Below are 284980 nucleotides of genomic sequence, written 5' to 3'. Positions count from 1 at the left end.
AAATAAATAACGTAATTTGTGGGGTAACGAGTCAGGAATAGAATAATTTTAAACATGACAAAATAATATTTAGATAAAAGTAGCATAAAGTTGAAATTGTGACGGATAAAATTAGGAATATCCGATTTTAGTTTTTTTGCCGATAAACATTTCCTTGTTTGATACCTGGGGGGAAATTACCCAGGATTTTTTTTTTCGGAACTTTTTTTTTTTTAATAAAGTAACGTAATTTGTGGGGAAACGAGTCAGGAATAGAATTATTTTAAAAAATGACAATAAAGTCATATTTAGATAAAAGTAGCATAAAGTTGAAATAGTGAAGAATAAAATTAGGAATGTCCGATTTTAGCTTTTTTGCGATAAACATTTCCTTGTTTGATACCTGGGGGGAAATTACCCAGGATTTTTTTTTTCTGAACTTTTTTTTTTTAAATAAAGTAACGTAATTTGTGGGGAAACGAGTCAGGAATAGAATAATTTTTAAACATGACAAAATCATATTTAGATAAAAGTAGCATAAAGTTGAAATTGTGACGAATAAAATTAGGAATGTCCGATTTTAGCTTTTTCCTTGTTTGATACCTGGGGGGAATTACCCAGGAATTTTTTTTTCAGAACTTTTTTTTTTAATAAAGTAACGTAATTTGTGGGGAAACGAGTCAGGAATAGAATTATTTTAAAAAAAATTACAATAAAGTCATATTTAGATAAAAGTAGGATAAAGTTGAAATAGTGAAGAATAAAATTAGGAATGACCGATTTTAGCTTTTTTGCGATAAACATTTCCTTGTTTGATACGTTGGGGGAATTATCCAAGAATTTTACTTTTTTTTTAATAAAGTAACGTAATTTCAAAATTTTCAAAAAGACAACTAAATAAATGACTCAGCTAAAGGGGCGTCCATAAATCATATGGGAACCCTTAGATCCGCCTGTGGCTTTTAGCGCCGCTCCAGACTGAGTCTGCGCAGTGTGAGCCCCTCGTCTTTGTGACGTCATTTGACAGGCAAAAAAAAATCCAGGAAGTGATAGCTCTCGCTGTTTGTATACGGCGGTCCCCCTCCCAACAATGGCGACGTTCATTTCTGTCCCGCTGAAGAAGTCCTCCGAAGTGGACCTGGTCAAGCCGCTGTCCAAATACGTGACGTCCACCTACCCGGCGGGCGACGAGCAGGCGGAGTACATCCGCGCCGTGGAGGAGTTGAACAAGCTCCGCAGGAACGCCGTGGGGAGGCCGCTGGACAAACATGAAAGCGCCCTGGAGATCCTGCTCAGGTAAATCCCGAAGTCTTTATCGCACACGTCAACCGGCCGGGTGGTGTTCACTCACTACCCGGCGAACGCGACCTGCGTCGCCGGTTCAGCGCCTCGTTAGATTCCGCCGCACCCCAGATGTGTTAGCTTAGCCGTTATGCTAACGCTAGAAGCTAATGAAGTCAACAAGCTAGGAAGTGTCTCATTACGCCTTCAAACATGTCGGGGCCTGTCAAAACTTGCCCAACTCAACCGGCAGACGCGTTAAATGTTGACGTTAGTCGTGTGTGTGTGTTTATGAAACTGTAATTAGCTTTGTATGACATGCTAATGATTAGCTTGTCTGTGATGATTAGCACCAACTGGAAGCAAACGTTATCTTCCAATCACGTGACCATAACATATTACCAAAATGTCTTGTTGAAGATCATCACATCACATGATGCTTTTCCACAACATTGCAAAGGGAGGCAGGGCTGTTTACTTATTTAAAATGGAAAATAGGCCGTTTTTCCGCTTAGAAAAGACGTCTAATTAATCATAAATCAGTAATATTCTTATGATTTTCGCCATTCTCTGATGGAGCTGTAACAGATTTCTACTATATTCCCGCCGTTGCATATATTGAATAAATTTACTCCAAGCAGCTCAAATTGTGCTCAAAGCCAACATCTGCTCCATGTTCATGTACTACAATTGTTTTCCAAATTAGTTTTTTATTATTATTATTTTATTATGAGAAACAAACAAAAAGGTTGTGGCAAAAGTTATGAAAATAAATAGGAAAATATTCCGAGAAGGAAATTTACAAAAAGAAAGCTGAAATAGTTTGAAATTCCTATTATTTTATGTTATTGTAGTATTCCAACAAGAGGAATATTGGAATTTTATGAGAATAAATTGAAAAATAATGTTATTTTTGTATAAATATATTTTTTGTAATTATTTATTAAATGACTAATATTATGAGAAACAACAAAATAAGGAATTTTTTTAAAAATTTGATTGGGCAAAATGTTTTATTATAATAAGAATAAAGTAAAATATTATTATAAAAGTTTCTGAAGATTGTATTTGGAAAAATCCATAAAACTGTGTGTGTGTGGGGGGGGGGGGCTACTAATAATAGGCTTTTCCACCTCCCATCATTTGACTCCACATATTGCTATGCTAAATGTTTTTAGTGTTATTCTCCCTCATGTTGGTTTGCTTTAGCAAGGAGAAGGTATTAGTGTTTTTGTGGCTGGAAATGTGCCAGATAAGTGAATTTTAATATTTCCAATTTAAAGAATAGATGTTTTGTTCCGCATATCTCCACTTAATAAGATTTAATAACACTTGTGAGCAGTAAACAGGGTAGTAATGATTTGTGGTCAGGAACTTTTATTTTTAATTTATTTCCCTTCCCACTTGTATGTTGTATTAGTATGTCGTCCATGGCAGGAATATGACAGAAATAGCAGTCTGTCATTGTTACATAAGTAAAGCCCTCTCGGCATTGTTGCTTAACTTGTCGGAGTGGGTTCATAGGTGACACGTCACTCCAAGCGTCGCCCAGCTGACGTGACGTGTCAGCTATGCCAGGCTTTCTCAACCTGACTCACCCGCGTCCACTTGAAGACACTTTAGCCCCCTTTTTTTGTTTGTTTTACTCGCGTCGTTAGCAAGGCAGCGCGGAATGGCGAGGGGAGGCGGAGGCGGGGCTGGCTGAGCTTTTTGTGTACATCACCATGGCAGCCATTGTTTCCCGCAGGTGTTATTTACTTGAACCAGATGACACACACCTCATCTCGGCTTTCTGAGAATATGAGAATGGACGATAAGCTGAGAGAAAGCTGCTATTGTGTGCTGTTTTTCACTTCTTATCAAGTGTCATGTGACTTCGTCACATCTCACGCATTTCCAGTATGTCATCGATGTAAAAGGAAGCATGCTAACGCTAAAGTTAATGACCAACGCTATGTAGTGTTAACACACAGGTCTGTAATCTATTTGTAGCAACATCTGTAGTCAGTAAATCACAATATATTTTTTTTATTATATTGTTATTTATACTTCTATTTTTAGTTTTTTTTCCCCCACTTAAGTCATTTTTATTTGTATTTATTTTTACTTTTATTGAAGTCATATTTTACACTTAAATCATTTTTCTTTTGTATTTATTTTTACCGTTTTGTACAAGTCTTTTTTTTTAATTACTGACACTTATTTCAATCATTAAAATTAATTTTTTTCTTACTTAAGTCATTTTTATTTGTATTTATTTTTACTTTTATTGAAGTCATATTTTACACTTAAATATTTTTCTTTTGTATTTATTTTTACAGTTTTGTACAAGGCTTTTTTTTAAATTACTGACACTTATTTCAATCATTAAAATTATTTTTTTCCCCACTTAAGTCATTTTTATTTGTATTTATTTTTACTTTTATTGAAGTCATATTTTACATTTAAATAATTTTTCTTTTGTATTTATTTTTACAGTTTTTGTACAAGTCTTTTTTTTTAATTACTGACACTTATTTAAATCATTAAAATTAGGGCAGGATGATATATTTTATGTACTTGTATATACCGGTATAGATTCTTCCAATGATAAGAAAATGACTTTTACCGATAGAAATAATAATAAACGTAAACAAGCCCACATTCTCCACAAACAGAACATACTTCAATGACGTCCTTCAAAATAAGAGTGAAATAAAAATAATTGCAATATATTGCCATGTATTTTTAAACGTTTTTTCATTGTACTTTTTATTTAAAAAATATCTCATGTATTGTCTCGACTCATAAAATGTGTTTCTCGGGACAGTAAATAATACAATAAATGGAAAAAAAATGTAAATGACTTACCTAGGTAATGCATGGTGGATGAGTGGTTAGCATGTAGGCCACACACCCCAGGAGATTGGAAAGCCTGGGTTCGATTCTCCGCTTGGACATCTCTGTGTGAAGTTTGCATGTTCTGCCCGTGTGTGGATAGAAGATGGATGTATGGATTATTTATTATTATTATTAAGTGTAAAAATAATAAGTTGAAATGGTAAATGAGTGGATAGTGACTGAATGACCATTGTAAAATGTCGAGACCATGATGCTCTAAAGCTGCCATTTTTATCCAAAATAAAACGTCTCCCTGTCTGCAGATATTATGACCAACTGTGTGCCGTGGAGCCCAAGTTTCCCTTCAGTGAAAACCAGGTAATGGATTACACCCGGCATGCAGAAGATGTGCTTTTCTGACGTGTTGACAACAAAGTGTGTCTTTGTGTCTTGCAGCTGTGCTTAACCTTCACATGGAAGGACGCCTTCGATAAAGGCTCGCTCTTTGGCGGCTCCGTCAAACTGGGTAAATGGACTTTGTGTGTTTGCTATGTATTGTAAAGACAGGACTCGGGTTCTGGCAAATCCGTTATTCCCCCTGACTGATGAATTCAAGAGTTGTTGTACCGCTGAAGATGTCCTACACTGTAAATCAGGGGTCTCAAACTCAATTTACTTGGGGGCCACTGGAGCTCGGGTCTGGGTGAGACTGGGCCGCATCAGGTTTTCAAAAAAAAAAAAACGCATTTATTAAAAACAAAATTTTTTTAAAAACTTCGCTTTGGTTCCAATTTTCTACAAGAAAAGCTCTGATAAAACATTCCACTGTTCTCAAGTATCTTACTTTTTATTTTTCTACACAAAATAAGATGAAAAATAAATAAACAAATCAAGAATAAAGACAATCAATCAGTAATAAATAAATAAATATAATAATAAAACGGCAAATAATAAAAACGTAAGAAAGCACATATAGTTGGTGGGTAGACAAATTATTTTTTTCAGATTAAAATAAACAAAGCATTATTAGAGCCCTGTAGACATGACAAAACACGACTATAGTCACATTTATACTCTTTTTATTTACAACATATTGCGCAACTGCACGGTCTTGAGACACATGCTAACTCGCAAACTAGAGAGCTAGCAACCTAAACGGTAGCCTTCAAGTTATTTCCTTTAAACTTAAATAGCCAAAAACTTACCACTTCCACACGGATAGGGAGGATAACTCTTAACAGTTATTTAACCTTTAACATGAACATGAATCAAACGTAATAATTTTTTCTGGGTACATGATACCATACAGCATCCATATCAAACTAACATTAAACTTTCATATCAAGGCGGGGGCCTCAAACTAGTGTCGGGCCGCGTGTTTGAGACCCCTGCTGTAAATAGTCCCCTTATATTGCAAAACCGGTCTGACGAGGTTTGGTATTGTGTAGAAAGATAAAGAAAGATGTGTTTATATGTGAAGGACAATTTCAGAAAGGATTGAGAGAGAGCAGATCTCCTGCCTCTGACCTCTGACCTCTGACCCGTGTGTGTTGTGTGTGTGTGTCGTGGCAGCTTTGGCCAGTCTGGGCTATGAGAAGACGTGTGTGCTGTTCAATGCTGCGGCTCTCGCCAGTCAGATCGCCTCCGAGCAGAACCTGGACAACGACGAGGGGCTGAAAAACGCCGCCAAATACTATCAGGTGACTCTCCCGACACGCACTAACAGTCCCACTGAAGCCCTGTGGGTGGCGGCATAGCACAAATAACAAATTGCTCACCAAACTGAAACCAATCTGTCTGGTCTTGCGTGCCACCGCATCACTTGGCCCCAATGCAAGCAGACTCTAATGACCACACGTGAAAATAAAAGTTTTTGAGAGCTTGTGTTGTCACGCAGCTGGCCAGCGGCGCCTTCGGCCACATCAAGGACACGGTGCTGTCGGCGCTCAACAGGGAGCCCACCATGGACATCGCCCCCGAAACGGTGGGCACCCTCAGCATCATCATGCTGGCCCAGGCCCAGGAGGTCTTCTTCCTCAAAGCCACCTCAGGTATTCAACCACCCACAACCTTCCGAAAAAAGCTGTGATTTATTATTACTTGTTTTATCATTATTTATATTTATTATTTGTAACCTTTCCTGTTTGCATTAAACATTTAGTATCGAGACATCTCTGTCCCTGCTCTGCTAGCCAAGGATCACAGGCTAGTTTTCACTTTAAGAGGGGACAAACTAAATAAAATAAGGCAGCGGTGTGTGAAATGCAGTTGCAGCACGGGGCAGTTCTCACTACTGGGGGGGCAGCCTACAGGAAGCAACAATAACAGGCTAGTCCACACTTTAAGAGGGGGCAGACAGAGAGAAAAGACACCATACAGCAACAGACAATAACAGGCTAGTCTTCACTTTTAAGAGGGGACAAACAAAATAAAATAGGCAGCAGTGTGTGAAATGCAGTTGAAGCACAGGGCAGTTCTCACTGCTGGGGGTGGGGGGCAACCTACAGGAAGCAACAATAACGGGCTAGTTTTCACTTTTAAGAGGGGACAAACAAAAATAAAAAAGGCAGCAGTATGTGAAATGCAGTTGATGCACAGGGCAGTTCTCACTACTGGGGGGGCAACCTACAGGAAGCAACAATAACAGGCTAGGTTTCACTTTTAAGAGGGGACGAACAAAATAAAAAGGCAGCAGTGTGTGAAATGTAGTTGAAGCACAGGGCAGTTCTCACTACTGGGGGGGGGGACCTACAGGAAGCAACAATAACAGGCTTGTCCACACTTTAAGAGGGGGCAGATGGAGAGAAAAGACATCATACAGCAACAGACAATAACAGGCTAGTTTTCACTTTTAAGAGGGGATGAACAAAAATAAAAAAGGCAGCAGTATGTGAAATGCAGTTGAAGCACAGGGCAGTTCTCACTACTGGGGGGGCAACCTACAGGAAGTAACAATAACAGGCTAGTTTTCACTTTTAAGAGGGGACCAACAAAAATAAAAAAGGCAGCAGTGTGTGAAATGCAGTTGAAGCACAGGGCAGTTCTCACTACTGGGGGTGGGGGGCAACCTACAGGAAGCAACAATAACAGGCTAGTTTTCACTTTTAAGAGGGGACAAACCAAAAAAAGGCAGCAGGGGGGTGGGGAGGGCAGCCTACATGAAGCAACAATAACAGGCTAGTCCACACTTTAAGAGGGGGCAGATGTAGAGAAAGGACACCATACTGCAACAGACAATAACAGGCTAGTTTTCACTTTAAGAGGGGACAACAAAAGTGTGCAAAATGCAGCGGCAGCACAGGATAGGTCCTCTAAAAAGGGACAGACGGATACCAAGTACAAAAATCAACGATAGAAAACTTCTTGTCATTTAATAACGGACAGAGATAAACAGGAGAACAGACTGCAACTAGCATCAATAACAGGCTAGGTGTCACTTTAATAGGGGACATACAAAGATAAAATAGGGGACAGACTACAATAAGCAACAATAACGTGTTCTACTTAGAAGGGACCGGAAGAGATCAAATAGGAAAGGGCAAAAATGCATCCCAAAGGCAGGCCAGTTGGGACTTGAAGAGGGGACAGACGAGTGAAAAGTTTGAGAAGGAGCACCAGAAGTTAGCCACACGCGGACATATGTAACATGGCTGACCTTGGCTCACACATAGCATGTAGAAGGAGCCCCGGCAGGAAGCAGTTTAGACCCAGCCGGCGTCCCACTTCTGTCTCCCCCCCCCTTCTAACCAAACAACCGTTGGCTTCTCCAGACAGGATGAAGGACGCCGTCATCGCCAAGCTGTCCAATCAGGCCGCCGAGTTCTACGGCGACGCCTTCAAGCAGTGTCAGTACAAAGACAACCTGCCCAAGGTATGCCGAGCAAGGACGCGCACTTACACACTCCGCTAAGCGCTAACGACACACTCAGCGATCGCTCGGCTCGGGTACGTGACGCGTCTGTCTTTGACATTGACGTCCCTCGTTTAGACCAAAGGACGATGATAAGCGTTTGAACCTTCTCTCGCTCTTTTCCTTCTTGCATGACGAGTCTGCTGTTATCTTCCATGTCTGTACATACGTAGATGTGCCTCCATCACAACAACACTGACCGGGTGTGTGTCTGTGTGTGTGTGTGTGCACGTGCACACTATGTATGTTTATGTGGGGGCGCCTTTCTGTCACTGGCCTCATGATATAGTATTATATTAGGATCTCTTGGCAATGAAAGTGTTTTTCTACTTAAATACGTGTTCAACTATTCACTTAGCAAATGAATAAAACAGTATTTATCCCAGGCAGTGTAATTACAGTCATCCCTCGCTATATCGCCGTTCTGTTATCGCTGAACGATGGTCTATTACTAGTAAAAACACTGAGATACTCAAATGTTGTGTAGTATTTTGGTCACTAGGTGACATTTTACATTACATGACATGAAGTCACGGATTGCGTAAGACCCTCAAACAATGCACAACGATGAGCCAATTCAAGAAACAATACAAGCAGTTGATGTTTGCTAAATACAAGGATGAAGAGTCTTGAACCAGTCATGATGTGCTATATATATCACTATATTGACAGTTACTATGGTACCCATTATGGCATTGGATGCTCATATCACCGAGTACTTCGGTACGTGACAAAAAATTTAACAAAAAAATATAAAAAACATTTTAAACTATATTATGAAAGCAGGAAGTGAACAAATGTAACAGTTAGTGATTGTAAAAGTACCAGATGGAGGGGTAGGATTTAATAAGCTTTGCTTCTTCCTACTCCTTTTGGACATGTGGAACTGGGAACTGATTATGGGATGCACTCAATTGTAATCTGATGCATGTTCAAATGAAATTAAACCATTACCAATTTTTTTTTTTTTTTGGAACATGGGAGGAAACCGGAGTACAAATAAAAATAAAAATAGTAGTAAAAAAAAATAAAAATAAAACAAAAAACAAACAAAAAAAAACAACTCAAACTGTATTATGGAAAGCAGGAAGTGAACAAATGTAACAGTTACTGATTGAAAAAGTACCAGACGGAGGGGTAGGATTTAATAAGCTTTGCTTCTTCCTACTCCTTTTGGACATGTGGAACTGTGAACTGATTATGGGATGCACTCAATTGGAATCTGATGCATGTTCAAATGAAATTAAACCATTACCTTTTTTTTTTTTTTGGAGCGTGGGAGTAAACCGGAGTACAAATAAAAATAAAAATTGTAGTAAAAATAAAATTTTAAAAAAAAATTAAAAATCAAACAAAAACCAAACAAAAAAAACAACTCAAACTATATTAGGAAAGCAGGAAGTGAACAAATGTAACGTTAGCTCGCTATCTTGCTACCTGGCAGCTGTCTCGAGTCCATCCATCCATTTTCTATACCGCTTATCCTGCAGCATAAGAGGTTGGAATGTGCTATTACCATACCAGTAATAGCAGTGTAAAGTAGGGGTGTTATTTCATGTCTACAGGGCTCTAATAATGTTAAAGTGGATTTGCAGGTTTTCTATACTATGAAAATCCATCCCATTTATTAACATTGAATCCTATATCAAAGAAATGTACCTCTGTCAAGTCTGGAAGCAATTTCCCGCTATAAACGAGGAATGACTGTATAATAATAATAATAGTAATAATAATAATAATAATAATATTTTCCAACATAGTTCTTCGAGGTCTTTTCAACAGTGCCACAACTTTTGAAGTCATCCTAAACTGCCAGTGACAGAGCAGCGCCCTATCCCTCACAAGATGGTTTTGGGGGGGCACTCTGGTTTGTGGGACTGTCCACGTCTCTCTGTGTCCTCATTGGTCCGTTCTCATCCTGGGCTGCTCCTCCGATTAGTTGGTTAGCATTTAGCTGCACAAGTCCAACTATGATTGAACTATGATCTTCAGGTAGCGCCACATTGGTCCAAATGAGAATAAAAATATATAGCATGTGGGCCACATGATTAGGTACGCTTCCTCCGGCTAACACGGGTGCGTGTGGAGGTTTTGGGTGAAGTATTTGCCCCCTCCTGCTGAAGGGTTGAACACTCACGGCCTGTTCTGTTTTCTCTCTCGTTGTCTTCCTTCCTTTGTGCATCCCTGGTGGTGGTGTGTGCTCACCTGTTTTCCTCCCTCTTTTTTGGTGTTTTTATTCTTTTTTTTTTTTGCACCCCGCTGGCTGCTTTCATTTGCCATTCGTGACTTGACTGGCTGGTGTCTTGTCTTTTTTTTTTTTTTTTTTTTTTTGGGGCGGACTGCCTTGCTATCATACGTGTGTGCCTGCGTGTGTGTGTACACGTGTTTGTTGTGCGTCTGCTTTGTGGTTGCCTCTCCCTGGTCAGTATTTTTATTTTCAGGAAGTGCTGCCGGTGCTGGCGGCCAAGCACTGCATCATGCAGGCCAACGCCGAGTTGCACCAGAGCATCATCGCCAAGCAGAAGAAGCGCTTCGGGGAGGAGATCGCCCGCCTGCAGGTGCCGTGCCGCACTTTACACACCGATGCAAAATAAGAGAGAATAAATTACTAATAAATACATAAATGAGAATCTAATTACATTTATTTCTAGTTGTCTCTCATTTAACACGGTTAATTGGTTACGGAGCCGATTTCACCAAAGTAGCATTCAATGTTAATAAACGCAATATTTTGTAGTTATAGCATAGAAGACCTGTTCATGAACCCTGGTTTTTAACATGATTGGAGCTTGTAGACATGAAATGACACCTCGGTAGTCACTCCTATTATCCTTTATTTACATCCATCACATTGCGCTGGATCATTGCGAGGTAAAAAAATATATTTATATTTTATATATTTATTGAGGTGGCTCGGGCATCTAGTCCGGATGCCTCCCGGACGCCTCCCTGGTGAGGTGTTCCGGGCATGCCCAGCCGGGAAAAGGCCCCGGGGCAGACCTAGGACACGCTGGAGGGACTATGTCTCACAGCTGGCCTGGGAACGCCTTGGTGTCCTCCCGGTGGAGCTGGAGGAGGTGGCCGGGGATCGGGAAGTCTGGGCTTCCCTACTAAGACTGCTGCCCCCGCGAACCGGACCCGGATAAGCGGAGGAAAATGGATGAAAAAAATATTGATATTTTGCCCAGCCCTTGACAAAGAAGACAAAAACTTGGCACTTCCACACAGAATGAGAGGAGAACCTTTTTTCCCTCACTCGGTCTCGGTGACATTACTGATGCCTAGTGAGCACAATACTATAAATAACTTTATATCATAAATATTTTTTTGACTAATTACAGGCCAAAGCAGCCATCATTTAGTAACTAATTGTTTTTTGAAAACTGTAAAAATGGATTTTGAATATATTGGAAAGAGGTGAACCTGTATACTCCTTCCACTTTCCTTTTCTCAGCATGCAGCAGAGCTGGTGAAGACGGTGGCGACGCGCTACGACGAGTACGTGAGCGTCAAAGACCTGACGGACAAAATCAACCGAGCCCTCACCGCCGCCAAGAAGGATAACGACTTCATCTACCACGACCGCGTTCCCGAGGTCAAAGACCTGGAGCACATCGGGAAGGCAGCGCTGGTCAAGGCCACCGCCATCACGCCGCCGCTCAGCCAGAAGTTCTCAGGTATGACGCAGGAGAGAAGTCGTCCCATTTTGAAAAACTTTATTTCCCGCTCACATTACATTTACACCCTTACATGTTAAATGCATCAACCGTGTTGCTAAATTGCCACCCTGTATGTTGGATTGCCAGGTGTGCCCAACAGCACTTAATAACAATAATGCCTTGCACACTTCCATTTCCATATTTACTGTATTATTTTTCATTGTAGCCATGCCATTGTTTACAATCTGATTGGCTTGTGGCTGCCCTGTGTTCAAGATGCAGCTTTTCATCACGTTTTGCCAACCTTATAAATAACATACCTTAGGCTCGCAGGTTAGCAGCTCCTTGTTTGTTTTTTTTGTTTTTTTGTAAATAGTCAGTGTAAGACGAAAATAAAACTCCTTGCCAAAGTAGAATACAGTACTGCTTCTTCTGCATGAAAAAAAATGCTTCATTTATGCCTAGAATAAGGACAATTTTCTTAAACGTGCATTTTTTTCTTAATAAAAATAAGCCGCTTTCAACTATAAAACATTCATTCATTCATTTTCTACCACTTTTTCCTCACGAGGGTCGCAGGGGTGCTGGAGCGTATCCCAGCTGTCTTCGTCGGGCGAGAGGCGGGGTACACCCTGGACTGGTGGCCAGCCAATCACAGGGCACATATAGACAAACAACCATTCACACTCACATTCATACCTATGGACAATTTGGAGTGGCTAATTAACCTAGCATGTTTTTGGAATGTGGGAGGAAACCGGAGTACCCGGAGAAAACCCACGCATGCACGAGGACAACATGCAAACTCAACACAGAGATAGCCGTGGGTGGAATCGAACCCTGGTACTCCTAGCTGTGAGGTCTACGCGCTAACCACTCGACTGCTGTGCCGCCCCAACTATAAAACAGTCATAATTAATTTACTTATTTATTAAGGAAAAGCTGCACGGCCGATAAGTGGTTGGCATTCAGGCCTCACAGCTAGGAAACCCGAGTTCAATTCCACCCTCTGCCATCTCTGTGTGTATGTTCTCGCTGTGCATGCGTGGGTTTTCTCGGGATACTTCGCCGTCCTCCCACATTCCGAAAACATGCTAGGTTAATTGGCAAGGTATATGTGTGAGTGTGAATGGTTGTTTGTCTAGTATATGTGCCCTGTAAATGTGCAAAAAATCATTAATAAAATAACCAAAATTTGGTGTCTATAAAAGTCTTGGCTAATAAATAAATTCACCTTCATACATTAGCAGCAAATTTGTGAAATAAATGTAGAAAGTTTCCACAGGACTGCGATCTATGTGTGGATGGTGTTTTAATGCAAACGCCTTTCTCTCCGTGCTTCAGATGTGTTTGAGAAGATGGTTCCCATGGCGGTGCAGCAGTCCATGGGCGTGTACGGCCAGCGGAAGGCAGACACGGTCAACAGACTGGTGGGCACCATGAGGGAGGCCACCAATCTCTGCAACGGGTAACCCAACGCCGCCATCTCTTCTCACGTCAACCGCACGTTTGTTTTAATGATCACAAGTGAGGTTTTATTCTCACGGTTTCCACACCAGCGTGTTGGCGTCCCTCAACCTGCCAGCGGCTCTGGAGGATCTATCCGGAGACGCCGTCCCGCAGTCCATCGCCGAGAAAGCCAGATCCATCGTGCAGCAGGGGGGGCTGCAGAGCATCGAGCAGCTGATCAAAGATTTACCTGAGCTGCTGACCCGCAACAGAGAGATCCTGGATGAGGTGAGAGTCAGATGTAGTTTTTTTATGATGGTACTAGCACACATGTTGTCATGACAAAGGTGCATGTAACGCCATTTACTAAGCGAGCTCGCTTCGGTGTTTGGAATGCAAAAAATATGGAAAAACTCCTAATAATTCTTAATGGCTGGAATCCCGGATCAGGATCTTCATTAAACAGCTAATCCTCTAATCTTCGGGCCAAGGACTGTGCGTCCGCTCTCGTCAGCCAAACCGTTATTCCAACATCTTGCTGATAAACACGCGGGCAGACGGCAGGAAAAGACATGAAACGCATCACGCTTCCAAGTTTGTTAGCAAACTGGAAAAGCTCCATACGCACACAAAAAAAAAAAAAAAAAAAAAAGTAGTTATTGATGTGAGAAGACAAAAAGCCCCTCTGTCATCGGGAGAACGGGAAACGCTGAAGCCGCCAGCCAAGTTGCCGGGCAGAATTGGTACAAAACTGCGAGTCGTGATAGTTTGAAGATTGTAGTGGAAAAACCAAGTGGGAAAAAAAAAACTCTTGATTTCGGTTGAATTGTTAAAAAATGTTTGTTTGCTTTAAAGGCGCTGAAGATGCTGGATGATGAAGAGACGACGGACAACGAGCTAAGAGCCAAATTCAACCAGCGCTGGAACAGGACCCCCTCTGGAGACCTGTACAAACCTCTCCGTGCAGGTGCTCTTCTTTGCTTTATGGACCGCCTTCTTCTGCCTTGTTAGGTCTCACCTCCGCATCCTCCCTTAGAGGGCGCCAACTTCCGCAACGTCCTGGACAAGGCGGTGCAGGCGGACCAGGTGGTGAAAGACCGCTACAACACCCACTGCGACATGATCGCCCTGCTGTGCAAACCCGAGAGTGAGCTGTCCGCCGCCCTGCCCTCCGCCAACCCCACCAAGACGCTACAGGGCAGCGAGGTCTGTATCGGGGGTCATGTTGTCGGGGACGCCAACGTGGGCTCCACCCTGTTAACGGTTGTCGTTCCGCACCGCAGGTCGTGAACGTGCTGCGCTCTCAGCTGACGCAGCTGGACGACGTGAAGACGGAGCGCGAGGCGCTGGAAGCGGAGATCAAGGGGGTGGTCTTTGACATGTCCGCCACCTTCCTGACGGCGCTCGCCAAGGACGGCGCCATCAACGAGGAGCAGCTGTCGGTATCGCAGCTGGACCAGCTCTACGGCGAACACAACCAGAGGGTGCAGGCCAGCCTCCGCAAGCAGGAGGAGCTACTGGGGCAGATTCAGGTAACCGCAGGATGGCGGATCATGTTGCACGGCTACCATATCATAGCAAACCACGGAAGGGCCGATTCCGACCTTTCTTCTCTCCAGATTATTATGCATGTACAGAAATCAATCGTTCATACCAGTTCATTGGTTCCATTGGTTCCCACCTGTGGGAAATGAATGAATCGGTTTCTGAGTGACACTTTGGCGGTAAGACGGATCCAGTGCGGTCGCTGGGTTACCATCTCAGTTGCTAACAACAATCACAGAATCCTAAAATACGAGTTTATGGAAAGGTGTGACCTGCCACTATATAACAATAATAATAATAATAATAATAATACATTATTTGTATAGCGCTTTTCAAAATACTAAAAGACGCTTTACAGAAGAATGGAGTTAAATAAAAGCAAGTAAACAGAGTAAAAGATACATTAAAGTACAACATTCATTCGTTAATACACAGCTACAACAAGAGTAAAAGCGGGGCCACACATGATGTAACATATTAAAAAATATATATATATTTATTGTGACCTTCCTATGTCACTCATTTGCATTTATTTGCATTGTGTTTCATTCATTCATTCATTTTCTACCGCTTTTCCTCACGAGGGTCGCGGGGTATGCTGGAGCCTATCCCAGCTCTCTTCGGTCGAGAGGCGGGGTACACCCTGGACTGGTGGCCAGCCAATCCCAGGGCACATATAGACAAACAACCATTCACACTCACATTCATACCTATGGACAATTTGGAGTGGCTAATTAACCTAGCATGTTTTTGGAATGTGGGAGGAAACCAGAGTACCCGGAAAAGAAAACCCACGCATGCACGGGGAAGAACATGCAAACTCCACACAGAGATGGCCGAGGGTGGAATTGAACCCTGGTCTCTCGACCGCCGTGCCTCTGCATTTTGTTTGTTGTTTTTTTTCTTCTTTTTTTTTTTTTACAAAGAAAATACAAATTGTGACTTGACTTGCAGGATTAACCACAGGAGACTGCATATTTATTATTTAAAAATAATTCCGCTTAAAAATTATTAAAGATATTTCAAATAACAGAGCTGTAATTGCAGTACCGTGATATTTTTGCACAAGGTTATCATTCTTGCCCGTGTTTATCATTCAAGGTTGGGTTAATCATTGGTACGTGTGTGATGTACTTTTGACCCTGTATTATCAGATATAAATTATTACTGACTTATGATGTGGTTTCTGTGGAAAAAAAATGACTATCCTTGGAGTAAAAAAACTTTTTCCCAATAGTTTTGGACCAAAATTCTGTGATTTTGATGAATTAGTGGGGCGCCACTGTATGAGATTCGCCGGTCTCTTTGTAGTGTAGTGTAGCGTTGCTACAACAAGATCTTTGAGACACTGCATCTCATCAGCTCATCTTTCATCGTTTGGCATAAACGTCAGCCCAAAATACACTTTGTGGCTTTATGGCGCGTGAAAAGAGATTTCGGGGGGTTGAATGCGCATCCTTCTTCCAGACGTCCCATCAGGAGTTCAGCAGCCTGAAGCAGTCCAACACAGAAGCCAACCAGAGGGAGGAGGTCCTGAAGAAGCTGGCCTCGGCCCATGACAGCTACGTGGAGATCAGCAGCAACCTGCGTGAGGGCACCAAGGTTCTGCCTATCTTTTTTTGCGTGCGTGCCTAGTCGGGTTGCGGGCCTGCTGCTTTATTCTTTGTCGTCTTCTCCTTCAGTTCTACAACGACCTGACTGAGATCCTGCTCAAGTTCCAGAATAAATGCTGCGACATCGTTTTTGCTCGCAAAACCGAGCGGGATGAGCTTCTGAAGTGAGTTCAGAAACTGTTCTGTGAAGGTTCCTGTCTGGAGGTTCACTATGTGATGTGTTTTATCACAGGGAGCTACAGCAGAGTATCGCCCGAGAACCAAGCGCCCCCTCTTTTAACATCCCTGCTTATCAGAGTACCCCCGCCGTACCCCCGGGCGGCCCCACTCCGGCCCCCAGGACCGTATTTGTAAGCAAAACCCAGTTGAAGACACCCTGACATGCCCGCTTTGGTTCATCGCTCTCGTCGGTGTTGTTTTTGCAGACCCAGCCCCCTCAGCAGATGCCCCAGCAGACCCAAGCAAAGTCCCAGCCCCCGGCCAGGCCCCCTCCACCCACCTTCACGCCACAGGCCGCCTCCCCGACCCCGCCTGCAGGCACACCCACCAACAACCCGCCGGCAGTGGCCCCACCCTCCCAGGCCCAGGGACCCCCTTACCCGACGTACCAGGGGTACCCACAGTGAGTGGACTTTGCATTACGTCGTTAAATGTGGCATGGAATGCGGTAAAGAATGTGACATCACAGCGATGTTGCTGTTTAAATATGCCTAGCTCCGCCCCTTTAAGGCTTTAGCCAATTAAAAACATTTATCTAGTCAATCCATCCTGGTACCCTCATGACGTTCCACCATGGAGTCTAACCACCATGCCGCCCGTCCTCTGTCCATGCAGGTACTTCCAGATGCCCATGGGCTACAACCCGTATGCCTACGGCCAGTACAACGTGCCCTACATGCCCTACCAGGCCACTCCGGGCCAGGCGGGCTACCCGGGCGCTCCCCCGCCCGCACAGGGCTACCCCGGCTACCCGGCACAACCCTCCCAGCAGCAACAGCAGCAGCCGTACTACCCTCAGCAATAAACACACGTGTACAATACCAAATCACACGACGACAACACCCTGCTGTTTCCCAGCAATAACACTTAGTTTTTCACTACTTCCACTTTTATATTTGTCCTCTCTTCAAAGCACTTTTTTTTCCCTCCTCTTTTCTTATAAATTGCTGTATTTTACCCTCCAGAATATCCCAGGCTGGACCGCTGCCCACCTCGCCCCCCTTTCGTCTTATCAGCTATTTTTGTAATTAACAAGCCTCGCAGATGTACAAACATTTAGAAAAAAAAAATGGATGGCTTAATGGTTCTTTTCTAACTGAGGTGACTGTTCCTCTCTCTGCTCTCCTCTTCCTGGGAATGTCTGACCTATCAACCGTGTCCCAATCACAGGCTGTACAAGTATATTATAAATAATATATGTATAAAACAATCCTATCTGTCCTCATGGCTCAGTGGAGATATATCTAACACCACCACAAGGTGGCAGTGTTGCAACAGGCCGCCTAATCGGACGCCTCTTGACCTTCCCAGCGCCCAAGGGTGGGCGCAACCCGTTTTAAATGACATGCAAATTGCGTCCCTGCGAGGTCTCCTCATCTCATCTCGTCGCCCCGTCCCTGTAGGTGATTCCTACCGCAGGCGGATTCCATCCCCAGATATTCAGTGTCAAGAGACGCTAATGATTTTGTGTGTGTGTGGTGGTGGAGAGAGGCAGATGGCAGCGCAGTGTGACGTCTGGATGGATGCATGGGAGATGTTGGCAGGGAGCTGCTGGTCGCCTGCCTGCATCCATCACTTGCACCTCTCCCGTTTTTTCCCCCCCTTCTTTCTCCTGCGCCACGTCTAATCTGTCGCAAAGTGGCCGCCATATTTCATCCACGCAGCATCTTTCGGCCACCCCTCCCGTCGCTTCTTTGTCTCGGTTTGTTGACAGCTGAGTTGTCTTGAGCGGTCAGTCTCTCCTGGTTCATAAACGTCTCCTAACATCACATCACTCTCCTGTACGTGTGTGTGTGTGTGTGTGTCTACGTGGAATCTAATCTAACAGGCCGCATGTCATCGTGGAAGTGACACAACACACATCCACGGTACGCTACAGCATCGTGTTGTTGTCAAAGCCAATCGTAGCCCGTGGCGTGTTTATGGAAAGTGTCTCATGGCGCATAATTTTAACAAGACGTTCACCAGCTGAGGAGTGTCACATTTTAATTGGTCTGCAAAGCGAATAAAGGCGCGGTACGCGGCACGGCGCTGACAGGTATTAATTACCTTATGCCTAATGGATCCCAAAAGCAACGCTTGGCTGTATTTTTTTTTTTTTAAGTTTTCCAGCCGTGATGTTTCTTTTCATAGCGAGTTGGCTGATCGACGTTTTTATTTAGGAAATCCTGAATAAAAATATGTAGACTATACCAGAAGCACTGCAGTAGATTCGCATCAACATGCTAGGAGCGGAGCTAGCGAGCCACAACAAGAAGTAAGCATGTGGCTTAATTCAACTTAAATGTGAATAAAATTATAAATATTAAATGTAAATATTGACATTTTTACTTTGTTGACAAACTGCAATGTGTTGTCTCATGGCTAACAGCAATGTGTTGTCTCATGGCTAAGCTAGCTAGCTAGCAATAATTCCGCCTGCCATAAACAACAGCAGTATTAATAATTTGGGAAAGTTTACTCAATAAGTCCTTTAAATTACGCCTTAGGGACAACTAAGGTGAGTTAAACTAAAGCTTTAAATATTAATTTTTATATTACTTTAATTTCAGACAACAGCAATGTGTTGCCTGGCGGCTAAGCTAGTTAGTAATAATGGCTACTAGCTCTTTTTTCGCGCTCCCAATTGTGACGTTTCAAGATGGCGGAAATGACCGCCATAAACGACGGCTGTATAATCACTTTTGGGACAGTTTACTCAAGAGGACCTTTTAGTTATGCTGCTTTAATCACAACTAAGGTGAGTTAAAAAAAATAATATTTACTTTAAATATTTGCTCCGTTTACATTGCGGACAAAAGGCAAAGTGTCACCCCTCGACTAAGATGGCTGCAACAATGGCCGCCCCCCTGTTTTGTTTTTGGCCGCCGTACACGACGGCGTGAAGACATTTGGGACAATTTACACAAGTACCTTTTAATTTAGATGCTTTATTCACAACCAAGGTGAGTTAAATACAAGATTTACATATATGCTGTGAAACGTTAGCAAGACCTATTAACCTGTTTCTTCATTTCAAGTGTTCAAACTTACAATAAATTAGTTTGTTTTGTAAGAAGACCGTGAAATGTGTACAAAAGTGACTAGTGTCATTTAAGGTCTAATTTATATGTGTCTATTTTTGTCAATCGGCACATATGGAAGTTATGAATTTTATTTTTTTGTAATCTCGATCGATTGGATGCTATGGGGCAAGCATACAAAGAAGTTAATCAGCTTGGTGTCTTCCGGTTTAGCTCACGTAACTTCCTGTGCAGCATCATGCATCAGGTGTGATTGTATTTTGAGGTGGCTTTTTACTCCTGATGTGCTCTTTAGCTTTAAAATTAATTCTCAAATCCTAATATCAAAGTACTGATACTATTTTTGAAACGTTTGCTTGGTAATATGACATAATTGTGAAGAAAGTTTCCGTTCTTATATAATTTCTTAATCATTTATTTTAATTGTTTTATTATAGTTTTTCTTGTATAAAATAAAATGAATCAATCATTTGCTGTCGCATCCTGAAGCAATTTTCACATAAATTAAAAATACTGTTCGTTTTTTCTTTTCTTTTTTTTAGCAACTCATGGACATCATCTCACAGCGTTTTCGAGCAAATCTGCAGAGTGCGACTTTCTTTGTGCGTTTGACGCCACAAAGTGAGAAATGTGAGCGAGAGAGAGGGAAAAGCGAGGCGCGGCGCGTTGATGGGTGTTAATTTGACAAGTGTGCCAGGATATCATTGCTTGGCTGATGATTCCTCCTCAGCTAGAGCATCTCTCCAGCCCTGCACCACCACCACCCAACCCATAGGAGCGGAGATGCTTGAAATAGCTGTGATTGACAGGTATGGAGATGCAGTTACTATAACAACTACCTCCTGGCTCTCTCGCTCTCTCTCTCTCTTTCGCTCACCCTCCACCACCACCACCACCACCCCTTCTTCCTTTTTTATTTTCTTGCAGCAGCTCTCCTTTTCACCCCCACCACAAAGATGTGTGGGAGTGTAGGAAGGAAAGTGATGATGAAGACTGCAATATTCCTGAGATGTTTGTGTTGCAGCATCCATTGCACGTGACCTCTGTAGGACATGAAACCTCGACTTGCACAACAACATAGAAAAATAAACCTCTATTACACACTCCTCTTCTTCTCTTCTCTTTTTGGTGGTTTATGGACACGCGGTTTGTTTGTTTTTTCCTTTTTTTTGTTTTTATATCCACTTTTAGACACCATTATTTTTTTTTAGTTTTTAAATTTGAGCTTCTGATGTTTTTCTCATTTTGTTTATGTGCTTCACATTTTTGAGATTCAGATGAACCTCAATATTGTTTTTGTTCAGTAGTGGTTTTGGTCTTAGAACTCTGCCATGCAGGACATTTTTGCCTAGCGTCTTTCTGTCTAAGACCTCAACTTCTTTGGATGTTGCTGTGGGGCCTTTTGTGACCTCTTGGATCAGTTTTCGCTGGTCTCTTGGGGTGATTTTGGTTGGCCGGCCACTCCTGGGAACGTTCACCACTGTTCCATGTTTTCACCATTTGTGGATAACGGCTTTAGAAATTGTTTTATAACTTGTTCCACACTTGTGGATGTCATGTTTTAACGGGGGTGATCACTATTTCACATAGATATATTTGATCACTTAATAATTCATTTAAAAAGTGCATTTTGTGTTACATTTGTTTTTGTGACAAACGTGCAAAAAAAAAAACCTAATCAGGAAGGTTTAAAACACTTTTTCGTACTACTGTATACCCTTTTTTCATAGTTTTTGTTTTATTTACACTTTTCTCTTTTGTTTTTATACACCTCACTTTTTTCATACTGTTTTACATACAGGCTGCACGGTGGACAAGTGTCGCCAGCCAATCACAGGGCACGTATAGACAAACAACCATTCCCACCCACATTCTAGCATCTTTTTGGAATGTGGGAGGAAACCGGAGTACCCGGGGAAAACCCACGCATGCACGGGGAGAACATGCAAACTCCACACAGAGACGGCCGAGGGTGGAATCAAACTCGGGTCTCCTCGCTATGTGCTAACCACTCGTCCGCCATGCAGCCCATATTATATGTATGTACAGCCTTCTTTGTTTTTTTTTCCTCATTTTGTCTTTTTATGTACATATGTTTGTCTTTTTGGTTTTCATGTCATTTTGTCCTCATTGTTTTGATTGTATTTGCACTCAGGTGGTTGTGTAAGAACACACACTGGATGATGATGAGCACACCTTGCTGGAGAGTGAAAGTGTGTTTGTGCTGGGAAGTTGTCGGACGTCATTGCTGCCACCTGCTCTGCCGGGACTCAGGCCAGACACACACACACACACACGGACACACACGGACACACCAAAGCAGAGGGCAACCTCCCAACATAGCATTAATGATATGATTGACTTAACCTTCTTAGCACGCCAACTATGTCAGCGTCACAGTCTAAGCCACCATTCCCCCACCCACCCCACTCTCACCCCACACCCTTCCCCCCCCACCCACCCCCTCGTCTCGTCTCATCTCATCTTCAGTGAGTCATCACAGGGTGAGAGGTCTGAGGCAAACAAGCTGGCAGAGTTGGACATGCCATAACAATGCAGCACCTGTCAGGGCCTCTTCCTGTGTGTGTGTGTGTGTGTGTGTGTGTGTGTGTGTGTGTGTGCACGGGACTACCTGTGCTTTCAGCTGTCACCTGCAAGGAAACATTTCTACCAAGCATCACTGGAAATACAAAGACACCACCGCTGTCTTTTTCAGTTTATGTGTGTGTGTGTGTGTGTGTGTGTCCTTGTAAAACAAAAAAAAAAGGATGGATTGGCTGTCTCACTTTGTGGCAGGAGGTGTCTGGAAAAAGCAGCACTTCTGTGCTAATAAAGTTTTTTTTTTTTTTATAAACTTTCGGTGGCCACCAAAGTGATATTTCCCAATGGAGATAATACAAACATGAATCCTCCGTTCCAGGGTTAAACTGTGGCTATTATTATTTCACCTTTTATTAAGTGTATGTGCCAGCCTTGCCAAACCTACCCCAAAAAAACCGACCATATTTGTGTGACGATTTCACCCTGAAACTTTTGTTGACATGAATAACACATGTAAAAATAGGTTAAAAATCATCCATTTTTAATACTGCTTACCCTCATGAGGATGGCGGGCGTGCTGGAGCCTATCCCAGCTGTCTTTGGGAGACAGGCAGGGTACACCCTGGACTGGTGGCCAGCCAATCACAGGGCACATATAGACAAACAACCATTCACACTCACATTCATACCTATGTACAATGAAAATAGGTTACCCACTGTAAAATAATAACCTAATAACGTGAAAAATAATTGAATTCATCGTACGAGATGAGCAGCCTTTCTCAGCGGTGTTAAACATCGGGTTTGCCAAGTGCTCTCTCACTCACCTGGAAGTCCTGCTGGAGCTCCACCAATGTACTCTCTCATGCATACAAGTCCCCTTAAAGAAGCCATCTCATCCTCTGGAAGCTCTCATCCAAAAGTAAGTCAAATATGTTTTTGTCTAAAGAACATATTGTCCTCTTTTCATATCATAAGTCGGATTCTGGATCTCGTAAAAATCACATTACCTTGCCATCCCCTATTAATCCTCAGATTAATTTACTCATTCTAGTAGTAATTACCTTTTTGGGGAAAGGGGGGCAGTCAAAGGACCTTGGATTTGTCCTGATTTCCCCCTTTATACGGCCCCCCCCCCATACCAATTCATCATCAATACATTGGAAAATAATTCATCCATGTGGTCAGTATCGGATTTCAGTCCTGGAAAATTGGTATTGCTAACTTTTGTGTAAAAAGAAGTTAACACCCAAGTTTTTATTACTTGCTAACTTTATTTTCCATACATTTTTCCTAATGAGTTTTTTCCTAATGAGTTCTACTGACGTCGGTGCAGCCCGGACTTCCTTATATCTCCATATGTCCTCCATCTTTGCTTAGCTCTGTTCACCATGTTAGCAATGGCACGCAGCAAATGTGTGGATGGAAAATATAATTTTGTTTTGCTTTCTTAAAGACGCAAGCATCAAGTGGTTGGAGGTTGTGATTCCAAAGCAGCACACAGGAACTTGTGAACATGGGAAAAGCTGGACTTGATGAAGCAGGACCACCCACCTGTTGCTGAAACCAGACGCCTTTCCGGCATTACTCGGTCGTGTTGAAGCGTCCGAAGAGCGAGCCGTAAGTAACAATTTAACTGTGTCCTAACTGTGTGTATTTTGTGTAAGTAAATGAGCTTGACAGCTGTCCAGAAGTCCTCAGGAACGCTTGGGAGTGTGGCCAATCTCAGCGATGTGGGCGTACCTGGGTGGAGTAAATTAAACAGATTTTTTTTGGTCAATTGCAGGAAGTCCATGGAAACACTGCAGAAAGAGGTGCAGAATCTGGAAGATCTAGAAAGCATTCAGTGCGGGTTAAGGGGTGGAGGTGCTCTTTAGGAGTCCATAAGTCGATACAAAGGGGCCCCAATGAGCATAATATAAGTCCCTTTAAAAACAAAAACATGCTAACAAAAACTTGCTAACATTTTTTGGACATAAGTAACACAAGTGTAAAAACTGTAAAATATATATTTTTTTAAAACACCATGATACTTTTGATACCATGTCAACTTTTTTACGTAAATAAGTGTAAAAAGAAGGTAAACAAATGCTGTACTTTTAATAACTTGCTAACATATTTTGATATGACACAAGTGTAAAAAGAAGTCGACCAACCGCTGTGGTCACATGGCCTCCTGTGTATATTCGTCGGCTGCTCTTTATTGTGGAATAATTGATGGTAAAATGTTGCTCCAGTTCTACCACCATTTTGATGCTGGGAACACAAAAAAAGTGTTTTTTTTTGTTTTTTTTTTGGGGGGGAGGATGCTGCAGGCTGCACCTCCAGCTCTCCACCGCGCTTCGCCCATCCCCACGCCGCTCACACCGCGAAGGGGGCGATAATTCAGAATTAATTAGGCTAGCATACACAGGGGAAGGCGCAGCCCATAATAGGACATTTAAAGCAGGATGGGATCTGGTATCCAAGTGCAGGGTATCCATAGAGACGGTTGCTATGGCTGGCAGAGAACTCTTTGCCTCATTAGGAACAAATATAAATAGCCGTGCCACGCAGCTTAAGGCCATGATGCCCGTTGCCGAGGGAGAGCGGAGCGGAGTGGAGAGGAGGGGGTGGGGCTTGCAGGTCAGTGTGACAGGAGGTGTTTGTAATGTTTTACAGCGCTCAATAACGAGCCCGTAAATGCGTGTATTGTTCAATTGGCTTTGCCGTTACATTGTTTTGCTATTTCTCTTTTTTAAGATGGCATGTGGGTGGCAAAGGAAGGAAGCATCCACAGCAGCCAAGTGGGGATGACACAGATGGGAGCAGATAGGAAAAGAAAGATGGTGGGAATAAAAAAAAAAAAAAAAAATCCCCTTCATCACCAGCGTGGACCCTCTCAGGTGTGCTGCACACAAGACTTGATCGATATCTCAAACCTCAAAGGTCCGCAGTTTGACCCTGGAACAGATCATTTCTAATTTCATGACTACGGATGGTTAGAATTGTGCGCAGAAATTGCTTGTTATGCGATGGTCCCGCTTTGAGCACGCACATCAGAGATCCACGATGGCCTCTCAGGCAATATGCTGGGTTAATGAACCCCCCCCCCCCCCCCGACCCCCCCGCCCCCACCAGATACAAATGAACATTTCCATTTAAAAGCTGTCAGAGGGTGTCTCTGTTCTTCAAACGCTTGTGTTGTGTTTCCAAGGCAGGAACAAACAAGCCAACCCTGATGAAGACGCCGCCTGAGCTTCCCACCAGTGTGGGCCGCCCGAGGGAGGGGTGCGTTAGATTTGCGCGCCTGTGAAGAGCCGTCAAGCTCACAATCAGCAAGGAAGATGATGGAGGGATGGCTTTTAAGAAGGAGAAGAAGAAGAAGAAGAACATGAGGAGGGAGTTTACACCCACCACCAAGAGGTGAGATGATTGTGTGTGTGTGTGTGTGTGTGTGTGTGTGTGTGTGTGTGTGTGTGTGTGGTAGCTCAGCATCCTGTCGAGCATCCGTCAAGAGACCACCGTGAGCCCACACAGCCGTCTCTCTTCTTCTGCCGAACAGGTGCACTTCCTGCACATCTCCTAGTGGGCGGTCCCTGGGTGGGTTGGAGTCCAATCCCCAGCCCCCCTTTGCTCCCGCTTGTGAGTCAGTCGTCATTGATCACAAAATAAAAAATCCTTGCCCTGCAAAAACCCATCCGCCCACACCCGGTCCTGCCTTTGCACTCGTCGGTTTTGTAACACCGACCGCCGCTGACGCATCTAAAAACCATGGCGCACTTTCCCGAAATGGCACATGCATCACGCCTTTTCGTTCGTTTCGTTCGCTTCAAACTTGGTCCACGTTGAAGTTGATCTACTAAGACCAACTGGAGGTGTGGGGCAAACACATTTAACGGGATTTTGGTGTAAATGCGGACAAAGGTGCATTTAATGTCCTAGTCCAGGGGTGGGCAAACTTTTTGACTCGCGGGCCGCATTGATTTAATAAAATTGACGGGGGGGGGGGGGGTTGCAGACTGTATAGTATTTTACACGTGACAGTCCATTTGTACACGTATATTTTTACACATATTTTACACGTAAAAGTGTCATGTAGTCTGCTATATGTGCACTTTGAGATCACTTATTTGATGTAAAGTGCGTTATAAATTAATCATTATTATTATTATTATTATTGTTATTATTATTACGACCAGTCCAGGGTGTACCCCGCCTCTCCCCCCAAGACAGCTATGATAGGTTCCAGCACCCCCGCGACCCTCGTGAGGATAAGCGGTAGAAAATGAATGTATTATTATTATTATTATTATTTTAATTATTATTATTATTATGTGCTTGTGTCCCTTTTTTCAGGAGCATTTTGTAAACATCAGACCACATCAAATAACGAAATTGATAAAACAGCTACTTCGACCATCAAAAGGTTGGCTCAAGCCATGATGCCAGGTTGTACGTTGTACGAGTTTCAATGAAATATTTTGGAAAGAACAGGCGCGCCGTATTCAAACACTTGGCGGGCCAGATGTGGCCCCCGGGCCGTAGTTTGCCCACCCCTGTCCTAGTCAATGTCCCGCAAGTAACGCATAAGGTGTGCTGTGTTTCCTGTGCAGTCAGTGGGGCCATCTTGAAATTTCTCCAATATACTGCTCCTGAAACATTTTAAGAATGTACATTTTTTCACTGTTGGATCTTCTAAGTAGAGCTTTAAAATACAAAAATATGAAATGGGAGTGGACAAAGGACATTTTGAGTCAGCAACCTAAAGAAGCATTGAAGTGAAATTGGCTGATCAGAAGTCTTTAAAAGGCAAAATGTTGGCCAAAATGTGTATTGCAGGGGTGGGCAAACTACGGCCCGGGGGCCACATGCGGCCCACCAAACGTTTGAATCCGGCCCGCCAGTTGCTTTTAAGTATTTAAACTTTTAACATACCAGCTGGCAACATGACTTTCAAGTCGGATGTCTTATTCAGTAAAAAAAAATAAAAAAATAAATCCTAGTTTGATGTGGTCTGATGTTTAAAGTGCTCCTGAAAAAAAGGAAACAAGAACATATAGCTGATAGTATGACAATTAAAATTAGACAAATAATTCAAGGCGTAAAATTATTAAAAATTATTTAAAAAATTTAAAAAATTATTTAAAAAATTTAAAAAATTATTTAAAATTATTTAAAATTATTTTAAAATATTAAAAATTATTAAAAAATATTTAAATATATTAAAAATCATTACAATTATTAAAATTATAAGCGTAAAATCATGTGTGTTAAATATATGTTCTGGCCCCCCGCACAATTTTGTTAACTCAATGCGGCCCATGAGTCAAAAAGTTTGCCCACCCCTGGTGTATTGAATGTGATCTAGTGTCAGGTATTCACAAGGCCACGGTCTCTTGGTGGCAAAGGCAAAAAATGCTTTCTGTCTCCGAAGGCTATGGGATGGTTGAGCTGCATAAGCGAGGCCTCTGGCGGCACACTAGAGGTCTACACGGAGCGGCTGGCCCCACGGCTGGCCGGACTCCTCGGCTAACGCTGCGTGGCGGGCTGAAGAAATCTCAAGAACATGGCCACGGCTATGGAAAACTCGAGACTTTTTGCTTTCCGCGATAGTTCTTCACAAATGTCTTAGTTGGTGTCAACACTAACGTCTCCTTGTATTATCTTTTTCACACAATTTATACTATCTTGAGCTCAAAACAGGTCATTTAATTTTTGCGCTTTTTTCGGCCGGCTGACGACTGGCCACTCAAATCTCACCACGGTTGTGGGGACGGGCGGCCAAGGATAAGCACAGCCGTGTAGACCTCTACGGCGCTCCATTGCTGCTGACGTCAGACGCAGTCAGACATTGTCGAGTCATCTCAAACTTCTGGAAAACATCCTGAAGCTCATGGGATAAAACGTCACTTGGTAGACCCGAAAAACCGTGAAGCCATTGGCTGTCCGTCAAGACCCAAATGGAGGTTGTTACTGGTGCCGAGTGGAGTCCAATAAAGACCAATCAGACACCATCTGCCGGAGAAGGCTTTTAAGAAGGATAAAAACATCTTCAAAGGCCTCGTCTTCTTCTTAAGGCCACAAAAATGGACGTTTGGAATTTCCAGGAGAGCGCCACACATGGGACATTCAAAGGTGGAAGAAAGTTTTTTTTTCTCCCTCGACGCTCCTGATGGCTTCCAACGTTACTGGTATGACGAGGAGATCCCACCTGAGATGTTTTCCACACGGGCTTCCATCATGAATGGCATCCTGTGTCTTCCCCTCGTTCTAATCCAATGAAGAACATTTAAGGGTGGATGGCAAGGGGAGTTGACAAAAATGGACCTCAGTTCCAGACAGTGGATGCTCTCCATGAAGCCATCTTCACCACCTCCTGGAAACACTGGCATCAAGCACAAAGCCATTTTTCAGCGACTCGTTGATAAACAGCATCTTTCACTTCAATGTTTGTTTGCGATATAAACTCACATTTATTATTTTTTTCATTTTGAAGCTCTACTTAGAACCTCCTTAAGATCCAACAGCGCAAATGATACATTTCTGCAATTTTCCAACTGGTCTCTGGGATTTTTCTTGCATTATTGAGAGGCTTAACGTGCATGAAAACTCACCAAAATGTGTAATTTTAATATAAAATAAAATGAGCCACATGTAGTACTCCAGTTGCTACAATATCATATGTCAAAAAAAGAACCTTAATCAGTGGTAATTGATTCATTTCAATAACCCTCCTCTTGTTTTACATTTTAATGCATAAAAAGAATCACATCACAAATGTTTATTACATTAAGGCTTTTTGACTTCGTCAGGAAACTCTATTTCAACAAAATAAAACCAAAAAAATAATTTTTACTACATTTTAAAATGGTCTGGTTGAAATTATGACCACTGTATTGTTAAGGTCGGTTATAATAATATGACTATAAAGCAATATTTTGAGCCGAAACTGAAATCATAAGTGTACAATTAGCAACCAGCTCCTCTTCTCATCATGTAAGCTTCAGGGGATTCTCATTTTGTTGCTTTTTCTACCTCTTCTTGATATTAATATATATGGGTCAAAATTGACCCGAACACCATACTAGATCAGGGGTCTCAAACACGCGGCCCGCGGGCCAATTGTGGCCCGCAGGACACTAGTTTGAGGCCCCCGCCTTGATATGAAAGTTCAATGTTAGTGCGGACCGCGCAAGTTTGATATGGATGCCGTATGGTATCATGTACCCGGAAAAAATTATTACATTTGATTAATGTTCATGTTAAAGGTTAAATAACTGTTAGTAGTTATCCTCCCTATCCGTGTGGAAGTGGTACATTTTTGGCTATTTAAGTTTAAAGGAAATAACTTGGAGGCTGGCGGCACGGTGGTCTAGGGGTTAGCGCACAGACCTTACAGCTAGGAGACCAGGGTTCACTTCCACCCTCAGGCATCTCTGTGTGGAGTTTGCATGTTCTCCCCGTGCATGCGTGGGTTTTCTCCGGGTACTCCGGTTTCCTCCCACATTCCAAAAACATGCTAGGCTAATTGGCTACTCCAAATTGTCCATAGGTATGAATGTGAATGGTTGTTTGTCTATATGTGCCCTGTGATTGGCTGGCGACCAGTCTAGGGTGTACCCCGCCTTACGCCCGAAGACAGCTGGGATAGGCTCCAGCACCCCCCGCGACCCTCGTGAGGAAAAGCGGTAGAAAATGAATGAATGAATGAACTTGGAGGCTACCGTCTAGGTCGCTAGCGCTCTAGTTTTGCGAGTTAGCATGTGTCTCAAGACCCTGCAGTTGCGCAATATGTTGTAAACAAAAAGAGTATAAATGTGACTATAGTCGTGTTTTGTCATGTCTACAGGGCTCTAATAATGCTTTGTTCATTTTAATCTGAAAAAAAATAATTTGTCTACCCACCAACTATATGTGGTTTCTTAAGTTTTTATTATTTGCCCTTTTATTATTATTATTATTATATTTATTTATTTATTATGCCATAGATGTTTCTTTAGTGATTAATACTAAAATTTAGAAAATAAATAAAACTAATTGATTAATATATATATATTAAGATATGTTCTATAGCCCTCAGAACCTTCAATTTATTGATATGATTCTTTTGAGGTTCATTTTACCATATTTTTTTTTTTACATGCCCACACCAAAAGTATTAAAACCAATATTTTCATGGATGAGGAAGCCTAAGAAGGTAACCAAGAGATGATTGTTTTGATGGTAACTTATTGTTTTTAGTGTATTTTATAGCTGATTCAATACCTGGGTCAAAACCCACCCGTTAACATAAGAGATGATAGCATAAACACAAGAGGAAGGTTAATTACTTTCAAATATTTACCGTGTCATCTTTCTGTTATGACGACAGACTGAGACACACTAGCGCCCCCAATGGATGTAAAATTACCCCCAAAAAAGGAGTAATACTTTTTAGTAAAACTTGCGACTTTATTTACTCCCTATGCTAATACATGTGTGACATTCTTTGTTTACAGTATATTTTTCCACGCTTGTCCTTCTGTTGTGCACACTTTGCATCGTTTTGTTTGGAGCCTTTCGTATTTGTGTGCGGCAGAGCGACCGTGGATTGTATTACGGAAGCCATTTTTCTTACGCCAAGCCATATCTCACACGCAAACCCAATCATAGAAATGATGTCACGCTAATTAGAATGGATGTCGCCGCGTGAAGGAGGAGGGAAGGAAGGACTATTTGTCTGTTTCTTGTCTGAGGCTGTCTGCCCGGCCGGCCGCACGCTCCATCATACTTTAAATATTCATAGCAACCCCGCTGAATATGCATGAGGCCGCCGTTAATATTTATGAGCCTCACTTGTTGAGGTGTCATTCCATCTCTTTGACACGCCGGATGATGATTGGGGCGGTTAGTTGCGTTCACGTGCACGCCGTGCACGCCCCGTTGATGCATGTCCTGCTGGAAACAAATAACATAACTGTTGTAATAAACACATTATAACGGGACTGCTGTCCCCCGGCCTAGCGAGCAACTAAACCAGGGGTGGGCAAACTTTTTGACTCGCGGGCCGCATTGATATGACAAAATTTACAAGGGGGGGGCAGACTATATATTTTACACGTAACAGTCCACCTGGTATTATTGTATCTGTAAAATTGTCATGCAATCTGCTATTGATTTATTATTTTATATTTATATTTAAATATTTTAAAAATAATAAAATGTTATAATAATTACAATAAAATTAAAATAATTATATTATTATTATGTAAAATATGCAAATATAACAATATTATATATAATTAATATAATAATTAGCATTAATATAATAATTATAATAATCATAACAATTCTAATAATAATTATAATAATCTAATAATAATAATAATTATTATTATTATGTGCTTGTGTCCCTTTTTTCAGGAGCACTTTGTAAACAACAGACCATGTCAAAAAACGAAATTGATACAACCATCAAAAGGTTGGCTCAGGCCATGATGCCAGGTTGTATGTTGAGTTTAAATGAAATACTTTGGAAAGATTGGGCGGGCCGTATTCAAACACTTGGCGGGCCGGATGTGGCCCCCGGGCTGTAGTTTGCCCACCCCTGAACTAAACAGACTTAAAATGATAACATGACATTTCAAATGACGCTTCCTACGGATTCTTTTCAACAGTGACGGGCTCGGACGCTGCCTGGAAGTCGCCGTGCGTCCCGCCATGAAAAGCCAAGCCGGCTGTGATGGAGGTGCCGGTAAGCGGACGTCCCTGCACTTCGGCGAGGCTCTGGAACTGACGTAAGTAGTGTGACACCCGCTCCGAAATACCCCCCCCCTCAGCTGTGCACCCTCCTAATGAAGTGTGTTTATGTAACTAACCACAGGCCGACGCAGGAAATGCAGCGCCAACGGGTCTATGTGTCTCCGCTGTGCACGCATGCCTGCCATACTGACCACAACAGGTGTGCCTGTGTGTGTGTGTGTGTGTGTGTGTGTAGCGCTTTTACGTCACACACATTCCCCACACACCAACCCGTCCACACCAAATTCATCTTTGTAGTTGGTTCTTTTGTGTTTTCACAGAACATTAATCACTTTTAGAATCGGAAAATTCAGCAGTTATTTTAGCAGAATAAAGTCACAAAGTGTTAAGAGAAAATAGTAATAATTTTACAAGAATAATATAATATTTTAAAGGAAAATATTGTCATTTTAGAAGCATAAGTTTAAATATTAAAATCAATATGAGAGACAAACAAAATAAAGTGGCTATTTTGGGGACATTAGCTTGCGGAAAAAGTTATACTCCGGTAATAAAGTGAAAGTACATAATACGAAAAGAGATTCTATGAAGTAAAAAAAAAAGTTGATATGTTAGGAGAAAAAAATGGGGGGGGGGGGGGCAAAGATTTCATGTTTTTCACCTACATTACAAAGTGATAGTGCAGTATTACTATACAGGATGAAGTATTGTGTAGGACACACTGAAACTAAGACTGTGTAGTCTATAATAGACAGTACCACCCCCTTGTAGTGCAGTATTACTATACAGGATGAAATATTGTTTAGGACACAATGAAACAAAGACTGTAGTCTGTAATAGACAGTACTACCCCCTTGTAGTGCAGTATTATTATACCGGATGAAGTATTGTTTAGAAGACAATGAAACAAAGACAGTCTATAATAGACAGTACCACCCCCTTGTAGTGCAGTATTACTATACAGGATGAAGTATTGTTCTGGAGACAATGAAACAAAGACTGTGTAGTCTGTAATAGACAGTACCACCCCCTTGTAGTGCAGTATTACTATACAGGATGAAGTATTGTTTAGGACACAATGAAACAAAGACTGTGTAGTCTGTAAAAGACAGTACCACCCCTTGTAGTGCAGTATTACTATACAGGATAAAGTATTGTTCAGGAGACAATGAAACAAAGACAGTCTATAATAGACAGTACCACCCCCTTGTAATGCAGTATTACTATATAGGATGAAATCATGTTTAGGACACAATGAAACAAAGACTGTGTAGTCTATAATAGACAGTACCACCCCCTTGTAGTGCAGTATTACTATACAGGATGAAGTATTGTTAAGGACACAATTAAACAAAGACTTTGTAGTCCGTAATAGACAGTACCACCCCCTTGTAATGCAGTATTACTACACAGGATGAAATCATGTTTAGGACACAATGAAACAAAGACTGTGTGGTCTGTAATAGACAGTACCACCCCCTTGTAGTGCAGTATTATTATACAGGATGAAGTATTGTTTAGGACACAATGAAACAAAGACAGTCTGTAATAGACAGTACCACCCCCTTGTAGTGCAGTATTACTACACAGGATGAAGTATTGTTCTGGAGACAATGAAACAAAGACTGTGTAGTCTGTAATAGACAGTACCACCCCCTTGTAGTGCAGTATTACTACACAGGATGAAATATTGTTTAGGAGACAATGAAACAAAGACTATGTTGAGATGAATTTTGCTCTCATTTTCCTACCGTTTCTCCCCTTCTCCTTGAGGCTGCATTTATTACTTATTGGTGTGCTGGCAGGTCACATGACGGCTAATTGCCTCTTTGAATAATGGCCGCCGTGAATGAATGAATGTGCTCTTGAATGAGACTACGATTAATAGGAGCTGACCCAGTTGCATGAAGTTTTGGGAAGTGCTTGTAAGGCCGAGTGCTTTGCTCTCGTCGGAAGTGCGGGGAGAAGAAAGTGGAGCTTCCTTCGTATGTGCTAATTAGCGTCGGCGCTAATATTAATAATAATAACGTGCCGCTGCTGGATGCTAAGAAACAATTAACACGTCAAAGAGGCGGCATCGCACCTAGACAACTGTCAGCCGGCAGGAAAGGAGCTCCTTGGAGATCTTTCTGCTTTCAAATATGGAAATTGGCTTTTTTTTTTTTTTTTTTTTTAGAGAAAGGATTTTTAAAAATAAATAAATTGTGAATGCACCATATTTTGTCCTTCAGCTGGGTTGCTATGATATGTGTTGATGCCTGTATTTCCTGTCCCGTGTTGTGCTCCTGCAGTGTGTTGTCATATTATTTGTGTTGCTGTGTTATGTTACAGTAAAGGGGCGGGGCCAGGTGAGTGGGGTCGCGTGGCTTCGACTTCGCCCCCCTCCTCCTTCCTCGTGCCGGCAGAGTCGAGCAAAAGACGGAGGAGGAGGAGCGCCTTACCTCACAATCACCCCACCGCGAGGAGCTTCACACCGGCAGCAGACCTCCATCTTCTGACGGTAAGACCACCGGCGTCCTCGCACTCACTCGCCCCCGGGGCGGAATCAACAACACCGCCGTCACGATTGTCTCTCGGGACGGACATAATGCGACATAAACGTCGAGATGTTTGTCGGATAAACGTTTTTTTTTTTGTTTTTTTTTATGAATCGCTGTTGGCTAACTTAGCATCCGAAGTCCTGACAGCACGCGCGTAGTAACGACATATTTTTTCAACGTGCGTGAAGATTTTTCATCATCTACTTTTTGCAAATATGTTCGATTGATCGTATCCTAATTTTCAAATAAGTTTCTCTGAACGTATTTTAGCATAACCGGAGCGTTCGTTGACAGCCGGCTGAAGCCCCGCAGCAGCAGGTCCGCGCCCCCCCCACCCAAACCCAACCCCCGCCGCTTCCGAGTAAAAATAGCCGGCGTTGTCAAGCCAGGCCCGGGTCAACGGTAATGCGACACATCGGGGGGGTCCGGTCCAGGAAAAGTGGACCCGAGAGGTTCTTGGTGGCTTTTGTTAATATGGGTCACTGGCGCGTTGAACATGACACCTGTTTTGTAACTTTGCCCACAACGTGAGCCCCCACCCACCCACATGTGTCATGATCATAAAATGGGTGGATTACATAGATATAGATTAAAAAAAAAGTTTTTACAGACAAAAAAAAATACACCCGGCTGCAAGATGATAAAATGTGGGTAATTTTTTTTCCCCACCTCAGTTTTGACGCAGCTGTCTGCGGCTGCACAGGTGCCGTCAGAACAATGCAACCTACATTTTTACTTTCTCTTTGCTCAACTTCACGGGTGCTATAGGATGCACGGGCGTCATGTCTCAAACACACACAGACACGCTGTTATGATGGAGGACGGCTCGGCAAAAAAAAAAAAACAAACAAAAAGCCGAAATCAGCATTTCAAACAAGAGACGTGCTTTGTAGGCTGGTGGAATGATTCCATAATGAGCTGTGAGCAGAACGAGTAAACATCATCCTCCTCCTCCTCAAGCAGCGGCAAAACACAAACAATCTCCACCGGAGCCCTTTATTCCGCTAAAGATGCTGGAAGGCGCACACACACACTGCTCTTCTTCTAACAGGCTTGTAAAGCGCTCGGCGCAGGTTGTTTGGCCGGACAATGGCCGCCTTAAGTAGCTTCTGGACCGCTTCCCAGCGGGGGCCGCATGTCCGTGTTGCGGCGCCAGGCAGCTTTTGGCGGCACAAGAAAGGCGTCCTGGCGAGTAAGCGCCTCCAAGGCAGCAGATGGATGATGATGTCGGCGAAGCTGGCGCTCCTCGCCGCCCCGCCGCCATCCGTCACGCTCTAATGATCGTGTCACACCTCCTCCCCGGGCAGCCCCCGGACACTTATGCGGCTCAAAAATGGGGCCGGAGTCCACACCTCCCCTCCCCATACCGCTGTAGCCTACATCCCATTCTTCTTCTTTTCGTCACCTTTCTTCACCTCCAAAAGCCCCCCCCTGAGGATCCTCGTCCTCTGCATGCATCTGCAGCGTCTTAGTCGCATCCTGCTTTACATATCATCCATGATGTTCTAGCACGCCCTCCATCCAGCCCACCTCTGTGAGGGTCACATGCAAAGATGGAACGTTCCACAATTTCATAGCGTCCAACACGGAGAACACCCAAAAAGCTAATTTTGACCTGCACAATGAGAGCCGAGAGCGCTAGCTATTGCGCTAAATCCCCGATCTGCCAACTGTGTGTCCAGTGTGAGATACGGGATGCCACCATAGACCTCACAGGCCTCGTACCACAGAACAAGAGTGGAGAGCTCTACAGCCGTTGAGCTAAAAGCCTGCGCCGCCGACTCTTGTGTCCAAGGAGTGGGGTTGACCAACATGCCAGCGACATACGCCCGGAGCGAGACCCACACCACCAGAGTGGACAACAACACTGAGCTAAAAGCCCTAGCTGCCAACTGGATGTCCAGCGGGACTCCTGAGGAGCGAGAAGGTCGTGAGGTTGACCAACTTGCTCTCCCACAGCTGCACCAGTTGGCATCCATTACACCACTTTAGCCCGGCGTTTTCCTCGCCGGGGAGGGGGGGGGTTCAATCGCAACGTTTTGGGACTCCTCGCATCCTCGCAGCTCATTATTGCGTCTGCAGGGGTAAACGTCCCCCGGAGCGCTGTGTTCCAGCGGAATGCGGCGGCCCTTTTGAATCGCCGTCTCCCTCCTCCTGCACGGAGCGTGCATCTTTGGGATCAGACAGCGGGGTCCGCTATTCCGGGAATATCTTGCACTGGCGTATCGGATGATGCTCCGCACAGCTGCCGCTTCTAAGAAAAGCTCTCGGACACGTTCAAACACACGAGCGCACACACACACACACACACGTACATATATGTGAATGCACAAAAGCCACATGCAAGTAGAGGCCTATAGAGACACACACACACACACACTTCCAGTAATAGGCTTTAAGTAGCAATTAGCTGTCAGGCCAGGAGGGCGTTTGGAAAGCTTGGATGGAGGACAACACACACACACACACACACTTAAGCTGTGCGACTTGATGTCATCCCCAGCAGCTATGCCTTTGTGTTGCAGCAGCTGTTGGGTAGGAGTGTGTGTGTGTGTGTGTGTATTTTTTCATGTACAATAACCAACCAATAACATTTTTTTATTTCAATCTCTTCAGGCATTTTTTTTTCCCTGCCCAGAGAACGCTAAAGCAAAGAGAGGAAGAGGAGCGAGGCGAAAGAGGATAATTGCGTTTCTGGCTGCCCCGTGGGAACATGGGATATATGACCTCATCATTCACCTGCGAGGCTCTCCACTGAACAACCCCACACAGGTACACACACACATACACACACACACATACACACACACACACCGATCAAACCAAGCTGAGGGTTCGTGTGCAGTGCAGACGTATGATGGACGCAGCGGTCGAGGGTGACGACGCCCACCAAGCGGGGCCTTGTGATGTCATCGGCCGCACCCCGCCTCCCCCCTTTGTGCCCTCCCTCTGCAGCACTCCGAAAGAGGACGAGGACAGGAAGCCGGAGCAGCAGGTACGCCACGGCTCCCTGTGTAGTGCATTAATAATGTACAACACACATCCACACACACACACACACACACACACACGTCACATTCATATTGTTGTCGCTCGCAGACCCTCGGCAAGCACGTGCAGCCAAAGAAAAAAGTCAAGGTAAGCTGAAATATTCCCGCCTCACATTCATCAGCCGCGGAACACGGACGCATCCGAGCCGCGTGATTTGTTGTTCAGGCCAAAGGCAAGCTGGTGCGCAGCATGGCCGTGTGCGAGGACTCGCAGGAAGACAACCAGGTAACGCCCCCTCGCAACCCCCCCCCCCCCCTTCGCCACCGCAGCTCATCACTCTCGCCCCTTCCCCCCCCGCAGACCACATCCGTCGTCTCGCCCGCCCGCAGCGAGGAAGACGCCACTTCCCGCCAGGAGGAAGAGGAGCAGGAAGCCGACGGAAAGAAAAAACTCTCCAAAGGTGCGCGTCGGGATGGAATGACTGGCATCAGCTGGACGTGTTAACACGTCACTCTCTCTCTCTCGCTCTCTCTCTCTCTCTCTCTCTCGCTCTCTCTCTTTGGCAGAGTCCAGCCTGGAGTACACCGACTCCACCGGCATCGACCTGCAGCGCTTCATCGTGGACACCCTGAACAGTAACCCCAGGGACCGCATGATGCTGCTCAAGCTGGAGCAGGACATGATGGACTTCATCACCAGCGATAGGTGCGGGTGTGCGTGTGAAGGAGAACACGTCCTTGTCTCCTCATGGAGCCACCAGCAGCTTGGATGAACATAATTATTCATGCTAAGTCCCATTAAAGATGGAATAGGCTAATTTATGGCTTTGCCGTCGGATCCTGTTTCACGTGAAGGTGGTGAGGATGAATCCCTTCTCACTCCTTTCCCTGCTCTCCTCCCTGCAGCCCCTTCAAAAAGTTCCCCCACATGTCGTCCTACCACCGCATGCTGGTCCACAGGGTGGCGGCCTACTTTGGCATGGAGCACAACGTGGACCAGACGGGCAAGTCTGTCATCATCAACCGGACCAGCAGCACTCGCATGTGAGCACCACCCCCCCCCCCCCCCCCCCGTGAAGCAAAACACCGTGTTTACCACACCGGCCCGCCACTGATAAAGTTGGACCGCCGCAAATACATTTGGCGCTACCTGTTGGCCCTCGCTCATAAATAAACGCATGCTTCTCAATACACCTCATACACACCTGCTCCGCCAGGGAATAAGAAGACGGAGCAGGAGAGATCAGCGTCGCCACTTTGTCACTAAATCTAGCCAGTATTCAGACCCCTCCAGTTTTCCCTCTAGAAAAGCGACTCACTGGGGACATGAAGGAGGGGGGGCAAATAGATTTCAGTCCTGTGGGAAACGCTTGCTTAGATTTGCTTACATTGGAATAATAAAAGTATTTGTTTCCTCAGACCAGAGCAGCGTTTCCTGGATCAGGTGCACGAGGACAAAGCCACAGAGATCCATCACTGGAAAAGCATCTTGAAGCGGGACAACAGCGCCGATGAGCAGGTCTGTGCTCTTCATTTGTAAGGCCGAGCTGCGTGGCTTCCTGGAACGCCCATCCATGGCTTTTGTCCTCCCCGGCAGACGCGACGCTACGCCTTACGCGAGAAGCAAAGCAAGTCTGTGGAGGAGAGGGAGGAGGAATACCAACGAGTGCGGGATAGAATCTTCAGCCAAGAGGTAAGAAATGATTGCTTTACACCGGAATGCCAATGCTAGCCGATTTTGGACACATGGCTCACTCCCCCCCCCACTTCCTGTAGCTCCATGTTATGATTTTGGATCAGCCTTTACAATAAAAGTGAGTTTTATTAGATAAAATTTAGCTCCAGGTCCGTCCACTTCTCTCTTCAATTGCAATTGTTTACTCACCACACACACACTATAAGGTTTAATCCCTGAATAATTATTCGAATGTATCGCTACTTACCATGCGATAATGATCACACACCTGTGGTGCGTTCAAGGACTGTAGATACAGTGCCAAATGTGCCAAACACTTAATAACATGATGAGTGAAGTACAGTTGACCTGTCACCTGTTCATATCATTACCAACCGAGGGTGAAGGAGGTGCGTTTCTGCCTGAAATCAATCAATCAATCAATCAATCAATCAATCAATCAATAACTGATCCAATAAACGACAATCATTCTCCTCCGCGTGTGGATCCACTGTACATCCATCAAGTGACGCCATGATGATTTTTATTGGATTTTTTTACACCCACGTTGGCTCCAAAGGAGATGCTTTAATGTTTCTTCTTCTTCTGTGGTGTTCTTCTTTCTTTGAACGCAGCCTCCGTGCACGCAGGAGGGCGGCCAAGCAGAAAGCAGGTAACCTCGCCCGCCGTGGCCCCGTGGCCCCGTGTCCCCTCTCACCCTTCAGCGGGACACCAATGAGTGTGTGTGTGTGTGTGCGTTCATGCAGGACTGCGGAGGAGTGCAACCCGTACGCCGAGACCCAGAGGAGAAGGCAGCTCTTCAGGTACGACGCTCACCATTGTCATTTGCAACACATTGAAGGCAGCGTCTCCAACTGGCAACGCGGGCCATGAACGCAACAATAATCACATTTTCAAATTCATTGAAAAGGATTTGACTTGAAATCAGCTAATAAAATGTTATATTTCTATGTATTTTATATATACTGTATAGCATAATGACAGAATATATTACATATTGTACAGTGTATACCATATACATATTATTATGTACTTACCTACATTCATTATTATTATTTTCAGTAGTAGTAGTATTAGTATAGTATTGTGTCTTTTTTCAGGCGTGTGATTGGCTCGAGTGAGTTCACCTTTGTCGTGGACTATTTCGTGTTTTGCTGACATGCACGTAACGCGTGGCGTTAGAGCGTACTTCGTAGAGCGTACTACGTGGCTTGTTGGCCGCCTCCCCTACGGAGGTCGCAGGGTAATTGTGGGCGTGCCCGTCTGGCAGGGGGAGCCATGACAGCTCGGGCTCCAGCTGGACGGGGAGCAGCAGGCAGAGCAGCACGGACACGGACTGTCGCTACGGCAACGAGCCCCCGCCGTGGAGCAGCACCGACTCGGATTCCTCCTACCAGTGGACCAGCCCCGCCCCCAAGCCTCACCAGGCCGCCAGTCACGGCTGGGACGGGCGAGGCGCAGCAGGTAACTCTTTGGCCGTCTGCTCGCCGCCATGCCGTGTTCTCGAACGCTCGAACGTGGAGTAGAAGTCAAGAAGGACTTGCGAGCACGTGATGGACGCCACCAGCAGCTAACTTCACACCTCAGATGCCGACTCTCACGCCTCCACTCGTCCTCGCGTCTTGTTCATGCTATGATGTGCTGTGATCGCCTCTCACCTCCCTCTCATCCTCCCTCAGGCTCCATCTCGCTCTTCAGAGTCTCCTCCGCCTGCCCCCACCCCTCCTCCCCCACCGCCATGGCCGAGCCCGCCGCAAACCCCGCCTACATCCTGGAGAACGGGATCCCGCCGGGAAGCATCCTTGTCAACCCTCACACTGGTACACGCACACACACACGCACACACACACACACACACACGGCGTGCAGCCATGACCTTGAAATGACCTCTCAGGGCAGCCTTTCCTGAACCCTGATGGAACCCCCGTGGTGTACAACCCACCTGCTGGCCAGCAGCCAATCAGGAGCCAGATGCAAGGCGCTCCGTCGCAGCAGCCGCCACCACAGGTAACACACACACACACACACACACACACACACACGCTCCTAATTAGCGTGACACACTTTATCTCCACGTGTGTCTCAGGTGTACTCGTCCGTCTCCTACACGGCCCCACAGATGCTAACCGTCGCTCCCTCGCAGCCATTCCCCGCCGTACGTGTCCACACTTCCTGTTTGGTTGCCGACTTCCTGTTTGCACGCTAACAGTTGGCCTCCGCAGGTGGATGAGCTGTCCTCACAGTTTGCACACGTGACCGTCAGCTGTCAGTCATCAGGGGAAGCCCCGCCCCTTTACCCAAGCGCACAGAGCTTCGTCTATGCAGCTCCTCCCCCTCCTCCTCCTCCTCCTCCCCCCGCCGCCGCCAACCCCCACAGCTACTGCCAGCCTTCACCGCAGGTACGCATCACCTTTTGGAGACAGTGGAGGTCTGGTACTCTCTGCAGTTGACAGGCCAATGACCGCTTGGGTTGTGTTCCAGGTGCCTGCCTTCTACTACGGCCAGTATCCTACCTCGCCTCAGAACCCCGTCAAAGCCGCCTCCCCCAGCTGCAACCCCGCAGGTAACCACACCCCTCCCACGCACACACACGCGCAGACCCGGGGCGGACCACGGCAGCAGGGGAGGGGGCCGTTACACTGTCAGAGATGAAGTCTTGAGGGTCTCACAGTGAACCGGTCTCTTTTCCTGCTGCTTCTCCTCCATCACCGCCGTCACGCCGCAGCGTTCCTTCCTGAAGGTTCCTCTGGTCACCATCTCTTCTGTGTGGCAGGTTACGCCCCCGTGGTGGGGGTGCAGCAGCCGGTGCTGGGGGGCTACACGCCAATGGCCCCCCACCACTGTAGCATGGTTCAGGTAATCCATAACAAAGCCAAAAAGGTCCACGCAACCTGAAGCAAGTCTTTTTTTCACCTTCTTCCCCTCTCCGCAGGGGGGCGTGTCCATCCCCTATCCACAAAGTAAAGTTGGGGAGGCGGCCTACTGCTGCATGGTGCCCCCGCCGCCCCCACACTGTGCCCACCCTGCCAGCAGTCTCAGCGGGCCCGCCTGGACCGCATAGCACTTGATGTGGATGAAGTCATCACACAGCACTGATTTAGCGTCTACACCCCCCCTTCCCCCCCACCCCCACCCCCACCCCCACCCCACGTGTCTTTCTCCCCTCTGTGCCCACATGTTCGCACAAACCACGCCCACTTTATAACGCACTGTACCAAAGCTTCCAAGTCCATATATTCATATATTTATCAAAGCTGCTGTATTGAATGCATAGTTTCTACACACAAATGGAGTTTTATATTGATATGAAATGATATATATACATATAGTATATACATATATATATATATTGTGATTGACAGCAAATGCACTGTGTGAATATCCAATAAACAGACATGGCGGCCTCGACGAGGTCACGTTTGCCTGTCAACGCCGTTCGGCTCTTTGCACTCGACTCCACAAAAAGATTCATTCCTATTTCTAGAAAGAGACCCGCAGCTGGGATGTCCGACTCATCAGAGACCCCTACTGGCCAAAGGCTGCATCTGCAACCACTTGTTCTCCCCATCATCAGGAGCGCATTATAATCACAATAATAATATTCACCGATACATCGATGCGAATGCATGGGCTCATTCACTGAGTATGTATGCAATTGACGGGAGAAATCTAGATTCGTCGCGATGCGTTTGTGGGTTTCGGTAAAATCCGATGCAAGCGCCGTTTTATTAATGTTCAACTTCACCCCACATGCTGTTCCCCAGGTGCCATGAATGCACCATCGTTATTTGGCGTTTTGTATTGAATACGGACGGAAGCCGTGAGGCACATACAACCACGAGTAAAACAGCATGGACGTTCGTAGCAAGCAGCAGCGAGGAACTTTCTAGATTTAACCCCCCCCCCCCTTGAAAAGGGGGCACCCCAACACGGACAAGTCTACCGCACCCCCCCCACCCCGTCTAGTTCCTCGTCGGACACCGGAAGAACCAAGCAAATCAGGTCAGTGGATCTTCAGCTGCTTTCCAAATTGTCCAGGAGCTATTTGTCCGTCCCCAACAACTGCCCCCCCCCCCCCCAAGAGAGCAGTTGGCTTCTTCCTGAACTGTGAAACAATTTAAAAAGGGTATAAGTTTTCCACTTTCTGCTCCCCACAACTGTATTAGCCTAACTGCTAGCTCATTCATATTAGCAGTATGTTTAGCCGACAGGAATATAAACAAACATTGATTCCACTGTTGAAAGTGTCACTTTAACTTTGTTGTTGCTGTACTGTATTTTTTACAGCAGTAATTATTGAACCACTGCTACTGTAATTGCATAGTCGATGGGAAAAAGTTGTTTTTGAAAAGTTGTTGCTGTTTTAAGATGGCACAAAGTCAACTATAATTTCGTGATTAAAAAAAACAATCAGAATTAATCATTAATGATATTACTCCTTCATAAATAAATGTAAAAAGAATGGAAAAATATGTGAACGAATTGGCATTGACCTTTGTGTTGGAGTATCGTTTCATGAGGTTAAGGCTAAAGGCCGAGCTTGTGGCTTGCAGTTCTACACCCAAACGCTAGTGGGCAGTGAGGAACCACAATTAATGGCGTTGGTAAGGTTAGAAAGACTCTCATTAGATTAGCCCAAACTGGAAAAGCTCTACTTTTATTGCCATTACCCTCAACACTGGCTATCATATTGCAATAAATTCGAATGTATGAATATGTACTTCCTGACTCCATTTGTCATGAGAATGTACTCCTGGAATGTTTAAAGGAGAAACGTGAAAGTCCACAGATGACTTCAGTGCCCTTTCTCCTTGACACCTGTAATCACCTCCACTCCAACGTGTGTGTGTGTGTGTGTGTGTGTGTGTGTGTGGGAGATAATTCATTTTTGAAGTGGAGCTGATTCGCATTTGGTAACATCAAAGCCAATGAAACGTATCCATCATCCTTGCCCAACTTGGAAATTAAATTTGGATTTCATAACTGTGCCGCCGGATGAATAATTGAAGCTGCGCGGCGGCTTTCATAAAGCCCGCTCCTATTTTTGTCCTGTTTGACTTCCTCACACACACACACACACACACACACAGAGTGAGAGTCATGTACATGAGCAGAGCTGCAGGTTGATGATCTTTAATATTAATAATAATAAAAGGCACATGTACAGCCATAGTGAGATGAGCGAGTCCACCGGCAGAGACGGAAGCTTTTTGTCTTTTTTTTTTTTTTTTTTTTTGAAAACACCCAAAAAATACAGCAGAGGTCAGGAGGAGAGACATCTTCTATCTGCTTTACAGTAGAATCTATTCTTGTAACATCTTCTCCTTCAAGTAAGTCCAACATCCTTTAGGTATAGGCCCCCCCTACACCCCTCCTTTCTCTCTCTCTCTCTCTCTCTCTCTCTCTCTCTCATACACACACACACACACACACACATATCCAAGTCTCCTTGTTCCACAAACTTTGGAGGACATAAAGTGTGTGAAGAACAAGTAAAGGTGGAACTTTCCTTCCGGGCTTTGGTGCTTTGATAAAAACATTTGAGCCAGGAAAAATAAAAAAATGTACTCAATCATTTCATACAAACATGGCAACATGCTACTATTTTCCATCTTCCGTCCATCCATCTTCTACCGCTTCTCCCAGTTCATGACAATTTCACTTTGGTGGGGGGGAAAAAAGGGGAGGGGGGGGGGTAAAATGGTTAGAAATAAAAGCATGTGTGCAGGGTTAAAATCAACTAAAAATTAGCTTAATATTTTCTTCATTAGAAAAGTGTTCAAATTATGATTAAATAAAATGGAGGGGGGCGGGGCAAACAAAGGGGGGCGGAGACTACACACATTCACAGCATCCAATCAGACGTCACAGCTGAGCAGAGTTAAACGCTTATTTCACATTTGGGTAGCACTCTGGTGTGTGTGTGTGTGTGTGTGTGTGTGTGTGTGTGTGTGCTACTTTTGGCTGTGTGTGTGTGTTTGTTTCAGGAAGGTGTCAGACATCAAACATCATGACCCCCCCCCCCCCCCCCCCCCAAATGATGTCAATGCCCACCCGCTTGTCTCCATAGCAACTCACAAGGTGGGGGGTCTCACTCACGGAGGTAAGTGGAGTTAGTCGTGTGTGTGTGTGTGTGTGTGTGTTAAGAGGTATCAGTGGTTCTTTCATCTTCAATCTTTCCTTCCATCACACCTCCTCCTCCCCCTCCTCCTCCTCCTCCTCGTCTCCTTGGCTCTTATTCTGAAGGGTTTCCTTGTTATTTTTGGACTTGGAAGATGAAGAGGCGCAGGTTGATGTTTTTGGCGGCCAGCAGTTTGTTGCACTCCACCGAGTCGGAGATGGGCAGCGGCACGTAGTCCGTCTCGTTGGCGTCGTTGGTGAACGCGTAGTGGTGGATGACGGGCTTGATGCGCACGTCGTCGTACGGGCCCTTCAGCAGCAGGAAGGAGCACTCCAGGGCCGAGTTCACCTGGCAACACACACACGTGTGTACATGAAGGCCACACGTGTACATGAAGTTCCTTATGATCACCACTCATGAAACCTAGTATGGCGTATTTGTGCCGTGCATTAAAAAGCATCACTTTTAAAAGATAACAATATTCATTCAAGTACCACCACTCTGCTCCAGCAGGAGGCAGTATTGTGCATTTACTGCAACACAGTCGCTGTAGCGCCCTCTGCTGGATCTGTCTGGTCAGTACAGTATAGGGTATTTACCGTACATACAGTATAGGCTATATTTCATTTGAACATGCATCAGATTACAATTGAATGCATCCCATAATAAGTTCCCAGTTCCACATGTCCAAAAGGAGTAGGAAGAAGCAAAGCTTATTAAATCCTACCCTTCCATGTGGTACTTTTACACTCAGTAACTGTCACATTTGTTCACTTCCTGCTTTCCTAATATGTTTTAAGTTTTTTTTTTTTAATCATTTATATATATTTTATTTTTTAATTTATTATTTTTTTTTAATTTTCTAAATTTTTTAAAAATTCTTTTAAATTTTTTTTAATGTTTTTAATTTTTTTTTAATATAGGATATATATATAGATATATATATATATATAGGGTATATACTGTATGTACAGTATAGTATATTCATAAGTTGAGTTTTCATTTCTATTGAGTAATAGTGTACAAAAGGGGTGGAGCTAAACACGCATTGCCACGTGCTGATTGGTGTAGAGAGAACGGTCACAAAGATGGAAAAAAAAGGTGTTGTTGGGCAACGTGTCCTTCCTCCAAACGTCTGCCCACTGATGCTTGGCTAACCGTGTTAGAATCCCACCGCCCGACTTCCGACTTTGCCGCCACGTTAGCCCCCCCCCCCCCTCGGAAGGGCGATGGGTGTGCGCTCACCTTGCTCTTGAGGATGAGCTGGAAGGAGAGCGTGCGCTTGCAGGACAGGTTGGGGTTACGCTCCGAGTCGTTGACGCGGGCCTTCAGGACCCACGTCTGGTTGAGCACGGTGAAGCGCGGCGTCTCGTAGTACAGCCGCGTGATGAAGTCATCCGTGCGGTACGGCCTGAACTGCACCTCTGCCGGGGTAAGGGGGGGGGGTGGGGGGCAAGGGTTGAGTCACTTCCTTAAGACACGGAAGCTACGCTAGCGGGGTTAGCGTTAGCATTACCTGTGAAGCCGATCTTCTCGTAGCAGAGCAGGCTGAAGATGCTGTTGTAGAGCTGCATGTCACGCCGATGGCTCTGGTCCATCTCGCCCAGGATGCCCATCAGCTCCGTGCCCGTCTTGGTGGGATGCGAGCACTCGCCCTCGTGGGCCGGCAGCTCGTGGAAGGGACCCTGCCACGGACACCCGATCCTCTTGTACTTGCACTGCGTCACCCTGGAGACACACATTAGCATAATTAGCATTAGCATATAAACACAATTACACTTGGTGTGTGTGTGTGTGTGTGTTACTGGAACAAAGGCGGTGCTAACAACCAACACACCACCAATAACAACACATACAGGCTCTTTGACTAGAATTCTTGCAGCAGGTCCTTAAACACAGCAAAGCACTGCTGTCATCTTTGCAGGATCTTTGGCGAGTTCTCCTCTAGTGTGAACCATCTTCACATCCTATAAACAACTGTGCTCCAGAAAATCTTTCATTTGTCTTTTTGCAGCTAATTTTTGCCCCAAACAGCAGAGCACTGATATAGAGGATCTTTGACTAGCGTTTTTTTTGTACCAGGTCCATAAAAACAGAGGATCTTTGCCTAGTATTGTTCCTCATCTAAGGAATCTTGGACTAGTATTGGGTTCCCAATACAGTTCTGCTGCTATATAGAGGATCTTTGATGCCGCTTTGGCAGATCTTGGACTTTCTAAAAAAAAAAAATCCTAAAAACTTTGGCACACTCGTTACATAAAGGATCTTTGACTCGCATTCCAGCCATGTAAAGGATTTTTGCCTTTTTGCAGGAGCACTGATATAGAGGATCTTTGACTAGCGTTTTTTTCGTACAAGGTCCTGTCAAGAGTTCCTGTCATATAGAGGATCTTTGCCTAGTATTGTTACTCATCTAAGGAATCTTGGGACTATTATTGGGTTCCCAGTACAGTTCTGCTGCTATATAGAGGATCTTTGATGCCCCTTTGGCAGTAGGTCCTCAAAAACAGCAAAACCCTCCTGTCATATAGTGGATCTTGGACTTTCTAAAAAAAAAAATCCTAAAAACTTTGGCACACTCGTTATGTAAAGGATCTTTGACTCACAATCCAGCCATGTAAAGGATTTTTTTGCAGGAGCACTGATATAGAGGATCTTTGACTAGCGTTTTTTTTTTTTTTGGACATTGGTCCATAAAAACAACAGAGAGCTCCTGTCATATAGAGGATCTTTGCCTAGCATTGTTTCTCATCTAAGGAATCCTGGACTAGTATTGGTTTCCCAGCACAGTTCTGCTGCTATATAGAGGATCTTTGATGCCGCTTTGGCAGTAGGTCCTCAAAGGCATCAAAGATCTTGGACTTAAAAGAAAAATCCTAAAAACTTTGGCACACTCGTTACGTAAAGGATCTTTGACTCGCATTCCTGCCATGTAAAGGATTTTTGGTCTCAAAAACAGCGGCGTACTCCTGTCATGTAGAAGATCTTTGACTAGCAGTAGCTCCTTCAAAACAGCAGAGCATCCTGTCACATAGATTATCTTTGACCTGCGTTGTTCCTGTTATCTAAAGCGTCTTTGACGAGCGTTTTCGCAGTGGTTCATTAAAAACAGCACAGCCCTCCTGTTTATATAGAGGATCTTTGACTCGTTTTCCTGTCATTCAGAGGATCTTTGCCTAGCATTGTTCCTCAGCTAAGGAATCTTGGACTAGTATTGGGTTCCCAGTACAGTTCTGCTGCTATATAGAGGATCTTTGATGCCCCTTTGGCAGTAGGTCCTCAAAAACAGCAAAACCCTCCTGTCATATAGTGGATCTTGGACTTTCTAAAAAAAAAAAAAAAAAATCCTAAAAACTTTGGCACACTCATTACGTAAAGGATCTTTGACTCGCATTCCAGCCATGTAACGGATTTTTGCCTTTTTGCAGGAGCACTGATATAGAGGATCTTTGACTAGCGTTTTTTTCGTACAAGGTCCATAAAAACAACAGAGAGCTCCTGTCATATAGAGGATCTTTGCCTAGTATTGTTCCTCATCTAAGGAATCTTGGATTAGTATTGGTTTCCCAGCACAGTTGTGCTGCTATATAGAGGATCTTTGATGCCGCTTTGGCAGTCGGTCCTCAAAAGCATCAAAGATCTTGGACTTAAAAGAAAAATCCTAAAAACTTTGGCACACTCGTTACGTAAAGGATCTTTGACTCGCATTCCTGTCATGTAAAGGATTTTTGGTCTCAAAAACAGTGGTGTACTCCTGTCATGTAGAAGATCTTTGACTAGCAGTAGCTCTGAGCATCCTGTCACATAGATTATCTTCGACTCGTGTTGTTCCTGTTATCTAAAGCGTCTTTGACGAGCGTTTTCGCAGTGGTTCATTAAAAACAGCAGAGCCCTCCTGTTTATATAGAGGATCTTTGACTCGTTTTCCTGTCATTCAGAGGATCTTTGACTTGTGGCTGTGCGGCAAATTCCTACAAACAGTGCACTTGTTAAATAGATGATCTTTGACAAGCATAAACATATTGCATGTGTTTTATTAGTTAATGAGTTAATTAAGGGGTCAGATGAAGAAGATTCTGTTGGAAGATTGTTTTTGGTTGAAGCTCCATGTTGTTATGGTGTGTTTATATACTACGTAGTGTGTCGTGTTTATACCGTATAGGTGTGTGTCTGACCTGTCCTGGCACTCTTCTTTCTGGTGTCTCTCCAGGCTGGATCGAGGGAATTGTTTAAGGCAGAAGGTGCACTCTGTGGGCAGCTCGCTCACCGCCTTCTCCACGGCCAGGTTCCTGCAGCAAAGGTTCTTGCTGATCTCGCACCTGATGGGGCAAAAGCACGCTTTCGTCAGTACCGGGGTGCCAGCGGGTACCCCCGGGTGTTGCCTACCTGCAGTTTGGACACGTGGCCTGCTCCTCCTTCAGCCGAGAGTCAGCCAGCAGGTGGATGAAGCAGCCGGCGCACATCAGGTGCCCGTTGGTACACTAAGAAAAAACAGTATATTTTTAAATTTTCTTTTAATTTATGAATTCTTTATTCATATATATATATATTTTAAAATTCAATCATGTCTACAATGAAATAATTTGTATGACTTGTATAGCTAATTGTTATGATTTATGATGATCTTATGATTTAATGTTGTCTGTATGTCAATCAAATATAATTATTTTTGTTTGAAAATGAAACATACAAATCATCATTGAGAAATCAGAATCAAATCTGGTTTGACACAAATTTAGGCTGTGATGTGTACAGTTTTTATAATAGAATTATTATAAATGACAATATTTTAATTGTAAGGTTAAAAAGTGTGGCTATTGTATTATTGGTCATGCTTGTGCTTGAACACGTGGTTATTAATGAACGTGTGCAGGCAGGGTGTCTATGTGATGATGACATCATCACTCATGACATCAAAATGAGGATTTTTGGGTTCATTTGGGTGTCAAAGTTGCCCTCAGAGAGAGAGACTATGAACAAATATGACTAGGACTACAATCTATTTGTGGCTATGAATTGTGGGTGGGGCCGGATCATGTGATCTAATTTGCATAATTGGCCATGATGCATGTGCATGGTGTGGGAGACGGATTGGTACAAGCTAGTCACGGGCCGTTCCATTAGGCCAGGTCAACTGGGCCAACTGGTAGTGGTATTGGGTATAAGGGAAGTCCAGTTAAGATGGCCGCACAGGAGCATCTGGGTGTGGCTTCACTCCGAGGCCTGCTGCTCATCACTACAAATACATGCAGCAACAGGTTGGTACCTGATTGTTTTGGGGGTTTTTTTGAGGGGGGGCACATTGCGGGCGAGGGGCCTTCAGTGTAGAATGTAACAGGTGTGTTTTGGGGGGGGAACGGAGGGGGAGCGGGCATGTTTGTGGTACATTTACCTGGTACACTGACGCCTTGGGCAAGTCTAGGCACACGGTGCAGCACAGCACAGAGTACAGTCTCTCCTCCAGCTTGCCGGACTCCCCCTCGGGGACTTTGGACCTCTTCTTGGGCGGCTCTTCCGAGTCGGCGTCGGGCCCGTCCGCCTGTCGCCGCGTCCCAACCTCCTCCTGCATGGCCTCGGCCGCCGCCTCCGCCGCCGCCCCCCCGGCACCGATGCCGATACCCAGGCCGGCCGAGGAGGAGCCGGGCGCGGGTGCGACGCCCACGTCCCCGTCGTCCATGGCGGACATGGCGGCGGTGGTCTAGAACTTTCCGGGATATTTTGTCACGTTAGCTTGGGTGCTAGGTCGCTAGCCGCCAGGCTAACTGTCAGCTGACAGCTATTTAGCTAACACTTGCGCAAACGCTAACAGGGATGCTAGCTCCCCTGTTTATTATTATTATTATTATTACTACTATTATTATTATTACGATTAAAGATGGACGCAATTACTTTAGTGAACGCGATGTTAGATAAGCAAGTAGCGACAGTTTATGCCGGAAAAACAAGCAGTTTTGTGGACTTACAGAGCTTAGCAGGTTAGCTAGCTAGCTAGCTGACAAACAAGAGAGCTCCAGTGGGAACAAAAACAACTCTCAGCTGTCTCGGCTTCTCGACGCCGTTAGTCGCCGTGACAGCGCTCGGTACCAGGTGCGCACCGGCGGCCCGGTTCTCCTCGGCTCGGCTGTCCGTCTCCCGTATTTGCTCAGGTAGCCGGTTGTCCGGAGATGTTGGCGGCGGTTTGTGTTGGAACTCGTCTCTGTGGCTACACTTCCACCATCTTTGTTTTTCTCCCCCCCGAGCTCGACCTGCTCGATTCTTTTTTTTTTTTTTTTTTTACTCCACAACTCTCGGCCTTTACGGCTAAAAAAATGTTCTTTTCACAAACTATATCAAAGTATACAAATGTATAAGAGCCGTATTGCTTCCGCCGGGATGGACATTTACAGCTGAGAGCTGACAGCGGAATGTTTTGTTGTGCCAGATGACTTGGGGTATTTAAAGAGTTGTCCAGGGCGCATGCGCACTGCCTACCTACGAGGCAGAGCGCTTGAAAGGTGACCAAAATGTGTCAGGTGACCGATTTTAAAGCCGTACATCAAAGGACGCCGCCCCTTGGTTTTTTTGCACGTCGTTGGGCTGCGTGGACGCACGACGGACCTTTTTAATGACAACATGTCTGTGGTGAGTACAAACACTCTGAACATATGTCATTTGTGCATTGGGGGTGCAGTTTTTTGGGGGGGGGGGCATGATTCAAGTACTACTTGAAGGTGAGTGAACAAAAGAATGCTGCATTATAAATATTAGCAGTTAGCAGGGGAATGTGGAAGGGGGGGGGCGGGACAGGAAAAGATCTCAGCTGTCTGGAACAAGGAGGGACAGGAACCACACACACTGGACTCTTCCTTACTTGGACTGACCAGGAAGTTGTGTTGTGGCACCAGGGGTGCCAAATGTGGCCCGCAGGACACTAGTTTGAGGCTCCCCGCCTTGATATGAAAGTTTAATGTTAGTTTGATACGGATGCTGTATGGTATCATGAACCCAGAAAAAATTATTACGTTTGATTAGTGTTCATGTTAAAGGTTAAATAACTGTTAGTAGTTATCCTCCCTATCCGTGTGGAAGTGGTAATTTTTTGGCTATTTAAGTTTAAAGGAAATAACTTGGAGGCTACCGTTTAGGTCGCTAGCTCTCTAGTTTTGCGAGTTAGCATGTGTCTCAAGACCCTGCGGTTGCGCAATATGTTGTAAATAAAAAGAGTATAAATGTGACTATAGTCGTGTTTTGTCATGTCTACAGGGCTCTAATAATGCTTTGGTAATTTTAATCTGAAAAAAATAATTTGTCTACCCACCAACTATATGTGGTTTCTTAAGTTTTTATTATTTGGCGTTTTATTATTATTATTATATTTATTTATTACTGATTGATTGATTTTCTTTATTCTTGATTTGTTTATTTGTGGAATGTTTTATCAAAGCTTTTCTTGTAGAAAATCGGAACCAAAGCAAAGTTTATTCATTTTTCTGTTTTTAATAAATGCGTTTTTTTTTGTTTTTTTTGTAAAACCTGATGCGGCCCAGCCTCGCCCAGACCCTAGCTCCAGTGGCCCCCAGGTAAATTGACTTTGAGACCCCTGGTCTATGTCCTCTCGGGGGCTGGGTATCAAACTCTTTTCACTCCACTGTATATTTTTTCATTTGACATGCAGAGCGGAAGAGTAAGGTGTGGAGCCACTGTCATGGGGGACCGGCTCTCTGGAGATGGGGACTCGTCCTGGCTGTGTGGGGCAGGACACGCTGGGCGGTAGGACCCCTGTCACCTTTCATACATTCTCAGTGACAATCCCACAAATACACATACTCTTTTATTGTTAAAAAAAAACACAGAAGGAGTAGGATTAAATAAGCTCGACTCGGCCTAAATACTATACAGTACTACTATACAGTATCTACAGTGTGTGTGTAGGGATGACATGCATGCAGTATTTGATTGAGTATCAATGGTAACAAGAACGTGAAAGTTCCAGAAGATGAATGTGGACCAAACCCTGCATTACCTGTCGTTGGGCTGATTGTTTTTTTTGATTGGCGGGTGGTCGCTGCAGTGGGCGTGGACAGCACCGTCCTGAGAAGCCTGCCTCCCAGGTGACTGGGTCTCTGTTGGGTGCCGTGTCAGATAGTCCCGTGGACTCTTGTGGGCTGCTTTGGTGTGTCGGCTCCATTCTTCTTCTGGACAATCTGGGCTCCTGTCATCTTTGCAGCGTAGCGCCCTCTGCTGGCAACACGACGCCATGGCCCTCAGCCAAGGGTGCTGCAGGCTCTGCTCAGCGGTCATCCTGGCTGCGGGGTCAGACTGGAGAAGTCCGGAGACGAGATCTTTGGCTTCTGCGGCGTGTGTGAGAAGAATTAAAACGCTGTCAGTTTGTGTCACCTGACGTGTGCTCTCACCTGGTGAAACGGTGTCCCAATACGGGGACAGGAAGTGGAGCTGCGCTTGTTTGATGATCTGAAACAGCTCCTCTTGGTCCCGATCTCGACTTCGAAACGGGGCGAAGCCGCACAAGAGAATGTAGAGGATGACGCCGAGAGCCCACATGTCCACCTCGACACCGTAACCTGTCAGGGGGGGCGGGGGTGGGGGGGGTCAGGGTGTCATCATCCCATTCAGTTCTTTCTCGGGCTGTTCTGTTAGGGCTAACCTGTCTCCGAGAGAATCTCTGGTGCGACGTAAGTCGGCGTCCCACATATGGTGAAGACGGGCTCGGTCACGATCATGGCGAGACCAAAGTCTGCCAGCTTGAGTCTGGTGATGCCGGCGGCGGCGTGGACAACCTGTAAGGGAGACGGTCCGGTTAGCTTGTTAGCTTGTTGTTGAAAGGCAACACTGGGGTGGAAAGCTGGCGGTGAGTACAAACAATCAGACATCGAAAACTAGTTCCGCCCGACTGTTAGATGACTCCTAGGGTGCTTTTTTGCTGCTGCGCTGTAATAAGACCCGCTTACTTGTAGGCATACAGGGACTGCAGATAATCCCGGATGTCTGTATTAGGTATTGTTGTTAGAATCTATAATTTGGTTCTTTAAGATTCCCTTATCCTCTATTCAAAACCCACTTAGAGTCCTCAGGGGCGAGACTTGCAGCACGACAACGGATGTTAGACTTCGAAAAACTCCTGGCTAAAAAGGAAGCTTTAGTGACTCACCAGCAGGTTCTCTGGTTTGAGGTCCCGGTGCACGACGCTCCTACGGTGGATGTACTTGAGCGCCTCGCTCACGTCCGACACCATCAGTCCGGCCTCGGCCTCAGGGAAGCTCCCTCGCTGGCTGATGGTCTCAAAGAGGTCACCGCCGCCGGCCAGCTCCATGACCAGGTAGGTGCGGGCCGGCGTGTGATGGTGGGCCAGCAGCCGCACGATGCGGGGGTGGCGCAGGCTGCCCAGCAGGCACAGTTCGTTCTGGAGCATGTGCTCTCGGCCCACCAGCCGCGAGCGCTCCACGATCTTCACGGCCAAAGTCTGCCCGTCGATGCGGCGGCGGCACTCGTGCACCACGGCGAAGTTGCCGTCCCCGACCTGGCGACCGATGTCGTACAGGCGCTCGATGTCCGCCTGGGAGACCTCGCTGCCCTCTGAGGGAGGACCCGAGGCTTTTTCTAGTCCTGGAGGTGGAGGACTCCACCTCACTTCCTGTGTCTGTGGTGAACGTCCTCTTTGCTTCCTGGACACTGGAGGAAGAGGGACCCTTCCCGAAAGCGGGTCCACCCATTCCGGACTGGGACGTTCGGGTCTTCTTGATAAGCATCCCTCACACAGAGAAGTGAAGTGTTTGTCTCCGTTCTCGCGCTCCAGTTCCTGCTTGAATCGACCAATGAGAGGTGGCGGTGCCTCGCAGAACCCGCCCCTCACACGTAGCCTCTGTAGATGGTTGGGCAGGTGAGCGGCTTTCCTGGAAGCAGCCATCTTTACCTTGTCCGTGTCTCCATTCCCAAACGGAGCCGCGTCTCTTGCATCTGGACCACGGTTCTTGTTCCGGTTCATCCCCTCGCTGTACCCGCTGTCCGCTTTAACGGCTTTATCCAACGCCGGTCGGAGTTTCTTCTCCCAGACCAGCAGCGCCTCGGCTTGGTAACGGGAATTCTCAGGGAACAGCTCCTCCAGCGCCTCCTGCAGGCTGCTCAGCTCCGGTCGAGCTTTGCCCAGCGCCAGGAAGGCCGCATCGCCACGGAAGAAGTCGCTAATGCTCTTCACCTGAAGCCAATGGATGCTTTGTTAGCATTAGCGTTAGCATTAGCATCAGCAGCTTCATCGGCCGCAAAAGTGACCTGACCTCCCAGGCGAAGGTGGTGAAGAGTCGTGTCACTCGAGATCTGTGCCAGCGAGGGAAGCCCAGCGCCTCGGAGATGTCCAATAGCAGCTGCTCGAAAGAGACCACGCCCCTCCGGTTCAAAAGCACGCTGACCTGGGCAGAAATCACACTTTGTGGTTTTCGATTTACTTCCTGTCTGGTTGTTGTCCTTCCGTGTAATAGATTAAGCTAGCATGGGCAAACACAGCTCATTAGCATTAAAGCTACAGACACACAAAACAGCCAAGTCAAACAAACAGTCAAGACGAAAAGGCTTCCAATACACGACTAAGACTTGGTGATTGGATTCTTGGGGCCTATTCGGTCACAAACTCACCTTCCGCAATGCGCTCTGACCGGGCCGTATGATGGTGACCAGGTGGGGACGCTCGGCGCTCTCCTCCGCGTGGCGGCCATGGAAGACAGGCAGGTGAGGGAGCGGACGGGGAGGACACTCGGCCCTCCAAATCTGCCCCATGCGGCGGGGGTGTCCGGGCCAGGGCGGTGCGGGCGCCACGCCGGCACGCTTGTAGGCGGTGCCGGGTGCAGCTGAAGCAACAACAAATATATAACACATTCGTAACGCTAGCTCAGATTTGGAAAGGTTTCCATCGCACGGAGTGCAAGTGTCATTTGAGAGTCTTGACGGATGAATTATTTAGGTTTCCTTAGGCCTTGCAACTCACTCACACACGTCAATAAAAGCTTCTTGACCTGGATAAGGCTCAGTGGAGACTGCATGATTAATGAGGCACATGTTTCACTTTCTGGAACTCGGACAAAAGACTTCTGTCCATCCAAATGCTTATTCTGGATGCAGAACCCCCAATAAACAAAAACACTACAGACACATTTGTACTTGTTTAATAGTCTTGTCCATGTATGAGCTAACAAGTGTAAGCAATTGTTATTAATATTCAGCTGTAATTGTTTAGTTGTGCTATTCATCTTTTAAGTGTTTTCATCTTCTTTTTCCAGAAGTGAATCAGATGTCGGACTCACCTGTTGCTTTCCATTTCCTCGCCACTTCGCATCCCAACCGAGCCTTCTGAGGGGGAGCCATCTTTGTTCACAACGCCAATACCGGAACAAGTGAGACTTTTTGTTTTATTGCGTTTTTAAAAAAAAAAAGTTTCATGTGGGAACAAGTGGCTGCTTTCTAGCTCAACGTGTCCTTGAATAACATCACACACACACACACACACACACACACTAGCCGGCGTATGATGGTTGCCATAGTTATTTATCAAGTTAAAATGGCGGCTGTTGAAGTGTTGTTCAATTATTTTCAAAGTAAAGTAACAGAGAAGAGTTTCGCTTTCAGGTCGCAATAATGACGTTTCGTACCAATCGATTTGGTTTGTGTGTTCAACGAGGATGTAGTTTCGACTTTTGTGGTTTTATACATCGCCTTTACGAAGCGATTATTTTACGCGAACTTTTATTTTGAACCCACCACCGGAAGTGTAGCTTGGCCCCTAACACCAGTGTATCATTTTCAACTGCTCAGAATGAAACACCTTTATTAAAGTCCTTTATTAAGCTCGCCCCCATGGTTCTGTCTCCTGGGAAACTGCTAATATTGGATTAGCAAGACAGAAGCCGACCTCCCGGATCTATATCCTGTTCTTTATTACCATTCAGACCTAACTTAATCTCTCATTTTGAGCTTTTGAGTCTGTTTATGTATTGTGAATGATCCTATGTATGGCTATTGTTTCGAATGTATTTGAATAATTAAATTTTTGCAGCCGAAATATCAAACTCGTACACATTTTAACACCGAGTTTAGACAGTTGCAGAGCTTCTGTTTGTCCAGCAGAGGGGGGAAGTGTACCAAAGAACTGTTTCAGCGGTCTTTTTTTCTCGCTCAAAAGACTTTATGGACGAATAAGTAAGCGTTTTATCGCAAATTGCAATTGTGACAAAGTATCCAAATGCGGATATGACTTGAATATTGATATTACAGCTTTGTTGGCTATTAAATAAACGCAGAATCCCAGTAAACCGCTTAGCTTCCGCTTTGGCTACTTATTCGTGCTCACGTGACGCACATGACGTAGGACCTGAGTGCTCTGTGACACACTATCGCCCCCTTTGGCAGAAGACGGTATTTTAATAAAGGGTAAATTGACGCTTTGTGATTTGAAACTAGTTATTAGTACATTTACGTTTGTCTTGGAAAATAGAAACTGTACAGTTATTCAAGGGGAAAATACAACTTTATGAATATATTGTCATTTATTTTTTACACGTTCAATCTGTGAGGGTGTCACGTAGGAGTCACCACGCAGGAAGGACACTAAATAAATGAATGAACGACTGAATGGATGCATGACTTTAAGACAAAGGAACCATTTTAACACCAGCCGATGTGCTCCTAATGTGAACAGACGCACGTGAAAAGAGCTGGAAGCTACATCAGCATTCCTCACCTTTACGACTATGAACACTTGGCCGCTCTGCGCCAACATTTAATGGACGCAGTTTCTTTGCGTTTTGTGTTTTTTTTTTTTTTTTCAAATAAAAGCTAAACGAATACGAAGCTATGACCGATAAAAGTCCCCTGGCTTATATCCCATGATTGCATAACACATGTACACGTTTGACACGGCTACAAGTGACGTTCTCGCGGCCTCCGTTTGAAGGTGTTGACCTTTCACCTCGCTGCCTCCCCCCCCCTCCCGCGTGTGTTCTCGCAGCTGTTTATGTCCAACACATGTTAGCGTGGTCTGAGCGGGGAGGGTGGGCTGTGTCGCTGTGGGACAAGGGCGGCGGGACAGGGTGTGTCAGGTGGTCTGACAGAGCGCTTTTTGTCCTGAGAGAACCTCTTCCTTTTTTTTTTTTTTAGGAGGGGGGGGGGTGTTTTAAAGTTGCACAATGTCCCATCTGCAGACATGCAAACACCACGTTATCTTTAGCACAATTTGGCTTTTCTGTGTGCTCTTCTGCATGTTGGCTACAGAGCTGATTGCGCAATACTTGGCCAGGATTCGCTTTTAGTCATCGTTTTTTCTAAGAAAATATTCTTGAAAAACTCTTTTGCAATGTGCAAAATTTGCATATGTTTCTTCACTCTTTAGTGACTCATTTGGTCCTATTGAGTCCAGTTTTAAATACATCATCATTTTTGTTTTGATAGTGTGTGTGTTTGTGTGTGTGTGTGTGTGTGTGTGTGTGTATACAAAAAGTATGTTTACTTTATTGCAGGGGTCACAAACTCAATTTACCTGGGGGCCACTGGAGCAAAGGTCTGGGTGAGGCTGGGCCGCATCAGGTTTAAAAAAATATATTTTTTTTATTTTTATTTATATTATACATTTATATATTTTTTATTCATTCATTTATTAAAAACTGAAAAAAATAAAATAAAAAAACTGTCTTCAATAAAAAAAAATGAAAAAATAAATAAATCAAAATAAAGAAAATAAATAACCCAATCAGTAATAAATAAATAAATAAAATAATAATAAAACAGAAAATAAGAAAAACATAAGAAACCACATATAGTTGGTGGGTAGAGAAATTATTTTTTTCCAGAATCAAATTAAGTAACTAAATTACTAACTACTAATTACTAACTAAATTACTCTTATTTAACCTTTAACATGAACATTCATGAAACTTAACCATTTTACCCAATTAGCAAATTAGCATTGTGACATCTGGGCGCAGCGTCGTAGCTTGCAAAATCGCGTCAATTGACAAATTCAAACTCACGCGGTTAAGCTTTCATATCAAGGTGGGGGCCTCAAACTCGCGTCCCGTGGGCCGCATTTTGCCCGCGGGCCGCGAGTTTGAGACCCCTGCTTTATTGTCTGTTATATACACTTATGTGTTTGTGTTTGTGTTTGTTATCCAAGTCCCGCCTTTCAAAGACTTACAATGGTGTGAAAAAGCGTTTGCCCCCTTCCTGATTTCGTTTTTTTTTTTAACATGTGACACTTCACATCATCAACCAAATCGAAATGGTAGTCAATGTCGACACAAAATGCAGTTTTTGAATGAAACTTATTATTATTAAGGCAGAAAAAACGAATATGGCAGCCACGACTCATCCAAGAGGTCACAAAAGACCCCACAACAACATCCACTTGCCCCAGTTAAGGCCATTGTTCATGACCCCACCATAAGAAAGACACTGGGTAAAAACGGCCTATTCCAAGACCAAAAACAACATTAAGGCTCATCTCAGAAAACATGCCAGAAAACATCTTGATGATCCCCGAGATCGAATTTCAGAAAAAGACGATATCAACAGTAAAATACGGTGGTGGTAGTGTGACGGTCTGGGGCTGTTTTGCTGCTTCAGGACCTGCAAGACTTGCTGTGATAAATAGAAGCATGAATTGTGCTGAAGGAGAAATGTCCGGCCTAAATATTCCACCTTATTTTTTGTAAAATATTGTGCACCGTGGGTTTTCCCAGTGGAAAAACGAAGCTTTGAAGTAAATATTTCATGTCGTGAAAGTGGGGAAAAACCTGGTGTTCCATTTTTATGACAGTTTTTTAAGGAGACCCCCAGGGTTAAAATGATGGCTACCAGTCAGGAGTGAACAGGCCCACGCTAGCCGTATGCTAGCTCATCATTTATTATGGAGGAATGTATACACACACACACACACACACACACACGGTGTCTTGCTAGTGGAGGGCATTGAACCTTTTTGGCGTTGGTTCAGCGTGTATCCGGTTAGACCGGAGGCAGGCTGGTCACATGACATCTTACGACCGTGGGTGTGCCCCGCCTTTTATGCGCTCCTATAGAGGTCATTACAAGTCAAATGCTTACAAAGAAAATCTATGCAATATCATATTTATAGAAGAAAAACTAAGATAACAATACAATAAATACAAACAATGACAAAAATTAAGACAACTCTTTCTTTAAGAAATCAGATTGACATAAACCTATATTAAATATCTATTTTATTATATTTTATCTACAAGTTTTAATTTTCTACTATATAATAAAATCCAGTTTTATTATTATTATTAATATTATCCATAATATAAAGTTTAATTTCCTTTTTGTATAATAAAATAGAATTTTAAAAAGTCAAAATGTCATATTTCTAATCCGTAATGTTAATTTTTTACAGTAGAATAAAGAAAATAAGACAATTTAAATGTATGTTTATAATAGGTTTATAATAAAATAAATAAAATCTATGCAATATCATATTTATAGAAGAAAACTAAGATAACAATACAAGTATACAAACTACAAGTTTAGATTTACTACTATATAATAAAAATCTATTATTATTATCCATAACAAAGTTCCTTTTGTATATTAAAAAAAGAATTTAAAAATAGAATTCTATAGAATTTAAAATGTAATATTTCTAATCCATAATATTAATTTTCTACAGTCCAATAAAGAAAATAAGACAATTTAAATATATATATATATATATATATATATATATATATATAAATTTTCAAAAAAATCCTACTTTATAATAAAATAAATGAAAGTGTTGAATCTTTTTTATTACATATTTTAATCCATAAAATAAAAACATTCCTACTATATAAAAAAAACAAATGTAATTGATTATATTACAAACTTTTAATCCATAAAAAAATTCCATTATATAATAAATCTGTTTTCTTTTCTATCCCCTCCTGCTCCGGTCCGGCCACTCCATATTGGCATAAGAAGAAAACCTTAAATTATGGCAAATAATAATATCCATTGACTATAAAAACTGAAGTAAAGCCAAATAGTGCTCCATATGTACATATGTATTAGTACTTCACTACTACTTTTTACACTTTTCCATTTTTTCCAGCTTGCATCGTTTGCATTTGTTTTTTTTTTAATGACATGACTCAAAGAACATCTATGAGCGAGCAGACGCCCCACTCCTCTTCCTCCTCCTCCTCCTCCTCCTCCTCCTCTTTGTGCACAGGCTGATGACGTAAGAAACAGCCGGTATAAAATCAGCCAGTAGGACGGCAGCTCAGCTTTTGGTGCTGCTGACTGGTTTGACTCTCCTCCCCCCTTCTTCTCCTCTTGCACTCACACACACACCCTCACTCTCCTTCTTCTTCTCCTTCTCCTTCTCCTTCTCTTTGCTGCTGCTCCACTGCAGACATGGCCGAGGCTTTCGTTGGCACCTGGAACCTCAAATCCAGCGAGAACTTTGACGAGTACATGAAGATTCTGGGTGAGTCTTCCATTATTATTGTGTGTATGTGTGTGTGTGTGTGTGTGTGTGTGTGTGTGTGCAAGTGATGATGCATTGTGTGTGTGTTGTGTGAGGAGGTGTTCTGCACAAGTGTGTGTTTGTATGGATAAACGGGACAAAATAACGGAGACTCCAAGATGGAGAGCGGCGAGGAGTAAGGGTGGAAAAGAGGAGCATGGAGAGGGAGCGACCACATGGTCTCAAGAGCAGGGCGGCTGGGGCTGGGAGGGGCCCGGGCGCCCTCCCCGAGGCCTCTCCTTCTCCTCCAGTGGATGGAATCCACCCCACTGTGAGGCAAACTCTCAACAGTGGTCAACACACAGACACACTAGCATTTGAAAGCCGTCCATTGTTGGTCACATGGGGGGGGGGGGTTGCATTTTAAAATGGAGGCATCAACACCCAGTCACTTGGGACAAATATTTCATATTAATATTGTTAATAACACACAATATTTCATTGGTGTAAAAATAATAGAATACCAAATATTCTAAAATATTTTTTAAATTATTATTAAATTTATTTATTTTATTATTATTTTTTATTTTAGAAATTTAATATTTTTTTTCAATTTAAAGAATTGTATTGTATTTAATTGTCATGTCTAACATTAAAAAAAATATATATATAAACTAATACACATAAGAATTGTATGTTTATTACAATAAATGCAAACTAATACAAATAATATGCAAATCATCTCAAGACATGATTTGTTTAATATTCCCATCAATATAAACTAATGCAACTATCCAATTCAATGGATACTTTATATTTCTATTCTATTAATCTTCAATAAAGTATTACATTTATTTTAAAGCATTTTAATATTAATAGAAAAAAACATGCAATTACATTATTTTTATGATTTCATTGTATTTTTAATAATATCAACTAACATAAATATAGATTAAAAATGTGTGTGAGATGGGGGCAGGTGCAAAGTAACACTAAACTTTTTCAGGTTGTGTGTATACATGGGGGGGGGGCAGCGGGGGTTGAGAAAGAAGATTAATGGCCGTTGACCTCTGGTCGCCATAGCAACAGGCAACCTTTCACCCTTTTTTCCCAGGTCCTCTGATCAATGAGCCATTTGAAACACAAAGAACGGCAGGTTGGGCTAAGTCAGTCAAGTAAAGCCCTCGTGGTGCGTTCAGGTGCGGGCAAACCATGCCAGTACAAATAAACAAGTTGCCAGTTGACTTTTGTTGACTTTGGTGTCATGAAGGACATCTGAACTCTTTCGTATGTCGAAAGAGGAACGGCTCATGAAACGCTCACCTTGCCGTTTTTTTTCCCCCCGCAGGCGTCGGCTTCGCCACCCGCAAGGTGGGCAACCTGACCAAGCCCACCACCATCATCTCCGTGGAGGGAGACACGGTGACGGTGAAGACGCAGAGCACCATCAAGAACACCGAGCTCACCTTCAAGCTGGGCCAGGAGTTTGACGAAACCACCGCCGACGACAGGAAGGTCAAGGTGAGGTCACGACCACGACCACCCCCGCCCCCCCACCACCCTTTGACAGCAAAATGCACTTAAACGCATCACGGCCTGTGGATGGTCTCAACATTGTCGTTTCATCCTAATATGAAACATATTTATTTCCCTTTTCTGTGCATTCTAGTGTGAGAAAACTAGTTAATATAAGCTAACTAACAACTGCTGTCATGGGAGGTACATATTTTGACGCTAAAGCCCTCACAAACAAAAAAAAACTAACAAAAATGGCAACAATGTTGGCAATTTACAATTTACATAAGTGACTTGTATATTAGCCAAGCTACAATAAGCCATATTATTATTATTGTAGCAGCTAACACCAAAATATTATATTTATCTGGCGGGCTAACATGACGCCTTGCTAGCTGCTCGTCTGCTCGAGCGGATACCTAGCTCTCAATTTCATCAACAAGATGTTGGTTTGCCGTCAGCATTTTTACCTGAGGACCAAAGTAAAACAGTGCGTTCCAAGGAAATCCTGCTGGAATAGGTGCAGATTCTGGAAGATCTAGAAAGTTTTCTGCGGGAAAATAATTTCTGTGGCACTCAAGGCTCCTAAGAGCACAGTGGCCTCCATAATCCTTACAGGGAAAGACGTTCAGGACGACCATGTAGCCATATTTAGCATATTTAGCATATTTAGCATATTTAGGCGTACAGAAGCCTATCCCAACTGGTGGCCAGCCAATCACAGGGAACATAAATACGCTCACGTAATAACCCGACAACATCATGACGACAACACCGGCACGGCGGATAATCAACGTCTTTGTTTGCGTGTCGGCGCTGGTACTGACCCGCCACCGGTACTTGACAGTACACGGGGATGATCAAAACTGCCTTGTTTCTTCAAGTGATTAGTACCGCTGGTATCGCTATTGGGATATGTTGGTACCGGAGGAATACAATAAACACGACAACATGGAGTGCCTACAAGCACGGCTTGCTATAGCGTTATGCTATAGCTATCCATGTAAGGACAATACAATGCTATAGCTATCCATACAATGCTATAGCTATCCATGTAAGGACAATACAATGCTATAGCTATCCATACAATGCTATAGCTAGCCATGTAAGGACAATACAATGCTATAGCTATCCATGTAAGGACAATACAATGCTATAGCTATCTGGACAATGCTATAGCTATCCATGTAAGGACAATACAATGCTATAGCTATCTGGACAATGCTATAGCTATCCATGTAAGGACAATACAATGCTATAGCTATCTGGACAATGCTATAGCTAGCCATGTAAGGACAATACAATGCTATAGCTATCTGAAAGGACAATACAATGCTATAGCTAGCCATGTAAGGACAATACAATGCTATAGCTATCCATGTCAGGACGATACAATGCTATAGCTATCCATGCAATGCTATAGCTAGCCATGTAAAGACGATACAATGCTATAGCTATCCGTGGTAAGGACGATACAATGCTATAGCTAGCCGTGTAAGGACAATACAATGCTATAGCTATCCGTGTAAGGACAATACATTGCTATAGCTATCCATGCAATGCTATAGCTATCCGTGTAAGGACGATACAATGCTATAGCTATCCGTGTAAGGACAATACAATGCTATAGCTATCTGGACAATGCTATAGCTAGCCATGTAAGGACAATACAATGCTATAGCTATCTGAAAGGACGATACAATGCTATAGCTAGCCATGTAAGGACAATACAATGCTATAGCTATCCATGTAAGGACAATACAATGCTATAGCTATCCATGTAAGGACAATACAATGCTATAGCTATCCATGTCAGGACGATACAATGCTATAGCTAGCCATGTAAAGACGATACAATGCTATAGCTATCCGTGGTAAGGACGATACAATGCTATAGCTATCCGTGTAAGGACAATACAATGCTATAGCTATCCATGCAATGCTATAGCTAGCCATGTAAGGACGATACAATGCTATAGCTATCCGTGTAAGGATGATACATTGCTATAGTTATACGTGTAAGGATGATACAATGCTATAGCTAGCCGTGTAAGGATGATACAATGCTATAGCTAGCCGTGTAAGGATGATAACAATGCTATAGCTAGCCATGTAAGGACGATAACAATGCTATAGCTATCCGTGTAAGGACAGTACAATGCTATAGCTATCCGTGTAAGGACAGTACAATGCTATAGCTAGCCGTGTAAGGATGATACAATGCTATAGCTAGCCATGTAGGTACAATACAATGCTATAGCTAGCCATGTAGGTACAATACAATGCTATAGCTATCCGTGTAAGGACAGTACAATGCTATAGCTAGCCATGTAAGGACAATACAATGCTATAGCTAGCCGTGTAAGGACAATACAATGCTATAGCTAGCCGTGTAAGGACATTACAATGCTATAGCTAGCCGTGTTAAGGACATATCAATGCTATAGCTAGCCATGTAAGGACAGTACAATGCTATAGCTAGCCGTGTAAGGACAGTACAATGCTATAGCTAGCCGTGTAAGGACAGTACAATGCTATAGCTATCCATGCAATGCTATAGCTAGCCATGTAAGGACGATACAATGCTATAGCTATCCGTGTAAGGATGATACAATGCTATAGCTAGCCGTGTAAGGATGATACAATGCTATAGCTAGCCATGTAGGTACAATACAATGCTATAGCTATCCGTGTAAGGACAGTACAATGCTATAGCTAGCCATGTAAGGACGATAACAATGCTATAGCTAGCCATGTAAGGACGATAACAATGCTATAGCTAGCCATGTAAGGACGATAACAATGCTATAGCTATCCGTGTAAGGACAGTACAATGCTATAGCTATCCGTGTAAGGACAGTACAATGCTATAGCTATCCGTGTAAGGACAGTACAATGCTATAGCTAGCCATGTAGGTACAATACAATGCTATAGCTAGCCGTGTAAGGACAATACAATGCTATAGCTAGCCGTGTAAGGACATTACAATGCTATAGCTAGCCGTGTAAGGACATTACAATGCTATAGCTAGCCGTGTAAGGACATTACAATGCTATAGCTAGCCGTGTAAGGACATTACAATGCTATAGCTAGCCGTGTAAGGACATTACAATGCTATAGCTAGCCGTGTAAGGACATTACAATGCTATAGCTAGCCGTGTAAGGACATTACAATGCTATAGCTAGCCGTGTAAGGACATTACAATGCTATAGCTAGCCCAGGGGTCAGCAACCCGCGGCTCCAGAGCCGCATGTGGCTCTTCAGCCTCTTTGTTGTGGCTCCCTTTGCAATGCTTGAATATTTTTTAACACCACAGTGGGGAAAAAGCATGTCTTTGTAATGAGTTTTTAAAAATCCAACTTTGTGTGAGTCCATGAATGCATCCTGACTGAGTTCTGACTGGTGATTGGATGAGTACAAGGATGAGCAGACAGGATGCTATTCAGTTCTCTCTCACAGGTAAACATTAAGGAAAATACTTTATAAATACTTTTCATACTTTCCCAAAGCTATTTGACAATTCTAAAAAATAAATTAGAGATCATATAAAACAGCGGCATTGGAACTTCAGGTATCAGGTAAGTTTACAGTAATTTACACATATATTTATGTAAGTTTATATTTAATATAATACTAGCAAGAGTACTCCAACTTGTTTTTTTCTTATCTGAACTACTTTGATAGCCCCAAATTCCCTCCAATTTTGTTTTAAACATACTATGTTTTGCGGCTCCAGGCTATTTTTCTTTAGTGAGCAAGGGGGTGAAATGGCTCTTTTCATAATAAAGGTTGCCGACCCCTGAGCTAGCCATATAAGGACATTACAATGCTATAGCTATCAGTGTTAAGGACATATCAATGCTATAGCTAGCCATATAAGGACATATCAATGCTATAGCTATCCATCCATCCATTTTCTATGCTGCTTATCCTCACAAAGGTCACGGGGTATCAAAGTCATTATAAAGGTTATGTACGTTATGCAAAAGTCCCGGCCTCATTTCCATGCCACTATGGAGGAGTCGGAGATGTTCTATGGTTTATTCCGGAACCAACCAATTCCTTCTGGACTCTTCCTCCCTGCAGTCCATCGTCACCATCGACGGGGGCAAGATGGTGCACATCCAGCGGTGGGACGGGAAGGAGACCAGCCTGGTCCGAGAGGTCAACGAGAACGCTCTCACACTGGTGAGTGACCGCCACCCCTTACCCCCACCCCCCCCCCTCGCCCCACCCCTCAGGGACGTCTATTTGATTGGTTTGCTTTTCAAACAGACGCTGACGTTGGGCGACGTGGTTTGCACGCGCTCCTACGAGAGGGCGGCGTGAATAAAAACACCCCAAGCCATCAAGTTCCCTTCATACTGGAGGAGGCAGTATTAGCTTACCTGTGGACCCCCCCACCCCCATGCCCCACACCTCTACTGTTAAAAAAAAAAAAACACTGAGTAAATTCCAATGAATTGTTTTTTTTGTTGTTGTTGCTGTTGGGTTCCCAAAATGTTCTTTATGGAATTGAATAAAAGGATTGTGGAGAAAACATCTGAGTGTATTTTGGCGCGTCCTTGTCACCCAAAGACGAGCGTGGAGAACGGAATTTCAAGTTTGGGACGCAGGCGACAAAAATAACACACAGGCGTCACTGTCACACACTAGTTAACACAAGCCAAGATATACACAATATATATAGCCCTGTGTGTGTGTGTGTGTGTGTGTGTGTGTGTGTGGGTTGGCTAGGTGAAGGGAAAGTTTCCAGGTGTTCCTGCACTCTAGTCGCCGCATCTCGATCATTCCCTTCAGCTGCCAACTGGACGTGAGGGTGGCGGGCGGGCGGGCGGGCTATTGTGCGTTTATTTTTAACCCACCGGTTCGCCTTTTTACCCAGATAATCCACAGACAACCTAAGTTCACTTGGCACCCATCAACATCTTAAAGGGGACCTGTTATTCCCCTTGTTTGGGTACTTTGTATTGGACTCCTATAGAGCAGCTACACGCAATAACCGACATGGAAAACTTTCTAGTTCTTCCAGAATCTGCACCTATTTAGTTGATTTCTTTGGATTTTGTGCTTCCTGTAAACTGTTTTAATTTATTCCACCCCTGCCCCGCCTTAAGCCACGCCCACTCGGCTGTGGTTGGTCAGACTTGTGCTTAGAAAGACTTCCGGTCCAACTTTATAGGAGTAGATAATAAACAGTGATATGTATTGGATCCTGAATTTGATCCGGAAGTAGAGACTGGACAGTCTCAAGATTCTCAAGAACAGGAATTTTAGCATTTTAGCAAGGGCGTGGCTGTAAGCAACACACGCTCTCTGCCCTCCCCCAAACTCTGCTTCTGCGTTTACGTGGCTAATCCTGAAAAGGTGCAGATTCTGGAAGATCTACAACACTTTCTGTGCTGGTTATTGTGTGTAGCTGCTCTATAGGAGTCCACAACTCAATAGAAAAGGCTGAAAAACGAGCCTAATCGGCTAATCCCCTTTAAAGGGAGCACACAGCGCGGCAAACTTTTACTTCCGTAAAAATGTAAATGCGCGTGATGTCATGCTTCAAGCTTTGCCACACAAGTAGGAAATAGCGGAAGTGAAAGTGGCGGCACGGCCATGGAGGAAAGGTTTTATTGATGACCGGGGTATATCGTACATGTTTGCAAACAACTTATCACATGTCCATCCTCCCTGCAGCAACTCGGAAGAGAAAAACACGTGCACATCCATCCGTGGAAAGCATGCAGACCTTCTCCTGCCGTCATTCCAAACGCCGCATTCCCAAAAAAACCAAGAGAGACATTTGTCTTTTCCACACATTCCTCATGGACGTTCAGGGAATCCGCTTCCTGGCCGCGTTCCTTGCTGCATGCTAAGCTAACTCTGCTAAAGAACACATAGCCAGTGTGGACCGGGGCTGTCCAAAGGTTGTCCCAGCAGGACACATCCTGAAAAATCAAAAGGACGCAATTTTGCTACTTGGGTATTTTGCAAAGAAATACATTTTTGCTGTTTTTAAACTTTCATTTTCAGTAATCTTCCATTTTCTTTTGGTAAAATCATACACATAATTTTCCAAAAACTACAACTTTGTTTACTTTCATCAGCTGATTTTTCCATTTCTGGTGATGCTTTTTTAGATTATTTTCCAACTATTTTTGACTTTATTGCCATAACATTTTGACTTTATTATTGTAACATTACAACTTTAACCACAGCCTCATTTTCCTAAAATTATTATTCTTAAAAAAAAAAATTCTTTCATTTTCATTTCAATAAATGAATGTCATTTCTCATAAATTACAACTTTTTCCACATTCAATTACATCTTTTTTTTGTCTAAATGTAAACATTATTTTGGTAATATTACTGCTGATATTTCCATTTTTGTTTTTATAACATTTTTGTTTTTATAAAATTATTAAATTATAAGTTTAGAATGTGGCAGAACACAAACCCCGTCCCCGGGCACACTTTGGACACCCCTGGCATAGATGCACAAAACAGTTTATCAATTTTAAGTTTGATTATGCATCCAGACGCTTTTTCCAGCCCACAAAAAATAAAAATAATATTTCGGTGGACCACGGCTCACATCTGGATATAATATACGCATGCATGACGCAGGAGAAAAAACTTTTTGAATCAAAAATATTTTAATGGCCGTAACCATTAACATGGAGGAAGTGTGTGTGTGTGGTGTGCACGTGTGTGTGTGTGTGTGGGAGCGTGCAGACAAACAAGTCACCTGGGGTATCGGGTTCCTGTTACACTGATTTGTCACACTAGACTTCCTGTTTGTGTCTTTACTACTTCCTGTCTGATGATTTAATGAAAGCAGGGAGACAGAACGTGTTTACGTCACATGTGCAGCTGAAGGTCATGTCAGAGACAAAATGGAGGACGTGTTTTTTTTTTGGGGGGGGGGGGGGGGGCAGATCTTGGTTTAAAAAAAAAAACAAAATGGAAAAAAACAGTTCTGACCTCTCAGCTGTGTTTGTGAGATTTGTGCTTCTTGTGTTTCTTCTTCTGCTGCTTCTCCTCCCGCTCCCGGGTGTGCTCACGGCATCGCCGTTTGGGTTTGCACTCGCCGCCGTCGCTGCTGCTGCTGCCGTCGTCGCTATCCGATGCCTTCCTCTCGCGCTTCCTCTTCTTCTTCGTTTTCTTCTCCTGGGGGAAGTCAAACAGCAGTTTCAACACACATCGCACATGACATCATCATCATATTGAATGCGCATTAACCTTCTTTTTCTTCTTCTTCCTGTCTTTGTCCTTTCTGGGTGCAGCTGTGGGTGTTTGTTGTTGTTGTTGTTGTCGTGGCTCCTCGTCGCCCTCTTCCGGCACTAGTGAGTACTGCAATCCCGGTGCAGAGTAGCAGTCCTTTGTAAAATGACCTACAACGAGTGACGGCACAATGAAGGAGCAGCTAAAATGTGGTTTTTTTTTTGTGTGTCGTTTGTACCTTTGCAACCACACTTGGTGCACGTGGTGTTTAGCACCGCCTCCAGGGTGATCCTGTTGCCCGTGTGGTCTCGGAATTGCCTTCGCCGCCTGGCTTCCTGCCTGGATGTTACAAGAAGATGTTACAAACACATCGCAAAGACTGACAGGAAAACAAAAGACATACTCTGCCATGACGTTGTTGGGGTCCAAGTCCCGCCCCGTGCCCTGATTGACAGCTTTCATGGAGAAGGATAGCTTGATCTTGTCTCCTTGAATCTACAAGCAATAATCTTGGCGTGACATCACTGATGACATAAAGCCTTGTTTCTTTGCGTGTGTGTGAGTCGTTACCTCTCTACCGATGACTTTAATCCACACCTTTTCTCCCACGTCCACAATCTCCGAGGCGCTCTCCACACGCGTGGCCGACATTTCACTGACATGCACCAAACCTGCACGCAAACAACACAAACTAACATTTCCTGCACCTCTGCACCACTAATTTCTTACCTTTTTACGGAAAATAAAATAGTGTATTTAATGCTGCATGCATCTTACCTTCCTTCTTATATCCTGGCAGGCGGACAAAAGCTCCATAAGTCTGCACTGACACCACTTCTCCCTTGGAAATGCTGTAAAGTGGCGGCAGACCGTCCAGTCCAGACGGCTCCGGTGCTGGCCCATCGTTGCCGGACATTTTATCTTCAATCTGAAGGTCCAGAAAGTGTAAATAACGTCAATGAAGTATTTATATTAACGGCAAGGCTAACGTAAACACAAATGAAGCCGTCTCCGGACTGGCTAATTTGATCGTAACCCAGTACAATACCAGCAAAAAATGATAGTACGTGCATTAATTGCGGTTTAAATGTTGCAAAGTATGCACATATATTTCAGACAATGATCGCATCATTCAAAGACAAGAAACCACACTTACGTTGTCCGCTAGCAACCGCTAGCCTCGCTTTCATTTCCGGTGCAAAGCAGTCTCGCGACAAAAAAAACAAACAAAACGACAGGCCTTGTAACCAATCATCGAACGCGCTTGAAATCTTCGGCCAATCAGACACAATACAAATGGTTTCAATTCCGCTTCCGGATCAGACTTTGCAACAACAAGCCAAGCAACCAATCACCATAGCCGAGATCATTCCTCACCAATCAGAACGCACAGGAAACGGAAGTAGTCCCTTTATTCTTCACCGATACCTTACCGCTCGATGCTGCTCACTGTGAGGCGGCCTAACATTCTTTTTTTGAATTAAAACGTCACCATTGTGCCATTTTTGGGAGCTTTGTCGAATAATCAGACATGATTGAACCCAAGAAGAGAGTGGCGGACATGGCGGTGGTGCCACTCGAAGTGAAGCGACCCCGGACGGAGCTGGTGGCGGCGGCCCAGTCTCAGCAGCTCATGGCCGCGGTATGTTTGGAGTAGTGACTATATTCACTTGAAGTACATTACCTGGTAAATCTTAAATATTTAATTTATGTGAGTTTATTTATATTAAACGCAATGCAGCCATTGTGGTGAGAGCCTGTTAGTACATTACACTGTAGTACGGTTGATGTTAAACAAATAGGAAATACACCTCTGCAAATTGTCTCCTTCAGGGTCCCCCCAGGACGTCCAGCCTTCAGGCCCCCATCATGCTGATGTCCGGCCATGAGGGTGAGGTCTACTGCTGCAAGTTTCACCCCAACGGATCCACGCTGGCCTCCTCAGGATTTGACAGGCTCATATGTAAGCGTAATCCTTAAAAACCCAAAAATGACCGTAAATATTGTAAGACGTGTTTTTTTTTTCCTGTGCCGTAGTGATGTGGAACGTGTATGGTGAGTGTGAGAACTTTGCTACGCTGAAGGGCCACAGTGGAGCAGTGATGGAGCTGCACTACAACACGGATGGAAGGTACCAAAAAAAAAGTTTTAAGTTAGTTTTTTTCCATGTTCTCTGGTTATATTTGAATATTTTGACAGAGAAATACTGTGTGATTTTTTCCTCAGCTTGCTGTTCTCGGCAAGCACAGACAAGACAGTCGGAGTGTGGGACAGCGAGACGGGCGAGCGGGTCAAACGCCTGAAGGGCCACACCTCCTTCGTCAATACCTGCTACCCGGCCCGCCGAGGACCCCAGCTGGTGTGCACGGGCAGCGACGACGGGACGGTCAAGGTGAAAGATTGGTGTAGCGCTTCTTGCGTCTTACGGGTTGACATTCAAGGCAAAAGTTGTTCCTGATTGACTGACTCGGCTGTTGTTGTTGTTGTTGTTGTTGCTGCTGCTATTGCGGCAGTTGTGGGACGTGCGCAAGAAGGGAGCCATTCACACCTTCCAGAACACGTACCAGGTGCTGGCCGTCACCTTCAACGACACGAGCGATCAGATTCTGTCCGGAGGCATCGACAATGACATCAAGGTAAGATCCACGCGCATACCTCATGATTATAGACCATAGAGCGGAATGATGCAGCAATAAATATAATGCCCATGGATGCGTATATGTTTACATAGATATCATAGTTTGTGCATCACACGGTCTATTAATATAGAAATTAAGAGTAATAAAAAATGTATAGAGTATAGTGTAATGCGTGTTGTGCGGTGCAGGTATGGGACCTGAGGCAGAACAAGCTGATCTACAACATGCACGGACACGGCGACTCCGTGACCGGGCTCAGTCTCAGCTCGGAGGGATCGTACCTGCTCTCCAACTCCATGGACAACACTGGTAAAGTTCTTTTTTGGTGTGGAAAAAGCAAGTTTCTGTATCTTCTGTGCCCTTTTTTTTTTACGTTTTGTGTGTTGTTGCTATAGTGCGTATTTGGGACGTCCGACCGTTCGCACCCAAGGAAAGATGCGTGAAGATTTTCCAAGGCAACGTACACAATTTTGAAAAGGTATTTAGTACTCCGTTCACTGTGCAATATTAAGCTTTAAGGGCAATATATTAAATTCAAAGTGCAGTATTTTTATAATGCCTCATAATAACTCACTAGCAAGATCTCATAGTGTATAGACTGGCCATATATTTAATATTATCTTGCAAACTGTATTGTATATAACTCTAAAATTGCTAATTTGTTAATACTTGGATTATTTTTTATATTGTGTATTTTGTACTGCTTAACTGATTCTGTACTCTTGCTGCTGTGCAATGCAAATTTCCCCACTGAGGGACGAATCAAAGCTTATCTTATCTTACCTTAGTACGTGACAATGATAATTATGGTGCCAATATCATCAATATTATGTTGTCATAATGATTAATCCGATAACATTAAAAAAATAGCTCTGATAACAATCATTAAAAAGAAAATAAGGCTCCAATGAGTGCGAGTGAGCAAATCAAGCGTTCCTTTTTTCTTTTTTTTTCCTTCCACCTGTGACGTTAGCAGCCTGTATTAACTTCCCTGAGCTGACTTGTAAACAAACATTCACTTTAAAGGGGAACTGCACTTTTTGGGGAATTTTGCCCATCATTCCCAATCCTTATGTGGAACATAAACACGCATTTCTTGCCTTTTTCTGTGCATTATAACGTGAGAAAACTAGTCAATTTCAACTAGCTTGATCATGCTGTGATTAGGCATTAACATATTTTAACCCATTCTGCCTTGAAATTGATAATAATGCTAATTAATTTTTGTTAGTTTTGTTTTATCTTGTATTGTAGTTAATTGTTTTTGTGTGTAAAGATGGTGTTTATGTAGGCTGAATCCACTGGTTATTTGGTCTTTCAGAACCTGATGAGATGCTCCTGGTCCACTGATGGGAGCAAAATAGCAGCAGGCTCAGCAGACAGGTGAGGAAAGCACACACACACACACACACACACACACACTCAAGCTGGGTAGGGATTTGGGGGTCCCACTTTCCTCATGTCTTTGTTTTCAGGTTTGTCTACATTTGGGACACGACATCACGCAGGATCCTGTACAAGCTGCCAGGCCACGCCGGCTCTGTGAACGAGGTCGTCTTTCATCCGGAGGAACCCGTCGGTGAGTTAGCAAACTTTAATTTAACTTTAACTGAAACTATCCGCCCTCACAGCTAGGAGACCAGGGTTCAATCCCACCCTCGGCCATCTCTGTGTGGAGTTTGCATGTTCTCCCCGTGCATGCGTGGGTTTTCTCCGGGTACTCCGGTTTCCTCCCACATTCCAAAAACATGCTAGGTTAATTAGCCACTCCAAATTGTCCATAGTTATGAATGTGAGTGTGAATGGTTGTTTGTCTATATGTGCCCTGCGATTGGCTGGCGACCAGTCCAGGGTGTACCCCGCCTTACGCCCGAAGACAGCTGGGATAGGCTCCAGCACCCCCCGCGACCCTCGTGAGGAAAAGCGGTAGAAAATGAATGAATGAATGAATGAAACTATCCGCTCAGTGATTCCCACAGGACAGCAATGTATGCGTGGTGGTGTATTACGTCATGTCATTATCATTATTATTATTTTACGGACGCCGCGGGAGACAAAAAGTGATCAAAAATGCTGAAAGGCAAAACAAATATGTTTATGTCCGCAGCACATGTGGGTCTCACTTTTCACGGGTACTTTTTAATCCTAATAAGAACACGGTGGACCAGGACTTGATGAGGTGGTCCACATAAAGGGTTTTCATATCCTACATGGTCTAATCGTCTGCCATCTTTGTATCCACAGTTCTGTCGGGCGGCAGTGATAAACGACTCTACATGGGGGAAATCCAGTAGGCAGTGTGTGTCTGTGTGTGAGAGAGAATGTGTAGTTAGTGGGCGGAGTTTAAGAGTATGTTTGCAATCACGTGCATCAGAACCTCAGGATGTTAGTCCAATTGTTTTTTTTTTTAATAAAATGTTGTATTCTTTGAGAAAACAACTGCACATGAAATGTTTTTGTCAATGTGATACTTACCTAAATTGTTCTTTTCATGTCCCGATCTCACTTTAAAAAGGCGACATGAGGTCATTATACATTCAATAACAGTACTACTAATAGTTGTAGTTGTAGTAACGGTGCCATATTATTCCAATACATATCCATAAATTACCATATATTATCATACATTGCATCTTTGTTCCATGAACAATATAACACACGCTATTATAACATATTAAAATCTAGGGTTTTGTTAGATTTTATCTAATGTAAAGTAGGTTATAAAGCCTGTTATGCATACTCCGATACAGCAGGTGGCGTTGTGCTCCTTGGCTGCAGTAATGGCTGCAAGCCGCCATGAAAGCAACAGAAGAATAAAAGCAACAAGTTGACAGGTGTCATGGCTGTGAACTTTCAGCCCATTCGAGAAAGACTGCTAGACAACACAAGAAGTAAAACCACCAGAGTATTGGAGTTACGTTTGAACGCTGGTGACATCTTCAAGAACGAGGATTTAAAAACGACGCGATGGTGGCCATCTTCCTGTGGAACCTGTGAGTAACATTTCCAAGCACTGCTTTTGCACCATAACTATATGGTAAATTACCTACATCATAACTAAACAAGTTGTATGCTTTGTTATTATGAAAGCTAACGTTTGTAGCTAAACTTTGGTACAATAGGATACTGTGATGTCAATATTTCGAGTTGGCACATGTTGCACTGGGGACGTTTTAGGTGTGACACAATACGGAAATGGAGCTGGGCTAGTGCATTGTATTGGTTGTACCACCGGCAGAAGTTGGTAATAAAGTTCAAATGAGCAAGTATGAAGCTATAAGTGTCCACTTAAGGTACTTACTTACTTAAGGTACATTTGTCTAATTTACAACTCCTGTGATGATAAACAAGATAAAAAATAAATGGCAAACTTGCTAAATATTTTTATTTAACACAACTGTATTTCAAGAAAAAACTCATACAGGTGCTAAAATGTATTCATGTGAACTTTACACGATTTCTGTTGCTTTTTTTCATCTTAAAGGGGACTCTTTGCTCATTTTTTTACCCTTTGTATTGAGTTGTGGTCTCATAGAGCAGCTACACACAATAACCTGCACAGAAAACTTTCTAGATCGTTCAGAATCTGCACCTATTCCAGCTGGATTTCCTTGGATTTGTGCATTCAGCCAAACGTTTTAGCAGTTTTAATTTCTTCCACGCACGGCCCGCCTCCGTTTTTCATAAATTGTTATATTTATATGTCTCAATATAGTGCTTGTTTGCATCGTTTTGCATTTTGAACCATCCCAAACTTCTTTTATGGTTCACTTCCAAATGCACAAACCTCATGATGTGAAATTTTGGCACCGGAATCCAACATTCTAACTACTTTTATCGGTCAGAAAAGTGGAATAAGCATCTGAAGGAAGAGATTGTTATTTGTGTTGTCCTGAGCTGACCCACATGGCTATGCAATGCATGTTTTGTACTTGTTTTTTACACTCATATACTTGTTTTTGCCCGCTTCTATATAACTTGCTTCGCACACTTTTTGACTTTTCACACTTATATAACCTGTTTTTAACTTGTTCCGGCAACGGGATAAATATTATTCCCCTATCCTGATAACGAACTAGAATGTTGTGAGAAACGAACTAGAATGTTGTGAGACATTGAGGTGCCTGAGGCAGAGGACGGAGGTGACGACTCCTCTCCTGCGGAGACAGGCTGGCCACCTGTTTTCGCACGGGCGAGTCTATAAAGCATTTGTTTTCTCAATCCCGGTTAGAGTCTGCTGTGAACTGTGCACGAGTGTCCAGCTTTCGGTTTCCAGATTACTCTACCGGGGTGTTTTTGGCTCTCCGCCCTCTGTCAACGGTAAGGTATGCTATTCTGGATCTGAACTGTGTTGATTGGAGTGTTATGTGGGGGCATGGGGGTGACAGCTTGTGTCTAGCATAATAACTCATGATGGGAAATGTTGTGAACTGCTGTGTGTTTTATCATTAAATATCATTAATATACATACAGTCGTTGTTTGTGTTCATTTCTCTGCTGCGATCTCTCCGAACCTGTAACAAGCTATTTCATAAAACAGCATCATAGGTCCCCTTTAAACAGAATGTATTTCTATTTATTTGTATTGGGCCGTACGGTGGACGAGTGGTTAGCATGTTGGCTACACAGTCGCCAAAACATGCTTATTAGGTGAAGTGGTACCTCTAAATGATTATTATTCCTAGTGAGGGTAAACGCTATAGCAAGTGGACGGATTTATTTGGATTATTTTATTTTGTTCATTTTGTTATCCTGAACTATAAAAAGTCAATTATAGTCAACAATTTATGTCTTATTTATATGACTCCAAATCGTGCATGAAAATAAGTTCAGGTTTGTGTCAAATAGTACTAAAAACAAAAACTTTACTTTTTAATAATTACCTATGTACCAGGGCCCTTTGGAATTGTCTTATGGCGAACCCGGTAGTCATCATAAATACATTGAAAAACGTACAATTAATACACGTGATCGGTATCGGCCGATATCACTCATGTATGATCAGAATCGGCAGCATGACCCTGATTGGAGCATCCCGATATAAATAATTATAAATTATTTATTGAATTGACATCGTTTCAACTGGCAAAAGTATCAAAAGTATCGATATCTGATTTGAGTATCGATTTCAGAGCTGGTATCGGAAGCAACAATACTTCAGTATCGATCCTCACATCACTATCTGAAATATATAAACTTCTTAGAGATATTATAATTTTTGAGATGTAGCTGATGCAGACCCCCCCCCCACGTGTTCTTTCCTGCCCCCCTCCCGCTGAATAGTCGCCTGTAAAATGTCCCGTATCCTTCGGTGATGGTCTGCGAGGACACCGGTGCATCGGCAGGGATTTCCCCCGCGTTGGTGGTCGATGAAGCGGATCTCCTGGGTGATGAGAGGCCGGGGAGTCGCGGATGTCCGCCGGCCATGGGTGCGCTATTGTGGGGGCCAGCAACCATCCACGCTGCTGTGTTTGCGTGACGATGACGACGATGATGATGTTCTTCCTTCTCCCCTGCAGCTCCACCTCGAGGGGGTGGGGGGTCGCCTCGGCCAGCCCACCAACCCCCCCGCCGCTTCCCCCCTCCCTCCTTCGGCTCCTCCTTCTCACGCCCCGGCACCGATTGTTGACAAAAGACGGCGAGGCGAGGCGAGGGGGCCCCCCGTTTTCTTCCACACCGGACCCCGGAACCTCTAAACGGATTTGGCCGGTTCCTCTCGGCTGTGAGCGGGTGGATGCGACCGAGCAGAGAGGTGGCGCATGGAGGAGCTCCGTCTTCTTCTTCTCGTTGTTCGGCTGCTTGAAGGCGGTGAGTCACAACGAGCTGCTTTGTGTCGGCCGGCGGTGAAGCAGCACTGCGGGCTCGGCCGCCTTCTCCCCGCCTCGGCCCCGCCGTGTGATCCGGTATCATATGATGCTCATTTCTTACCGCAGCCGGGGGCCCATCATGACAGTTTTCCGCCTCTCTTTGTGTCTTTGTGTGTGTGTGTGCGCGCCCCCCCCCCCCCTCCCTGTAGCCCCTCCAGAAGGTGTGGCCGAGGTGATCCGGTTGTCCGTGGTGGTGTGACCGCAGAAGTGGATCCCAGCCGTCCTCCACCCCCCCCCCCATCCCTCCTGGAAGACAAATCATTTCCTCAGTTAAAAAAAATGGGTCACCAACTCTAAGAGAAGCTTCAGAGCAGCTTCACAGGAGGAGGAGAAGGAGGTCTCCTCACCCGGGAATGGTGTGAGCTGACACGGCCAGGCAAGTCTGGATCTAACCGGGGACCCGTCCTTCCCCCGGAGCCTGCGTGGCGCCAAGCCGCGTCCCGAGCCCTCCAAGATGGGGAAGTGCGACGGAAGATGCACGCTGCTGGTCATATGCTCCTTGCAGCTGGTGAGTGAACGCCAGCGCCTCTCTGCACTTTAGTGAAGACACCTTGATGACGACAACACACACACACAACCTCCATTACTCTTTCATGCTCTTTTGATGGATGTGGAGGTCTAGTTGCAGATGCCTGATGATAAATATATTCATAACCAACAGTAAAATAACATCTGATAAACTGTTTCAGATAAAGATATCACACTGATAAATGAACAATACTGTGTGTGTGTGTGTGTGTGTGTGTGTGTGTGTGTGTGTGTGTAGCTTGGAGGTATAATTAGTGCAGTGTGATTAATCCGACATTTTTTTGGCTAGTACAGTCAAAGCTTTGAGTTGCAGCTGTGTGTGTGTGTGTGTGTGTGTGTGTGGTGGGACCGAGAAGAGGGGTGTCGTGTTTTGAATGAGGGGTGGCAGGAGAAGAAGAAGAAGAAGTAGAAGGAGGCCCTCGCTCACCATCTGGTGTCCATTCTGGAGTTAAACTTAGCCGTGTCTATAAATAGCTTTTGGACTTCAAATGTAATAAGTGTGTAATGCGATCCTGTGTGTGTGTGTGTGTTTTTTGTGTGTGTGTGTGTGTGTGTGTGTGTGGAGGCCATTGTTTGCCACTCTGATGAGTTGTTGTGCACCACTGGGGTTCAGAGCATACATCCTCATTAGTTTGGGGGCGCCTCTTTTTTTTCGTTTTCCTCTAACGGGGCTGGATAGTGCGCCAGACAGTTACCATGGCAACAGCTGCAGCAGGCCCGTATGCATGGGACATGTGTGTGTGTGTGTGTGTCCCTGTCACTGTCATCGTGTGTCCACATCCACATTCAGGTTCTTACCTCTTCACCCCCCCCCCCCCCCCCAACCCCTCCGTGCAGGTGGCCGCCCTGCAGAGACAGGTGTTTGACTTCCTGGGCTACCAGTGGGCGCCCATCCTGGCCAACTTCCTGCACATCATGGCCGTCATCCTGGGCATGTTTGGCACGGTGCAGTTCCGCTTCCGATACCTCATCTTTGTGAGTACAAAAGTTCCAAATGTCGATAGTTTTCCCATTCCTGAGGAGCATTGAATGCATCGTGCCGTGTGTGTGTGCAGTACGCGGTGTGGCTGGTGCTGTGGGTGGGCTGGAACTCCTTCATCATCTGCTTTTACCTGGAGGTGGGCAACCTGTCTCAGGTAAGCTCCCGTGTTGCGTCAACACTGTGGAATATTCTGTCATGCTAGCATGTCGAGTAATTAGTAAAGCCTTTAATCTTGGTTCTAATTAGGGCTGTCAAATGGGTACGTTGTTAAAGCAGATTAATTACAGTTTTCAAATGAATTAATCTATGTCTGAAATATGGCTGTTTTATTGGAAGACATGTAATAACTATGAATTATGTATTAACAGCTACAAATGAGGCACGGCGGTCTGGTGGTTAGCGCGCAGACCTCACAGCTAGGAGACCAGGGTTCGGTCCCCACCCTCGGCCATCTCTGTGTGGAGTTTGCATGTTCTCCCCGTGCATGCGTGGGTTTTCTCCGGGTACTCCGGTTTCCTCCCACATTCCAAAAACATGCTAGGTTAATTAGCCACTCCAAATTGTCCATAGGTATGAATGTGAGTGTGAATGGTTGTTTGTCTATATGTGCCCTGTGATTGGCTGGCCACCAGTCCAGGGTGTACCCCGCCTCTCGCCCGAAGACAGCTGGGATAGGCTCCAGCATCCCCCGCGACCCTCGTGAGGAAAAAGCGGTAGAAAATGAATGAATGAATGAGCTACAAATGAATGAAATTGTAGTCAAGCTAAAAGATGGCGTGTCGCTAGTTTTGTTTGATAGTAGACTTTTAACTGTGTTGCGTTCAAAGACACCAAGTTGAATTCACACAATTCTACTTTTGAGTTACAAAGTAAATGCTAAGAATACCCGCTTTATTGACACACGTACGTATAATAAAGACGTTGTTGTGGTGTTCGGGCAGTGTAAAAGCCATCCATAAATTCCTTCATTCATTCATTTTCTACCGCTTTTCCTCACAAGGGTCGCGGGGGGTGCTGGAGCCTATCCCAGCTGTCTTCGGGCGAGAGGCGGGATACACCCTGGACTGGTGGCCAGCCAATCACAGGGCACATATAGACAAACAACCATTCACACTCACATTCATACCTATGGACAATTTGGAGTGGCTAATTAACCTAGCATGTTTTTGGAATGTGGGAGGAAACCGGAGTACCCAGAGAAAACCCACGCATGCACGGGGAGAACATGCAAACTCCACACAGAGATGGCCGAGGGTGGAATTGAACCCTGGTCCTCCTAGCTGTGAGGTCTGCGCGCTAACCACTCGACCGCCGTGCCGCCCCGATACAAATAAATATCTTCATTAAATAGAAATATGTCCCTTTTAAGTTAAAAGATAATAAATGGAGTGTCCAGGTTGTGGGGGTGTCCAACATTCATCAACGCACATCTCCACTCAAACAGTGTGGCCATGGTCTTTATGCTAATTTGTGCTAATTTGTCATTATATAAAACCACAAAGTCTGAATTATATTCTTGTAATTAAAAAAAAACTACTAAGAGTCAAAGCAAATATTCTTTGACCCTTAATTTGGTGAGCGACTCCAAATGAGCTGGCGAGCTAGGAGAACCATGCAATGGTATCTCCGTCCTAAACCTGGACACACGATGCGTTTATGTTCATTAAACATACACAAATAGTAGTTGGAGGACAAGACTTTTTCATTAGCATCATGACAACAACAGAGAAAAAATGTTCAGTGACACTTGAAAAAGTTAGTACGTACTCCATGAATGTGGGACAAAAACGAGCTACACACTAAAAGCATTGCTTGTTTGTTTTTAAAACCAAATGTCACCATGGTATTGCGTGTATTGTGGTAAGGCACATATGGAATCCAAAGACGGGTAGCTTGATGGATGACGCTAGCTAGCTAGCTAGCTCGCTGCCACAAGTAACAGCTAGGCAAAGTGTGTAAGCAATTATGGACGGAACATGGACCGGCAGTTGGTGTGATAAAGGAGAGATCCAACTGGTGTAGTTTGTGTCAAGCTGTCAAACGCAAGCCGTAGAGGTTTCAAACACGGGTTTTGATTCTTGGGGCGATACGGGGCAAAATGCGTCCCTTGTCGACTCAATACGGGTGTTGGCAACCCTACATGACATGGCACACGGGCAGGGTTTGCCGCCACAAGTATTTATTATCATATCCTGATCACATGTTTTTGATGGGGGCTGCACGGCGGTCGAGTGGTTAGCGCGCAGACCTCACAGCTACGAGACCAGCGTTCAATCACACCCTCGGGCATCTCTGTGTGGAGTTTGCATGTTCTCCCCCGTGCATGCGTGGGTTTTCTTTTCCGGGTACTCCGGTTTCCTCCCACATTCCAAAAACATGCTAGGTTAATTAGCCACTCCAAATTGTCCATAGGTATGAATGTGAGTGTGAATGGTTGTTTGTCTATATATGTGCCATGTGATTGGCTGGCGACCAGTCCAGGGTCCAGGGTGTACCCCGCCTCTCGCACAAAGACAGCTGGGATAGGCTCCAGCACCCCCCGCGACCCTCGTGTGGAAAAAGCGGTAGAAAATGAATGAATGTTTTTGATGGAAAACTGCCAAAATGGCGGATAAATCCATTCATTCATTCATTCATTTTCTACCGCTTTTCCTCACGAGGGTCGCGGGGGGTGCTGGAGCCTATCCCAGCTGTCTTCGGGCGTAAGGCGGGGTACACCCTGGACTGGTGGCCAGCCAATCACAGGGCACATATAGACAAACAACCATTCACACTCACATTCATACCTATGGACAATTTGGAGTGGCCAATTAACCTAGCATGTTTTTGGAATGTGGGAGGAAAACCCACGCATGCACAGGGAGAACATGCAAACTCCACACAGAGATGCCCGAGGGTGGAATTGAACCCTGGTCTCCTAGCTGTGAGGTCTGCGCGCTAACCCCTAGACCACCGTGCCGCCGGATAAATCCATATTAAGCATTATTAAAAACATCAGTATGATACAGTGAAGTGTAAAAAGAGATATTTGTATAGATTTGTATGTGCCCTGTGATTGGACGCCGCCGCCTCTCGCCCGAAGACAGCTGGGATAGGCTCCAGCTATGACCCTAGTGAGGATAAGCGGCATAGAAAATGTAGTATTGTGGCCAATGAGGGACTTTGGCTGAATATTTGCATCCATATTTCTGAGGAAGACTTCATCAATGGCGTTAAATAACAGCACAAGAAAGCACTTTTAATTTGCAATTATGGACATTGTGGTCGTTTCAGGCGTTCTGCGTCTTCCTTGTTCTTTTAAAGACGTTAAGTGTACGCAAAGGAAGTTGGTGACAGAATCAGATCTCTCTCTCTCTTGGATTGGAAATAAGAGTATTGCTTTGAGATCTCCGGAGACAACAGGGGGAGGGGGAAAAATAAGAACACGGAACGCCGGCAGCTTCCTCAACTCCTCCCCTCCTCGGTGGTCTGTGGGCTGGTTGAGAGTGCTGGACCGTTCCACCAGCCGCAAAGTGTCCCACCCCCTTCAACTCTCTTGGCATCCCTGAAGGCACATCCCTCGTCTTTTTGGGGGATTTTTTTAATGTGCACGCTGGCTGTTTTCGAGACCACCGCAAAGCCTGTTTTTTTTTGTTCCTTTTGAAAGTTCCCCCACTAGACCAGAATGGAGCAAGGCGCTGACTTGCATGGTGGTTTTGCACCCACGTTACATCACATTGTGACAAGCTAAAGTAGTGAAGATCTGTCCGAGGGGGTCCTAACGTATATTTGAAGCCAATACCGGAGGACGCTGTGATGATGTGTATTGTTTCTAGAAATGAAGTGCGGTCTGTTACGTTACTAAGCGCCGCCATTTCCATAATTTACTGACATTCTATTGAAAAGACGAGTACGCTATTCATCCACAGCAGAACTGGAACAAAGGAGGGCTTTGTATTTCGCAAAACAACATTATTCAATCTCCACAGCCGTGTAAGTGCTTGCCAAAGGTGGCGCTATAACCCCTAACCCGGGGGTCGGCAACCTTTACTGTCGAAAGAGACGTTTTGCCCTCTTTTGTAAGAAAGAAAAGCATAGCGTGGATTTTGGGTCTTTTTTTTTTTTTTACATTTTAGCAACAAGAGACTTAGTTAAAATAAAACCGAGTCGAGTAAAACTAAACAAATAGGTGCAAGTGCAATGTTTAACAAGTAAACAAACCGAGGAACCTTTTTTTAGTGGTCTGAAATTTATGTTTTGCGCTCATTTCTAATTCATATTAATGACTTTTGTGTATCCATGGTTAGCTTAAATTAGAGCCTGCATAGACGAGGATGAAATGCAATAAGGCAATGATTGGAGGGATTATTTTCAAAGTCATGCTATACAACAAGCTAATTATTTTATTTTAATAACCGGGAGTGCATGAGAAAGTGGAAAGGAAACTCTTTGACCGCATGGTGACTTATGACAAAGTATACAGTAAACCTCGGATATATCGGACTCGGATATATCGGAAATTAGCTCACAACGGACAGATAAAAAAAGAACCGATTTTTCTGTAATGCATTTCCAATAAAAATTCATTGCATATATCGGATTTTTTATAACGGATTTCGCCTATTTCGGACAAAATCTCCAGTCCCGTTCCAATGCATTTCTATGAAATTTCCCTGGCATATATCGGATGGCCGCATCGTGGCGCTCCGATTCGCCGAATCGCGACAGGCCGCTATACGACGTCATTTGCAGCGTTTGCAGCGTTGCCTGCGCGTCCAGGTACATTGGAAACATAGTCAAGGAAGTGCCTTTTTATAACGGATAAAATCCCATTTACGCATATACCGGATATAAATCCCATATATGCGTAAAACGGACATTTTCCGGTATACGCATATAACGGATTTCGCTTATATCGGACAAAACCACTGGGAACAATTGAATCCGATATATCCGAGGTTTACTGTATTTACAACACATCCGCAATAGAACCAATGTTGTAGTAGTGCTCAGGAGCTAACCGCTCAGCCAGCAGCATTCACAGGGCTCTGACTTTGTAGACCCGAGCGCACCGTGCAATTTTCGTGAGCAGCGCAGTCATGCACAGCGCGGCGCACCCACGCCCCCGTCCCTCCCACCGGCACAAGTGGCGACGAGGGAAGCCATCATGCACCACGTACGCCACCTGGTGTACACGTCATCTGTTCCTAACGGTTACATTAAACACAGCAGCAGGCTAATCCAAACATCTTACTTGTTTTCCACCAGCATTCCTACATGGCCAAATTAGGAGATCCTTTGATGATATTGTGGAGTTAGCAGGTTGCCTACAGCCACAGCTGTTAATGTTTCAGACCTAGCGCTAATTAGCGACGCCGCTGGTTACTTGCTTTTGTAGACCACACACCCGATGACTAAAGGGGAGGCCCAATAGAGGCGTTAATTGGAGCAATTAGTGTACGTCAACGAATCTAAAAGGCAAATTGGATGCAAAGCGCATAAAAAAAAAATGTACGTTTTGAATATCGAACATGTGCGGACATGCTTTGATTCCTAAGATGATATTTGTGTTTGTGCGTCACACCAGGACAGGGATTTTCTCATGACGTTCAACACATCCCTTCATCGTTCGTGGTGGATGGAGCACGGCCCCGGGTGCCTCGTGACACCCGTGCTGGACTCGCACATGGCGCCCGACGACCACCACGTCATCACCGTGTCCGGGTGTCTCCTTGACTACCAGTATATGGAGGTGCTGAGTTCGGCCGTTCAGATCCTGCTGGCCGTACGTATACACCGCACGTTACACCGAAGGGACGGGGGTGTCCAAAGGGCGGCTCCGGCAAATAAATACCATGAAACAAGAAATGTAAACAAACAACTGCAAAAGTTAGTTAGCAAAAAGAGTTACATGAAATGTAGCCACATGGCAATTATGCTTAGTGCATTAGCGCATTTGACACACATTACAGTGACTCATCAAAAAAAATAATTTTTAAAAGAATTTTTAAAAATAACAGGACTATGCTGAAGTTCAAAAATATGATTTATTTTGACTTATTTTGGCCTCCCTGTGGCTGGAAGAGGATCTGAATGATGCTTGTGGAATATTAATACTATTATTATATTATTGCTACTATTAATCTATCTGTCTAACTGTCAAAAAAAAAACTTAAACTGTATTATGGAAAGCAGGAAGTGAACAAATGTAACAGTTACTGATTGTAAAAGTACCAGATGAAGGGGTAGGATTTAATAAGCTTTGCTTCTTCCTACTCCTTTTGGACATGTGGAACTGGGAACTGATTATGGGATGCATTCAATTGTAATCTGATGCATGTTCAAATGAAATAAAACCATTACCATTAATATTAATATTTCACATTTTTCAGATGGGCTTATGTGTTAGGGTAACAGGACGGAGTGAAAACCCAACTAAAAAAATGTTGAAGAAAATTAAAATATTTGGGCGCGGGGTAAATATTGTCAAAAATGTCATTTTAAGTCAAAATACAAAGAGAAAAGTTGGAATCTAACAAGAAAAGTCATAATTTTATAAGAATAATGCTGTCATATTATGAGGAAACATTACATCAATTAGTAGTAGTATTCTAAAGTTTAAATATTAAAGAATGTTGTTATTTTTTTTTAGAAATCATCAAAAACAAATAAAACAATTAAAGTTGATAATGTGGTTGCAAAAATGAAGACAAATTATTTTGGAATAAAGACACAAGTCAAAAATATTAGCATCAATGAAAAGACAGCTGTCGTTTGACGAGAATAAAGTCAAAATATTAAGAAAAAGTCGCATTCTATCGGGAAAAAGTCAAAATTTTATTAGAATAAACTTATGATAGTTTGAATTTCCACTCGGCCATCTCTGTGTGGAGTTTGCATGGTCTCCCCGTGAATACGTGTTTTTTTTCCGGGTACTCCGCTTTCCTCCCACATTCCAAAAACATGCTAGGTTAATTAGCCACTCCAAATTGTCCATAGGTATTAATGGTTGTCTATATGCATTTTATTCCAAAATATGAATGTGGAGTCTAACTCTTATTTTGTATTTTTTTGTGTACCAGCTCTTTGGCTTCGTGTACGCCTGCTACGTCAGCAAAGTCTTCCAGGACGACGAGGACAGCTGTGAGTGTTTTTTGGCCTCGCATGTCCTGGTTCGCATGGCTGAGTGTCTGCAATGTTGGTTTTAATTGAGAGGATTCCCTCTTGATTGTTGGAGTGTGTTATAGTTATGGGAATCCCTGTCTGTCAGCTTGTGGCTGCCATCTGTGTGTGTGTGTGTGTGTGTGTGCGTGTGTGTGTGTGTGTGCGCGTCAGGCCACAGGAAGTGACAGCCTGTGTGTGCGCTTCAGTGATGGCTATTATTGTACATACTAAGCAGAGTTGCCTGTATTATTCAAAGCTCACGACAGCCGTGTCGACATTTCACGGCATGTCAAAAAATGAAATAATCAACCCGTCTTCTTTTTTTTTTTTTTTTTTTTTTGAAGTCGATTTCATCGGCGGGTTTGACTCTTACGGGTACCAACCTCCTCAGAAGTCCTCTCATCTGCAGCTTCAGCCTCTTTACACGTGAGTTACCGCATCTTTATGCTCATTTTATGTCCACTTTTAGTACAAATTCATTGTTTCCTGTGCTCCAGGGCTGGTTAATGGATGCTTGCGCCCCCTTCAGGCCACACCCTGACAGTGCCACTGTGGATGGACGGAGATGGTCACCCTGATTGGACTCTGAGGATGGACTTGTGTGTGTGTGTGTGTGTGTATGTGAGATAGACAGTAAGCCTGAGGAAGATTAACATCCCTGAAAGGAATGTACTGAGCTCAGGGATGAACCAGCGTGTCGGGTGGCAGGTTTTGGGATGGCGACATAGGGAAGGGGGCGGGACGGAGCACACACACACACACACACACACACACACACACACACACCTCTTGTCAAATCACCACTTCTTTACGTAACTACCAGCTACACAAACGTGTGTGTGTGTGTGTCATACAGTATTTGTGCGTGACTGTCACAGGACCAACCGCCGCCGGTGCACCACCTTGCAGCACTCTTGTTATTGTGGAAGGGGGGCGTGGGTGGGTCACATGATTTAAAAAAAAAAACAACAACAACCCAGAACAAAACACGAAACAAAAAGGCACGACTCGTTGTCATTTTAGAAATGTGGTGATGTCAGAACTAGAGCAGTCTTCAGATCCCTGCTCCCAAAGCCATCTCCCCCTCCTGTCCCGACGGATGCTTCACTTTTAATGGGAGTGATTGAGCTCGTTTTGGACTCCTATTTCCTCCATTTCCTGTTTGGATGGAAAGGTATTCGTGTTACTGAATGACAATGAAGGAACATGGAATCACAGGAGGCAAACTCAACTTGAGTGTTTAAGGATGCAGATGGCTTTGGGATCAAGCATTAGTGTGTCTACGGGGTGGGGGCGGGTAGGGAGGGGGGGGCATTGGGGATACTGTGCATGTAAATAACCTGCCAATGACTGATTTAGGAACAAAGAGAAGGGGGGGGGCTTGCATTAGGGGTCAGTTTTTGTTCTTTTCTTCATACCTGTGTCTCTTGTTGAGTCTTCTCTCACGTACCAAACATCATACATCGTGTGAGAGCGGGAGTTCGGGAGGGGGGGGGGCAGGTATGAGGCCGGCACCTCCTTTTGGGGTGTAAGGTACAGTTTGAAATAATAAAAACACACTTTCTACATGACAAATGAGGCTTTGGAAATTCTTCACCCATTTTGTGTATTTAACACATACGGTAGGTAAATATACTTAAATAACAAGCTTTTATAACTGCCGTTGTGTCCCTGGGCAGCTGTAGCTACGGATGTAGAACACCACCAGTGTGTGACTATGGAGGGAATGAATAAAGGGTTCATGTTGTGAAGCGTTTTGACTGCCTAAAAAAGCACAATATAAAATGTAATCCGTTATTTTTATTATAACAATGCCTCAAGGTTTTTTTCATAACCAATTATATTTTATATTTTTTATTGTGTAATTTAATTTAAAAAATAACAGCCCCCATGTAGACCTTTGGACGTGACTGCATGAGTTGAAAAGACACAACCATATTAGTTACTGTGGATGACTTTATTGTACACAACATGTATATATTCTATGAAAACCATTCCAGAACAACTATTACTGTACCTGGAGTAGTGAGGTGGAATAAGAATAAAATAAAAATAAAATGACATCAGATTAATAACCACATATATAGTAAGTAATTGTCAATAAGCCTTGCTAGTGTTTATAAACTTTTCTTATATGTGTGTGTGTGTGTGTGTGGTAAGTAGGCTACTCTGTTGCCATGGCGACAGTCTGCATTACGTCATCCCCACACGCTTGGCTACCGCGCTTCCTCGTCCGGTCTGGACCCCCCAGGGAAACCGGCCCAGATCCAACTGGCTGGAGTCAAGGTTCTGTTTTGTTTTGGGCTGTTTTTCTTTTTTTTTTTTTTTTTTGAGGGGGTGTGGCAATAGCAAGTTGCCATGGAGACAAAGCACGCGCTGTCCCGATTATCAGTTTATTTAAATGAGCTTTATGTCTGTTTTTTTTAAGTATGGAGTGCAAATAAACGGCGTTCTCACTTGTATGCACACCTCCATTGACAAATAGTGTGAATGGGGGTCCTTAAACGCAACACGCAGCATAACAAAGGAGCGGGCTCGGGCCTCCGCCCCCCTCCTCCTCCTCCTCCCGGCTTGGCGCAATGAACCACCATGCTTCCCATCATGCAGCGCTCGCGCCTACTCTTCCATCAAGCCGCCATGTTGTCGGAGTGAAATCCTGGGGTGTCAGAGAGAAGCTGGGGCCGAAATCCGCGACCATCCACCCTCTCCGCCGGTGAGTAAGACCCGCGTACCGGCGGGGACACCTCCGAGTGCTTCTTAGCCACCTCCGGGTGCGGATATTGTGGCTATGGCGGCCATGATCCGGGCTAAAGCGGTGTGTTTTTGTCAGACTGAGCCGACTCGCTTCCCGAGCTATATAGCCTGCCCCCCCTTCCTCTCGTTGTGTCAGTCTTCCGCTCCAGACAGCTCAGGGGCCTTTGTTAGCACCCGAATACTTGCGGGGGGCTGCGGGCTCGACGTACGGGCAGAGTGAGCCTCCTCCCGGCTTGACAGTAACACGGCGTTGTTAAAACACGGCTGTCGCTGTTACAAAACACTGTTTGTGGCGCCCATGTTTGCTCACCGGTTCACCGGGCGGTGTGGTGGAGTCAGGAGGCCGTGTTATTGTTGCTAGACACCCAGGGAAGCGTCCGCCTGACAAACCCGGCCATAGTGCGATGTTCCACGGACATCCGATAAACAATTGTCACTACGGGTGCGCAGTCTGTGTTGGGTTTTGTTGTGTCATGTCTGCCATGGAGAGCGAGAGGGTTCACTACCGGGGCATCTTACCTCATCCCCCGGCTAATTCGTGCATTGTGACACCCGTCAGTGTCGATCTCGGTTGTCGGTGATGTTTTGCCCGGCGACGAGCGCTCGTTTCCGGGTGTTGGAAGCATAACAAACCGCTTGCGCGTCATGTCGGTGGCTGTGTTGTAGATTTCCGGGTATTTGTCTTACCTGACTGCTAAACAATACCTGCTTCTTTATTGTGTTGGTACCACGATCAGACAGACAGGCCTCGTCTTTGTTAAAAGGGGGGTGTGTTTGCACCCAAAAATGGCTAACATGACTTTTTGCTAAAGCTAATGAAACAATATGGCTCAGCATTTTATGTTTGTATAGAGACACTAATGTAAAACTAGTGATTGTTGTTGGTAGATTCAAGCTTACTGTGGAATCAGGTGGGTCACAGATTGACCCATGCATATTAAATATTTACCTGCTCACCACCCAAGCAGCCTTTTTTTTGAGCCCCCGGACCGGTTTGTTTCTGTCAAACCTCTTTGGCGGCCCTGACAGTAATCTGATGCTTTTGTCAGGTACCCATATATACAACAAAGAAAAGCAAAATGTCAGGTGTTTAGCCATTTAAATGCTTCAATAAAACAATAGTTATAACTTAGTAATATACCACAAATTGTCCAAATTATGACAACAAAGTGCACAATTGGAGAGTCATGTAGTCATTGAGCAAAATGAAATTCAACAAACGACCTGCTTGTGTTGTAGCCACTACTGCCAATACAGTATGCCAATACTGCTAACTTCCTGCTTCTCCAAACAATACCTGATAACTTTTTATAGCTGGTATTATTTTCAAAATTAGATTTAAATGTTGTTTGAGGTAAGAATGACCCAAGCACAGTTTGATTTGTCGGAATTTAGCAGTAGACAGAAATAAAAATACAAATAAGACTGAACTTATTACCTTATTATGTATTATTGCACTACAAATTGGATGTAACCTGCTCCGTATTTATTATGGGCATGCACTGCAATGCAGGCCCCCACTGACAGCGGCCAAGCAGCAGTCCATGTTTAGCTAATTTTATGGGCATGCATTGCAATGCAGGCACCCACTGACAGCGGCCAAGCAGCAGTCAATGTTAAGCTAATTTTATGGGCATGCATTGCAATGCAGGGCCCCACTGACAGCGACCAAGCAGCAGTCAGTGTTTAGCTAATTTTATGGGCATGCATTGCAATGCAGGCCCCCACTGACAGCGGCCAAGCAGCAGTCAATGTTTAGCTATTTTTATGGGCATGCATTGCAATGCAGGGCCCCACTGACAGCGGCCAAGCAGCAGTCAATGTTAAGCTAATTTTATGGGCATGCATTGCAATGCAGGGCCCCACTGACAGCAGTCAAGCAGCAGTCAATGGGGGCTCTGCAGTGCCGAGCAGACCATTATTTCTCCCAGAAAATATTTAGCTATTAATATTATTATATCTTAATCCTCCCATTTTTTCATACTTAATGCAGCCAAAACCGCAGGAAGGACCCCTAAAACATGTTACACCGCCGGAATTGTGACGCTCGGGACTTGGTCGCTATTTATTCTTTGGAAAGATTTGTGTAACGATGGCGATGCTATTAACGAAAATGTTAAAAAATGGGCCTCTAGATTAGGTACACCCAAATCTATTTTTAGAACAGTACATGCCAGAGAAAAATGAGTGTTTACAGACTTTTCACAGCCTTGTAGCTCAGCCATACGGTCACATGGAAACTTCATTAAAGGCTCATTTTTTTGACAAACTTCTCAACTTTCTTTGTGGCTAATTTGTTTTTCGTTGGATATTTAGTTTTGGCTCTATCTTCATCAGAAGAAGGTGTGCGCAGGGCCAAAATCCACCTAGTCTGTCACTCTAGCACCAGAGCATTGGAGACTGAAAAATAACTTTATTTTTGCAAACAACTCCTCCTCATGGCCACACCGTTTTAGCTAGCTTGATTTCTTTTGGTAAAAACGTAGGAATCTTAGCCCCCTTGCCAAAAATGTCACTTTTATGTCTGAGAAATGTACGGATTGCCTTCTGTGGGCCCCTAGAAGCGACAAAAGCCAAAAAATTCTCCCATTGACTCCCATGTTAAAGGTGCTGTCTTTTTTTTCACCAACTCTTAAATTTTCTCTGTTTTCGACTCGTCCTCTTGCGGTCAGTTCTCTACCGATTTGCAAAACGAGCAGATGTATGCGAAGCCCCGACCCTCGGCTCACTCACGGTCATCTTGTGGTGTCAATATCACAAATCGTTTGGCCATAAGAAGCTTCTTTTTCAGACTTTTAAGTGATTTGTGCTCATTCATTGTCAATATGGCCGCCACCTGCTGCAGAAGAATGGACTTTACACCTTTTCTCCTCCTCCTCCTCGCAACTCCTCCTTTTTAAAACGACTATGTGTAGTAAAGTACACAGCAGTACGTTACTAGGTTTTAATTGGCCACCCTATTCCTAGGATAAGGTTTGTTTGTTGCTCCGAGGTTGGCTTAAGAGCCAATCAATACACGTCATGTATTGTTGTGCTTACCTGATTGGTTGAAAGAAGTGTGGCCGTAGCCCGTCCAAAAACGCGGTGAAAAGTCGGGTGTGTAGTTTAAATTTAAAAAGCACCGCCGTATTTACTTTATTAGCTTGTTAACCATCGAAAAAGTAAAAAACAAAAAACTAAAGAAGCTAAAAAAAAATGCTGCCATCCTTTATTATCGGCCATTATCAGGACTATTTTGGCTTTTGTCGACAATTGCTTATGTGGATGCGAGTAAAGCAATCCGGGGGGGTCGGACTGTACTTAACCGGAGTAATAAAACGGTCCCGCATGCTTTATTTCTCGTGTGCAGGCTGTGGTGGAATGAGCAGTGTGTGTTGAAGAGGAAAGCAGTGCTCTGGCAGGATTCCTTCAGCCCCCACCATAGAACCACACCCCCCATCATGCCTGTGGTGCTGAGCAGCGGAGGACACGCCCCTCCCACCGGGCAGACCCCCCATTCCACACCCCCCAGCCAGCAGGTAGAGCCTTAATTACGGCATCTCCCAGAAGGTCACGTTCTCTCCGCAGCTCCGAACCATCCTCCATCTGTCTCAGGGTGTAGCAGGTGCCGGACGTTCCCAGGATGACGCCATGGTCGACTACTTCTTCCAGCGGCAGCACGGCGAGCAGCCCGGAAAACATCGCTGGCCCACCGGAGACAACATCCACGACAGCCAGGTGTGCTAAGAACACGTGTACATGGAGAAATACGTGACAAGAAAGGATATTTCAGGTGGGCTGAGTAGTCATAAAAAAAGCCTAAAGGTTGCTGGTTCGATCCATCACGTCAAAGTGTCCTTGGGCAAGATACTGAACTCCCAGTTGCGCCTGATGCTGCGTCATCAGGCGCTAACATGGTAAATGCTAACATGGTTCCTTGAAGCGCCATTTAACACAAGCCAGTGCAAACAGGTAGTCCAACTTCAGTGCTGGAGCCTATCCCAGCTTTTTTTTGGGACGAGAGGCGGGGTCCACCCTGGACTGGTGGCCAGCCAATCCCAGGGCACATATAGACAAACAACCATTCACACTCACATTCGTACCTATGGACAATTTGGAGTCGGCAATTAAGCTAGCATGTTTTTGGAATGGGGGAGGAAACCGCAGTCCCTGGAGTCCGAGGGTGGAATTGAACTCGGGTCTCCTAGCTGTGCGTCCACCGCGCGGACGCTTTCGTGAGACCCACAGTATAGAAACACTGAAACGAGTGTTTTAAGTCAAGTTATTTGATTTTCCTTTTATTTTGCCGTGTTCCACATGCCTTTTCTCAGCTGCCAGGGTTCAAGTCCCTGCGGTGGGAAGAATGACAAGCTGCCATTGCAGCGCACTTCCTATTCAAAGAACGAGTGGACCGCCTTCTCTTTCTTTTCTGTCGCAGCAGCAAATAAATACAAAACAATTCCTGTTCTTCGAAAAGTAGACGCGCAAATGTCGTCATGTTGGAAGTCGAGTAAAAAATGGAAAACTTCCTCCGCTCTAGTTGAGTTCCGTGGTAGACGTGTCTTCCATACACTGCCCCCTGCAGTTTGGGAGCAGAAAGTCACACACAAATCTCCACGAGGAAAGTATTACACAGCTTTTCCACAAAATGGCCATGTTTGTTTCCTTTTTAAAAACCTGTTTTTAGTGGCACTGATGAGCGTAAGACGTACTAACTTGTCGTTGCCTTCAGGTGCGGTCAATGGACGAGCTGAACCATGACTTCCAGGCCCTGGCCCTGGAGGGACGTGCCATGGGGGAGGTGAGACAGCGTACATTTAGATTAGGGTTGTGACCAGCTTTGATTACCCCCAATGTCAGCGCTTCACTTGAAAATCCTGTTAAATGTCAATTGGTTTTAATGGAGGCCCTGGCAGCACACACACACACACACACACACAACAACACTCACACACTCACACACTCACACACACACACACACACACACACACACACACACACACACTGGCTCAGCCACCCACTTGACGAACAAGATTTCCAAGGAAATAAAACGGACTGGTTTGCTAAGTGGAAAATGGAAAGCAGTGCTGTTGAACTGGTGGCCCGAGTACCAAATCTGACCGGCCCACAAGTTCAAACTTGGGAGCGGCAAACTTTATTTTTTATTTTTTACGTCAGATTCCTAAAAACACAAACCCTGCTGTCATACACAGGATCTTTGGTTAGCATGATTTAGTAGATCCTTAAAAACGGCAACGTTCCTGTCATGGAGGATCACTGACTCATGTTTTTCCAACATATTCCTAAAGAGTTCCCCGGCAATAGAGGATATAGTACAGGGGTGCTCATTAAGTCGATCGCGAGCTACCGGTCGATCGCGGAGGTGGTACTGGTCGATCGCTGGTCGATCGCGGCGTGACATTAAAAAAATATCATCCCAGCATCAATGCCGTCACTTGATTGATATACAGGGCAGCCATTCAGATGACAACTGAATGTTGCCCTTCGGGCGACCAATCAAATCAAACAACGTCTCTAAGTGCAGCAGAACTTACGATGTCAGCCTATCATCCATCCCCGTTACTTGATTGACATACAGGACAACCAGTCAGAGGACAACTGAATTTTGACCTTTAGGTCACCGCTCATGCGTAAACAACGATGCAAAGTGCTAAGCTAGTCGGCGAATTGCGAGATTTTAAAGCCCTCGCTAAAGTTTATGGTCACTAAAATGAGTGAAGGAGCTGGACCAAGTAAAAAGGCAAAAACTGGACCAAGTAAAAAGGCAAAAAACATATCACTTCCATACGGATATGGAATATTATACGGATATTGGGATACGGATATTATTCATGACTGATAAACATTTGGAAGTGTGCTTGAGGCTGGCTATCAGCAGCTACTGTCCGGACTATGCATCCCTGGCTGGTTCAATTCAGTGCAAGTCATCAAAGTAAACTCAGGTAATTACAAAAAATGTTCATAGTTAATTATGTGTGTTTTGCAATATTGGATCATTTGGTTATGTAAGGTACATCAACATACATTGTACGTACAAATAATCCTCAATACATTTGAAAATAAATAGATGTTTTGCATTTTTGTAGTGGGTAGATCATTTTGACTCGGTCATTTTAAAAGTAGCTCGCATGCTGAAAAAGTGTGAGCACCCCTGATATAGTAGATCCTTAAAAACAGCAGTGTTCCTATCATAGAGGATTGCTGACTAGTGTTTTACCAACAGATTCCTAAAAACAGTTCTCCTGTTCATATGTGGTTAGCATTATTTTGGAGGTCCTTTTTAAAAACGGCAACGTTCCTGTCATGGAGGATCACTGACTCGTGTTTTCCAACATATTCCTAAAGAGTTCCCAGCAATAGAGGATTTAGTACATCCTTAAAAACAGCAATGTTCCTGTCATCAACGATCGCTGACTAGTGTTTTTCCAACATATTCCTAAAGAGTTCCCCAGCAATAGAGGATTTCGTAGATCCTTAAAAACAGCAATGTTCCTGTCATAGAGGATTGCTGACTAGTGTTTTTCCAACAGGTTCCTAAAAACAGCAGAGTTATCCTGTTCATATGTGGCTAGAATTATTTTGGAGGTCCTTTTTAAAAAAGGCAACATTCCTGTCATCGAGGATAGCTGACTAGTGTTTTTCCATCATATTCCTAAAGAGTTCCCAGCAATAGAAGATTTAGTACATCCTTAAAAACAGCAATGTTCCTGTCATGGAGGATTGCCGACTACTGTTTTTTCAAAGTATTCCTAAAGAGTTCCCCAGCAATAGAGGGTTTAGTAGATTCCTAAAAACAGCAGGGTTCTCCTGTTCATATATGGCTAGCATTATTTTTGGAGGCCCTTTTTAAAAACTGCAACGTTCCTGTCATGGAGGATCGCTGACTCATGTTTATCCAACATATTCCTAAAGAGTTCCCCAGCAATAGAGGATTTCTTACATCCTTAAAAACAGCAACGTTCCTGTCATTGAGGATAGCTGACTAGTGTTTTTCCAACAGATTCCTAAAAACAGCAGGGTTCTCCTGTTCATATATGGCTAGCATTATTTTTGGAGGCCCTTTTTAAAAAAGGCAACATTCCTGTCATTGAGGATAGCTGACTAGTGTTTTTCCATCATATTCCTAAAGAGTTCCCAGCAATAGAAGATTTAGTACATCCTTAAAAACAGCAATGTTCCTGTCATGGAGGATTGCCGACTACTGTTTTTTCAAAGTATTCCTAAAGAGTTCCCCAGCAATAGAGGGTTTAGTAGATTCCTAAAAAACAGCAGGGTTCTCCTGTTCATATATGGCTAGCATTATTTTTGGAGGCCCTTTTTAAAAACTGCAACGTTCCTGTCATGGAGGATCGCTGACTCATGTTTATCCAACATATTCCTAAAGAGTTCCCCAGCAATAGAGGATTTAGTACATCCTTAAAAACAGCAATGTTCCTGTCATCAACGATCGCTGACTAGTGTTTTTCCAACATATTCCTAAAGAGTTCCCCAGCAATAGAGGATTTCGTAGATCCTTAAAAACAGCAATGTTCCTGTCATAGAGGATTGCTGACTAGTGTTTTTCCAACAGGTTCCTAAAAACAGCAGAGTTCTCCTGTTTGTATATGGCTAGCATTATTTTGGAGGTCCTTTTTAAAAACAGCAACATTCCTGTCATCAAGGATAGCTGACTAGTGTTTTTCCAACATATTCCTAAATAGTTCCCAGCAATAGAAGATTTAGTACATCCTTAAAAACAGCAATGGTACTGTCATAAAGGATAGCTGACTACTGTTTTTCCAACAGATTCCTAAAAACAGCAGAGTTCTCCTGTTAGCATTATATTGGAGGTCCTTTTTAAAAACGACAACGTTCCTGTCATGGAGGATCACTGACTCATGTTTTCCAACATATTCCTAAAGAGTTCGCCGACAATAGAGGATTTAGTAGATCCTTAAAAACAGCAATGTTCCTGTCATGGAGGATAGCTGACTAGTGTTTTTCCTAAAAACAGCAGAGTTCTCCTGTTCATATATGGCTAGCATTATATTGGACGTCCTTTTTAAAAACGGTTACGTTCCTGTCATCGAGGATAGCCGACTACTGTTTTTCCAACAGATTCCTAAAAACAGCAGGGTTTTTATTAGGTCCTTTTTAAAAACCAGTCATGGAGGATCGCTGACTAGCGTTTTTCCCAGCAGATTAAAAATGGCAAGAGTTGTGTCGTGATGCAGACCATCCAAAGGCGGTGTTCCATTGGGCTAGTGTTTTTCCAGTAGATTCCTAAAAACAGCAGATGTGTCTTATGATGTGTCTATAACTCTCATTAACAGCAGCAATGTTCCCGTCAAATTGGATGGCTGAGCAGTGTTGATACTTTTAGTTTTGGCTTTTTTTCTACACTGTCTATGCTGCTCATATTTTTTTTTTCCATTTTGGACATGTTTTAATGTTGTCTTTCCACTAAAGAGCTGCACAAACCTGCCAAGTCTTGTGATTGTGTGAGCAAAACAAAACCCAACCCACCCAAACAATGTAATGAGCTCCGGTATCACAAATTGAGCCTAAAGTTGTGGCCTGTGAGTTGCAATGCGAGGAGCTAATGACGTGTTCCCCCTTGAAAACTAACGAGCTGCTTTTGGCCTTGTCTCTAATTGTGCCCTTTTTTATTTTGGCCTCTCTCGACCGCTAAGAGGAGACGCGTCCTCTTGTTTTGCATGTCGTTAAGGGTCAAAGCGCTTTTAAAGAAATGTCTGAAATCAGCGTGCGCGCCATCCCAGCGGTGCTCGACACACATACGGCGCCAGGCAGAAGAATAAAAGCTTTGTGATACCATCAAAAAGCGTTTAGCGATGGTCCTGTCACCTCCATATCATCCGTATCAGATGTGACCTTTTCCGCCGGTTGTGCCGTCTGTGTCCCTGCAGCAGCTCCTCACGGGGAAGAAGTTCTGGGAGACGGACGACTCCGGGAAGGACGGGCCAAAGGGGATCTTCTTGGACCAGTGGAGGGACAGCGCATGGGGGGCTTCAGGTACTGTCAGCTTGTGATAACGTGGTCTCAAAGGAGCCTTTTCAAAACTCCACAAACAAGAAAGTCTTATTTATAGATGTGGCAAGAAAAGCCTGATGTCAACGTGAGATCATCCCGATGGTTTTCCGGATGGTATTTGAGGTTTCCGGCGTGTCGTTTAATGTGCCGTTTTGGAAATGTCAGGCCTTTCTGGTGGCATGACCGGAGTGCTCCGTCATCTCCATGTCCATTCAACTCTGGAAATGTGGCGTTGTGTCGTTTGTGATCCCTGTTTAACACAGGAATATGAGTATTTCTGTTGTTTCCCGGTTTTTCCAGCGATGGCCACATCGTGAGGAGTGAAGGGATGCAACTTTGATATTTTGTGGATATGCTAAGTTATATTACAAGAATAAACTCCATCTCAGCTTTGTGATGTTGGTGGAAGTGGCTTTGCATGAACTTGGGTCTTTGCTCTTACTTTTTAACTTTCCAAATATTTCAACTTTCTTCTTAGATAATCTTTATTCCCATAAATTTTAAATTTAAATATTTTAAATTATTTTAAATATTAATATTAAATATTTTAAATTATTTTAAATATTAATATTAAATATTTTAAATTATTTTAAATATTAATATTTAAATAGTTCAAACATATTTAAAATATTTAATAGTTCAAAAAATATTTTAAATATTAATATTTTAATTATTTTAAATATTAATATTTAATATTGTGTTTCAATTTTTTCGACTTAAAATTTTTTATATAATTTTTTATACTTTAATTTTTTATATTTCAAAAATTGTTTATTTTTGTAAAATTGAAATAGTTTTTTCTTTTAGTGACTTTTTTTCTCATATTTTTACCTGCTCTTTTTTTTCCAACTATTTCATCTTATTGTAAATTTAGTTTTTGTAATATGACTTTATTGTCATAATATTTTGACCTTATTCCCATATCCCAACCTAATTTTTCAAATATTATAACATGTTTGTCATAAAAGTATTTTTTCTTGAATATTTAAGCTTTATGCTACTAAAATCACGCCATTTTTCCTCATAATAATCAGACTATTCTCTTAAGATTACAGCCTTTTTGTCTCCAGATCTCAGCTCTTTTTCTCTTAATATTTTGACTTTATTCTTGTACAATTCCTGCGGATTTTTGCAGTTTGTTGTTGGTTTATTCCAGCTTTCTCTGTAATTGTATTTGTCTGTTACTGTTCGGAACGTGTTGGTTGTTATTGCGACAAAGAATGCCGTCAAGCTAGTTGTTGGCTATTGTTTACAAATGAAAGGTCCGCTTCTTCATGCAAGCTGAAATGCTTCTGGTTCTGCAGCGTTATGATGCCGTCAAGGGTGAACAGATAGTACCAGATCTCCAAAAATAACATAAATCCTTCAGTCTCGGCAAACCCAACAAAGTCGGACCACAACAAATCCCGTCTTTTTGCTTTCCCAGCAAGGATGGAAGGTCGGAATCTTCTTTAACTGTCCTTTCTTGCCGCAGATCACTCGGTGTCGCAGCCGATCATGGTGTCCCGTCGGCCAGGACAGGGCTTCCACGGCGGCGGCGAAGTCGGGGTGGGCTCCGTCATGTCCCCGCGGTCCGAGAGCGGCGGTCTCGGCGTGAGCATGGTGGAGTACGTCCTGTCCTCGTCGCCGGCAGACAAACTGGACTCCTGCCTTCGGAAAGGACCTTACGTGAGGCTCTCTTGCGTGCAACTTCCTGTCTGAGGTGGCCAGCCACGTTTGGATGTCATGTCATGTGGACGTGTTTTCCTTCTCATGGTACAGGGACAGCGGGATGGCGAGGTGGAGGAGGAGAAGCGGGAGAAGCCAAAAGCGACATTTGAGGGGGAGAAGTTGAAAGAGCTGACAGAGAGCGACGCCGACGTCATCAATGATGTCATCAACCCCAACGGGCTGCCAGTGCAGAACGGCCTCGATGTGGATGTCAAAGAGTTTGGGTAAACCTCGCCGACGTAAGATCTGCACGTTTCCGAAAAAAAAAACGAATTTCCTACCTCCTCTCGTAGCCGCCCTCCAGGCAACATGCCACCCCAGGGCCCGGAGGGGGACCTCCTTGGGGGTCCCGGCGGTGTCGGAGTAGATGGACTGACACCTCTAGGAGGCGGCGGGGGCCCCAAGCCTCCCGAGGACTTCTCTGGTGTGGATCAAGGCGGGGTCGCCATGGACCCCATGGAGTCGGTGATGGAGCCCCTTCAGTTTGACTACAACTCCCAGATGCCCATGGACTCCGCGCCCACAGTGGGCCTCTTTGATTACACCAACCAGCAGCAGGTGCGTTCCAGCGCCGTAGCCCATTTATGTACATCCACGAGAGCTAATAAAAGTGCTAACGTAATACGCCCCTTCGCTCGCCACGGGCAGCTATTCCAGAGAAACAACGCTCTAGCGGTGCAGCAGCTCACCGCCGCCCAGCAGCAACAGTACGCTTTGGCAGCGGCGCAGCAGCCGCACATCGGTAGGCGGCCGTCTCTTTGTGCACGTATAGATGTAGCATGGATGTAGCATAGATGTAGCATAGATGTATTGCATTAAAACTAGAATTCCTGTTTATATAGCGCAAAATTCACCTGTTTTCGGCTCATCAGGTCTGGCCCCAGCATTTGTGCCCAATCCGTACATCATCAGCGCCGCCCCGCCTGGTACGGACCCGTACGCTGCTGGACTAGCGGCGGCTGCAACCCTCGGTGAGACCCTTGTGGTCACTTGATGCACGAAAACAAACTACAGCGTCTCACCAATTGTTTTTCATGTGTGTGTGTGTGTGTGTGTAGGGCCGGCAGTGATGCCTCCTCAGTACTACGGCGTAACCCCCTGGGGGGTCTACCCAGCCAATCTGTTCCAGCAGCAGGCAGCTGCAGCCAACAACTCAGCCAATCAGCAGGCAGCGGGTCAGGGTCAGCAGAACCAACAGCAGGTTCGTGTTAGCGGCGGTCTTAGTTCATCATTGATCACGAGACGTTTATATAATAACGCCAATCATCACATATCATACCAGGTGATGCGTGCAGGAGGCAACCAGCGACCTCTCACCCCCAGCCAGGGGCAGCAAGGGCAGCAGAATGACCAGCTGGTTGCGGCAGCTGCGGTCAACTCCGCCCTGGCCTTCGGGCAGGGACTTGCAGCAGGAGTGCCTGGTGAGTATGTTTTAAAAAAAAGAAAGAAGAAGAAGAAGAAATGGAGCATTGTTGGTTGGGTTTGGAGGTTTTTTCAGAAGGCTTTACAGGAGGACTGTAAATGCATGCATGCATGTAAATACATGCATCTACCTTATCTACCTCTTTTTATCTGTTTTTGTATCTTTAGAATGCGGAGAAAAGAGACGTGTTGTGGATTATGGATGATGGGCAGAATTCAGAAAAAAAGTTTTCTTTTTTTAGAGAAAAGTCCTATTTTAACAAGAAATAAGTAGCAGCTTTACAATAAATTTGACATTATGAGGAAAAATAATATTTTCGTAGCATAGAGTTTACATATCTTCTTTAAAAAAAAAAATATATATATATATATATATATATGCTGTAATGTTAAAAGAAACAAACAAAATAAAAAAACATATTTTTTTCTTTTTTATATATATAAATAAAAGAAAAAAATGTTTTATTTATTAATTAAACATTTTTTATTTTATTTATATGAAAGAAAAATAATGTTTTTTATTTTGTTTGTTTCTTTTAACATTACAGCATTTAGCATTACAGAAAAAAATGTTTTTTATTTATTAATAAAAAACATTATTTTTTATTATTTTTATGAAAGAAAAAATAATGTTTTTATTTTGTTTGTTTCTTTTAACATTACAGCATTTAGCATTACAGAAAAAAATGTTTTTTCTTTATTAATAAAAACATTATTTTTTCTTTTATATATATATAAAAAAGAAAAAAAATAATGTTTTTTATTTTGTTGTTTGTTTTTATATATATATATATATATATATAAGAAAAAAATGTTTTTAATTTTGTTGTTTGTTTATATATAAACAAACAACAACATTATTATTATAATTATTTTTTCTATATATATATATTTTTTTTTCTATATATATATATATATAAACAAACAACAAAATTATTATAATTATTATTATTTTTTATATATATTTATATCGTTTCTTAGCATATCTGCATGTGTTTCTTTACAAAATATCAAAGTGGCATCCTTTTATTTTCCATCATGTGCCCCCCCTCGCCCCCCGAAAAAGGTTTGGCCACAGCGTTCACTGGTTTGGTCATGGTGGTTATTGTCCTTCCCTCTCAGGTTATCCGGTTCTGGCTCCTGCAGCCTACTATGACCAGACAGGCGCCCTGGTCGTCAACACGGGAGCCCGCAGTGGACCCGTCCGCCTCATGGCCCCTGCATCCGTCATCATATCTCCTTCAGCAGCACAAGCTGGTTGGTACAAGTTCACTTTCTTTTCCACCTGCAAGTAGACGTCCATGTGTACTTTGACACTTTCATTTTAGTTGCTGCAGCAGCGGCGTCAGCGGGTGGCGCCAACGGCGGCCTGGGCGGCGGGGCCAACGGCCCGTTCCGTGCCATCACGTCCCAGCAACCGCAGCAGCAGGGCGGTCCCGGCGGCGCTCTGGGCGGGAGCTCCTTCTACGGGTCGTCCTCCCTCAGCTCGTCCTCCCAGAGCTCCTCTCTCTTCTCACAAGGTTCTGGCCAGCCCGGCCCCGGTTCCGCTTCCTTGGGCTTCAGCCAGCCTGCTTCCTCCTCTCTCGGCGCCACACTGGGGGCCACGTTGGGAGGCTTCGGTACTGCAGGTAGACATGACGCTGGCCTTATAGCATGAAGGAAAACATTGAAAAGGGATGGCTATGTGTGAGTAGCTACTGATATGCTCTACTTGTCATTGTCTCCCTCTAGTGGCAAACTCGAGTGGAGGCAGCGGCTCCAGGCGGGACTCCTTGACAGGCAACAACGAGCTGTACAAACGCACACCCTCCAGCCTCACCCCCATCGGACACGGAGGCTTCTACAACGGCACCCTGGGCTTCAGTCCCTCTCCGGGCCCGGTGGGCATGCCCCTTCCCAACCAGGGCCCCTCTCATTCCCTCACACCCCCACCCTCGCTGTCCAATCACAGCTCCTCATCCAACCTCAATCTGGGTAAGTGAAGGACCCGTGATCTGTCATTCAATCACATTTAGGATGAGGTTACGTTTAATTTGATGAACCCTTTGGGCAAGTGCTGCCATCACCTGTTTCTCTGTGGTATTGCACATTTTCCAGCTATTGTTGTCAAGTTAAATTTAATATTTTTTTACTCCGTTATCCCCCCCCCCCCCAGGAGGCTTGACCAATGGCAGCGGACGCTTCATCTCCGCCGCCCCGGGAGCCGAGGCAAAGTACCGTAGCGCCGCCAGCTCGGGCTCCTCCCTCTTTTCGCCCAGCAGCCAGCTATTCCCGTCTTCGCGGCTACGCTACGGCATGTCGGACGTGATGCCTTCGGGCCGTAGCCGCCTGCTGGAGGACTTCAGGAACAACCGCTACCCCAACCTGCAGCTGCGGGACATCGCCGGGCACATCATGGAGTTCAGCCAGGACCAACATGGCAGCAGGTACACCTTGGTGGATGAAAACATGATCAGATTTACAGTACGGGAATAGGAACCATGGCATGGCGATATGGAAGTGTTTTAGGCGCACCTTGCAATCCAACGTGCCTTGGTGTTGCCAGCGTCAGCGAGGGACGTGTGGGTGTTTTTTTTTTTTTCATCAGAGTAAAATAGCGGCTTGCCACTTGTTGATGTCCAAGCAGAAGTTGTAGTAATCCATTTTACTTGAAGATGTTCCTCACCTACCGACGTGGATGTTTGGACTTGTTTCCACCCGTAATCACCGAGTGCTTCTATTGACACACGTTGCATTTGGCTCAGCATCAACTCGGTATTTAGCAAGTAAGGGTGCGCATTTATTTGTGCGATGCATTTACAGTAAACCTCGGATATATCGGATTCAATTGTTCCCACTGGTTTTGTCCGATATAAGCGAAATCCGTTATATGCGTATACCGGAAAATGTCCGTTTTACGCATATATCGGATTTTATCCGTTATAAAAAGGCACTTCCTTGACTATGTTTCCAATGTACCTGGACTGGGCAATGAAAAGAGACGTAAGGTAATGAGAATTGAACTTTATTGGACTCTGAGCATAACAAATTGTTAATTAAGCTAGGCCCCGTTACGCCCGTCAGGCCTACGTTATTTCCAATAGTGTGGTTAAGATCTCATTCGCTGCTGTGCTAGTATTATTGACGTCACTCACTTTTATATTTGTCCTAAATCTGGAGCCAGGAGAAAGACAATAGCCAGTGACATCAACAAGATTAGCATAACGATGCGGCCATCCGATATATGCCAGGGAAATTTCATGGAAATGCATTGGAACGGGACTGGAGATTTTGTCCGAAATAGGCGAAATCCGTTATAAAAAATCCGATATATGCAATGAATTTTTATTGGAAATGCATTACAGAAAAATCGCTTCTTTTTTATCTGTCCGTTGTGAGCGAATTTCCGATATATCCGAGGTTTACTGTATTAGCCGATTAAATACAAGCGATCAATAAAAAATGGCGTATCCTCAGATCAGGCAATCCATCTCTGTATCGCCGTACAATGCGTGTGTGACAGCTGTAAAAAGTCGTCCACAACGCAATCCAGCCTCTGACCAGTAGAGCCAAGAAGGCGGAGCTTGGATACACCCGAAAACACTAATGGGTGTCCAAAGTGTGGCACAGCAGCCATGTCGAGTAAATAGACAAGACAAGCACACAAAACAATTGCATATTATTATAACAGGGGTTCATTTGGTCCCAAAAAATGTCAACAATCATATATGACGACGTCAATTTGGGGGACAGTAAACATTTCTAAACACACCTTAACTGTTTTGTGTGTTTATTAAATACATTTGTTTGTTCAGACGTATTTTTATTGTGCTTTTTTTTCCAAATTAATGTTAAAACTTCATATCGGTTCCTTGTCGTGGGCCCCAATCTTGTATATTGTTTCATCTCGTGAGTCGGGTGTCTCCTACTGGATGGCTCTATCCATGTAGTGTCCCAATACATTTGCCCAAATTCATCCCTTTATGCATCAATCGGCTTTTTTTTTTTTTTTTTTTTTTTCCGTCCCCTACGGGATAAAAAGCTCTGGCTGTAACGTTCTTTTGGTCTTAATTTGAAGCGGAATGGATTTGAAGGCCAACAGCAGCCTGTGTAGTCCAAGATCAAACCGTGCCAACCCAGTGTGTGTGTGTGTGTGTGTGTGTGTGTGTGTGTGTGTGTGTGTGTGTCTCCTGTGCAGGTTTATCCAGTTGAAGTTAGAGCGAGCCAGTCCGGCCGAGCGCCAGCTTGTCTTCAGTGAAATCCTGCAGGCGGCCTACCAGCTCATGGTGGACGTCTTTGGCAATTACGTCATCCAGAAGTTTTTTGAGGTGTGCGAGTGTGGTTGTGTACTTTTGTGGGTCTTGCGTATGTGGAAAAAGGAGGATGAGAGTTGATTTTTTTTATATTGTTGTCATTTTCAAGTTTGGTAGTCTGGACCAGAAGCTGGCGCTGGCCGAGAGGATCCGAGGCCACGTGCTCTCCCTGGCCTTGCAGATGTACGGCTGCAGGGTCATTCAGAAGGCGCTGGAGTTCATCCCCTCGGATCAGCAGGTCATTGTGAGTACGCCGACGCCCCCTCGGCCCACATGGGGCATGAATAAGTGCAACAATGTTTGCTTGCGCTTTTGCACAATGTATCGTCAAGTTTGACTAAAGTTATTTTTTGTTGTCAAATCCACATTTTTATTATTAGAAATATTAGTTTTTACTAGTTTATTACACATTTTATACATTTAGATTTTGTGAAGCTAATCATTTTTCTTGCTAATTGAACTGTTAAATTTGACAGTAAAATTCTTATGTTTTTGTTATTTATTTATTAGATTTTTTTTTTAACTTTGAAGTGGTTATTAAAATATGGAACTTATTGAATATATTTTTATCATATTACGTGAATTTATAAAAAAAATGAAACACTTAACTCATTCAAATAGGGAGAAACTGCTTTTGTGAAAAGATAAGTTTCAAGCATAAGTGACACAAATTCAGCCATATTTTGTATATTTATCCAAAATATATTTTGGATATTTTATTATTTTTGTATATTCAAAATATCTCAACAACTACACCACAACATAACCAACACAAAGTCTAAACCTGCACCAAACATGATCCCTTCTATTGTGCAGTTGCATCATCACCTCTTTTTTCCCCTCTTTTGCCAAAAAAATTAAAAAGACGTAGAAATATTTCTCAGAGATCGGGTGTTTGGGTTGGAACAAATATAAAAATAATAAAATATAAGTATAAATACGTCTTCTGTAGCGAATAATCTTCCTTGTTAAATGTATTATATATACCATATTTTCTGGACTATAAGTCGCACAAGGCCAAAAATGCATAATTAGGTATAAAAAAAACATACATAAGTCGCACTGGAGCATAAGTGGCATTTTTTGCGGATAATTTATTTTCCAAACTACTTGACGGAAACAGACGTTACGTCCTCTTGGAAGGCAAGTTCTAACAATAATAAAAGAATAGAGAACAGGCTGAGTAGGTGTAAGATATGCTAACACGATGCTTATTCCGCTACACAAAAAATAATCATGAACACAAAAGGTGTTCAGTTTTTTCATTTATAAGTCGCTCTGGAGTATAAGTCGCAGGAACAGCCAACCTATGAAAAAAAGTGTGACTTATAGTCCGGAAATACAGTATATAAAAACAAATGTAAAATTATTATTTTGTAAGATTTATTAATGTGTGAATGGTTATTTGTCGCGTCACGGCGCTGGAGTGGTTAGCGCGCAGACCTCACAGCTAGGAGACCAGGGTTCAATTCCAGTGGAGTGGAGTTTGCATGTTCTCCCCGTGCATGCGTGGGTTTTCTCCGGGTTCTCCGGTTTCCTCCCACATTCCAAAAACATGCTAGGTTAATTAGCCACTCCAAATTGTCCATAGGTATGAATGTGAGTGTGAATGGTTGTTTGTCTATACGTATGTGCCCTGGGATTGGCTGGCCACCAGTCCAGGGTGTACCCTGCCTCTCGCCCAAAGACAGCTGGGATAGGCTCCAGCACCCCCTGCGACCCTTGTGAGGAAAAAGCGGTAGAAAATGAATGAATGTAATAGTTGTATGTTTGCAAGTTGAATAAGACAATCCAAGATGAGAATGAGATGAACATGAGACAGTTCTCCACGGCTACTGTATGCTTTGCCAGTTGTGATGCTCGACATGATGCCGCACGTTTTAGAACCGTAAACCACAATCATGAACATATTGTGTATGGAAACAACATAATTATCTTTCTAAAGGCGTGATTGTTGATGGAGCTGCGGCGGCGTCCTCAGGGATGCCTTCAATAACTGGATGCTTCCCGGATTCGCCGATGTTCATGTTCATGTGTGCTATCCATAAAAAGCAGGGGTGCTCACACCGAGTCAAAATGATCTACCCACTACAAAAATGCAAAACATCTATTTATTTTCAAATGTATTGAGGATTATTTGTACGTACAATGTATGTTGATGTACCTTACATAACCAAATGAGCCAATATTGCAAAACACACATAATTAACTATTAACATTTTTTGTAATTACCTGAGTTTACTTTGATGACTTGCACTGAATTGAACCAGCCAGGGATGCATAGTCCGGACAGTAGCTGCTGATAGCCAGCCTCAAGCACACTTCCAAATGTTTATCAGTCATGGATAATATCCGTATCATAATATCCCTATAATATTCCATATCCGTATGGAAGTGATATGTTTTTTGCCTTTTTACTTGGTCCAGTTTTTGCCTTTTTACTTGGTCCAGCTCCTTCACTCATTTTAGTGACCATAAACTTTAGCGAGGGCTTAAAATCTAACGCAATTCGCCGACTAGCTTAGCACTTTGCATCGTTGTTTACGCATGAGCGGTGACCTAAAGGTCAAAATTCAGTTGTCATCTGACTGGTTGTCCTGTATGTCAATCAAGTAACGGGGATGGATGATAGGCTGACATCGTAAGTTCTGCTGCACTTAGAGACGTTGTTTGATTTGATTGGTCGCCCGAAGGACAACATTCAGTTGTCATCTGAATGGCTGCCCTGTATGTCAATCAAGTGACGGCATTGATGCTGGGATGATATTTTTTTAATGTCACGCCGCGATCGACCAGCGATCGACCAGTACCACCTCCGCGATCGACCGGTAGCTCGCGATCGACTTAATGAGCACCCCTGATAAAAAAGTATTCAAATTATCAAATGTATTTTGTAAGAGAAATACTGTATACCAACACGGGGGGGGGGCTCTTCTAGTCGTGTTTTGAGTGTGTTTTTGCGGTTTTAGCTGATATTGACCATGAGTCTGTTTACAAACATCAACATCAGGATGCCGTTTCCTTCGAGTGAGTGATGAGATTTCGGGGCGAAGACAGGGCTGAAGCGTGCGCGTGGCATCCATCTTTTCCCTAATGGAGCTCAATAGCTTCTCCTCCAAGGCAACTGTTGAGCGAGCGGCGTTATTTGTTGGCCATGCCGAGCCCCCGGTGGAAAAAATGGACGCTGTGGATAATGCTTTGAGGCGCTATTTGATTTCTCACAAACGATGACTTGTCCCCCCCGACCCCTCCTTCCGCTTTCTCTGCCCGCAGAGCGAGATGGTGCGCGAGCTGGACGGCCATGTGCTGAAGTGCGTGAAGGACCAGAACGGCAACCATGTGGTACAGAAGTGTATCGAGTGTGTGCAGCCGCACGCGCTACACTTCATCATAGACGCCTTCAAGGGACAGGTACTTTCACTTTCACTTTCACATGTGTCCGCTTCATGTCAAAGGCCTACTTTTTTTTTTTTTTTGTCTGCCTGTACGCTACAAAGCGTCACGGCAGATGTTCACCACCATCTGCATGGGGATGTGCTCTTGTCACCATGGCAACAGAAACCCTAGCCCGCCGGCTCCCGCCATCTCCTATTCACTTGCTAAATGTTTCATTAGCATAACGTGTTAAAAGACACATTCTGCGTGTTATGCTCGCGCCTCCGTGCGGATAAACGCCCCCCCCCCCCCCCCCCCCCCCCGCCTTCCTTCGCACGTCTGCCCACATGTTGTGCAAGTGCGCGTCTGGGGTTTGTTTGCGTAGCGCCGAGCGCGCCAGGAATTTGTTTTCACCTTCCCTGTGGCAGCGGGCGGGGCCGCCGCGTTCCATAAAGTGTTCCTGTGATGAACCCAACAAAATAAGCTGGCCTGCTTTGTGGCCGCACCTTTTTAGAAGGAGAACATTCTGTTTGCTCACAGCTCCACGAGAGGACGTTTCCTCGTTTTGGGGAAAAGTCTCACTTGGGAGTTCTCCCTTGCCACTTCCAATCTCTTGTCACAAGTAATTCATATATTAATTAATAAATTGGTGTACTGTTTTTAAAATCTTCATATTTAAATTTTACATAGTTTTTGCCTAAATGGAGCATTTTCAAGCATAAAGATGGCAAAATAGAAGATGCGTTTAAATACCTTGTAATATTCGACACTGGTCACTCGGTGTCAGTAATGTTACTGTTGTTAGGAATGGAACATTTTCCACTCTGTTCCCAGACAAAGTAAGGCCAACCTGCTTATCTACCAGAGTGTTTCCAATTCAATTGTAAACTGTCCTAGAGACTCCTAGACCAGGGGTGGGCAAACTTTTTGACTCGCGGGCCGCATTGATATGACAAAATTTACGGGGGGGGGGGCAGACTATATATTTTACACGTAACAGTCCACCTGGTATTATTGTATCTGTAAAATTGTCATGCAATCTGCTATTATTATTTATTATTTTATATTTATATTTAAATATTTTAAAAATAATAAAATATTATAATAATTACAATAAAATTAAAATAATTATTATATTATTATTTTGTAAAATATGCAAATATAACAATAATATTATATATAATTAATATAATAATTAGCATTCATATAATTATAACCATAATAGTTCTAATAATTATTATAATAATCTAATAATAATAATAATAATAATAATAATTATAATAATAATAATTATTATAATTATGTGCTTGTGTCCCTTTTTTCAGGAGCACTTTGTAAACAACAGACCATGTCAAACAACGAAATTGATACAACCATCAAAAGGTTGGCTCAGGCCATGATGCCAGGTTGTATGTTGAGTTTAAATGAAATACTTTGGAAAGATTGGGCGGGCCGTATTCAAACACTTGGCGGGCCGGATGTGGCCCCCGGGCCGTAGTTTGCCCACCCCTGCTCCTAGACTCATTTGACAGCAGTTCGAAGACAAGAATCCGGTAGAACTGGCACCCTGTGAAAGGGCCGGTCCCAGACACACGAGCACCAGACCTGATGGCTGGAATAACAGGCTTTTATTGCAGTTGAAATGAAAGTGAAAGTCCCTCAACTGGCACAATAATCCCTAACATAAGCTAACGTTGCAGTCATCACCCACAAGCACCGTGCCTATTTATGTCTTATTTTCTCTTATCTGTACTATATTAGCTAATGGGAGTGTAAAAGTGACTATAGGGGTGTTATATTATGTCTAGAGGGCTCTAACAATGTTTTTAAAAAACGATTTAGAAGGTCCTAAATGGGTTTTCTATGATTTTAACTACCAAAATATTTCATTGATACTACTTTGTGGCAATTAACTTTTCTTATTTGGGTCTAGAACAATCAATATCAATAAACTGCATAACAGGACTGACCAAAGTGCACCCCAGGGTCCAACCAGGGTCCAAGTGCGGCCTGCAGATGTCCCACAGCACATTCGGAAATATGACTTAACATTAAAAAAAAACACACACAGCGGTCAAAGTGGTTAGCGCGCAGACCTCACAGCTCGGAGACCTGAGTTCAATTCCACCCTCGGTCGTCTCTGTGTGGAGTTTGCATGTTCTCCCCGTGCATGAGTGGGTTTTCTCCGGGTACTCCGGTTTCCTCCCACATTCCAAAAACATGCTAGGTTAATTAGCCACTCCAAATTGTCCATAGGTATGAATGTGAGTGTGAATGGTTGTTTGTCTATATGTGCCCTGTGATTGGCTGGCCACCAGTCCAGGGTGTACCCCGCCTCTCACTCAAAGACCCCCCCCCCCGCGGTAGAAAATGAATGAATGAATGAACATAGCAAAGATTTGATAAGAATAAAGTCAGAACATTTAAGAGGAACAACTTATCTAATGAGAAAAATGTATGAGGATAACATATATAACGGAAGAATAGCTATAATATTACAAGAATAAAGTCAAAATATGGGAACAAAGAATTTAAAAAATTTTAATCAAAATAAAAAAAATTACGGGAAGAAATTTTACAAGAAAAAAGTTGGAATAGTTGATTTTTTTTTACGACTGCTGTAATTTTGTGAGAATCGAGTCCAAATATTCAGAGAAAAAAAAAGTAGTTGACCTCATACCTTCATTTTAGTAGCCACCTTGTGTGGACCGTACACGGCTTTTTGACTTCCTGCTTCCTGCGGCGATCCTTTCTACATTGGAAGTGTGCGTGCTGAGCTCCTATACCAGGGGTGGGCAAACTACGGCCCGGGGGCCACATCCGGCCCGCCAAGTGTTTGAATACGGCCCGCCCAATCTTTCCAAAGTATTTAATTTAAACTCAACATACAACCTGGCATCATGGCCTGAGCCAACCTTTTGATGGTTGTATCAATTTCGTTGTTTGACATGGTCTGTTGTTTACAAAGTGCTCCTGAAAAAAGAGACACAAGCACATAATAATAATAATAATAAAAATTAAAATAATAATTATTATATTATTATTATAACTATTATGGTTATTATATTTATTATATTAATGCTAATTATTATTTTAATTATATATAATAATATTGTTATATTTGCATATTTTACATAATAATAATATAATAATTATTATTTTAATTTTATTGTAATATTATTATAATATTTTATTATTTTTAAAATATTTAAATATAAATATAAAATAATAAATAATAATAGCAGATTGCATGACAATTTTACAGATACAATAATACCAGGTGGACTGTTACGTGTAAAATATATAGTCTGCCCCCCCCCCAGTTTGCCCACCCCTGTCCTATACCATACACTTCTGCCTCCTGGTGGCCGTTTTTAGGGATTACAACTGCACTAACATGATCTTTTATTGTACAGTTGCATCATCACCTCGTGTAAATACTTCTTTGGGAGCGAGCGTTCATGTTGAATATAAAAATACATCTTTGGTAGTAAATGACTTCTGAATATTATTTTCCGAATATCTGGGTACTTTCATCCTTCCATTTTCCCCCTGCTGGAAACCGTATCGGAAACGCCGTTGTTTTAGCTAGCACGTGTGTAAGCGTGTTCCACGTCTGGCAGGTGTTTGCCCTCTCCACCCACCCGTACGGCTGCCGAGTCATCCAGCGCATCCTGGAGCACTGCCTTCCCGAACAGACGCTGCCCATCCTGGAGGAGCTCCACCAGCACACGGAGCAGCTCGTGCAGGTACAAGTGCACCACGCTTGCGTAAAGATGTCCGCCCAACTTATGTCCATGTCGCCGTGCGTGCACAGGACCAGTATGGCAACTATGTGATCCAGCACGTGTTGGAGCACGGGCGGGCTGAGGATAAGAGCAAGATCGTGGCGGAGATCAGAGGAAACGTGCTGGGACTCAGCCAACACAAGTTCGCCAGGTATGGATTTAGGTGGCTTCCAGGGTCTTAAACTTAAATTTAATATAATGCTTGTTTTCCATAAATTGCGGTGAGGGTGCGGGTATTTTTGGTTTGCATTTTGAAGGTCTACTTAGAACTGGTCTAAAGGCTTTTGGCCTCAAGCACTTCTCAGCATGACAATGTCCAAATGAAGTCAAATCCAAATACTAAGGCATTCAGAAGACTGATTCAAAGTGATGTGTGACAAGTGACAAGTGATGACATGTAGTGTTCTACACTGGTCACCAGGTGTCAGTAATGTCACATTCATGACAGTAGCCAAAGCAGGAAGTTCTATACCAGGGGTCTCAAACTCAATTTATCTGGGGGCCACGGGAGCTGGGGTCTGGGTGAGGCTGGGCCGCATCAGGTTGAAAAAAAAAAACCCAAAACAAACTATTTATATATAAATATAATATATAAATATGTATTTATTGATAAAAAAATTTTAAAAAAAGCTGTCTTGAATGCTTTTGCTTCTGCTATACCTTCCACGTTTTCAGTGTTTTGGTTCCGGTTTGTTCCGGTTTTCCACAAGAAAAGCTCTGATAAAACATTCCATTGTTCTCAAATATCTTTATTTTTATTTTTCTACACAAAATAAGATGGGAAAAAAATAAACAAATCAAGAATAAAGAAAATCAATCAGTAATAAATCAAAAATAATTAAAAAAAATATTAATAAAACGGCAAATAAGAAAATCGTAAGAAACCACATATACTAGTTGGTGGGTATAGAAATATATTTTTTTCAAATTCAAATGAACAGTATTAAGTTATTTAACCTTTTACATGATCATTAACTTCATAATTTTACCCAATTAGAACGTTAGCGTCGTACTCGTTTTATTTTCCTACACAAAATAAGATGGAAAAAATAAATAAACAAATCAAGAAAAAAAAAATCAATCAGTAATAAATCTAAAATAATAATAAAACAGCAAATAAGAAAAATGTAAGAAACCACATATAGTTGGTGGGTAGAGATTTTTTTTTTCAAATTCAAATGAACAGTATTAAGTTATTTAACCTTTTAACATGATCATTAACTTCATAATTTTACCCAATTAGAATGTTAGCGTCGTACTCGTTTTATTTTTCTACACAAAATAAGATGGAAAAAATAAATAAACAAATCAAGAACAAAGAAAATCAATCAGTAACCAATCAAAAATAATAATAAAATAATAATAATAAAACAGCAAAAAAGAAAGTCATAAGAAACCACATATAGTTGGTGGGCATAGAAATATATATGTTTTTCAAATTCAAATGAACAGTATTAAGTTATTTAACCTTTAACATGATCATTAACTTCATAATTTTACCCAATTAGAATGTTAGCGTTGTACTCGTTTTATTTTTCTATACAAAATAAGATGGAAAAAATAAATAAACAAATCAAGAACAAAAAAAAATCAATCAGTAATAAATCTAAAATAATAATAATAATAAAACAGCAAAAAAGAAAGTCGTAAGAAACCACATATAGTTGTTGGGCATAGAAATATTTTATTTTCAAATTCAAATGAACAGTATTAAGTTATTTAACCTTGAACGTGATCATTAACTTCATCATTTCAGCCAATTAGCACGTTAGCATCGTAGTCGGTTCAGTAAATTTAAGCACACGTTTGATGAGCTGCTTTATCTTGGGACTAGCGTCATCAGCCTGTAGCGTCGCTGCTGATGCAATGTTGGAGTGCGGCGATGTCAGTCATGGATGATGAGAGAGAAAAAGCCAAACAGGCGAGATCGTTCGCTCGCTCGCTCGCGTATGGGCGGGGCAAAATGGCATCAATTGTGTCCGGTGTGCACGCAGCTTTAAGATATCACAAAAACAACAAGTTAAAAGTCTCTTGTGTCTACGATATTGAGTAATCGGAGTGTCTTGTACCCCCCCCAACCCCACAGCAATGTGGTGGAAAAGTGTGTGACGCATGCGTCGCGGGCCGAGCGGGCGGTGCTGATCGACGAGGTGTGCAGCCTGACGGAGGGCCCCCACAGTGCCTTATACACCATGATGAAGGACCAGTACGCTAACTACGTGGTGCAGAAGATGATCGACGTGGCGGAGCCCACCCAGCGCAAGATCGTCATGCACAAGGTGTGTGTGTGTGTGTGTTGTGTTGTGTTACACACACGTCGACGTACTCGCACTTGATTGGTCAGCACAGTCTGCTTGTTGAGAAGAGCCTGCAAGAACCCACAAGACTAATATTTCTAGCTAGCTTATTTCCCCAAGAGTACTTAGCAGTAGGGGTGTATTGATATCGATATCGGATCTTGATTCGATATCAGCATGGACATGACGACGAGTCCTGGATCATGTCAAACGTTTGATATCAACACACCGACACAAGCAGTCCATTCAAGACTGGAGCCCACGTGATTATACAACGGCGTGCTAGCTGACCTCCGAGTCGGCAGCTCAGTGCAAACTCCGCCGTGGGGGGGGGGGCACACAACCGGGGAAGTTTAGCACGACCAACCCCCCCCATTGCACATCACATAACCATCAAAACAAATCTTACAGCATCCGAAATGTCCGCAGATCGCGGTAGAACTACAGCACGAGTACCGTAGGATTTGCGCTGATATCCGATTCTATTGATCACCGTATCGCCTCATACCGTAGCCTGCAACATCGATATCGGGAGCGCTGACCTCGATGTCAGATGGAAAGTTAAACAAAATGTCTTGTTTAGCTGCTAGTCAAGAGGCTGTAGATCCACTTAAGGGGCAATGGTGTCAGGGGTTTCCAAGGCAACCACGCAGGGGCTCAGTGATATGTAAATAAGGCCAGAGAACATTAAAAAAAGAGAAATGATATCACTGGCTCATTTTAAGGTAGGCTCGGACTTTATTACGCATTTTTCTCTTGCTCCCGATTGGCTGAAGTGTGCCTATTTTGACGCAGACAAAGATGGTTTATTGCAGACAGATGAAGACTCTTTAGTGCATTGATGTGAGTGTGTTGTGTGCCTCGGCAGATCCGACCCCACATCTCCACGCTGAGGAAGTACACGTACGGCAAACACATCCTGGCCAAGCTGGAGAAGTACTACATGAAGAACGGCGTGGACCTGGGCCCCCTGTGCGGCCCCCCCAACGGCATCATGTAAAGCAGCCCTGACCCATGAAGGAACGGTGCCCGACGTACCCGGAATCTTTCTCCTGTCCCTGTTTCCATGACAACACTTTGGGAGGAGCCTGTTTCGAGGCGGCCTTTGAGTTGAAATGTTCCTCAGACACCTCCCCCCCCCGTTACCCCCCCTCGCCCACCACCCAAGCCGGCTCTGCTGAACTCTCGGGGTAGGAGTAGTGAGACCTCTTCCACTTACTGCTTCACCCCTTCTTTCCTTTTTTTTTTTTTTTTTTTTTTTTTTAATTTCTTTTACTGCTGCACACTCTGTCCTCGTACCCCCCTCCCTGACCCCCCCCCCTCTATTTACCACTATAATAATTTAATTTTTTGCGAATGGTAGAGGAAAACACACATGCCAAGCGCTAACCAGCCTCCAGATCATTTAGCATGGGAGATTCCTTTTCTGGTCTTGCTTCTATAAATATAACGTGTATACTTGGTGTAGACCTTTTGCATATACATATACATACATACATAAATATATATATACATATATATATATAAATATATATATAAAACTTTGTAGTTTTTTCTGGTTTTTTGATGTTGACTCTGTATCTATACTGTATCCTAGTAGTGACCACATACTTGTGTATACTTGTACATTTGTAAACCCTTGTAATGTAAAAGTGCTTTACCACCCCTTTTTTGGTATATGACGAGAGAAAAAAAAAAAAAAAGAAAAAGCGCTCATTCTGGAGAAGGAAAAAAAAAAAAAAAGTTAGAACCCCCTAACCCCAACCCCCCCACACCCACCCACCCACCGTCGCCGCCACCCTGTGCATTTCAGTGTATATTCTCACCTTATTGGTTGTTGTATATTGTAAATTGTAATATCGACTTTTTTTTTTTTTTTGGGGGGGGGTTGACCTCGGTCCGCGGCCCGCGGCGTAGTATATTGTACAAACGTTGGCCACGCTTGCTTTTATCGTGTCACTGCTTAACTTAAACCCCTCCCACTGACTTCCGTTGCTTCCGTCTTCTTTTCTTCACCTTTTTTTTTTTTTTAAAAGATCTTTTTATAGGAACGCTTCACCTCGTGGAAAGTGCTCACATGTGTTTAAAAAAAAAAGAAACAAAAAAAAAAAAAGTTTTTTGCTGACTTTGCCGTGACGCTTCAGACGGGGGTGAATTGTACAGATGTGTGAGGGGGGGGGGGTTCTTGTGTTTTTTCGGCCATTTCGCTAGTGCTGTAAGTGCTGTATCATACTGTTCATGTATTTGTTTTCGGGGGTGAGAGGCAGCCCGCCACTGGCGCGGTGTACATTTGGAGCAGCCTTGTGTATATTTACTACGAGCACACCTTGTAACCATATGTGTATAGTTAACAGAACCTGTGTATGCTTATTGCCTGGGCAACTATTTTTTGTAACTCCTGTTGTAGATTGTCTCTAAACAATTGTGTGATCTTTATTTTGAAACCAAACAAAAACGACAAACAAACAAAAAAAAAACTTTGAAAATTTAAAACACTGTCCTGTGTTGTTTTTTTTTTTTGTGTGTGTCGCACGCAAGTTTCTCTTTGCAGAGCGACAAGAAGATTATGAGCACCGGACGCCGCCATTGTGGTTCCAGCCGTCTGAGCAAACAGCAATACTGCAGGGGTGGGGGATTCGGGGGGGGGCGACAATTCAAGCTGAATCAGTGAGTAAAACTCGTCATGACTTGATTTGAATTAGCATCATCTCGCCGCTTCTTAGTAGTTCATCACTCATTCAGGTTTTATTAAGGCTGCCTTAGTTGATTAATCACAAGCTTGTTCTTTGGGTTAATTGACTAATCAGCGAGGCCGGGGGTGTGCAAAACGTTTTTTCCAGCCAGGTCCACAGAGTGAAAAATGAAAAGATACAACTTAAGACACTTTGATGTATTTAAAGACGAGCTAAGAAGTGACATAGTATTAACGTGCAGTTAATTAATTGCAATTAATTGCAGTTCTTTACATGCTTCAAGTATAGGTAATACATACACACCTGGTGAGCTTTTAATATGCAAAAGGTAGAAGGGGGATGGGGGGGGGGGAGCAAAAAGCACTTTGAACGAGTCATTCATTGAAAACAATACAAGTGAAATAGGCCGTTTATCTGCTGATCAAAAGGGGCATCAACTGTCCGGAACCGGCGGCCATTTTTAAAAAACTTCCCTTGCCATCCATCCCCAAATGTTCTCCATGGGATGTCAATCAGGATGGTCCAAAAGAGAAGAAGTAGTCCTTGGGCAAGCCAGCATCATGCCCGCTGCAACCGACCGCCGTTTGACGACCCTGCACCACCTGAAACTCCACGTTCCACTGAATGAAAAAGCACCTCGGATCATGATGGACCCCCTTCCACTGTGCCAGGTGGGATCTCCTTGTCATGCCAGTAACATTGGAAGCCATCTGGACCGCCAAGGTTACATTTTTTTCATCCTCGTAGAATCAAACATTTTTCCACCTTTCAATGTCCCGTGTTTGATGCTCCCTTCCAAAGTCTAAACGGGCGGTTTTGTGGCGTTGAAGGAGACCAGGTCTTTGAATTCCTTTCTTTTTTGGCTTTTATATAGCCTGCGGTCTTGAACTTTTGATCAGGTGAAAAACAACCAATTTCACTTTTGACTTCTAAATTTTTGTAAATTTTTTGTAATATGACTTTTTCCCCATCATGTGACTTTATTTCTGTATTTTACAAAAATCACACCTTTATTTTATTTCTTTAATATTTCAACTCCATGCTCCTAAAATTACATTATTATTTTCCCTCATTTTTTTTGTGACTTTTTTCCTCGTTTTATGGTAATTATTTTCTCAGTGTTTTCACTTGTAAAATGACTGCAGTTTTTTCTTATGTTTTTTTTTTTTTCAAACTTTCAACTTAAATTTTCTTCTTGTAATTATGGCTTTATTCATGTAACAACTTTTTCTGCAATTTTCTAAAAAATGAAAATTTACTTTTGTTTCCTTTATTTTAACTCTACTAAAATGACACTTCGTCCCTCTTATTCCAAGTTTATTTGTGTAAAATTGCAACCTTTTTTCTGATTGAAATACATCTTTTTTTCTATTTTTTCTATCTATTTTTCTTTTACATTTCTGCTTTTTTGCCCAACTATTTCATTTTTAATTTTTTTTTACATTTTCTTCTCGTAATTATGACTTTACTTCTATAATATTTGGACTTTCTTGTAACAATAATTCACGAATAATCAAGAATAAAGTCAAAATATTCAAATAAAGTTATGAAGGTAAAGAGAAAAAGAGAAAAAAAAGAGAAAATGTGTTAATATTGTGGAAAAAAAGTCACGAGTGTAACATTGAAATATAAAAAAAGCACTCGCGTTTTAGCCTCGCGTGTGAAACTGTGACCCACCTGGTTGCTAGGAGACCGTTCAAGTCGGCACATGGACACGTGAGCTCGCCACACCTGACCGGGACGGGTCGTGGAGGAAGGGGTGGGGGCGGAGTGAGGGTGGACCCTCGAGAGGCTAAGGTGTATATATCCAACCCACCCCCCGCTTTTTTAAAAAAAAAAAAGTCTTCCACCGACGAGCTGCAGGGGGCAATCCTCTTCCGCGGAACCCCCTATCTCTCCTCCCCCCCACAGCCGACCCCTCCTCCCGCCGCCAGACTCCCAGGCAGCGTCTCCATACGGAACATCCTGCCCTTACCGGAGAGGGGGAGGAGACAGACTGGCGTGTCCCGCTAGTAAATCTATCAGGAAGACGAAGGCAGCGAGGAGGACCGAAGAAGCACCAGCAGAAACAGCACCTCTTTTCCCGGACCGGTGGGGGGGGAAGGATTCTAAAACCGCCGTATGGTCGCCGGATCCGTGTAAAGTTTTGGACCCGGACCGCCTCGCCGCCCGGAGCGACCTGTACCGCCGGCACCAGCACCCGCTGCTCGAACCGCGTGTAGGCAGCAGCAGCACCGGGACCGGAGGCTGTGGCACCCCCACCGAGCATGAGGCTACCCGGGCTGTTGGCGCTGCTGGCCGCGCTGCTCGCTCACGTCGCCGCGGTGAGTTGGATCTCTTTGTGTGTGTGTGTGTGTGTGTGCGCCAACTATCATTGATAATGCTGTGGAGATCCTGCACTCGACCTACATATCAGACCTGTTTGCCCCCCCCCCTTCTCACGCACGCGCATTTTTAGCCTTTGTGCCTCCGTACGTTGGGGCGCGTGCGTGGGTAATTAGCGGCTAATCTCTAATTGAGCTTGATGACGGTCCTTTTGTGTGCTGCAGTGGTTTGTGGTGTCTGTGTCACCGGCTCGCATCCTGCTGTTAATTCGGTGGGGTGGTGGCGGGGCTCGAACCCCGGACCCGCTTTTTCACACGCTTGTGTGTGTGTGTGCAGCAGTGCGCCTTGGCGGGTGGATAGATAGATAGATAGATGGGTGGGTGGGTGGGTTCGGGTGGCACAGCCTCGTTCCATCCACGCGTGGAAGAGTGTGCAAGTTAAATGCGGCTCGTGCACGGACGGATGATGTCATCGGGAGACGCGAAACAACCCCCGACACCGCCATCGCCATCACCACCATCATGCACACACCTCCTCTCTGGAGCCACTCCGAGTTGAACCCCCCCATCCCGCACCATCAAAACACGCCCACGTCTTCCGTTACCGATGAAGCCACATTCGTCCTATGGTGATGAAGAGGAAGGCGGAGGAAGGCTGGGGGGGGGAGGGACGAGAGAGCCATTGAGAGAATGGGAGGCCGATGACCAAAAATAGACAAAATTCAAATGGAGTTCTGAACGTGTCTGTCTAAACATAGCGTTAGTGCATCACTCGTTTAGCTATTTTTATTTCCTGTGTTTTAATCATCACTGATACCCCCCCACTTTCAATTTTGGGAACAATAATTATGGAATAATCTGTTCTGCTGGGTGAAATTGTTGCCATGATGAAAGTTTGATGAACATCTGTCATACTGTCAAGTGTACAGTATTTTAACCAGAAGTGGAAGTAGAAGTATACTTTTACTTAAGTATCCTTTAAAGTACCATCAATTAAAAACAACACAAAGAAGTTAAGCACTTATTTGTTGGTTTTTGTAGGTTTGTTGAATTTAGCACTTCCGGTTAGCGCCAACAGCTGTTCATTTTGATGTTGGCCACGTTAGCATGAGCTACACTAGCTAGCTCTACTGAATAGAAATGAATTTGATGAAGTGAACATGTACAGTATTTTAACCACAAGTGGAAGTAGAAGTATACTTTTACTTAAGTATCCTTTAAAGTACCGTAAATTAAAAACAACACAAAGAAGTTAAGCACTTATTTGTTGGTTTTTGAGCGTTGTTGAATTTAGCACTTCCGGTTAGCGCCAATAGCAGTTTATTTTGATGTTAGCCACGTTAGCATGAGCTACACTAGCTAGCTCTACTGAATAGAAATGAATTTGATGAAGTGAACATGTACAGTATTTTAACCAGAAGTGGAAGTAGAAGTATACTTTTACTTAAGTATCCTTTAAAGTACCGTAAATTAAAAACAACACAAAGAAGTTAAGCACTTATTTGTTGGTTTTTGAGCGTTGTTGAATTTAGCACTTCCGGTTAGCGCCAATAGCAGTTTATTTTGATGTTAGCCACGTTAGCATGAGCTACACTAGCTAGCTCTACTGAATAGAAATGAATTTGATGAAGTGAACATGTACAGTATTTTAACCAGAAGTGGAGGTAGAAGTATACTTTTAAAGTATCCTTTAAAGTACTGTAAATTAAAAACAACACAAAGAAGTTAAGCACTTATTTGTTTTTTTTGTAGGTTTGTTGAATTTAGCACTTCCTGTTAGCACCAAGAGCTGTTCATTTTGATGTTAGCCACGTTAGCATGAGCTACACTAGCTAGCTCTACTGAATAGAAATGAATTTGATGAAGTGAACATGTACAGTATTTTAACCAGAGGTGGAAGTAGAAGTATACTTTTACTTAAGTATCCTTTAAAGTACCGTAAATTAAAAACAACACAAAGAAGTTAAGCACTTATTTGTTCTTGTAGGTTTGTTGAATTTAGCACTTCCGGTTAGCGCCAATAGCTGTTCATTTTGATGTTAGCCACGTTAGCATGAGCTACACTAGCTAGCTCTACTGAATAGAAATGAATTTGATGAAGTGAACATGTACAGTATTTTAACCAAAAGTGGAAGTAGAAGTATACTTTTACTTAAGTATCCTTTAAAGTACCGTAAATTAAAAACAACACAAAGAAGTTAAGCACTTATTTGTTGTTTTTTTGTAGGTTTGTTGAATTTAGCACTTCCGGTTAGCGCCAATAGCTGTTTATTTTGATGTTAGCCACGTTAGCATGAGCTACACTAGCTAGCTCTACTGAATAGAAATGAATTTGATGAAGTGAACATGTACAGTATTTTAACCAGAAGTGGAAGTAGAAGTATACTTTAACTTAAGTATCCTTTAAAGTACCGTAAATTAAAAACAACACAAAGAAGTTAAGCACTTATTTGTCGGTTTTTGTAAGTTTGTTGAATTTAGCACTTCCTGTTAGCGCCAATAGCAGTTTATTTTGATGTTAGCCACGTTAGCATGAGCTACACTAGCTAGCTCTACTGAATAGAAATGAATTTGATGAAGTGAACATGTACAGTATTTTAACCAGAAGTGGAAGTAGAAGTATACTTTTACTTAAGTATCCTTTAAAGTACCGTAAATTACAAACAACACAAAGAAGTTAAGCACTTATTTGTTGGTTTTTTGTAGGTTTGTTGAATTTAGCACTTCCTGTTAGCGCCAATAGCAGTTCATTTTGATGTTAGCCACGTTAGCATGAGCTACACTAGCTAGCTCTACTGAATAGAAATGAATTTGATGAAGTGAACATGTACAGTATTTTAACCAGAAGTGGAAGTAGAAGTATACTTTTACTTAAGTATCCTTTAAAGTACCGTGAATTAAAAACAACACAAAGAAGTTAAGCACTTATTTGTTGTTTTTTTGTAGGTTTGTTGAATTTAGCACTTCCTGTTAGCGCCAACAGCTGTTCATTTTGATGTTAGCCACGTTAGCATGAGCTACACTAGCTAGCTCTACTGAATAGAAATGAATTTGATGAAGTGAACATGTACAGTATTTTAACCAGAAGTGGAAGTAGAAGTATACTTTTACTTAAGTATCCTTTAAAGTACCGTAAATTAAAAACAACACAAAGAAGTTAAGCACTTATTTGTTGTTTTTTGTAGGTTTGTTGAATTTAGCACTTCCGGTTCGCGCTCATAGCTGTTCATTTTGATGTTAGCCACGTTAGCATGAGCTACCCTAGCTAGCTCTACTGAATAGAAATGAATTGTTCAAACAGAAAGATGCGTACTACAGCGTGAAATATAAAAAAAAAGTGGGGACGGGTTGGAATTTGTGCTGTTTTTTGGCGTTCAACCTCCGTGGAAGTGCTAAAAGGTTTTGGCACGGGTCGTCCGCTGTTGCCGCACGCGGGGATCATTAGCGGGTCAGTTGGTGAGCGTTTGCTTTGGCCTTGAGTTGAACTAATCTGTCTTCCGGGGTGCAGATGGAGACAGGTGTGTGTTGCAGGTGTTCAAGTGTTTACAACACATGCATTGTGTGTGTGTGTGTGTGTGTGTGAGATGTATTTGCGGCAACTTCCTGTTATCCCAACTTCTGATATCATATCCGGGCGACCATTTTCCCACAGACATCTGTTGTGTTCCAAGGATAGCCATGTTTGTGTGTGTGTGTCATCCTTCATGAGAGCACTGATTGTCCATCTGTGTGTGTGTGTGTGTCGTGGGGGGGGGTCTCCCCACCCATGCCAAGATCGTGTTCTTGGCGATTCGTGGAGGCGTTGCGTTCCCGCGGATGGCGCGAGATGGAATCTGTGTTGTGTGCCCCCTCGGAGGGCAGACAAAGCCCCCCATAGAGAGGCCAAGAAAGCGAGAAGGAGCAGCAAAGATCCCGAGCAGCTTGAGCAAGGAGGCGGATGGGGGGGGGGGGGGGGGGGGGAGTGTGGAATGCGGGGAGGCAATTTGACGCAGGAAGTGGGGCCTGGAGGACAAATCCCCCCCCCCTCCATCGCACACATATATACACACAGTAGCTAGCAGGTAAAAAACACCCTGGGGGGAAAGCGGCGTCGGTATTTCAGGTGTGTGTGTGAAGACGTGGGTGGGGGTCAACTTCCTGTGCAGGGAGGAAATGAAAGTTCATATCCTGAGGTCAGCGTGGATGAAGAAGGGGAATAATGACGGCTTTCAGCATTAAGTCATCAATGTCTCACGAGAACAGCTCACACTTTTTTTTTTTTTTTACTTCTCACGACCTTGGCGGCGACCGAGAGGGAATTTCCTGTTACTCATCACGAGTTTGGCGGAATATTTATTTCATATTTCAGCTTTTCATCACGACCGATCATAGATCCTCCCCCCGGGAATGACTCTCATTATTGAGTTTCCCATTCATTCATTCATTGGTGGCGGCCCGCCACCATTACATTTGGACCGCTACAGATAAATGAGCTCAGGTCCACCCCTCCTGGTCGATTATGCGGCAATCATAATCCAAGATCGTCTTTTCTGTCATCCTCAATCGTTTCATTCTTTTTTTCAGTCTTTAAAAACAGCAGAGTGCATCTGTCATATAAAGGATCTTTGACTTGAGTTTTTGTTTATATTTTGTTTGTTTGTTTTTTTTTTGCAGTGTGTAGTTCCACAAAAAAATGACAGACCAAAACACTCAAAACTCAAAACACTTCTGTCATATAGAGGATCTTTGGCTTGTGTTTTTTTGCAGTATGTTCCTAAAAACAGCAGAGTGCTCCTGGTTGTGTAAAGGATCTTTGACTTGAGTTTTTTTTTTTTTGGTTTTTTTTTTTTTGCAGTGTGTAGTTCTACAAAAATAGTAGACCACTTGTGGTTCAATATAAAGGATCTTTGACAGCTTGTCTTCTTAAAACATTTCTGTCATATAGAGGATCTTTGTCTTGTGTTGCAGTGTGTTCCCAAAAACAGCAGAGTGCTCCCGGTTGTGTAAAGGATCTTTGACTTGAGTTTTTTGTTTATTTTTTGTTTGTTTGTTTGTTTTTGCAGTGTGCAGTTCCACAAAAAAATGGTAGACCACTTGTGGTTGAATATAAAGGATCTTTGACAGCTTGTCTTCTAAAAACACTCCTGTCATATAGAGGATCTTTGTCTTGTGTTTTTTTTGCAGTATGTTCCTGAAAACAGCAGAGTGCTCCTGGTTGTGTAAAGGATCTTTGACTACCTGTTTTTGCAGTCAGTCTTTAAAAACACCAGAGTGCTTCTGTCATAGAGAGGATCTTTGTCTCAAGTTTTTGAAGTATGTTCTTAAAAACAGCGTCCCTGTTTATATAGAGGATCTTTGGCATGTTTTTTTGTTTTGTTGCAGTTTTCCAGTAGTTCCCCCCCAAAATGGCAGAGCGCTTGCGGTTGTATATAAAGGATCTTTGACAGCCGGTGTTTTAAAAGCAATTCTGTCAAATAGAGGATCTTTGGCTGGTGTTTTTGTGGTTGTATATAAAGGATCGTTGACAGCCGGTGTTTTAAAAGCAATTCTGTCAAATAGAGGATCTTTGGCTGGTGTTTTTGTGGTTGTATATAAAGGATCTTTGACAGACAGTGTTTTGAAAACGCTTCTGTCAAATAGAGGATCTTTGGCTGGTGTTTTTGTGGTTGTATATAAAGGATCTTTGACAAACGGTGTTTTAAAAACGCTACTGTCAAATAGAGGATCTTTGGCTGGTGTTTTTGTGGTAGTATATAAAGGATCTTTGACCGCTGGTCTAATGAAGTCCATTTCCTAACAAGTTGAGTTAAAGCTATCAAGGCTAACGAAGACGCCAAACGGATACCAGCTTATCATGCTCGGCGGCCATGTTTTTTCTTGTTTACATTTGAGAGGAACACTTGAAGGTTGAACCGGTGGAGATGAAAATACATTCCAGCCAGTCATTCACGCTGTGGCGATACGGCGATATCGCTAAGCGTCTGAAAGACTGCACTTGCATTATTTATTATGCTTTACTTCCTGACACCATTTGGCCTCCAAAATGTTGACCATAATATCATTTATGTGTGCTGGGGATGAGGAATAGGGACGCTATGGTGAGGAACGGGGGGTGGGGGGTACACGTCATGCCCGGGAACATCAACACTGATGGACCTTCAAGCAATGGACCTTCAAACATTGTCCACTGATGGAGGTCAAACTCCAGGAATCCTCACCCTGGACACCCCAGGCCAAGGAGATGACTCATGAATACCCTTCATATCCTATGGTAGAGATATTTATACAGTATATACTGCTGATATCATGTGGTATAGGTATTTATATAGTATATACTGTTGATATCCTATGGTGTAGGTATTTGATGTCATGTGGTATAGGTATTTATACTATTTATACACATGTATACAGTCGATATCGTGTGGTGTTGATGTCTATACGTATAAATATGGTTGATATCATGTGCTGTTGGTGTCTATACGCAGAAATAAAGTTGATATCATGTGGTATTGGTGTCTATACTTAGAAATACGGTTGATATTATGTAGTATTGGTATCTATACGTAGAAATACGGTTGATATTGTGTGGTGTTGATGTCTATACGCAGAAATACAGTTGATATCGTGTGTTGTTGATGTATATACGTATAAATACGGTTGATATCATGTGGTGTTGATGTCTATACGTATAAATACGGTTGATATCATGTGGTGTTGATGTCTATACGTAGAAATACGGTTGATATCATGCGGTATTGGTGTCTATACGTAGAAATACAGTTGATATCATGTGCTATTGGTGTCTATACGTAGAAATACAGTTGATATCATGTGGCGTTGATGTCTATACGTAGAAATACGGTTGATATTATGTAGTATTGGTATCTATACGTAGAAATACGGTTGATATCGTGTGGTATTGGTATCTATATGTAGAAATACAGTTGATATAGTGTGGTGTTGATGTCTATACGTATAAATACGGTTGATATCATGTGGTATTGGTATCTATACATAGAAATACGGTTGATATCATGTGCTGTTGGTGTCTATATGCATAAATACGGTTGATATCATGTGGTGTTAATGTCTATACGCATAAATACGGTTGATATCATGTGCTAATGGTGTCTATATGCATAAATATGGTTGATATCATGTGGTATTGGTATCTATACATAGAAATACGGTTGATATCGTGTGGTGTTGATGTCTATATGCAGAAATACGGTTGATATCATGTGCTGTTGATGTCTATACGTATAAATACGGTTGATATCATGTGGTATAGGTATGTACGTATACGCATACATACAGTTGATATCATGTGGTGTTGGTGACTATACGTAGAAATACGGTTGATATTGTGTAGTATTGGTATCTATATGTATAAATACGATTGATATCATGTGCTATTGGTGTCTATATGCAGAAATACGGTTGATATCGTGTGGTATTGGTATCTATACGTAGAAATACAGTTGATATTGTGTGGTGTTGATGTCTATACGCATAAATATGGTTGATATCATGTAGTATTGGTATCTATTCGTAGAAATACGGTTGATATCGTGTGGTGTTAATGTCTATACGTATAAATACGGTTGATATCATGTATTATTGGTATCTATATGTAGAAATACGGTTGATATCGTGTGGTATTGGTATCTATCCGTAGAAATACGGTGGATATCATGTGGTGTTGATGTCTATACGCATAAATATGGTTGATATCGTGTGGTATTGGTATCTATTCGTAGAAATACGGTTGATATCATGTGGTGTTGGTGCCTCTATATGTATAAATATGGTTGATATCATATTTCATAGGCTTGCCTTTGATCTGGCCTGGACCAATAAGGTCCATCTCCAGCTTTTGGCTAATATTTGACTACTACTACTATATAATATTTGACTAGTACTACTATTATATAATATTTGACTACTACTACTATATAATATTTGACTACTACTATAGTATAATATTTGACTACTACTACTATAGTATAATATTTGACTACTACTACTATATAATATTTGACTACTACTATAGTATAATATTTGACTACTACTATAGTATAATATTTGACTACTACTACTATATAATATTTGACTACTACTACTATATAATATTTGACTACTACTACTATGTAATATTTGACTACTACTACTATATAATATTTGACTACTACTACTATGTAATATTTGACTACTACTACTATGTAATATTTGACTACTACTACTATGTAATATTTGACTAGTACTACTATTATATAATATTTGACTACTACTACTATATAATATTTGACTACTACTACTATATAATATTTGACTACTACTACTATGTAATATTTGACTAGTACTATTAAATAATATTTGACTCTTCTGTTTCTGTTTTTGTTGCTGCTCTGCCTGTCACAACATCGGCAAAGTTTTGAAACCGCTGGAATGCCCCCCTGCCCCCCCCCCCCTCCCTCAGGGGTTTCCCACTCCCTGTCATGATGATGGCCCGTGATGGCCCGTGATGGCCCGTGCGGGCACGCCGGCTCGTCCGTGACGCCGCACATCAAAGGTGGTCATTAGGTTATTATCCCGTGATCCCAAAGACACGCGGCTAGGCGTGCCACACTTAAATACTTCAATCAATCCACACCATGAGTCAGAGGGAGACGGAGAACGCTTGGGGGGGTGGGGGGGGGGTGTTCTTTTAGGTGGGTCAAGACTGGTGGAGAAATGCAGCTTGAGCAGATCTTAAACACACACAGGCTCCCCCTGCAGTAATTGGGAAGCACTACGCACACACACACATGTTCTCCGTGGGGGGGTGAAAATGGAGGCAGTGGAAGAAAAGAAAAGAGGGAGGGACGGAGGGTGGAAAAAAGGATGCAGGAGATAATGAGCTGAGGAAGGTAAGGATGGAAAAGGGGTTAAGTTAATGGCGAGGTCGGCCATGATGGACGGCGAGGAGAGGACGGAAGAAAGGGGGGAAAGACGACGGGAGAGGAGGAAGAATGGGGGAGGGAGGGAGGGAGGCTTCCACCGCTCCTTCCCGGGGGAGCGGCCTCTATACCTGCTCTCCTCGCTGCCATCGCCATGACAACCAGCATGGCTGCCTCCATCGCCGTTGACGCCGCCTTATCGCCTCGCTCCTCTGGATCCCCTCCTTCTTCCCCTCGCTCTCGCTCGCTTTCTCCTCGCCTCCTGTCCATCTGGTCCAACACAAAAACACACCTCGTGTGTGTGTGTGAGTGTGTGTACATGTGTGTGTGTGTACATGTGTGTGCGCTATAAATAAAAGGCCAGAAAGGAGTGCTTCCTTCCTCCCCACCAATCTTTGTGTGTGTATCTAAAACCTCCACCAGCGTGTCCATGCTGCTCTTCAAAGTGCCCCCCCCCCACTCCCCCCACTCCCTCCCTCCCTCCCTCCCTTCCTTCCTCCCCTCTGGGGTTTTCCCGCTTTAACCTGCATAATTAGGTTAACGAAGGGGCGGACGGGCGAGGTCAGGACTGCTGGAAGGTTGGCCGCCACCTCGCAGGTCGTCTTTATTGGCTTTGTGTCTTAGCAGGGTTACAGACACCATGTACCTGAGGGGGGACGGGGACGGGGACGGGGACGGGGACGGGGGGGTGCACACACACATTCAGGAAGAGCCGTGACATTTTGGCTCGGACGCAGGAAGTCTTTTATCTTTAGCCAGTGATGAAATTGTGATGATATTAATGACATCATCCACACCAATACAGGACGTGTGTAGTTAGGGTTGTGTATTTCCTGTCTGTGTGGGTGGCCACTACTGTGTTTGGGTCCGGGGGTGGGGGGGGGGGGGGGGGTGACGGAACGGACACAGGAAGTCCGTGTGTACACTTCCTTCCTGACTGATAGGCTTTATTGTACAGGTGTGTTCTTTTTTTACACGCCAAACGTGACTTAAGCACAGACGCTGTGTGTGTGTGTGTGTGTGTGTGTGTGTGTGTGCGTGTGTGTGCGCGTGTGTGTGTGTGCGTGTGTGTGCGTGTGTGTGCGTGTGTGTGTGTGTGTGAATTATTTAGCAGACGGAGGAGTGAACCAGGTCACCATCTCACTGCTCTAACATCTCCCTGCATCCAACCATCCTCTCCCTGCATCTCTCCATCCATCCTCTCCTGGCAAACACTCCTCCATCCATCCATCCATCCATCCGTCTATTCATTATCCAGCTAGTCATCCATCCATCCTTCCATCCATCTATTCATCCGTCCTATGCTTCCATCCATCCAGCTATTCATTATCCAGCTATTCGTCCATCCTTTCATCCATCCATTATCCATCTATTCATCTGTCTTATGCTTCCATCCATCCATCAATCCATCCATCTTATCCTTCCTTCCATCCATCCATCTATTATCCAGCTATTCATCCGTCCTATCTTATCATCCATCCATCTATTCATCTGTCTTATCCTTCCATCTAGTCATCCATCTTATCCTTCCATCCATCCATTATCCAGCTATTCATCCATCCTATCCATCCATCTATTCATCCATCTTATCCTTCCATCCATCCATTATCCAGCTATTCATCCATCATATCCATCCATCTATTCATCCATCTTATCCATCCATCTATTCATCCATCTTATCCTTCCATCCATCCATTATCCAGCTATTCATCCATCCTATCCATCCATCTATTCATCCATCTTATCCTTCCATCCATCCATCCATCCATTATCCCGCTATTCATCCGTCCTACCATCTATCCACCCATCCATCTATTTATCTGTCTTGTCCTTCCATCTAGTCATCCATCTTATCCTTCCATCCATCCATTATCCCGTTATTCATCCCTTCTATCATCCATCCATCCATCTATTCATTATCCAACCTATACTTCCATCCAAACATTATCCATCCATCCTGCCCGTATCCAAGTATCCCATCCATCTGTCCTCTTCTTGCATCCATCCATCATCTGTGTCCTATCTCTGCATCCATCCATCTTTTTTACTTTTCCATGTATTCCTGCATCCATCACCCATCTGTCTTTTCATTCATGCAGTCATCCATCCTCTCTGTGCATCTGTCATTTCCATCCAGGCATCGTTCTATGATCATCCAGCCATTCATCCATCCATCCATACATCCATTCATGTGTACATCCATCCATTCATTCATCCGTCCATCCATCCATTCATGTGTACATCCATCCATCCATTCATGTGTACATCCATCCACCCATTCATGTGTACATCCATCCATCCATCCATTCATGTGTACATCCATCCATCCATCCATCCATTGACTGGTGTGTGGCGCCACGGCAGCGCTGGCTGCTTGCTTGACAAACAGGAAGTTGGTAAAAGCAGGCTTCCCACATGTTACTCACGTCCTCTCAATGATTGGCCAGCCACCAGGGAGGACCATTGATCCAATTAATGTGTGTGGACGTGTGTGTGTACTTGTGTGTACTTGTGTGTGTGTGTGTGTGTGTGTACGTACACACTCTCTGTCTCTCTCACAATCAACCTTTGAACTCTCCTTCTTGAAAGGCCTTTTCAAAGACGTCTGCAGTGTGAACGAGCTAATGAGCTGTGTGTGTATGTGTGTGTGTGGGGGGGGGGGGGGGGTGACAGGCTGCTGCAACATTTCTGTGCGTTTGCAGCAGCCCCCCCCCCCCCCCTCCACCCCCCGCGTCCTTTTGTGGCTGGTGATTGATTGGCCAATCTTTCATTCCAACAGTGGTGGATTAGCTGTAATCTCAGCCCGCCCCAAAGGCTGACGGACACCTAGCATGCGTGTCTATTGTACGTGGGGGGGGGGGGCATGAGGCAAGACGAAGGACCGATGAAGACTTCGCATATGAGCTCACCTGCCGCCAGCAAAAGTCTTTTTTTTTTTTTTGGATCATCTCGTCTTCGTTCCTCCTTTTTAATCAGTGACTGATTGGCTGTGCAATGGCGGCTTATTTATTAGCGGCGACAATTAGCAGGGGCGGAAACTAATGACGATAATTAAGGAATCACAGTTGTTTGCGTCTTGGTGGTCTTAATTATTGCTTCTCAGGGTCGCTTTGTCACGGCTGCTTAGGAAGCTCAACACCTTCTTTCCTTTTTACCTTAGCCGTCTTTTTCTTTAGCGACGTGGGCCGAGGAGATGTGCAATTCATGAACGAGTCCTTCGTACATGGACACTTTTTTAGCTGCGTTACAAAAGTCGTTCATTATGCAACTGTTATCTTAACTGCGTTTGTATGGACGTAAAGTCATAACGGATGGACCCCTTCCCTCAAATATGCCAGCTTCACTGACTCACTGAACAATAGAGTTTCACTGACTCATGGGTACTCGACCAACACTCGGATTTTATAGACTCACAGGTGATCGACGGAGACTTGAGTCTCACTCACTGATGCTCAACCAGAAATCAAGTTTCACTGATTCACGGGTACTCATGAAGACTCATTTCACTGACTCACGGGTACTCATGAAGACTCATTTCACTGACTCACGGGTACTCATGAAGACTAATTTCACTGACTCACAGGTGCCTGTCAGAGAATCGAGTCTCACTCACTGATGCTCAACCTGAAATCAAGTTTCACTGACTCACGGGTGCTCAGCGAAGACTCATTTCACTGACTCGCGGGTGCTCGGCAAAGACTCATTTCACTGACTCACGGGTGCTCGGCAAAGACTCATTTCACTGATTCACAGGTGCTCGGCAAAGACTCAATTCACTGACTCATGGGTGCTCGGTGAAGACTCATTTCACTGACTCACAGGTGCTCGTCAGAGAATCGAGTCTCACTCACTGATGCTCAACCAGAAATCAAGTTTCACTGACTCACGGGTGTTCGGCGAAGACTCATTTCACTGACTCACGGGTGCTCGGCAAAGATGTCCGTTTTACAGACTCACAGGTGCTCGTCAGAGACTCGAGCTTCACTCACTGATGCTCGATCAAAAATCAAGTTTCACTGATTCACGGGTACTCATGAAGACTCATTTCACTGACTCACGGGAGCTCGTCAGAGAATCGAGTCTCACTCACTGATGCTCAACCAGAAATCAAGTTTCACTGACTCACGGGTGTTCGGCGAAGACTCATTTCACTGACTCATGGGTGCTCAACAAAGACTCATTTCACTGACTCACGGGTGCTCGGCGAAGACTCATTTCACTGACTCACGGGTGCTTGACCAAGACGTCCGTTTTCCAGACTCGCGAGTGCTCGTCAGATAATCGAGTCTCACTCACTGATGCTCGACCAGAAATCAGGTTTCACTGACTCATGGGTGCTCGGAGAAGACTCATTTCACTGACTCACGGGTGCTCGGAGAAGACTCATTTCACTGATTCATGGGTGCTCGTCAGAGAATCGAGTCTCACTCACTGATGCTCGACCAAAAATCAAGTTTCACTGACTCATGGGTGCTCGGCGAAGACTCATTTCACTGACTCACGGGTGCTCGACAAAGATGTCCGTTTTACAGACTCACGGGTACTTGACCAAGACTTCAGTTTTACAGACACACGGGTGCTCGGTGAAGACTGAAGTTTCAATGACTCACGGGTACTCTGCACAACCTCGAGTTTCACCGACTCATCAGTGTTTGGCAAAGACTCGTTTCACTGACTCTTTGGTGTTCGACCAACACTGCAGTTTACCGACCCACAGGTGCTTGACCAAGACGTCCGTTTTACGGCCAAGACTAGGACTGTGGAGCAGGTACACCTCGGCCGCTGTACGCGGACCCGGATGGGTGGATGGTGTGTCGTCTGAGTGGTAGAACGTCTGCGGCGTCGGAGGTCCCTAGAGGACGTTGACGCTGCATGTCTCCGTCTCGGTATCATTTAATAGCAGCTGTTTAGCTTCACGTGTCACCTGGCGTCAAGTGGAGGATCCGCGAGCGATTCAGTCACCGCTTGGCCATCGCCGGTCTTCTCCCGGTCGGAGGCGCCAAGGTGCGCGGCGAGCGATTACATTTGCGGCGGAGACGGAGCGAGAGCAGATTTGAAGCGAATAAAAGGGGATTGAGGTCAGAGGCAATTGTCGATATGAAAGCAGGAGGTTGCGGCCCCGCCGAGGAGAAGCAGATTGGGAGATTGGGGGGGGAGCGCGGGACTCATCTATACGCAAAGGAGGAAAAGCCACCTGACTCCTCGGGAGAACCGGCGAGGAACGCCAATGAAAGTGAGCATAAAGGAGCTGACGCCGGGGGGGGGGGGTTAAGGCATAAAATGAAAAGGAAACGGACGAGCTGGAGCAACGGCGGCGTGGTTAGCGCCGGCCCGTAAAGAGCTTAGGACGGCTGAGACGGATTGAACCCGCGGAACAACCTGGACGGGATTACGCCGGAGCGCCGAGGCGGGAGCAAGATGCTATCATAACCCATACGTTATCCTGTCCGCGCGTTCGCTAGCTCGCTCACGCCGCCGCCGCCGTCGCTGTCGCCGGGAGCGACAAATTCATCAGCACCTGCCGGGAAAGTCATCTTTGTACGCTCCCCACTTCCTGTCCTCAGCTGAGTACTCTTGGATTCTTTAGTGGGCCTTCGGCATATCTGGGAAGAGGGAGGCCAAGTGGAAAGCATGCAGGAAGTCGTCCGTGCGCGTCGATACGGAAAATTGGAGATAACGCACCAGACATGTTGTCTTCAATATTTCCACTCTATGCTACCAAAATTACATTTTTTATTCTCATAAAATTGCTATTATTTCCTCTTTGGATTATGAACTTGAAAAAAATTTATATTTTGACTTTATTCTTTTTTTCCCTTTTTTTTCTTTTCAACTTTCTCATTAAATCTTACAAAATAGTAAATTAAAAATTAGTCTTCTTAAATGGTTCTTTCCCGTATTCCCATAATATACTTTTTTTACATAACCTAATTTTCCAAAAAATACATATTTTATTTTATTATAGTTTATAATATATAATATAATAATAATTATTATAATATTACCAAAAATCTAAAAATACAATTTTATTTACATTTTTGTCATATTACATACTATACAGTATGTAATATGACAAAAATGTATTTAAATAAACATTTATATATTTTAAATAAAATATTTTAATAACAATAAACATTTCTTTAGAAAAAATGATTTAAATTAAATTTTTATGACAAAAAATTTAATAATTTTTTATCATATTTTGTCAATTTTTTGTCATATTACATACTATATAGTATGTAATATATATTATACATACTATATATAATATATATACTATATATAATATATATATTATTACATACTATATAGTATGTAATATGACAGAAATGTATTTATTTTTCTAACAAATGTTTATTTAAAATTTTAAATTATTTTAAAATTATTTACATTTATTATTATTTTTAAAAATTTATTTTTTTAATTTAAATTTAAATAAAATTTTAATTTTATTTAGATTTTTGTCATATATGACAAATATTAAAATAAAATATTTACATAATTGTAATACACACCACATTACATAATGTATTACATATAATACAATTACAATATTCCATAGATAATATACAGTTTATTCTTGTAAAATTGCGATTTTTATGATTTCAATAATTTCTCTTAATTCTGAAATGATAGCTGTTTTTTTATTTCTGTTTTTTCCTGTCAGAATGAATGATTTATTCTCGGGATGTGTGATCATCATCATGACCGATATCGGGATAAAAATCTGATATTTTCCTGATCATGAAAAGCGATATTAAAAAAAAATGCTGTATACATCATATGTGTCCATTCCTCCACAGAAGATATGTCATGTTACACATATCCATATCAGAAATTGAAAGTTAGACAATATCGATTTTAGGTTTTCGTCAAAAAAGCCAATATGGGTTATCCCTACTTTATTCCCATACTTTTCCCAATCTAACTTTCCTGTCATTCATTCATTTTTTCCTTATAATGTCATGATGTCATTCTCATTAGAAACATATTTTTTTTGTTAAACAATTTTTACGTTATTCTTGGAAAATTACTGTCGATTTTTTACATGTTTTCTGCAGTTTTAATAAACAAGCGAGGAGCGGCGATGGGGCTCCTGAAGGGGCGGGGCTAGTGTTGACAGATCACGGTCGCCGCACAAACCAAAACATCCTGTAATTTGCGTGAAACGGTAATGTCATCATATCGACGAGGGCAGGCTGCCGGTCGGCGAGACCGCAACGAGGTCAGACGGTCTTTTTGGAGCCTCGACTTTCATTTCCACTTCTTCTTCTTCTTCTTCTTCCAGACTTCCTGTTTTCTCCTCCCGCGAAAGACTGTCGCATGACTGTCATTAGCTTAATTACACACGTGGTAATTACACACCGCCTTGTGATTCACGTTGATGCACGAGGCCTCAATGTGACTCTCATCAGTCCTCGCCGTCTATTTGCGTGCTCGTGTTCCATTTAGGGCTCAGAGTAAGCCATTGATTAGCCGCTCCTTCAGCTCTCTCGCCCCCCCACCACCCCCCCTTCCTAACGCACAAAGGCATCGTGGTCCGCGGGGGCGCATTTCTGAGCACCCTTTGAAAAGTTCCTTAGAAACGGGAGAAAAGTTGCAGCCACGGGCGCCACGGGCGCCACGCCCTCCTGCTGGCCCTGGCGGGGATGAGCCCATTGAGCCAGGATGCAATCTCACACACACACACACACAAACACACACACAAACACACACACACAGTCATTGACCCGCAAGCCAGCTAGCATACACGGCTAACTGCAGCATCAATACATACCGTGCCACTCCCTACGCCACTAAAACATAACGTCGACGATTTCAGTCGTGAAAACTCCAATTTTGTTCAACGTCTGAAAACTCAAGCGTACCAAACGCTAAACGCTTTCTCACAGGAAATCACGTAAAGCCAGCGAATCCACGGATATCGTGGGAAACTCCTACTTCGGGTACTTGAGCTTAGGAAGTCCAGGAAGTGGCCCTTTAACTGAGAGGTGATAGTCAACACGGACTACAATCATGGTGCCCTAAACACAACCAACTAACGCAAAACTTTTAGCAAACAAAAATACCACAAAAAACATTTTGAGAGCAAAAGTCGTAAATTTATGAGAAAAAAAGTCATAAACTTTAACTTTTTAACAATTTTTTTTCAATAATTTATAAGAAAAAAGTTGTAATATACTAGAAAAAAAGTGGTAAACTTATGATAAAATGAGTTTTAAATTTATGACAATAAAGTCATACATTTTTAAGAAAAAAAATTGTAAATTTAGAATAAAATTGTGGTAATATCGGAGAATAAAGTGTTAAATTAACGAGAGTAAAGTTATATATTTATCAGAATAAATTGATAATGTTGAATGAACAGCAGTTGAGCACAAACCGATTAGCATTTTAGCATAGAGCTGAAGTACGAATAGAAAAAAAAAAGTATTTTTTTAAAGTTGTAATAATATGAGAAACAAAACAAAATAAAGTTGTCATTTTTGGAAAACTGGTTTGGGGATAAAGTCAGAATTCCGACCTTTTATATTGCATGGAGACTGGATACGGATGCAGCAGAGCTCAGACCACATGACATGGTTGAGATCGAGTGGAAAAACTCTTCTTATTTGGTGTGGAAGTGGTCATTTTTTATTTAGTTATTATTTGTATTTATTTATTATTATTTTTTTTTGTCACTTTTTATGTTTTATTTTATGTAATTTTTGCTGTTGTTTTTGTCATTTTCCAAATATTTCCACTTTCTTTGTAATCTTTTAGAAAAAAATGTAATATTGCAATATTATGACTTTATTCCCATCATAATTATTCAAATTGAATTGAATTATTCAAAATGACAACTTTATATTGGTTATGTTTTGCTCATATTAGAATGTATTTTTTTCTTTAATATTTAAAATTTATTTTTCCTCCTAACGTTATTATTATTATAAGTAATGTCATAAATTTTTGATGTTTTTTTTAACTTATTCTTGTAAAAAAATATATATATTTTTTCCAAGAATAAGTTAAAAAAAACATCAAAAATTCAAAAAAAAAATAAAAAAAAAAAATATTTTTTTTTCCAATTTCTCAATTTTTTGGTTTTATTTTCCACTTTTCTCTTGTACATTTTTTTAATGACTTTTTCCCTGGACCGGTGGCCAGCCAATCACAAGGCTCATATAGCCAAACAATGAAGCTAACATGTTTTTGTAGTGTAGCTAACATGCTACCATGCTAACCACTTCTCCAGCATGCGGCCAGTAAGAATTAATATATGATGATCATATATGCGAGAAGGTACGTGTATCATTTTTCCTGCGTGGAGCCGTGGGAACGTCCCACCCAGAGACAATAAAGGTGGCAAATGTGCCATGCCGAGATGGAATCCACGTGCACGTGGAGATGCATGTTTCATAAGGTCATCTATAATGGAATACCTTCCATGCACGGAGGCCTGCTGGGTGTGGGGGGGGGGGGGGGGGGACACGGATCTGTCTATGGCACTCGTGAGGACAACAAGCAAATGGAGGAGGTTTTTATTTCTAAGTGTTGTGGCTTTGTGTAGTGTAACGTTAGATTCCCTGTGTGTGTGTGTGTGTGTGTGTTTAATCCTGCTGGATTGTCAGATTAGTGTAACAGCTGGCGAGTACAGATATATATCTTTTTGCCTCCACGGCTGTGTGTGACCCCCCCGCCCCCCCCCTCCCATCATAGCTCAATGTCCAGCCAATGGATGACTGGCTATGTCATCTACCGTGCTGTGTGTGTGTGTGTGTGTGTGTGAGGCCGTCTCGCAGCTTCAGTCCATTACACACTTCCTAGCCAGCTGATGTGTCACTAGACTTGTCATGTGACCCGGCCCCGCGGGGGTCCGTCGGCAGCTGTCTGCTCCGACATTGCGAGCTAACGAGCTAACGTCCGTGAAGGCGGAACAGCGCAAACGTTCCACTCACGTATACAGATGTGTAGCGAAGCCTGACCAAGGAAGGGTCGGATGTGTTTGGAGATGTGTAGCGAAGCCTGTTGGATGTGTTTTCAGATGTGTAGCAAAGCCTGACCAAGGAAGGGTTGGATGTGTTTTCAGATGTGTAGCGAAGCCTGACTAAGGAAGGGTCGGATGTGTTTTCAGATGTGTAGCGAAGCCTGACTAAGGAAGGGTCGGCTGTGTTTTCAGATGTGTAGCGAAGCCTTACTAAAGAAGGGTCAGCTGTGTTTTCAGATGTGTAGCGAAGCCTGTTGGATGCATTTTCAGATGTGTAGCGAAGCCTGACTAAGGAAGGGTCGGATGTGTTTTCAGATGCGTAGCGAAGCCTGACTAAGGAAGGGTCTGATGTGTGTTTTCAGATGTGTAGCGAAGCCTGACTAAGGAAGGGTCTGATGTGTGTTTTCAAATGTGTAGCGAAGCCTGACTAAGGAGGGTTGGCTGTGTTTTCAGACGTGTAGCGAAGCCTGACTAAGGAAGGGTCGGCTGTGTTTTCAGATGTGTAGCGAAGCCTGTTGGATGTGTTTTCAGATGTGTAGCGAAGCCTGACTTAGGAAGGTCGGATGTGTTTTCAGATGTGTAGCGAAGCCTGACTAAGGAAGGGTCTGATGTGTGTTTTCAAATGTGTAGCGAAGCCTGACTAAGGAAGGGTCAGCTGTGTTTTCAGATGTGTAGCGAAGCCTGTTGGATGTGTTTTCAGATGTGTAGCGAAGCCTGACTAAGGAAGGGTCAGCTGTGTTTTCAGATGTGTAGCGAAGCCTGTTGGATGTGTTTTCAGATGTGTAGCGAAGCCTGACTTAGGAAGGTCGGATGTGTTTTCAGATGTGTAGCAAAGCCTGACTAAGGAAGGGTCGGATGTGTTTTCAAATGTGTAGCGAAGCCTGACCAAGGAAGGGTCAGATGTGTGTTTTCAGATGTGTAGCGAAGCCTGACTAAGGAAGGGTCGGCTGTGTTTTCAGATGTGTAGTGAAGCCTACGGGGGTCTTTGTATGATGCCATGAAAATGTACGAGCAAGCATTTGAACACATCTTTCAAAAGTGGAGCAAACAAATGAGTGAGATGTATTTTCAGATGTGTAGCGAAGCCCAGGGAAGCTATTTTTTTCCCCTCATCATGGCACCGTGAAAAGCTTCAAAAGGGCGGCGTTTGAGAACGACTCCAAAGTGGAGCAGACGAATGAGGGGCGTGTATTTTTAAGATGTGTAGCGAAGCCTGGGGAAGACATGTTTTTGATGAGCGTTTCCTCTCCAAAGTGGACTTAGATGCGTTTTCAGATGCGTAGCGAAGCCTGAGAATTCCATTTTCCCCATCACTCCATCACAAAAAGACACACCCTCAAACACGAGCCTTTTTAGCATGTTTTTTTTTCTCAACAGCGGCGCAAAAAAGCAAGTTAGATGTACTTTAAGATGTGTAGCGAAGCCTGTGTAAGGCAGTTTTTTTCCCCTTCATGATGCCATGAAAAGCCCCAACTTCAAAAGGCGTGTGTGAGCGACCCTTCTCTCCACCGTAGAACTACTAAGCTAACGCTTCAGACGGGAATCTTTGGCGAGACAAACCTCAAACAGGAAGTGTCCACATGAAAAAATCATTGCAATAATTCCATGCAGCGCTCGCCATAAACGCAGCTGGCGGCACGACGCAGGTGTCTATTTATGATCCTCCACTCTCCGTGTCAAAAGGGCTAGCCGTGCATGCTAAGCAGCTGCTAGCCGAGCCAGGTTTCCCAACAAAAGCTGGAGAGCAAACGCAGGAAGGCGCTGACAGCCGCGAGGAGACGTCGCTGGGAATAAGAAGCTGTCACGTTGTGATTGAACAAGCAGCAGGTGTCTGTCAAATGTTTACCAGGTTTACCAGGAATAAAATAGCAGCTTTGCAGCACGACTTCCTGACGGCTGAAAAGAACGTTTGATGTTTTTACACTGGAACCTGTCCACCGTGGTTTTGCTTGATGTTCCACCGACGAGGATTCCTTATCATACATGGAATATGTTGGCAGTTGGAGAATAGGAAAGCTGGTTACCACCTTGGAAATATGCCTAACATTATTACAACCTTCTAGACCAGTGATTTATTATTATTATAATTATTATATAATGACAAATATTATGTCTTTGTCAAGTGTCTGTGGTGTAAAGACTGGCAGAGCAATGGAATATTCGTCCATATGACAACACGTAGCTTAGTTAGTTGTGTGCCGCAAGATTTTTACATTTTTTATATGTGAAAAAATGTGCCTTGGCTCAAAAAAGGTTGAAAAACACTCCTCTAGACAGGAAATAGCACCCCTATAGTCACCTCTACACTCCTATTACTCACTACAGTGGACACAATGTGACGAAATAGGACATACAAGATATACTATATAGACTCACACTTGTTAGCATTGTGAAAGTTCCTTTATTTACAGTTTTAAACATTATTAGAGCCCTCCAGACAGGAAATAGCACCCCTATAGTCACCTCTACACTCCTATTACTCACTATAGTGGACACAATGAGACAAAATAGGACATACAAGATATATATACGTAGACTCACAATTGTTAGCATTGGGAGAGTTCATTTCGCTACAGTTGTCAACATTATTAGAGCCCTCCAGACAGGAAATAACACCCCTATAGTCACCTCTACACGCCTATTATTCACTATAGTGGACTCACACTTGTTACCATTGGGAGAGTTCCTTTCTTTACAGTTTTCAACATTCGTAGAGCCCTCTAGACAGGAAATAACACCCCTATAGTCATCTCTACACTCATATAACTCACTATAGTGGACACAATGAGACAAAATAGGACATACAAGATATATATACGTAGACTCACAATTGTTAGCATTGGGAGAGTTCCTTTCGCTACAGTTGTCAACATTATTAGAGCCTTCTAGACAGGAAATAACACCCCTATAGTCACCCCTACACTCCTATTAGTCACTATAGTGGTCACAATGCGACAAAATAGGACATACAAGATATATATACGTAGACTCACACTTGTTAGCATTGGGAGAGTTCCTTTTTTTACAGTTTTCAACATTGTTAGAGCCCTCTAGACAGGAAATAACACCCCTATAGTCACCCTTTCACTCATATTACTCAGTATAGTGGACACAATGAGACGAAATAGGACATACAAGATATGGGGAGAGTTCCTTTCTTTACAGTTTTCAACATTATTAGAGCCCTCTAGACAGGAAATAACACCCCTATAGTCACCCCTACACTCCTATTAGTCACTATAGTGGACACAATGAGACAAAATAGGACATAGAAGATATATATACGTAGACTCACACTTGTTAGCATTGGGAGAGTTCCTTTCTTTACAGTTGTCAACATTATTAGAGCCCTCCAGACAGGAAATAACACCCCTATATGCACCTCTACACTCTTACACAACATATAAAATAGTTAAAAAGCTATTTAAAATATGACATTGAAGACATAAATAAGACAAACTCACACATGTTAGCATTGGGAAAGTTTGATTAAAGCCCTCGAGACACGGAATAACACCCCTATAGTCAGTCACCCATACACTCCCATTACTCAATATAGACATAAGAAGAGAAAATATAGACTCAAATGTTAGCATTGGGGGTTTGTTATTATTACTATTAGAGCCCTCTAGACTCAAAATAACATCCCTATAGTCACCTTTACAATACTATAGTCGACATAATAATGAAAATAGGACAGCTAAGATTGTGTTATGGATTATTGTAGCTGTTGTGAGATCATTCCACGCTGCAATAAAAGCCTTTTGTTCAGGCCAGACAAGTCTGGTGCTTGTGTGTCTTCACCCAGCCGCTGATGTTGTCGTGGACGTTAGCGTGTTCCAGCCTGACTCGGTTTCCCCGCAGCGTAAATGAGGCAGATTGGAACCTCCAGCTGGTTTCCGGAGTGGTGATCATCCCCCCCCCCCCTTTGGTGCACCTGCTCGCCGCCACCGTGGCGGGACGTCACGTATGTATGTGGTGGGCGCTCGTCACTTTGGGGGAATTGGACAGTGTGTCGGCGTTAAGAGCGGGCGCTACACACGGGGCTGCGTTTGATTGACGGATAAATAATGTCTCATTCGTTTCCTGGCGCTGTAGCTTGTTTACGTTCATTGGAAGCCTCCGGCGTGAAGAGCTGGAAAACAAACACGCAACGTTGAGTCTCAAGCGCTAACACTTCCTCTCCCCTTGTAGTGTGAGAAGTATATATTTACATATTCCGTATATGAATATTCCTTCTTCTGCTCGGGACCTCTGGAAACGTGCGGTATTTTTTAAGAGCGCTAATGAGTGTAAAACTGCACAGCGGGTTTCCTGGAGCAAACACACTCTGGTGAACCCCCGCCGCCTCCGTTCCTGCACCCCCCCCCCCCACTCCAGCTCGTACGCGTTCCTCGTTGCTTGGCGCTCACACCTGGATGGATGATGGTGGAGATGATCCATTTGAGGACACGCATATGGAGTTGGAGAACAAGCTCATTTGTGGCTTCCGCTGTGCTAACAACTGCTATGCATTTCAATGCAGGTGGAAACTATTATTAACTTAACCCCATTATGGTAATGCTAATGCTAATGCTAATGGTTTAATTTCATTTGAACATGCATCAGATTCCAATTGAGTGCATCCCATAATCAGTTCCCAGTTCCACATGTCCGAAAGGAGTAGGAAGAAGCAAAGCTTATTAAATCCTACCCCTCCATCTGGTACTTTTACAATCAGTAACTGTTACATTTGTTCACTTCCTGCTTTCCATAATACAGTTTAAGTTTTTTTTTTTTTAATAATGCACCTCATACCGAAGTACAAGGTGATATGACCATACAATGACATACCGGGTACCATAGTAACCATCGATATAGTGATATACGTATATAGCACTTCATGTCCAAAATCAGTAACTGTTACATTTGTTCACTTCCTGCTTTCCAAATAAAAATTGAGATTTTTTTTCATAATTTTTTATTTTCATTTTTTCATTTTTTTCATTTTTTCACTTTGTTTTATTTTTTATTTTTTTGTCATTTTTGCTGTTGTTTTTGTCATTTTCCAAAGATTTCCATTTTCTTGGTAATCTTTTAGAAAAAAAATTGTAATATTGCAACTTTAGACTCATAATTTTATGACTTTATTCCCATCATAATTAGACTTCTTCAAAATGACAACTTTATATTGGTTACTTTAAAAATGTATTTTTTTTCTTAAATATTTTTTTTTCTTCCTAGAATTATTATTATTATTATAAGTAATCTCATAAATTTGTGATATTTTTCTTTACATGTAAAAAAAATTTATATATATATTTTTTTTAATTTCTGTTGTTTTTTGTTTTTATTTTCCCTCTTTTCTCTTGTATATTTTTTAATGACATTTCCTCATATTATTTTGACTTTTTCTTTATTCTGCAACCGAATTTTCCAGAAATCTTTATTTTATTATGATAGTTTCTTACAATGTTAAACATTTTTAAAAATTATTTTTCCTTTAAAAGTCTTTAAAACTTAAAAAAAAAATCTCATTTAATTTTATTGTGTATTATAGACGGAAGAAAGGTGAAATAAAAAACTAATACTGATATTAATAATTTGCCGTGTGACAAAGCTGAGTTGCATTCAAATGCATAGACCTTGTTAGCATGTCTGCATGTGTTGCTTTTCAAAATAAGAGTCAAAGTTGCATCTTTTCATTTTCATTCAGTATTCAGGACCTCACTGGGAAACCCTTGGACACCCCTGGACCAAATGTCCTGTCTAGGTGTGTGTGTGTGTGTGTGTGTGTGTGTGTGTGTTGCAGCAAGGCTATCTGTGCTAATCTCTGCTGAAGGTGGCAGGTGTCTTAACGAGGCCATCACCTGCTAACCTACTCACACACACTCACACACACACACACACACACACCCTGGCCGCCGTCCAAGCCGCCTGGCTAGTTAGCAGGTCGGAGTGAGATGGAGCGTATAAAAGCCAAAGATGGAGGGAGAGTGGAGGTCATCGCTGATTGGCTCGGGGATTTACTGCAGGAGGAGGTAGAGGAGGAGGAGGAGGAAGGGCACGGAGCGGCACCGTCGGCTGTTGTGTCACCCCTCTGGTTCCTCTTAGAGGCTCCGCCCCCGTATACCTGAACGCCTCCGTCTGCCGTGTAGAAGAGCCGACGCAGCAGCTGGCGTGAATCAGCAGCCGCTTTACGAGGCGTGGGCACGTAGCAAATATGCTAGCTCAACTTCAACCTGCGGAGCGACGCCCAGGCCTCGCAATATGAGGAACGGTACACAACGTGTTGTTACACTAATGTGTTTTGGGGCGTTTATGAGGTCCATCACCTCAAACACTGGCTCCTTCCTCAGGCTTCGCTACACATCCTAAAACACGACACATACCACCTCAGACGCCTCCAAGCCAGATAGTGAAACAGTTACTACGGTAACCGCTCACCTGCTCACCACAATGTTTCACTTCATCGCTGCTGTCCTTCCTTTAGCCTGGGTGGGGGCGGGGCCATCCCTCCACCTCTTAAAGCAACAGCGCCACATACGGATATAAAAAGGCCACCCAGTGGACCTCGCTGTGACCTCGCTGTTCTTAATTGTATTTAAACCCCCCCACCCCCCTTGAGTCTGTCCCTCCATTTAGCGATGAGGCTCACAGATGGTGCGGCTATTCAAATGTAGCCCCCCCCCCCACCCCCACTTTTAGAGATGCCACCACTGTCTGGAACACTCTCATTACATGTTGCACATAAAAAAAAAACACAATTAGACATTTTTCCTTTGCTGTGTGTGTGTGTGTGTGTGTGTGTGTGTGTGTGTGTGTGTGTGTGTTCAAATCATTCATGGTGGGGGTGGCCATAACTGAATTGTGTGTGTAGGGGACAGGAATAAGGCAAAAAAAAAAAAAGAGTAACACAACTCGGCCTGTCAAATTAAATTTTTTTAAAGAAAAATCAATTGTCTGGAAAATTAGTGGAATAAAGTAATCATATTATGAAATAATAGTAAAAGAAAGATTTATTTTCAATAAAGAAAGTAGAAATTTTTGGACAATTAAAGAAAAAATACAATTGTCTGGAAAATTAGGGCATAATTATGGGAATAAAGTCATAATGTTATGAAATAATAGTAAAAGAAAGATTTATTTTCAATAAAGAAAATAGAAATATTTGGAAAATTAAATTAAAAAATACAATTGTCTGGAAAATTAGTGGATAATTATGGGAATAAAGTCATAATGTTATGAAATAATAGTAAAAGAAAGATTTATTTTCAATAAAGAAAATATAAATATTTGGAAAATTAAATTAAAAAATACAATTGCCTGGAAAATTAGGGGATAATTATGGGAATAAAGTCATAATATTATGAAATAATAGTAAAAGAAAGATGTATTTTCAATAAAGAAAGTAGAAATATTCGGAAAATTAAAGAAAAAATACAATTATCTGGAAAATTATGGGATAATTATGGGAATAAAGTCATAATATTATGAAATAATAGTAAAAAAGATTTATTTTCAATAAAGAAAGTAGAAATATTTGAAAAATTAAAGAAAAAATACAATTGTCTGGAAAATTAGGAAATAATTATGGGAATAAAGTCATCATATTATGAAATAATAGTTAAAGAAAGATTTATTTTCAATAATGAAAGTAGAAATATTTAGAAAATTAAAGAAAAACAGCAAAAATGGGGAAAAGTGGTGAAGTCGATATTAATAAACGCTCTTTTCATCCATATGGCAAAACTGAGATGCATGTTATTTTTTTGCATATTGCAAAAACATCTATATGGCAGATCCAACTTTAGGTATTTCCCATGACGTCCGTTGTTAGCTAGCTCATATTTACTCATTTTCTCATGTTATCATGTACAGAAAAGGTAAAGAAATATGTGTTCATGTTTGTGGTTAGTCCTTGAATGCACCACCGTTATGGGTTGCGAGATGCAGAAAAAAGAACATGGGGGGGGGGGGTTACTGGCTAAATACTGGATAGCGGCTAAGTTGGCAGCACCGATCCCTCCTGCTACGTGTTCCTGCCAGAGCAGGTGGATATGAGGTGTTAAGAAGCAGAGTTACACAGACAGTTTGGTGACAGTGAAGGTTACATTTATTAATATTTCATAAGGTACAGTTACTGTGTACTGTATGTGTACTACTGTGTACTGTATGTGTACTGTACCTGCGTACCTTGTGTTCGCTTCTATCCTGCTGCGTTGTGGTCTTTGTCGATCTGCCTTTGTGCTCTCTCTCTCTCTCTCTCTCTCTCTCTCTCTCTCTCTCTCTCTCTCTCTCTGAATGAGCGAGGATGAGTCACAAATCAGATCCGGTTGGGTTTCTAACGTGCTGCAACCGAGGTGTCCCGCCGCTTTGTGTAAAATGAGACGGGGGGGGCGTCACGGGTGGCGCGGAGGCCGGCATGTGTCGCTCCGTCAGCCTGGTATCACATTTCCAACCTTCCCAGAGGACACACCTGTGCGTCACTGTAGCGTAGCACCCTGCTGCTAGCACGTCTGTTAGCATAAACGACGGGACCGTACCATTTTTGTGGAAACGGCGGGGGGAACGGCTGGATTGTGGTTTTTGAAATTGAAAAAAATTATTTTGTTATTGTATTTTTTGTATTTTTTTATTGCCTAAAAAGTGTAATTTAAGGCAATGTACTGTAATGATGGCGTGCACTACTAGGCTGCAACCAGCGGAGGCGCTGTTTCACACCTCCAGACAGTCTTACTGTGCTCATTCATGGCAACAGGAGTTAAGAACATTTTTTTTAATATCAAGTCGGTATTATTTCATACCTGTTAACCCTTCCTGTTTTGATTGTATTTTATAGCAGCTCGTCTTCTGGTCCGTTGTGGAACAGGAAGTGGATCAGGAAGTAAAGTTGACCTTCAAATTAAAAGAAGCCCTCCGGTAAAATAACATGCTTGTGAAACATTTTCTTGTGGCGGGTGGAAATTCCGGCTCATTTTCCCAAGTTTTCCAGACCCCCCCCCCCCCCCACACACACACACACACACTTCCATATGCAAAATGCAAATACTGTGTTTATAGCACACTACCACTACCAGCTGTACCTAATATTTTGATGACCTTAAGGGAGCAAAATCGAGGGCAGCAGAGATGATTCGGAAGACCCCCCCCCCTCCCCTCCCACCCCCAAACCACCGCCCCCCCCCCCTTCCACCCCGCCACTTTACCTCCCTTTCAGTTATCGCTGTGGGAGAGCCGACGGCGTCTCGTTGCGGCCGGTTAGCTATGCGGCGCAGGCTGTTTATAGCTCAGCAAAACGCAGCGCTGCTGCTGGTCCCAGTTACCCCCCCCCCCTTCCCCCCCCCCATCACATCACGTAACACATACACACACACGCATGCCACAATCAAAACCTGTGATTATAGTCACTGCAGCACACACACACACACACACACACACACACTGTAATTAGATGCAGTGACGCACTGCTGTGTGGCACACTGCACGCTCACCACAGTATCAGCTCATAAATCCTACATGCTTGAACACACCACGCTACTTTTGGAACGTCTGGGCTTCTTGTGCCTATCTTTGGGCGGCACCGCCCTTTAGGGTCCGTTTCTTTCAGGACCTTAAGGACCCCATTGGTTAGAACCATTATCAGGATTTCACGATACTGATACCGATTCTGATAATTCAAGAGTGAAATAGACCGATACCGATACCAATATCGGGATCCCATCGGTGAAGTGTAAATATACAGTAAACCTCGGATATATCGGATTCAATTGTTCCCACTGGTTTTGTCCGATATAAGCGAAATCCGTTATATGCGTATACCGGAAAATGTCCGTTTTCCGCATATATGGGATTTATATCCGGTATATGCGTAAATGGGATTTTATCCGTTATAAAAAGGCACTTCCTTGACTATGTTTCCAATGTACCTGGACGCGCAGGCAACGCTGCAAACGCTGCAAATGACGTCGTATAGCGGCCTGTCACGATTCGGCGCATCGGAGCGCCACGATGCGGCCATCCGATATATGCCAGGGAAATTTCATGGAAATGCATTGGAACGGGACTGGAGATTTTGTCCGAAATAGGCGAAATCCGTTATAAAAAATCCGATATATGCAATGAATTTTTATTGGAAATGCATTACAGAAAAATCGGTTCTTTTTTATCTGTCCGTTGTGAGCCAATTTCCGATATATCCGAGTCCGATATATCCGAGGTTTACTGTACTACTGTTTTAAAGATGTATCGGCCGATGTGGATACAGTCCCTTTACCCTGATATCGGTCGATACGTACTTAGAACTCATCGTTACGAAAAATGCTCCATGTTGTGTTCTAGTTATACCAAATGCACCACAAAAAAAATCAGCCACCTGAAAACGCCACACCGCTACAACCCGTTTGAACAGTGCAAGACCTCCATGGCGTCACACCGGCTGCTCGGAGCATGCGCCCAAATACAGTACACCTTGCTGGGCCACACCAGGAAGCAGGACATTGTTAGTATTAGTTGTTGTTTTTTTTAAATGATACAGTATTATGCAACTCTGGGCTAACGTCTACATACAAAGCTACTGTACACCCCCGCTAATACGTGCTTCAACGTCTTAGCTAGTTTCACCGCCATTTTGTGGCCATCAGCAAACTTCTGGCGTAGTTCTGACTCCACATTTAACCTCTCTTCTTGGCAGGATGAGTGCAAATCTGCCATTTTTTTTCTTTCAATCTTAGTGTTCCTTTGGATGTTCCCATTGTTCCGAGTATTCCTCCACGCAATCTGTGCCGTGGAATCGTTACGTGCCGCCAAAAGCGGCGCCACCAAGCCGCACGCAGTCCTTCGTCGTCACTAAGGAGAAGTTAATCAGGTTGGGTCTTTTAAAGACATTCTGGAACTTTATGTTAAAATGTATAAGGATGGCAAAATCCAGCATAATAATGTTCAACTCCTGCACCGGATGCTTGTTTTCTTTTTACACTTGCATGATCGTTTACTTCCTGTAAAAAGATAGGTTCAAATAAATCCCCTACATAGGAATATGATGACACCGGTTTGCACGCCATTGGACATTTAGACCAATCCATACATCTCTTAGGCCTTTTAGTGTATCCACTTGCATACAGTGTGTATGCATGTCCGTGTGGCACCACAAATCCCACCGACATCCCACCTTTTAGCGTTTTTCTGGGGACATTTTGACCGCTCCGTACAAAGAAAACGTTCCAATGACCTCCTTTCACCTCGTCGCACCCTGTGTGTCTCGGTCCTCTCTTTGTGTCGCACCCCTCTTGACGTCCCACCTTGATTGTGGGACCATATGTTGTGTACATTGTGTGTGTATATATATGTGTGTGTGTGTGTTTACATGCTGCACATTTAAACACAGTCTGAATCCAAGTCTGAAAATAGACAAACGGGAGACTCTCAGCCGCCGTATGGCCTGGATTTAGATGAGTGCTAACTGTGTGTGTGGGGGGGGGGCGTGAAAAAAAAGGGGGCCCCCCAGGGGGTGACTTCTGGACCTGCCTAAAGGGGCCTAGGAGGGAGGGAGGGGGGTGGGATGTGTGTGTTTATTTGAGTGTGTGTTTTGAAAGTCACGCTGAGTCTAGATAAGCAAGATGAAAGGAAAGTGGGGCGAGGATTGGGACACTGTTGGGGGAGGGGGGGGCACATATATGTGGAAATGGGCGGTGGGGCGAGTTGATGTTTTTTTAGGTTGTTTTTATGACGTTACATAACACCTTTTGCAAGGCGTTATAAAGCTCTGGTGTGTGTGTATGTGTGTGTATGTGTGTGTCTGGTTGGTTCCCCCCACCGACCCCCCCAAAAAGATGGGATTCTTTACAAAAGGCAAAGGTTGCCCATAGCAACTGCCTTCATTGTGAAACCCATGGATGGCACACACACACACACACACACACACACACACACACACACACACACACAGGCACACCTCTTCCCACCAACTCATGGGCAACTCAAGGTGCACACAGCCTCTCAGACCGGGGAGTGGGGGTGGCGGGGTGGGGGGGGGGGGGTTGTGATGGACCGGCGGCGCTCAGGTTTCCAGATTCCATTATGACTTTATTGGCTTTTAAAGGCATCGTGTTTCCTGCGTCTGGAGCCGGAGTAGGAGGAGCTTCTGTTTCATGCTTTGCACAATTAGCATCACACTAGCTAACACACTAGCCCCCCCCCATCAGCACCATGGCTACACCCCCCAGGAAGGGATTTAGATTTTCCAGGGAGATAAAGTGGTGCCATTGGGCGCTTTTCCAGCACCTGCAGGAAAGCTCAGCCCTTCTTTTGGTGGGGGTGGGGGGGGGGGGGCTTTTCCTTGTCTATTTGGCAGCGGAACATTGCACCAATTAGTGTATATGGAGCTCCACAACAGATACATTGTGCATAGAGGCCATCTTAAGTGACAGTTCTGCAACGGATCACAAAAAAAGCGCTTTCATTAATCCTTGCCCACACCCTGTCTAAATCATTAACAATAATGCGCTTTTCCACTTTATGAGCTAATAATTGTTTACTGCAGGCTCTACCTATAATAATAATAAAATAATAATGCTACTCTACATTTATAAAGTATAATTTGAACATTTTTAACAGTAATGGTCCTATTAGTTCAATCAAAGCTATTATGATCATTTTTGCCCCTTTGTATTGAGCTATGGACTTCTGTTCCGCCTTTAGGCACGCCCACTCCGCTGTGATTGGTCCTACTCATCGTGACACGCCCACATAAGGAAGTCCCAAACAATTCTCTGAAAACTAGCATTCAGAGCCATCCCAAACTTCTTTCAAGGCTCACTTCCAAATGTACAAACCTCATTATGTGAAACTTTGGCATGATTTAACACCAGAATACAACATTATAACTATTTTTATAGGTCAGAAAAGGGGAAAACGCGTCATAGGTTATAGCTATGGACTTCCGTCCCGCCTTTAAGCACGCCCACTCCGCTGTGATTGGTTCCACTCGTCTTGACACGCCCACATAAGGAAGTACCAAACAATTCTCTGAAAGCTAGCATTCAGAGCCATTCCAAACTTCTTTCAAGGCTCACTTCCAAATGTACAAACCTCATTATGTGAAACTTTGGCATGATTTAACACCAGAATACAACATTATAACTATTTTTATAGGTCAGAAAAGGGGAAAACGCGTCATAGGTTATAGCTATAGACTTCTGTCCCGCCTTTAAGCACGCCCACTCCGCTGTGATTGGTCTCACTTATCTTGACACGCCCACATAAGGAAGTCCCAAACAATTCTCTGAAAGCTAGCATTCAGAGCCATCCCAAACTTCTTTCAAGGCTCACTTCCAAATGTACAAACCTCATTATGAGAAACTTTGGCTTGATTTAACACCAGAATACAACATTAAAACTATTTTTATAGATCAGAAAAGGGGAAAACGCGTCTTAGGTCCCCTTGAAGGATTCTGTCGAACGTGGAATCCAGTGTAGTCATGACTGGAGTGCAATACTTGGCCGCAACCAGAGGAGATGCTGTTGAGTTAATTTGTGACGTCAGCTATTCATTATTTCATGTTGAATGTTGAATGGTACAAACAGTGTTGTGCAAAATAAGTTAAAATAATTATTAAATACATATTTGAAATACAATAATCAACACATATTATTTGAGATATTATATTATATTTAATATTTTTCAATAATAATGTTAAAAAAATAACAATTCCTTCTGAGGTTCTTTTGTACATTATTTCCATCCATCCAGTTTGTATATGGCTTGTCCACACGAGGGTGGCAGGTATGCTGGAGCCTATCCCAGCTGTCACAGCCAATGGCAGTAGTTTCATTATCATGTCCTACATTTCTGATAAATGATCCTATTTTTAAATAGTTAAATACCAAATACCATACATTATACGTATAGCTGGTATTGCTGAAGTGGGAACATGGCCGACATGTGGGGGCGGGGGGGGGGGTCACGGGAAAGAACTTGATGAATGAAGACGAGTCAAGCTGAGCGTAGACGACCCCCGACGCTGAGGGACGAACCTTGAACCGTCACAGACTAAATCTCTGGGCTTGACACCCCCCCCCCTCCCGTCCCCAGGGGGGGCGGGGACTGTTATGTGAAGTAGATTAAGGGGGAATGATTAGTTGTGTGGACGCCGGGGATGGTGAAGGACAGGCAGCCATCATAAAAAAAAACAATAAACAGCCTAGCATGGCATGTTAGCATTAGCACTGTGGCAGTCCAAATTCATGTTTTTAGCTTTAGCGCCATTAGCTCGTTTTCTCGTGTTATAATGCACAGAAAAAGGAATATATGTTCATGTTTCATGTAAGGATCGGGAATGATGAATAGCAATTTATCTGTTGCGGTCCAAATGAATTAGTGGTGGGCCTCCAGTATAAATGAATGAATGTATGGGAAGTTAAGCTATCCGAATAAACTTGTGTTATTATTATATTGCTTTAGCTTCAGGCCCCAGGGCCACACTTTGGACATGGTTAGGAAAATTGTTGGGAAATAAAGCAGCACAAGTTTTCGTACATTTCATTGAAAAAAATCAAGCGGGGGGGGGGGGGGGCACGACAAATTTGCAAATACCCCCCGAGTTCAAAAGGTAACGTCGTCTCCTCCCTGACTGAGCTTCACTTGTTTCCGACTAAACGGAAGCTCCTCTCTCTCTCTCTTTTTCTTAAGCACTTTGATGTCCCGGCGCCAAAATCCCGCCGTTAGATCATCTCATTAGCCACGCGTCTCCTTGGCGGCCTCCTGGAGAGCCAGATGTGGCGTCCGCCATGATGCTTCCTCTGCGGAAACCTTTGTCCGCCGTGAAGATGACCTTCTCTTGTATGTTCTCTCGCAGGGACAGACATGGTCGCCTGTCGATGACGAGGGCTCGACGGGAGACGACTTCTACGATGACGAGGACCTCTACTCGGGATCCGGATCTGGATGTAAGTGTGTGTGTGTGTGTGCGTTTCTTAAAAAGCCAACAGCTGCTGGCTTTCAATCTGTTGACCCCAAAGACCTCAGCCCCCACTCCATTGCCAAGCACTCTTCACACACACACACACACACACACACACACACACACACACACACACACACACACACGCTCAGTGTAAACACGCTACTCGTCGCATCAATCAAGTTGCCATGAAGATTTATGGAAAACACCCGCAAACACAAAAACACGCCCTCGCAAACAAGGAGCCCGACCCCCTCCTCAAAGATCTTATTTACTGTAATCAGATTAGAGTCCACACAGATTAGAGCATCACACGCACGCAGGGCGCTCCTACCTAGCTAGCGTTTGTGTGGCGTGCCTAGCAATTAGCCGCTTAGCCCAGATCACATGGCCGTAATTGGGCCTGATGTTCTCGTCGTGCTGTCGCCATCTTGGTTAAAGCCCCCACCACACTGAACAACATGCCGGAATGAAAAAGTTGTAATAAATTTGGCTCCTTTTTGGCGGTATGATGTGGTGAGAATGGGCCAATTGGGCGTCAATGGTGACGTTTCAGTGGGCGGGTTTGGTTTCATGACCTCTGCACCGTCCACGCCGACGGGGACTGGTGGGCTTACCCTGGCTCCTTTTTTCCTTGGCATATGAAATCATGTGACAAAGGCAACACGTCATAGGGACGTTTCAGCAGCAGCTGGCTGCATTTGTTATATATATATATATATATATATATATATATATATATATATATATATATAGAGAGAGAGATATATATAATATAATAATATATAATAATATATTATAATATAATATATATGTGGGTGTGTCAAGATGAGTGGGACCAATAATGTATAGCCAACATCACAAATTAACTCAACAGCACCTCCTCTGGTTGCGGCCAAGTACTGCACTCCAGTCATGACAACACTGGATTCCATAATATAATAATATATAACATAATATAATAATATATAATAATATATAATAATATAATATATATTTGGGTGTGTCAAGATGAGTGGGACCAATAATGTATAGCCAACATCACAAATTAACTCAACAGCACCTCCTCTGGTTGCGGCCAAGTATTGCACTCCAGTCATGACAACACTGGATTCCATAATATAATAATATATAACATAATAATATATAATAATATATAATAATATATAATAATATATAATAATATATAATAATATATAATAATATATAATCATATATAATCATATATAATCATATATAATAATATATAATAATATAATATATATGTGGGTGTGTCAAGATGATTGGGACCAATAATGCATAGCCAACATCACAAATTAACTCAACAGCACCTCCTCTGGTTGCGGCCAAGTATTGCACTCCAGTCATGACAACACTGGATTCCACGTTCCATGACAGAATTTTTAATAATATATATATATAATATCAGAATATTTGTAATGATAGGCGGCACGGCGGTCGAGTGGTTAGCGCGCAGACCTCACAGCTAGGAGACCCGAGTTCGATTCCACCCTCAGCTACTTCTTTGTGGAGTTTGCATGTTCTCCCCGTGCATGCGTGGGTTTTCTCCGGGTACTCCGGTTTCCTCCCACATTCCAAAAACATGCTAGGTTAATTAGCCACTCCAAATTGTCCATAGGTATGAATGTGAGTGTGAATGGTTGTTTGTCTATATGTGCCCTGGGATTGGCTGGCCACCAGTCCAGGGTGTACCCCGCCTCTCGCCCCAAGACAGCTGGGATAGGCGATAGAAAATGAATGAATGAATATTTGGAATACTGTAAGAATATTCCGAATGCAGTCCAAATACCTTTCCGATGTTGTTTGATATTTTTAGCATTCCCAAACATTCAGGCCGGTTATACAAGAATCGGAATACACTTCAAATATCCAGGAATAATCCACAAATTTTCATTCCACTTTTTTCCCAACTTTGCTAAGAATTAGAAATAGAAACACACGTGACAACCCCCCCCATCCACCCCCCCCCCCCCCCCCCCCCCCCCCCCCCCCCCCGGTGAAGATAATTACAGCGAGCAGCCGAAGCGCCGCCGTGCAGTCCAAAACAGCCGTGTGGAAAATTGTTTGGCCTCATACGGCGATACGGATCTGTGCGAAGGCGGCGTCTGGTTTTCAGCGGGCTCCATTGTTGGCGTCCATATTGTAATATCCTCTCCCGCTCCTTCACGCCGCGGCGATCCCGCGTTCAATTTGCTCGTCTTTCAAGCGCGTAGCATGAAAGGTGGCGTGATGGAAGGAGAAAATGAAGCTTCACCTGTTGAGCTTTTCCTTTCAAATCTTCTCCGCAGTTCCTGAGATCAGCATGAGGCCCACGGCAGGGGGCGTGTCCTTCACCACGGAGGAGCCCGTCCCCTTGTCCACCACGCAGGCCACCAGCCCCGCCCCCTCTGCCGCACCCGCGGCCGAGCCCAGCCCCGACCCCGACCCGGACCCCACGTCCGCCGCCCTCATCACCACCGTTGCAACCCCCGCCACGTCCGCCGCCGCCGCCACCTCCGCCGCTACCACCGCCGCGCTCCTGCCTACCGAGACAGACGGCGAGAGTGGTGCCTTCTGGGAGAAGGAGCTGGAGCTGGAGAAGGAGCGGGAGAAGCAGCTGGAGCGGGAACGGGAGCGGGAACGCGAGAGGGAGCGGGTCCGGGAGATGGAGCGGGAACGCGAGAGGGAGCGTGAGAGAGAGCGGGAGCGGGAACGAGAACGTGAGCGCGAGAGGCAACGAGAGCGGGAACGAGAGCGAGAGCTGGAGCGGATACGGGCCGCCGCCGCCGCCACCGCCCAAACCACCGCCGCGCCGAGATCCTCACCCGCACTTCCTGCTGTGACGACATTCCCGGAGGAGAGTGCGGCGCCCTCTGCTGGCACGGATGACCTGAGCTCCACCCAAGAAGAAGAAGAGGATGTCTACCTGTCGCCTGAACCCACGTCCCGTTACCCCGATGTGGAAGCCACCACAGAGGAGGACACGCCCATCACTACCGCCGAGCCCACGCCGGAGCCCACGACCGCCCCGCCCACCACCACCACCCTCGCCACCACCAGCACCACCACCAAGACCAGGTTCCCCTTCAGGCCCCGCGTTCCTGTGACGACCACTCGCAGGCCACCGCCGCAGAAAAGCACCCGCCCACCGCAGACGACGACGACGACACAGGTGAACGCACAGACATCATTCTCATGCGTACTCGTACCTTATCATGCATACTCATGTGGTCTCATGCGGAATCATACACTATAATGCGGACTCATGCTAATATGTTCTCATGCCTAATCATACATGATCATACATACTCATGCAATCTCATGCTTACTCGTATGTTCTCATGCGTAATCATACATTATCATGCATACTCTTGCGGTCTCATGCATACTCAAATGTTCTCATGCCTAATCATACATGATCGTGCATACTCATGCGGTCTCATGCGTAATCATACACTATCTTGCAGTCTCATATGTTCTCATGTGGTCTCATGTGTACTCCAATGTTCTCATACATGATCATACATGATCATGCATACTCATGCGGTCTCATGCGTAATCATACACTATCTTGCAGTCTTATATATGTTCTCATGCGGTCTCATGCTAACTCATATGTTCTCATGCCTAATTATACATTATCATGCATACTCATGCGGTCTCATGCGTACTCAAATGTTCTCATGCCTGATCATACATGATCATGCATACTCATGCGGTCTCATGCGGTCTCATGCGTAATCATACACTATCTTGCAGTCTTATATATGTTCTCATGCGGTCTCATGCTAACTCATATGTTCTCATGCCTAATTATACCTTATCATGCATACTCATGCGGTCTCATGCGTACTCAAATGTTCTCATGCCTGATCATACATTATCATGCATACTCATGCGGTCTCATGCGTACTCAAATGTTCTCATGCCTGATCATACATTATCATGCATACTCATGTGGTCTCATGTGGTCTCATGCGGTCTCATGCGTAATCATACACTATCTTGCAGTCTTATATGTTCTCATGCGGTCTCATGCTAACTCATATGTTCTCATGCCTAATTATACATTATCATGCATACTCATGCGGTCTCATGCGTACTCAAATGTTCTCATGCCTAATCATACATTATCATGCATACTCATGCTTACTCATATGTTCTCATGTGTAATCATACATTATCATGCATACTCATGCGTACATCAAATGTTCTCATGCCTGATCATACATGATCATGCATACTCATGCGGTCTCATGCGGTCTCATGCGTAATCATACACTATCTTGCAGTCTTATATGTTCTCATGCGGTCTCATGCGTACTCAAATGTTCTCATGCCTAATCATACATGATCATGCGGTCTCATGGGGTCTCATGCGGTCTCATGCGTAATCATACACTATCTTATATGTTCTCATGCTAACTCATATGTTCTCATGCCTAATTATACATTATCATGCATACTCGTGCGCTCTCGTGCTGAACCATTTGTTCTCATGCTCACTCATACATTCTCATACTTATATGTTGCATACATGTTATCATACATTCTCAGGCATTCTGATGCATACACATATACATTCTCTTGCTTACTCATCCATTATAATGCTTACACATGTTCTCATGCATACTCATAAGTTCTCATGTGTACTTGTGTTAAATGTTCTGGCATACTCGTATATTCTTGTGTTCTCATGCGCACCCATACAGGCGTATGCAGCCGCTACATGCGTCGTCATACATTCTCATGTGTACTCATACGTTCTCATGCGTAGTCATACATTCTCATGCGTACTCATACATTAATATGCGTAGTCACACATTCTCATGTGTACTCATACGTTATCATGCGTAGGCACACGTTATCATGCGTAGCCATACATTAATATGCGTAGTCACACATTAATATGTGTAGTCACACATTCTCATGCGTACTCATGCGTTATCATGCGTAGTCATACATTCTCATGCATACTCCGTTATCATGCATAGTCATACATTCTCATGCGTACTCATGCTGTCCCGTGTACTCGTGTTCCACGTTCTCATGCATACTCATACACTCTGATGCGTACTCCTACATGGCCATGTGTTTTATGCATACTTATGCATACTCCTAAGTTCTCATACCTTTTGTTGCCTTCTCATGACACGTTGTTGTCCAACATTCTCAGGAGCCACAACATGTTGCCACTAAACACAACTTGGAGCAAAGTCCCAGACGAGGCCTCAAATAAAGTCATTCCTCCACAACGGAATGTTCATTTCAGGCCACAACTTGACATCAGTCTGGTGGTTTGGTAATTACCTCCCCCAAGGATGTTGTCTGATGTTACTGCAGCTTATTGCGCAACTTTCCTTAAGGAAGCTACTTTATATCGTTACAATTTTACATTTTATTTTGAGGATTAACAATTACAATAATAAATAAAAAATAATCATCTAATATATAATATTTTAGGACTTTTTTAAAGAACAATCGGTAGTTTTTTTTTTGAGAATGAAGATTTGATTACATAAAAAAAATACTTTTTGAGTTCTAAAAACATTTGCAAATCATTCATTCATTCATTCATTTTCTACCGCTTTTCCTCACGAGGGTCGCGGGGGTGCTGGAGCCTATCCCAGCTGTCTTCGGGCGTAAGGCGGGGTACACCCTGGACTGGTCGCCAGCCAATCACAGGGCACATATAGACAAACAACCATTCACACTCACATTCATACCTATGGACAATTTGGAGTGGCTAATTAACCTAGCATGTTTTTGGAATGTGGGAGGAAACCGGAGTACCCGGAGAAAACCCACGCATGCACGGAGAGAACATGCAAACTCCACACAGGGATGCCCGAGGGTGGGATTGAACCCTGGTCTCCTAGCTGTGAGGTCTGCGCGCTAACCCCTAGACCACCGTGCCGCCCCATTTGCAAATCATACGTTTGTTAAATTAGATTTTTTATTTCATTTTTGAACCAAAAATGTATGAAGCGGCAGAAGTCGAGCCAATCCGGATCATATCCAGATCGCATTTTAGAACAGTGTAGACAGCCATCCGGGTTGAGGTCTCCACTCTTGCTGCTAACCTGCAGTTCTTTATCAATGGGACTAATAAGATGATTGACAGCAAAGGAGGTGTGGCTTGCTAAAACCCTCCCGTTTTAGCAATAATAAAAATAAAAAAAAACGACCGAATCTGGATTGCCTCCATGGTAATAAATATGTCAGCAGGCTAACCCCGTGAAAGTGGATACATAAGCATATTTTCCCTGCAAGCAGCCAAGCAAGTCTGGGTTTTTTCTGGGCCTGGGCCGGTCCCGGCAGACCTCAAATATATAGTTTGATGTGACGGAGTCTCTGTCATTACCCAAAGCAGCTGTGCACACTCGCCGTGGCCCAAAAGTGCACAGTGGCACCTTTTGTTTTGGCGTCGTGCTCTTCTGAGGGTCTCCGGTAGCGTTTAAAAAGTGACTTTCATCCGTGCGGTGGAGTTGTTAGCGCTTTGTTGCACAATGGATGCTGCTGTGAGCGCTAACTAGACGCACGCACGCACTGGAATCAAACCCTGATTGATTTCTTTAATGGCTTGGCGCGGGATGAGACGTGTTTGTTGTCACCACAAGAATGTTCCATTAATAGAACAAAGACTTATTTTGCCAATCAAAAAACCGAACGGGGACTTTTGTCATATTGGGTACCAGAAGCGAAACCCGAGCTCGGCTTTTCCACGGACTGGCGCTGACTTTGATGACTCAGCATTATGTTGCACAAAGACGCCGCTTGTTCCTCGGTGGCGTAACGTAAACTTCCTCTTTCCCTTCTCAGTCCCGTGCCGAGGAAGGCAACAACGAGCTGGCCGCCGTGGGGCCGAGCGGGGACTTTGAGATCCGCGAAGACCAGCGCAACGACCTGGGCCGAGGACTGGCGCCGGAGGACCCGGATCTGACGGGCAACACGGTGGACGGAGGAAGCTCGGCCGCTCAGCTGCCGCAGAAGAACATCCTGGAGAGGAAAGAAGTCTTGATAGGTTAGTCTGTTTGACCTTCTAATGACCTTCCTCCTGAGTCCCCCCCCCTGTCCTCTAAACCAGTACGGAACCGACTTTCATTAGCGCTGTTTCCCATAAATTTATACGGGTAGCATTTGTACCTGGTCGGTTTGAGAATAAGAACATGTAGCAGGAGGGATCAGTGTAGCTATCTTAAAGTTAAAAAAGTCGTCTGGTACCAAAGGGGCGGAGCCACATGTAATGCTTATAGTTGAGCCCACATTCCAAGCAGACCGTTCCCAAATGGAAAAGTAGCTTTGTAGAAGTTTCAAGCTCTTCTAGGGTTCCTGAGTCCCATCTTCGCCCCCCCCCCCCCCCAACCGCCTCCCGTTCCTCCCTCGCATCCCAAAAAGAGGAAGCGGTCTGACCTCTTTGTCTCTCCTCCAGCCGTTCTGATTGGTGGACTGCTGGCCTTGGTTTTTGCTGATTTCCTGGTCATTGGTAAAGAGCAGGAGGCAGCAGACTTTAGACTAGACTGCAGTAGATTAGAGACACCTGGACTAGACCTGACTAGATTGTGTGTTAGGAGTTTTCTCCTCATGTGTCAGCGTGTGGTAGTCACGTGGTTGGTTACTGGGTTCACTGGGTTCACTGGTTTCTATTGTTATTGTCACATTGGGGGAGTAATAACCAAAATTATGCTAACGCCGTTAGCGTTACAAACAGTAGCATTATGTTCTTCTCATATGATTCATTGATTTTTGAATGATGGCCTCTCAGGCGCCCCCCCGACCGGGGGCCCGCCCCACTATTTGAGGAGCACTGTTCTAAACCAGGGGTCGGCAACCTTTACTATGAAAAGAGCCATTTCACCCACTTGCCCACTAAAGAAAAATAGCCTGGAGCCACAAAACGTTGTATGTTTAAAACAACATTGGAGGGAAAAAAAAAGACGAGTTGGAGTACTCTTGCTAGTACTGGAGATAAACTTTTGTTTTTAAATGAGCTCTAATTTATTTTTTAGAATCGTCAAATAACTCATTAATAATAATTAATAACTCAAATAACTCAAAGTATTACTCATTTCCCTTCATGTTAACCTGTCAGAGAGAACTGGATAGCATCCTGTCTGCTCATTCAGTCACCAGTCAGAACTCAGTCAGGATGCATTCATGGTCTCACACAAAGTTGGATTTTTGTAAACTCATAACAAAGACGTGCATTTTCACCACACGGGTGCTAAAAAATATTCAAGCATTGCAAAGGGAGCCGCAACAAAGAGGCTGGAGAGCCACATGCGGCTCTGGAGCCGCGGGTTGCTGACCCCTGTTCTAAACCAACGTGAGTTTTATGGAAGTGTAAGAAGTGTGGCGAGAAGTCATAAAAAGGCTCAAAAGTTTGCGGAACGCCCGGCTGGTGGACGCCATGATGGAACAAACACCTCCCACACGCTGAGCAAGCGGACAAAGGCTCCCTTCTTTTTAGTTTCGTGTACTTTCTCTTGCTATTAGATAAGCACACGTTCGAGTCCCACATGCACCTCCTTAGCTCTGTGTGTGTGTGTGTGTGTGAGGTCACATGACACGTCCAGACGAGCGCAAAAAAAATAAAATATCCGCCGTGTTTTCTTCTTGTGTTCCATCAGCGGTCATCGTGGGCGGCGTGGTGGGCGCCCTCTTCGCCGCCTTCCTGGTGATGCTGCTGGTGTACCGGATGAAGAAGAAGGACGAGGGCAGCTACACGCTGGAGGAACCCAAGCAGGCCACCGTCACCTACCAGAAGCCCGACAAGCAGGAGGAGTTTTACGCGTAACCGCCGGACCAGCCGGGAAGATACTCCGCCACACGGCTGCCTCTTCCTTTTCCTCGGCATCGCTCCCACGACCCCTACCACCCAACCCCACCCCACCACCTTAAACACCTCCGTCACCCTCCCCTCTCTCTCCTCCGGAGCGCCTTTCTGCGGACTTCTTTTCATAAAAGTGGAAAAAAGGGACAAAAAAAAAAATACAAGAAAAACGAAATATTCTCTCCAAAAAAAAAAAAAAACAACACATACACATTTTTTTGGAAGTAAATGTTGTTATGAATATTCTCTTGTTCTGTATGTGATATGATTATTTTCTAAGAAAAAAAACATCAAAACACACATTTGAACAAAAAAAAAGTCCCCTTTTTGTTTTTATGGAGCCAAAATTAAGAGGAGAGGTGAGGGAGGGGCAGCTTTAACCGTGCCCCCCGCCCCCCCTTCACAAACATGCACAGAGCTGGAGGTCAAAGTTCAAAGGAAAGGTGCCTTTCCGTCCTTCTGCGTAAAAACACACACACACACAAACACACACACACACACACACACACAGGTGGCTGTGACCTCTCGCTCTGTGCTCGGCCAAGCGGGAGACGGTCGCCGTGGCAACAGAGCAAGCCTGGTCTTGCCTGTCTGCTGTACAATGAGAAGCGGGGGACGCTAATAATCCATAATATATCAATGTTTTGGAGCCTAATAATAATAATAATAATAATAATACTTAAATAAACAAGAGGATGTGTATTTAGCTGTTCAAAAAAAAACTTTATATGTAAATATCTGCGTATTCTTTTCTTACCATCACTAATCATCCGCATGACTTTTTTTTTTTTTTTTTTTTCAATTTATCTGTCATCACTTTATAGAGGGGCTGTGCTCTTGTCTCACACAAACACACACAAAAACACACACATAAACACACACACGCACGACACAGCAATACTGTCATGGATCAGCTTATTAATTATGGGTTTTGGTCCCACGCTCATGTTTTGCATGACTTTTGTCAAACGTGAGACGTCATGAGGACGGACTTCAAAGACCTCACACTTTTTCTTTTAAGTAACGTCGGGGGCGGGGCTTGTATGTATTTAAAAAAAAATTATAATAATAATAATAATAATAACCACACCAGTGCGACTGGGCTAGTAGCGTCTCTTCTTATACTCGGTACTGTAGAACTACAAAAACATGCATGGGACTCAAAACTATACTAGTCTGGGTGTGTATTATAGTGTGTGTGTGTGCGCGGTGGTGGAGTGTGTGTTTACCTCCTCCAGCACGCTCTTCCACAGACAGGTAACGCACCTCTTCCACATGTGTGTGTGCGTGTTTAGTGTGTTTGTTGCTCAGCTCGAGTCCACGTCCACACGACTCTGAATGCCAGTCGAGCATCCGACGCAGCTCCTGAGGTGTCGGGGAGCGACGTCTCCTCGATTGTACTCTCGCACAGCTAAAGCTAGCTGGCTAATCTGTTACACTCAGAGTTGAATGTCTCTCTCACACACACACACACACACACACACATAGACATGCCGACATTTGTCTTTCCAAACGGACACGCCGCTTCCGCACAGGCAGGAATGAGGTTAACACATGTTGTCTTTTTTCTAAAGTGACTGTCTGGAGTGTAAATGTAAGCCAAAAAAAAAAAAAAAAGACTGGAAAAGCGTGTGTGTGTGTGTGTGTGTGTGTGTGTGTGTGTGAGTGTGGACGACACCACTTGTATGTTTGCTGTTCTCATTCCTGTTTTTTATACATTTGCATTTTTTTAAAGGCTGAGTTCTCTGTCATTGGCTGCGTGAGTGAGAGGAGGCGGATCCTCCACGTCACCGCCCTGTCACTAATCTGCCGCTCTGTTCCAAATAAAAAGACCTGATTGGCTCATCCTGATTTCCGCCTGGTCTTATTTTACGTCCCGACCGCTTTTTAAAAGTACATTTGGGAAGGGTTTCCAATGTGCGGCACTGGAGGCATTTACGGCACGTTCAAAAATTTTTTATTCATTCATTCATTTTCTACCGCTTTTTCCTCACAAGGGTCACGGGGGGAGGGGGCTGGAGCCTATCCCAGCTGTCTTCGGGCGTAAGGCGGGGTACACCCTAGACTGGTCGCCAGCCAATCACAGGGCACATATAGACAAACAACCATTCACACTCACATTCATTACTTATGGACAATTTGGAGTGGCTAATTAACCTAGCATGTTTTTGGAATGTGGGAGGAAACCGGAGTACCCGGAGAAAACCCACGCATGCACGGGGAGAACATGCAAACTCCACACAGAGATGGCCGAAAGTGGAATTGAACTCTGGTCTCCTAGCTGTGAGGTCTGCGCGCTAACCACTAGACCGCCGTGCCGCAAAAAAATTTTTATTTTCAACTTATCTTAATTGAATATTACACTGTATATATTTGCAATATTATAAATGATATTGTATGATTGGAAAAAAATGAGAAAATGTGTTAAGACAGAAAAATACCCTCTAATACAAAGAAAAACTTCATTTTAGTAGAATAAAGTTGACATGAGTTATGAAAGGGGCAGCACAGTCGACGAGTGGTTAGCGCGCAGGCCACACCCGAGTTCGATTCCACCCTCGACTATGTCTGTGTGGAGTTTGCATGTTTTCCCCGTGCTTGCGTGGGTTTTCACCGGGTACTCCGGTTTTCCTCCCACATTCCAAAAACATGCTAGGTTAATTAGCCACTCCAAATTGTCCATAGGTATGAATGTGAGTGTGAATGGTTGTTTGTCTAGTATATGTTTTTTGTTTTTTATCTCCTGTACAGCGACCTTGGGTGTCCTGAAAGGCGCTTTTAAATAAAATGTATTATTATTATTATTATTATGTGTCCTGTGATTGGCTGGCCACCAGTCCAGGGTGTACCCCGCCTCTTGCCTCAAGACAGCTGGGATAGGCTCCAGCACACCAGGAACCGTCATGAGGATAAGCGGCAAAAAATGAATGTTATTCATTCATTTTCTTCCGTTTATCCTCACGAGGGTCGCAGGGGGTGCTGGAGCCTATCCCAGCTGTCTTCAAGCAAGAGGCGGGGTTGAATGAAAGTTATGAAAAATGTTATTTTTTAATTCTAAATATTTTTTTAAATTTACCTTGTTGACAAAGTTATGTAAAAGTTGTAAAATGTCATATAATGAGAAAAAAAATTACAAGAAAAATGTTAAAATCATCGATAAATCCTTTCATTCATTCATTTTCTACCACTTTTCCTCACGAGGGTCGCAAAGGGGGGCGCTGGAGCCTATCCCAGCTGTCTTCGGGCAAGAGGCGGGGTTGAATGAAAGTTATGAAAAATGTTATTTTTTAATTCTAAATATTTTAGAAAATTAGCTTAGCTAGAAAAAGTTATATAAAAGTTGTAAAATGTCATATAATGAGAAGAAAATTTACAAGAAAAATGTTGAAATCATCGATAAATCCTTTCATTCATTCATTTTCTACCACTTTTCCTCACGAGGGTCGCAAAGGGTGCTGGAGCCTATCCCAGCTTTCTTCAGGCGAGAGGCAGGGTTGAATGAAGGTTATGAAAAATTTTATTTTTTAATTCTAAATATTTTTAGAAAATTAGCTTGTTGAAAAAGTTATATAAAAGTTGTAAAATGTCATATAATGAGAAGAAAATTTACAAGAAAAAAGTTGAAATCATCGATAATTCCTTTCATTCATTCATTTTCTACCACTTTTCCTCACGAGGGTCGCAAAGGGGGGTGCTGGAGCCTATCCCAGCTGTCTTCGGGCGAGAGGCGGGGTTGAATGAAAGTTATGAAAAATGTTATTTTTTTAATTCTAAATATTTTTAGAAAACTTGCTTGTATTTATTACATTATGTAAAAGTTGTAAAATGCTGTATAATGAGATGAAAATTTACAAGAAAAAATTTTGAAATCGTCATCAAAACAACCAAAAAAATATCAGAAATTGAAAAAAAAAAAAAACAGCTGTAATTTTACAAGAATAAACTCTCAATATGATGAGGCAAAATATCCTTTTAGATACTTTATTCTTTTCAAGTCGTAATATGAGAAACATATTCATCATAAATTTTGGCTGGACTTCATTTTTGACTGGCAAAACATGCAACAAAAGAAAGTAATTATTATTTTGATGCTGAAGCAAGAACCCTGTTGATTTTACATCATAATGGGACCCGAGTAGCTTCTGGGAAAAAAAGTCTAATGCCTTTTTTTTTGTCAATATTACCAATCCGAGTTCATTTCCAGCCATGTTTACAAGATAACAATCATTTATAGCAGCATAAATGCCGTCACGTGACAGAATACTGTTAATTTGGGCTTTACATCCGGCCCTTCTGGCGGCTTCCTTTCTTTGCAGCATGTTTCCACTTGTCAAAAATGGTGGGCGCCGCCAGTGAGACGCAGCAACACGTTCTTGAGTCATCACATTAAAATGTATTTAGGAAAATGATTAGATAAAGTGTCAGCGTGGGTGTGGGAAAGACAGCTTCTTCTCGACGAAGAACGAACTCAGCCACGGAGGCCAAAAGGTGCGCCGATGCCAAGCACAAACAGGAAGCCGGGGGGCGGGGGGTGTTGTGTTGTGTGTAAGCCCCCGTTCAGCTCCCTGAGTGCGCCATCTGGTGGCCGAGAGTGGACCTGCTGCACCCTAACACCTCATTAAGAAATCAGTGTGACATGAAATGTGTTTTATAGGCTCATTATCGTGTTTGTGTAACAATTAGCGGTAATGTAGCAATCAAACCAATGCAAAATGACGCATTACATTGCATTTTTCTGCATTGGTTTAACATTCTAGATACTATTTGTGTAACCATTAACGCCAATGTTGAAATCAAGACAAAGTAAAATGACACATTTAATATTTTTTGCATTAGTTTAACATTCTACACAGTCTGGCGTGATATTGTGTGCTTTTTATTACGACTTTTAAGATACAATGTGTCACACGTTTAATCAATACAGTTTCCGGTAGAATACAAGAAAAAAACACAATGACCAAATTTGGCAGCATTGCGATTAATGACTTGGGCTTGTTCTGCTCCCTGATTGGCTGCCTCTGTCTCCGACGCAGCAGGCCGAACTCATCAATCAATCAATCATTACCATCTCCTGCTTTGACGAGCAAAGCCTCGCTGGATGGACAAGCGAGGCTTTGCTCGTACATTTATTGATTTATTGGCGACCTCATGGACGAACAACACGATTTCGGTAAGGCTCCTTGGAGTTAATTGTTGTTTATCAGCGTCTTACGCCCATTGGCTAGCTAACTTCCTGCCTGCCTGTACGTCATTTTCTTTACACTCTGAAACCACTTTTTCAAAGTTTATAATCCTTTCCCTGTGGAGGCCTGGCGGCTGAACAACCCCAATGAGACCTTTTAAGAAGCCAAAAACTCTTATTAACTCCGCTGACCTTGTGTTTGGAGGACATGTTGGCTAGCTTTAGCCGCAGCTAGCTAATTAACAAGCAGCACACCTGGGACACTAATTAGTTCATTAAAGTCACCTTGCTGTAATTAGTTCAGTTTTAGCTATTCTTTATCATGTTTGTCTCGACTGAAGACCCTTCACTTTATTCAGTTTTTGTGCAAAAAGTCGATAAATACATGGAACATTATTATTATTATCATCAGTGGGACATTAAATAGCTAAGTAGAGAGGTTGTAAAATTCCTTAAAATGTTGACAAAAAGCATATGAGTACTCATAATTGTGCCATAGCGTCACCAAGTCAGACATGAAAGAAGTAATTCAACCAGAAAGTTCATGAAATGACTTAAAGTAGTGCATAATACTAGTAGTGCTAAGGATGAAGTCTACAAGGAAGCCCACATACATGCTTCACCTATGGGACGCTACCCAGCATACCCTATGGGTTATAAATGAGTATAAAATCGTATTGTTTTCATGTGTGAGTGTTTTCATACTTAGGTATTTTGATACCTGCATAGTCTGTGTATACTATAAGTGGCAAATGTAATTTTTTGTTGCACTGGGAGTGAGGGAGTACAATAACATGAGCATTGTGACAAGACCAAACTGGAGAATTTTCCCGCTTTGTTTGTTTTTCCAGGCTGTCCGAGCCTACTTTGTGAGGAGCTGGAGGACCTGGAAACGGAAGACACACAAGAGAGGAGGAGTGAGAAAGGAGAAGAGGATGTGGCGCATAGAGAGAAGGAAGACGAGGAGCAAAAAGCACCGCAGGATGATGAGAGGCCTAAAGGTAGTCAGGTGGAGGATGCCAAGATGGCTGACAAAACAGTGCCGGTGTGCAGTAAACCAGAGGGTCAAGAAGAAGGGAGCCCTGAGGAGAAAACCGAGCCGAAGAAGAGCAGAAGGAACCGAGGAAAGAAGCCAAGTGAGCAAATGAGGAACAGGAAGCTCCGTAAGGACGCCACTGAAGAAGATGAGGAGGAGAAAAAACAGAAATTGATGAGGATGAGCTCGGAGGAGAGCTCGGCTCTGATGGAGCCACCCGCTAGACTCATGAGCACCTGTGACCTCGCCGAGCCCCTCTACCTGGGCTGCGGCGGCTCGGGTCTGTACTGCCCCCCTCAGGTCCCAATGCTGTACTCTTCACAGAACCCTGTCCCCATACAACCCGCACCGCCCTCTCAACACGGGACCAAGAGGCCCCCCAGTCCCTTCTTAACACACACTGTGTCTCAGCCGGGCCTGGAACCACTGGAGGTGACTTTATTATCTGTCTTTATCACAGTGCTAGAATTAGTACCAGGAGCAGAATTTAACATTTAACATTTAATCGATGTTTATACGTGATGGCACCAGATGGAGATCACCCAGGTCACCACCCGCCGCTCCATCCGCTACAGCGCCCGGGGTCGAGGCCGCGTCCTCAGCTTCCCTGTGATGGCCGGACTGGAGAGCGTGGACACCGGCCTCCTGCCACCGGCGCCCAAGAAGAAGACACGGACACTCTACAACACCGGTGAGTCATGTGACGTGTTTCCATCAGAATAGTGTTCTTTTGCCATTGCGGTGTAGGTTCCGCAACTTGCTACAAGAGCTAACTTTACCAGCTTGTGGCTACAGAGTTACCGTGCGCCAATCAAACTACGGTGGGGGCCGAAAAATTGCCGCCGTTAAACGGAACTTCAGTTCATGCGTCATTAACGATGATCTACAATTTTGAATAAATGATCATACCCATGAGACATAGTTTGGTATATTCCACAACTACCAAATATTATTCATTCATTCATTTTCTACCGCTTTCTACCGCACGACGGGTGCTGGAGCCTATCCCAGCTGTCTTCGGGCAAGAGGCGGGGTCCACCCTGGACTGGTGGCCAGCCAATCACAGGTCACATACGAATAGACAAACAACCATTCACACTCACATTCATACCTATGGCCGAGGGTGGAATTGAACTCCTAGCTGTGAGGCCTGCGCACTAACCACTCCTCCACCAAACCAAATATTATTCATTCATTTTCTACCGCTTATCCTCACGAGGGTCACGGGGGGTGCTGGAGCCTATCCCAGCTGTCTTCGGGCGAGAGGCGGGGTACACCCTGGACTGGTGGCCAGCCAATCACAGGGCACATATAGACAAACAACCATTCACACTCACATTCATACCTCATGGCCGAGGGTGGAATTGAACTCCTAGCTGTGAGGCCTGCGCACTAACCACTCCTCCACCAAACCAAATATTATTCATTCATTTTCTACCGCTTATCCTCACGAGGGTCACGGGGGGTGCTGGAGCCTATCCCAGCTGTCTTCGGGCGAGAGGCGGGGTACACCCTGGACTGGTGGCCAGCCAATCACAGGGCACATATAGACAAACAACCATTCACACTCACATTCATACCTCATGGCCGAGGGTGGAATTGAACTCCTAGCTGTGAGGCCTGCGCACTAACCACTCCTCCACCAAACCAAATATAATTCATTCATTCATTCGTTTTCTACTGCTTTTCCCCACGAGAATCGCGGGGGATGCTGGAGCCTATCCCAGCTGTCTTCAGGCGAGAGGCGGGGTCCACCCTAGAAGATGACCTCCAGTCAATCACAGGGCACATACGAATAGACAAACAACCATTCACACTCACATTCATACCTATGGGCGAGGGTGGAATTGAACTCCTAGCTGTGAGGCCTGCGCACTAACCACTCCTCCACCAAACCAAATATTATTCATTCATTCATTCATTTTCTACCGCTTTTCCTCATGAGAGTCTCGGGGGCGGCTGGAGCCTATCCCAGCTGTCTTCGGGCAAGAGGCGGGGTCCACCCTGGACTGGTGGCCAGCCAATCACAGGGCACATATAGACAAACAACCATTCACACTCACATTCATACTTCATGGCCGAGGGTGGAATTGAACTCCTAGCTGTGAGGCCTGCGCACTAACCACTCCCCCACCAAACCAAATATTATTCATTCATTCATTCATTTTCTACCGCTTTTCCCCACAAGAGTCGCGGGGGATGCTGGAGCCTATCCCAGCTGTCTTCGGGCAAGAGGCGGGGTCCACCCTGGACTGGTGGCCAGCCAATCACAGGTCACATATAGACAAACAACCATTCACACTCACATTCATACTTCATGGCCGAGGGTGGAATTGAACTCCTAGCTGTGAGGCCTCCGCACTAACCACTCCTCCACCAAACCAAATATTAGTCATTCATTCATTCATTTTCTACCACTTTTCCTCACGAGAGTCGTGGGGGCTGCTGGAGCCTATCCCAGCTGTCTTCCGACGAGAGGCGGGGTACACCCTAGAGGATGACCTCCAGTCAATCACAGGGCACATACGAATAGACAAACAACCATTCACACTCACATTCATACTTCATGGCCGAGGGTGGAATTGAACTCCTAGCTGTGAGGCCTGCGCACTAACCACTCCTCCACCAAACCAAATATTATTCATTCATTTTCTGCCGCTTTTCCTCACAAGAGTCGTGGGGGCTGCTGGAGCCTATCCCAGCTGTCTTCGGGCGAGAGGCGGGGTACACCCTGGATTGGTGGCCAGCCAATCACAGGTCACATACGAATAGACAAACAACCATTCACACTCACATTCATACTTATGGCCGAGGGTGGAATTGAACTCCTAGCTGTGAGGCCTGCGCACTAACCACTCCTCCACCAAACCAAATATCAAAGAAGTGAAATATGTACTGCTTGGTTTTACAATAAAAAGCTTCAAAGTGAAGTCCATGGTGTGTCTGCAGACCAGCTGGAGCACTTGGAGGCCTTGTTCCAGGAGGACCACTATCCCGACGCGGAGAAGAGGAAAGTCATCGCTGCGTCAGTCGGCGTCACGCCTCAGAGGATTATGGTGAGACCGCCTCTCCTCCTCATTTCACCTCTCCCGTATGCGTCGTCACGGGCCATCATTTCCTTCCTTGAAGCTCTCATCCGTGCCGTTAACCTCTCAGTCGTGATGCGCTACCGTGTGTGCTGCAGGTCTGGTTTCAGAACCGCAGGGCCAAGTGGAGGAAAGTGGAGCGCTTGGTGGCGGGCAAAGTCGAGCCACAGCAGAGCAGGGTTGGGTGGAGCCCCGCCCGCCCTCACGTGCAGCCCGTGTTGCCTAACATGGCAGCCAACGGGTGAGTCCATTCCGGATTGTTGTTCTCCTGACGGAGCACGGAATCAACAGGATTTCATTTCTGACGACAGGCTTTCCAGCAAGGTAGAGCCCGCCTTCTCCACTCACTTTGGTGCCAAGAGGCCGCCGGCGGAGCCTGCAGCGCCGGCCTTCCCCACCCTGTCCACGCACATCGTGCCCTCATACAGCACCCTGCTGGCCACCATCAGCAGCCCAGGTTCTGTTCTGGCCTTCTGTTTGGACTTAGAGCAGGGGTGGGCAAACTTTTTGACTCGCGGGCCGCATTGATTTAACAAAATTGATGGGGGGGCCGGACTATATAGTATTTTACACGTAACAGTCCATTTGTACACGTATATTTTTACACATAATTTACCCGTAAAAGTGTCATGCAATCTGCTATATGTGCACTTTTAGATAATTTATTTGATGTAAAGTGCGTTATAAATTAAAATTATTATTATTATTATTCATTCATTTTCTACCTATCTAGGTCATTATATATAACACTCTGACTCACGTTGTCATCTTACAAATAACACTAAACTCATCACACAGCAACCTAACATTGAAAAGATATTCATTCATTCATTTTCTACCGCTTTTTCCTAACGAGGGTCGCGGGGGTGCTGGAGCCTATCCCAGCTGTCTTCGGGCGAGAGGCGGGGTACACCCTGGACTGGTGGCCAGCCAATCACAGGGCACATGTAGACAAACAACCATTCACACTCACATTCATACCTATGGACAATTTAGAGTCGATTGAAAAGATATAACTGAGAAATATACAAACATGTACTAATATTCATTCATTCATTTTCTACCGCTTATCCTCACAAGGGTCACAGGGGTGCTGGAGCCTATCCCAGCTGTCTTCGGGCGAGAGGCGGGGTACACCCTGGACTGGTTTATTATTATTATTATTATTATTATTATGTGCTTGTGTCCATTTTTTCAGGAGCATTTGTAAACAACAGACCACATCAAATAACGAAATTGATCAAGCCATGATGCCAGGTTGTATGTTGACTTTAAATGAAATACTTTGGAAAGAACAGGCGGGCCATATTCAAACACTTGGCGGGCCGGATGTGGCCCCCGGGCCGTAGTTTGCCCACCCCTGACTTAGAGTTTGGACTATTTAGTGGACATGTGCACTGATTACTAATTACATGTGCCCTACAAGTGGCAGTATATTATAGTGTTTGATTCTAATAATATTTTGACATACTGCTATTACTTTTGGAGTAGTAGTTTCCTATATTTCCCAGATGTCAAATTATGTGTACTTAGTGTCATATCTTGTCTGTTTTTATAAAATATACTTAAGCTCCAATGCAGTATCAGATAGCAGTTTTCCCATAAAGCGCAAAAAAAGGTCTAATTAGTTTCTGTGTTTAGTGACGAAGCCCATCTTGGTGCACGTGGCGTCATGATAGTGGTGCAGGCTGTGTAGGGGGGGGGGGGCATGTCTTCAATCTCCATGTTTAATCTCTGCCTTTTTATCTCCAAGGTCAGCCCAGAGCCAGAGACGGGGGCCATCACCAGCCTGAGTTCCCCGCCCGCTCTCACATGCAGCCCATGTTGCCTAACATGGCAGCCAACGGGTGAGTCCATTCCGGATTGTTGTTCTCCTGACTGAGCACGGAATCAACAGGATTTCATTTCTGACGACAGGCTTTCCAGCAAGGTAGAGCCCGCCTTCTCCACTCACTTTGGTGCCAAGAGGCCGCCGGCGGAGCCTGCAGCGCCGGCCTTCCCCACCCTGTCCACGCACACCGTGCCCTCATACAGCACCCTGCTGGCCACCATCAGCAGCCCAGGTTCTGTTCTGACCTTCTGTTTGGACTTAGAGTTTGGACTATTTAGTGGACATGTGCACTAATTACTAATTACATGTGCCCTACAAGTGGCAGTATATTATAGTGTTTGATTCTAATAATATTTTGACATACCACAGCGCCCACCCATAATTTCCATCTTCAATTTGACAGCGCCACCCTCACTCCATCCCCGCTCATCCGCAACCTTGGTATCCTCCTAGACCCCACCCTTTCATTTGAACCCCACATCAAACAGTTAACCCGGACTGCATTCTTTCATCTTAAGAACATAGCCCGACTCCGTCCATCACTTCCATTCTCTGCCGCTGAATCCCTGATCCATGCATTCATCACCTCCAGAATGGACTACTGCAACAGCATTCTCTACGGTACACCGTCCAAAACCCTCAACAAACTACAATATATTCAGAACTCCGCTGCCCGCCTCCTCACCTCCACCCGCTCCCGTCAACACATTACCCCTGTCCTCCAAAACCTCCACTGGCTTCCCGTCCCCCAACGCATTCACTGCAAAATTCCTCTCATCACCTACAAAGCCCTCCACGATCTGACCCCCCCCATATCTCACAGACCTCCTCCATCCACATAATCCCCCGCGTCCCCTTCGCTCCTCAGACTCAAACCTCCTGGCACTCCCCTGTAAGACCAAGCTCCGAACCTGGGGAGACAGAGCCTTCTCCATCGCTGTGCCCCCACTCTCTGGAACTCTTTGCCCCACTCACTCCGTGTTTGCCCTGACCTTCAAAAAACAACTCAAAACCCACCTCTTTAAATCTGTTTTTAATGTCTAACCTTCTATATCCGACTGCTGTGCCCCGCCCCGCTTTTTTTAACTGTGTACTAACCAATCAATGTTGTATTTTGGTGTGTCTTTTATTCTGTTTACTTGCTCTATTCAACTTCATTCTTTTGTAAAGTGTCTTTGAGTATCTTGAAAAGCGCTATACAAATAAAATGTATTATTATTATTATTATTATACTGCTATTACTTTTGGAGTAGTAGTTTCCTATATTTCCCAGATGTCAAATTGTGTGTACTTAGTGTCTGTTTTTATAAAATATACTTAAGCTCCAATGCAGTATCAGATAGCAATTTTCCCATAAAGCGCAAAAAAAGGTCTAATTAGTTTCTGTGTTTAGTGACGAAGCCCATCTTGGTGCACGTGGCGTCATGATAGTGGTGCAGGCTGTGTAGGGGGGGGGGCGCATGTCTTCAATCTCCATGTTTAATCTCTGCCTTTTTATCTCCAAGGTCAGCCCAGAGCCAGAGACGGGGGCCATCACCAGCCTGAGTTCCACCCCCGCCCCATGTACAGCCCTCCCCCACTGAGGAGAGCCAGCCTCCCCCTCCTCGCCGCCGTCGCCGCCGCCACCACCTACGGCTCCATCCTCAACACGCCGGCACCCACCCCACCTCTCTTTGTGGATGTCGTGAAGGGTGGAACCTCCTTGGCCCACCGCGACTGCCACCCTGTGCAGACGGACGGCAGGTCAGCGCAATGCAGAGCACCGCATTAGACAACTATGTCACATGCTAATATGCTCATGTCATTATTAAGCTGGCCGCTTCATTAGGTACACCTGCTCCGTTTAATGTGATTTAGCACACAATGTTTTAGCAGTTGAAATATACATTGACATGATAGCACAGCATCATACCCACAGGTGTTCCTCCTAGTCCAGTGTTCCCCACAGGACTGTGATCTATTCGTGGTGATGGTGGGTTACAGGGGGTGGGGAGGTGGAATCGTAAAGATGGAATGCTTGAATTTGCATAATTGACCACAACACATTTGCAAAAAGTGAGTAAAAAAACGTAAAAAAAATATTTCTGTTGCAAAGAAGACGCGCTTAAGTGTGTGCTCTTCCAAATATTTCAGCTTTAAAATAATCTTTTTGTTTTGTAATATTATGATTTTATTTATCATATTTATATATCATATTTATTGTTGTTTAGTCTAGAGACGGTGCCAATGAGAAAAAGACAGGAATCAGAAGTGGAGGTAGCAGAGATGAGGATGCTGAGGTTCTCATTGGGAGTGACCAGGATGGATAGGATCAGGAAGGAGTACATCAGATCAAATGTCTTTGTGACAGTGCAAATTAATTTGTGGCGGGCCACCAAACACTGCAGTATATATGTATAATAAATACAAAGTAAATTAGATTAATATGAATATAATAGTAAATACAACAAAGTATTTCAACACAATTTTTAAAAAATCTGAAACATTTGTATTTTATTTATTGAAATAAAAATAACAGGACTGCAAAATAATGTGTATGTGTTCCCATCAATCATGTCGTTCATCTGTGTTGTCTTCAGTTCTCGGTTTGACTTTGGGGACAAGCTGGACTTCCTCCTGCCGAGCCAGCAGAACAACTCTCTGTCCTTCCAGCTCCAGACCACCTACCCCCCCAGCCAGGCTCCGCAGCAGCACCAAGCCCAGACGTCTTTACCCGGCATCGCCTTCCTCACCCCCTCCCCTTACCTCACCCCCAATCCTCCCGATTCCATCTCCACCTCCTACTTTGCTTTCGGCCCCGCAGGGAGCTCGACAGGCGGGGTTGCATACGCTACCGGGGGGCAAGCCTATGTGCACTCCCAAAGTGGGGGACAGATTCTGCTTCAGGCCGCCGGCCAGCACGGTGAGTAGTCACTGTGGCCCCCCCGACTACAACAATGAGGCAAGATCCAGCACGGTTGAGGGTTCCCTCGATGTTTAGTGGTATTTTCAGTTTTGCCTCCCAGACATTCACAGAAATCAGTCAGGCTGCGCCACCACACTTTTATTCTCTGAGTGAGTACAGCAGTGAGTACATGTAACTTTATTACAGTATAATAATACTGGATGTACTTTAGATAAGTCAACGTGCAGCAGATTTCATTTGAATGTTCCTTTGCTATCATGTGACTCATTTGGTCACATGGTCTGATATGCACATTTGCATCCAGGTGGCATGGCGGCCTACAAGTCCTACCCGTGGGCTAACGTGTACGGCCAGCCCCCGGCGCACCAGTGCCTCCAGCGTCCTGCGACCTACTCCTCGACCGGCTTCACCGCCGCCGCGGGCCGGGACTTCCAAGCGCCGTCTTCTTCTGCCAACCTTCTGCCCCTGTGCTTCCAACGTGCAGACCCTTTGCCCTCGCAGGCGCTGACCCACGTGGGAGGCACCACGACCGTCCTCCCGCCCGTGTCCACCCTCCAGCCTTCCCGCCTCCGGGTGGACAGCGGGGCGACGAAGGTGGCGCCCATGCTGCCCCCCTCACACGCCAGTCCCGGCAGCCCTCTGGTGCCCTCTGGTGAAAAAATGGAGTATGACAGCCCACGGGAGGTTCACAGCCACTTCCACTGTGACTTCTCTCCTATACACTTTTGACCGTGTGTGTCTGTGTGGCGTCCTATAATAGTAGATATTATATAATATGAGTGTTTTTGGTTTGGCCACATCCAGAAAGGCAGCAATAAATGCGTTTTGTTCTCTTCCTACCTGTGTTTAAATCCACCAGGTGCTTTAGGAGGTTTTGGGCTGGTTCCCAGTAGTCTGGATGGGTGTGGATGGTGACATATTGTCTTGTAGCTGCTAGAGGGCGCTATTCCTTTGCTCAGTGACAGTTTGACATGAGCGGTGGTGAAAGTTGATAAGGTGTGTGGCATACTAATGTTTGGAGCTCAGCCTGCAGGCATGTTCCCCGAGCTCGGAAACTGAAGCGTTCCCGTTTTTTTTTTTTTTTTCTTGCTCACTTTATAATGGAAACAATTTTTTTTTGTTGTTGAAGTTATTATAATGTTTGATGAGAAGGTGAGATGATGTTGCCATGGGAGGGGAAGACGGATGGATGGATGGATGGGTAGGATGATGGAGTTTGTCGGGTACCGTGTGTATGTGTGGAGAACTGTCAGTTATGTAACTTTGCTGCACTTTTAATGAAGCTCCCTTCTTCCTGCTCACTGGCTCGCCGGGCTGTTGCTGTTGGCAGGAGGAGCACGGGAGAAACACTCCACGACTTCATTTTTTTTTCTTCTCTTTCTTTTTTTTTTTTTTACATGAGTGTGAGAGCGCTATTCACACCATGCCCAGTCTCGGATTTGACTTAACAGACTTATCGTCAAGTCAATGTGCATATGTGCTGCTCGCCATGTGTGTGCTGGGTTGGACACTGAGCAGTCTGCAATTAAGTGTCCTGAGACTTCCTCTGGTGTGAACAGAGAGTGTATAGAATGTATGTGTGTGTGTGTGTGGCGTGCATGGGATGCTTCAGTCCTGCCTGCCTGATCCCGCTATGTCAATATTGACTCTGAGATTTGAAGAAAGGGAAACTTGTTTCAATATTTATGGTTGTGGTCAAACAGGCTTTTCCTAAAGCAGCATCGCTACACACACACATGTACAGTACCTGGAATGATGGAGCTCGTTGGCACTGTAGAGGCCAGTGTTGTTGATACACGCCATCGGAGGTAATAATGTCCAATGTGGAACAAAGCTGAGGGTCTTGTTTTCCAGAAATATCTGACAAATAGACTTGTGGTGGGAGTCGGTATGCTGCAAATGGAAAAAAACCACAGATGCGCTTTTATGGAAAAGAAATACAAAGAGAAGACTATATAACGGGATAAAAAAACATTCAGCATGTGGTCTTCATGCATGCCGTGTGAGTTGGTTTTTCAGGCTTGTTTGCATGTACTACGCATCTGGCAGTACACTGTTATTATGTTTGATGTTCTCTGGATGCTGAACGTGGCGACACTGGGCGGCCAAGGGGGGTTGCTTACAGGAAACTCTCCATATTTGTTGTTTTTTTTTTTCGGTTAAGCAACAATTCAACCACATCTTTGTATTTAGATTATGAAGGAGGCGATATAATCCAGTGGTGTTGACGTGCTTTTTACTTTTACTCATCAAACACAAACATGTCAGGTTGCCCAGATTGTTGTTGTTGTTTGCAGGATTAGACAGAAGTTAATTTTTTTTACATTTAGTCACAAGCTAAAACTCCAGAATCACAAATGGTGCACTCTATCATAATAATAATCGCCTACCAAAATCTATTTTTTGTATGCTGGAGCCTATCCCAGCCGACTATGCGGTAACGGGGTCACCAATTAACCTAACATGCATGTCGTTGGAATGTGGGGGAAATCCCGAGTTCCCGCTGAAAACCCACCCGTGCACGCACGTCAATAACAGCGATTCGAACCCAGATCTTCCAGACAGTCTTGACATGTAACCACATGCTAACCACTTGTCCACTGTGCGGCTGCCTGCCAACATTTAGTTCATTCATACATTCATTTTCTACCGCTTTTCCTCACGAGGGTCGCGGGGGTGCTGGAGTCTATCCCAGCTGTCTTCGGGCGAGAGGCAGGGACACCCTGGACTGGTCGCCAGCCAATCACAGGGCACATATAGACAAACAACCATTCACACTCACATTCATACCTATGGACAATTTGGAGTCGCCAATTAACCTAGCATGTTATTGGAATGTGGGAGGAAACCGGAGTACCCATGCAAACATGCAAACTCCACACAGAGATGCCCGAGGGTGGGATTGAACCCTGGTCTCCTAGCTGTGAGGTCTGTGCGCTAACCCCTAGACCACCGTGCCGCCCCATTTAAATAGTTATTTTATTTATTTTTCACTGGGGTCTGCACTCTATTAGGTGACATATCAGTGTTTCCCACAGGACTGTAATCCATCTGTGGTGTTGGCTTTGGGAAGGGGGGGGATGACATAACTAAGTTGCATAATTGACTCAAACTTTTTGGCTTCCTCCTTCCCCACTTAGTTGTAAGCCCCTTCTTAAGTTTAGAATACAGGAATTAGTTGCGCATTAGTTTGAGCAATGGTGTAAACAAAGAATAACAGGAGTGTAAACGTGACTATAGGGGTGTTACTTCATGTCTACAGGGCTCTAATCGTGTTAGATTACATTTAGAAAGTCCTGGATGGGTTTTCCATGCTCTAACTATAAAAATGTTCCGTTTATTAATAGTGACTTCACTTATCACAGTTAAATCTGGAACCAATTAAAGGCCATAAATGAGGGATGATTGCATTTGTAAAAGTATAGTTTAAAAAAAAATGATTCATAATAATAATACACTGTCAACGATAACACAAATCTAAGCTGTTTTTTAAATATAAAAAACATCTCCATATGTATGCGGGGTTGCTTTTAAAGAATGTACATCCTCCAGCATTTCAGTAGGATTTTCTACAAAAAAATACACTACAAAGTAGATTTTCTTGGGTGTTAAAAAAAAATAATAATGGACTCACTTTTAGCTTGTAACGACAGTGCAATTAAAAGTATGTATTTTAGTAGCAAAAGATAGCAATTTATGCTGGCATGGCAGACAATTTTGCTAAATAATTGGCTAGGGAAGAGTATTATTCTATTCTCCTTTTTTTTTTTTTTTTTTTTTCTTCCCGATGAAGAAATGGTCACACATCGGTCTCATTGAAGAGTAAGCAGATTTATTCAAAGGGACAAAAAATGCCAAATTGGCTAGTGTCTCCAAGAATAATTCCGTCACTATTCCCGAGGGAAATCAGACGGTGATTAAAAGTTTTTCTTCCTTTTCCGCCCCACTTTTACTACATGAATGTATAGGTGTTTTTCCTGCGTCGGGGCGCCTTCCACGTGCTTGTGTATGTGTTGTTTGATGGAAATGCTCATCCTTTTGCACGTGTATGTATGTGTGTGTGTGTGTGTGTGCACTGCTTAGGTTACATAACACAACTTTTATGTGTGTGTTTATGTGCCGTACGTACGTGTGCAAACATATGTTGTGTCTCCCTTCTGAGCCAAACAGGGTCGTCGCTGAGATGACACCTTTTCCAGGAATAACACCTCCGTGGATGTTTCATGTCGGGCCTGTCGGTAACACACACACACACACACACACACAAATGTTGCTTTTACTGTATGTTCACTTGAGTAGGAAATCAGTCAGTCCACTTATACTGTAGAGGCCCCCACCTCCCGGTCTTGCATTCTCAATTGCGGCTTGTTGGGGCTGTGTGTGTGTGTGTGTGTGAGGAAGGGGTGTGTGGGGGGGGTTGGGGGCATGCTTGGGTGGGGTGGATGTTTTTAGGTAAAAAGAGGGATCTCTGTTTCATGTGTGTGTAACCCCTATTGAGACATGTTAGATGTGTATTGATGAAAGTGTTTTTGCCGTGTTTACGCCTTCAGGGGACCCCCCCCCCCCGCCCCCACTGATGACTGCCAACCTGCCACCTGACCAGAACGCTACATTTCGTGAGATTTGAGCTTCTTTTTTTTTAAATATTTCCACAAAGTGTTTTTGCCAGGTGACGTTAAAAGTGTGAGAGGAATTCACTTTATTGGGTACACCTGTACCGTCAAAAGAAAATACACTCTTTTACTCCTGAAGCGTTGCACACAAAAGGGTGTTGCCCGTGCTGTTACTTTGATGACAACTACACCACACGGTGGTGCTGTTGTTAACCTCCATAAGTTGGCTTGACTTGGAATTTCTCACACAGCTCCCCAAAACTGTGGGTCACTTTGGTGTGTTTTACCGAATCTTTACACACTTTGAAGTGCGTAACATTTGAGCAGGATTGATGGAAAACATTGGGTCATTATTTGGCTAATGGTGATAAAACGTTGAGGACGTCCATTACGTTACACTTCACATCAAAATGTTAAGACTAGAATTTACATTTTTCACGGTTGGATCTTGAGGAGGTTCTAAATAGAGCTTCAAAATACTAAAAAATGGTCATGGTTTTATTTCATTTGAACATGCATCAGATTCCAATTGAGTGCATCACATAATCAGTTCCCAGTTCCACATGTCCAAAAGGAGTAGGAAGAAGCAAAGCTTATTAAATCCTACCCCTCCATCTGGTACTTTTACAATCAGTAACTGTTACATTTGTTCACTTCCTGCTTTCTTAATATAGTATAAGTTTTTTTGTTTATTTTTTTTTTATTTGTACCCCGGTTTCCTCCCACATTATAAAAACATGCTATGTTAATTGGTAATGGTAATGGTTTCATTTCATTTGAACATGCATCAGATTACAATTGAATGCATCCCATAATCAGTTCCCAGTTCCACATGTCCAAAAGGAGTAGGAAGAAGCAAAGCTTATTAAATCCTACCCCTCCATCTGGTACTTTTACAATCACTAACTGTTACATTTGTTCACTTCCTGCTTTCCTAATATAATTTAATTTTTTTTTGTCACTTTTTTGTTTATTTTTTTGTCATTGTAGTGAAATAGGCTGGAGAAAAACCCACGCATGCACAGGGAGACCATGCAAACTCCACACAGAGATGGCAGAGGGTGGAATTGAACCCCGGTCTCCTAGCTGTGAGGTCTGCACGCTAACCACTCAATCACCGTGCAGCCAAACTTCAATCTCATTAACAAAAATATCTACTCATTATTCGCTCCTTTTTAATACGTTCTATTACTATTTTAGGTTCTATTAAATGTTTAAATGCCAGAAGATCGGGAAGACCTGGGTTGAAGTCTCTACTCGGGTATGCGTGGGTTTTCTCCGGGTACTCCGGTTTTCCTCCCACATTCCAAAAACATGCTAGGTTAATTGGCCACTCCAAATTGTCCATAGGTATGAATGTGAGTGTGAATGGTTGTTTGTCTATATGTGCCCTGTGATTGGCTGGCCACCAGTCCAGGGTGGACCCCGCCTCTCGCCCCAAGTCAGCTGGGATAGGCTCCAGCATACCCCCGTGACCTTAATAACGATATGCGTTAGATCAGCTGATGATATTTCAATTTAATGCGAGTTTGCAGTAAATTGCTTCCTCAAAATAACTTTTTGTCTCACTCCCATATTTTATATTTTAAATTTTCAGGCTGTATTTAGACCAGGGGTGGGCAAACTTTTTGACTCATGGGCCGCATTGAGTTAACAATATTGTGCGGGGGGCCAGAACATATATTTAACACACAGGATTTTACGCTTATAATTTTAATAATTTTAATAATTTTAATGATGTTTAATATATTTAAATATTTTAAATAATTTTTAATATTTTTAAATAATTTTTAATATTTTTAAATAATTTTTAATAATTTTTTAAATAATTTTTAAAATAATTTTTTAAATAATTTTTTAAATAATTTTTTAAATAATTTTTAATATTTTTTTTAAATAATTTTTAATCATTTTTAAAATAATTTTAAATAATTTTTTAAATAATTTTTAAAATAATTTTAAATAATTTTTAATAATTTTTAATAATTTTTAATAATTTTTAATAATTTTTTAATTAATTTTTAATAATTTTACGCCTTGAATTATTTGTCTAATTTTAATTGTCATACTATCAGCTATATGTTCTTGTTTCCTTTTTTTCAGGAGCACTTTAAACATCAGACCACATCAAACTAGGATTTATTTTTATTTTATTTTTTTACTGAATAAGACATCCGACTTGAAAGTCATGTTGCCAGCTGGTATGTTAAAAGTTGAAATACTTAAAAGCAACTGGCGGGCCGGATTCAAACGTTTGGTGGGCCGCATGTGGCCCCCGGGCCGTAGTTTGCCCACCCCTGATTTAGACCCTCTTTTTAGATCCAACAGTGCAAAATGTCCCGTATTTTCTGGTCTCGCTTTTTTTCATGGTTTGGCTGGTCCTGCAACTTATACTCCGGAGTCTACTCCTATCGCTCCTGTACCACTGAACATATACAATGTCAACAACGCTATTAAGCTCTTAACATTTTGATCAGGACCGCATGCTAGCCTGTCTTATAAAGCACTACCAATAGGGGGCGACAGTACTAGCAGTCATGTATCATCTCATTCAAACTCAACAGCACATCAGGTATTCCAAGTGTACCCAATGAAGTGGCCTGCGAGTGTATGTTTCAATATAGTGAAGCTTTAAAGACACACACACACACACACACACACACACACACACACACACACACACGTACCGAGGTGTAGGCTGGCGGCAGCACACAGTGGCGGTCTGTGCCGCGTCTCTCCTCCAACTTCCGTCCAAAAATGTGTGTTTGGGAGCGTGCAGAGAAAAGAGGAATTCATGTTGGTGTTTATTTGGCCGAATCCGAGCTGGTGCTGCACCGAAACCCCAGCCACTCCTGTACCCCCAGTCAGACACACACATACTGTACCGTCTCACACACACACACACACACACACACACACGTACCTGTCCATCCTAGGTGTGTTTGTCTTTCCTTAACCACCATTTAGGTCCTCCCAGGGCAGGTATTTCCCTCTGGAAGGCACAAACACTGTTAACTAAAGAGGGTGTGTGTGTGTGTGTGTGTGTGTGTGTGTGTTGGCGGGGGTGTCGGTGGGCAGAGTGTGTGAAGCACTTGCATTGATAACCTCAGCTCAGAGTCCCTCAGTCTCACTCCGCGGCCGTCACCCCTCGCCAGGAACTCCCTCGGTCCTGCACGGTCTCCCTTCCTTCTGCTGGCTTCAGTCTGCTCGACCGCCGTCATCCCTGCCGCCATGACGCTCACGCCGCCGCTGATCCTGGTGCTGATGCTCGGCCTCACCGGCGCCCGGGCCACCGTCGACCTCCGCACGGCCGCCGCCATGGGTGAGTAGCAGGACGGATGAGTCTACCAGGGTCGGACTGTGGAAAGTGTAAAGTGCGTGCTTGCTGACGGATGCAGATGGAGCGGCTTGTGATGATGGCGTGTGCGCAAAGTAGCGTTGTGTGATCGGTGGTGTAGTGGAGCGTCCGCTGAAAGCTGAGGGAGGGACAGAGGTGAAGGGTGAGCAGGGAGATTGCTGGTGTTTCACAAATGTCTACATTTGGAAGGAAGAACTTACCTAGTCATATTTTGCTTTAAAAAAAACACACACACAAAAGACATATTTTTGGCATGTATTTTTATGTAGTTTACACTGTATTTAATGTTTAATTTTCTTTATATTTGCATTGTTTGAAATTATTGAAATAGCACTATCATCCCGTTCTGTCTTACACTTAATGTTATGGTTTTGTATTTCTAAAATGTATTTTTATATTTGTTAATTTACTGTTAAATTTGTATTTGTTTAGTTTTTTTGCATTATACAGTACCAGTATTTAAACATTTGTATTATATTTATTTCTAAATTTGTATTTCAAATTTTAAATTTAAGATTTTAAAAAATATTATTGTACAGTACTTTCTATATTTACATTTTTTTTTTACATATTTTAAAAATTTTAAATTAATTTTTTAATTTGTGTTTTTAAATGTATTATTTTATTAGTATTTTATATTTGTTTTTAAATTGCATTATACAGTACTGATTTACATTTTGATTATATTAAATGTATTTTATTTGTATTACCATGTATTGTTATGTTCTATTATATTGTGTCAATTTATTCTATTATACGGAGAAGTGTCAGGAATAAAATAAAATAATAATATAAAATAATAAAATAAATAAATAAAAAAATTCCCTAATATAGTTTAAATAAATTGAAGTACATTCCGACATTCCGGTAAACACTGTAGCTCCTCCCACTGTCCTCCATCACCTTCATTCTGGCTATGAAGGTGTGCGTACATAACAAGTGGCCTCCATGTCGCCCCCTACCTGCAGCGGCGGGTCTGTGCAAGACCCGCCCCACAGACCTGGTGTTCATCGTGGACAGCAGCCGCAGTGTCCGCCCCTCCGAGTTTGAGCAGGTCAAAGTCTTCCTCGCCAAGGTCATCGAGGGCCTGGACGTGGGGCCCAACGCCACCCGCGTGGGCGTGGTCAACTACGCCAGCCGGGTCAAAAACGAGGTATGATTCCCAGTTCATCCAGCCTTGTTTGCCCTCAGTTTTTTTCTTTATGTCTCCTTTTGGTCCTCAGGTGTCTCTGAAGACTCATCGCACCAAGGCGGGGCTCATCAAGGCCGTGACCAAAGTGGAGCCCCTCTCCACGGGGACCATGACAGGCCTGGCCATCCAGTTTGCTCTCAATGTGGCTTTCAGCGAGAGCGAGGGCGCCAGGGTCAAATCTCCTGACATCAGCAAGGTCACGCCCCCCCCCCCCCCCCCCCCGTTATCCAATATAACTTCAATATTTGGATAGTAATGTCTGTAATGCTGTACAAGCTGTACACTGACTACTTGAAAGTATATCAGTTCCATAGGAACTCTACCTCCCCCACTACCTGCCACCACAGATAGATCACAGTCCTATGGAAGCATGGTATACATAATGACTTGTCTATTGATGTCCGATGGCAGGTGGCCATCATCGTGACCGACGGGCGTCCCCAAGACAACGTGAAGGACGTCGCCCAGCGCGCCCGGGACGCCGGCATCGAGATCTTCGCCATCGGCGTGGGCCGCGTGGACATGAGCACGCTGAAGCAGATGGCCAGCGAGCCCCTGGACGATCACGTGGACTACGTGGAGAGCTACAGCGTCATCGAGAAGCTGACCAAGAAGTTCCAGGAGGCCTTCTGCGGTAAGATGATGATTTTTGGTTGCTCGCTGGTGTCATCATCGCTAGCTCGCTTTTCTTTGTGGAGCTTCACGCTGCTCCACCTTGACTACAGGGTAAGGTGTTTATTCTTAATTATTCTCATTGCAATGTGTTGCTCCTTCACTCTCTGCCCTTTAGTACTTCGGCTCACGGCTAATTAAAGCGTGCATGAGGGCTTGGGGACAGGAGCAACATCTTGGAATGAAATTTACCGCTGCAAGGGCGGTCCGCCTCTAGTTCATAATCCCTTTGGCTCTGGTCTCAGGACCAACTAGGACAGGGGTGTCCCAAGTCTGGTTTTTTATTAGCCTGCATCTAAAAATATTATTTAATAAGAAATTACCAAAAAAATTGCAGGTATTTTAGTTAAAAGTCTAAATATTAAAGGAAAAAGTTGGAAACTAGCAAGTAAAAGTAGTCATTTTGTAATGTCACAAATTTGAAATATTAAAAGTAGTGAAATTATGACAAACAAAATAAAGTTGTAGTATGTGTCATATGGCAGTAAAGAGATAATTTAACATTTTCACATTTGGATCCGAACTGTGCTTGTGCACGTGTTCAATTTCCCTTCGATGCGTAACCTTCTGCACGCTACCCCTCCTCCATGCTTTTCCACTTCCTCCTTCCCATGGAGCGCTGTCATACATGTAACACGGAAAAGAGCCATGCCTAGATCTTATTAAATATACCTCTGCCACCAGAGATGATCTCTTCTATTGGGAACTTACATCATCACCAAAAAAATGTATTTGGGATTAAAATACATTTAAAAAACAAAAAATTTAAAGTGGTGATATGATAAAGACTTTTTTATAAAGATAAAATAGTCATTTTTGGAAAATTGGTTGGGGGGAAAAGTTTGAATATTGAGGAAATAAAGTCAAATTATTATGGGAGTATAGTATTAATAATTATATTAATATTATTATTATTTTAATAATTAATTATTTTTGAAGTAATTATAATTAATTATTATAATAATTATTATGGCGGCACGGCGGTCCAGTGGTTAGCGCACAGACCTCACAGCTAGGAGACCAGGGTTCAATTCCCACCCTCGGCCATCTCTGTGTGGAGTTTGCATGTTCTCCCCGTGCATGTGTGGGTTTTCTCCGGGTACTCCGGTTTCCTCCCACATTCCAAAAACATGCTAGGTTAATTAGCCACTCCAAATTGTCCATAGGTATGAATGTGAGTGTGAATGGTTGTTTGTCTATATGTGCCCTGTGATTGGCTGGCCACCAGTCTAGGGTGTACCCCGCCTTACGCCCGAAGACAGCTGGGATAGGCTCCAGCACCCCCCGCGACCCTCGTGAGGAAAAGCGGTAGAAAATGAATGAATGAATGAAAGTCAAATTATTGTGGGAGTATAGTATTAATAATTATATTAATACTATTATTATTATTTTAATAATTATTTTTGAATTAATTCAATTATAATTAATTATTATAATGCGTATAAATAATTATGATATAAATTAATAAATAATTAAATTAATAAATAAAATTATTATGCTAAGAAAATTTACAAAGATTGTAGAAATTCTGGGAAAATGTAAAAAAAAAAAAACAGCAAAAATAGGAAAAAATGAGCAAAAAGCCAATTTCATACTGGAAAGTTGGACACCTCTGAACTAGCACAGCAGCCGGTTCGTTTTAAGGATCCACTGGATTCAAGCATCTTTTTATAGCTCACTCGATTACTGGCAGCAGGGTCACAGTGGATCATTAAAATCCAAGCTTCCCATTCTCACACTGACATAGTTGTTATGTTTCTCCTAACCCCCATTCCCCTCCTCCTCCTCCTCCTCCTCCTCTTCTGTGTGCTTGTGTGCGTGCGCACTCAAACTCCACACGCAAACACACAGTGTCGGACCTGTGCGCCACTGGGGATCATGACTGCCAGCAGGTATGCGTCAGCTCCCCCGGATCGTACAAGTGCGCCTGCAAAGAAGGCTTTACCCTCCTGGACGATGGTCGCAGCTGCAGTGGTGAGTGTATGATGATCCGAGCACGGCGCATGAACCACAAGGGTAACGTGTGTATCTGTGTGTGTGTGTGTGTCTGTGTGTGTGTGTCTGTCTGTGTGTGTGTGAGACCAGCTTGCAGCAACTCGGCCACAGACGTGGTCTTCCTGATTGACGGCTCCAAGAGCGTGCGCCCGGAGAATTTCGAACTGGTCAAGAAGTGGATCAACCAGATCGTCGACAAACTGGACGTTTCGGACACCAAAGCCCACGTTGGACTGGTCCAGTACTCCAGCTTGGTCCGACAGGTACCTGGCGATATGTACTGTGTAGCTACGGTATTACTGCGTTCCCTCGTTTAGCCCGCAATTAGTGAAATACATGAAGTAGTAACTTATTTGTTTTACAATAATATGTTTTAAAGGCTGCACGGTGGTCGAGTGGTTAGCATGCAGACCTCACAGCTAAGATACCACGGTTCAATTCCACCCTCTGCCATCTCTGTGTGGAGTTTGCGTGGATTTTCTCCGGGTACTCCGGTTTCCTCCCACATTCCAAAAACATGCTAGGTTAATTAGCGACTCCAAATTGTCCATAGGTATGAATGTGAGTGTGAATGGTTGTTTGTCTATATGTGCCCTGTGATTGGCTGGCCACCAGTCCAGGGTGGACCCCGCCTCTCGCCCGAAGACAGCTGGGATAGGCTCCAGCAACCCTCGTGAGGAAAAGCGATAGAAAATGAATGAATGAATATGTTTTTTAAGGCTGTAAAAATCCTCACCATGCGTTTTATTTTCACTTTATTAACATTTTCTGACATTTCTCTTCTGGCCAAAGCTTCATTTGAATTTTAATGATTAACCTAAGAGGTTGGACACAAATAAAGTCACTCAAGTGTATTTCATTCCGCTGACCTTGCTTCTTTCATGTCTCTTTGCCGTTTCACTTAACTGTAGCATTTTTATATCCTTGTTAAAACCTATTGCTCCTATCATTGTTGTTTCTTCCTCTTTCTTCTTCTTCTTCTTATTCCTCCAACCCCGTTTGGGTGTGAGGGCCCAGAACGTTTTGTCGACATTTGGGTGTTTATAACACTTGCAAACATAGAGCACTTAGTAGTCACACTGCTAGCGATGGAACATTTATGTCAATTTGGAAAGCCCAATGCATTCTGGACGACACAGGAAGGCACGGATGAGATAGCCAATCAGGACGCTGAACACAATGCATGGACTCTCCCTTAGCCAATCAGAATGCCAGAAACCAATACATGCTCACACACTGGAAAAAAAATGTCATGTGTCATTACGTTTTTCTACATTTTTTAATTTTTTAAATATTTTTTGTATAATTAATATTTTTTTATTTTAATTAAATTTAATTACATTTTATTTTAAATTTAATAACTTTTTTTTTTAATCCATCCAAGTCTGGTGTGGTTTCCAAATTAAAAAAAGAACTTCCTCTCTTTAATATGGTCGCCCCCTTTTCGTGACCCCAGGAGTTCCCTCTGGGCCGCCACAACAACAAGCGGGACCTGAAGGAGGCGGTGAAGAAGATGGCCTACATGGAGAGGGGGACCATGACGGGACAAGCCCTCCGCTACCTGACCGACAAGAGCTTCAGCATCGGTCACGGGGCCCGACCGGGGGTCTCCAAGGTGGGAATCGTCTTCACGGACGGCCGCAGCCAGGACTACATCGGGGACGCCGCCAGGAAGGCCAAGGAGATGGGTGAGCTTGTGGCTTAATGCGTCCATCATGGCACGCTTATCCTCACTGGGGTCACAGGAATGCTGGAGCCTATCCCAGCTGGACTTTTTATTTTATTTTAAACCTTTAACATCAAAAACCTAGCTAGCAACATGACTTGCAGTGCTACTGTGGCACACGGGACAGGAAAAAGTCAGATACAATCTGTAACCGCAAGGCATGCTGGGTAGTTTGTGGTACTCTCTCCTCTCGCCGTCTTTGTTGCATTTTTGTCTTGATTGCAAAACACGTTGGGAGGACGTCGGGTAAGTAAACAAGAAGAGACGTTCACACACTGAGATACAATCTTTCATCATTCGCCCTGGGACTACCCAGCATACCTTGTGGGCGCTTGTAAATAGCAGTTAGAGCTACAAGTTATCTTTAGCACTTAGTTGTTGGTTATTGACTCTGCAGTAGCAGTAGTCGATTGATGTGATTTCATTTCGTTGCACCTAGTTTATGTAGACGGTCCGAAGACAGCTGGGATAGGCTCCAGCACCTCCGCGACCCTCGTGAGGATAAGCGGTAGAAAAGGAATGAACATATTGTCATGTTTTTGCTCACTTTTTGTCTCCCGCATAGTCCATAAAAATCACATGCAGATGGCAATTGGCCAATTATGCAAATTATCCAATGACGCTATCTACTTGACAACCTAACCCAGGGGTGGGCAAACTACGGCCCGGGGGCCACATCCGGCCCGCCAAGTGTTTGAATACGGCCCGCCCAATCTTTCCAAAGTATTTCATTTAAACTCAACATACAACCTGGCATCATGGCCTGAGCCAACCTTTTGATGGTTGTATCAATTTCGTTGTTTGACATGGTCTGTTGTTTACAAAGTGCTCCTGAAAAAAGAGACACAAGCACATAATAATAATAATAATTATTATTATTATTAGATTATTATAATTATTATTAGAACTATTATGATTATTATAATTATTATATTAATGCTATATTAATTATTATATTAATTATATATAATATTATTGTTATATTTGCATATTTTACATAATAATAATATAATAATTATTATTTTAATTTTATTGTAATTATCATAATATTTTATTATTTTTAAAATATTTAAATATAAATATAAAATAATAAATAATAATAGCAGATTGCATGACAATTTTACAGATACAATAATACCAGGTAGACTGTTACGTGTAAAATATATAGTCTGCCCCCCCCCCCTCGTAAATTTTGTCATATCAATGCGGCCCGCGAGTCAAAAAGTTTGCCCACCCCTGACCTAACCCATTGCCACAGATAGGTTTCAGTCCTGTGGGGAAACACTGAACATGCAATTAATCCCTTTGGGCTTGCTCAAAATGAGCTCTTGTGTGATTTTTAAGATGTGTGTGCGCGTGTGTCGCAGGTTTCAAGATGTACGCCGTGGGCGTGGGCAACGCCGTGGAGGACGAGCTGAAGGAGATCGCCTCGGAGCCCACCGGGGAGCACTACTTCTACACCGCCGACTTCAAAGCGATGACACAGATCGCCAAGAAGCTGCAAATTAACATCTGTCAAGGTGAAACGCCCCCCATTTAACACACACACACACACACACTCACGCTGTCAAATCTCACCTTTTATTGTGTCCCCGTCCCCACAGAGGAGGACCCATGCGAGTGCGACTCCCTGGTTAAGTTCCAAAAGAAAGTAGAAGAAGCCCTGCAGGCGCTGACCAGGAAAAATATCCTTTACAAAAGGTGACGGGTTGCGTTTTTGGTTTTTCTTATCTTCTTGCCTCTCGTTGGCCTTAACTGGTGTCTCACTAGAGAATATGTCCAAGAGGATCGCTTTGTTGGAGAACAAAATCGTCTGAGGACTCCCTCGATAAAGACGCACTCGCCTACACACGCCATTTACTTCTTGTATGAAGAGCAACCTGCGCGTGTGTACGCTGACCCGTTTGTAGCCCCCGAAGACCACCTCCCGCTCCTCCTCCGTTTGTCCTCGCTCACCCTCAGCCTCCTGGGAAACAAAGCGCCGGTTGCCGTGGAGACTTGATTGTGATTGTCACCCTCCACAGCCGGCGTGTGCGTTTTTGTTAATAAAAGTCTTCCCTCATAGGGAAACAGTGGAAATAAAGCCCAGAGGTGGTCCCAGTCTTCCTTTGTCTGTCGGCCCTTCTTCCCTCCACACCAACGCGAAAGTGAATATAAGACAGGTCTAACTAGAAGGGTGTTTGTTTATTTTGCTAAATAAAGGTGTTTCAGAAAGTACATTAAAAGTTGTGATGCTTTTTTTTTTTTTTAAACAGGCATACTTGGTGGTCTGGAAGGACCCCAGGGACCTGCAGAAATGTTACTTTAGTGACACATTTTTTCAAAAACATTCCTATTTCATACTTTGATTTGTACATTTTATATTTTAAATGTAGCCCCAAAATGAATGAAGTTACAACAGGGTTTTTTTTGTGTTTATGTACTTTTAAAATCGCTGTTTTATTTTCAAGTGTTTTTTTTTTTGCACTTCAATTCATAAAGGTTGTTGCATCATTAAATAATAATTGTACTACCTATGCCATTTTTTTTACTTTCCACATACGAGTTCTTGACTTTTTAATAAGGCTAACAATCATTCATTCATTCATTTTCTACCGCTTTTTCCTCACAATGAATCCTTGAATGTAGCAACGTCAGCCTACGTCACAGTGACGTCACAGCCCAGGCTTGAAAGCGACAGCTGAGTGAAACCGGCGACTTCCAACTTTGTTTGTGAGTCTCTCCTCGTCGGCCCGGTTCCCGCTCCCGTCTTTGTGTGTCACATTCGAAGTGGTCTGCCCCGGTTCAGTTCACCGGACCGACACCGTTTTTCACCGGTGAGCCGGTAAAGAAGTTTGGAGCATCTGCTAAGTTAGCAGTGCTAACAGCGGTTAGCCTAGCTTATTTTAGCCAGCTTGCTAAGGCTGCTGTCAATTCGCCCGGGATGAGAAGGCGAATATCCGGCTTCAGCGAACGTTATCCGCGGGTGTTAATCATTTACTGAACCGATGGCTGCGCAGTGAACCGACGTGAGCAGCGGACACCTCCACCAGCGAAGCCCGGGGGGTCAAGATAAACTACGTAACGGTGAGGCTAACGGCGGCTAGCTAACGAGCGCAACTCCGAGCAGAGAAGAGATGGCGAGCCATACCGAAACCGGCTTCACCTGCCGGCCCGACCGTGACGGCGCATCGGGCCCGGTGTCCCGCTCCGGTAACACTCGCCGCCTCCGGTGCGAGTCCGACGAGACGGACGGCGGTGCCCCCACCATGAAGAGCCTGGCGCGGCTGTGCAGCAGGGACGAGGAGGAGAGGGCAGCGGCTCTGGAGGAGCTGAGCCAGGGGGTTCTGGTGTGTCTAGGACTGGACCGGCCCGGGTCGACGCGCTTGGGCAAGGAAACGCTCCTGCATCTGCTCCGGCTCTCGTCGTCCTGTCCGTTAGCGGAGGTGCGAGTGAGAGCCACGGAGCTGCTGCGGGCTGCTCAGGTGAGTCCAACAGCTGGCTTCATGTTCATAAAGCATCGTATGGCTTATTACTCAACATTTGTTATCGCCAACGTTTGGATCGATATTTGACTGTGACGCTGATCGATAAAGTGATCGCGGTGTGAGGGGGGGGGGGTCAGGTGGAGACCATTGCTGCTTATTTCATCAGACATCGAAGTGCGAATAGGTGATGCAAGACTCCGAGGTGTGCACAAACAAGCCACGGGAGACACGCCCACCCCGGAAGCAAACAAAATGAAACAAAAACCCTTTTGCTACTTTGCACGCCCACTTCGGCTGCAGCCACGCCCCCCTCTTGTTATAAGTCAGAAAAAACAAGTTTTCGTTCTGGGACTATGACACGCCCACCCCGGAAGCAAACACGGCCCCTTTTGCTACTTTGCACGCCCACTCCGGCTGCAGCCACGCCCCCCTCTTGTTATAAGTCAGAAAAAACAAGTTTTCGTTCTGGGACTATCAAGCAGTTTACTTGTTAATTTTCAGCCTTGTGACAATGTCGGTGAGTTTTTAATTTTTATTTACTACATAATGTACTTTTTAAATGTTTCTTAAAACTTACCGGGGTTTCATCAGATAACAGTTTTCATCTTTTTATTGATGAAGATTCCATTTTAGCGCAGGACACCATCAAGTGACGACTTCATCAGTTACATTTCTTAAGCTTTAGTAGCTTTTTGTGACTTTTTAAGGTGCAAGTTTTCCACAGTGGAGACGACAATACAATTTTATAATACAACAAGTTAAAATTCAGACCACTTCCAGTGCATTTTAAAACATTTTGTACAGTAGAGCCCATATTATTGTGTCCATTACGGTACAGGATTATTTTTGACTCTGACCTGTGTTAAATAATTACTGTTTTATGTTAAATGAGATGTGTTTCTTGTGGGGAAAAAACTCTTTTTGTTGGAAAAAAATATATATATTTTGTGACCAAAAATCAGCGAATGAGTTCACCGTACTTCCTTTTTTATTTTGATCCATGCAAATTTGCACTGAAACTTTAAGCATAATGTCAAAAAATGTGAACCAAAGTTCCTGAACATGTACTCCTTGCTCCATGCCATAACCCTTCACGACCACCTGAAGGTAACGTCTCATCTTTGTCCCCCCCACCCCCCCCTCCCCCCCCCCTCGCCAGGAGCAAGGCCTTGAAGTTCCTCGCGCCCTGGCCTCCGGTCCCAGCGCCTTCATTCCGGCCAAACATGTGAGTCACTTCTCCACCAAAGACAGCCGGATGCAGTCCATGTTTGATTGTGTCTGATTAACGAGGAGCTGCAATATTGCGGCGCCCGTTGCGTCACGGCGGAGGAGTGTCGAGTTGCGTCATCGGATGACAGAAAACGCTGATTTCACGCTTATTCTGTCGAAAGGACGGAGTGGGAGAGCTTCATCGGTTGACTCACAGCGAAAAAGAGAATGCTGTGGCTAATGTTTCTTTTCAAGCACAAAACGGCAAAATGCTGATCAAAACGTTCTAGAAATAGATGTAATGTAATAAAATAAATGTTTACGCATGGATTTTATTTTTCAGATACTGAAAGAAAGGCCTGACCAGGACATTCTGATCGAATCCTTCCTCTCCCTGGGCCGTGTGGACCACGTCACCATGGTGATGGCGCTGCATCCTGCCTACCTCAGCTGCTTCCTGAGGACCCAGCATGCCTTGCTGGAGCTGGACGGCCCCTTACCCCGTCACTGGAGGCACTACATCGCCGTCATGGTGAGGAAACACCGTCAACGTTGTTGTCGTATTGCATTTTTCACCACAACTTAACGCTTTAAGTAGCAAATTAGCAAAAAGCAACATTGTTGATTTTATCACGGCATGGAGAGAAATATAATGCCTTATGTAGTTGCTATTGCTAGGACATCTCTAACATTAATATGAGCAACACTTGTGGCTGTGTTGTTATGCAAAGTTAACGAGATTAGCATATGAAGTGTCCCGTGTACGGCGGCAGCATGTCTGCCTGCGACGCGCTGTTGACAACTTTTCAGTCAGAACAGTAGCTAGAAGTCGCTAGATGATCCGTATCGTTGTCTAGTTTGCATATTATTTGCCTGTGATGTTATAAAATGCTGTCGCATAAAACATAATCTGGTTGGGAGAAACAAAATGAGTAAAAACAGTTTTAAAATTACAATCTTGATTCATGGTTTGTTGTCCACCATTCCATCAAAATGGAATAAGTAATATTTAATGTAGGAGTTCTTCATTCATTCATTCATTTTCTACCGCTTTTTCCTCACGAGGGTCGCGGGGGGTGCTGGAGCCTATCCCAGCTGTCTTCGGGCGCGAGGCGGGGTACACCCTGGACTGGTCGCCAGCCAATCACAGAGCACACATAGACAAACAACCATTCACACTCACATTCATACCTATGGACAATTTGGAGTGGCCAATTAACCTAGCATGTTTTTGGAATGTGGGAGGAAACCGGAGTACCCGGAGAAAACCCACGCATGCACGGGGAGAACATGCAAACGCCACACAGAGATGGCCAAGGGTGGAATTGAACCCTGGTCTCCTAGCTGTGAGGTCTGCACGCTAACCACTAGACCCCCGTGCCGCCCTGTCAGAGTTCTTTTTCTTCTTAATTTATTTCAGACATGCATACTAATATTATATAGTGTGTGTGTATATGTATGTGTATATATGTGTGTATATGTATCTCACATATACACTTACAATACAATACACTTACAATATCTATATATATACTTACATATATATATATATACACACACACACACATATATATGCAGCATACATATTCATACATATACATACACACACACACATATACACATACATACATACACAACACCTCATTGCCACACATGTCTGAAAAGGAGCAGGAAGAATCAAAGCTTATTAAATCCTACCCCTTCTCCACTCCATAGCAGTTACCAATTCATTCATTCATTCATTCATTCATTCATTTTCTACTGCTTATCCTCTGCTTATTTTTTCCACTCATATAATCACAGAATCTTACATAAGACAAAACAACAAAAAGAAGCCATTTTGTTCCGCCGCTACCTTAACAAAATGGACACCAATAAATAGAAAACTCGCCAACGACGTCAGTGTCGCTAGATTTGTCACCAGTCCAACGTTAATATCTCCATATACGGCATACAACGTATTAACGTGAAGGAGCAGGCCAGGAGGACACAAACACTGGTTTAGCTATCTGATGCTAAAGATGCTAACTTTACACTCGCATTTTAAAATCAACATCATGCCAGGTGAGATTTTTATTTGCCGAAGAAATGATCCAACTTGGAGAACCCAGGTCTGTAGGTGACTGCTCTAGAAATTTTAAGATGTGTAGAGAAGCCTGAGGAAGGCAACATTTTAAAATCAACATCATGCCAGGTGAGCTTATTTGCCGAAGAAATGATCCAACTTGGAGCACCCAGGTCTTTAGGTGACTGCTCTAGAATGCTCTAGAAATTTTAAGATGTGTAGAGAAGCCTGAGGAAGGCACTTTTTCCTCTTATGTCATCATGAACTTGTAAAGTCAGGGTATTGGGTGCCTATAAGCAGAGCAAACGAGTCCCCATATCGCATATAGTCATGGAATTTTTGACTCCCTGTCTGCGACCCACCTGGAAAGTCACTGCAACACATTTGGGTTGTGACCCACCAGTTGAGAACCACTGACAAATTGTCTTTAAATACAAACTCGTTCTCCAAAAATGGACTCCCCTGCTCTCGGGACGCATATTAACTTTACCGTGTCTCCCGTCTCCCAGGCGGCAGCCCGGCACCATTGCCCCTACGTGGTGCAGCAGCACAGCACCAGCTTCCTGGAGGCCGGCGGAGACGAGAGCTGGCTGAGCGGCCTGCAGCACGCCCCCGCCAAACTGCGCAGCCTGCACCCCCTCAACAAGCTGCTGGCGCACAGACCCTGGCTCATCACCCAGCTGCACATCCAGGTAAGCCCGCTTTCCCTCAATGCGCTCCGGAACGCTCCGGAAGTTGTTCCGAGGCTAACGATGCGTCCCGCAGGATCTGGTGTATCCCGGCGCCGAGCTTCGCTGGTCGCTGGCCGAGCTCATTCACGCCGTCATCCTCATGGCGCACGCCCACTCGCTCTGCTCCTTCGTGTGGAGCTGCGGAATCAACCCGGAGCCGGACCACGACTCGGGCCACACCTTCCATCCGCCTTCGCCGGGACACCCGACTGGCAGCCCGCACAGCCCCGCCCACGAGGACGGCCGACAAGAGGTCAGCCGAATTTGATGCTTCACGTGCGAGCACGGCAACATGACCTCCGCTTGCGTCGCTTTTTCTACAGCTGGCGGACGGCGCCATGGAGGTGGAGGTGCTCATGAAGAGGATGGTGGAGCTGCAGCAACAGGAAGAGGAGTGCACGCAGGAGGAGATGGTGACCCGCTTCGAGAGGGAACGAAGCGAGAGCATCCCGACAGGTACGCTCACATTCACGCTCGTGTTCGTCACACTCGCCTGACACCGCCCTCTCTGCAGTGGCGGTGCGAGGGGCGCCGCCGGAACCGCTGCTGCATCTTCTGGAGGACCCCGAGTACAGGTACGAGGACTTTGCCCCCAAAGGAGAGCAAGCCCCGCCCACCATGAGAGCTCAGGTACTGTGATTCTTCCTGAGGACTTGCTGTAGAATTCCCTGTGATGCTTCATGTGGCTGTGATGGACGTTTGCAGGACTATTCCTGGGAAGACCACGGCTACTCGCTGGTCAACAGGCTGCTGCCCGACATGGGACAACTCCTGGACGAGAAATTCCAGGTATTTCAAGTTTTGATGGGAAATGAAGTTTGTAGGATTTACAGAAATTGGGCAATCATTATGTCAACAAAAGTAGGCAGGTGCCTCAATTTGGGCACCCTTGTTTTATTGATTTGAATACTAATTCAGGGTCGCGGGGGGTGCTGGAGCCTATCCCAGCTGTCTTCGGGCAAGAGGCGGGGTACACACACCCTGAACTGGTGGCCAGCCAATCACAGGGCACATATAGACAAACAACCTTGAATACTAATTATTATGCTAATTATTCATTCATTTTCTACCGCTTTTCCTCACGAGGGTCGCGGGGGTGCTGGAGCCTATCCCAGCTGTCTTCGGGCGAGAGGCGGGGTACACCCTGGACTGGTCGCCAGCCAATCACAGGGCACATATAGACAAACAACCTTGAATACTAATTATTATGCTAATTATTCATTCATTCATTTTCTACCACTTTTCCTCACGAAGGTCGTGCGGGGTGCTGGAGCCTATCCCAGCTGTCTTCGGGCGAGAGGCGGGGTACACACACCCTGGACTGGTCGCCTGCCAATCACAGGGCACATATAGACAAACAACCTCGAATACTAATTATTATGCTAATTATTCATTCATTCATTTTCTACCGCTTTTCCTCACGAGGGCCGTGGGGGGTGCTGGAGCCTATCCCAGCTGTCTTCGGGCGAGAGGCGGGGTACACCCTGGACCGGTCGCCAGCCAATCACAGGGCACATATAGACAAACAACCTTGAATACTAATTATTATGCTAATTATTCATTCATTCATTTTCGTGGGTGGTGTTGGAGCCTATCCCAGCTGTTTTCCGGCGAGAGGCGGGGTACACACACACCCTGAACTGGTCGCCAGCCAATCACAGGGCACATATATAGACAAACAACCTTGAATACTAATTATTATGCTAATTATTCAGTCATTCATTTTCGCGGGGGTGCTGGAGCCTATCCCAGCTGTCTTCGGGCGAGAGGCGGGGTACACCCTGGACTGGTCGCCAGCCAATCACAGGGCACATATAGACAAACAACCTTGAATACTAATTATTATGCTAATTATTCATTCATTCATTTTCTACCGCTTTTCCTCACGAGGGTCGTGGGGGGTGCTGGAGCCTATCCCAGCTGTCTTCAGGCGAGAGGCGGGGTACACCCTGGACTGGTCGCCTGCCAATCACAGGGCACATATAGACAAACAACCTTGAATACTAATTATTATGCTAATTATTCATTCATTCATTTTCGTGGGTGGTGCTGGAGCCTATCCCAGCTGTTTTCCGGCGAGAGGCGGGGTACACACACCCTGAACTGGTCGCCAGCCAATCACAGGGCACATATAGACAAACAACCTCGAATACTAATTAATATGCTAATTATTCATTCATTCATTTTCTACCGCTTTTCCTCACGAAGGTCGCGCGGGGTGCTGGAGCCTATCCCAGCTGTCTTCAGGCGAGAGGCGGGGTACACACTGGACTGGTCGCCAGCCAATCACAGGGCACATATAAAAAAACAACCTTGAATACTAATTATTATGCTAATTATTCATTCATTCATTTTCGTGGGTGGTGCTGGAGCCTATCCCAGCTGTCTTCGGGCGAGAGGCGGGGTACACCCTGGACCGGTCGCCAGCCAATCACAGGGCACATATAGACAAACAACCTTGAATACTAATTATTATGCTAATTATTTATTCATTCATTCATTTTCTACTGCTTTTCCTCACGAGAGTCGCGGGGGGGCTGCTGGAGCCTATCCCAGCTGTCTTCGGGCGAGAGGCGGGGTACACACACCCCGGACTGGTCGCCTGCCAATCACAGGGCACATATAGACAAACAACCTTGAATACTAATTCATTCATTCATTCATTTTCTACCGCTTTTCCTCACGAAGGTCGCGCGGGGGTGCTGGAGCCTATCCCAGCTGTCTTCGGGCGAGAGGCGGGGTACACCCTGGACTGGTCGCCAGCCAATCACAGGGCACATATAGACAAACAACCTTGAATACTAATTATTATGCTAATTATTCATTCATTCATTTTCGTGGGTGGTGCTGGAGCCTATCCCAGCTGTCTTCCGGCGAGAGGCGGGGTACACCCTGGACTGGTGGCCAGCCAATCACAGGGCACATATAGACAAACAACCTTGAATACTAATTATTATGCTAATTATTCATTCATTCATTTTCGCGGGGGTGCTGGAGCCTATCCCAGCTGTCTTCGGGCGAGAGGCGGGGTACACACACCCCGGACTGGTCGCCAGCCAATCACAGGGCACATATAGACAAACAACCTTGAATACTAATTCATTCATTCATTCATTTTCTACCGCTTTTCCTCACGAAGGTCGCGCGGGGTGCTGGAGCCTATCCCAGCTGTCTTCGGGCGAGAGGCGGGGTACACCCTGGACTGGTCGCCAGCCAATCACAGGGCACATATAGACAAACAACATTGAATACTAATTATTATGCTAATTATTCATTCATTCATTTTCTACCGCTTTTCCTCACGAAGGTCGTGCGGGGTGCTGGAGCCTATCCCAGCTGTCTTCGGGCGAGAGGCGGGGTACACACACCCTGGACTGGTCGCCTGCCAATCACAAGGCACATATAGACAAACAACCTTGAATACTAATTATTATGCTAATTATTGGAACACAAAATGTGTTTGGTGAACTCATTGACCTTTGACCTGCACACACAAGTGAAGCAAATCACGAGAAAGCGTATTTAAGGAGGCCAATTTCAATTAGCATCTTCTCTGAAGAGTAGCACCACGGTAGCCTCAAAACAACAGTCACATGACCTGAGAGCAAAAATGGTTCAACATCATGGTCTAGGGGAAGGATACAAAAGCTAGCCGAGAGAGGTTCCACTCTGAGGAACATAGCGTTGAAATGGAAGACCAGCTCCAAAGACCTCCAACATGATCTTGGTGCAGATGGTGTCACCGTGCATCCTTCAGCTATATATGTTGGAATCCCACTCCTGGTAATGAAGGTGTGGATGTTTTACAGGTGGTGAGCAACCTGACCTACCACAGGATGGCCATGCACGAGGGCGTGGACACTCACACTCTGAGGAAGGCCCTGTGGAACTACATCCACTGCCTCTACGGCATACGGTCAGCCAGGCTCCGCCCCTTTACGCACCTCCTGCCGCCGCCACCGTTTACCCAACCCCCGGTCCTGTATCGCTCTCAGATACGACGACTACGACTACGGCAGCGTGAACGTGTTGCTGGAGCGCTCCTTGAAGATGTTTGTCAAGACCATGGCCTGCTACCCCGAGCAAATCACCGCACGCGTCTACCATGCCTTCTGGAGACACTTCCGACACTCCGAGAAGGTACGCACACGCTTCCTCACGCTTCCTCACGCTTCCTCACGCTTCCTCACGCTTCCTCACGCTTCCTCACGCTTCCTCACGCTTCCTCACGCATCCTCACGCATCCTCGGCTAGATGTTGTTCATTAGCGTCAAGAAGAAGGTCAAAATACGTAAGAGAAGAAGTTTAGAGAAACATTCCATTTAGCACTTTTTTCTCATTTGTTTACTATATTTTTTATTCAAGAAAAAATATATCATTTACAAATAAAAAATGAAATACATTTATGAAAAAAATGAATTTAAGAGAATAAAGTAGTAAATGTATGAGAAAAATGTTGTAAATTCATTCGATTAAAATAATTTAAATTATTTTTATTTAATTAAAAATTATTTTTATTTAAATAATAAAATAATTTATTAATTTTTTAAATAAATTAATTTTTTATTAATTTAAAATATATATATATATATATATATATAAATAAATAAAAAATAAATTCATAGGAATAAATTCATAAATTTATGAGAAAAAAAAACGTACAAAAAAAGTTGTAATATTATCTTTGCCAAAGGTCACATACAAGTCCCCCCCCGTTGATTGTGACCACAAAGTATTCAAATAATCTGACATTTCAAGAAGTTTCGTGTCGTAAATTTATGAGAAAAAATATGAATGAAATAAAATGTTGTAAATGTAATATCTTTCTGAGAAAAAGATGACAGAAATGTATAAAAAACAGTTGTCATTTTATGAGAATAAATTCAAAATATTAAGAGAAAAAAGTCACGATTTGATGCCAATAAACTTGTTGCAAGGAAAAATGACATCATTTTAGCAAGATAAAGTAAAAAAAAATAATTAAGTTTTGATATGAGAAACACCGCAAAATAAAGTTACAATTTTTGGAAAATTATTCAGGGAGAAACTTCAAAATAAAGTAATAATAATAAATATGTACAAGAAGTAGTAGTTGGAAAATGGGGAAAAATATGAAATAAAAGCTGTAATTTTAAGAAAACTGAATCTAAATATTAAGAGAAAAGTCATAACATAATATTTTGAGGACAAAATATAGTTGAAATACAAAAGAGACTTTGAAAATTTTTTTGCAATATTGTGTGACACAAATGAAATAAAAGAAAGTTGTCATTTTGGGGAAAAAAGCAGCATTATTATTGGAATAAAGTATAAAAATGTGCAGAAAATTGGGAAAAAAACAGCTGTCATTTTATGAGAATAAATTCAAAATATTAAGAGAAAAAAGTCACAATTTCACGCCAATAAACTTGTAAAAATGACATCATTTTAGTAGGATAAAGTTGACATCTAAACCAAAAAAATGTATGTTTTTTGTTGAAAAATTAAGTTTTGATATGAGAAACCTGGCAAAATAAAGTTTAAATTTTTGGAAAATTAGTCAGGGAGAAAACAAAACAAAATAAAGTAAAAATAATAAATATGTACAAGAAGTAGTAGTTGGAAAATGGGGAAAAATATGAAATAAAAGCTGTAATTTGAAGAAAACTGAATCTAAACATTAAGAGAAAAGTCATAACATAATATTTTGAGGACAAAATATAGTTGAAATATAAAAGAGATTTTGTGACACAAATGAAATAAAAGAAAGTTGTCATTTTGGGACAATCAGGTTGGGGAAAAAGCAGCATTATTATTGGAATAAAGTATAAAAATGTGCAGAAAATTGGGGAAAAAACAGCTGTCATTTTATGAGAATAAATTCCAAATATTAAGAGAAAAAAGTCACAATTTGACGCCAATAAACTTGTAATGTTATAAGGAAAAATTACATCATTTTAGCAAGTTTTGCTATGAGAAACACGGCAAAATAAAGTTAAAATATTTGGAAAATTAGTCGGGGAGAAACTTTGAAATAAAGTAATAATAATAAATATGTACAAGAAGTACTAGTTGGAAAATGGGGAAAAATATGAAACAAAAGCTGTAATATTATTGTAAATATTAAGAGAAAATAACAATAGAATAACAATAGAATTATAGAATAACATTGTTATTATGAGTAGCATAGAGTTGAAATATGAAAGAAAAATACTTTAAAAAAAAGTTGTAATATTATGGGACACAAACAAAACAAAATAAAGTTGTAAAATGAGTCATTTTTGTAGCATGGACTTGAAAACTGCTTTAATTTTACGAGAATCAGGTCAAAATATGAAGAGAAAAGTCATAACCTCGATGATGAATAAAAGTGTCATTTTCGTAGCATAAAGTTGAAATATATTTTTATTTCCATAACACAAAGAAACCCCGTTTAGATGTCGTCATATCACGAGAAAGAACATCTCAACAGAGTAGCTCCAGTGGTCGTGACCTCCAGTACGTATGCGGTGATGATGTCATGTGCGTCTGTACATCAGGTCCACGCCAGCCTCATCGTGATGGAGGCTCGCATGCAGGCGGCGCTGCTGTACACCCTGCGAGCCATCACCCACTACATGAGATGACGGGACGGGATCGAACGTCGCGGATGCTGAGCCAGCGGTGTTGCCGTTGTAACCACGGCACCCCCTCCCTTTAGAGAATAACCTTTCCCCGCATATGCAGTCAATGCTCGTGTTTGCATATCCTTTTTTGTTCCAGTGTTAAAAAAAAAATTGCCAGCGCCAGTGTCCTTCTATTTAAAATGTGTTACTTATTTTGCACTGAAAGTCCACGTGAGGATGTGAAGGCTCGGCATATCAACCGGCCTCCATTAGGGGGGAATGTTGCTATTTTAGCCCATCGTACGACTACTCACTCGGCCGTCAGCGTCCTCCGCACACTGACGGCTGAGACTGAAAGAGATTGAAAAGGAAAAGCTTGTATTTTTCTATACAATAAAGAAAAACTTTACAAAATGGCGAAAAAAAAAAGTGGTCTGGTGGGTGATTTTTTAGATGCAATGCGCTAATACGCCGCTAGATGTCGACAAATACAAGCGTAGCGCGTTGACTGTCTTGACTGTTACCGCCGCCGGGTATGAAACTTTTTCTCACTTCATAGAAACAGTCCGTGCACGTAGTGACGTCACCACCCGACCGGACTTAATCTTTACTGTTACGCAAAAGTGGAATGCGGTGGCGCCATCTCTCCTTATTACCTCCCATTTTTTCCCCTCCCCTCTGCTTCTTTAGCGCGCGCGTCTGTCTTCCTTCCTCAGGGGTGGGCCAAGTGTACTTCCGGTCCAGGAGCGCGCTCACGCCGAAAAGTTGCGCAGCTGACTGAGCAAGTGGCAGCCGGCTTCCCTCACCCCCCCCAGGAGCCGTGACACCTCACACACAAGACGGCCTCCACTGGTGAGTTCCCATTCTTGTTCTTGTCATTCCAAACACTTGTTTTGGGATTTAATGTGTGTGTGTGTGTGTGTGTGTGTGTGTGTGTGTGTAGCTAAGTGATTTCCCAGAAAGATTCCCAGATCAGGAATCTCTTGCATAAGACTGTTGTGGGTCTGGGACTAATTGTGTTCTTTCTGCCGCGTTGTGTTGTTGTGTGTTGTTGTGCTCCTCAAATGACTTAGAAGGTCCCAGATGCCCCCCCCCCCGTACTTCACTGGGACGTAGTGCGTGGGGGGGGGGCGTGTTGAGTCACTTGAGCCGTGAAGTTGGGAGCCAACTCCGAAACTTTATTGAAGGAGCGGAGTCGAAGGGTCAAAGTAGAAGTAGAATCCACGGATTCATCTGGGACCCCCCCCCCCCCCCCCCCACACACACACACACACAGGAAGCTGCATGAGGAAAAGGTTTGGCCGTGTGCATCCTTCTCCGCATTGCCGACCCGTTTAGACCCGCATCCGAGCCGCAATCGGACCCGGTCTTATGTGTCACGTCGGGCCTTCCCGGGCTTCCATCCATACATCCATCATAGCTCTCTTAAAAGGAGGAAAACCGACTCCCATCACTTCCTGTTTCTTGATGAGGTCACTTCCTGTCTTGAGCCTGTGGGTGCTAGTTAGGCAGGAAGGAAGGAAGGAGGCGGGGTCAGCTGTTTTTTTTCGGTGGCTTCACGGGCCGACGTTCTCGATCGCCAGAACCTCCATCGAGGTTGATCAGATGTCAGGTGGATGCCGCACACCTGCGTCTCACACACACACACACACACACACACACACTAGTAGTGCTGTGTGTGTGTGTGTGTGTGGTTACCATAGCAACAGGCTATCAGCATTCCAGTGCTGAACACAGACAGGAATGTCTTCAAATCAGGAGGATATGACGACATCGTGGGGAAACAGGACTTTTCCTTTTCCTTCGCTACCCCCCCCCCCCCCCCACCATTCCACCCCCCCCCCCCCCCCATACCTGTGTGTGTGTGTGTGTGAGACAGCCCGCTTCCCATTGTCCTATCATCCTGAACACTCGCACCCGGCATCCTGTCGGGGCTTCCTGTCAATGTGAGAACGAGTGAGGCTAAAACAGAAAAGTAAAAGGAGAGAAAAGAGGAAGAGGAGGAGAAGAAGAAGAGAGGATCTCGCTGGTGTGAAAGTACACAACACCGCACATCTGATGTGTGTGTGTGTGTATATATGTGTGTGGTAGAATTCCCCACCGGGAGAAGCTTATCTCCGTGCAGGAAAAGGGTGTGTCGCTCAGATGTTTGCTGACACGATGGAAGCTACCATTGGAGCTTTTAGTAGTAATTTGTGTTGATGAGCACCAAACGTGCCACACGGAGCGCCACAATGTCGGTTTTTATTGTGCTCTACTTCTTTTTACACTTGCATGACAGGTCATTTGACATTTGGGTGACAGTTTGACCCTGGAACAGACGACTATTGATGAATGAGGGTGTTGTATAGTGAGTTGTGTTGCTTTCATGGTAGCTTGTGTGGCTTCTAGAACAAATAGAATGTGTGTATGTGGGGGGGGGGGATTTTTTTTTTACAGAAGTTTCATCACCCAGGCAAACAAAAAAAAAAGAGGCGGGGGGTGGGGGGGGGCAAGGGTGTTGGATGTGGCACTGCAGCTGTTTTGTATCATGTGTGTATTGTGTGTGTGTGTGTGTGTGTGGACGCCGCTGTCCCGTTTTCAGGAAAGGGGGCGGGGATTGGCTGGCATCAGCGGGGTGGACAGGAAGCTCTAGCAGTGCTAACTTCCTGTCGGCCCCCTGATGGTCCACCTGATAGCGGAGGAGTGTGTGTTGTGGCCACGTTTCTTCCTCCGTGAGGGCACATCCACCGCCATCTTTGTTATTGTGCAGGGCTGCCATCTATTTGTGGTGGTGGCAAACGAGGGAATGGAGGGGGGGGGGGGTCAAAGGTTCATGACTCATTAGCAATAAAAAACAATTTGTAACGTGGCAGCAAAACAGATGTCTAGCCTTATAACGTCCAAATCCCCTCCACGGGCATTCATATTCATATTTTTTCTCATAAATTTATGACATGAAACATCTTTAAATGTGAGATTATTTGAATACTTTGTGGTAACAACCAACAGGAGGGGGGGGGACTTGTATGTGACCTTTGGCCTTGGGCAAAGATAATATTACAACTTTTTTCGTACGTCTTTTTTTCCTCGTAAATTTATGAATTTATTCCTATGAATTTATTTTTGTAAATTTACATTTTTTTAAAAAATCTCATAAATTAGCATTTTAATCTAATGAATTTACAACATTTTTCTCATACATTTACTACTTTATTCTCTTAAATTATTTTTTTCATAAATGTATTTCATTTTTTATTTGTAAATGATTTTTTTTATATTAAAAATATAGTTAACGAATGTGAAAAAAGTGCTAAATATAATGGAATAATGATGTAAATTTACTAGAAAAATGTTGTACATTTTATACATTTCTGTCATCTTTTTCTCAGAAATATATTACCTTTACAACATTTTATTTCATTCATATTTTTTCTCATAAATTTACGACTCAAAATTTCTTGAAATGTGAGATTATTTGAATATTTTGTGGTAACAACCAACAGGAGGGGGGGGGCACTTGTATGTGACCTTTGGCCTTGGGCAAAAATAATATTACAACTTTTTTTTGTACGTCTTTTTTTTCTCATAAATTTATGAATTTATTCCTATGAATTTATTTTTGTAAATTTACATGTTTTTTAAATCTCACAAATTAGCATTTTAATCTAATGAATTTACAACATTTTTCTCAAACATTTACTACTTTATTCTCTTAAATTATTTTTTTTCATAAATGTATTTCATTTTTTATTTGTAAATGATTTATTTTAAAATTAAAAATATAGTTAACGAATGTGAAAAAAGTGCTAAATGTAATGGAATAATGATGTAAATTTACTAGAAAAATGTTGCACATTTTATACATTTCTGTCATCTTTTTCTCAGAAATATATTATATTTACAACATTTTATTTCATTCATATTTTTTCTCATAAATTTACGACACAAAACTTCTTGAAATGTGAGATTATTTGAATATTTTGTGGTAACAACCAACAGGAGGGGGGGGGGGGCGACTTGTATGTGACCTTTGGCCTTGGGCAAAGATAATATTACAACTTTTTTCGTACGTCTTTTTTTCCTCGTAAATTTATGAATTTATTCCTATGAATTTATTTTTGTAAATTTACATTTTTTTTTAAAAATCTCATAAATTAGCATTTTAATCTAATGAATTTACAACATTTTTCTCATACATTTACTACTTTATTCTCTGAAATTAATTTTTTTCATAAATGTATTTCATTTTTTATTTGTAAATGATTTGTTTTTAAATTAAAAATATAGTTAACGAATGTGAAAAAAGTGCTAAATGTAATGGAATAATGATGTAAATTTACTAGAAAAATGTTGTACATTTTATACATTTCTGTATTTTTCTCAGAAATATATTACATTTACAACATTTTATTTAATTCATATTTTTTCTCATAAATTTACGACACAAAATTTCTTGAAATGTGAGATTATTTGAATATTTTGTGGTAATAACCAACAGGAGGGGGCACTTGTATGTGACCTTTGGCCTTGGGCAAAAATAATATTACAACTTTTTTTTGTACGTCTTTTTTTTCTCATAAATTTATGAATTTATTCCTATGAATTTATTTTTTATTTTTATAATTTACATTTTTTTTAAATCTCATAAATTAGCATTTTAATCTAATGAATTTACATTTTTTTTCTCATACATTTACTACTTTATTCTCTTAAATTCATTTTTTTCATAAATGTATTTCATTTTTTATTTGTACATTTTTAATTTTTCTTGAATAAAAAACAAATTTGAAAAAAGTGCTAAATGTAATGAAATAATGTTGTAAATTTACTAGAAAAATGATGCACATTTCATACAATTCCGTCATCTTTTTCTCAGAAATATATTACATTTACAACATTTTTTTTATTCATATTTTTTCTCATAAATTTATGTTTTTTTTCTGTAAATTGCCAAATTTTTTTCTATAAAAAATGTACAACTTTGGTGAATTTCCAGCCTTCATTTCCAGACATTTACAAACAAATGTTCTTAAATTGCCTTGAATGGAAGCACAATAAATGAATGCCTGTTCCTGGATGGGTGGATGGCTTGCATGATGTGCAGGTGTACCTAATGAAGAGCATCATTCCCAGAATAGCACCCCCACCGCAAAACAACCCCCCCCCCAAAAAAAAGAAAACAGTTGAACACACATTGAAGTTGAGCTGCACGCTGACTTTTAACGTGTGTCAGTTTGCAATGATGACACACGGCTGTTTGTTTCAACACACACACACACACACACACACACACACACACACACACACACAGAGGTATTGACCAGAGAGGATGACACACTCGTCCTTCTCGAAACTGCGAAGCCAAAAGAGGAAGTGGCAAACCTCGCACGTCTCTTTCTGATCTCCTCACGCTTCTTCCTCTTTCTCTTCCCCTCCCCTCCCCTCCCCTCCCCTGCCTGCAGTGGCGATGGTGATTGACAGGTGATCTGACAGAGGAAGACATCAGGTGAGAGCAACTTTCTTCCCGATCCGCCGTTGATTTTGGTGTCGCTGGTGCGGCCGGTGTGTTCCTCTTGTGGTGTAGACAACTTCTCTAAACCGGCAGGACTTCCTGAGGCGGATCAACGTCATGTCGATACGACTGATGCTGGCGTCCGCTGGACACTTTATTAGGGACGCCTGAGATCTTTCTAATGCAGTCCGACCTCTGAAGTTGATTCGGAAAACTTTCAACCCACAGAAAGTCATGGAAATACAAAATGATCAGTTCCAGGGTCAAACTGTGGCCATTTTCACTGTTTAATGCGGGAAGTTCTATGACATCCCCCCAAGTCGGATTCCGCTGATGAAGAACGTTGAGATTAGCTTAGCGTCTCAAAAAGAATAATATATTTCTTCTTACACATTTTTTTCTATAATTATTCCTGTAATATTTTTACTTTATTCACATCATTTTCCATAATTTATTGGTAAAATGTTATTTTTCCTCGTATACATTTTTGTAAAATTATGACTATTTCCTTGTGATATTTTGACAAAAATTTTTGACCTCGTTTTCTCAAAAATCACAACTTTGTTGTTTTTCATAATACTACAAATTTTTAAAAAATATTGTCTTTTGGTTAGTATTTCAAGTTTATGCTCTAAAATATAATTCTTCATCATAAACATTACAGATTATTCCTGTAAATTTTTTATTCGCATAATTTTCCATAATTTATTGGTAAAATGTTATTTTTCCTCGCATACATTTTTGTAAAATTATGACTATTTCCTTGTGATATTTTGACTAAATTTTTTGACCTCGTTTTCTCAAAAATCACAACATTGTTGTTTTTCGTAATACTAAAAATTTTGAAAAAATATTGTCTTTTGGTTAGTATTTCAAGTTTATGCTCTAAAATATAATTCTTCATCATAAACATTAAAGATTATTCCTGTAAATTTTTTATTCACATAATTTTCCATAATTTATTGGTAAAATGTTATTTTTCCTCGTATACATTTTTGTAAAATTATGACTATTTCCTTGTGATATTTTGACAAAAAAATTTTTTTGACCTTGTTTTCTCAAAAATCACAACATTGTTGTTTTTCATAATACTACAAATTTTTAAAAAATATAGTATTTTGGTTAGTATTTCAAGTTTATGCTCTAAAATATAATTCTTCATCATAAACATTAAAGATTATTCCTGTAAATTTTTTATTCACATAATTTTCCATAATTTATTGGTAAAATGTTATTTTTCCTCGTATACATTTTTGTAAAATTATGACTATTTCCTTGTGATATTTTGACTAAATTATTTTGACCTTGTTTTCTCAAAAATCACAACATTGTTGTTTTTCGTAATACTACAAATTTTGAAAAAATATTGTCTTTTGGTTAGTATTTCAAGTTTATGCTCTAAAATATAATTCTTCATCATAAACATTAAAGATTATTCCTGTAGAATTTTTATTCACATAATTTTCCGTAATTTATTGGTAAAATGTTATTTTTCCTCGTATACATTTTTGTAAAATTATGACTATTTCCTTGTGATATTTTGACTAAATTTTTTTGACCCCGTTTTCTCAAAAATCACATTGTTGTTTTTCGTAATACTACAAATTTTGAAAAAATATTGTCTTTTGGTTAGTATTTCAAGTTTATGCTCTAAAATATAATTCTTCATCATAAACATTAAAGATTATTCCTGTAAAATTTTTAATCACATAATTTTCCATAATTTATTGGTAAAATGTTATTTTTCCTCGTATACATTTTTGTAAAATTATGACTATTTCCTTGTGATATTTTGACTAAATTATTTTGACCTTGTTTTCTCAAAAATCACAACATTGTTGTTTTTCATAATACTACACCTTTTGAAAAAATATAGTATTTTGGTTAGTATTTCAAGTTTATGCTCTAAAATATAATTCTTCATCATAAACATTAAAGATTATTCCTGTAAAATTTTTATTCACATAATTTTCCATAATTTATTGGTAAAATGTTATTTTTCCTTGCATACATTTTTGTAAAATTATGACTTTCCTTGTGATATTTTGACTAAATTTTTTGACCTCGTTTTCTCAAAAATCACAACATTGTTGTTTTTCGTCATACTACAAATTTTGAAAAAATATAGTATTTTGGTTAGTATTTCAAGTTTATGCTCTAAAATATAATTCTTCATCATAAACATTAGAGATTATTCCTGTAAAATTTTTATTCACATAATTTTCCATAATTTATTGGTAAAATGTTATTTTTCCTCGTATACATTTTTGTAAAATTATGACTATTTCCTTGTGATATTTTGACAAAATTTTTTGACCTCGTTTTCTCAAAAATCACAACTTTGTTGTTTTTCATAATACTACAAATTTTTTTAAATATTGTCTTTTGGTTAGTATTTCAAGTTTATGCTCTAAAATATAATTCTTTATCATAAACATTAAAGATTATTCCTGTAAAATTTTTATTCACATAATTTTCCATAATTTATTGGTAAAATGTTATTTTTCCTCGCATATATTTCTGTAAAATTATGACTATTTCCTTGTGATATTTTGACTAAATTTTTTGACCTTGTTTTCTCAAAAATCACAACTTTGTTGTTTTTCATAATACTACAAATTTTGAAAAAATATTGTCTTTTGGTTAGTATTTCAAGTTTATGCTCTAAAATATAATTCTTCATCATAAACATTACAGATTATTCCTGTAAATTTTTTATTTACATAATTTTCCATAATTTATTGGTAAAATGTTATTTTTCCTCGTATACATTTTTGTAAAATTATGACTTAATATGAATATTAAGTCATATATATTAATATGAATTATGTTTTTTCTAACCCTCCTTGCCTTCACGTCAGCAGACGCCGTCCGTCTCCCGGCTGCTTATTATGGGGTGTGCTTGCTGTAAGCAGAAGAAGTCCGCCAAGTTGGAAGCCGCCACGTTAGCCATCGCCGGCGGCAACGCCTCCGAGCTGTCCCCTGGCGACGTGGACGGCGGCTCGTCGACGGGCTTGGTGCAGGGCCGCTACTGTCCCGACCCCACGCAGGCCATCCCCGACTTCAACAAGGGCTTCTCGTCCAGCGCCATCTTCCCCAACTCCAACACGCAGCAGTGGGCTGGCGGCATCACAAGTAGGCTCCACCTCCCGCCGAGGCAAAGCATGCTAGCTTGGATTTAGCGCATATCACACGCGAGTGTCACTTTCCCACTTACCGCTTTTCCAAACTGTGAGTTCACTCAAAATATGACAACTCCTTCCTCCTCCGCATGCTGGCCAGGCGCCGGCGTCACGCTCTTCATCGCCCTCTACGACTACGATGCTCGCACCGATGATGACCTCACCTTCCAGAAAGGGGAGAAGTTCCAGATCATCAACAACACGTGAGCGCTGATGTCATGATGTCATCATCATAACAATCAGTCAATGACAACACAACTCAACAAAACACGCACTTTGCAATCATCAACATCTGAGAAGTAAAAAGTTCCAGGACGTCCAATGATTAATATTAATAATAATAATAAATAAATAATAATAAACAGTGAAAACTCATCGTATTTTTGCGAATGATGTCGCCGAGCGGCACCATGTTACTATTAAACAAAAGAGGGCCGACCGAAAAATGTTAAAAAGCCATTTAAAAAGCTTTGGGACTCCAGCAAACCACAGCGAGAGCCATTATTCACAGATTTTTTGAAAACATGAAACAGTACTGAACCTTTCCTGGAGTGTCCGGCCCACCAAAATAACCCCTAAGAGCGCAGCCACAACTCATCCAAGAGGTCACAAAAGACCCCACAGCAGCATCCAAAGAAGTGCAGGTCTCACTTGCCTCACTCTACCTCTAAATGTAGTTAGAATGTTGTATTGTGGTAGTTTCAGAAATCCAAATACAGCCGAATAGGTGCAGATTCTGGAAGAACTAGAAAGCTTTCTGTGCTGGTTATTGTGTGTAGCTGCTCTATAGGAGTCCATAACTCAATACAAAGGGCCAAAAATGAGCAAAAATAGGTCCCCTTTAAGGCCAGTGTTTATGACTCCACCATAAGAAAGACACTGGGCAAAAACGGCCTGCATGGCAGAGTTCCAAGACCAAAACCACGTCTCGATTTTGCCAGAAAACATCTTGATGATCCCTGAGACCGTATTTCAGAAAAAAGACGATATCAACAGTAAAATACGGTGGTGGTAGTGCGATGGTCTGGGGCTGTTTTGCTGCTTCAGGACCAGGAAGAAATTGGAAAAATGGAAAAATTCTGCTGATTCTACTGCAGTTGTTGCTGCTAACAAGTTTAGGGGACACATTAGCCATGTAGCATTGCGATTTTTTTTCCTCCCTTCATCATAAAAAATTTAATTTAAAAATGCATTTTGTGTTGAGTTGTGTTGTCATTGACTAATATTTACATTTGTTTGATGTAAAATACTAAAAAAATACCAAATACTTTTAGGATTATGTGCTTGAAACTACAGCAAATAACCATATGGTACTTTTGTGTAGTTATTTACATGTTATAGTATTTCACCATCTACACTATATCAGTCTGATCAATTAGTAGTAATTTATGTTTAAATATCTACACGGCGTTACAAGCATGTCATTTAATATTGAAAAAAAGGCTATTTTGATTATTGGATGTTTGTTTTTATTTTTATTAAATTTTTTAAAATTATTTTTTAAATTAAATTTATTAGTAATTTATGTTTAAATATCTACACGGCGTTACAAGCATGTCATTTAATATTGAAAAAAGGCTATTTTGATTATTGTATGTTTGTTTTTATTTTTATTAAATTTTTTAAAATTATTTTTTAAATTAAATGTATTAGTAATTTATGTTTAAATATCTACACGGCGTTACAAGCATGTCATTTAATATTGAAAAAAGGCTGTTTTGATTATTGGATGTTTGTTTTTATTTTAATTAAATTTTTTTAAATTATTTTTTAAATCAAATTTATTAGTAATTTATGTTTAAATATCTACACGGCGTTACAAGCATGTCATTTAATATTGAAAAAAGGCTATTTTGATTATTGTATGTTTGTTTTTATTTTAATTAAATTTTTTTAAATTATTTTTTAAATTAAATTTATTAGTAATTTATGTTTAAATATCTACACGGCGTTACAAGCATGTCATTTAATATTGAAAAAAGGCTATTTTGATTATTGGATGTTTGTTTTTATTTTAATTAAATTTTTTAAAATTATTTTTTAAATTAAATTTATTAGTAATTTATGTTTAAATATCTACACGGCGTTACAAGCATGTCATTTAATATTGAAAAAAAGGCTATTTTGATTATTGGATGTTTGTTTTTATTTTAATTAAATTTTTTAAAATTATTTTTAAAATTAAATTTATTAGTAATTTATGTGTAAATATCTACACGGCGTTACAAGCATGTCATTTAATATTGAAAAAAGGCTATTTTGATTATTGTATGTTTGTTTTTATTTTAATTTAATTTTTTAAAATTATTTTTTAAATTAAATTTATTAGTAATTTATGTTTAAATATCTACACGGCGTTACAAGCATGTCATTTAATATTGAAAAAAGGCTATTTTGATTATTGGATGTTTGTTTTTATTTTAATTAAATTTTTTTAAATTATTTTTTGAATTAAATTTATTTAAAAAAATTTAAAAATATAACAAACTTTTTTTTAAATGTCCTTTGAATTTACTGTATTTGTCTTCGGCCAAGGAAATCTCACGTTGTTGACATATGTCATCAAAGCCATTAATCATTGCTTGTAATGCCAGTTTATGCCTGAAGGGGCGATATTGAGTCATTTTGGTCATCAATGTAAAATCAATGAGGGATTGGTTGGCACTAAAAAATATATGCTGTGTTTTTTTTGTTTGTTTTTAAAGAGAGGGCGACTGGTGGGAGGCTCGCTCTTTAGATACTGGGAACGCTGGTTACATCCCATCCAACTACGTAGCTCCTGTTGACTCCATACAGGCTGAAGAGTGAGTACACACACACACACATACACACACACACACGTATGTGCGGTACGTGGCTACCACTTACATGTTTGGTCCGCCCCGTCTGACCTGAGCTGCGTTCCCATGGTGACAGGTGGTATTTTGGAAAGATGGGGAGGAAGGATGCAGAGAGACAGCTTCTGGGCCACGGAAACCAGAGGGGAACTTTCCTCATACGAGAGAGCGAGACCACCAAAGGTTGACTGACCACACACACACACACACACACACACTCCGCTGCTTTAAAATTCACAACGCAGATGAAAAAGCGTTTTTATTGTCGTGAATTCACTTTCACTTCCATTTTCATGTTTTTCTCATTTTACAAGGAACACTGAATTCATCACACAGCAACTACACGCTCAAAAGGGTATCTAAGAAATGTACAAGATAAGTTCAAATAGCTTAAAAAATAGATAATTAATAGATTTTAAACTGGTGTTGGTACTTGTATAGTTCTTGGCTAACTTTTGAGTGTCAAGTTGCTGTGTGATGAGTTTAGTGTGAATCATTTTGAGGTTAATTTAAAGGCCTACCTGGTCCTCACGGACATCAGAGTATCTGATACACAGGAAATTGAACACATTAACTTTGACTTGACTTTGTAATGAACTTTATTTAATGTAATTTAAATGTTAAGTTTTAGAAATAATTTGACAATTTTTATTAAAGAAAATTTGTAAAAATGCTAAATTTTTCTTCATTTTCGAATGTGCTATTTGAAGTGTTTGACTACAGCCCGAATGTTCCTTCATATTCTTCATACCCGACTGACACAGGTGTACCTAATGTTGTGTCCCGCCACAGGAGCTTACTCGCTGTCCATCCGGGACTGGGACGACAACAAGGGCGACCACGTGAAGCACTATAAGATCCGCAAACTGGACAACGGGGGCTACTACATCACCACCCGCTCCCAGTTTGACACGGTGCAGCAACTGGTGGAGCACTACACAGGTAGCACCGGCTTTCTCCTTCTTTGACTCCTCTGGTCTCCACATTGTGGACTTTGGTCCACAATATGCTGTACTGGGAATGTTATATCTCCCCCTGGTGGATGGTGTTTGTATTACAAGCACAAGGCTCGGAGTGTGTTCGTTTACACGTTTCCTTGAATGTATCACCTGCTTTTATTTCCTGTTTTTATTTTTTTTATCCCCCCTTGCCTATGTGTGTTTTTTCCGCCCCCCTCCTGCACCCCCCCTCTCTCTCGCTCAGAGAGAGCCGCGGGGCTGTGCTGCCGCTTGATTGGCAGCTGCAAGCGGGGCATGCCGAAGCTGGCCGACTTATCGGTGAAGACCAAGGACATGTGGGAGATTCCTCGCGAATCCCTGCAGCTGATTAAGAAACTGGGCAACGGCCAGTTTGGAGAAGTCTGGATGGGTAGGACTTATGGGGGGGTTGATGTAGTGGGGGGGGGGGGCGAGGGGGTCCTTGAGGGTCACAGTGTGGGTGCAAACCTGGGTAATAAGGTACGGTCTGGGAGTGATATACATTATATGGACATATGTATTGGGACACCCCTCCCCATGTAGGGTGTGTCCCGGTACTTTTGTCAGGTGTACAGATTGGACCCCCCCCTCTCCCCCGCCGTTTTTTTGTTGTTGCATGTGCATGTACCATCATCTCACCCCACCTCTTTCTGACCCCCTCACCCGTCTGCCCGCCCTCCTACGTGTCATCCGTCTTTCCACCCCCACCCCGCCCACCCCCACCCCCATCCATCCCGCCATCAGACACTAACGACGGGCTGTGTTACTACCTGACCAAGCCCTGCTGCAACACCACCCCGCTCACATTGGGCCTGGGGCGGGACGCCTGGGAGGTGCCCCGGTCCATGCTGGCCCTGCAAAGGAAGCTGGGCCAGGGCTGCTTCGGGGACGTGTGGATGGGTGAGCCTGTTGCTAGGATACTTCCATTTGTAGTTTTTTTTTTTAAACAAAATCAGTCCTTCATCAATTAGATTCACTTAATTAATGACATTTTTTAATTTTTTTTAAATAAATATAATGCAAACGTGGTGATACTGTATATTAAAATGTATCAAAAAAATTCCAAAATTTTCATAATTTGGGTTCAATTAAAAAAAATACTCTAGTCATATTTATTTTATATAATAAATATATTATAAATATAACAAATATAACATTTAGAGCATTTGGAGAGGATTGGGTTAGTGTATTTCCCACTAAGTATTAAAAGATTTATTTTTTGGAATATAATAAATATAGTTAAAAATAAATTATTCTACATTTGTGTTTTATTCATTTTATACAATATGATATAAAATATATAACGTAAGCTATATCAGCTGTGTTTTGTGTTTTGTTGTTCTGTATTTGTATAATTTTAGTGTTGTAATTTTTAAAAAAGTAACAAATAATCTGATCCAAATCATAAGACCAGTTGATAAATACTAGAATATGTATTTAGCACATTAATGAGGTTTTAAGTAGAGATAAAATATGGAAAAAAAAGAGAAGAGGAGTGACCAAAAAAAATTTGGAAAAATAAATAAACTTGAACAAAAGTTCAAGAAAAAGCCAAAATCTGCTCCAAATTGTCATTTTCTGTCAGGCATTGACACGGTCATGCCCTCCTGATGGCTAAAGCTTTAAGAAGCTTGGGATGGCGGAGCTGCCGATGGGCTGTCCGTCAAGACACGGGGGCGGTCCTGGACCCGAATGAAGACCCTTACTGGGGCCGACTGCAGCACAATAACCATCAGACTCCATCTGCAGGAAAAAAAGGCTTTCAAAGGAATTCAAAGACCTGGTCTCCTTCAACGCCACGTTTAGACTTTGGAAGGGGGCATCAAACACGGGACATTGAAAGGTGGAAAAAATGTAACCTTGGCGGTCCAGATGGCTTTCAATGTTACTGACACAACAAGGAGATCCTACCTGAGATGTTTTCTACCTGGAATAGTGGAGGGTGGTCCATCATGATCTGTGGTGCTTTTTCCTTCAGTGGAACATGGAGTTTCAGATGGTGCAGGGTCGTCAAACGGCGGTCGCTTGCGGCAGGTATCCCTCATAACCGATGGTCCTGGGTTCTTCTGGGTTCTTTACCAGGACAACGCCGCATTTCATGATGCTGGCTTGACCAAGAACTTATTTTGGACCATCCCTCATGTTCTTCTGATTGACATCCCATGGAGAACATTTGTGGATGGATGGCTTTTTTATAAAAATGTCCATCGGTTCCAGACAGTTGACGCCCTTGCTGAAGCCATCTCCACCAACGTTCCCAATTGCCTCCTGGAAACATCTACGTACATCAAGCCATTTTTGAAGTGGTTAACAAGAACGGTGGAGCTCCTCATTACTGAGTCCTACTGAGACACTTTTGTCTTCTGCTTTGGGGGCTTTTTTGTCATTTTTGGAGCGACGGTCTTCAACTTTTGATCAGCAGATAAACGGCATATTTCACGTTTTCAGTAAATGACTTTTTGCCCCCCCCCCTTCTTCTTTTTTGCATATTGTAGCTCTACTTAAAAGCTCATTAGGATCCAAATGTGCAAAAGGTAGATTCTAGCGATCTTAAGATGTGGATCAGGTCGTTCTATAGCGTATCCATCATTAGCGAATCGTAAGCCAGACTTGTCGTACTGGAATTATTATTTAAAAAAAAAAAAAAAAATGAACATAAGATGTGTGAAAAAGTGAAAAATGAAGTTGTTGTGTGTGACTTTGTGTGTCTGGTTTGTCCCCCCCCCCCAAGCCGGCCCAGTAGCTCAGGTGCTGCAGATGAGTAGAGCAGTAGGTGTTGGTTTCATGTCATGCATGCTTTCCACACATCACCGCCATGTTTTTTTTTGTGCATGCTCCACCGTAGCCGCGCTTACATACATTGGCTCATCTCATGTTTGTATGCATGGAACACATCCTGCTTTAAAGGCTGCAGGCATGTACTGTGTACTACCTATAGGTGCAGTATTGTGTGTATTATGTGTATTATGTGTTCATGTGTGCTAATATCCGTTGTCTACGTGGAAGGCATGTGGAACGGCACCACCAAGGTTGCGGTGAAGACGCTGAAGCCCGGAACCATGTCCCCCGAGGCCTTCCTGGAGGAGGCTCAGATCATGAAGAGACTCCGCCATGACAAGCTGGTGCAGCTCTACGCCGTCGTGTCCGAGGAGCCCATCTACATCATCACGGAGTTCATGAGCCAAGGTACCGCCCCCCCCTCCCCCACACTCTCAGAAGAAAGTTGGTTTGCGTTGGCTGTGTTTTCTATTTGCCATTTTTATATGCCATCATTGACATATGTATTATGAATATATATTCATGTATGAATTACTACTGTTACTTTCTGGCGGTATATAGTATTTTACACGTAACAGTCCATTTTTACACCTATATTTTTACACATATTTTACATGTAAAAGTGTCATGCAATCTGCTATATGTGAACTTTGAAATCATTTATTTGATGTAAAGTGTATTAGAAATTAAATGTATTATTATTATTGTTATTATTATTATTTTTATTAGAATTACTATTGTTATTATTATTAGTTATAGTAATGCTATTATCATTATATTATATAATATAATATAATTATTATTTATATTATTATATAATATATTATTGTATATTAATAATAATAACAATAATGTTGTTTATTATTATTTTTAATAATATTATTATTATTACTATTATTATATTAATATTATTAACAACAATATTAACATGGGCCACTGGAGCTAGGGTCTGGGTGAGACTGGGCCACATCAGGTTTTCAAAACAAAAAACAAAAAAAAACCCCATTTATTAAAAACAGAAAAATATACAAACTTTTTCAGTGCTTTGATTTTGATTTTCTACAATAAAAGCTCTGATAAAACATTCCACTGTTCTCAAATATCTTATTTTTTTATTTTTCTACACAAAATAAGATGAAAAATAAATAAACAAATCAAGAATAAAGAAAATCAATCAATCAGTAATAAATAAATATAATAATAATAATAAAAGGGCAAATAATAAAAACTTAAGAAAGCACATATAGTTGGTGGGTAGGCAAATGATTTTTTTCATATTAAAATGAACAAAGCATTATTAGAGCCCTGTAGACATGACAAAACACGACTATAGTCACATTTATACTCTTTTTATTTACAACATATTGCGCAACTGCAGGGTCTTGAGACACATGCTAACTCTCAAACTAGAGAGCTAGCGACCTAAACGGTAGCCTCCAAGTTATTTCCTTTAAACTTGAATAGCCAAAAACTTACCACTTCCACACGGATAGGGAGGATAACTATTAACAGTTATTTAACCTTTAACATGAACATGAATCAAACGTCATAATTTTTTCTGGGTACATGATACCATACAGCATCCATATCAAACTAACATTAAACTTTCATATCAAGGCGGGGGCCTCAAACTAGTGTCCTGCGGGCCACATTTGGCCCGCTGGCCGCATGTTTGAGACCCCTGATCTAGATAAGACCACCCAAAAGTTCAAATTAAATTCCCTATGTATAAGCTACATTTCTCTTGAACTTTGAACCCTACATGTTTGGCCCCCACAGCGGTGCGGCTAACTTATGGCTAACTTCAACATTGTGACATCTTTTTTTTTTTTTTAAACTTCAGAACTACTGCTAATCGTTTAAATGCTGTGCCACTCAAAACGGTCTGACTCACGGTGTCATCTTACAACAAACACCAAAACTCATCACACAGCAACTTAACACGCAAAAGGTAAATGTACATAACATGTACCGATACTAGTTTAAAATGAAAACAACTTTAAAAGTTGCCCCATAATGCATTGCATATGAGCAAAGTATTCGTTGGTGGTTTGCGGGGGCGCTGCAATGATGTCAGCCTCCCTCTGGGCTCCTGTGGCTCCCCCTGTTGGACAGAGATAGCATTGCACCACCATTCATCCATCCATTTTCTATGCCGATTGTGCTCCAATGATAAAAACATTTTCATTTTCAACGTGTACATGTTTGTATAGTTCTTATAGCTATACCTTTTCAGTGTTAAGTTGCTGTGTGATAACTTTAGTGTTCTTTGTGACTTGAGACCTTGCATCGGACTGTTATATTGAACAACGGTTTCGCGGGCAGCCCAGTCTGCCGTTGTTTAAGAGACGGATTGTCAAACGCTTGCTAGCTTGTAATACCTGGTGCATGTCTCCGCAATCCATTCATCTTAGGATTTATGGCTGATTCTTATCCATGCAGGAGGCTGCTAAAGATTCAACACCAAACCATAAACAGGGTGACAGGGTGAGATATTGAATCCAGGGAATTCCAAGAATCAGGAATTGTCTTTTTTTTCTTTCTCAGGAAGTTTGCTGGACTTCCTTAAAGACGGGGAGGGCCAGAACCTGAAGCTGCCCCAGCTTGTGGACATGGCGGCACAGGTGACTAAAGCATGGCTCATGATAAGCACCTTCCTGTCAAGGGGGGGTGGCGGGGGGCGGCACCAAAAGGTCTACATTCCGCCTACTGGATTTTTAGCATTTTTTAAAGGGGGCCGATTATGCTAATTTTGGACCATTTGTATTGAGTTGGAGTGGTTAGCGCGCAGACCTCACAGCTAGGAGGACCAGTGTTCGATTCCACCCTCGGCCATCTCTGTTTTTCTCCTCGGGTTTTCTCCGGGTACTCCGGTTTCCTCCCACATTCCAAAAACATGCTAGGTTAATTAGCCACTCCAAATTGTCCATAGGTATGAATGTGAGTGTGAATGGTTGTTTGTCTATATGTGCCCTGTGATTGGCTGGCCACCAGTCCAGGGTGTACCCCGCCTCTCGCCCCAAGACAGCTGGGATAGGCTCCAGCACCCCCCGCGACCCTCGTGAGGAAAAAGCGGTAGAAAATGAATGAATGAATGTATTGAGTTGGAGTGGTTAGCGCGCAGACCTCACAGCTAGGAGGACCAGGGTTCGATTCCACCCTCGGCCATCTCTGTGTGGGGTTTGCATGTTCTCCCCGTGCATGCGTGGGTTTTCTCCGGGTACTCCGGTTTCCTCCCACATTCCAAAAACATGCTAGGTTAATTAGCCACTCCAAATTGTCCATAGGTATGAATGTGAGTGTGAATGGTTGTTTGTCTATATGTGCCCTGTGATTGGCTGGCCACCAGTCCAGGGTGTACCCCGCCTCTCGCCCCAAGACAGCTGGGATAGGCTCCAGCACCCCCGCGACCCTTGTGAGGAAAAAGCGGTAGAAAATGAATGAATGAATGAATAAATGTATTGAGTTGTGGACTCCTATAGAGCAGCCACACACAATAACCCAGCTTTCTAGATCTTCCAGAATCTGCACCAGAATCCAACATTCTAACTAAGCATATTAATATAAGACATATAGAATAAATACTTTTATTCTTTTTGGATCATTTTTATTTTTTCTTATTAAAATGAATCAAGTGTACTTCCAAAATAAAAGAACTCCAAATGTCCCGAAGCCGTCACATTTAGAAGACTTTAAAGGACGCAAGTTTGTGCGTGTGCAGATCGCTGCCGGCATGGCGTACATCGAGAGGATGAATTACATCCACCGTGACCTGCGGGCGGCCAACATCCTCGTCGGAGACAATCTGGTGTGTAAGATCGCCGACTTTGGCCTGGCGCGGCTCATTGAGGACAACGAGTACACGGCCAGACAAGGTAACAGGATGTGATATTAAGTCGGCGTGCGTGTGCACGTGTACGTGTGTGTGTGTGAGCGGTCCAAGACACGGCGGCGTCGCGGCGGAAGCGCGTGATGATTAAGTGCGCCTCTGCCTTGCCTCCGTGCCTATGTACTATATATATTTGATATTTTTTACACACGAGCCATCCTAATTTACGGCATTATGTAACGTCCCCACGTTGCCATGGTTTCAGGGGCCAAGTTCCCCATCAAGTGGACGGCTCCGGAAGCGGCGCTGTACGGACGCTTCACCATCAAGTCGGACGTGTGGAGCTTCGGCATCCTGCTCACCGAGCTCATCACCAAGGGACGCGTGCCGTACCCAGGTACCCCCCCCACCCCCCCACTTCTCACGTTGTCAGTGCGCCTTGCAGGGCTTTAACTTTGAAGGAACACTCGCAGGACGCAGCGGGTCCCACGGGACCGTCATCTATTTTGGGGGGGAAGGGGGGGGACATAAGGACATTGCAGTAATCCCACTTCAAATCTTGTGGCTTCACTCTCTCGGTTTTTCAAAAATATATTAATTAATAATAATCAAATAATAATATTAATAAAAATTCAGTTTATTATCAGTCAAAAATATCCATATTTAAGACAATTTTCCATATTTTTTGGCCTCCATCAGGAGTGTCCAAAGCGTTTTCAGCATGGACCACATGGCGAAAAACGAAAGGAGGCAACTTTGATATTTTGTAAAGCAGCACATGTAGTTAGATATACAGTATATAATTATTATACTAAATATATATTTTTTTCCAATTATTTTTATGACACCATCATTTTCCAAATATTTCATTTTTTTAAAATTAAATAATCTTTGTTTCTAATAATGTGGCTTTATTCCATTCATATTCCACTTTATTCTCTTAATATTAAAAATATAAAATATAAAAAAATATTTAAAAATATTTTTTATATTTTTAAAAAAAATATTAAAAAATATTTTTTTTCCTTTAATGTTTGATTCCATTCACTATCAAAAGGATATAATTCTTGCAAATTTTTTTTTAATTTTATTTAATTTTTTGTCAGAATATTTTGACTTTATTCTCATAAACAGCAGGTTTTTTTCCTTTCCTGGTGTTACAACTTTTCAAAAAATACACATTTTCTTATATATACATATGTATCAAATATAAATATTTGAACTCAAATTCAACTAAAATGAAAAATGTTTCTGATAATATTACAACTTTATTCTGTTTTTATTCTCTTCTCTTTGATTTTCTTGTAATATTTTGACAAATATTTTCTCCTAAAAGTACAGCTGATTATTTTTCAATTTCTGCTGTTTTTTTAACGATCCAACTATTGAGTAACTTTCTTTTTTTAAGTTGTTTTCTCAGAGCATTGACGTTATTGCCATGATATTTTAACTTTTTTGCAACCTAATTTTTAAAAAATGACAACTTTACTCTAATATTTCAACATTGTGCTACTAAAATGACGTTATTTATCCTCAAACTGTTTGTGGTTAGGCTACGATCTATTATTAGTCCAAACATCCAAGCGACGTGTTGCGTTGTGGTCACTAGGTGGCAGTAACGAGACACGGAGACAGCTCACATGACCTTAACACTGCATGAGGTCATCCGTGACGTATCGCACAGGATACATTGAAAGAAAGTTATCCTCTTGTTCCGTGTGGAAGTGGTATGTTTTTGTGTTCTTCAGTTAAGAAAAACTGAACTTGCGGCTAACTGCCTAGCGCCCGTCTGAAGTCCCTGCAGCATAAAAGTTGCAATGAGATGTAAAGAATGAAAAATCGGAATGTAAAGGTGACTATAGGGGTGTTATTTCCCATCTTCAGAGCTTTATCAAAGTTAAAAACTTTATTTAGACGCAGGTTTTAACATTGAATCGTGTATCAGGGAAATCGCTATAAACGAGGCGTTATGAGACCGTGAGAAAGTTGAATAAGAAGAGCGGATGAATTTGATGACACTCGGGGGCGTTTCCACCCTGCAGAGTTCAACAAGCCAACCAAAATATTAGAAACGTGTCTCTCGGTGTGAGTGTTGCCGCAGGGGGCGTGAACTTTTTGGAAATGCATGAATGGTAATGTGGCAAGTTTTGAAAACGATGCCTTTTTAAATGAACACGATGAATAAATAAGTTGCTTGTCGGCATGCCGAATGTGCGCGGAAAAAAAAAAAAACGATCATGCGGCGTTACGAAACACGACAGAAGTTTTTTTTTTAGTAGAAAATGGGCTCATCACAAAGTCGCCGTCGACCCAAAGTAGGCGGCATTCATTAGCTCGGCAAAGGCTGCTCTGATTCAACGGTGCAGGTGTACCTAATGTTGTGCTCATCCTCGCCACCGGCGCTTTCTCTGTATGCGACACGCATCGCTTCACCATTTGCCCCCCCCCCCCTTTTTTTTCTTCATCGCCCCTCCATCCCTTGAAGGCATGAACAACCGCGAGGTGTTGGAGCAGGTGGAGAGAGGCTACCGGATGGCCTGCGCCCCGGGCTGCCCCGCCTCGCTCCATGAACTCATGCTGCAGTGCTGGAGGCGGGAGGCCGACGAAAGGCACACCTTCGAGTACCTGCAGTCCTTCTTGGAGGATTACTTCACCGCCACCGAGCCGCAGTACCAGCCGGGAGAGAACCTGTGACCACACACACAAGTACACACATACACACACAATCAACCTTCTATATTGTCGCCTTAATCGTTTCCTGTCGCCACCGCCTGCGTCTTTCGGGACAGATCAGCCCGGATGAAAAGCGCACTTGGACCTCTGCTGATCGGGGGCCCTGCAGTGATGTTGCTTTACTCTGTAACCATGACAACAAGGAACTGAAAGAAGATGTAGATGGTTTGGGAGGAGGGAGACGAGTTGGCACATTATCCTCTTCTTCCTCCGTCGCCATACGTGTTCCTCTCCCACCCTTTCCGTTCCGTCGTCCCCTTTTGTTCGCCGACCGGGACGCAACAGGTTGGGAGCGTCTTTCCAAACAGAAAGGTGAACGTCGTGATGCTCGTGCGTGCACGTGTGCCTCGGCGACATTTGCCGCATTCACCGGGATCTACGTCGACTTGAACGCATCTTTACCTTTGTCAGCTCGGCAAAGATCGACATCGGTGTCCAACGTCCTGTCAGGTGACGCCGTGTAGAAAGGAGCTGTCTTTTGGCCCCATTACACCCCCCCCCCCCCCCTCCCCACTTAAAAAAATATATATTTACCTTCACTGAGTCATAGAGATGGTGAGGAATGTCTTCTACATTATATTTCATATGAGTCATCTCTTTAGAGGTTTTTTATTATTTAACATGTTCCATGTATGTGCATCACAAAGACTTTTATAGCAAAGTCAGCATTTATTCATTCATTGGGAGGGGGGGGGGGCAGTGAAAGTGAAAGGTCATGCATGAAAAGGGAAATACATACATACCTTTTTTTGTTTTTTTAATAAGACTGTACCCCCTTTTTTTGTTGAGATGCCCCTGTCACTGTTGTTGTAATAAAGATCAGATATATTTGGTTTTGTTTTTTTACTCAAAAATTGAATATACAAACAGAAAAAAATTTAATTTAATATATTCCTCAAATTCCAGGACTATTAAATGACATATTAACAACATAAAATGAATAAAATAATACAATGTAAATAGCTACAACACCAGGTAAGGTTAAATTAAAATGATTTACAATTTTACAATTATATCAAACAGTGTTAGTCGACTTTCAATCGATTAAAAACGCTAATTTAATTATATTTTGTAATTTATTACAATTAAATATTTTTTATTTTGTAATTAAAATTTTAAAAAATATTTTTTTAAAATTCTAGGTTGCCGTCTTTTACAAATATGCCAAATTTCATATCTGTAATATTCAGAACACACTTCCGGGAAACACTTCACGTGACCGGTTGTCAACCAAGATATCATCCAAACATCGCGATATTTTCGAAGACTAGCAAGAAACTGAATTGGTGGATGTGTGATAAGTTCTTTATAACTTTATGAAGCGTACCTTTACTGGTTAATTACTAATTATATGAACATACTATATTTGTTTATACTTATACTCATATATACACACACGCACACACATATATACATAGGTTAACATAGGCTAATATCGATCTACCGCGACTGCTAACTAGCTAGTTAGCTAGCTAGCGGAAGGCTCTAAACTTTGAAACGCAAGAAAACATGCTGTCGTCTAGACGTGCCAACTTTTCATAGGTTTATCAATATTTTAACTATTAGTGTGTTTTCCGACATTAATATTAACATTGTAGCTTGAACACAACAAGAAATGTGCCTCTATCGCGCGTGAGCATCGTACAACTACAACTCCCAAAATCCCACTCCCGGAATGCGAAGCCGTACTGCTACGGGTGCCCGGATGGCTTGTGACAACAGGCACGGCGCAGACTTGAGCGCTCCAGACAAGCAGCGGCTGCAACTGCAGAGGCGTGCGGCGGGCGCTCGGTCGACTCTTCCCCCGGACCCGCACTGGGGATCCCTCGCTTGTCATCCACCGCGGAACATGTCAGCACCTCTCCCGAGCGGAAGAGCACTAAGAGCGAGCGTTTTCTCCTCATTCCTCCATTTCTGTCCGGTTATTCTTGCGAACCACTCGAGCTGCGGAGAGTGACAGCGCGGACCGCGTTATGACTCGCGTCCCCGGCTGCAGCAGTCCGGGCAGCGGCTCCTCATCGACCCTTGAGCGGAGAGCAGCGGTGCTCCGCCGCTGACAGCGACCCCAACTCAGCGCTGGCTGCACGGACCCTCGGTTGTCAGTGAGTACCCCCCCCTTCCACCTCCTTGCATGTGTGTACACAACAACATTCATATTTGTGCGTAATATGTGCATTTTCAGTGTTTTGTATGAACCAAAAAGGGGGGGTTCGACAATGCATGCCAGTGCTGCCGAGTCATGTGGGCTTTTTCTGCAGCCTGACTGAAGACACGCACGCACGCACGCCATGTGTTGTGCCGTGCGTGTAGCCAGCCCCCCAACACCATTGGGGGCTCAGTTTAGTTGGGAACTTCAGCAAAGGATGGATTGACAGGCAGGGTCAAACATCAGCACACATCAATGCTTTTTCCATGCAGACAGTCACCATCATCATCCTCATCATCATCATCATCATCATCCAGGAGTTTTCATCACCCTCCTCCCTCCTAACCCCCCACCACCCCATCCACCCCCCGCCCCCCCCAGCTGTTAGAACACAACAGCAGCACATCTTGCAGAGGCAACAGGGCTGCTGCTGACGCTCTCGGTGGTGATTATCAGCTCTTGTCTGTGGTTAAGGAGGGGTGGGGGTTGGGGGGGGGGGTTACGAGTGGTGGGGGTGTTTGTGGAGGGGGGGGTAGAAGTCAATGTCAGTGTCTGGCCAGTGACAGTTTGTTATTTAAGGACCCTCTGAGACATGCACTGGCTGTGCTGCAGCTTCCGTTAGTATGCAGACTGATGCTCTGTCTGTATGTCTGTGTGTGTGTGTGTGTGCGTGTGCGTGTGTGTGTGTGTGTGTGTGTGTCTCACACTCATTCTGTCTCACCCTCAGCTGCTCGTGGAAGAGTGAGATCTCCTATTGGCACATCCACTTGGACGTGATGAATAATTCTCTGAATGCTGGAATGAAAAGGAAATGGCCTCAGTTTGGCATGCGGCCGCTGTCTTGTCAGTCTTGAGAGAATGTCCTTGTGTGTGTGTGTGTGTGTGTGTGTGTGTGTGTGCGTGTGAGAGACAGAGAGAATGTGAACATATAACAGCTTAGGCCCATTGTGCTTGCTACCTGTGTGAACAAGGCTAGTTGTCATAGCAACGGCCTTGTAGCTCCGTTGATGTTGCTCCTGTCCTCATTGGCAGGGTCAGTGCACCTAACACAATGTCTCCAAGCTCTCTCTGAGTGTGTGTGTGTGTGTGTGTGTGTGTGTGTGTGTAAGTGGCTTTTGTTTGAGCCTTACTGCAGTTTTCAGGCGTGTGGGCTGATGCCACAGCATGTGTGTGTGTGTGTGTCGCAGTGTCAGGAAAGATAGAGCCCGCCGATCTATCAGCCAATCACCTCTCTCTCATCCGATCAGCGTGTGGTCGCTGCAGCCAGACGTTCTCTCCGTCGTACAAAGACCCGACAAGAATATTCATCAATGGGGGAGTTGACTAACTTGGTGTTTTTTTTTTTTAATGTTTGCGGTGGTGGTGGTGGTGGGGGGGTGGGGGTGGTAGGTAGGTTGTGAGTCATGCTCAGGATGCTGCAACCTGTTGAAGAGTCATTCATGCGATGCGCTGAAGTTCACGCAGACCCACTTTAGGACCTTCATTCAAGACTCCCAAAGCAGACTTCTATGGACATTTGCTGCCTTTTACTGACTGTTCTGCAGGGGACCTATTTGTGGACTCCTATAGAGCAGCTACACACAATAACCCGCACAGGAAGCTTTCCAAATTGGCCTGTTTTAATTTATTCCACCCATTCCACGCCCACTTTGGTCACACTTTGTGTATAATATATTTCACAACACCCATATACGGCACGGCGGTCTAGTGGTTAGCGCACAGACCTCACAGCTAGGAGACCAGGGTTCAATTCCCACCCTCGGCCATCTCTGTGTGGAGTTTGCATGTTCTCCCCGTGCATGCGTGGGTTTTCTCCGGGTACTCCGGTTTCCTCCCACATTCCAAAAACATGCTAGGTTAATTGGCGACTCCAAATTGTCCATAGGTATGAATGTGAGTGTGAATGGTTGTTTGTCTATATGTGCCCTGTGATTGGCTGGCCACCAGTCCAGGGTGTACCCCGCCTCTCGCCCGACGACAGCTGGGATAGGCTCCAGCACCCCCGCGACCCTCGTGAGGAAAAAGCGGTAGAAAATGAATGAATGAACAACACCCATATAAGGAAGTCCGGCACGCTGTGATGTCACAGGGAGCCGGTTTTAGGGAAAACTCTCCGAAACCCAGCGTTCCGAGCCATCCCAAATGTGCAAACTCATTATTGTGGTTTAACATGATAATACAACATAAAAACTACATTTATAGCTAAGAAAAGTGGAAAAAAGCTTAACAGGTCCCCTTTGAGCACAAAGGTCTTTGTGTGTGGGGTAAATTTTGGTCAACATTTTGGTAGCAGATCCACTTGGATTTGTGGGAGAACTCCATTTAACACAAGACGGCAGACATTTTTATGCTTTTGTTTACTTTATATTCTTGTGTGTTTCTGATTGGCCAGCACGCACGTTCACAAAAAGTGAGCAAAAAAACATGAAAAGCTAAAGAAATGTCCTAAGAAGTGAAAAAAACTCTCTTCTCTCGCTTCTTTTTGTGGGTTTATAATGTCACAAAGAAGACAAGTGTTCTTAGATGGGAGCGGCACGCCTAGAAAAGTTGCTAAATGTGCTTTAGCAGAAGCTAGCCTGTTCTGAATACGTCCTAAATGTAATAACAAAGTGGCTAAGTTGGCAGCACTGATGCTTTTTGCTGCAATGTTCGATTTCTCTGGTGGGTATGAGTGTGTTGGGTTACGATGCCATCATTGCTACATTGACAGAAAGTCCCGTTATAATATGTTTAGAAGCGACAGCGAGCAGGCAGGCCTTTGCTGATTGGCCGGTAGACGTCACATGTTTCTGCTACCTTATGGCGAGCAACCCCCCCCCCCCCCCCCATCGCAACCAAACTCATACGGTAGTTCAAGGCTGTTGCCACCAGTCCGACAGTGCAGAAGCAGCTTTGACCTCCCACCTCCAGAGGATGGAGGGAGGGAGGGAGGCGAGAGGATGATGGAGGGCACAGCGGTGTTCGGAGGAGGAGGAGGCGGAGGCAACCGCGAGAGGCGATGCAGAGGTCAAAGAACAGGGGCGCCGGAGGGAGGGAGGGAGGGAGGGGGGCGAGGCGGGGAGGGAGGGAGAGAGGGAAAGGGGTGATGAATGAGATGGTGGGAGGAAAGGAGAGAGTGTGAGGCTGCTGTGTACCTCCATAACAAGCTGGACAGAATCGGCTCAATTATTAAAGAGGACTGAGAGATGGGGAAAACACGCAGACGCACACTCAACACAACGCGGCGTCTGCCTCACACACACACACGCACACTCGCACACACATACACACACTCGGCAAGGACTTGTGTGTCTTGATTGTCTTTTCAGAAATGTTTTGTGCGTCAGAGTTTTTAGCGTGATTGCACATGTGTGTGTTTAAAACACTACACACTCTCGCCAGCCTGTCATTATCAATGTGAAGAGATAATCAGAGCACCGGGGGGGTGTGGGGTTGGGTTGGGTGGGGTGGGGGCTTCTTGATGTTTTTTTTTTTTTTTTTTTTTTTTACCTTTCCCCTCCTCTTCCTCTTTTTATTCTGTACTTTGCCCGCACCCCACCTACCCACCCCCAAGACTTCTCAGAGGAAGTGTGTGCCCCCAAGGGACCAGAGGATCCAGTTGAGGTGTTTGCATACAATGTGTGTGTGTGTGTGTGTGTGTGTGTGTGCGTATAAGTGAGAACACACACTTCCTGAGAGGGTGAGCGAGGCAGGGATGAAGAGAGAGAGAGAGAGTAGAAGCAGGAGGTTGTCAGAGGGGGGGGGGGAGGAGGAGGTGGAGATAAGAGAGGAAGACAGAGAGTTGTCGGGGAGAAGGGGTGGGGGGGGTGGGGGGGGTGTACTGCACGTGTGTGTGTGTATGTGTGTGTGTGTGTGTGTAATGCAGGTAAGATGGAAGTGCTAAAGCGTGTGCGCGTCGCTGATGAGGTGACAGCACCTGCAGCCGGAGCGCTCACGAGGCCGCCATTGTTGCTGGCACAGCCGGCGGCTGTCTCCTTGGCAACGGGCGCTGCGGCAGCGTCTCCCACGGCAACCGCGTGAGAGGACAAGGAGTCAGGAAGTCAGGGTAGCGGCGAGCTGAAACCCCCCTCCCCGTCATCCCCACCCCGCCCACCCCCCCCTCTCTCGCGTTGCCTGACATTTGTACGCACATACTGTACCTGAACTCCAAAGTGGGAGGGGCTTAAGTGTTTTTGTGTGTACGAATGCACTCTCGGTCGCTTGTGGTCATGTGACAACCCCACTCCCACCCCCACCTCCCAACTGGGGGGCAACCATCAGGAAGCAGCCTGCAGGAGAGAGAGCAATGTCAGGCTGAGTTGAAGATGAGGAGGGGGTGAGTGGGGGTGGTGGGTGGGGGGTGGGGGGGGGATCCAGTCCTCCATGTCTTAAAATAACTGCAGCATGTTCTACTCTAGCTTCTCGCACACAACAACACAGTCGGTCAAATGTGGGTGGGGTTCTTTACGTTTAGAGCCACCTGTCCACAAAACCCCTACCCTCAGATAACACCCCCCTCGGGGCAGGGAGGGGGCAATGGTGATGGATGGATGGATGGAGGTCACAGGGGTGAGTAGAGTAAATTCCCTCCATCGACAATCCGGGAAATTCACAATCAATGCATTATTTTTTTTTTCCTGAATGTTCTGAACTCCTCTTTCAATGCCAAATGAGCAAATGAGTTGCGACTGTGAATCATCAGCACCTCCGCTGGTCGTAGCCAAGTAGTGCACCCCCACCTTGCCTCAACTGAGTCCAAATCCTTCCTAATCATGGATGACATGTGCCGTCCCCTTGCCCTTAAATGATGTCATCATCTAATTTGCATAATCAGCCATGATGCAAAAGTCATACAAGGTGCCAATGTTGCAACATACGCGGACATAGTAATGATAAGCGGCATGGAAAATGGATGTATGGATGTTGAACATGCTTTATCACGTACTAACTAACTTTGTCAAGTCCACTTCTCAGCTTTGTCGTCGTCATATTATTGATATATTATCATATATCTGATTTTTTTTTATGCTAACTATACCCGACTAGTCTTTCCATTTATCGAAACACGTTTTCTTCCAGTTAATTGATGCCTCAATGAGTGCTTATGCCTTCAGCAAATGTTTCAATATAAGACGACTAGCAAGCTGAGCACTCACGCAAGGACGACTGTGACATATACTTCTGCTAACATCGGTCTAATTATTAATATTTCACATTGCATTTTAGTCTTGGTGCTAGCTGGCTAGCTGGCTGTGTATGTTCTCAATAAATGGTGGCGCCATTTTCCGAGTGAGTTAACCAGTGGAACTTTGTTCGTCCATTTTAAGATGAAAACTTCTAACCTGGTCGGGACCGGGTCACGAGTTTACGCTAAGTTACCATGGTGATACAGCTGCTTGAAGAGAGAAGGAAATACCCCCCCCCCCCATGTCAGTTGTGGTGTGTGTATGGAGGTATGTTTAGAGTCGCAGTGCCCTCTAGTGCAGCAGCTCTCAACTGGTGGGTCAGGACCCCTTCTGGGGGGGGGGCACACACAGCCAGTCAAAAGTTAGTCCCGTAGATATGTAGATATGCCAAACTTGTTTTTTTTCCAATTTGAAGTGAATTTGAGGTTGTGGTCCTTTTTTTTCTTCGCAATGTTTTTATTAAGTTTAATTTTAATACATCATAATGTTCCCCTTGTTAGGATAAACGGTACAGAAAATGGATGGATAACTTAAAAAAATCCTCCAGAATGCACTTTGGGCATGTAATTTTGTGTATTAATGTTTCAATAGTTGACAGAGGCTATTTTAAACAACAAATACATTTGCTTGGTTTGACCTAAAATATAGAAAAATAGAAATAAAATAAATGAAAAAATAGAAAATGAGATAGAAAATAGAAAAATGACTTGACAGTATGACAGTAAAAATGGGTTGCGACAACTATTAACAATTAGCGTCAAATGTATCTGTGGAGGTCCAAATGTATTTGTGGCGGACAATGAAGGAATGTATGAAAAAAAATGACTGCAAAACTTCTAAAAATTCTTACAATACAATTAAAACAAGAAAATGTAAAAAAAAAAAAACAACAACAACAAATGGAAAGAAAGATCAGTAATTTTACAAAAATAAAGTAGAGTCATCAGTTAAGAAAACAAATTATCATGAAGTTGAAAATTATGAAAGGAAAAAGTTGAAACTAAGGTTGGGGAAAAGTTATAATATTACAATTATACATTTATTATTTATTATTATAAATGATAAATAAATAAATAAATTTGAAATGCAGGCTTTTTTTCTGGAAAAAATATCTACAAGGGTTGGTTTAAAAATTATATAAAAGGCCGCCCCTCCTCCCCATCCTTTCATTTTTCAGTGCGGGACCCTCGGTGGAGAAGGTTTGGACACCCCTGGACTACATCGGTCCATGCCAGACCTTTATCAAAACCTAGTGCTGTTCAAATGTCCATGCATCGCTCCTTCCACGCTTCGCCTAGCCACGCCTCCAGCTTTGCTTGCTAGCGCTATCCTCCTAGCTGCCGCTCTTCGGATTCCGAATGTGACTTTTTACCACAATGACATTTTACTTCCCAAACAATCTTGTTTTTATACTATTAACTTCATCAAGTGTCATGTTGTCCTGTTGTTGTCACCATACTAATGATGCAGGGCTCGACAATAACGATGTACCGATGGCCCGGAGCAAGTTAAAACAAAATTCGGGCAAGTAAATCCAATCAGCGATATTCCCGTCGGGCAAGTGCACTTTGGAATGCCATACTGCCAAGAGTTTTTTTTTAAAGCGGTTCTTGTTGGGTGTTGGTAAAACACGGACTGAGTAATTCCGGTGGTAATTTGCAAAGCAATCCTTGCAAATCTTGAAATGGACCAATCAGAATCGTTTATTTAGACCGCGGTCCGTAATCCACAGTCCGCGTTTTACCCACGCCCGTTGTTCGCGATCAACCAATCAGCGATCGTTTGACTACGAAAACATCCGTCATGGCGGCGCTGCCAACATCGTCTAATTCTGAAGGAAACATCAAAAAGTGATGAACCAGTGCCTCCTAAACAAGTATTTTATTAGCGGCAGCAAATGAAATGATGGCACAGGTGAGTGAATCACATTGCTGTGACAATTTGAAGTGGTCACAATGAAACACCACCCATTAGATCCAATACCAAGTGCTGATTTTGCACAAGCTACAAAACCTAGCGGTTTCATTTCTCTTTGTATTTTTCTCACCTTTGCTTCACAAATTATTGTTTGACCATTGAGCATTTTTTTCTGGATTAAAAACACTTTACTAGTACACAAATGTGTCTATTCAATAATGTTTCATTGTGGTGCACAACTTATAAATATCACTGCTTACTACGACTACCATGTGTAAAGTATTATTTATTTCATTATTTTATTTATTTGAGATTCTCATGTGATGCCACAAAAAATTGCATGATATCATTATGGCAGTCTTTTCATTTTACATGGGGCAAGTTCGGGCAAGTAGTTCTCACCTTAAGGATTCCCTATGGGCAAGTCATTTTGGTTTTTAATGTAGAGCCCTGTGATGTCTTGTCCTCCAATTCCTACACTATTTATGTGTGCTTGTTTCATCATCAAAAAAAAAAAAAAAACAATTTGTCCAAAAGTTTATTTTTTAATCATTACCTAGTTGTCAGGTGCCCTTGGAATTGTTGGTTAGGCGGCCTGCTCATCATAAATTCATGGGAGTTACAGTACAGTTAATCCATGTGATCACTCATGGATGATGATACGGGAGTCGGCAGCACAAACGATCCTTTTATTTGGATACCCCTGATGTGTACCTATAATAAGGCCGGCGTGGTTTCCAAGCAAACATGACAATAACGCAATAACGCATCATACGTATGAGTTTGTTAGCCAATCAAAACTTGGATGAAAAGTCATTTCCGGAAAAGATGGTACATCATAATTAACAACAGCTTGTTATTGTTCTTTACGTTCCGTGTGTCTGTCAGGGAGAACGTTCTCGCCGCTCCGCGGGCGTCGGAGCTGCAGGTTGCGTCGCTGATGAGAGCGGCGTCGGCGTTACTCGGTCTCCACGGACCCATCTGACCCACATCCCTCTCCTCCCTCCCCATCCCCACTGACCTCGCATCTACTCTCGGTGCGCTGTTCCCCCCCCCCCATCTTCTTATCTGCTAAGACCCCCCCACCACCACCACCATCATCATCTACCCCCGCCTTGCTGCCTCCAAACCCCCCCCCCCCCTTACCCGCGTCCCCCTCCTCTACACCTCCCTGTGCTGTTTCCTTGCTGCTGCCTGTCTCTTAGCAACAACTGCACACCCGTTAGTGCTCTGTGAGTGCTTTTACAAACACACCCATGAAGACACACACACACACACACACACACACACACACACAGGTTCCTCTACTGGCAGGCCTGTGAGTCTGGCAGCCCTCGTGGCGGCGAGATCCTGTCGATGAGCGCAGATATGCTGCTTAAAGGTTGTTTCTACCGGGGCGGCTGGCCAAACTGGGAACTCTGGTGCACGCTCACGTTCACGGAGGTGCCGCGTGCGAGGATGAATTTATCGGAATTGTGGCTGATTGATGCCGAAAGTGTTTGTTTAAACAATGAATCAGAGCGGGAGCATTGGACTACACACACACACACACACACACATGCAGTGTAGCAATGGAGGGGTGTTTGCGTGTGTGTGTGTCCTTGTTGTGCGTTTGTCTTTATGTGCAAATGGAGGCGCTGAGTGTGTGGGAGGATGAAGCTGTTGCGGCATATTTGCACGTGTGTGTGTGTGTGTGTGTCGCCGTGTGTCACTCACAGTGTGTGTGTGCACGCACGTGCGGCGGTGTTTAATTAAAGCATGTGTTTGTCGCCCTCACACACACACACACACACACACACACGTCGGTCAGACGGATGCTTAATTAATGAACGCTGTTAATTAGAAGAAGGAGCGCGGGAGGATTGGAGGAAAGTGTGTGTGTGTGTGTGTGTGTGTGTGTTCACCTCCACGCTTGTGTGTGTGTCCCAGTTGTGTCATCCCACTCCTTCTGGAACTTTTCCCTCCCTTTTGTGTGGCAAACGTGCCTCAGCTCATCTTATCCGCTTCCCATCCCTTCCCCGTCTGTGTCACATCTTCCTCCCCCCCCCCCCCACCCTTCCCCCCTCCTCTCCTCCTGCTGCCTTTTTCCACCTCATATTTTCTTAAAACGCACTCACGCATGCACCCCCCCACCCCCCACCCCACTCATCCAGGCTGGGCTGCGTCCTCCCTTCCCCACTAATCACAGCCATATGTTGTGTTGTGTACCGGACTTGGGAGCGCTCGTGTTTGAGCGTGTGCGCCGCACATGTGGCGCGGATTGCGGATCGTGAGAGGACTTCCTGCTCCTATCAACCCCCCCCCCCCACACACACACACTTCGACAGCATCTCCTCTTCCTCTTCTAATTCCTCCTGTCACCTTCATGTCTCCATCCTCTTTGCTCCTCACTCCTCATCACTTCTCTGCCTCCCCCTGCTGGCTGCATTTATTCACACACGCACGCCCCTGCGAGACTTTGCAGTGCATTTTCCCCAAATTCTATTTATTGCCCGCATTTGGGTTGCGCTTCAGCTGGAGCCTATCCCAGCCCACTTTGAGTCATCACAGGACACATAAAAAAAATAAGGGACATCTTCATTAATGAAGGAAAATCGTCTGAAATCATCTTGAAACATCACCTTGCATCCTTTGTTTATTTTCTAATGGCCGCCGCAGCCCGTCTAATCAACAAAGCGGTGGACCCTGACTTAATTGTCTGTCTATAAGTCTATAAGTGCCTGAAATGGTCCCCAAGTTTAACCCCGCCCCCTTTCATGCTTACTTTGTAACTTCCACCGCAGCCCGTCTAGGCAGCAAATCGGTTGATCCTGAATTAATTGTCCCGTTATAAAAAAATTACAGTGACTTTTTTAGACAACTTTCAGTCTGAAATGGTGCCCAAACGTCACCTCCCCACTTTGTGTTTACTTTTAACTTCCACCACAGCCCGTCTAGGCAGCAAATCAATTGATCCTGAATTAATTGTCCCGTTGTAAAAAATTACGGTGACTTTTTTGGACAACTTTCAGTCTGAAATGGTGCCCAAACATCACCTCCCCACTTATGTGTTTACTTTTAACTTCCACCACAGCCCGTCTAGGCAGCAAATCGGTTGATCCTGAATTAATTGTCCCGTTATAAAGAAATTACAGTGACTTTTTTGGACAATTTTCAGTCTGAAATGGTGCCCAAACCTCACCTCCCCACTTTGTGTTTACGTTTAACTTTCACCACAGCCCGTCTAGGCAGCAAATTGGTTGATCCTGAATTAATTGTCCCGTTGTAAAAAAAATTACAGTGACTTTTTTAGACAACTTTCAGTCTGAAATGGTGCCCAAACGTCACCCCCCCACTTTGTGTTTACTTTTAACTTCCACCACAGCCTGTCTAGGCAGCAAATCGGTTGATCCTGAATTAATTGTCCTGTTGTAAAAAATTACGGAGACTTTTTGGACAACTTTCAGTTTGAAATGGTGCCCAAACCTCACCTCCCCACTTTTGTGTTTACTTTTAACTTCCACCACAGCCCGTCTAGGCAGCAAATCGGTTGATTCTGAATTAATTGTCCCGTTATAAAAAAAATTACAGTGACTTTTTTTGGACAACTTTCGGTCTGAAAATGGTGCCCAAACCTCACCTCCCCACTTTGTGTTTACTTTTAACTTCCACCACAACCCGTCTAGGCAGCAAATCAATTGATCCTGAATTAATTGTCCCGTTGTAAAAAATTACGGTGACTTTTTTGGACAACTTTCAGTCTGAAATGGTGCCCAAACATCACCTCCCCACTTATGTGTTTACTTTTAACTTCCACCACAGCCCGTCTAGGCAGCAAATCAATTGATCCTGAATTAATTGTCCCGTTATAAAAAAAATTACAGTGACTTTTTTGGACAACTTTCAGTCTGAAATGGTGCCCAAACCTCACCTCCCCACTTTGTGTTTACTTTTAACTTCCACCACAGCCCGTCTAGGCAGCAAATCAATTGATCCTGAATTAATTGTCCCGTTATAAAAAAAAATTACAGTGACTTTTTTTGGACAACTCTCAGTCTGAAATGGTGCCCAAACCTCACCTCCCCACTTTGTGTTTACTTTTAACTTCCACCACAGCCCGTCTAGGCAGCAAATCGGTTGATCCTGAATTAATTGTCCCGTTATAAAAAAATTACAGTGACTTTTTTTGGACAACTTTCAGTCTGAAATGGTGCCCAAACCTCACCTCCCCACTTTTGTGTTTACTTTTAACTTCCACCACAGCCCGTCTAGGCAGCAAATCGGTTGATCCTGAATTAATTGTCCCGTTGTAAAAAAAATTACAGTGACTTTTTTTGGACAACTTTCAGTCTGAAATGGTGCCCAAACCTCACCTCCATACTTTGTGTTTACTTTTAACTTCCACCACAGCCCGTCTAGGCAGCAAATCAATTGATCCTGAATTAATTGTCCCATTATAAAAAAATTACAGTGACTTTTTTGGACAACTTTCATTCTGAAATGGTACCCAAACCTCACCGCCCCACTTTGTGTTTACTTTTAACTTCCACCACAGCCCGTCTAGGCAGCAAATCGGTTGATCCTGAATTAATTGTCACGTTATAAAAAAAATTACAGTGACTTTTTAGGACAACTTTCAGTCTGAAATGGTGCCCAAACCTCACCTCCCCACTTTGTGTTTACTTTTAACTTCCAACCACAGCCCGTCTAGGCAGCAAATTGGTTAACCCTGAATTAATTACCCCTCTATAAGAAATTAAAGTAACTGTTGGTTGATACATTTTTGTCTAAAACTGGGATAGGCTCCAGCAAGTGGTAAAAAATGAATGAATGAATGGTCCCCGAACTTTACCTCGCCCACTGCAGCCCATCAAGGCAGGAAATTGGTTGACTCCGAATTAATTGGCCCTCAATATTAAACTGAGTTTTTCTTGATAGATTTTAGTCTCAAATGTTCTCCACACTTTACCTCGCTCCATTCATGCTTACTTTGCCATTCCACCGCAGCCCGTCTAGGCATCACATCGCTTGACCCTGTCCCACTGATGAATTTCAATGGGAAATGGTTCCCAAACTTCACCTCCCTCATTTGTCTTGATGCTGTAACATTTGCCGCAGCCCGTCTAAGCAGCATATTGATTAACCCAGAATTAATTGCCCCTCCAGGTGGTTGCCGCCGCTGTAAGGGCACGATGCAAACGCTATGCCTCAAAAAGTAGCCGCCCGAGAGGTCCACATGACTCGAAGCTTGTAGAATTAGTTAAACATGGCCGCTAATGCATCTTCCCCGTGTACTTCATCTTGTCTCAGCCCTCCGTCCCGACCGCCGTTCTGTGCCGCCACAGCTGGCATGGCCAACAAGAGGAGCAGAGTGGGGAGCGGCGAGAGAAGCGTGCGAGCGGCCCACTGCAGTATTGATGACCCAACGATCCCCTGCAGAACTCAGCCAGGCAGACGGAGCGAGGCTTAACTCCGAATCCGAGTCACCGGCGAGCGGTCGGCACGGGACATGAATGGTAAGTGTCGTCTAATTGCTGAGCCGGGGTGCTGCTGCGTGGGTGGCGCACTTCATAAAATAGATGGAGTGTGTTACAGATGCCGCGGTATGTTTATGCACGGCGTACCGTACTGTGGCGCGGCACGGCGGTGGTGTTTTATTAACCTTTACCACCGACCTGACAACAAATCTAGCCGTGGCCTTTTGCACACGCACCTCACATGTTTATGGAAAGGTGTTGGGAGGATATGGTGACAAACGCCGGTTGATGATTTCTTTGCATCTTTAGGTTCTTGAATCTTCTTGAGAAGCTTTAGAGGGCAAGAAAGGAGGAACCCGTTCCCTGCTGTCCTACTGTCTTCACGCCTAACTGCTCATCCGCCGAGGAAAACGGTTGTGTTGGCGAAAGGGCCTGAGCTCTGCACCACGGGGCTCCCGGCTCCCGCTCGCGATGACCTGGCGTCGATGACCGCCGACTTCACGCCCCCCCTCAGCCCCCACGCTGGCTAACGGCCTCCATCTACAGCGAAGGGGTGGGCCGACCGGTAACGACTGGCGCAGAGGCGCCGGTAAACATGCAAACGCGCGTAGACGCACAGACGCTTCCTCGCACCGCTTTGGATTCGTGTGGACCCGCACGCTCGGGTTCCGCCGGGGCCCAGCCTTTGTCATTAGCGCTTGGCAATCATCCCGCTTCCACCGATCAGGTGGCGGTGCGGACCCTCGCTGCAGAAATGGACATACCCTCAAATATTTGTCCGGTTCCTGCAAGTCTGAACCAGAACACAGGCGCCACGCCTCTTCTCGTGGAGGCCGAGAGGAAGTACGCGCTCCGCAGCTCCGGACGTTCTCGTTTCCCCTGTCACGTGCGCAAGTCCTCCCGCCTCCGCCGCACCCTCGAGGACGGGGAGAGGAGAGCGGATAAGGAGCGAGTTGATGAGGAGGACGTGAAAGCATCAGAGGAGAAGATCTGGAGGGTTAAGGAGGAGAAGGGGGAAGCGGTGATGCCGAAACAGGAACAACCATCTGTGGAGGCTCCTCCCCCCGCAGCTGTCTGCCCTCCAGACGTTCCTCTTGCTCTGACTGTCCCCAAAGTCGTCCCCAAAGCCGCACCGAAACCAGCACCCAGACTCGGACACAGACCCGGACCTAAATCTAGGTCGAGGCCCGGGCCCAAGTCAGTCCAGAAACCCGGTCCTAAAAGTGTCATGAGACGACGTCTGGCGGCAGCACAGCAGGCGGTCGCTCACTGCGGCGCCGCTCATCTCCCGTCGGCCATCGTGGCGGCCAGCCCGCCGCCGCACGTGAAGAAGGAGCCCGTCGCGGTGCAGATTTTGTCCCCCAGCGGCAGGAGGTGTGGACGTTTTGTCGGAGTGAGTTACGAACACACTGTACACACAAATAAATGTACGTGGAAATATCACGGATGTCCCGATCCCATCTTCGGGATGGATTAGATTATACAGTAAACCTCGGATATATCGGATTCAATTGTTCCCAATGGTTTTGTCCGATATAAGCGAAATCCGTTATATGCGTATACCGGAAAATGTCCGTTTTACGCATATATGGGATTTATATCCGGTATATGCGTAAATGGGATTTTATCCGTTATAAAAAGGCACTTCCTTGACTATGTTTCCAATGTACCTGGACGCGCAGGCAACGCTGCAAACGCTGCAAATGACGTCGTATAGCGGCCTGTCACCATTCGGCGAATCGGAGCGCCACGATGCGGCCATCCAATATATGCGAGGGAAATTTCATGGAAATGCATTGGAACGGGACTGGAGATTTTGTCCGAAATAGGCGAAATCCATTATAAAAAATCCGATATATGCAATGAATTTTTATTGGAAATGCATTACAGAAAAATCGGTTCTTTTTTATCTGTCCGTTGTGAGCGAATTTCCGATATATCCGAGTCCGATATATCCGAGGTTTACTGTAGATTGGGATAGTATCATGTAATCCGGTTGCCGTGTACCAGGGGTGCTCATTAAGTCGATCGCGGTCTACCAGTCGATCGCGGAGGTGGTACTGGTCGATCGCTGGTCGATCGCGGCGTGACATTAAAAAAATATCATCCCAGCATCAATGCCGTCACTTGATTGATATACAGGGTAGCCATTCAGATGACAACTGAATGTTGCCCTTCGGGCGACCAATCAAATCAAACAACGTCTCTAAGTGCAGCAGAACTTACGATGTCAGCCTATCATCCATCCCCGTTACTTGATTGACATACAGGACAACCAGTCAGATGACAACTGAATTTTGACCTTTAGGTCACCGCTCATGCGTAAACAACGATGCAAAGTGCTAAGCTAGTCGGCGAATTGCGTCAGATTTTAAGCCCTCGCTAAAGTTTATGGTCACTAAAATGAGTGAAGGAGCTGGACCAAGTAAAAAGGCAAAAACTGGACCAAGTAAAAAGGCAAAAAACATATCACTTCCATACGGATATGGAATATTATACGGATATTATGATACGGATATTATCCATGACTGATAAACATTTGGAAGTGTGCTTGAGGCTGGCTATCAGCAGCTACTGTCCGGACTATGCATCCCTGGCTGGTTCAATTCAGTGCAAGTCATCAAAGTAAACTCAGGTAATTACAAAAAATGTTCATAGTTAATTATGTGTGTTTTGCAATATTGGCTCATTTGGTTATGTAAGGTACATCAACATACATTGTACGTACAAATAATCCTCAATACATTTGAAAATAAATAGATGTTTTGCATTTTTGTAGTGGGTAGATCATCTCGACTCGGTCATTTTAAAAGTAAGCTCGCATGCTGAAAAAGTGTGAGCACCCCTGCCGTATACGTTCCTAACTCTGGGGCACACTCCAACATGCTCACCGCCAAAATCAACATGTCCGTACTGTACCGTAGCAACGTTAGTTTCACTTTAGATGTTGGATATTTGGCTCCTTAGCTTCTCAGCAGTCGTTCTTCGTCACTGTGCCTGGATTACTGTGTCATCATGCGGGGAGCTCGTACAGGAATCGCCACAGTAGCTGCTGGTTCTTTGTACTAACGACCGTCAATAAATTGCTATTGTGTTGAAGAAAGTTTGTTTGGAAAAAAAAAAGTAATACCGTATTTTCCGGACTATAAGTCACACTTTTTTTTTTCATAGGTTAGCTGTTCCTGCGACTTATACTCCAGAGTGACTTATAAATGAAAAAAGTGTTGCTAATAAGCATTGTGTTAGCATATCTTACACCTATTCAGTCTGTTCTCTATTCTTTTATTATTGTTAGAACTTGCCTTCCAGCGCGCGGACCTCACAGCTCGGAGATTGAACGGCAGGGTTCAATCCCACCCTCGGCCATCTCTGTGTGGAGTTTGCACGTTCTCCCCGTGCATGCACCCGTGGGGTTTCTCCGGGTACTCCGGTTTCCTCCCACATTCCAAAAACATGCTACGTTAATTGGCCACTCCAAATTGTCCATAGGTATGAATGTGAGTGTGAATGGTTGTTTGTCTATATGTGCCCTGGGATTGGCTGGCAACCAGTCCAAGACAGCTGGGATAGGCTCCAGCAACTTCCGAATGAATGAATGAATGATTGACTTGCCTTCCAAGAGGACGTAATGTCGATTTTGGTCAAATAGTCTGGAAAATAAATTACCTGCAAAAAATGCGACTTATACTCCAGTGCGACTTATGTATGTTTTTTTCTACCTAATTATGCATTTTTGGCATTGTGTGACTTATACTCCGGAGTGACTTATAGTCCAGAAAATACGGTATATTGTAAATCACATCTAGAGTACTCATTAGTCCTACCGTTAAAGTATTTAGCATGCCCATTTTTATTGGATGGACTTTTATCAGATCGTTTATTGGATGAGGACCCAGACTACAAAATCCAAAAAATACTGTCGGTCATTCTATGTAACAAAAAGTATATTCAGAAATACTTTGGTTGCGTAATTTTTAATGTCAATCACCATATTGAATTTCACAAGTTCATGTTTGTAACCAAAACTTCATTCATTCATTCATTTTCTACCGCTTTTCCTCACGAGGGTCGCGGGGGGGTGCTGGAGCCTATCCCACCTGTCTTCGGGCGTAAGGCGGGGTACACCCTGGACTGGTCGCCAGCCAATCACAGGGCACATATAGACAAACAACCATTCACACTCACATTCATACCTATGGACAATTTGGAGTGGCTAATTAACCTAGCATGTTTTTGGAATGTGGGAGGAAACCGGAGTACCCGGAGAAAACCCACGCATGCCCGAGGGTGGGATTGAACCCTGGTCTCCTAGCTGTGAGGTCTGTGCGCTAACCCCTAGACCACCGTGCCGCCCTAACCGAAACTTATTATATAAAAAGAGGATGGTTTTTCCAGATCGGAAAGACTCTAAAAACTTCGGAAATCGGAAGCCAACAGATGCTGATCGGGACATCTCCAGTAAATATAAGAAAGTGGTATTTACTCATATATATTTTGCAAAAACAGCCTTCATGACAAATCCTGTTCTCCGCTGCCCAGGTGAGGAGAATCGTCGTCAAGGTGGCTCGCATTCCCGTCAGCCTCGGCCGGCGACAAAAGAGCTACAAGATTTCCAACGTGGAGACCGTTACGGGAACGGAGAAGAGCAACGACGGGAACGTGGACGGTTCCGATGTAGCCAAGGAGCCCACGGCGCTGCTCCGCATGAAGAACAACGGCAAGAGCGTGATGGTCATGTTCCCCCCCGGAGAGCTCCCGGTCATTCTTAAACGCAGGCGGGGGCGCCCGCCCAAACAGGCCATGCCGGTGGCGGCGGGGGAGCCCCCCAGTGCCTGCGGGAACGGAGACCAGATCAAGAAGCCCCGGAGGAAGCGGCGGACTAAACTCCCTTGTCCCTATCCATCATACGTGAATGACACCAATGATGTGAAGACCGAGTACGGGGACGTTCTGTCCAAACTGGCCTTTTTGAACCGCCAGCCCCCCACCACGGGGCGATGCTCCCCTCCTCGCTGCTGGACACCCAGTGAGCCGGAGAGCTTCCACACCCCCTTGGAAAACCCAGGACTGTCCACGCTGCTGCACCGGCTCACTGGCTTTAGGCGGCCTCGGGGCGGCAGAGGGGGCACCGGGAGGGGCGGCGGTGCAGCAGGGGGCGCCGGTGGAAGCGAGCACAATAAGAGCACCTTCAGTGACTTCTTTGAATCCATCGGCAAGAAGCGCAAGCTCAGCCCCCTCTCTGAGCACGGCCTACCCAGGAAGAGGGGCAAGGGAGTCGGGGGTGTCGGTCGAGGAGGTGGGGTGGTGGGAACCGAGCCTGCGGGGGAGAAAACGATCAGGAAGAGGCGAGTGAGGAAAAACGGCACATTTAAAGGGGAGGGGGACGGCATGGGACAGGACTGGCCCAATGGGTCCGGGGGCTGGGGGGACAAAGCTTTGAGAGGCTATCAGCTCTGTGGAGCCACAAGGGGGGGCTTCTCCTCCTGCGAGGTCGGAAGGAGAGGCGGCTACGGCCGCTCAGGCGGGGGCAGAGGGGTCGGACCCCCTGGGGAGGACTCACAGGGTCTCTTTGCTGGGTATTTTCGCTCCCTGTTGGATTCCGATGACTCGTCTGAACTTTTGGACATCTCGCAGTCAAACGCTCGCAAAGCTGCGTCTGCCCCCGGTTACGAACCATCCAGCCCGGCCCCGGGCCAAAGGTGGTCACCCGCCATCCCTAAATGGGGAGCCAACGGGACAAGCTCTGCGGCGGATGGATCCGTGCAGACTCACAGTTCCTCTTACGGCTACGGCGGGCAGACGCAAACGTCCCCGACCCCCTCCACCTACCACAAATCCACCCCTCCGTCTCTCTCCCACTCTCCGAGCTCCCCCCATCCCGCCAACTACGGCCACTACTCGCCCGCCTACGCCTCCTCTTCTTGCGTCGGGCCCCAAAGGTCCTCAGACTGCAGTTTTTCCTACAGCAAAACCGTGGCCCAGGACCGCGGTCAGATGGGCTACTCCGGCTACCAGGCAGCAACCAGGAAGGCCTACGGCGGAAGTGCCACGGCGGGGCCCGCATCACCGGGGGCGGGGTTTATGTCGGTGGCCAAAGGCAGCCCCTTCGGCTCCTCCTCCTCGCCAGAATGTTACAAACAGTACAACTGCAATCAATGGACCTACAGGTACGTCTTATATGCCGAACGTTTGGGATGCTCCGATCGGGGTTTCGTGCAGAGGACAATCTTAATGGGGGGGTGGGGGCAAACAATAATGCGCTGCCCCGGCCAGATATTTTTTTATGGCATGTTTTGCAGGGTATAAAATGTATAACACTCACAAACGACAAGTACACACGTGGCAGACATGATTGTTTTGGTTTGGCGCGCCCGCACAGTGTGAAGGAAAGTGGGCGGACGACCGTCTCTACAGGCTGCATGATGCAATAGTACCAGCCATTTATGCTCTTCCATCCCTAGTGGATATCCTAGCACCCCTGCCATCGTGCAGCTATGCCCCCTTGTGGCTGTGAGCGCCATTGGTAATAATAATGACTAGCTATGCCAGGGGTGGGCAAACTACGGCCCGGGGGCCACATCCAGCCCGCCAAGTGTTTGAATACGGCCCGCCCAATCTTTCCAAAGTATTTCATTTAAACTCAACATACAACCTGGCATCATGGCCTGAGCCAACCTTTTGATGGTTGTATCAATTTCGTTGTTTGACATGGTCTGTTGTTTACAAAGTGCTCCTGAAAAAAGAGACACAAGCACATAATAATAATTATTATTATTATGATAATAATAATTATTATTATTAGATTATTATAATTATTATTATAATTATTATGATTATTATAAGTATTATATTATTGCTAATTATTATATTAATTATATATAATATTATTGTTATATTTGCATATCTTACATAATAATAATATAATTATATAATATTATTATTTTAATTTTATTGTAATTATTATAATATTTTATTATTTTTAAAATATTTAAATATAAATATAAAATAATAAATAATAATAGCAGATTGCATGACAATTTTACAGATACAATAATACCAGGTGGACTGTTACGTGTAAAATATATAGTCTGCCCCCCCCCCCGTAAATTTTGTCATATCAATGCGGCCCGCGAGTCAAAAAGTTTGCCCACCCCTGAGCTATGCTGTAACACAGGGGTCTCCAATTTACCTGGGGGCCACTGGAGCTAGGGTCTGGGCAAGGCTGGGCCGCATCAGGTTTTCCCAAAAAAAAAAAAAACGCATTTATTAAAAACAGAAAAATATACAAACTTTTTCAGTGCATTGGTTCCGATTTTCTGAAAAATAAATAACGAAATCAAGAATAAAGAAAATCAATTAATCAGTAATAAATAAATACAATAATAATAATAATAATATGGCAAATAATAAAAACTTAAGAAACCACATATAGTTGGTGGGTAGACATTATTTTTTTCAGATTAAAATGAACAAAGCATTATTAGAGCCCTGTAGACATGACAAAACACGACTATAGTCACATTTATACTCTTTTTATTTACAACATATTGCGCAACTGCAGGGTCTTGAGACACATGCTAACTCGCAAACTAGAGAGCTAGCCACCTAAACGGTAGCCTTCAAGTTATTTCCTTTCAACTTAAATAGCCAAAAACTTACCACTTCCACACGCATAGGGAGGAGAACTATTAACAGTTATTTAACCTTTAACATGAACATTAATCAAACGTAATAATTTTTTCTGGGTACATGATACCATACAGCATCCGTATCAAACTTGCGCGGGGGGCTCAAACCAGTGTCCTGCGGGCCACATTTGGCCCACGGGCCGCGTGTTTGAGACCCCTGCTGTAACGTCATCAGTCTTATATGTTCCTAAAGGAACACGTCGTATATTTCTTTGTTTTTATTTTTTATATTTGATCACATGTCGTCATGTATTTTGCAGACAAGGTTGCAGCGGCTGGTCAGCAGACAACTTTGGTCCTCACGCTTACAGTGAATATGGCTGCAATGAATCAAAGGACATCTTGGACATCTCCAACTACACCCCCCAGAAGGCCAAGAGACCCCCTTTCCCAGAGAGCCTATCCGAATCCTCCTCGGACTCCTCGCATCCCGGCTCGGCGGCCGCTGGGAGCGGTCCTCCTTCCTCCATGGGCGGAGTCTTCAAACAGATGGAGACCATGAGTGGAGACGGCGGTCCGTCCAGCCTGTCTAGCCTGGAGAAGCTGATGATAGACTGGCATGAGAGCGCCTCCGGGCCCTCCTATAGCTGGAGCCAGAATGTGCTCTTCCAGGGAGGGGGGACAAGCAAGCCGGGCCGCGGTCGCAGGAAACGGACCGAACAATCAGACAAAGAAGGGGGTTCTGTTTTACACTCAGATTCCCCGTCCAGTCCCTCTCCGACACCCACTCCTGGACCTAAGCGTGGAGGGGCTGGAGGACGGGGACGAGGGTCCAGAGGAGCCAGAGGCGGGCTGTCCGGGTGTCAGAGAGAGCGTCTTTCGGGATCCAAAGGCAGGGGAAAATCTGCTACAGCAGGGGCGGCTCCGGGTCTGGAGGGATCCGGGCTGTTCCAGGAGGGGCTGGACTATTACAGCGGGGACAGTAGCAGCCTCTCCCCCTTGGCCACCCCCAACCCCGCACCCCCTTCCAGCTACCTCCAGGACCCCTGCGAGTACCCCTCCCCTTACTCGGCCCACCCCTCCACGCCGTCCTCTGAGGAGCGCTATCCAGCCTTGTACCCTGGAGAGTCCTCCTCCTCCCTCTCGCCCAGCGTCTCGTCCCCCCCTTACCCCCCCAAAGCCCAGTCCTACCATCTTGTACCGTCCAGAACCTTCTCCCCCTCGTGCTCCCCTCTACCACGGGTAACACCCCATTGCAGCTCGGCGAGTCCCTCGCATCGCCCCCCACCCAAAGAGGCGCAGTTCTCGCAGTACGACTCCCCCAGTTACTGCGGCTCCCCCTACTGGTACGGACAAACGTCACACAGCAGCAGCCCCAGCCCGAGTACGTCCACCCACCCGCACACGAGCCCGCACGCAAACACCCACGGGAATCTGCTCGCCAGCCCAAACGCACACGTGAACCCGTCCCCCCACGACCCGCAGCATCACAACGCTCACGTCAGCCTGAGCTCCCACGCCAAATCCTACCCCGCTAACCCCGCCCACGCCAACAATCAGCCCCATCACGCCCACGCCGCGCACTCGCTCTACGATGACTGCAGTACCGCCGCCGTCCACAAGCAGGAGCTCACCATGCACGCCATCGCCACGGGCTCCCGCCAGGGTCTCCTGACGCCCCCGCCCTTGTACACGAAAGCCACCCTGGACCCTTTGCCCCCACATGAGCAGCCCGGCGGCTACGCCCTGTCCCAGCTCTCCTGTCAAGGGATGGGACACCGCTACCCCTCGCAGGTGTCTCAGGGAGCAGGAGGGGTTCTGTGCCAGCTTCTGGACCCGGCCCACGATGACAGCTTTAGCGTGACCAGCCTGTAACAGCAGGTCAGAACCTCCCACTCGCCGTCACGACATTTCTTCACGCTAAACAATGATGCAGCCGCCTGATAAAGCAGAGCCAGTCCACCAAATTCCTCCAAAGGTCACGTTTTCACAAAGATAACAGCAGGGGGTGTTGGACTTTGTCCTTCACTATTAATACAGAACATCAATGCCAGACTCTGACAGGTCTTAAAACCTACACCTCACCAAGTAGGCATGAATAAATTATGAATATTTCATATCTACTGGTCACTGATGGCAACAATAGCACTGCGCTTTTTTAAGGATGTACTGCAAAAACACTAGCTAAAGATCTTCTACGTGACAGGAGCGCTCTGCTGTTTGCAAAAACAGCAAAAGTCAAAGATCTTCTATTTGATGAAAGCATGAGCACTCTGCTTTTTTAAAGTATTTGAAACTCGCCGAAGATCTTTATGTGACTGCTGCTGTTTTTAAGGATCTACTGCAAAGATCTTCACACCAGTCAAAGATCTTCTATTAGACAGGAGCCCGCTACTGTTTTTACAGCATGTGAACAGCATGCTGCAAAAACAAGTAAAGACTGAAGCCTGCTGCTGTTTTTAAGGGTCTACCGCACAAAACAGTCAGAGAACATATCTCCCAAGTCTTGGGCAGGCTACATTCAAAAGTCCATAGAAATAATTGCCGATTTAAGCTCATGTCATTGCATTGTCCACGCAATTCTTCCAAGGGTCACGTTTTCACAAAGATAACAGCAGGGGGTGTTGGACTTTGTCCTTCACTATTAATACAAAACATCAATGCCAGACTCTGACAGGTCTTAAAACCTACACCTCACCAAGTAGGCATGAATAAATTATGAATATTTCATATCTACTGGTCACTGATGGCAACAATAGCACTGCGCTTTTTTAAGGATGTACTGCAAAAACACTAGCTAAAGATCTTCTACGTGACAGGAGCGCTCTGCTGTTTGCAAAAAACAGGTCAAAAGGTCAAAGATCTTCTATTTGATGCGAACATGAGCACTCTGCTTTTTTAAAGTATTTGAAACTCGCCGAAGATCTTTATGTGACTGCTGCTGTTTTTAAGGATCTACTGCAAAAACACTAGTCAAAGATCTTCTATTAGACAGGAGCCCGCTGCTGTTTTTGCAGCATGTGAACAGCATGCTGCAAAAACAAGTAAAGACTCTCTCTTTGACTGAAGCCTGCTGCTGTTTTTAAGTGTCTACCGCACAAAACAGTCAGAGAACATATCTCCCAAGTCTTGGGCAGGCTACATTCAAAAGTCCATAGAAATAATTGCCGATTTAAGCTCATGTCAATTGCATTGTCCACGCAATTCTTTCAAGGGTCACGTTTTCACAAAGATAACAGCAGGGGGTGTTGGACTTTGTCCTTCACTATGAATACAAAACATCAATAAGATTGAAACAGCGGAAACACTCGCTGAACTGCTGCTGTTTTTAAGCATCTACTGCAAAAACACCAGTCAAAGATCTTCTATTAGACAGGAGCCCGCTGCTGTTTTTGCAGCATGCTGTTCACATGCTGCAAAAACAAGTAAAGATCCTCTCGTTGACTGAAGCCTGCTGCTGTTTTTAAGGGTCTACCGCACAAAACCCTACAGTCAGTGAACATATCTCCCTCCATTCAAAAGTCCATAGAAATAATTGCTGATTTAAGCTCATGTCAATTGCATTGCGACGTGTCTTACACTTGGCTTCTTCTTTGTCTTTCTCCTTCTGCTTCTTCTTCTTCTTCCAGGTGCGATCGATCCAAGCTTTTAACAGATTTGCAAACGATTCTTTTTCTCGCTTTTGTACGGTCAACTTTTTTTTTTTTTTTGTGCCAGACTGTGGAATGAAGGGTGAGAATTTAGCTGCCGGCTTGGGACAGTAAAGCTTTAATTCTCCAGCATTGACAATCAAAATCAACATGCAACACGCCACACACAAGCATGCACCCTAACACACACACAAAACACGCATGCAAGTTGGACTCTTAATCGGGGTGGGGCGGGGCGGGGGCTGAGTCACGCACAGCAGAGCCCTCCCCACACAAACACACACACACAAACACACATGCAACCCAAAACAACTCTGGTCCTGTGTGGCCCTCTTGCAGTAAAAACAGTCCAGACGCGCTTTATTTCCGTCTTTTTTTTTTTTTTCTTCTTCTTCCTGTGTCTTTCCTCTTGCCGCTGTGCTCACCTGCACGTCTCTTTTCAACGCAATCCGCAGCCTCCTCTTGTTGGAAAGGTGGGGGGCGGGGGGGTGGACCAGTTACAATCCTGCTCTTGAGACACCAGCATCTGTACATACGTGCCACTCCAGATCCAGACCCACTTGGCTCTAAATGTCACCCAGACGCTACATCCTGTGTTCTTTGCTGTTGGAACTCCACCAAAAGGACCCCAAAGAGACGTGAGAGTGCTGAAGAGGAGAATGTTGCTCGCGTGACTGCAAAAGTGTGTGTGTGTGTGTGTGTGTGTGTGTGTGTGTGTGGGGTCAAAAGAGTGGAGCTCATTCTCTTTCACTCCCTTCTTTTTTTTTTTTCTGTTCTGTGGTCTCGTTGTCGTTTGGTGGTTTCTTTGTGACGCGAAGTTTAAAAAACAAAAATGTTGTATATCTGTCGGTTACATATCATGTATGTATGTATGTACGTATGTATGTATGTATCCCAGGTGCAAAATATTTAAATACACATTCTGTTCTTGCCATTGGTAACGCCGTCTCTAGTTTAATTCTCCTCCTCCGACGACGACGACGAGGGATTATGATGTGTGTGTGTGTGTGTGTGTGCATGCACATGTGTGTGTGCATGAGCAAGCGAGCGTGCTGGGCTTTTTCACTCAGGCTGTCTGGGACTGAGAACCAGAGTTCAGGCGAGGACACAATTCGGCAGGGAGAGGAGGGGGATGGATGGCTGCTTAGGAGAGGGGGGGGCACGAGGGTGGGGGTGGGGGGTGTTGGAAAGGAAATCAGAGTAGGAGCTACTTAAAAAAAACAAACAATCGTCATCCTCAGTAAGGAAGCATACAGGATGTCCAAAGACGAGTTCCCGAGTGGGAACTTCTACCTAAATGCACCCTTAAGTCACATGAAGGACTTACAGTAGAAGATGTTGTTCATCACTGGAGTTGTCTTACACGCTGAAAGGGGTGTTGCAAAGGAGGGAGAGAGAGGCCTATCGGGAGAAGGAAGTCTCAATTACTGGGTTTCAACCATGTGACCTAAAGGCACTTTACGTCACTTCCGGTGGGCATAATCAGTCTGCATGAATACTGTACGTTCTATGACAATAACGCCTCTAACATGTCTATTTCGTTCTCACGCCAAACTAGTCTGCATGAATACTGTACGTTGTATGACAATAACGCCTCTAACATGTCTATTTATGTTCTTATACAAAACCAGTCTGCATGAATACTGTACATTCTACGACAATAACGCCTCTAACATGTCTATTTGTGTTCTTATGCCTAACCAGTTTGCATGAAGACTGCACATTCCATGACAATAACGTCTCTAACATGTCTATTTATGTTCTTATACAAAACCAGTCTGCATGGATACTGTACGTTCTATGACAATAACGCCTCTAACATGTCTATTTGTGTTCTTATACAAAACCAGTCTGCATGGATACTGTACGTTCTATGACAATAACGCCTCTAACATGTCTATTTCGGTTCTTATATAAAACCAGTCTGCATGAATACTGTATGTTCTATGACAATAACGCCTCTAACATGTCTATTTGGGTTTTTATACAAAACCAGTCTGCATGGATACTGTATATTCTATGCCGATAGCGCCTCTAACATGTCTAATTATGTTCTTGCGCCAAACCAGTCTGCATGAATACTGTACATTCCATGACAATAACGCCTCTAACATGTCTATTTGTGTTCTTACGCCTAACCAGTTTGCATGAAGACTGGACATTCCATGACAATAACGTCTCTAACATGTCTATTTGCGTTTTTATACAAAACCAGTCTGCATGGATACTGTACATTCTACGACAATAACGCCTCTAACATGTCTAATTATGTTCTTACACCAAACCAGTCTGCATGAATACTGTACATTCCATGACAATAACGCCTCTAACATGTCTATTTGCGTTCTTATATAAAAGCCACTCTGCATGGATACTGTACGTTCTATGACAATAACGCCTCTAACATGTCTATTTAAGTATGTTCTTACGCCAAACCAGGCTGCATGAATACTGTACATTCCTTCACAATAACGCCTCTAACATGTCTATTTGCGTTCTTATACAAAACCAGTCTGCATGAATACTGTACGTTCTACAACAATAACGCCTCTAACATGTCTATTTGTGTTCTTATGCCTAACCAGTTTGCATGAAGACTGTACATTCCATGACAATAACGTCTCTAACATGTCTATTTGTGTTCTTATGCCTAACCAGTTTGCATGAAGACTGCACATTCCATGACAATAACGTCTCTAACATGTCTATTTGTGTTCTTATACAAAACCAGTCTGCATGGATACTGTACATTCCATGACAATAACGCCTCTAACATGTCTAATTATGTTCTTGCGCCAAACCAGTCTGCATGAATACTGTACATTCTATGACAATAACGTCTCTAACATGTCTATTTGCGTTCTTACGGCAAACCAGTCTGCATGAATACTGTACGTTACGCCTCTAACATGTCTATTTGCGTTCTTATACAAAACCAGTCTGCATGAATGTTGTACGTTCTATGACAATAACGCCTCTAACATGTCTATTTATGTTGTTAGACCAAACCAGTCTGCATGGATACTGTATGTTCTATGACAATAACGCCTCTAGCATGTCTATTTGCGTTCTTATACAAAACCAGTCTGCATGGATACTGTACGTTTGATGACAATAACGCCTCTAACATGTCTATTTGTGTTCTTATGCCTAACCAGTTTGCATGAAGACTGTACATTCCATGACAATAACGCCTCTAACATGTCTATTTACGTTTTTTACGCCAAACCAGTCTGCATGAATACTGTACGTTCTATGACAATAACGCCTCTAACATGTCTATTTGCGTTCTTACGCCAAACCAGTCTGCATGAATACTGTACATTTGTGTATGTGTCCTTCATCGTTTTGCTGCAGTTTGGCAAAGTTTGAGCTCCGTCACCAAGTTTCAGCCGAAACCCTTTGGACGCCACCCTTGGCTGCGGAGTACCGTTGGAGATTCTTCCAGGTGGCAAGTATTTTTGCATTCCAATTTTCCAGTTGCAACTTTAATTTTCGTATAAATTGTCCTTCTTGATGCTCGCTTAAACTGGAACATGTCCATACTTGGCGGCGACATTTTTGGTTGTTTCCTGAACTTTTTACCCATTATGATGGACCATCATAGATCATCTATTTATCTTTTAAGACGCACAGTCATTTGCTAGGGACGCTTGAAATAAACACCACCGCTCTCTTGACCCGACAGACGGAGGAGTTGACTGGCTGCATATTGTGTGCAGTGCAGTTTGTCAACAGGCTGACTAAACAGACTCAGACACGGCTGGAGGACGTGTGTTTGCTGTGACATGGCAGTCAGGCGGGGGGGCGGAGGGGGGTGGGGGGTGGGCTGCTGTCAACAATGCCACACGGTGGAAAGACGCTACTTTAGCAACCCCCGCCACCGTAAACCGGATCCCTTTTATTTGGTCCATTTAAAGTCCAAATAGACGCCGCGGGTGGCTTTGAATTTGCATAATTGGCTATGACGCATTTCCATCATGGGCAAAGAAAAACATGAAAAATACAACTAATTTGTTTATAAATACAAATGAACTTTATTCTGTCACTTCTGGGGTCCTATTATTTATTTCACACAGAAAACAGAGCTGCCTGTGAGCTGTGAGATGGGCGGAGGGCCCCACGGAAGCACCCGCTGTTCGTTGAGTGGAGCGACATGTGCTTTTAAGTCCGACTTGGAAAATAATTTACAGAAGGTCGCCAATTATGTCAATAATCACTGTTAAGAAATGTAACTCATTTAAATTCAGTAACAATAGTCCCAATGTAAATACAAGCTACTAATAAAGTCCTGCAATGGACTACAATATTCTCACAAAAAACAAGTTGTGGAAGTGTAACTAAAAAAAAAAAAACAAATATTAGTGCAGCAGCCCCCCACCCTGCAGGCCTGACTCCATCTTTTAATATTAATGTGTCTGACTGCGGCTCCTGAGTTGCTTAGGAACAAGAGAACATCATACTTTTTTTAAACGCAGTACAGGAAAGGCCAGTGAGTTTAGTTTAGTTCATTACCCACATTCAGTCCATCCGTTTACTACCGCTTATACTCACTAGGGTCGCCGGTCTGCTGGAGCCTATCCCAGCTGTCTTCCAGGGGGGGGGAGAGGCGGGGTACGTGACGACATTTGTAGGTAAGTGCTTTAAAGACACATGACTAGTTTTGTTCATCATATGACCTTTAATCTCCATGCTAACAGTATTAGTTCACCCAGCCAGAATAAGCACTTGTTGGTCATTTCTTTGCAAGGTAAGCATAGCAACATAAAACTAGCATAGAATGTTGTTGTTTTTTTAGCATAACATGCCATTAACATTACATTTTATATTTACATAATTTTTCCCACTGTACAAATACTGTGTGTTTTCCAAGTACCCCCATTTGAGAAGCTCATGATGACGTCACACACGGAGTATTGTGTCGTAAACAAATCAAAACGCAGCCCCTGCCGCTCCAGGAATGTGCCTCGTCATCACACTCTTTCGCCCCAGGGGGGTTTGCTCCGTCCGGGGGAGGGGAGACGAGAGAGGGGAGGTCTCCCGGAGCCAGCCCTCACAAGCAGCAGCGGGGATGCCACACGGGAGCCATGCGGCGGGTCCGCGCGCTGCTCCGGCCGGACGCGGCTCTCCTCCTGGTCCCGCCGCTGCTGCTGCTGCTGCTCGCGCTGCAGATCGGCGTGTTCGCACCGCGGCTGCCCGGCGGAGGCGCCACGGGCGGCGGGGAGGAGCCCGCGGCGGAGGTGGCTTTGTCCGTCATGAGCATCGAGCCGGGCAGGAGTTCTCGCGGGGAATGGACGCCGGTTCCTGCGGAGTCACCACAGGAGGAGGAGGTCACGCGAGCTTACGAGGACGAGAACGAGATGAATTCACGGCAGGTATGTGGCAGTATCGCGAGAGAACACGTGATTAAGTGTTCCAGGTATTTTTATTATATAGAATTACACATGCTTATTAGTGTAATGTTATTAGTCAACATTAGTTTTATTTTTATTTTATTGGGGGGGTAGTAGTACTATTAAATGATGTTTTTAGCAATGACTCCTCACATTTACATTTCAAAATAGTGGATTTTTTTAAAAAAACTAAGGAAATTGTCATGAAAAGTTGATGAAAATGTAAATTTGAACGTATTTAAATAATAAACACAAAACTCTAGCAAAGCCCCCCCGGCCATGCCTCCTTCCTCCCTCCTCAAACTTCTTTTTATGTTCAAGGCTAAACTCTGACTCATTCTAGTAAACCATGCCCCCCCCCCAACTCTCTTGAGTTGCTATGGTAACCACATACCCGCAGTGTGTGTGTGTGGGGGTTTTAATTAGGATAGTATATCACAAAACCGCCTCAAGCGAGCGTGCCTTATCTCAGGCTATGGCCTCTGACCTGACCCCCCCCCACCCCACCCCACCCATCATTCCTGTGCATGTTGACATCCACTACCACGCCGTTGTTTGAGTATATTTGGTCTTTGTGTGTCGCCAGGATGGACCCAGGACGTTGGAGCTGCAGCCTTGGGCCCAAGACCAGCCGTCTTTCTCTGCAGAGCTCAGCCGCATCGTCCTGCATATCACCAGACCGCAGGTGTGCTTCGTAGAATGCAGAACACATCACCTTGCCAACCGGGCTAACTAGCAACAAAATGTACCCCTGCAAAGACAGTAGTACTCTGACGTATGAGGTGACGGAGCGTTTGCAATCCACAGATGTTGCTGTTGCTAACCTTACTTAGCCATCATGGATGTGCCCGTAAAAAAGCCCTAAAATGACTATTTTTAATACTTTCAACCAGGGTTAGTCAACCACACTTAATGAAAAGATAATGGGGCCACTTTAGTATCACAGTACTACCAGCGAATACGCCAATACTACCAACCCTACTTCTTTTTACAAACCCCACAGTTGGCTTCATTTTGACATTCTACTCTGATTTTGAACCAGCACACATCAATTATGGTGCGTTCAAGGACCGCCGAAACAAGCGCAAGATGTCAACACTTTAGGAAAAAGACATAAACGTGTAAAAAATGTGAGTTTTTTTTTTTTTTTTTTTTTTTTTTTTAGAAAAACTGGGGTTTTCTAACTGTACATTATTTCTTTGAATAAAATAATGGCCCATATTTTCAAAATTTATATAATTTACATAAAATTATATGTAATTATTCACAAATTTTTGTTAGTTTCCCGCAGCCTGGTGTTTGGGGACGTCTGCCTTACAGCATGCTTGGGGATATGAAGTGCTCTTTTACACATTTGAAAAATACTGGAAGATTGACAGTTTTATATAATTACCTTTTTTAAAAATAAAAAAAAAATCACTACTTCCTGTAGTGGAACACAGTAAATGTAAGTCAAGTAAGTCAGTGAAACGCGCACAGTATCGCGCACAGTATCGTCTGCTACATTAGCTAGCTACTGACTGATTAGTGAGCTAAAATGTTTTTATTTTTCATCTTTTTAGTTTTGACTTTACTATTTCTAAAGATATAGATATAAATATAAATCATCAATCTATTTATTATTGCTGTGAATATTATCATTCATCCAGGTCATTGTATTCTCAGGCAGGTTTTTTTTTTTTTTGACAACTCACCACGTTTGTGACGGCGGACTCACTGCCACGAGTCTAGCAAAGCCTACACGTTGCATAAAACCACGCCCACAAATGTAGTTCAGCATTAAAAATGGCGGCCATCTCCTGGTGTGACGTGTTAACTGCTATTGCTACCTAATTTGCTGAAACGGACTATATATTTTACATGTAACAGTCCACCTGGTTTTATTGTATCTGTAAAATTGTCATGCAATCTGCTATTATTATTTATTATTTTATATTTATATTTAAATATTTTAAAAATAATAAAATATTATAATAATTACAATAAAATTAAAATAATAATTATTATATTATTATTATGTAAAATATGCAAATATAACAATAATATTATATATAATTAATATAATGATTAGCATTAATATAATAATTATAATAATCATAATAGTTCTAATAATTATTATAATAATCTAATAGGCGGCACGGCGGTCTGGTGGTTAGTGCGCAGACCTCACAGCTAGGAGACCAGGGTTCGGTCCCCGCCCTCGGCCATCTCTGTGTGGAGTTTGCATGTTCTCCCCGTGCATGCGTGGGTTTTCTCCGGGTACTCCGGTTTCCTCCCACATTCCAAAAACATGCTAGGTTAATTAGCCACTCCAAATTGTCCATAGGTATGAATGTGAGTGTGAATGGTTGTTTGTCTATATGTGCCCTGTGATTGGCTGGCCACCAGTCCAGGGTGTACCCCGCCTCTCGCCCGAAGACAGCTGGGATAGGCTCCAGCACCCCCCGCGACCCTCGTGAGGAATAGAAAATGAATGAATGAATGAATAATAATCTAATAATTATTATTATTATTATGTGCTTGTGTCCCTTTTTTCAGGAGCACTTTGTAAACAACAGACCATGTCAAAAAACGAAATTGATACAACCATCAAAAGGTTGGCTCAGGCCATGATGCCAGGTTGTATGTTGAGTTTAAATGAAATACTTTGGAAAGATTGGGCGGGCCGTATTCAAACACTTGGCGGGCCGGATGTGGCCCCCGGGCCGTAGTTTGCCCACCCCTGCGCTAGCTCATAGCGCTGTGCTCTTGCCGATGAAATAAAGCCCGTATGAAGTTACCATGGTGATCGAATGCCACACACTCCACAGTAGTCATAATTAAAGGGGTCTTTTTTTTGGCCCTTTGTATTATGGACCCCTATAGAGCAGCTACATACCATAACCCGCAAAGAAAGCTTTCTAGTTCTTCCAGAATCTGCACCTATTCCAGCGGTATTTCTTTGGATTTCGTGCTTCCTTTGAAAACGGTTTGTTTTAATGTATTCCATCCATGGCTCGCCTCCAGGCACGCCCACTATGCTGTGGTTGGTCACGCTCCCGACTGCTTAAAAGAACTTCTTGTGCCGCTAGCTGCTAACCCAACTTCATAGGAGTTGATAAACAACCAGCCATATGTGTTGGGTCCAGAATCCGATCCGGGAGTAGAGACTGGACAGTCAAGACATCTTTCAATGATAAGTAGCTTTAGCATTTTAGCCTTCAAACATCGGCTTCCTCCTTCGTCTTCTGTGTGGGTGACTCGAATGGTTATTTTTCGATTATTTTTTATCATCAAGGTACACTACTAACTGTTTTTTAATCATATGCTAGCCCATATATCGAGATGCGAATCAAATTGTCTGTCAGAATATCAATATATAAACAAACATATAAATATAGCGACAAATTTGCCAACACTGATCCCTCTTGCTCCGTCTTCTTCTTCTTCTTCTCTGGCCGACCGGGTGCATATGAGGTGTGTTAGGAAGCAGAGTTACGATGCCATCTATTCTACTTCGATGGAAAGATAAGCCGCATTTGCAGACAGTCCCGTTATAATGTGTTCATGTACAGGTAGCGTCAAATTGCTTTGTGGCGGTCCAAATGTACCCCTGGTGGGCTGACACAAATACATGTATTTTAAAGGTGGAACTCCACTGCATATGTAGAAGGTCAAATTACAATAACAATAATATAAATAGGGCGGCACGGCGGTCTAGTGGTTAGCGCACAGACCTCACAGCTAGGAGGACCAGGGTTCAATTCCACGCTCGGCCATCTCTGTGTGGAGTTTGCATGTTCTCCCCGTGCATGCGTGGGTTTTCTCCGGGTACTCCGCTTTCCTCCCACATTCCAAAAACATGCTAGGTTAATTAGCGACTCCAAATTGTCCATAGGTATGAATGTGAGTGTGAATGGTTGTTTGTCTATATGTGCCCTGTGATTGGCTGGCGACCAGTCCAGGGTGTACCCCGCCTCTCGCCCGAAGACAGCTGGGATAGGCTCCAGCACCCCCGCGATGAATGAATGAATGAATAATATAAATATTGTTAAATAAACACCCACAAACTCAGCCTTATTATCTAAGGAAGGCAAAACGATCCGGGTCTTGTTGTGGATCTCGTTAGGCTGAACAGCAGCGTCCTCCTCTGAGCTTCAGGGTGTCCACGAAGGGTAAAAAAAAAAAGGTCATGTTTCACTTTCAAAGTGATTCTTCACGCCAAAAAGGCCGTTTTAATGAGGCAGCGGCCCATCGTGTCATTATTCTATCTTTTTGTGCCGTCACCTCCAGTTGAACTGCTCCAGGGTCCTCTCCCCGGGTCAAGTTCAGGCGTCCCACCCCCCTGCAGCCTCGCCTCACCCTTGGCTGCTGTGTGCCGAGGAGTGGCTGCTTCCTGCTGCAGACATGCCGTGCGTTGCATACTCCTTCAGGTGTGTGTGTGTGTGTGTGTGTGTGTGTGTGTGTGTGTGAGCCTCCGAATGAACAACGTTACAGATAATTGACTGTTTGTCGCGCAGCATGGACGCGGGAGACGCCGACTTTCTAAAGACGGTGTCTGGGCTGGGCTGCCAAGTCCACAGCTTTGATCCGAGCAACGCTGCAGCATCTGGTGGTCGCCGTGGCAACGGTTTGGCCGGTCGCCACGGCGATGGCGGCACGACCACGACCACTCAGCACAGGATGTGGCTGGAGTGGCGAGCGGCGAGGAGGCGCGGGCACAAGGCCAGCGTGTCGCGAACGCTGGCGGACATCATGGCGGCCTTGGGACATCCCGTCGTAAGGCGCACACGTTAGACGGAAACGATACACCCCATCATAAACCCGGAGCTCTCGTACTTGTATGTTCCTATAGCAACAGAGCTCTGCAGCCATCTGGAGCTGCCATGGCAACCGTTTAAGACAGCAATCTGACGCTCAGTTACACCCTGTCGCCACAAGGGGGCCCTAATTAGCCACTCTACTCCTTTATAGGTCATCAAGTCAGAATGGAAATACAGTAATTACTTTTTTTTTAAAGAAAGCATAAATTACATTTACTTCATTATTAAAAAAAACCCTCAAACTAATATTAATATTAGTCATAACTGAACACAAAATGTCGTTTTTACATGAAACCTTTTGTTATTGAGAGAGAAAAAAATTTAAAACCTACATGGCCTTGTGTGAAAAACTGACAACTGAGATAAATTAAGATCTATCAGTGTGGAAAAGGTTATAAAGCCATTGCTAAAGCTTTGGGACTCCAGCAAACCACAGCGAGAGTCATTACCCACAAATAGTGAAAGCGTGGAACGATGGTGAACCTTCTCAATAGTGGCCAGCCAATCAAAATGACCCCTAGAAGTCACAAAAGGCCCCGCAACAACATCCATAGAAGTGCAGGTCTCGAGTTCCAAGACCAAAACCACTACTGAACAAAAACAACATCGAGGCTCATGTCAATTTTGCCAGAAAACATCTTCATGATCCCTGAGACCGCATTTCGGAAAAATGATGATAGCAACAGTAAAATACGGTGGTGGTAGTGTGATGGTATGTATACCATAGGTATAATTGTGAGTGTGAATGGTTGTTTGATCACATCACTGTATACATTAATTTAACAATACATGAAAATACTGTGGTAGTACTTTGCACTATCCCCCTCCAGGTCCACTTCCTGTACGCCGACCTGCTCAGTGCCGAGTGGCGTGTCTTCCAGAACTGGATCGAACTGGGCACCTCGCAGCGCGTCCATCACCTGGTGGCCAAGGTGCACCTCCAGTGGGCCGGCTTTGAGGTGGGCGGGAGCGACGAGCAGGTGCTCCGCTATTGGTTCAGCGTCCTGCAGGGACTCCGGGACTCGGGGCTCCGGCTGGTCCACAGCTCCGAGGGAGAGGGTCGGAGTGTCTTGAACCGGAGTGTGAGGGACGCACGCAGCTGCTACACCCTCAGCTGGGTCAACATGAGACACTGACGTCAGCCTTTGACCAATCAGAAGTGAGCGTTGATATTCCTGTGGGGCAGACCATTGCTTGTTGGAGGGTGTCTTGCGTAACCACAGCACCATCTAGTGGCGATGATAGGATGTGCTACTTTAATGGACTTCCATATGCTGTAATACTGCTGCATTTAATGACACATACGAAACAAGGGGATACAAAGTTTAGACCCGCCTCTTCTAGAACATACCCGTGGAAATCCGATACTCGAACTGTCAATCAAGCTGTGCCATAAACGCCGTAGGGAGCACCTTTAAGAAGACCTGTTCTTCTGTTCCTTGAATGTAATTGGAGTTTTAAATCTCCACCATCCAAATGTTTTTTATGGACTTTTCCATAACTGCACCGAGGAAAATATTCATTGCTGGGTGTGAGAAAAGCCTGTGAAAACTTCAATAAAGTCTCTATTTTTAAATTATTAGTATTATTATATTTGTTTTTACAACTGCTAAACTACAAATGCCTAAACTACAAATGCACTTGAACGCGTCAATTGTAAACATGGGCTATGACTAGTTTACGTGAAATACAACTTGACCTAGTCGATCATATCCTAAAGAAAGCTAATGCCTGTCATTCTTGGGACGCGTTCCAACTCGCTCTAAGTGCACACTGGAATGTCCTCCCTTACGCAAATGGCGCACATATGTCCGCCACAAATCCGGGTGGAGTTGCGGTATTTACGCCAGTGAAACCCACTTTCCGCACTCGGAGACTGTATGTGACAGCCGCAGCGGCCAATTAGCTTAGAGACGCTCGTGTGCTCCGCCAATCGGGAGCTCGAAATCTCGGGACAGTGTTCGGCCGCGCTACGTCCGCGTTTGCCCGTCACACCGTTCAACGTTTTCGAGTGGAAAACTTTGGAAGTTGGACAAACAAGACAGCAAAAGAGGGAGTCTGGTTCCACTTTGGACGGTAAGCACATATGAGACCACTGCATGCTGTTTTTTGACATTGAAGAAGAGTCAAAATGGTGTTTTGTTCGAAACAAGAGTCGCTTACAAGTTACTTCCTGCTCTGACAAGGCCAAGAAGCCAAATTACATTTTGGCTAGTTTTTAGCTAACTTCATGTTGCTGGTCACTCAGTGTGATTTATTAGCCGAATAAACGAATAAAAGACATTCCAGAGCTGACTGAAGGCACAAGAATTTTAATTTTAAGAAAAGTGTCTGTCATTTTGACTACCGTGACCAAACATTGTTAGCCTCCGTGACTTGAAAGAATTGCAGGGGCGCGGCTAGAGACATCAAAGCGCGTGGGGAGTAACACCACCTAGCATCCTCATTTCCTTATTTCTCATTATACAACTTATTGTCAGTTAACTTGGCTCATTTTATTCCCTTTCCACCGCAAAATATGGCCTGATTTATCTGGGGTTATGAAAAAAAATGGCAATTTTCCCACCAAAACTGTTAAAAAAATGTGGAAAATGTGCCCAGTAGTGACAAGTGTCCTTTTCAGAAACCTATAAACTCCTTGGGGGGAGTTATGTCCTCATTAACGCAGATGGTGGAACTCACCTGCAGTGTTTTTAGACAATGAGTGGCTGAAAATTTTTAATTTCTCTGTCCATAATATCAGAAAGAGTGCAGTGTGGGCTTTGATATTGTGAATTAGTTTTGACACCTTTCTATGTGTTTATTTTTTTATATGGTTATCATATCAGTGTTTCCCACAGGACTGCAATGTTATCTGTGGCAGTAAGTCGGTAGAGCAGATAATCAAATTTGCATAATTAAACCATGTTTTATAAGTGGAAGACAAAAAGTGAGCAAAAATTATGACGAGAAAATATGGCCTGTGGCCTATTATTAGTCAAAACATACAGAAAGACAAGTTATATGTAGTCCAATGTTCACTAGAAATCAGTAATGTTATGCGACATGACATGACATTAACTTTCACGACGCATGGAAATTGCCTCCCGAGCCTGCGGAGCCCAGCTGACATGCCATGGAAAAAAAAATCTCTCCTCTCATTCCGTGTGGAAGTGGTACATTTTTTACTTATTTGCTCTTCATCCCATTCAGTTTGAAGCACTTTTATTAAGTTTGAAGCTCTTTTATTAAGTTTAGAGTAAATATATTTGGAGAGGCTAATTAGTTAGCTCGCTAGCTTGCTAATCTAGCGGTGTCTGTCTGTTATGTCCTATGATCCCACAGCCTGTGCAATGTGACGTAAACAAAGAATTATAGGAGAGTAAAAGTGACTATATTTCATGTCTACATGGATATAATTCTATGTCACGGAAATTCACTTATCGCTGTCGTGTCTGGAACCAATTAACCTTGATAAACAAGGGATGATTGTATAGAAGATCTGAAAGCTGGCAAAATATTGTGTCAAAGTCATGAAGTTGTCAGTATGAAGTGTGTTAAAATGCGTATTTAGGATGCCGTCTGCCGGACGGACTTGGAACAACAAGCTTCGGTAAAAGGTAGTCCCATGATAATGTGTTTATAAGCCTGAATCTGTTTCATGAATCGATTTACGGAAAACATTATGGATGTCATGTGTGGGAAAAGTTTCAAGAAGTTGCTGTAAAACGATGACTGCAGCTCGACTCACTGTGGCTCCGGCATGACAAAGCTATAATTAGGCAAGCGAAAATGGGGAATAGGAAGCATTGCAGGGTGTACTTAAAGCCAGCAGGGGGGAGATGAGCATGCGTGACGGAAGGTCCTAATTCAGCGGTCTCAAACACACGGACACTAGTTTAATGTTAGTGCGGCCCCGCGCAAGTTTGATATGGATGCTGTATGGTATCATGTACCCAGAAAAAATGATTACGTTTGATTCATGTTCATGTTAAAGGTTAAATAACTGTTAATAGTTATCCTCCCTATCCGTGTGGAAGTGGTAAGTTTTGGGCTATTTAAGTTTAAAGGAAATAACTTGAAGGCTACCGTTTAGGTCGCTAGCGCTCTAGTTTGCGAGTTAGCATGCGTCTCAAGACGCTGCAGTTGCGCAATATGTTGTAAATAAAAAGAGTATAAATGTGACTATAGTCGTGTTTTGTCATGTCTACAGGGCTCTAATAATGCTTTGTTCATTTTAATCTTTATTATCTTTATTATAATTTTATTATAATTTATTTATTACTGATTGATTGATTTTCTTTATTCTTGATTTATTTATTTTTCATCTTATTTTGTGTAGAAAAATAAAAAGTAAGATATTTGAGAAGAGTGGAATTTTTTTCTTTTCTTGTAGAAAATTGGAACCAAAGCGAATTTTTTTTAATTTTTTAGTTTTTAATAAATGTGTTTTTTTGTTGTTGTTTTTTTTGGGAAAACCTGATGCGACCCAGTCTCACCCAGACCCTACCTCCAGTGGCCCCCAAGTAAATTGAGTTTGAGACCCCTGCCCTAATTTGTTACCATGTTGAATTTGTCAGGGTCGGGATGATGATCAAGTCTCATAATTATGATGATTTGTTGCATTGTATCATCCATCCATCCATCCATCCATCCATCCAAGGTTGGACCAATGGTCGTACCCTTCTCTCCAGCACCCTGGAATAGACTTTTCCAGGGAGGCTGAGGAGTGTGATTCCGCTATAGTTGGAACGTTGAAGAGACGTGCCATCCATTGTATCATTTTGAGCTCAAATGTGCTTTACCGCAGAAACGGGAGGAAACTTGAGTTTTGCTTCTCCTTTCGTCTGTCTGGTCTGGTCGGGTCTTTATTTATACCCATGTGACCAGCGCTCACATGCAACTGTTCCCAGGTGACAGTCGTACACATCGGCACTTACCAATGGTTCCTACTTCCTCTTCTTAGCTGGGTTTGGCCCCCTTGCCGCCCCCGTCCGAGCCCCGCCATGCCTCTGGTCACCAGGAACATCGAACCGCGCCACGTGTGCCGCCAGTCCATCCCCACCAGCATCCGCAGCGAGCTGGAATGCGTCACCAACAACAGCTTGGCCAACATCATCCGTCAGCTGGGCAGCCTCAGTGAGTCTATCGGCCATCTTGTCCCGAGTTTTACTTCCGCAACTCATCTTCTTCTTCTTCTTTGGTGTTTTTGTGTGCCTGCAGGCAAGAATGCGTCCGACGTGTTCATGGCGCTGTTCGAACAGGCGGAAGACTTTGCCACCAGGGTGGATTCGCTGGGGGATAGAGTGGACCGCCTGCAGGTCAAAGTCACGCAGCTGGACCCCAAAGAAGAGGAGGGTAAGGATCTTCACCACCTTAGCTCTTCTTCACCGTTATTATGGAGTCTTTATATTGTATGAAGGAATCACATCTCACATGAAACCTCACCGTTGATGTAGAGGATTTTTATACGTCAGGCCACACAGCTGGGAGACCCGGGTTCGATTCCACCCTAGGGCATCTCAGTGTGATGTTTGCATGTTCTCCCTGTGCGTGTGTGGGTTTTCTCCGGGTACTCCGGTTTCCTCCCACATTCCAAAAACATGCTAGGTTAATTGGCCACTCCACATTGTCCATATTTTTCGTATTTGCCCGGAAGAAAACAAAACAAAAAAGAAAAACACTAGAAATGGAAGAAAAGAACAGTCATTTCAATTATAAGTCATTTCAAGTATAAAGCTGACATATTTAGAGAGAAAAGTCATAATATTAACAGGAAAAAATAGCATAAAATATACAAATTAAAGTAAACCATCCATCCATTTTCTATACCGCTTAGCCCAGGGGTGGGCAAACTTTTTGACTCGCGGGCCGCATTGATATAACAAAATTTCCAGGGGGGGGGGCAGACTATATATTTTAACGTAACAGCGTAACAGTCCACCTGGTATTATTGTATCTGTAAAATTGTCATGCAATCTGCTATTATTAATTATTTTATATTTATATTTAAATATTTAAAAAATAATAAAATATTATAATAATTAAAATAAAATTAAAATAATAATTATTATATTATTATTATGTAAAATATGCAAATATAACAATATTATTATATATAAATAATATAATAATTAGCATTAATATAATAAATATAATAATCATAACAGTTATAATAATGATATAATAATTATTATTTAAATTTTTATTATTATTATTACTTGTGTCTTTTTTCAGGAGCACTTTGTAAACAACAGACCATGTCAAACAACGAAATTGATACAAGCATCAAAAGGTTGGCTCAGGCCATGATGCCAGGTTGTATGTTGAGTTTAAATGAAATACTTTGGAAAGATTGGGCGGGCCGTATTCAAACACTTGGCGGGCCGGATGTGGCCCCCGGGCCGTAGTTTGCCCACCCCTGGCTTAGCCTCACTAGTTTAAGCGTATCGCTCGATCCTTACTTTCCTGCATGCCTTTAGGTGTCACTGCAGTATCCATCTCATAACTGAGCTAGCTAGCTGGGTTTCCCTACTGAGACTTTTAACTATTTTTTGCGGGATGTAAAAAAAAATGTTTTTACTTTTTAGTAAATTCTCAGGTGTACTGCTGAATTCTCTTAGCTGCAAGCTAGTAGGGCTGGGTCATATATCGATATTTAAAAAAAAAAAAATTAACATTTGCTTTAAGCACGATATCAAAACTAACCATATCGTTGATATCAATATCGACTGGATTTGAGCTGTATCTCCCTCATGCCTACAAAAAGGAGTGAGGAGGGGCGGAGCAGATGCCCGCAGTCATAGCGGAAGCTAACAGGCTAGCGTGTCTGTGATGGAAGAAGTGGGCAAGGAATAAGCATAATTTAGTAATATGGAGGCACTTTCAATCCAGAGCATGAAATAAATAATTTTCACCACCTTAAAACTTGGCACAAACCCCAATATGAGGAACGTCTGCCACACTGTTGCGTTCCTCATGAAAGGAAAAGCAACCAGTCACATTGCTAATAATGTATATTGTCCAAGTGGGGGGAAAAACGCTGCTGAAAACGAATGACTGGCAAAGTCACAACATCTACCACAACATCTACCACAAATGTAGAAGGAAGTTAAACTGACAGCTGCTAAGTCTGATGCAGTTGACACGTTGGTATTCCTGTCAATAAATAAGGACATGCTTGTGTCTTCTAAAATATTTACTATATATATAATATATACTGCTACTACAGTAAACCTCGGATATATCGGATTCAATTGTTCCCACTGGTTTTATCCGATATAAGTGAAATCCGTTATATGCGTATACCGGAAAATGTCCGTTTTACGCATATATGGGATTTATATCCGGTATATGCGTAAATGGGATTTTATCCGTTATAAAAAGGCACTTCCTTGACTATGTTTCCAATGTACCTGGACGCGCAGGCAACGCTGCAAACGCTGCAAATGACGTCGTATAGCGGCCTGTCACCATTCGGCCAATCGGAGCGCCACGATGCGGCCATCCGATATATGCCAGGGAAATTTCATGGAAATGCATTGGAACGGGACTGGAGATTTTGTCCGAAATAGGCGAAATCCGTTATAAAAAATCCGATATATGCAATGAATTTTTATTGGAAATGCATTACAGAAAAATCGCTTCTTTTTTATCTGTCCGTTGTGAGCGAATTTCCGATATATCCGAGTCCGATATATCCGAGGTTTACTGTACTACTACTGTTTAGTTTAAAGTATATGTGAGTTGTTGGCATAGCGGAAGGTTTGTTATAAAAAAAATATTATATTGACCCTGTCTAGAAAATAATGGCTATTTTTAGATGCTATTTTTTAATGTGCATCTTGTTTGAAACTTTATATATAATATAATATAAAAGAAATCCTTATGCTAAGTATTTATTTCGTATTTATTTGAATAAAACAACTTGGATTTCATTTTGTCTAAACTCCCTTTGTGGAAAAATATCAGGATGTATGTCTTATATCGATATTCCACCAAAATATCTCGAATCAAATTGACTCTAGTAATGTAGTACTGTAGTACTTTACTTTGTTCACTTTGTATTGACTTATTTCAGCAGCAAAATGCTAACGATAGGGCTAAAAAAAAATGTACTTTTAATGAGGTTTGTTATAAAAATAATATTATATTGACCCTGTCTAGAAAAGAATGGCCCACTTTATTGTAGAGGCTATTTTTAGATGCTATTTTTTAATGCGCATCTTGTTTGAAACTTAATATAATATAATATAAATCCTTATGCTAAGTATTTATTTCGTATTTATTTGAATAAAACAACTTGGATTTCATTTTGTCTAAACTCCCTTTGTGGAAAAATATCGGGATGTATGTCTTATATCGATATTCCACCTAAATATCTCCAATCAAATTGACTCTAGTAATGTAGTACTGTAGTACTTTACTTTGTTCACATTGTATTGACTTATTTCTGCAGCAAAATGCTAATGATAGGGCTAAAAAAAAAAAAGTACTTTCATGAGTGCTCCCTTTAGTCACACTGTACAGCCCTTCTGTCTTAGCTGATTGGCTGGGAGAAATCACATGGTTCTTACGGCGGCGTCCATTTTGACACAAACACTGAGCAGGCTACGCTGTCATTAGCGCAGGCGCAAGCGGAGAAAGAAAAAAAAAAAAAAAAAGTTGTGCGTTTTGTCTCTCAGTCTCTCTTCAGGCCATCACCACTCGCAAGGCTTTCCGCAGCAATCTGATTCAGGACCAGCAGCTCTTCACCAGGCCGTCGCTGCCCATGCCCGTGCAGGACACCTACGCCACGTGCAACCCACCGCCGCCGCTCAACCTCCTCAGCCCATACCGGTAGGACCTGGCAGCCTGGAGACTGTGGCTCAGCTACGCATTATACTAAGTGCTTTTAAATTATTAAAGGCCGAGTTCAGCCATAAAAGCCACTCAAGAGCTTTCAAGGAACCTGCTTAGCTTTTTCCAAGATGACGAGCAGCCTTATCAATCACCTCATTACACGCTTTGCAGTACACAAAGTATATCTCATATAGTTATTGCTTAATTCATCTTTGTCCACAGCGAGGATGGAAGAGAGGCCCTCAATATTTACACCAATCCTTCCTACTTCTTTGACCTGTGGAAGGAGAAGATGCTGCAGGACACCAAGGACATCATGAAGGAGAAACGAAAACACAGAGTGAGTCCACGCACGCTGCTCGTTATAACATCTCGTGTTTGTGTGTTTTTGTCTTTTATTCCCCAAGTCAAACTTGTCTTGAGCAGAAGGAGAAGAAAGACCACCTGAACCAGCGCACCCTCAACCCCCGCAAGATCAAGACCAGGAAGGAGGAGTGGGAACGCCGCAAGATGGGCGAGGAGTTTGTGGTCCCCAAGAATGAACTGTAAGTTGATTAGAGGATGAGATGCGCCGGAGAAGAACCCGAGTGCATTTATTTATTTTGGAAACGGCTTAAGTAACGCTTCACTTCCTCTTTGTGGACTCCTCCCCCCACTTCTTCCATTATCAGCCAATCTGTGGAACGTCCTGTTTGGGGGCTGCCATTGCAACAAAATGGCTTCTAAATGACACCCTGTGGGGTTTGGGCACTTTAGAACACGCTACCAACATGAATGAGGAGCGACATTTTTAAAATGTCCTCTTTCAACTGAAACACATGAGAACTCTCAAGAGTTCGCTACAATAACCCACTGAGGTGGGGGTGGGAAAACTTTTCGACTTGCGAACCACATTGGCTTAAAAAAACACGTTGTCAGAGGGGCCCTCTATATATATAGGTGGTCATCAAACAGAACGACTTGTACTACAGTAAACCTCGGATATATCGGACTCGGATATATCGGAAATTTGCTCACATTATATTATATTAAGTTTCAAACAAGATGCACATAAAAAAATAGCATCTAAAAATAGCCTCTACAATAAAGTGGGCCATTCTTTTCTAGACAGGGTCAATATAATATTATTTTTATAACAAACCTCATGAAAGTACATTTTTTAGCCCTATCGTTAGCATTTTGCTGCTGAAATAAGTCAATACAAAGTGAACAAAGTAAAGTACTACAGTACTACATTACTAGAGTAAATTTGAATCGAGATATTTAGGTGGAATATCGATATAAGACATACATCCTGATATTTTCCACAAAGGGAGTTTAGACAAAATGAAATCCAAGTGTGAGTGTCAAGTTGTTTTATTCAAATAAATACAAAATAAATACTTAGCATAAGGATTTCTTTTATATTATATTATATATAAAGTTTCAAACAAGATGCACATTAAAAAATAGCATCTAAAAATAGCCATTCTTTTCTAGACAGGGTCAATATAATATTTTTTTATAACAAACCTTCCTCTATGCCAACAACTCACATATACTTTAAACTAAACAGTAGTACTACAGTAAACCTCGGATATATCGGACTCGGATATATCGGAAATTCGCTCACAACGGACAGATAAAAAAGAACCGATTTTTCTGTAATGCATTTCCAATAAAAATTCATTGCATATATCGGATTTTTTATAACGGATTTTGCCTATTTTGGACAAAATCTCCAGTCCCGTTCCAATGCATTTCCATGAAATTTCCCTGGCATATATCGGATGGCCGCATCGTGGCGCTCCGATTGGCCGAATGGTGACAGGCCGCTATACGACGTCATTTGCAGCGTTTGCAGCGTTGCCTGCGCGTCCAGGTACATTGGAAACATAGTCAAGGAAGTGCCTTTTTATAACGGATAAAATCCCATTTACGCATATACCGGATATAAATCCCATATATGCGTAAAACGGACATTTTCCGGTATACGCATATAACGGATTTCGCTTATATCGGACAAAACCAGTGGGAACAATTGAATCCGATATATCCGAGGTTTACTGTACTTACTCACAGTGCAACGAAATAAAACAACACATACACAGCAAGTATCGCATAAATCAACAATAAACAACATAAACATAGCTTAAACTGTGCCCGCAAGGCATGCTGGGTAGTCATGTGGCAAATGGATCTCTTTGTGAAAGTCTCTCCTTGTTTACTTGCCTGACGTCCTCCTCAATGTGTTTTGCGATCAAGAAAAAAAATGCAACAAACACAACATGTTGGAGGAGAGAGTACCGTAAACTACCCAGCATGCCTTGCGGCAACAGATTGCATTTGGCCATTTCCTGTGCGCACCAGCGTGCCACAGTAGCACTACAAGGCATGTTGCCAGCTACAGTTTTTATGTTGAAGGTTTAAAAAACAAAAAAAAAAACATTTGCAGTATATGGCTTGTTTTTTTTTTCTTTGCCTGCTGCACATTGTAGAAATAATATTTAATGGAGAAAAAACCAGCAAAATGGGAAAAGTAGAGCAAAAGTCAAGATAAAAATGCAAAGTATTGTATGTAAAATAAATATATACATTTGTATAAAATTAAATGCAATAAAATCAGGTTCAGGTTTGCGTTATTTATATTATATAATGAATTAATTGGTGAAATATGGTCATCACCTCGCAATGTCACGATTCCATTATCGATCCCTCGCGTTTTGTGAGCGGTTGTGTACCACAAATATGCACGTTAGCGCTCGATAAAGTCGTTAAATCTCGCCTCGATGCATTCTCACGTAGGATCAGCATTTGGGAACAAATATGAGAAAAAAAAAAGAAATAAAAAGCGGTAAACTACATCAAAATACAGCCATATATATTCGAAACACATCCGTCTGTGCATTGAACAACATGAGATGGTGCGTTCAAGGACCGTCGAACAAAGTAGGAAAAATCACCACTCGCATTAACCATTCAAAATAATATTTTCTGTAATATAATTATTAATATCTATGTATTTTAATGACTTTTTTAAAAAAGAAATTAGCAATTTTGACTAAATGTTTGACTATTGCCCTGCTCCTAAAATGTGTTTTAGGAATATTTAATACTAATACTAATTATTAGTATCTACATTTCATCTACATTTTGCTCCATTTTCCCCAATTTTACTGTTTTGATATTAATGACTGCATGTAATGTCTAAGGTTAATATGAAATTGGGTAATAATCATGTGATTTAATATTAAAAATATTGTATAATATGAGCTGTAGTTACTAGAGACAAGTGATTGACACTTGACGTGTTGCGTTCAAGGAACTCCTCTGAGGGTCTGAATGGAAGTATCTGCTCTGGCGACGGCTTCACCTCAGAGGGCCTGGACTTGAGCACGGGTTCCTACGCTTACGACCCGGGTTCCTCACCGCCCGGCCCCGACGACTTCCTGCCTCCCCCGCCTCCAGACATGGGGTAAGTACAGCGGCGCTCACGATGGAAGGGGCGGGGGGAATAAGTGTCCCAACGTGTTTTGTTGCGTTCAGGTACAACGACGGCCACTATGGTGGTGCCACCCACAAGCGGGTCAGCGTGCTGAGCCCCAACCACCCACCTCCTGCTCCCCCGCCGGCCTCGCCCCAGTCCAACTCTCGCCCTCACATCTCCCCACCTCCAGCACCTCCTCCCCCGCCGCCCTCCGGATTTGGGGTCCCCCTGCCTCCCCCTGGATTTGACAGCCCTCCTCCTCCTCCCCCACCCTCCGGTGCCTATCTCTCGCCGCCTGCTCCGCCTCCCCCTCCCAACATGTCCTCCATGTCCCCTCCGCCCCCGCCTCCCATGGCCGCCGGAGGCGGCCCTCCACCCCCTCCGCCGCCGCCCCCACCCCCCGGCCCGCCTCCGCCGTCCTTTGACGCCCCCGCTCCCTCTCTTCCCTCTGCTGCGATGGCGACCAGCGCCCCCAAGCCGCAGCCAGTGCCCACCCCTGCCGGCGACGCCCGCAGCGACCTGCTGCAGGCCATCCGACAAGGTATGACAGGAAGTCGCCTTCACTTCCTGGCCGAGCCTTCAATACCGACCACGCCGTCTTCTTCTCTTCCTCCAGGCTTCAACCTGCGCAAGGTGGAGGCCCAGCGGGAGCAGGAGAAGAGCGACCACTTTGGCAATGACGTGGCTGCCATCCTGTCGCGACGCATCGCTGTGGAGTGCAGCGACAGCGAGGACGACTCGTCGGAGTTCGACGACGACGACTGGTCTGAATGATGATCATGGCCGCCTTTTTCTTTTTTTTTCTCTTTTCGCCTTTCAATCACTAGCAAGCACTCAGGTTAGCACAATCATTCCTTCCTTTCTTCTATTTAACAACAACGCTGCACAAACTTTGTGCTCCGTTCACACGTGTAACATGTCTCTCTGCCGACATCTTCTCTCATCGTTCCTTCCTGTTCCTCCGCTGCTGCCGAGTGCCAGATTGAATCTGCTTTAGTGCCTTCTGGCAGCGGATGATTGAGCGGGAATAAGTGCCACACATCCTCGCTAATTAACGCCTCTAACGTCTTTAAGTAGTTATTGTCTGTGCGTGCGTCAGCATGGGAACATGTTTGTATTCGGTGCAAAGGAAACAGGAAGTTGCAGCGGTACCATAACGCAGACGTGCAGGAGGAGACACGTATGTCATTTACGTGTGACGCGCTTCCTATTTAGTGGCTTTTTTTCAAGATGAATTAAATTGCAAAGTTATGCTAAAAGAGCACGCAGAAAGCTTTGCCAAAGTTCTTTTTATGATTATTTGTATGAAAACAGCTTCTCGTTTCTTGTGTGAACGCTTAAGTCCCAAAGACTCAAAACAAATTTATTTTATCTGGGTTAAAATGTAATAAATTTGCCGAATGTGTTGCTGTGTGTTGTCCGTGGCATTTGGGGGGGGGGGGGGGTAATAACGATGCAGTGGCATTACTCGCCATGCCACATTGGCAGAAAGAGAGTAAAAAAAAAAAAAAACAAGAACTTAGAACTACTAATGAAGCTGCTCACACCGATCCCTCCTGCAACGTCTTATTCCCTGGTGGTCCATGTGCGGTATCGTGTGTTTATGAGTAAGTGGGAACAGGGAGCACCAATTCTATTTGCGGTGGGCTGCTACAGAATAAATGAAAACAGGGAACATGGAAATTTGAAACAACTCATATGTTCGATGTCGGGATGTCCCAATCGACATTTTATTGATAGTCTCGCTAATTAAGCAAGACTAGTACCGCTCCTTTTTTTTTTTTTTTTTTTAAAGCTTTTGTAACAAACACGTGGAATGGAATACGGTTATGAAAATAGCTATCGAAGGCATTAAAAATAATAATAAACTGTACTATTTTATTACACCGCATGACCAATAATATTGTTTGGCTTTATAACAAACCTGAGAGTCAGGTTCCTCATCCAATAAAAGATCAAATTGAGGAAAAAATAGGACTAATCATTTGACATGGTTATAGATCAGGGGGGAGCAAGGTGGAATCTTACAGTTTTTATAAATAAAGGAATGCGTGGTATACAATATGAACGGTAAAATATTGACTATTGAAGAGTATGTGAGCGAAGTAGAACGTTATTGGTATCTGGAAAGAAAAGAGATTTCTGATGTCTACAATATTTTGAGTGTGAATGTCACTGTAGGGGTGTTATTTTATGTGTAGAGGGCTTTAATCATGTTAAAGTGTACATACGTATATTTGCATACAGGTTTTCTATGCTCTAACTACCACAATATTCATGTTTTTTTTTTTTATTTCTACGTAACTGCCATGTGTGTGGCGGCACGGCGGTCGAGTGTTTAGACCTCACAGCTAGGAGACCAGGGTTCAATTCCACCCTCGGCCATCTCTGTGTGGAGTTTGCATGTTCTCCCCGTGCATGCGTGGGTTTTCTCCGGGTACTCCGGTTTCCTCCCACATTCCAAAAACATGCTTTCACTTTACCTTAATTCTTAATGTAATTTTTTTTTTGTCATTTTTACCATAAAACGTCCTTGTTAGCATCCCACTCATTTCAACACACTGTTTTTTTTTTGGTTAACATCGAAAATGTTGCTTCAGTTTGCGCACTTTTTGTAGTTAGTCTACAATATGGTGCGTTCTTAATGTAATTAAAAAAAAAACGTTTTTTATAATTTTTAGCATAAAACGTCCTTGTTAGCATCCTACTAGTTTCAACACAGTTTTTTTTTGGTTAACGTCGAAAATGTTGCTTCAGTTTGCGCACTTTTTCTAGTTGGTCTACAATATGGTGCATTCTTAACGTAATTAAAAAAATGTTTTTTGTAATTTTTAGCATAAAACATCCTTGTTAGCATCCTACTAGTTTCAACACAGTTTTTTTTTGGTTAACGTCGAAAATGTTGCTTCAGTTTGCGCACTTTTTCCAGTTAGTCTACAATATGGTGCGTTCTTAATGTAATTTAAAAAAGTTTTTTGTAATTTTTAGCATAAAACGTCCTTGTTAGCATCCCGCTAGTTTCAACACACTGTGTTTTTTTTGGTTAACGTCGAAAATGTTGCTTCAGTTTGCGCACTTTTTCCAGTTAGTCTACAATATGGTGCGTTCTTAATCTAATTTAAAAAAATGTTTTTGTAATTTTTAGCATAAAACGTCCTTGTTAGCATCCCACTCATTTCAACACACTGTTTTTTTTTTGGTTAACATCGAAAATGTTGCTTCAGTTTGCGCACTTTTTCCAGTTAGTCTACAATATGGTGCGTTCTTAATGTAATTAAAAAAATGTTTTTTGTAATTTTTAGCATAAAACGTCCTTGTTAGCATCCCACTCATTTCAACACACTGTTTTTTTTTTGGTTAACATCGAAAATGTTGCTTCAGTTTGCGCACTTTTTCCAGTTAGTCTACAATACGGTGCATTCTTAATGTAATTAAAAAATGTTTTTTGTATTTTTTTGCATAAAATGTCCTTGTTAGCATCCTGCTAGTTTCAACACACTGTGTTTTTTTGGTTAACGTCGAAAATGTTGCTTCAGTTTGCGCACTTTTCCAGTTAGTCTACAATATGGTGCATTCTTAATGTAATTAAAAAAAGTTTTTTGTAATTTTTAGCATAAAACGTCCTTGTTAGCATCCCGCTAGTTTCAACACACTGTTTTTTTTGGTTAACGTCGAAAATGTTGCTTCAGTTTGCGCACTTTTTCCAGTTAGTTTACAATACGGTGCGTTCTTAATGTAATTAAAAAATATTTTTGTATTTTTTTTGCATAAAACGTCCTTGTTAGCATCCTAGCGGCTGACTGTAAATCTTTGCTAATTTACACAGTTACACAATGCTTGTTTGTCTATATGTGCCCTGTGATTGGCCGCGACCCTTGTGAGGAAAAAGCGGTAGAAGATGATTGAATGAATGACGTGTGTTATGCAAGTTTCCCCCCCAAAACCAAGTGCGGCTACCTTCTATATTTATTACACAATCTCTGTCCTCACACCCAAGAACGCCCCCCCCTTAACAAGGCTTGCAGTCAGAGCGTTAATGCTAACTGGCTTTTTTAGATCAGGACTAGAAGGCCTCCAACAGGCAAAGACTGCTAAAAGCAGCCGAGGGAAGAATGCTGACATCATGGAGTAGGAAAAAAAAAAGCATATTTATTATTCATCGGTATAAAATATTTAGTCATCTGAAAAAGGTTGTGCAACGCGAACGGACGGTCGGAATCGCTTGAAAGTGCCTTGAAGGAGAGCATGTGCAAAATAGTAACTCCAGAATGTTCTGTTTCAAGTACATGGTTGCTTCCAAACCACATGAATGTCACTTAATCCACTTCTTCATCAGCAGCTGCCCCCCCCCCCCCCCCGCCCCCCCTCCTGATTGTTCTCACTCCGCAGGATCCAGTGGCGCTACAGCGGGGGCTGATGGTTGCAGGCACAAACATGACAGTCCAAGATGGCCGCCTGCCAGGACAGTCCAGAACGTTCTGATGATAAAGTAGGACCTCGTGTCTTGGAAAAGTGCGGCGTGTGCGTGGGGGAGTATTGAAAAGATTTCACACTCCCGAGTCGGACGGGGGAGGGGGAGGGGGGAGGCGGACGCGCTACTTTTTCTTGGCACAAACGGCATCGCCTGGCATGGTGCGGTTGTCACGGCGGCCTACACGTCCACGGGGTGGTGCATGTGCGTGGCGTGCGAGCGGTGCCTGCGGGGGCAGCAGGCGTGAAGCAGCACCTTGCGAATGTCTTTGTTCCTCAGGCTGTAGAGGATCGGGTTGAGCAGGGAGCTCCCCGCGGCCGGCGCCAGCGTGGCGTAGGTGTAAAGCGGCGGGCTGGAGGCGTCGCCCAGGAGCCCCCACAGCGAGAACGGCATCCAGCAGCCCACAAAGACGCTCAGCACCACCACCAGCCGGGAGAAGCCCCGCCCGCTGCCGTGCTTGCTTGCATATGACTGGTTGGAAGGCAGGAAGTGCCTTTGGGTGGCGATGGCGTGGGCGTGGCGCCGGGCTACGCGGCAGATTCCGGCGTAGAGCTGCAGAGTCACCAGGACCACCACCAGGAAGCCCCCGCACAGCAGCGACAGGTACGTCCGGGTGAGCGGTCGCGCCACCGAGCAGGAATCGGGCTTGTCCAGACAGTGCCACCCCATGGCCGGGCCCGCCCCCATGAAGCACGCCCCCAGCCACACCAGCAGCAACAGGAGCGCGGCGCGGCGGCGGGACTGACCCGAGCCGTATGTAAGGGCGTGGCTTAATGAGAGGTAGCGGTCCAACGCCACGCCCATCAGGCTACACAGCGAGGCGGTCAGCGACGTCACCAGCAGTCCCGACGTCACCAGCTCGGACCAGTCGCTGGGCTCCAGGCAGAACAGGAAGAGGAAGTGCATGATGAGAGCCACGCCCGCCAGCAGGTCGGCCAAGCCCAGGCTGGCCAGCAGCAGGAACACGGGAGCCCGTAGCGACGGCGTGGCCAGGATGGTGGTCACCACCACGGCGTTCTCGGCGGCGATGAGCGTCCCTGACACGCATAGGGCCACGCCCCACGCCGTCAGCGGCGGGGCGTCCTGCCGAGGCGAGTTGCCCGGCTGCTCGGCTCCCGAGAAGGGGTCCGCCGCGCCCGAAGACTCGTCCCAGGGCAGGTCAGAGTTGTTTGCCGTCATGGCTGCTCAGCGGTTACACACGCCTGGAAAATATAAACATTTATATATAATACACCATCTTATCATGTCATTGGGAGTGACCAAGATGGATAGGATCAGGAATGAATCCATTATAGAGACATTACATGTTAGAGGCCTTGGAGATGGTTGGGTCCAGAGGAGATCTAGTGAATATGTTGGTAGAAGGATGCTGGCGTAGAGGAAGACCAAGGAGGTTTATGGATGTAGAGAAGCATTATGTAAATAATAATAAGGATCGTTTGGTTCTCTTGGGTGGGGGTCTGCACTTAGCAAACAATGTTGAAAATGATAAATAGATACACTCCCCCTTTTTCAAAACATTGCTGAAGCATTATGGCATATTTGTGTCTCCTCGCTCCCCTCCTCCATTTCCAGACTTTCATAAATAAAGCTGACACCTTAGCTCTTCATCACCAAAGCATTAAAAGAACAACAACCGGGGAGTGCCCCCCTCCCGCTAATGTCCAGACAAGACGTTCGGCCCACGGAGGCCCACTGTGGACACCTCGTACCACGCACAGCTGCTGCATTCCACCGAGCTCCGGCGCTTATGCAAGCGCTCAAGCGCGCACTATTTCGTGCAAATCCTCAACGTCGTTTTGAATGGGAGTATTTTAAAGTCAGACAGCGACACGCGCGGGTTGTTGATTTCAGACCGGGGGGGGGTGCATGTTGTATAATACTGTACACCTCCATTGCAGCATATTACATAATATATTAATGAATAATTACCTTTTAAAAAAGATGCTTAAATGTCTTTCTTTGGTTCCTCCTCTTAAAGATCCAAAGGGGTGCAGCCTCCGGGGTTCGGTACCGGATGAAACCAAAAAGCGGGACGTTCCACGACGAGCGCTCGTCCTTCATCCAGTCCCACGTCCTGACGTCCTATGGTTCGGCGTCCTCGCCGTCGTCGCTGCAGGTCCAAACTGGCGGAACCGATGCTGGAGCGCGCCTTCCGAGACCACAAGAGGGCTTGTCTGACGTCACGGGCAGGGGCGATCCACCAATCGGGAGGCGAGGATGCAGGCGGTAAAGGATGAGGGTGGAGGGTGGGGGGGGGGGTGTGTGTGTGTGGAGTAATTTCATTCAGAAAAATGCGGCATCTTTTTTTGGCCACACCCACTGCGGTTGACTCGTGCTCGTTTCTTGTAATTACGCGCGCGCGCGCAAGCACACTTTATACACATCCATACATTTCCTGTAAGGATGTCGGTTCCTGGTGTTGGGGGGGGGTCGTTAGTCCTGGTGGTGCTGTCTATAGTGCTGAAACGCAGCCATGACTCATAAGGGGGGGGTAGGTCCTCAAGTCAATTCATTAGGTACACCAAAGCAACGAATATAATCTTCCATTCATTGCTTGGAGGTGTTATTTAACATATTTTATTCATACAAATTATGATAAACAACCATACAGTTATTACAATACAACCACAATAACAAACATTATTAGCATTGGTAAAATGCTAATAATTTAAATTTAAATCTTGTGTTTGTAGTGTAAGTGGCCACTGTAAGTGTTATTTATTACATATATTTATTACATATACTTCATCCATTCACTTCATATAGTGGAGGTTATGCAACCTTTTTTGCTGCCCCCTAAAGGAAAGACACGTGATCAGTTCATGAACCGTTTTTGCATGTTTTCCCTTTTAATGTTCATGAAATGTTATTCATTATGCATCCATCCATTCTTTTTCTATGCCGCTTATTATTAGGGTTGGGGGGTATGCTGGAGCCTATCCCAGGTGAGGTAGAAATTATTAATGTCTGAAATGAGTCATTTCAATGAATACAGTGTCAGGAAATATGCATCACATTTGATAGAATATGATAATATTGAATGTATTTATTAATGCCTGTTTGCCCCCCCCACCCCAGCACACACATGAAGCAAGTACAACAGCTGAGAAGGCTTCCCCCCCTGCTGTTAATGGCGTGCGTGGGTGCAGCACCAACATCAGCATCAGCAGCAGGAGGAGGAGGCGGGGCCGAGAGGGGAATCTCGTCCTGTCGGCACCATATTAGGGCACTTCCTGTCCGCCTGGATACGTCATGGAGTGGCGGGTGAGTGTCTTTAGTGTTTTTCTCTGCTGTGCACATGATACGGAAATTCGATGTGATTCCTAGAAAGATGCAGCATTTTATATATTATTTTTTTATGGGGGGGGGGGGTATTCCTTGTCGTGTCGTAGTACGCAATACAACACTTGAATGACTCACGAGATCCACGCACGGAATAAAGCCCACCTTCCTATAGCGTGCATCATCAGCAGGGCCGTACCTACACATGACAATGACCCTGGGGCAGCAACACATGCCCCCCCCCCCCACTTATAGTATCAAATGCCATAAATAAAAACAATGTTATTTCTCCTTCATGTTCACCTTTATGGATCTATTGATCTGTAATCTATTTATATATTTATTTTTGTATTTATTTTTAATTTTTGAATTTTGTTTTTTATTTTTGTATTTATTTTTGTTTTTATTTCCATTTATATTTATTTTTTTGTATTTAATTTTTTTTTTTTTTTTTTTAATTTTCACTTTTATTTATTTATTATTTTGGCACTTTTGGTCCTCCATACACCTTAGGTGATTTCATTTAAAGATAAAATGTTTCTATTGCGTTTATATCATGTGTGTGTGTTTCAGGTGACCCGAGGTGGGCCTTACGGTTGCCAGGTAACCAAGTTTGGCTGCGGCTCATGTTACGCCTCCTCTTGCTCTGCGTCTCTGCCTCATAGCTCCCATTGCCGCCCTTGAGGACCGACCCAGGAGGACCGACCCAGGAGGAGGACGACATTTGGGATTCCAACGTGAAGCTCTCGAAGAAGATCCGCTTCGGTCCAAGGATCCAGTATGAAGACGCTGCTGATGAAAGTCTTCTGCACCACGATGCTGGTCCTGGTGGTGGTGCCCTGCGTGCGCCCGCAACCAGGTGATGATTCTTATATGTTCTACAACATAGAGTATAACATTTAGAACATGTTACGTTGCTTCCAGACTGTTCTCAGGCCCAGTCATGTGACCTGTGTGTGGGGGACTCCATGCTCAACCTGACCGGCTGCGTCTGGAGGCTTTGTCCTGATGGTGACACACACACACACACACACACACACACACACACACACTAATTCAAGCAACATATAGATGCAGCAACATGAGCTGTGTGTAGCGTGTGAATTATTTAGTATGCCAGGAACACACACACACACACTCATTGTTGTGGTTCCCGTGTCAGGCAACGACACCGGCACGTGCGTGTACGACGAGGGCAACGTTGCTGACAGCGCCGGAAACTGCAGCTGGACCCGAGTGTCGGAGCTGTGTACAGGTATGACGGTGCGCCACTAGATGGGGCTGTTTCTACATCTATTATGGATCTGCTGTATATGCTGATATTGGCTCCTTTTTAATCAATCATTAGCATAGTGGGCGTGGCTGACCTGTTTTTTTTTTTAACCCCTCTCTTTGCCTAATGATGAACTCTGCCTAGCGACAAGTGGTTACGCCATGCGTGGGTTTTCTCCGGGTTTCCTCCCCCATTCCAAAAACATGCTAGGTTAATTGGCGACTCCAAATTGTCCAT

At 43.6% G+C, this 284980-nt stretch overlaps 18 protein-coding genes across 26 annotated transcripts; 14 read left to right on the top strand and 4 right to left on the bottom strand.

The window, feature by feature from the left end:
* The first annotated feature begins 1003 nt into the window (after nucleotides 1-1003).
* On the top strand, nucleotides 1004-24925 carry LOC131102066 (programmed cell death 6-interacting protein-like). 2 transcript variants are annotated; one of them, XR_009119393.1, is made up of 21 exons: nucleotides 1004-1275; nucleotides 4404-4458; nucleotides 4537-4606; nucleotides 5653-5780; nucleotides 5978-6131; nucleotides 7851-7951; nucleotides 10417-10548; nucleotides 11445-11667; nucleotides 12994-13117; nucleotides 13209-13386; nucleotides 13954-14065; nucleotides 14135-14304; nucleotides 14382-14630; nucleotides 16111-16245; nucleotides 16326-16420; nucleotides 16489-16606; nucleotides 16682-16878; nucleotides 17091-18732; nucleotides 20041-20307; nucleotides 21654-23659; nucleotides 24782-24925. XR_009119393.1 is itself a non-coding variant. In XM_058047552.1 (18 exons), exons 1-18 carry the CDS (start codon nucleotides 1070-1072, stop codon nucleotides 17278-17280), a joined length of 2622 nt encoding a protein of 873 aa, XP_057903535.1. In that variant the 5' UTR covers nucleotides 1004-1069; the 3' UTR covers nucleotides 17281-18678. The 2 variants fall into 2 exon arrangements, 1 of the variants encoding a protein (XP_057903535.1); XM_058047552.1 differs by lacking the exons at nucleotides 20041-20307; nucleotides 21654-23659; nucleotides 24782-24925 and having other exon boundaries at nucleotides 10432-10548; nucleotides 17091-18678.
* A 9091-nt stretch (nucleotides 24926-34016) lies between these two features.
* On the top strand, nucleotides 34017-43953 carry LOC131102067 (cAMP-regulated phosphoprotein 21-like). The gene is given in 19 exon segments (XM_058047553.1): nucleotides 34017-34262; nucleotides 36919-37074; nucleotides 37148-37297; nucleotides 37402-37440; nucleotides 37519-37753; nucleotides 37860-37998; nucleotides 38199-38336; nucleotides 38712-38811; nucleotides 38890-38985; nucleotides 39603-39640; nucleotides 39735-39791; nucleotides 40259-40452; nucleotides 40668-40808; nucleotides 40883-40995; nucleotides 41075-41154; nucleotides 41156-41387; nucleotides 41470-41551; nucleotides 41762-41844; nucleotides 41921-43953. Coding segments are annotated over 19 exon segments (2448 nt in total). The 3' UTR covers nucleotides 42050-43953.
* Nucleotides 43954-44105: 152 nt separating this feature from the next.
* On the bottom strand, nucleotides 44106-51547 carry LOC131102070 (zinc finger TRAF-type-containing protein 1-like). Of its 2 annotated transcripts, XM_058047556.1 has the most exons (7): nucleotides 51073-51547; nucleotides 50502-50813; nucleotides 49496-49590; nucleotides 49285-49428; nucleotides 46626-46837; nucleotides 46355-46533; nucleotides 44106-45457 (listed from the first exon to the last, which is right to left on the bottom strand). In XM_058047556.1, the coding sequence occupies exons 2-7, from the start codon at nucleotides 50793-50795 to the stop codon at nucleotides 45245-45247; spliced, it is 1137 nt and encodes a 378-aa protein (XP_057903539.1). In that variant the 5' UTR covers nucleotides 50796-50813; nucleotides 51073-51547; the 3' UTR covers nucleotides 44106-45244. The 2 variants fall into 2 exon arrangements, with proteins under 2 accessions (XP_057903539.1, XP_057903538.1); XM_058047555.1 differs by having other exon boundaries at nucleotides 50502-51547.
* A 1216-nt stretch (nucleotides 51548-52763) lies between these two features.
* On the top strand, nucleotides 52764-67612 carry LOC131102074 (fatty acid-binding protein, heart-like). Of its 2 annotated transcripts, XM_058047561.1 has the most exons (6): nucleotides 52764-52858; nucleotides 56377-56490; nucleotides 61500-61574; nucleotides 62902-63074; nucleotides 67157-67258; nucleotides 67346-67612. In XM_058047561.1, exons 3-6 carry the CDS (start codon nucleotides 61502-61504, stop codon nucleotides 67397-67399), a joined length of 402 nt encoding a protein of 133 aa, XP_057903544.1. In that variant the 5' UTR covers nucleotides 52764-52858; nucleotides 56377-56490; nucleotides 61500-61501; the 3' UTR covers nucleotides 67400-67612. The 2 variants fall into 2 exon arrangements, with proteins under 2 accessions (XP_057903544.1, XP_057903543.1); XM_058047560.1 differs by lacking the exons at nucleotides 52764-52858; nucleotides 56377-56490 and having other exon boundaries at nucleotides 61364-61574.
* Nucleotides 53017-56604, bottom strand: LOC131102069 (serine/threonine-protein kinase DCLK3-like). The gene is made up of 7 exons (XM_058047554.1): nucleotides 56401-56604; nucleotides 55736-55947; nucleotides 55381-55512; nucleotides 54258-55301; nucleotides 53754-53886; nucleotides 53503-53670; nucleotides 53017-53439 (listed from the first exon to the last, which is right to left on the bottom strand). Exons 1-7 carry the CDS (start codon nucleotides 56459-56461, stop codon nucleotides 53108-53110), a joined length of 2082 nt encoding a protein of 693 aa, XP_057903537.1. The 5' UTR covers nucleotides 56462-56604; the 3' UTR covers nucleotides 53017-53107.
* Nucleotides 67613-68678: 1066 nt separating the features above from the next.
* Nucleotides 68679-71534, bottom strand: LOC131102072 (zinc finger CCHC domain-containing protein 17-like). The gene is made up of 8 exons (XM_058047558.1): nucleotides 71442-71534; nucleotides 71063-71213; nucleotides 70856-70956; nucleotides 70689-70780; nucleotides 70524-70624; nucleotides 70304-70455; nucleotides 70046-70231; nucleotides 68679-69009 (listed from the first exon to the last, which is right to left on the bottom strand). Exons 2-7 carry the CDS (start codon nucleotides 71199-71201, stop codon nucleotides 70049-70051), a joined length of 768 nt encoding a protein of 255 aa, XP_057903541.1. The 5' UTR covers nucleotides 71202-71213; nucleotides 71442-71534; the 3' UTR covers nucleotides 68679-69009; nucleotides 70046-70048.
* LOC131102071 (U5 small nuclear ribonucleoprotein 40 kDa protein) lies at nucleotides 70565-77411 on the top strand. Its single transcript, XM_058047557.1, has 10 exons — nucleotides 70565-71927; nucleotides 72119-72248; nucleotides 72323-72416; nucleotides 72512-72677; nucleotides 72799-72921; nucleotides 73113-73233; nucleotides 73320-73402; nucleotides 74246-74307; nucleotides 74400-74503; nucleotides 75169-77411. The coding sequence occupies exons 1-10, from the start codon at nucleotides 71817-71819 to the stop codon at nucleotides 75216-75218; spliced, it is 1044 nt and encodes a 347-aa protein (XP_057903540.1). The 5' UTR covers nucleotides 70565-71816; the 3' UTR covers nucleotides 75219-77411.
* An 813-nt stretch (nucleotides 77412-78224) lies between these two features.
* LOC131102073 (sodium/potassium-transporting ATPase subunit beta-1-interacting protein 1) lies at nucleotides 78225-88725 on the top strand. Its single transcript, XM_058047559.1, has 9 exons — nucleotides 78225-78353; nucleotides 78444-78732; nucleotides 78941-79299; nucleotides 80157-80294; nucleotides 80375-80455; nucleotides 85868-86065; nucleotides 87363-87423; nucleotides 87789-87870; nucleotides 87942-88725. The coding sequence occupies exons 3-9, from the start codon at nucleotides 79246-79248 to the stop codon at nucleotides 87949-87951; spliced, it is 624 nt and encodes a 207-aa protein (XP_057903542.1). The 5' UTR covers nucleotides 78225-78353; nucleotides 78444-78732; nucleotides 78941-79245; the 3' UTR covers nucleotides 87952-88725.
* Nucleotides 88726-89946: 1221 nt separating this feature from the next.
* On the top strand, nucleotides 89947-118677 carry LOC131102065 (pumilio homolog 1-like). Its single transcript, XM_058047551.1, has 23 exons — nucleotides 89947-90157; nucleotides 93548-93716; nucleotides 93793-93915; nucleotides 94910-94978; nucleotides 99105-99210; nucleotides 100703-100896; nucleotides 100990-101162; nucleotides 101232-101496; nucleotides 101587-101680; nucleotides 101811-101909; nucleotides 101997-102139; nucleotides 102221-102359; nucleotides 103483-103617; nucleotides 103689-103988; nucleotides 104092-104334; nucleotides 104516-104786; nucleotides 106538-106667; nucleotides 106762-106896; nucleotides 109926-110063; nucleotides 113651-113776; nucleotides 113845-113966; nucleotides 115902-116094; nucleotides 116981-118677. Exons 1-23 carry the CDS (start codon nucleotides 90024-90026, stop codon nucleotides 117110-117112), a joined length of 3633 nt encoding a protein of 1210 aa, XP_057903534.1. The 5' UTR covers nucleotides 89947-90023; the 3' UTR covers nucleotides 117113-118677.
* Nucleotides 118678-120691: 2014 nt separating this feature from the next.
* LOC131102031 (syndecan-3-like) lies at nucleotides 120692-165827 on the top strand. The gene is made up of 5 exons (XM_058047496.1): nucleotides 120692-121129; nucleotides 154852-154942; nucleotides 157266-158128; nucleotides 161779-161980; nucleotides 163587-165827. Exons 1-5 carry the CDS (start codon nucleotides 121073-121075, stop codon nucleotides 163751-163753), a joined length of 1380 nt encoding a protein of 459 aa, XP_057903479.1. The 5' UTR covers nucleotides 120692-121072; the 3' UTR covers nucleotides 163754-165827.
* A 3006-nt stretch (nucleotides 165828-168833) lies between these two features.
* On the top strand, nucleotides 168834-178668 carry LOC131101782 (uncharacterized). The gene is made up of 11 exons (XM_058047134.1): nucleotides 168834-168959; nucleotides 169823-170439; nucleotides 170539-170698; nucleotides 172957-173063; nucleotides 173192-173334; nucleotides 173405-173550; nucleotides 174847-174940; nucleotides 175011-175156; nucleotides 176430-176667; nucleotides 177504-177826; nucleotides 178134-178668. The coding sequence occupies exons 1-11, from the start codon at nucleotides 168938-168940 to the stop codon at nucleotides 178556-178558; spliced, it is 2421 nt and encodes an 806-aa protein (XP_057903117.1). The 5' UTR covers nucleotides 168834-168937; the 3' UTR covers nucleotides 178559-178668.
* A 6872-nt stretch (nucleotides 178669-185540) lies between these two features.
* LOC131101539 (cartilage matrix protein-like) lies at nucleotides 185541-193619 on the top strand. 2 transcript variants are annotated; one of them, XM_058046791.1, is made up of 10 exons: nucleotides 185561-185764; nucleotides 186769-186953; nucleotides 187024-187188; nucleotides 187404-187626; nucleotides 189516-189638; nucleotides 189750-189922; nucleotides 191116-191347; nucleotides 192753-192905; nucleotides 192990-193070; nucleotides 193153-193617. In XM_058046791.1, exons 1-10 carry the CDS (start codon nucleotides 185674-185676, stop codon nucleotides 193200-193202), a joined length of 1476 nt encoding a protein of 491 aa, XP_057902774.1. In that variant the 5' UTR covers nucleotides 185561-185673; the 3' UTR covers nucleotides 193203-193617. The 2 variants fall into 2 exon arrangements, with proteins under 2 accessions (XP_057902775.1, XP_057902774.1); XM_058046792.1 differs by lacking the exon at nucleotides 189516-189638 and having other exon boundaries at nucleotides 185541-185764; nucleotides 193153-193619.
* Nucleotides 193620-194011: 392 nt separating this feature from the next.
* Nucleotides 194012-213900, top strand: LOC131101536 (sestrin-2-like). 3 transcript variants are annotated; one of them, XR_009119225.1, is made up of 13 exons: nucleotides 194012-194849; nucleotides 196012-196077; nucleotides 196405-196593; nucleotides 198636-198818; nucleotides 198892-199110; nucleotides 199181-199313; nucleotides 199372-199487; nucleotides 199563-199646; nucleotides 202667-202773; nucleotides 202853-202997; nucleotides 206132-206293; nucleotides 210886-210929; nucleotides 213797-213900. XR_009119225.1 is itself a non-coding variant. In XM_058046786.1 (11 exons), exons 1-11 carry the CDS (start codon nucleotides 194502-194504, stop codon nucleotides 205460-205462), a joined length of 1677 nt encoding a protein of 558 aa, XP_057902769.1. In that variant the 5' UTR covers nucleotides 194014-194501; the 3' UTR covers nucleotides 205463-205534. The 3 variants fall into 3 exon arrangements, 2 of the variants coding, with proteins under 2 accessions (XP_057902769.1, XP_057902770.1); XM_058046786.1 differs by lacking the exons at nucleotides 206132-206293; nucleotides 210886-210929; nucleotides 213797-213900 and adding an exon at nucleotides 205376-205534 and having other exon boundaries at nucleotides 194014-194849; XM_058046787.1 differs by lacking the exons at nucleotides 194012-194849; nucleotides 206132-206293; nucleotides 210886-210929; nucleotides 213797-213900 and adding exons at nucleotides 195286-195369; nucleotides 205376-205534.
* LOC131101538 (proto-oncogene tyrosine-protein kinase Yrk-like) lies at nucleotides 213827-227782 on the top strand. 3 transcript variants are annotated; one of them, XM_058046789.1, is made up of 11 exons: nucleotides 213827-214070; nucleotides 214218-214320; nucleotides 216823-216921; nucleotides 217034-217137; nucleotides 217747-217896; nucleotides 218676-218831; nucleotides 220938-221117; nucleotides 223257-223333; nucleotides 224431-224584; nucleotides 224804-224935; nucleotides 227024-227782. In XM_058046789.1, exons 1-11 carry the CDS (start codon nucleotides 213827-213829, stop codon nucleotides 227230-227232), a joined length of 1608 nt encoding a protein of 535 aa, XP_057902772.1. In that variant the 3' UTR covers nucleotides 227233-227782. The 3 variants fall into 3 exon arrangements, with proteins under 3 accessions (XP_057902772.1, XP_057902771.1, XP_057902773.1); XM_058046788.1 differs by lacking the exon at nucleotides 218676-218831 and adding an exon at nucleotides 218158-218322; XM_058046790.1 differs by lacking the exon at nucleotides 218676-218831.
* A 711-nt stretch (nucleotides 227783-228493) lies between these two features.
* Nucleotides 228494-254344, top strand: LOC131102109 (transcription factor Gibbin-like). Its single transcript, XM_058047600.1, has 6 exons — nucleotides 228494-229373; nucleotides 241789-241994; nucleotides 242265-243348; nucleotides 246495-248122; nucleotides 249904-251464; nucleotides 253213-254344. The coding sequence occupies exons 3-5, from the start codon at nucleotides 242551-242553 to the stop codon at nucleotides 251456-251458; spliced, it is 3981 nt and encodes a 1326-aa protein (XP_057903583.1). The 5' UTR covers nucleotides 228494-229373; nucleotides 241789-241994; nucleotides 242265-242550; the 3' UTR covers nucleotides 251459-251464; nucleotides 253213-254344.
* Nucleotides 254345-257097: 2753 nt separating this feature from the next.
* LOC131101769 (probable methyltransferase-like protein 24) lies at nucleotides 257098-265004 on the top strand. Its single transcript, XM_058047119.1, has 5 exons — nucleotides 257098-258608; nucleotides 259213-259311; nucleotides 262899-263038; nucleotides 263126-263384; nucleotides 264259-265004. Exons 1-5 carry the CDS (start codon nucleotides 258321-258323, stop codon nucleotides 264562-264564), a joined length of 1092 nt encoding a protein of 363 aa, XP_057903102.1. The 5' UTR covers nucleotides 257098-258320; the 3' UTR covers nucleotides 264565-265004.
* Nucleotides 265005-265337: 333 nt separating this feature from the next.
* Nucleotides 265338-284365, top strand: LOC131102368 (actin-binding protein WASF2-like). Its single transcript, XM_058047981.1, has 12 exons — nucleotides 265338-265504; nucleotides 268374-268546; nucleotides 268631-268765; nucleotides 272092-272245; nucleotides 272471-272588; nucleotides 272675-272793; nucleotides 275550-275702; nucleotides 275774-276255; nucleotides 276331-282414; nucleotides 283267-283452; nucleotides 284044-284073; nucleotides 284136-284365. Exons 2-9 carry the CDS (start codon nucleotides 268414-268416, stop codon nucleotides 276486-276488), a joined length of 1452 nt encoding a protein of 483 aa, XP_057903964.1. The 5' UTR covers nucleotides 265338-265504; nucleotides 268374-268413; the 3' UTR covers nucleotides 276489-282414; nucleotides 283267-283452; nucleotides 284044-284073; nucleotides 284136-284365.
* Nucleotides 280079-282344, bottom strand: LOC131102369 (G-protein coupled receptor 3-like). Its single transcript, XM_058047982.1, has 2 exons — nucleotides 282118-282344; nucleotides 280079-281387 (listed from the first exon to the last, which is right to left on the bottom strand). The coding sequence occupies exon 2, from the start codon at nucleotides 281362-281364 to the stop codon at nucleotides 280366-280368; it is 999 nt and encodes a 332-aa protein (XP_057903965.1). The 5' UTR covers nucleotides 281365-281387; nucleotides 282118-282344; the 3' UTR covers nucleotides 280079-280365.
* Nucleotides 284366-284980: the final 615 nt, after the last annotated feature.

This window comes from Doryrhamphus excisus, chromosome 14 (assembly GCF_030265055.1).
Source record: "Doryrhamphus excisus isolate RoL2022-K1 chromosome 14, RoL_Dexc_1.0, whole genome shotgun sequence".
NCBI classification, from domain to species: Eukaryota; Metazoa; Chordata; class Actinopteri; order Syngnathiformes; family Syngnathidae; genus Doryrhamphus; species Doryrhamphus excisus.
This window is presented reverse-complemented; position numbering and strand designations above follow the sequence as displayed.

Excerpts from the sequence above, each read along its gene's own strand:
- LOC131101782 (XM_058047134.1), top strand. The coding sequence starts at position 168,938 with ATGGACGAACAACACGATTTCG. Across the intron at positions 174,941-175,010 it reads CCTAACATGGCAGCCAACGG|GCTTTCCAGCAAGGTAGAGC; the intron begins GTGAGTCCATTC and ends TTCTGACGACAG. Across the intron at positions 175,157-176,429 it reads GGCCACCATCAGCAGCCCAG|GTCAGCCCAGAGCCAGAGAC; the intron begins GTTCTGTTCTGA and ends TTTATCTCCAAG.
- LOC131101536 (XM_058046786.1), top strand. The coding sequence starts at position 194,502 with ATGGCGAGCCATACCGAAACCGGCTTCACCTGCCGGCCCGACCGTGAC. Across the intron at positions 199,647-202,666 it reads TCCTGGACGAGAAATTCCAG|GTGGTGAGCAACCTGACCTA; the intron begins GTATTTCAAGTT and ends GATGTTTTACAG. Across the intron at positions 202,998-205,375 it reads ACTTCCGACACTCCGAGAAG|GTCCACGCCAGCCTCATCGT; the intron begins GTACGCACACGC and ends TCTGTACATCAG.
- LOC131102066 (XM_058047552.1), top strand. The coding sequence starts at position 1,070 with ATGGCGACGTTCATTTCTGTCCCGCTGAAGAAGTCCTCCGAAGTGGAC. Across the intron at positions 5,781-5,977 it reads ACGCCGCCAAATACTATCAG|CTGGCCAGCGGCGCCTTCGG; the intron begins GTGACTCTCCCG and ends GTTGTCACGCAG. Across the intron at positions 14,305-14,381 it reads AGACGCTACAGGGCAGCGAG|GTCGTGAACGTGCTGCGCTC; the intron begins GTCTGTATCGGG and ends TCCGCACCGCAG.
- LOC131102065 (XM_058047551.1), top strand. The coding sequence starts at position 90,024 with ATGAACCACCATGCTTCCCATCATGCAGCGCTCGCGCCTACTCTTCCA. Across the intron at positions 101,497-101,586 it reads ATTACACCAACCAGCAGCAG|CTATTCCAGAGAAACAACGC; the intron begins GTGCGTTCCAGC and ends CGCCACGGGCAG. Across the intron at positions 113,967-115,901 it reads AGCCAACACAAGTTCGCCAG|CAATGTGGTGGAAAAGTGTG; the intron begins GTATGGATTTAG and ends CCAACCCCACAG.
- LOC131102073 (XM_058047559.1), top strand. The coding sequence starts at position 79,246 with ATGGGGAAGTGCGACGGAAGATGCACGCTGCTGGTCATATGCTCCTTG. Across the intron at positions 86,066-87,362 it reads CCGTTCAGATCCTGCTGGCC|CTCTTTGGCTTCGTGTACGC; the intron begins GTACGTATACAC and ends TTTGTGTACCAG. Across the intron at positions 87,424-87,788 it reads CCAGGACGACGAGGACAGCT|TCGATTTCATCGGCGGGTTT; the intron begins GTGAGTGTTTTT and ends TTTTTTTTGAAG.
- LOC131102031 (XM_058047496.1), top strand. The coding sequence starts at position 121,073 with ATGAGGCTACCCGGGCTGTTGGCGCTGCTGGCCGCGCTGCTCGCTCAC. Across the intron at positions 121,130-154,851 it reads TGCTCGCTCACGTCGCCGCG|GGACAGACATGGTCGCCTGT; the intron begins GTGAGTTGGATC and ends GTTCTCTCGCAG. Across the intron at positions 161,981-163,586 it reads GAGGAAAGAAGTCTTGATAG|CGGTCATCGTGGGCGGCGTG; the intron begins GTTAGTCTGTTT and ends GTGTTCCATCAG.
- LOC131102072 (XM_058047558.1), bottom strand. The coding sequence starts at position 71,201 with ATGTCCGGCAACGATGGGCCAGCACCGGAGCCGTCTGGACTGGACGGT. Across the intron at positions 70,957-71,062 it reads GCCAGGATATAAGAAGGAAG|GTTTGGTGCATGTCAGTGAA; the intron begins GTAAGATGCATG and ends GTTTGCGTGCAG. Across the intron at positions 70,456-70,523 it reads CACCAAGTGTGGTTGCAAAG|GTCATTTTACAAAGGACTGC; the intron begins GTACAAACGACA and ends CACTCGTTGTAG.
- LOC131102369 (XM_058047982.1), bottom strand. The coding sequence starts at position 281,364 with ATGACGGCAAACAACTCTGACCTGCCCTGGGACGAGTCTTCGGGCGCG.
- LOC131101538 (XM_058046788.1), top strand. The coding sequence starts at position 213,827 with ATGGGGTGTGCTTGCTGTAAGCAGAAGAAGTCCGCCAAGTTGGAAGCC. Across the intron at positions 214,071-214,217 it reads GTGGGCTGGCGGCATCACAA|GCGCCGGCGTCACGCTCTTC; the intron begins GTAGGCTCCACC and ends CATGCTGGCCAG. Across the intron at positions 214,321-216,822 it reads TTCCAGATCATCAACAACAC|AGAGGGCGACTGGTGGGAGG; the intron begins GTGAGCGCTGAT and ends TTGTTTTTAAAG.
- LOC131101769 (XM_058047119.1), top strand. The coding sequence starts at position 258,321 with ATGCGGCGGGTCCGCGCGCTGCTCCGGCCGGACGCGGCTCTCCTCCTG. Across the intron at positions 259,312-262,898 it reads TGCATATCACCAGACCGCAG|TTGAACTGCTCCAGGGTCCT; the intron begins GTGTGCTTCGTA and ends CGTCACCTCCAG. Across the intron at positions 263,039-263,125 it reads TGCGTTGCATACTCCTTCAG|CATGGACGCGGGAGACGCCG; the intron begins GTGTGTGTGTGT and ends TTTGTCGCGCAG.
- LOC131102109 (XM_058047600.1), top strand. The coding sequence starts at position 242,551 with ATGCAAACGCGCGTAGACGCACAGACGCTTCCTCGCACCGCTTTGGAT. Across the intron at positions 243,349-246,494 it reads GGTGTGGACGTTTTGTCGGA|GTGAGGAGAATCGTCGTCAA; the intron begins GTGAGTTACGAA and ends TCCGCTGCCCAG. Across the intron at positions 248,123-249,903 it reads TGCAATCAATGGACCTACAG|ACAAGGTTGCAGCGGCTGGT; the intron begins GTACGTCTTATA and ends TGTATTTTGCAG.
- LOC131102071 (XM_058047557.1), top strand. The coding sequence starts at position 71,817 with ATGATTGAACCCAAGAAGAGAGTGGCGGACATGGCGGTGGTGCCACTC. Across the intron at positions 71,928-72,118 it reads CTCAGCAGCTCATGGCCGCG|GGTCCCCCCAGGACGTCCAG; the intron begins GTATGTTTGGAG and ends TGTCTCCTTCAG. Across the intron at positions 72,417-72,511 it reads CACTACAACACGGATGGAAG|CTTGCTGTTCTCGGCAAGCA; the intron begins GTACCAAAAAAA and ends TTTTTTCCTCAG.
- LOC131102069 (XM_058047554.1), bottom strand. The coding sequence starts at position 56,461 with ATGGCTCCCCCTCAGAAGGCTCGGTTGGGATGCGAAGTGGCGAGGAAA. Across the intron at positions 55,513-55,735 it reads GTCAGAGCGCATTGCGGAAG|GTCAGCGTGCTTTTGAACCG; the intron begins GTGAGTTTGTGA and ends ATTTCTGCCCAG. Across the intron at positions 53,887-54,257 it reads TCAAACCAGAGAACCTGCTG|GTTGTCCACGCCGCCGCCGG; the intron begins GTGAGTCACTAA and ends TCTCCCTTACAG.
- LOC131102070 (XM_058047555.1), bottom strand. The coding sequence starts at position 50,795 with ATGTCCGCCATGGACGACGGGGACGTGGGCGTCGCACCCGCGCCCGGC. Across the intron at positions 49,429-49,495 it reads GCCACGTGTCCAAACTGCAG|GTGCGAGATCAGCAAGAACC; the intron begins GTAGGCAACACC and ends TTGCCCCATCAG. Across the intron at positions 46,534-46,625 it reads CGAGAAGATCGGCTTCACAG|AGGTGCAGTTCAGGCCGTAC; the intron begins GTAATGCTAACG and ends TTACCCCGGCAG.
- LOC131101539 (XM_058046791.1), top strand. The coding sequence starts at position 185,674 with ATGACGCTCACGCCGCCGCTGATCCTGGTGCTGATGCTCGGCCTCACC. Across the intron at positions 187,627-189,515 it reads GTTCCAGGAGGCCTTCTGCG|TGTCGGACCTGTGCGCCACT; the intron begins GTAAGATGATGA and ends GCAAACACACAG. Across the intron at positions 189,639-189,749 it reads CGATGGTCGCAGCTGCAGTG|CTTGCAGCAACTCGGCCACA; the intron begins GTGAGTGTATGA and ends GTGTGAGACCAG.
- LOC131102368 (XM_058047981.1), top strand. The coding sequence starts at position 268,414 with ATGCCTCTGGTCACCAGGAACATCGAACCGCGCCACGTGTGCCGCCAG. Across the intron at positions 268,766-272,091 it reads GGACCCCAAAGAAGAGGAGG|TCTCTCTTCAGGCCATCACC; the intron begins GTAAGGATCTTC and ends TTTGTCTCTCAG. Across the intron at positions 272,589-272,674 it reads AGGAGAAACGAAAACACAGA|AAGGAGAAGAAAGACCACCT; the intron begins GTGAGTCCACGC and ends TGTCTTGAGCAG.
- LOC131102074 (XM_058047561.1), top strand. The coding sequence starts at position 61,502 with ATGGCCGAGGCTTTCGTTGGCACCTGGAACCTCAAATCCAGCGAGAAC. Across the intron at positions 63,075-67,156 it reads CCGACGACAGGAAGGTCAAG|TCCATCGTCACCATCGACGG; the intron begins GTGAGGTCACGA and ends TCCTCCCTGCAG. Across the intron at positions 67,259-67,345 it reads ACGAGAACGCTCTCACACTG|ACGCTGACGTTGGGCGACGT; the intron begins GTGAGTGACCGC and ends CTTTTCAAACAG.